This window comes from Peromyscus maniculatus, chromosome 14 (genome assembly GCF_049852395.1).
Source record: "Peromyscus maniculatus bairdii isolate BWxNUB_F1_BW_parent chromosome 14, HU_Pman_BW_mat_3.1, whole genome shotgun sequence".
In the NCBI taxonomy this organism is placed as follows: domain Eukaryota; kingdom Metazoa; phylum Chordata; class Mammalia; order Rodentia; family Cricetidae; genus Peromyscus; species Peromyscus maniculatus.
Genome location: NC_134865.1, coordinates 57,361,043 through 57,588,190, shown reverse-complemented (window position 1 = coordinate 57,588,190; position 227,148 = coordinate 57,361,043). Strand labels below are relative to the sequence as shown.

Sequence of the window (227,148 nt, the reverse complement as noted above, 5' to 3'; positions counted from 1 at the left end):
AACGTCTCCCTAGAGGGCAGTTCCCCTGTTGAGAAAGAAGACATTATCGACGTCACCCAAAATGAAAAAGAGGGAAGACACATATTTCTTTTTTTTTCTCTCTCAAGTGCACGTTGAACGTGCTGCTGACAGGTGAACCTCGTAACTCCGAAAGGCAAATGCAAACCACCGCGTCGGCCAAACTGTGTCACCCTCCCCGCGCGACCGACACGCGCTGGTTTGGGGGAGAACGAGGCAGACGGGCCGCGGAATCCGGTTGGGGGCCGTGCCTCCCCCTCCGACCGAGTCCCTGTCGCGGCGGGCGCGGCTCCCAGCCCCGGAGCAGAGGGTCCGGGGCAGCAGGCAACGGCCGGCGCAGGCTGCCGGGGAGAAGCCAAGGGCTGCAGAACTCCGCACACGCGGCGGGGCGGCTCCGAGAGCGTCGGCTGCCTCCGCGTCCCGGTGCCCTTGGTGCCCGCACTGGCCACGGCACAGCGGCCCTGGCCTTCAGCCCGCCCGCCCGCCCGCCCGCCGCCGGGCTCCGCACCCGCCCGAGCCCCGGCCCCGCCGCACGGTACCTTCTGGAAGGCAGAAAGCGAGCGGCTAAACGCCCGGGACACGCAGCGAGACCGGGAGAGCATCGCGGAGGGAGCGGGATGGAGGGCGGGCGGACACCGGATATAGGGCCCGGCAACAACCGGAAGTGAGGCGGGCCGCGGCACCCGCCCTGCAGCGAGGGGTGATCGGAGGGAACCACTAGCAGCTTGAGGTGGAGCCAGGCCCGTAGCCTTAGCTGCCGGGCTGCTGGGGATCTGTGGTGCTGCCGGGTGCCCGCCAGCTTAGATTGGTATTCTTCGAGGACAGCCACCCGGCCACTGGGGCGCCCCCGAGTTCAAGCCTTCCCTCCAAGCTCGTTCTCTTTGGCGCCCTTGGCTGCCCCGGGCCGGTTCTGCCTCTGCACTCTAGGAAGAGACCTGCTAGAGGACACAGGCTTTGAACTCGGAGCTCAGCCATCATGTTAGACTTATGCGGACCTGGGCAGGGGACACTGCCTCTCTGAGCCTGCAGCTCCTCAAGCATAGGCATGCGCGTTATTGCGCTGTCTCCTTGATCCCCCAAACAGACTAGAGTTCCAAAGAAACTGTAAAGGGCTCTCTTATTTGTCTTTTTAGAACACTGGTTCTCAACCCGTGGGTCGCGACTCCGGGGGTGGGGGTGGGGAGGTAACATCAGATATTCTGTATATCAAATATTTACATTATGATTCATAACAGCAGCAAAATTATAGTTATGAAGTAGCAACAGAAATAATTTTATGGCTGGGGGGGGTCCCCACAACATGAGGAACTGTATCCAAGGGTGCAGCATTAGGAAGGGTGAGAACCACTGTTTTAGGAGCTGAAAGACTTCACCAACTAGCCTCACTGTGCTTCATCTCCTGGTTCTTTCCGGTCCCTAAGCAAACTGCAGCCAAGCTAACTGTTCTCCACCCATCCTGTGCATTCTGGAAGCCGATTGTTACCCAATTCTGGGAATGTAACATGCTAATCTTATGGGGGTTATAGTGTTTTGTTCGGTGCTGTTTCCCACTGGCATAAATTGTATAAAATAAATATTTATAGGCTTCCCACTCCTCAGCTTGGGGAACACCATTCTGCCCATTGCCTTACAACGAAAGCACATTAACATCTCTTACCACTCATTAGCTTGCTCTTAAATCCCTAGACCTGTAAGCCTGACTTCCTAACAGGGGAGGTATTCCATGAGCTTCAGCTGAATAAATAACAGACTAATGTATGAACAAACGAACCGAACCACCCAGCGCCTGTTGATGTGTGCTTGTTTTACTTGAGTTATTTTGCCTAATTCACCAAACCTTCACATAGCCTTCACTTGCTGAGCCCTGGAAACACTGCCCCTGGAATCTTGGAGCACGGGACAGAATCCCTCCGTAGAAATAGAGAAATCATCCGTTCCCAGCTGCTGCTCATAATTGGGTCTGCAATGTCCTTCATCGGGTTAGTTTCGAAGTTTCCACTTTCACTTTCTCCACCCTGCCTTCACACCTCTGTCAAAGATCCTTCTAAAGTAGGAAGTTAATCCTGCCACTCCCCTGCTTGAAGTCTTCCAGTAGCTTCTGCCTATCTATAAAGCCCAAACTCCTCAGCTAACACACGCAGCTGATAATCTGGCTTCTGGGTTCTGATCGTCATCCTCATTTTCACAGATGCTGAGCATTAGTCATGATTCACTGCTGGCCATCACCCCAGGGCACTATTTCACCCCACATCTTTGTGTGGGCTGTTCCTTCCTTTTTGTCCGGGGACTTTTAATTCCCCTTAAGTCTCTTCCTGACTCTTTTCCTATTCTCCTCCGGAAGAGTGAGCAGGTACTTTATAGTTCCAAAGTAGTGTGTCTATCACTACAGTGTGTTATGCCATAATGAATTATTTAAAACTGTCTGTCTTGGGGCCAGAGAGATGGCTCAGTGGTTAAGAGTATTCATTGCTCTTCCAGAGGACCAGAGTTCTGTTCCTGGCACTCACATCAGGTGGGTCACCACTACCTTTGTCTCTAATTCCAGGGGACCCGGGGATCCAACCCCTCTGGTTCCATGGACACCTGCATAGTCCCCCATAACAGACACCCATCATTAAAAATAATAAAGTTTTTTTTAAAAAATACCAATAATCCTGTCACCACTCTTGGCTAAGCAAGGGGAAACAGAGACCATTCTCTCTTTCTGAATCGTCTGCTCTTAGCACAGTGAGTAGCTAGCCAATAAGTAATTGAGAAATGACTAAATACAGACGTCCTCATGACACTCCTGAGGACCACAAGAACAGCAGCCGGGAGATGCGTCAATCTCTAGCTGATGAGGTTGCTGCTAACATTTCTTAGAGTGTTGCTCAATACTTTTTGGTTTTGTGCTAAGAGTTGAATCTAGTGCTTCAAGCATGCTAAGTAAGCACTCTGTCACGGAGCTACACCCCGGCCTCCCCACCCATGGTTACATAAGTTTTTCATGGCTTTTATGATTAATTTTTGAGATCCTTCTCTAAGTTTTAGAAGCTCAAGCTTAGGTATGGTGTGGCAAGCATATATCCTGGAATTTTAGTGGTCACTCAAATTCATCCTTGATTTTATAGCCTTAGGCTGGGCATGTTCACACATGCTTGTAATCTAAGAATTAAGAAGGTTGAGGTGGGAGGGTTATGAATTCAAGGCCAGCCTAGGCGTAACAGGATCCTTTCTCAAAAAGGAGAGTAGCCTGGGAATATAGCCCAGTGTAGACTGTTAACTAAAGCCTAGCACGCATAATACCTTAGCTTTAATCCCCAGTCCTGCCAAAAAATGTTTTTAATACATACAAATACATTTGTACATGATTGCATGCAAAGCCCTTGCCAGAGAATAAAGGTTGAAATATCTTCCGTGGTCTGCAGGTATGATCCTATAAGCTAATACATTTTTTTGGTTGGAAGCCTCTCTATGCACAGCACTGCCTAGACCAGTGGTTCTCACCCTTCCTGATGCTGTGACCCTTTAATACAGTTCCTCATGTTGTGGTGACCCCTAACCATAAAATTATTCTTGTTGCTTCTTTATAACTAGAATTTTTGCTACTGTTATGGATCATCATGTAAATATCTGTGTTTTCTGATTGTCTTAGGCGACCCCTCAGAGAGTTGCTCAATCCCCAAAGGATTACAGTTTGAGAACCACTGGCCTATAGGGACATATGCTCATAAAAGCAAGTGGTGCCGGGCAGTGGTGGCGCACGCCTTTAGTCCCAGCACTCAGGAGGAAGAGCAGGCCGATCTCTGTGAGTTCGAGGCCAGCCTGGTCTATAGCGTGAGATCCAGGACAGGCACCAAAACTACACAGAGAAACCCTGTCTTGAAAAATACAATAAAATAAAATAAAATAAAAAAGCCAGTGGCAGCAAGGTTCAGGGTTCTGGGTCCAACTTTCCATTGTAGCCTCAATATGCATATGCGTACACATGATTTAGTTCATTCTTAAATTAGGAAAAATGCACACTTTCAAATTACATAACAATTTTGTGGTTTTTAGAAAGGACTAACTAGTTCCATGAATGGAACACTACTCAATGGTCACGTCACCTTGACTAACACACACAACGTTCTTTCTCGTCACCTCAGATCCTCTAGTATTTGTGTATGTGGTCTGAAGAATGCTTTCACATCTTTACGCGTGTGCGTGTTTGTATGTCTATGTGAATATTACTATACAGCCTGTCCTTTCATCTCTGAATTCCTTTAAAATATGGACTAAAGCCACAGAGGGTCACTGTGTATTATCAGTGGCACCCAGATTTCATCTACTGATATATACAGCTATACTTTACAATAATGAATAGATTTCTCTATAGTGAAAATCCAGACCCTTTTGGAAGGCTGTTTTTGAACTTAATAGACATGGAATCACAGTCCTTGTCTCTCTCTGTGACTGACTTTTTTCTCTCCACATTATGTTTTGGGGATTAATTCACATTGATAAGATGAGCTATCCTGTATTGATTTTCTTTCTTTTTTAAGATTTTTAAATTTTGTTTAGGGATGGAACCTCGGACTTCTGGAAGGGCAGCAAATGCTCTTAACTGCGGAGCCATCTCTACAGTTTGGTGCATTGATTTTCATTTTACAAAGTTTATTTCACTTCCCGGGTTGAAGTGGAGAAAAACATAAAATTGTGGGTGAATAGATTTGGGTATAAGCGGGTTCTCCTCAACTCTATCAAAAAAATGGGCTTCCCTATCAGCCACCAGACTCCCTAACCGTGTTCCAGCCTCTACGGCTGGGGCAGGCCTCACAACCTGCTCTCCCTGAGATCTGAGGTGCGAGATTTTGATGCTAGGTAGAATTCAGACTCCAGAGGTTGTTGGAGGGGTCTGAAGAAAGATGATCGCTCTGGAGGTATCTCACCACGGAACTTGGAGGCAGAGGTCAGGAGCTGAGCCGTGGGGAAGCCGAGCAGTCCACGCTCCAAATTCTTCAATGGGCTGTGTAAATTCTTAGCAAGGATAGGAAAGATGGCATTGCAAGAAACCCTCTGGGCTGGCTTTCAGAGAACCCAATTTGCAACGGGGGTGGGAAATGGCAGGGGTCAGCCAACCAGCTCGGGGCCCCCAATTTGCATATTCATAAGCCCCCCATGCTGGTTGGCTGTGCTAAGCAGCCCCCTGTCCCCAGCAGGGCTGGGTCTGTCAGCTAGTGTCTCTGCATCGAGAAGGGGCAGAAGCCTCCCCCAACCCGGCCACAGCACCTGGCAGACTTAGGGAGGACGACAGGAAACCAAATATCACTTCCTGACCCTGGCTCTGTCTGCCCAAGGCTGGTGAAGACTGGGTAGCTGCACTAATGGGGATCCGACCTCCCTGAGGACTTCCTCTCAGTAAGTAATGCCATCCCTTCCACTTGCCTTGCTAGAGTCTATTATTATTATTATTATTATTATTATTATTATTATTATCATCATCATCATCATCATCATCATCACTATTATTATTATTATTATATGCTTGTAATGAAAGTTTTCAAATATTAACTTAATGTGATTACATCGTCACATTTGCTTCATCTATTTATTTCACTTTTTGTTGAAATATTTTAATGAGACCGTTTACTCCCTCAAACTACTCCATATCCAATATCTGGGACAAATCGAAGCTCTTCTTTCACTAGGGTCTCACACCCTTTCTCCATGAGTCGGTGACTGTCACATCCCGCAGCAGAAACTGTGGCTCTGGGGCCAATTCCTAAGGGCAGAGCCCAGACCCGTACTTCTAGATGCGTGTACAGCCACACAAAACCATCTCTGCCGTCCAGAGGTATTTTCCTAGGTCTGTATCTCGGGCATGTCGCTCCACCTCTCTGGACTCCTGTAAAGTTGAGGGCACGCCATGGTGGTCCAAGTTCTGTGATGTTTTCCTCCGTTTCCAGAGAAATAACAAAAGGCAGGGCAAACGCTTTCCCCTGAGCTAAGTTGATTTGTATGTAATGCCCTTCTTCCTCCTTATGACAAACTGGATGGTTAAGATTTTCCTTTATGGAAACTAGATGATGGAAGACTACAATATTTTCAGTGCCCTTCCCTCCAAAATAAAATGTCGGCAATTCTCCCAACGGTCCCGTTTTTCTTTTCTTTTTCTCTTCATTTTGTTAATGGTCAAAGTTTATACGTCTTGGAAATCACTGAAGCAGTCGCTCCTTAAGAGCATGGAGGTGTCACATTTCTGTGGCTGTGGGGTGGGGGTGGTCCTTGAACCACCATAGGAAGAAAAGACACCATAATGGAAGAGGTGCCTGTTCGCGCCCTGGCCCTAGGCGTGAGTGACTACATGGCATCCTTACCACAAAGCCTAGGAGAGTGACTGCTGCCAACCCTGTTTTACAGACAGAAATACTAAGCTGGAAGGCAGGACTTGCATAAGGTCACTAGAGAGAGAGCCATGCTGTTGTAAGCCCAGGAGCGGGATCACTCCATAATTCACAGCCAACAATGCCTCCGGCCGCCAGACTTCTCACTCAGTTGGGCCCGTGCCCGCTTAAGGATAGGGCTGTGCAGAAATGGCCTGGCAGTGTGATCCCCTTTCCGCTTCTGCCCTCAGCAAGTGCAGGTTAGGGAGGGGACAATACAAGGGACCTCTCATTATGGAGAATGACACAGAAATGAGGTTATGTGCGAAAGCATCTCCGTATAGCTCAAAGCACCACAGGATTCTGAGATGTGCTACCCTGGCGGGTCTTCTGTTGGCAGCCACAGTGAAGTGTGCCAGGTATTTGGGTATTCAGGTGACAGGCTTATTAGGTAGACAATGAGAGACGGAAAAAAGCATTCTTATAAATGCGGTCAAATGGTTGTTGTATGAATTTATCACCAGTGGAGGGTCCTCGGGTCTTCTGCAGAGGGTAAGGCACTTCACTCCATATTTCTCTGAATGGAATTATGGTTGGCAACTACCCAGACACAAGGCTAGTCTGGTTGGAATATAACCGAGTCAAGGGAAGGAATGGGCGGAAGTAAAATCCTGCAAAGGCAAATCCCGAGTTATCCCAATAGGAAGCTGGCGGGAGCTTTATCAAGAAGTCAGAATAAATTTTCTTGTATAAATTAGGATTTAGCTTCAGCGACAGTGATGAGAACAAGTTAACAACCCTCAGGCTCCCCGAGGTGCCCTTCATCCGAGGACTCCCCAGAACCCATCCGCTTTATCAGCTGGTTCCCCAGCCCTGGCTGGAGTATGCCGTGACCTAAGTGTGTACTCGCCGTAGAAGGGAGATACAGCCCGAGGGGAGCTGCTCACTCCTGAGCTGGCTCTGTGGGCAGCCATTCCTTCCCCTTTGCCCCACTTGGGCAGAGCTTTGGGAGGTTGCCAGGGACATCAGAGAGGAGGGCACGGGAGACTCACGGGAGAACGGCCACTGCGTTGGAGTACATCGGAGCAGCTGGGGAAGCCGCAGACTCCAGATGTTCCTTTTTACAGCTTGTCCATGGGCTCCAGCACACACATCAGCCATGGGAAAATGCACGCCACCTCCCTTCTGTCTATCATTCACTTGACATTCAACCTCAGCTTCGTTTTACGCTTTTTAGCTACAAAAATCCAATGTAAATGTCCGGTTATTTCCCTGGTTCTGTTTCATGCTTATGCTTGTCAGCTAATTTTGCTTCTCTATTTTTTTTTTTTTAAAGTCTGGTACCTAGAAATATGTGATACGAGAGAAAAATGAAGAGAGTTTTTGTGTTTGAGACAAGGTCTCATTTAGCACAGCTGACCTTGAACTTGCTAAATAGTGAGAATGACTTTGAACTTCATTTTTTTTTTTTTAATTTTTTGAGACAGGATTTCTCTGTGTAGCCCTGGCTGTCCTGGCACACCTTCTGTAGACCAGGCTGGCCTCAAACGCACAGAGTGCTGCCTGCCTCAGCCTTCTGAGTGCTGGGATCAAAGGTGTGTGCCACACTGCCCTGTGACCTTGACTTCCTATCCTTCTTCCTTCACCTCCTGGGTGCTGGGATTGCAGCTGTGTGTCTCCACGCCTGGGTTTCATGGAACCCGTGGCTTTGGCAGGTTAGACAGGCACTCGACCAACTCAGGCAAGCCCCAGCCCTGAAGGATGTTATTACGTGTGTTATGTGAATGCATGTGCACATGTGTGCAGTGTGCTTGCCCATCAGGACATGTTAGTTGTATGAATGCATGTGCATATGTGTGCAGTGTGCTTGCCCATCAGGACATGTTAGTTGTATGAATGCATGTGCACATGTGTGCAGTGTGCTTGCCCATGAGGACATGTGTGGAGGCCAGAGGTGGTTTCCTTCTCGTCCTTATTTTTCTCACAGAACGGCAAGCACTTTATCCACTCAGTCATTTCCCCAACCCTTATGTAATTGATTTCTTTAATGATTATTTATTGTATTGCATTGGTGTTTTGTCTGTACATGCATATGTCTTTGTGAGCATGCCAGATCCCCTGCAACTGGAGTTTCAGACAGTATGTGGGTGCTGGGAATTGAACCCGGGTCCTCTGGAAGAGCAGCCAGTGCTCTTAACCGCTGAACCATCTCTTGTGTTCACAGCAAGATTCAATGAAAAATACAGTCTCTCCTGATGATAAGACCCTGTTCCCAACTAGTACAGCTTCCCATACAAATTTTACTTTCCTTTTTATTTGATTGTGTTTTTGAGACAGGGTCTCACTACGTAGCCTTGGCTAGCCTGGAACTTACTATATAAATCAGCCTGGCCTCTCACTCATTGAGACCCACCCACCTCTGCCTCTGGATTGCTGGAATTAAAGGCTTTCACCACCATGCCTGTCGCAAATGCAAATGTTAAATAAAAGCAAAAGCTTCAGTCATAAAATGTTAAATAATTTCAATCATAAAATGTTAAATAAAAGCAAAAGTTATGAATATTTATTTTTTATTATTTTTTAGTTAGCAAACAAAATAATGGTCTTCATTGTGAGATTTCCTTACATTTTACATTGCTCACATTCACCTTCTCACTACCCTCTCACGCCCTTTCCTCTCTAGTCCCAGGTTGCCTCTCTCTCTCTCTCTCTGTGTGTGTGTGAATGTATGCACACCTGGAGGTCAGAAGAGGGCTTTGGATATCACCATCATCCTCCATTTTTCCATTTTGAGGCAGAGGTCTCTCCCTAAACTTGGGTGTCATGTTTTCTCGGCTAAGCCGGAAGCCTCATCCATCCTCCTGTTTCTGTCCCCTCAGAACTGAGGTTACAGGTGTTTTCAGGGGACACCTGTCTCAGTACACAGATGCTGGGTTCCAGACTCCTACCCTCATGGTTCTCAAGCATCCCTCTTAACCACTGAGCTGCCTCTCTGCCTCCCAGGCTCTTTTTAAAAGATTTACTTATGTGTACGTTGTATGTATGGGTGTTTTGCATGCATAACTCTGTGCACAGTACCTGCAGAAGCCTGAAGAGGGCGTCAGATCCCCCGGAACTGGGGTTACAGATGGATGTCACCATGTGGGAGCCGGGGCTTGAACCTGTGTCCTCTGTAAGAGCAGCCAGTGTTCTTAACTGCTGAGCCATCTCTCCAGCCTCTCTTTTAAATTACATGGTGAAGACGTATTCGTGGAAAACACAGACTATTAAAATGAAAAAACTAGAGGAAAGGATTACTCCTGACTCCATTATCCACAAATGACAATCGTTAATATTTTGATGTATTTTTGTTCATTTTGCCAATTGAACTTTACTCATTTTTTTAAATTGTGTTCACGTGTGTATGTATTTGGGTGCATGTGTGCCATGGTGTGTTTGTAGAAGGTGAAAATTAGTTCTCTCCTTCCACCAAGTGGGTCCTGGGATAAACCCAGGTCGTCAGGCTTGGTAGCAGGCACCTCTACCTTCTGAGCCTTATGTGTGTTTTTGAGACAAAGTCTGGTGGTCCTCACTATGTAGCCCAGGGTGGCCTCAACTCTCCTTAACTCAGCTTTCTGAGTGCTAAGATTAAAGGCCTGTGCCACACCCAGCTTTTGCTGTATTTTTCATATCTAATTTTCTCTTAACCCCTAAACTATTATAAAACAGTATTACATATACTCTGCTTAAATATAAATTTTAAATGGTCACACCAGATAGTGTCATGGTCTCATACTATATAATAGATTTAAACCATTCCCATGCTTTAAACTAATATGGGATGGCCATCTTTGACATAAATTCATGGAAATAGTCATCATTTTCTTTTAACTTTGTATGAATAAAACCATTCACTCAAATAACAAAGATATTTTAAAGTTTCTTTTTGATTTGTGTGTGTGTGTATATATATCTGCATGGTGTGTATGTACGTGTGTATTCATGTTGGCATGTATGTGGGCATAATATTTTCTGAAAAATATATGATCAAGATTAGTGAAAATAAAAGGAACACAATGAGACAGTAATTTCTGCTGTGAATGGGCACAACTTCAGAGATTGACCTAACTGGACAGCAAGAGAGGGAAGAACAGCCAGATCTGGGATCAGGTGGGTCGAGCTCTCCGATGGAGATGCTGCAGCTCCTCAGAGGCTCAGCATGCTTATTAAATACAGTAGAACAGAGAGGTGGGGCTATTGCTTACAGCTGGACAATGTGGCAGGGCTATTACACACAGATAAACAGGGGTGGGGTTTATAGTCTGCAGGGGAACACCGGCAGGTTTAGCTAATCTCGAAGGGGCCGTCCTGCAGGGGGAACAGTCTTCAGGCAGTGAACATCTGGAAGGAGAAAGCTACAATGGAATTTGCTGCACATACCATCAACATTTGCACCAGGACCAGAGCAAGGCTTTGCCACTCCCTGAGGATTCCCCAGGGAAGGCTTTACCACCCCCATGCTGCCGAGGCATTGAGAGCCTTGACATGGCTGTGCCCACGTCAACAATACACCTTCACTCAGGACATCACTCCTTACACATTTCAGCCATCACAAGGACAAAAACTTAAATCACAATGGTCAGTTGCATTGCTGAGGACATAAAGGCCACAGGTTCTTTCATAGAGATATATTAACAGGAGAATAAACTGAGAGCTAATTAAAAGCACACACACACAGGTATGTATACACAGAAGCAACAAACACATGAACATGTTGTTATAAAATTTCAACTGTACTCTGTAGGACTAATACAGAATGAAAGTTTTCCTTCCGCTCTTCCATTCACCCTGGGTCAGCTGGTACATTTTTGGGGGCAGTTTGGGTAAAATGTATAAAAATATAATAGATATTTAGTCTTCGATTCAGTATTACTACTTCTAGAAACATATCCCAGAGAAGTAAATAGGGGGCCTGGAGAGATGGCTCAGCACTTAAGAGCACTTCCTGCTCTTGCGAGGACCTGGGTTTGGTTCCCAGCACCCACACATAGCAGCTCACAACCATGTGTAACTCCATTTCCACAGAATCCAATGACCTCTTTTGACCTCCAGAGGCACTACGCAGGTATCTTGGTGCACAGACAAAACACTCAGACACATAAAATAAAACGAATAAATCTAAAAATAAAAAAATGTTAAAGATAGGCAGAGTCGCTCAGGACATTAATCCCAGCATTCAGGAGGCAGAGGCAGGGGGATCTCTGTGTGTTCCAGGCCAGCCTGGGCTACAGAGGGGGGCCCTGTCTCAAACAAATACCCAGATGAGGTTCTCAGAGATATTTGTATGAGGGCTCGTGCTGGTTTATTCATGATAGAATAGTTAACACTTCCATGCAATCATTGCGGGCTGGGAACTGTAATTCATGCCAGTGCTGGTTCCCCGGATCCTCAACCAGCTCCCAGATACTAGAGTTTTTCCCCTCTTACAACTGAGAAAATTGAGGTCTATCGAAAATTGAGGTCACAGCCAGTTAAATGGCTTGGGGTCCCACAATACACATTATACTATAGTACCAGCAAAAGACAGGATGGACTTTAGCTATCAAGAGAGAAAGAGAGAACCTTTTTGTTGTTTTGTTTTGCTTTGTTTTGAAGACAGCGTCTCATTATGTAGCTCTGGCTGTCTTAAAACTTTCTATGTAGACCAGACAGACTATCCTTGAACTCACAGAGATCCACTTGCCTCTGTCTCCCAAGCACAGGAATTAAAAGCAGGTGTTACTATGCCTGACTAAGAGATAACTTTAGAATAAATTATATTAATATGTATTATTAATATATAATTAATTAATATATATTAAATATACCATAATTACTGTCTTACATGGTATTGTTGAAATTGGTGTTAATTAGCATGGAAGAGGAAAAGGGATTCCACAGAATTATATCTGTAATACTATTTTGATTTTCAAAATGGCACTATTATAAGAAATTATGTAAATTTCTCTGTACACAGGGAAAATAATTTGGGGGAAAAAATGAAGCACACCAAACTAGTCATGGTGATTTTTCTCTGAGAGACAGCATTATAAGTCTTTCATTTTTCTTCCCAATACATTTCTGTATTTGGGGAGTAAGATGATCCCCTATTTTTCACAATCTCAGGAGAGCAATGAAGCTGTTTCTAAGGTTGTAAGGACTGCATCTGCTGCCGGGCAAGTGCATACGGGAGAGCCGCTAGTTAATTTTCAAACAAGGAGTATCCGTGCTTCAGCTGTGCTCAGCCGGACACAGGCTCTGGGCGGGGCATGCTGGACTCAGCACAGGGGCCGCTCGTTTCTCAGCACTCACGGATGTTCTGTTTCCATGACTGTCCTGCAGACATGGCTGTAAACATCGCTGGCCATCTGACCATATAGAACCTAGCTGGATTTCCGGTTTTCAGCCTCAAAGTGTCTCTGTTCCTTGTTGCTTCGTTAAGCACACTCTGGCCTTGGGCTGACGAGATGGCGAAGTAGGTAAGATGCTTGCTGCCAAGCCTGGTGATCAGAGTTCAATCTCAAAGATCCACGCGGTGGAAGGAGAGAATTGACTCCTTCAAGTTGTCCTCGGACTTTCATGTGTGCGCCATTGCACGCTCTTCCCCTCCCACGCCAATAAACGAACGAATGATTTAAAAAAACCACTGTAGCCCAGTGATGGGTTACTCCTTTAACCCCAGCATGGGAGGTGTCAGCAGGTCGATCTCTGTGACTTCAAGGCCAGCCTGGTCTATGTAGCAAGGTCCAGGCCAGCCGGAGTAACATAGTGAGATTCTGTCTCAAAACAAACAAACAAAAAATAAATAAATAAAAGCAAAACAAATGCATATGAACACAAACCAAACCCCTGGCTCAGCCTCGGTGTTCATGTCTCTTACCTCAATCCTGCCTCCTGGCGCACACAGGCTCTATGGGCCCTCAGCAGCGGTACGGTAATCTAAGCAGCCCACAAAGAGATTTGGCAAAGGCGGTGTGCAGTTCTGTGTTCAGTTAATCCATCCACCTAGCTTCATCTTTCTGCTCATTTTCCAAGTCGTCTACTTTTATTTTTTTAATTAAAAATTTCTTTTAAAGCTGATCAGTGGTGGCACACGCCTTTAATCCCAGCACTTGGGAGGAAGAGGCAGGTGGATCTCTGTGAGTTTGAGGCTAACCTGGTCTACATAGCGAGTTCCAGGGTACCCAAAGCCACACAGAGAAACCCTGTCTCAAAAAACAAAAACAACAAAAAATGTTGTTTTCTTTTGAGACAGGGTCTCACATATAACCCTAGCTAGTCTGGAACTCATGGTGTAGACCAGGATGGCCTGCCTCTGCTTCCCACATGCTGGGATTAAAGGCTTGCTTTGTTCCATGAACAGGGCTCTGTCACAGGAGCTTAAAGGAGCGGAAATAAAGGACAGTCATCCTTTGGTGTCTGAGGGGGACTGGTTCCAATTTTTACTATTTTTAATTGTGTGTGTGTGTGTGTGTGTGTGTGTGTGTGTATGTGTGTGTGTGTGTGTGTGTGTGATGGGGGTTATGTGCACATGAGTGCAGGTACCCATGGGGGCCAGGGGCATTAAATCTCTTTGGAGCTGGAGTTTACAGGCCTTTGTGAGCCAGCTGACATGGGTGCTGGGAATCAAACTCAGTTCCTTTACAAGAGCAGTATGTGGGCCGGGCGGTGGTGGCGCACGCCTTTAATCCCAGCACTCGGGAGGCAGAGCCAGGCGGATCTCTGTGAGTTCAAGGCCAGCCTGGGCTACCAAGTGAGTTCCAGGAAAGGCACAAAGCTATGCAGAGAAACCCTGTCTCGAAAAAACCAAAAGAGAGAGAGAGAGAGAGAGAGAGAGCAGTATGTGCTCTCAATTACTGAGTCATTTCTCCAGCCCCTCTAAAAAAAAAAAAAATCCTTTTTTTAAAGTAGTATTTTCAACCCAGGTGATTGAATCTATGGTTGTGTGTCTTAGTTAGGATTTTATTGCTGTGAAGAGACACCATGACCAGAGCAACTCTTACAAAGAAAACATTTCAGTGGAGTGGCGGCTAATAGTTTCAGAGGTTCGTCATGACGGGGAGCATGGCGGTGTGCAGGCAGAGGTGGTGCTGGAGCTGAGACTGCTACATCTTGCAGGCAACAGGAAATCGACTCACTCCCTGGGCAGTATCCTGAGCATAAGAAACCTCAAAGCCCGCCCCCACAGTGACACACTTTTGCCAACAAGGCCACACCCACACTAATAAAGCCACACCCCCTAATAGTGCCAATCTCTATGAGATTATGGGGGCCAATTACATTCAGACTATCACAGTGGAACATGAGGATTTGCAGAGTCACAACTGAGAAGATGAAAAGTTTGGTAAGATCAAGTGTCTACAGAAGAACTCAACCCATCAGCCAACATCTATTGGATGAAAATTGGCAATCAGGCTCTCCTGGAGGCCACAAGGAGGGAGCCTGAAACCTATATGGAAAGAGAGTTGACGTTTTCAGAGATGGGATGACATATCTGTTGTATTTTTTGAAAGGCCAGGTGTGGGGCTGGTGGGTAGCCCTCCTCACAGCCAGGGCAAACAACAGAAGTAGGAAGAACCATTCATGCAAGGGCATGGAGGGCAGAGGGATATGACCGCTCAAAACACAAAGGCCAGCATTCTGTCAGGACCGTGTTCACAGGGCGCCGAGACAAGCTGACAGTTGGTGGGAAGTCAAGGACGACTTTGACTCTGTGGACAGACATAAGCATTTAGAAAATGAATGTCAGGGCTGGAGAGATGGCTCAGCAGTAAAGAGCACTGGCTGCTCTCCCCGAGGACCAGGGTTCAATTCCCAGCACCCACACGGCGGCTCACAACTGTCTGTAACTCCAGTTCCAGGGGATCTGACACCCTCACATCAATGCACATGAAATAAAAATTTTAAAAAAGGAAAATTAAAAAAAAAAAAAGAAAATTATTGTCATGGCTATGTCACGGAGAAAACATCATCAACCAAAAGGGAGATTATAGCACTCACATATATAGGAGATCTCACACCCTCCTTACTGCTTAAGAAGGCAATGCTTATTTGCACTCATATATTTAAAATAAAAACTATTATGTTAGGGGCTGGAGAGCTGGCTCAGTGGCTTGCCGCTCTTGAAGAGGACCAGAGTTCAGTTCCAGCACCTCTATCCGGCATCTCACAACCACCTAGAACTCTGCTCTGGGGGATCTAAAGCCCCCTTCTGGCCTGTGCATCTGCACACATGTGCACCCACACAGAAAAGCACATGCCTTCACACACACCCACACAGAGGAGCACATGTCTTCACACACACACACACACACACACACACACACACACACACACTCACTCACTCACTCACTCGCACGCGTGCACATGCACACACATAAATAAAAAGATAAGTATTAAAAATACTTTTCACATATACGTTATAATACTCAGGGTCAAATTGTCACAGGAAGTTAAGGGACATTTCTCTCTTCAACAAGTACAAATCATTATTATTACGAATGTAACAATAATGAAGTTTTCAGTCTGTTAATTTCCCAAGTCCATCTATTTTTACCTCTTTAACTAAAAGTATTTTTGAGACAGGGTCTCACTATACTAGCCCCTGGCTAACCCAGAACTCACTATAGAGACCAGGATGGCCTGAAACTCATGGAGATCCTCCTGCTTCTCTCTCCCACATGCTGGGGCTAGAGGCTTGAGCTATCACACTTGGATCTTTATTTTAATGATTTACAAATGTCTTACTCAAAATGAGACTCTCCTAACTAATCTGACTGAAGATCCTAACTTTGTTAGTGGTGTATTCCCCCATGACATCATTGCGGGTATCACTGCCCTCTGCTCCTTGGCAGAGCATGGGGAACTTGAGTGTCTCTACCTGGCATCCGGCAGCCTGAGGGGGAGGCTAAAGCCGAGGGTAGATGTCACTGGAGGCCTACAGACCACCAGAAGAATCAGCCTCCGGATAGTAGTGGGCAGAAATAAGTCAGCTCTCAGCTGCCAGTAGTGTGTGTGTGTGTGTGTGTGTGTGTGTGTATGAGTATGTGTGTGTCTGTGTGAGTGAATGTGTGTGTGAGTTTGTGTGTGGTCTGTGCGGGTGTGTGGTGTGTGTGTGTATGTGAGAGTGTGTGTATGGTGTAAGTGTGTGTGTGTGAGTGTATTGTGAGTGTGTGTGTGTGTGTGTGTGTGGTCTGTGAGTGTATATGTGTGGTCTGTACAGGTGTGTGGTGTGTGTGTGTATGTGAGAGTGTATGTGTGTGTGTGTGTGTGATCTGTGAGTGTGAGTGAATGTGTGTGTGTGGTCTGCAGGTGTGTGTATGTGAGAGTGTATGTGTGGTGTGTGTGTGAGTGTGTGTGTGAGAGTGTATTGTGAGTGTGTGTGTATGCGAGAGTGTGTGTGTGTGTGTGGTCTGCGGGTGTGTGTATGTGAGAGAGAGTGTGTGTGTGTGGTGTGTGTGTGTATGTGAGAGTGTGTGTGTGTGTGATCTGTGAGTGTGAGTGTGTGTGTGGTCTGCAGGTGTGTGTATGTGAGAGTGAATGTGTGTGTGTGTGTGTGTGTGTGTGTGTGTGTGTGTGTGTGTGTGTGTGTGGTTGAATAATCTGGAGTTCACTGATTAGGCTAGACTAGCTGGCCAGCCAGGTCCGGTCTGCCTCCTGTGGTGGGATTATAGGCACACACCACCAAAACAGGACTTTATGTGGGTTCTGGGGGTCCTTGTGCTTGTGTGGTGAGCACTTCACGGCTGAGCCATCTCTTCAGCCCCTTTAGCGAGGATTTGGTTCAAGAGGGGCAAACACGATGTTTGTAGAAGGAAAATTAATTCCTTTATCTCCTGTAGAAAATGGCGAATCTGCTTAACGGAGAGAGAAACCCATCTCTCAAATGGAGGCCGCTGGGGGTCAGGCAACTTGGGATTTTAGTAACTGGGAGTTGCTCGGGACGTCACAAAGCCCATGTTTACCTGTCTGCAAAATGGGGAAGTAACCCAGGCCCACGGCAGGCGTGAGACACACTGAGGCTCCCCGTGGGACAACGGGTTCATTGGAATTGCTCTGCATGGCCTCCTGGGTAGACTCTGGGTGGACAGAACATTTCCTGGTGGCTTTTTGCAAACAGCTCCCTCTTAGCTCTTCTCCCAGTCTCTGCTCTTGGCATGCTGTCCTCACAGCAGGTTTCACACCTGGAGGGCTTCTGCTTCCCTCCTAGACCGACAAGATCCTGAGAACAGACCCCCCCAGCTGTTGTGGGAATTCAGCAGCCACTCTATCTGGGGTTTTTTAGAAGTACTTTGACCTTGAAGAATCCCTGTGGAAAACACTGATTGTTTTGCTGAAGGGGCATTGCAGCCATCCCATGACATTGGTCACAAGATGCCTCAGGTACACCTGAGGTTCTTGTATTGTGTATTACAAAGGACACATAATAAAGGATAAAGTCATGAGGGCATGTGATGCTCCCCTTTAGTAAGACATGTAAATTAGATTAGGGACCTTGGTATGAGGAAATACTTTGTGTAACAATCAATAAATATGTCTTTGTAAGGCTGTTCGGGAGTTCAGTCCATCAGAAGAGGCTGGACCTTTCTGCTGCCACATAGGCCTTACAATTTCACCGTGGGATGTCTTCTTTCTGCAACTGACCTGCACTACACGTGGCACCCCGACTGCCGGTCGGTCTTCCAGTCCTCCGGCTGCACAGGAGGCCTGATCCAAGCAGGTGCTCCGTAAGTAGTCACGGAGTAGATGGTTAAACTAACAATGCACCATCTGGTTTCAAGGATCCAGGGCAGCAGTTTGGTCACATGGCAACGACTCTCAAACTTGTTTCAAGTAAGATTCTTGGGTTCAGGTGCGGTAGCTCCCAATACTTGGGCACCTGAAGCAGCAGGATTTCGGGGTCAAGGGCACATGGACTATCGCGAGACACCGTCTTAAAAACCAAACAAATACGGGGATGCAGCTCAGTTGGTAGAGTGCAGGCAAGTTTTCTCAGCACCTGGGAGGGACAGGCAAGAGAATCAGACGTTCAGAGTGACTCTCAGCCACATAGTAAGTTCAAGGCTAGTCTGGGCTATGTAAGACCCACGGCCAGGGTCCCATTTATTCTAACTGGACCAATGGGCGCTGCTATTTTACACGAGTGACCAGGTGACTCTGTTGCTCTGGCCCACTCTGGACCTGACCAGGCTTAGTTTGACATCTCACTAGTTGTGCGTGATCTAGCGAAGCCCTCTGCCCTGCTCAGAGCCCAGGGAAGGCGAGCGAGCTGCTGGCTTGGCCTCCATCATCATTGGCTGTTGTTTGGACACAGGGTCTCACTGTGTGGCTCTGGCTGTCCTGGAACTCATGTAGACCAGACTGGGCTCTAATTCACAGAGACTATCTGCCTCCCCTTCATGAGTGCTGGGACTAAATGTGTGCACCACCACACCCTGCTGCCACTAGTATTGATTATTCTGCCCCAACCCCAAGAGCTTCACTTTTGGAAGCTTCTCGGAGTGGGGCCCCAATGACTATGACCCAGGAGCTGGGTTAGAAATGCAGACTCTCTGCTCTGTTCCAGACTGACTGGATTGAAAGCTGTACTTGTTCAAGCTCCCAAGGTGATCCTTTTGCATATTCAAGTTTGCGAAGCCTCGCTCCGATTGGTTATCTACTGTTTTCTTCCTGTCTTTCATTTCAGGAGTCCGCCCCAGGTTCTGTGGCCCTGGCCTTCCTGAATCCCTGAGGCAGCTAGTTTCCACCCCTCTGAGTGTGAGGCCGACCTTCAGCACGGCTGGCACACCTCTGGCTGCTCAATTCAGCGGGGCACTCAAAGGCCCTGAGCTCCTTCAGGGGTCTCTGCACACACAAGCACCCGTGGAGGCAGGTGATGGATCCACCTCCTGTCTTACCTTCTCCTCAGTCCCACCTAGCAGAAACCTGCATGGAACGCGAGAGAAGCCCACCCACAGCAGAGCTGAGCAGAGACTCCTCCGTTCTCAGTGGTCAGCTGCCTAGCTCCAGCCTCACTGACGCCGACTGGTTTGGGGATGAGCACATCCAGGCCAAGAGGGCCAGAGTAGAGACTATTGTCCGAGGCATGTGTCTCTCTCCTGGTCCCTTGGTGTCAGGCAGTTCGCGAGCCAGGGAGAGCTCATGTTATCCAGAAAAGGCCCGGGAGCGGAAGAGGAAGCAGAGCCTTCCCATGCACCAGGGTCCCCTGAAATCAGGTCCTGCCTGGGATCGAGGGCCCAAGAAGGGGGGCGCCCGGGTGAAAGAACAGCTCCATCTACTGAAGCAACAGCTAAGACATCTGCAGGAGCATGTCCTACAAGCCACTGAGCCCAGAGCGCCAGTGCAGGGCCCAGGAGGGACTCAGCAAAGAAGCCCCCTGAGGCCAAAGCAGAGGAACAGCTTCCTGTCTAGCCCCTGGTCCACGGAGAGCAACCCCCACCAGAGTTCCAACAAAGACATCTGTGGGGCAGTAGAACCCAGAACCGCCGAGGTTCCACAGCAGTCAGAGGAGCCCATGCTCCATCCTTCCGGACCACGGGCTTTAGTGGAGACTCTGAGGAAAGAACTCAACAGGGCCGTGTCCCAGGCTGTGGACGCAGTGTTACAACAGGTGCTACTGGATCCCCCGAGCCACCTCACCCAGCCGGAAGGAAGCTGCCAGGGGCTAGCAGCAGAGGGCGGAAGGCAGCTCTCACCTCCAGGGAGAAGTGCCTATAAGGACCTGCTTGCTCTTGCTACCCTGCCTAGGAGGGTCCAGCCACAAGCTGGGGTTCTCTTGGGCAAATCATCACTGGCTACGCCTCTAGATTCTCCTAAGTGTCCTGTCTCTCCGAGAGCAGTCCCCAAATCGTATCAGAGTCCCCTGCCAAACTGTCCCTTGACAGCTGAGCCTTCCCACATCTGGGAAAATCAGATTCTCAGCCAGCTTCTGGGCCGTGGACCCGATGGCCACTGGAGTGGCAGCCCTCCCCAGGCCTCATCTTCCCAAAGTCAGACCTCCCCAGAGTCTGCCCAGCAACCCTGGGTTTTGAGCCAGCAGCAGCTCCCCCCGTCTTTTGCCCCTGTCCACCTGGAAAGCCGGCCTCTCCTACCCGCTGTGAAGATGGAGCAGGGTATGCTACAGGGCATGGTGGACATGATTCCCTTCTCTTCCATCCACATATCCTTTGCTGGTCATTGATGCATCATGGTCACCACCCAGAGAAACAGGAAAACCAGAATTGGGGGAGGAAGTGGGGGCAGATACCTGTTATACAGAGAAGAGCTTTGTTTTCCCAATGTCTTTTTTTAAAACAGGGTCTCACTCTTTAGGCCAGGCTGGCCTCGAACTCACTATGTACTCCAGCTGGCCTTGAATCTCGGCAATTCTCCTGCTACAGCCTCCAAAGTGGGGATCGTAAGTGTGAGCTACCATGCCTGCCCTTCTCAGGGTTTACTTGATACGCTTTTGGCCTTTCTGCCTCATGTCTCAAAGCCGATTAGTTTCATAACCAAGTGGACCGTGTTCTAGGATTTAAATATGATAGGGAGGTTCATTTACTTCATAACCCATCAGATTCTGCCATAACGGACTTGTTCCTTTGGGTCTGAAATGATTTTGTTTACTTGCCTCTAAACTCAAATGGGCTTCCAAAGATGAGAGAAGTGCCCTACGGAAGGAAGAACTCTATCTAACTGGGCTACCAGCTGCCATTCTCCCAGGCAGAGAGGGTTAAAGGAGCTACCTCATCTGAGGTATGACCTCCCCAAACCTCATAGTCCTCAACACAGGAACTCCGCATAGTCCAGGCAGTCATGATAAATACATAAGGAACCAAGAACTAAGGGGTGAAAGCGTAGTTTTCCTCAGGGAATTGACCCTCAAAAGCAGCGGCAAGGATGAGAAGCCTTCAGCTTAAGAGAAAGCTTTCAACTGGGTGGCGGTGGTGGCGCACGCCTTTAATCCCAGCACTTGGAAGGCAGAGGCAGGCGGATCTCTGAATTTGAGGCCAGCCTGGTCTACAGAGTGAGTTCCAGGACAGCCAAGGCTACACAGAGAAACCCTGTTTTGGAGAGAGAGAGAGGGAGGGAGGAAGGGAGGGGAGAGAGAGAGAGAGAGAGAGAGAGAGAGAGAGAGAGAGAGAGAGAGGAGGGAGAGAGAGAGAGAGAGAGAGAGAGAGAGAGAGAGAGAGAGAGAGAGAGAAAGAGAGAGAGAGAGAAGCTGCAGCTGTCAGAGATGGACGGCTGGGCACATGAGATAAGACAAAGACATTCCCCCTCTCTGGGGAAGCCCAAGACATCCAAGCTGCCCTGCGGCCATCTGGATCTTACTATATTATATTCATAATCCTTAGGCAGAGTCCTCCACCTCTTTTCTTTTCCTTTCCTTTCTTTTTATTTATTTATTTATTTTGGTTTTTGTTTTGTTTTGTTTTTGAAGACAGGGTTTCTCAGTGTAGCTCTGGCTATCCTGGAACTCACGCTGTAGTCTAGGCTAGCTTAGAAATCAGAGATTCACTTGCCTCTGTCTCCAGAGTGCTGAGATTAGAGGTGTGAGCCACCACTGCCCCAGGTGGAAATTGTTAAGTTAGAAGAAAATGTAGCTTGGGTAACTACTTGGTTAGTTTCTTAACTGTGATTTTCCAGAGCTTTTACTATGCTCAAGTCAGATGTGCAGCTTCAAGAGAATAAACTCTGAGGGCTAAAGAATCCTTTTTCCATCAAGCAACTTGTAGGACTAGTGTACCAGAAAGCGTATTTTGGATGTTGCTCTTCTTAGCAAGCTGAGGATGGGTAGCTTCTCACTGACTGCATGGAGTCACGCTTTCAGGTTACTGTGTCTGAAGCCCTATGTTCATGTGTGAACAATCCTGTTTGCCTGGTGGCTGCAAGGCTCTAAGCCCTAGGGGCCAGCGCCCGCCTTGTTTCTTGAGTGCTCTGAGCGCCCCCTGCTGGTTTATAGTGGTAGAAGCACCCTGAAGCTCAGGCTTCCTTGGAAGGCCGTGAAACCCTAAGAGCAATGCTAAGAAACAGTTATTCTCCACCACTCCCTCTGTGGGCAATAAGAATATCCTTATCCAGACTGGAAATGGGAAATTCTACCTGTCTGGGCCATTGATAAGATATCACTGGCTTAGACTCTCTATTAAAGACCCTCCTTTAAATTTTTTAAAATCTATTTTTGGTTTAATGAGACAGTGTTTCTTTGTGTAGCACTGGCTGTCCTGAACTAGCTCTGTAGACCAGGCTGACCTTGAATTCACAGAGATTGGCCTGCCTCTGCCTCCCAGGTGCTGGGACTAAAGGTGTGTGCTACCACCACCTGGTAAAAGGTCCCCCTTAAAAAGAATTATTTCTTGGGACTGGGTGGATGGCTAAGTGGGTAAGAGTGTTCACTTCTCCAGCATGAGAGCCTGAGTTGGGATTTCCAGCATGCACATAAAAAAGCCAGGCATGGCTGCACATGCCTGTAACCCAATGGCAGAGACAGGTGGATCCTGCTTGAGAGCTTTGTTGCACAGTGAACCTAGCTGAAATGGTGAGCTTCTGGCTCAATGAGATCTTCAAGCCCCACAGAAGACAGCCCACAACTCGCCAAGAGTTTCAGCCACCTACATATGCCTGGTGGGAAGAGGATGAGCTTTAGGTTTGGGGGACTACCCCAAGACAGCGCTAGCCCAGTCCTGGCTCCACGGGCCAAGGACAGTAGGTGTTCTTTGCAATGATCTGAGGCTCCCAGGAAGCATTCTGCCACCTTCTCCAATTATTTCCTCTCCTTGCTGCCTAGAGTATGCACTGTTGCTCTCTCTGGGCCATGGAAGCCACACAAAGCAGGGTCCTTTAAAAGGCAGAAGTGTGCACAGCTCCATGCGTCCCCAGCAGCCAGACAGGGTAATAATAATGATGGCGGTGTTTGAGGGCTTGCTCCGTGGCAGGTGGGTCACACAAACACGGCCACCATCACACCACGCCACACTCTAAAAGCTCTGAGATCAGTTCAAGTATTGTTGGTGGCACAACTTCCTGGAGGCTATTTATAAACTTTCTCCCGTTCAGCCCCTGCTGCCACATTAGCCTCCTGTTTATTTCATGTGCACTGGTGTTTCTGCTTGCATGTATGTCTGTATGAGGATGTTAGTCCCCTGCAAGTGGAGTTATGGACAGTTGTGAGCTGCCATGTGGGTGCTAGGAACTGAACCCGGGTCCTTTGGAAGAGCAATCAGTGCTCTTAACCACTGAACCGTCTCCCCAGCCCCTCACTAACCCTTTATAAAAGACCTGAAATTCTGAATTCAGAACTCCATTTGGCCCAGTGTCTCAGATAAGGGCTATGGCTGAGGATCAGGTATCCAAAGAGGCAGGAGCAAGCAGCAAATTAACTTGTCCAAGGTCACAAAACAGGCAAGTGAGGATGCAAGATTCACATCCAGGATCTAAGGGCCAAGCACAAGTTTTAACCACTGTACATTTTAGAAAGGAGCCCCAGAGAAGTTAGGTGACTTGTCCCAGATCACACAGCTAATAGGTTCCAAATTGGTACCCTAACTTAGGATTTGGGGTTCCTGAATCCATAATTATTTCCCCAGCTTTTATAAACTAGTAGGGCAGGGGATGGGGTCTTCCACACAGCAGACTAGCTGCCTGGCCATCTACATTCAGTGGATTCCGTTTCTTTTGGCTAACCCGATTTTTCTTACTGGGATTGCTGTCATACAGCTACAGTTAAATGGATGTGATACCCAAGGTTACTCATGGAATGCTCCTTAGCAGCCCGCTAACTGTCCCCGCTAACTCTGGACTTTCATGTGTGCTAGGGGGCAGCACCCCAGGACCCCTGCAAACCTGTCTGGGGGGGGGGTGGCTTGAAGTATGATTTTCCATACGTATATCTGACTTAATGTGGACCACCCACTCACTTCTTTAACAAGCGTTTATTGAATATCTACTATTCCTGGCACTACTGGGATGGGTGTGTGCAACAGAGATAAGATCAAGCCCTTGCCCCAGAGAACTCACAGCCTCAGTGAGGGAGACAACACTTGTAGTGAAAGTTCCAGTGAGTCTAAAGTCCTAATAGAGGTTTGGATAGGAGCCTGTGAGCCCTGGCTGAGCAAGGCTTAATTCTATAAGGGGAAGGTACCACAGGAGACTGAGCTGCACAATGGGACATTCTACCAGGTGCCAGGTGGGGCACAGATGTAGTCCAGGACACAGACTTCTCTAGAGCAAGTGCATGGTGGGATCTGATATTCTGCCTGGCTAGCCAGGAGACCACTGAGGCGACTCCTCTCTTATTTTATAGGAAACTGAGGTAGAAGGAAGGTTCTGCCTGAGGTTTCCAAGCGCTTTGTCTGTGGGAGAGCTGTCTTCTCCCACCCCGTTCTGAAAAAGCGCACAGGCTACAGGTCACTGTACTGCTACCACCTAAGCCATGAGATGTGACTTTCACACACCAAGATGCTTGAACACTGTGCAACTTAATGATGCAGATGGCTTCGGGCTTATCTGATCTGTTTTCCAGAAGAGAAAAATATAGCAAATTCCCCATTCAGTCAAGAAAAAGAAAACAAGACTAAAACAGAAACCACAAAGAACAGGCAATCATTTCTTGGATAATCTGGCAGAATTACCTGATAAACTGGTTTATTATTATTATTATTATTATTATTATTATTATTATTATTATTATTTGGAGACAGGGTCTCATGAATCCCCAGGCTGGGTGACCTTGAACTTCTGATCTTCCTGCCTCCATCTCCCAATTACTGGGATTACAAGCATGCATCTATAACTTCATGATTTTGTCATAATAACAAAATCGGTGTAGACCGGATCACTTGCCTCCCCCCCCTTTTTTTTTTTGGTTTTTCGAGACAGGGTTTCCCTGTGTTGTTTTGGTATCTGTCTTGGATCTCGCTCTGTAGCCCAGGCTGGCCCCGAACTCACAGAGATCCGCCCGACTCTGCCTCCCGAGTGCTGGGATTAAAGGTGTGCGCCACCACCGCTTGGCTCACTTGGCCCTTTATTGCCTCCCTGTCCAAATGCTCTCTTAGAGGCACTGGCTTGGCTCTGCAGGTAGGTTCAGCACAGTCGTCTTGGTAGTTTTAGTGGAAAGGCTTCAGCTGCCCTGACCACTCTGCTTCCCATCACAAAGGCTGGCTGCTTTCCCTGGGTAGATGGAGAATCCCTGCTTCTCCCATTCTGTGTCGCTCTGTAGGGCTGCTGCTTGCCACACGTCTTGGAGAAGTCTGGGGAGTTTCGGAAGTGTCTCCCGTGTTTGTGTGAGTGCCATCAGCACAGAAAGTGAGCTGGTGTTTTAAGATGCTCTTTTCCTTGACACCAAAGCACATCCAGGAAGGCCTAAGCCCTGGTCACCTGAAGAAGGCCAAGCTCATGTTTTTCTTCACGCGGTACCCCAGTTCCAGCCTCCTGAAAGCTTATTTCCCTGATGTTCAGGTAAAGTCACACATTGTGTTTCAGCCTCTGTGTAACTTCCCAGGGTGAGAGGCAAGTTCTAGGACTTCACTGCCTTCACGTTATTGACGGAGCTGGTGCAATTTCCAGTTCTGAGACTGTCTGGGAAAAACCATGGATCTCTGTATCGTTTCCTACAAAAGGTGGGTTTCAGAACGCGTAGGCCTTTGAGCAGCAGATAATCCCAGCAGTGCATGGGAAGTGTGGGTAGGGGAGGGAAGCGAGAGCAGTAATCGGACTCTTTGGTCAGTAACTACTCTTTGGTGGGACCTTATGAAAAAGAATAAATGGGGCTCAGGGGTTAAGAGCACTTGCTGATCCTGGAGTGGACCCGGATTTGGTTCCCCACACCCAAATGGCAGCTCACGATCACCTCTAATTCCAGTCCAGGGGATCCGATGCCTTCTGGCCTCTGCAGGCACTACATGCATGTGGTACACATACATACATGCAGACAAAACACTCATACACTAAATAATTTTTTTTTTTTAAATTGGGGATTAAACTTCGGGCCTTGGGCATGGTAGGCAAGAGCTCTACCACTGGACTATAGCCAAAGCCCAGATCTTTTTCTTCCTTTCTTTCTTTTCTTTTTAAAAAGAATGTGTAAGCAGTAAAGAAATATGTAAAATGTAAGGGCTCAGGATGCAGCTCGGTGGTGCAGCACATGGCTAGCATGTGTAAAGACATGGGTTTGACTCCCACTCAAAAAATATATATAAGATATCAAACGCCCATGCAGCCTGCTGAGTCTCGAAACTGAGCGGAAGTACACACAGATCGAGGTGCTGGTAAGGAAAATCAAACTGCAGGGTGGAACCAAAGCCTGCCTGTACGCACAGGCAATCTCTGAGATCCACTACTCTGGGCTGTGAGGTAAGGGCTCTTACGACTTTGGACACCCCTCAGAGACTGAGAGGCCTTTCAGTCACGCAAATCCCCACGGTAGACACGGATTCAGACCTCCATTCACTCTGCAGCTCCAGCTGCAGGAAGCTGCTCCTGGGTCCACACCCTTCCCGTTCCCTTTGGCCCCTTACTCCTCCTGGCTCTGGGGGCCGACCCTAAGTCATGCTTAGACACATGGATAAAAGCCCAGAAGTCTAGTACATGAAATCTATTTTCTAGTGAGTGTAGGAGTTTTGAGTCTGACTGCACAGGGCCGGCCAGCACCCGTGGCTCATTTTTCTGAAGGGAAAGTTGTTGGTAGTTGAACATTCACATTGATCCCATGTTGAACTGGACACTGACAGTTCTGACAGAGAGCACCCTGTGGCAAAAGTCTGACGTGACGAACCCCTTGTTCCTACAGTTCAACCGCTGCATCACCTCCCAGATGATCAAATGGTTCAGTAACTTCCGTGAGTTTTATTACATCCAAATGGAAAAGTACGCTCGGCAAGCAATTTCGGATGGTGTCACAAACCCCAAAATGCTGACAGTTCTCCGTGACTCAGAGATTTTTCGAGTTCTCAATACACACTATAACAAGGGAAATGACTTTGAGGTAAGACATGCACTGAGTCCCTTGAGATCTGAGATGTGTTTTTCTCTGAATGGCTGGCTCTCTAAATACATCCACCGTGTCCTTAAGTCACTCAGAATTACAGCAGCCAGAGGGCAATCTCTGTATCACCAACAAAGATCACAGCCTCCTAATCCTCCTCCAGGCAACAGATGGATAAAGCAAATCTCGCCAAGCTGATCAGATCTTGGCTGGCCAGGGCTTTGCCATGCTGGACTTACTACTCTGTATTTATCAGGTTCAGAGACTGTTGGCCTTTGTGCTCAGTACCAGGTGGTGTAGTGCCAAATACTGGGCTCCATCACCGCATCTACTTGTCGCCTAGGTTTTTTGACAACTTCCGCTCTTACTAACACATGGCTCTGGCATTCTCTCAGTTCTGTATGGGTGGCAAATTCAAATTCTTTCTGGATATCACAAGGCTGAAGAATTCCAAACTCTTGGGGCCTCTGTGAAGGTGCATGGTGGTGCCTTAGAGCCTCAGTGTCCAGCGGCACGGGCAGGCAATTGGGTGGCTGGCAGCTCTTTGGATTCCTCCTCGGGTGCCTGGTCACAGGCTGCATTTCTTTCTTCTTGCCTTTCTCACTGTGATCATGGGAGTTGATTGATTCTCTCACGAGTGTACAGTCTGGGGCTTCCACAGCCAGAACATGGTTGGAAACCGAAGCCTATCTATAGGGGAGGAAAGGGTTAGAGACAGCGTGAGCTGGCAGCACCCGTCTACCCTTCCAAGGGGGGGGGGGATGGCTATTTGGTAGGCAGTGGCAGCAGTTCCCCACCCAAGCTGCATCTGGAAGGCCTGTGGGACGTCCTATCACCTATGGTGCCAATTTGGGTGAAGGTCCTGGACGAGCCCCTTCAAATGGTTTTGGAAACAGGGCTTGAAGCCCTTGGGATCTGAGCCCTGGAGGATGGTGGGATGCAGTACAGCAGTCATAAGCTTGAGGGCGCTCTTTCTCACAACAGGTCCAGGGAAAAGGATGCTACAACCTCTCATTTCCCTTCATTTCCTGCTTAGTTACTGAAACACGCCTAATTGGTGGGCCGAGTAACTCCTGTGAGTCTCTAACACTTGCTCCCAAGACTGTCTCCGTGGGTGGTCATCTAAGGCCTGTGTTTTACAAGGGAACAGGTCAGTACTGGGCTGCAGAACCTGGGGCAGCAGAGCAGAGATACTCTGAGCCAGCGACAGGCATCACTGCCAGAGGGCTCGCCATGGTGCCAGTACTTCCAGCCTCATTTCTTCCTTTTCTTGGGGGTGTCTTTGGGGATGCAGGTCCCAGACTGCTTCTTGGAAATTGCCACCTTGACATTACAGGAGTTCTTCAGGGCTGTCTCCGCAGGGAAAGACTCAGATCCTTCCTGGAAGAAACCCATTTACAAAATTATTTCAAAACTGGACAGTGACATCCCAGAGATACTCAAATCTTCCAACTATCCCCAGGAACTGTTTCGAAGCTAAGATTTTAAAAAAAAAAAAAAAAAATGAGGTCAAGTACAATGTCCTGTAATTCCAATACTTGGGAGGTGGAGGCAGGAGGATCAGAAATTGGACAGCCTTGGCTACGCAGACAGATGATCAAACAAAATGAGTAGACTGGCCCAGGATGGCCCAGGATGGCCCAAGACTTGTCATAAATGGCAGTCTGGCTGTAGCCTCATAAGAGAGCACAGGACAAACCCCTCCCATAGGGACAATTGCCATTTTGAATACTTGTTCCCTCGTCCAGAATCATCAGAGACTTAACCTTAACCACAGTGTAACAACTAAGCCTAGCAGTGTGGTGGTAGTATATTGGCAAAGAAACACAAGTTTGACAACAGAAGACTTAAAAGTCAATGTCACTGTCGTCAAGTGCTGCGACACTGATCATTTCTCTAAAAGGAGATTCAGAGCCGGGCGGTGGTGGCACACGCCTTTAATTTCAGCCCTCGTGAAGCAGAGGCAGGTGGATCTGTGAGTTCGAGGCCAGCCTGGTCTACAGCGGGAGTTCCAGGACAGCCAGGACTACACAGAGAAACCCTGTCTTGAAAAACCAAATACACAAAAATAAAACAAGAAACTCTGAACTGTGGCTAACTCATGGGTCCTCATGCCAGGGAACTGGATTGGTCAGGCGTGTGGAGGAACCAATGGCCATGTAAGCCGAACTTGCGATGGGCCACTCCCGCTGTCACTCAGGATCCCGAGGAAGGTCACACCAACAGGAAGCCCGCGGAGCGGACCTGCCAGCTGACAACTCTGGCACTCGGCAGGAGTGCTTCATCACCCAGACTGTCCCCGACAGCTTCAGCAAAGTCAGCACAGACCTCCTAAAGGGCCTTGGCCTTGCTGGTGTTTGCATCTGTCTGCTGGGACAGCAGGTCAGCGGATGATCCTCACAGTCCTACTTGACCTACGTAACAGTGCCCCCGCTGCCTGTGCATAGAAAACAGCGGAACTTCAGGATGAGAAAGCCAGAAAGGACCCTCGGAGGACATCTGGTCCACCCTGTTTAACTTGTGGAGGAAACTGAGGCTAACACAGGCTACACAGGGCCTCACAGGCCACAAATGGCATGGTTTGGACAAATGCAGAGATGGAGATTTTCCTACTCCAAAATGATTACAGTCCATGAGAGAACTCCCACAGATGAAAAAACAAAATCCGTATTCTTTTTCCCCCCTACGGGTCTAACACAATTATGAGACTCTGAGTGCCTAGGCAAGGCACCTGTAAGACATCAGAATCAAGCCTACAAGGACTGCTGAAGGCGGGCAGGGTGGAGTATAGACACTTCAGGTTTCACAGTGCTGAGTGAGGGGCAACTGTGCCCACAGCAGCTCCCTTCCCTGCCGTCAGCACAGAACAAACTCCTCCTCTAGCTACTCTGCCTTCAGGACCTTATGGGTGTGGTGCTGGCGATTGCTAGACATGTATAAACAATGACTTTCCTCCGAATTTTCTGTTCAAATAGTGGAGAGAAGAAACAGAACGTACTTCATCAAAATTAGTCTTTAGAGACTACTTGAGGTTTGGGGGTGTTTGTTTTACTGAATATTGAACCTAGGGCCTCGTTCCTTCTTGGTAAGCATATGCTCTTATCACTGAGCTCCACTCCCAGCTAAGAATTTTGTGTATGTGGTCTTTTGAGACAGGGTCTATGTATCCTGGCTATCCTTGAACTCACAGATCTGCCTGCCTCTGCCTCCAGAGTGCCAGGATTAATGGTGTGCACCACCACAGCCGGCAAGTCTTATTTGAAATGCCCCCTAATATACCTAATTATATACAACCACTGCTCTAGTTTATTACTGCTTTCACGAGGTTCCCCTTGATCAAAATCAAGGAATTTGCCAAACCTAAGTTTTGAACAACCGAAAGCACTGAGTAGCCTGTGCAAGGGCATCAGTTGTTTGGAAACAGACTGCCCCTCTCTCTAGAGCTTACACAGCTTTTAAGACATTCATAGGAAACAAGTCCAATCCATATCACTGTCCCCTGTCCCAGACCTGAACTTCATTAGTCTGTTTTTAAAACTTGAGCGAAGCCATCTCCAGGGCAGTGAACTTTATCCTGAATACTAATTAGATGAAAAATGTGCTAGCTCAAATTGAAAACGTTTGTGTACTGCAGTCATGCCAGAAAACGTTCTCTAACCACTGAGCTCGACACAGAAGAATGTATAAATATGTATGCTCTGCCAGCCGAAGAGTTCTTATTCCAGTTTTCTGTTTCTATCAAGTGTGTTTAGGTCAGTGCTGGGAACTTGCTGTGAGTGTGAACTGAGCCAGTTATTATGTTTCTTCCGCAGTCATAACATTGCCAAGGGCCTGGTCATTTTTTCCATTAAGGTATATGTGGGTGCTGATCTCTCACCAACCAGACATACTCAGATCTGGTCAAGTACTGCACAATGCTATAATCCTTCAATGGCAGACAACAGGCATGGGCTGTGGGGCATGCTCAGCTACCTATCAAAAGCAGGCAGTTCTCTGGCATTCTACAGGATAGCAGATACATTAGGAACCTTCTTGTTTATGCCGAGGCAAGTCTGTCTATGTAGCCCTGGTTGGCCCAGAACGAGGCATATAAAACAAGCTGGCCTTAAACATGTAAGAATTCTTCCGCCTCTCTGGGGCTGGGGCTATAGGCATGCACCACCCTGCCTGACATAAGAGCCTTAATTTCAAACATTTTCCATAAAAACTCCAGACCAGACTCAAACAGCAGGAAGCCAAAGGCACCTCTTGGGCATATAAGTGCTGAATTTATTTTTCATCAAAGGAAGGGCAAAACACAAATGGCAAAGATAAAACAATATTCTTTAATACATGTCTATGCCCTGGCTCTAATAGGGACATGCTTTTCCCAGAAAGGGTCTTATCGTGTAGCCCTGGTTGGCCTGGAACTCACTATTTAGATTAGGGTCCCTCCCAAGTGCTGGGATTAAAGGTGTGCACCACCATGCCCAGTTTGGAGGTCCATTTTCTTCTTGGTTTTTTGAGACATGGTTTCTGTGTGTCACAGCTGTGACTGTCCTGGAACCCACTCTGTAGACCCACCTGCCTCTGCCCCCTGAATGCTGGGATTAAAGGCGTGCGCCACCACTGCCCAGCCTGGAGGTCCATCTTCAAGTTTCAGGGATGAGGATATACTTCAGATGAAGAGTGCTCGTCTAGCACGCACAAGGCCCTGGGTCCCAGCACTGCACGAACCTAGTGCGGTGGCGCACACACGGAAATCCCAGCACTGCACATGGAAATCCCAGCACTGCACAAACCTAGTGTGGTGGCGCACACATGGAAATCCCAGCACTGCACGAACCTAGCGTGGTGGCGCACACATGGAAATCCCAGCACTGCACGAACCTAGTGTGGTGGCGCACACATGGAAATCCCAGCACTGCACAAACCTAGTGTGGTGGCGCACACATGGAAATCCCAGCACTTGGGAGTCAGGAAGATCATAAATTCAAGGCCACTCTTGGCTGCATAGCAAGTTGGAGGCCAGTCTGGGCAAGTTCCAGACCAGTCTGGGCTATGTAAGATCTTGTTTCCAGTCAGGCCGTGGTGGCGCACGCCTTTAATTCCAGCACTCAGGAGGCAGAGGCAGGTGGATCTCTGTGAGTTCAAGCCCAGCCTGGTCTACAGATCAGGTTCCAGGACAGGCTCTAAAACTATACAGAGAAATCCTGTCTCGAAAAACCAAAAAGAAAAGAAAGAAAAAGATCTTGTCTCCAAAATAAATAAAAGTCCAACTGGCTGAATTTCAGTGGTTTCCTGAATAGTCTGAATTTTCATAATTATCCATTCTAGTCCCCACTCCCTTTGGGGTGTGACTACTTGTTCTGTAAAGCATATCAAAGTTTGATGATAGGTAAGTCCCAAACAAAGTTTAAAAATCTTACGGTGTTTTCATACAAACTATTAAGCATTTGCATACATTTCGAATACTGCAACATTATTTCTCAACACTGTGAAGGTAAGAACCGTAAGAGCGGAGTGATGGGTCAGAGATAAAGAACACTTTAACGTGAGGCAGTGTTCTCCCAGGCTGACTGAATGATGCACATCCACAGTGGAAAGGTGCTCTCCAGTTCTTTCCCCTGCTCCCTTCCTCCCTGTTGTTTTGAGGGGGGATTTCAGGGACTGAACCCAAGGTATCACATATGCAGAGCATACACCCCACCACTGAGCTACAGCCCTTGCGAGTTCTCTGCAGTTCTTAGCTGCTTTCAGATTTAATGTTTAGGGAAAAGCTTACAACAGCATGGTATTTCTCACAAAAATATGACAATATTCTCAGTCAGATATACCGTAAAGCCACAGGCCCAAATACAATGAGCTCCCTTGATCTACATTAGTAATTAGTAATACATGCTACAGTCTGTCTTAGTTTCTTTTCCTGTTGCTGCAATAAAATATCCCCACAAAAGCAATAAAAGCAATAGAAGGGGGAAGGGTTTATTCTGGCTCACAGTTCAAGGGTACAGTCCACCACAGCTGGCAAGTCAAGGCAGCAGGAGCCTGAAGCAGCTGGTCACATCCCCTGCACAACAGAAAGTAGAGAATGACGAATGCTAATACTCAGCTGTCTCTCCAGTAAGTCCTGGGATCCCTGGCCAGGGATTGGTGCAGCCCAAATTAGGATGGATCTTCACAGACATTCAGAAGCTAACCTTAATCTAGATAATCTCTCACACGTCTGCCCAAAGAACTGGCCCCTAGGTGATTCTGGATCCAGTCAAGTTGACCAGCAAGACCATACGTAATTCCGGCACATAATTCCTGTAGATCTAGGTACCTGCACTTACATAGATTTATAAAACACTCACCTATAGAAGCTGATTCATGAAAAGTAGTTCCCAGGATTAGACAATTTCTACATTAGATGACACAAACCTGAATAGAATACACAAGTACTCAGAGCAGTGGTTCTCAACCTGTAGGTCGCAACCCCTTGCCTACCATCATCCTGCATCAGATATTTACATTATGATTCACAACAGTAGCAAACTTAGTTATGAAGTATCAACGAAAACAATTTTATGGTTGGGAGTCACTACAATATGAGGAACTGTCTTAAAGGGTGCAGCATTAGGAAGGTTGAGAACCACGGGCCTAGAACAAACAAAAACAACAGCTATACACAGATGTTGGTTTCAGGGAAGAGGGTATCTAAGGAAGGTAGAAAGGAAATACTGACTAGGAAAGCAGTAGAGGAACAGATACACCCAAACCTCACAGGCTTTACGGGGCCATCTACTTGTAGTCTGGTTTCTCTTGAACCAATTTCAGAGATCATCTCCCACTGTCTGGCTTGATGTCCACAACTGGTCTGCCATGTCCAAATGCATCTTACTCCTAAATACCTGTTCTTTGTCTTGGAAACAGTATTTTCTGCTGTTTCCTGGCCTCTGCGGTTCACTCTCCTTTGCCTTGGAACTTAAATCGTCCACAAGAACACTTCTCTCCCTTTGCCATCTGCTCTCTGCCTCAGGCGTATGACTTAATGCTGTTCCTCTACTTCTTACATTTCCTCACTTACTAGGTATTTCTCCTTAGCCTGAGGTATCTCTCCTTAGGAGCCTGTGCTCAGCTGCCTACCAACTGCAGATTTGAATAGGTTACCTACCTACTGTCTTGGCATCACTTTGCCATTATAAAAAGCACCGATCCTAGGGCTGCCTGCCCAAGGTTTGGGGAAAACAACGCATGTCAAATGGTTAGCACTCCTGGTGCATGGTATGTTCCCAGTAAATGTTAGCAACGTTCTTCAGCTGTCAGACCGTGGGCAACGCCATACATTTGTATTGCTTTCCAGTGGCAAAGAACTGGGGGGCAGAAATATGTGGCATTACTGCTAAGAAGCATATCTGAATTCCAGTCTTACTGTGACTATGATGTAACATGTACTACTGTGTACTATGTAGTGTAAAACCGGGCTGTGAACAGACAAGACACTGTAAGGGTGAGGAAACTGCTAAAGCCGTGCCCTGCAAACTCTGTGAACGGTTTTGCTTTCCCTCATTGCAATCCTATGTTGGTGGCTGTCACGCCGGCTGCTAGTTTATTTCTAAAACCTGACTGCTTATCTTTTATAGGACCGTATAATTCGTTGTATATCTGACATACTTTTAGTTATAGGCTTAGTGTATTTCTAAGATTATATATAGGGGCTGGAGACATGGCTCGAGCACAGTTAAGAGCACACAAACTGTTCTTCCAGAGGACCTGGATGCCTCACAATTGTCTGTAACTACAGTTCCTGGGGACCTGACACCCTTACACAGACAAAACACCAATACACATAGAAATAAAATGATTATATATATAACTTTCCACCTTTAATAAGGTCTATTGAGTAGACTGGTTTTTTTGTTTTGTTTTGTCTTGTTTTGATTTTTTTTTCCCCCTTCAAGATGGGGGTTTCTCTGTGTAGCCCTGGCTGTCCTGGAATTCACTCTGTAGACCAGGCTGGTCTCAAACTCTGAGATCCACCTGTCTCTGCCTGCCTGTGCTGAAATTAAAGGCGTGCACCATCACCTGGCTGAGTAGCCTGTTTTTAACTTGAGTATTTTTCTGACTAACTTCTGTAGTCAGTCAAAACAAGTGTAGAGTTATTTCACTTGTATTTATTTATTTATTTATTTATTTATTTATTTATTTATTTATTTATTTATTTATTTATTTATTTATTTATCTTTTCTTTCCTTTGAGACAGGTCTCACCATGAAGCCCTGGCTGACTGGAAACTCTTACAGTTTTGTATTTTTTGAGACAGATCAATCTATGTAGTCCTGACTGGCCTGGAACTTGCTATGTAGCCCAGGCTGGCTTCCAACTCCAGAGACCCGCCTGCCTCTGCCTCCTTCCCTGGGATTAAAGCCATGTGCCATCATGCCTGGCTAATGGAAAGGATTTTTATTCTTGGTTTTATGTGTTCCCCCTAAGCCTGATTCTCCCTGTGTGTAAGCTCTTTTGCAGCATGAAGTATCTCTAAAAACTGACTCTTTGAGGCTAGGTGAACTTTATTTCTAAATTTATTATTATTATTATTATTTTATTTTTGGTCAAAACAAAATTTCATGTAGTCCTCAAATTTACTATGTAGCTTGGCTGGGCCTTGAACTCCTCACCCTCCTACAGTAGCCTCACAAGTACTGAGATTATAGGTGTGCACCACCACACACGTAAGGTTTGTCTTACACATTACACATTTGTCAGTGGTATTCTTCCAACAGATCTAAGACTTTGGCAATTTGGCAACTGGGTTTTTTTTTGTTTTTGTTTTTGTTTTTGTTTGTTTTTCCAGACAGGGTTTCTCTGTGTAGTTATGGTGCCTGTCCTGGATCTCACTCTGTAAACCAGGCTGGCCTCGAACTCACAGAGATCCGCCTGGCTCTGTCTCCGGAGTGCTGGGATTAAAGGTGTGTGCCACCATCACCTGGTTTGGCAATTGTTTTTAATGAACACATTTTAACTTGGAGATTAAAAAAAAAAATCAAAACCTCCTTTACAAGTGTCAAATTGAACCAAACTTTAGAATTTCCTTGGAATCTTTAAGAAGTGTTAATGTGCCAGACACAGTGGTTTAAGCCTGTAAGCCTAGTACTCAGGGGACTAAGGTAGACTGTGAATTTGAGGCCAGCCTATACTACAAAGTGAAATTCTTAACCAAACAAAAAACAAATGAACAACAAAAACCTACAACCAACCAACCAACAAACAAACAAAACAACAACAACAACCCCCCCTAAGGCTGGAGAGTGGGTTAAGGTCAAAGATGTTTGCCATTTAGCTTGATGATACTGACACGGACAGGATTGACAGATTGATAGCTCTTTCTCGATTCTGTGATTCTCAGAACCCCATGATGGAGAGCACTGACTCCTACAAGCGGTCCTTTGACCTTACACACTCACTGCGGCACCCTGTACCTACATATATACACACTCACATACACACTCAATATAAAATTATTTTAAAAATCACCAAAGCAGAGGCCACATGTGCAATGCAAGGCTGTAATCCAAGCCCTTAGCAGGTTGAAGTAGGAGTCCGAGGCCAGCCCAGTCTACACATCAAGATTCTATCTCAAAAAACAATAAAAATTACACATACCTGGGTCCCACCCTAAATTCTGGTATGTGATTATGAGGTACACCCAATCTTCCACATGACATACTCTTTTTATTTCACCATCCTTCCAAGTGTGTACCCATGGAGAAAAGGGTGATTATTTAGTTTACTGACTCTGAGAAAGCTTCCCACCATGACTTAATGGATACACAATCCCGAGTCTTCATTTATCAGTGACTTTCCAACCAACACACGAAGACTAGTAAAGAAAAAATTATCAGGGCATGTTCTCTTAATTAAAAAGTTTAATGTCTAAATAAACGAACAGTCCCCATAAAGTGTTCCAGACTTAACCACATGAGGTGGAAAGGTCTTAGGGGTTGAACCTAGAGCCTCACACTTGCAAAGAATATGCTCTACTAGTGGGCTACATCTTCAATCCCAGCACTGCTTAAAAGCGATAGAAAAACTATGGTTTCCAGTGTCAAACTAATATTGAAGAGGTATGATATAAACCCTCGAAGAGCACCTGCAGTTCACTTGTGACGGCAAAGGAGAGACGGATGGGGAAAAGTTCATGATTGCAAAAATTATCTTCTCAACTGGCATTTTGTTTTCCCCATAATTGGAGCACAACTCCTATTTTAAAAGCTTATTAATTTTGAACTATGGTTAGTATTCTGAACTTATTTTATCTACCGATGTCAATTCCATATATACATTTATTGACATCGGTAGATAAATATATATAATCATACATCATACATATGATTTAAATAAGGACAACATATAAAATTGTTCTGTCTGAGACAAGGTCTTACTGTGTAGTCTTGGCTGGCCTGGAACTCATGTACATCAGGTACACATTTAACTCAGAAATCCACCTGCCTCTGCTTCCCAAGTGCTGGGAATAAAGGCATGCACCACCATGGCCAGTTATATTTTTATTTTAAAATTATGTTTATTTGAGAATGTGGGCTGATGTATGAGTGCAGTGCCTGAAGAATCCAGAAGAGGCATTGACTTCCCTAGAGCTGGAGTTACAGGCAGCTAAGAATTGCCTGACGTGGGTGCTGGGAACTCAGCTCTCCTGCAAGAGCACTACACATTTTCACATGGTGAGCCATGGCTCCAACCCCAAACCGGCATTCTAAAGCATCAAGACAGCTGGGATGGGGAGACAGCTCAGGGGTAAAGGTGCTTGTTGCCGAGCCTGAGAACTTCAGTTTGATTCCCAGGAGCCATAGGATGGAAAACAGAATCCTGCAGGGCGTGCGCGCACGCACGCACGCACACACTTCAAAATTGTAAAAAGGACAGAAAAAGGTGTTCTAAGCAAATGGGACCAGGAAATGAATAGGTATCACCACTGTGGGGAAAAAATTCCATTAAAAAACAACTCAAACACTGTTAGGACTGATTCTAAAACACAGACAGTTACCAGGAAGAAGTAAGAGAGAATCATATCCGTGTGGCCCAGGAGTTAGATTTGTTTTCCTGTATTTTCACTGGGAAAATAGAACATATGCACATAAGGGACATCTGCAAGGATGTGACTCATCAAAAAGTAAAAATTGAATGGGTATGGATGGGATGTACACACAAAAATACAGGAACAAAGGTTGGGTATGGTGTCATGCTCCTCTACCTTTAATCCTGAAAGGAAAACAGAGGTAGGCAGATCTCTGTGAGTTCTAGGATAGCCAGGGCTACAGTGAAACCCTCTCTCAAAAAACAAGCAAACAAAAAAAGAAAGTATACACAGGAATATATGTGTGCCCAAGAGAGTAGATGTATAGAATATGTAAGGGCTATCACACATTAAAAAAAAAACCTGTATATTTAAGGTATGTATACATTTGTACCTTAAAACATTTGGGGGGAAAAAATCAATCTTCAAATGGCATCACTAAATGCTTCTAAGGTATAATTTGGGTTTATGGAGGGGTGTGAGTTTTGATAAATTTTGGCTGTAATATTTAACTTTAATAATGAAAACAGATTTGTACTGTGTCTGGAATAAACACATCAAAAAAGAAAGAAAGAAAGAAAGAAAGAAAGAAAGAAAGAAAGAAAGAAAGAAAGAAAGAAAGAAAGAAAGAAAGAAAGAAAGAAAGAAAGAAAGAAAGAAAGAAAGAAAGAAAGAAAGAGTAATGGCCCAACCCTCTAAGGAATGAAACATCAAACTACACCTACCTTCATGGTGGCAGGTGCTAACACAGCAGCTTAAAGGACACTCATCCTTCCCCACTGGAAACAGACAGCAGCATTTACAGCAGATACTGGGTCTAATTCACCAGCTCCTAACAGCCATTCAGATGCTCCAATGACCCCAAGAACGTTCTCGCTGGCTCCCCCTTCTGTGGTATACTACTGGAGGACATGAAAAGCGCTTACCTCTATCTTGGAAAACTGGGCCGCGGGTAGAGGTAAACCTATTGCAAATTCAGGATCAGTGTACTATACTGCCTTGCTCGGGGGAAAACAATTGCTTTTCCAAAATATCAGGAAAAAGTGATCATACATTTAAATACGTAGCTTTATGACATAACCTTTCCTAATAATGTTGTTGCCTTTCAGAACGGTCACCACCCCTTAAAATATAGACCAGAAATCCCATGTGCCCTCCATATGTGTCATCTCTTTTGCTTCTAGTACTTTCCATATTATTTTGAAAAAACAAAACAAAACAAAAACAAAAAAACAACTTCACATAAAAATCTGCTAGGCAGTGGTGGCACACAACTTTAATCCCAGCACTCAGGAGGCAGAGGCAGGCTGATCTGCGAGTTCAAAGCCAGCCTGGTCTACAGTGAGTTCCAGGAAAGCCAGGGCTACATAGAGAAACCCTGTCTTGAAAAACCACACACACACACTTCCAGTTATCTGTATCTGGCAATGCTGGTACAACATGCCCTCTTTGCTCCCAGTAGGCTGAGAGTCGACTGCCATGTGTCACTCTACCTCAGGTGAGGCTTTTCCTCACAGTAGAGCTAAGAGACAATACTTGTATTTATGTCTTCCCCAAGTGAGAAAACCAAGGCAGTCTCTACTGTTTCAAGGGGGAAAAATGAGACATTTTCCCATGGGAATATTTCCCCGTATGGCTAATTGAAACCATGTTTTTGTTGAAAGAATAGACTAAACATGTTATCCTGCTGTGCTGGCCAAGTCTCATTGGTCTGAAGACATTTGAATTTACAATGTCTGCTTTATATAATATAAATAGGTATGCCATCAACGGCAAGACACAGAGGCAGTGAAAAGACAAACACAAAATTTGGTTTTGTAAATTGCACATATATTGATCGACATTAACTAACTTCATATTTAAATTTTCCAGATACCAATGCTGAGCACACCAGTAAAGGACAGATACTAGATACGAGGCTGATGGAAGGACAGAGTAAACAGTTCTTACCTTTAAGATCTTGCTCTTAGGATGTGAAAGACAAGACAGACAGGTTCCTAGTTACCCAACTACAAAGGCAAATCAAGAAAGACAGTAGGACACAACCATGAGAGCTGGAAGGAGGGCCTAGATGAGGATGAGCTCATCATGTGAACTGGGCCTTCAGATAATTATACTTCATAAAGAGAAAAAAGGAGAGGGAACACAGGAAAACCAGAGGGACTTTGCAGGGAGCTGAGTCACAGGGTCTCTGTAGAAGTGCTTGGAGGAGGCTCCCACCAGGTTCCTAACAGACGGCTATGCTAAGTGGATGAGCTTGTCCTTACTAAGGTGCTTGGTTGGGAATTGCCAAGTGAATGAGCTAAGATGCTGAAGACTGGATAAAGAAATAGGCAACTTACACACAAAATTACAAAGAATTATTCCCATATGCTAGCTTCATAAACGACTTTCCCTACCGTGAAAGAAAACTCTATTGTTTTTACAACATAATCAAGTTTAAGACATTTTTTTGATAAATACATATATTTATTTTTTTACATTCTGGAGGCTAGAAGTCTGAGTTGAGGAGACCCAAATCACCACATTTTGGGGAAGGCAGTTACACTGGTTATCCAGTGGCTGCATCCTCATTATCCTCCTCGTGACATTTTCTCAGTTCATGCATGTAGGAATCCAAATCAGGACACCAATCTCATCTGATTAAAACTCTATCATTATGCACCCATATAATATTAATTACCTTCTCAAACTTCTGCTAATGAGTATGACTTAATTTTTAATTGTTTATGGGAGATCCTAGCTGTACAGCTTCCCTACAATTATGAGAATTCAGGAATATGTTTTAAGTGTATGATATTGTTTCTGAAAGAAACTTAAAGAAAACCAAAGTGCTGGATTATAGACTAGAAAACCCAACTACAGTCCTCCAATCACTGTAGGAAGTTAAGCTCAAGCCCTTTGTTTTGCTCATCTACTTAAAAAAAAGGGGGGTGGGGAGTGGGGTGGGGTGGAGGATGCATGTGACTGGAACGAACCCAGAGGTAACTCTAATCTATTAAATGCCCAGTGTTTCAAAGCAGCAACCCTTGAATCAGATGAGGCAGGCAGGCTCTGTGAGCTAAGGCACCTAGAATCCACCTTCCAAAATAAAGTTCTTGTTGCTGCAATACTAAAATTCTCATGTTAAAAAAAAAAAACACCCAAAAATCAAATAAATGGTGGCTGAGGACTCACACTCCTCCCCACCCTCAAAGAACACTGTAGAAGAGGGGGGTGGGAAAAGTAAGAGTTGGAGGATGTGTCAGGATGCTGTGAAATGCTGTCTTTTGAACATGTCATTGCCAGTGTACTCTTGAACTAGGTAGCTATGGTTACGTGTGCAACATCATCCAACGCTGCAGCAAGCAGCATGAACCGGAACGAGTGGATTAAAACAACAACAGAGGAGAGGACATGAAGGTGGGGTGTGGAGACAGGGGTGGGGTGGGGTGGGGGGTGATTTGTATCCATGCAGGAATTATCAAAGAATAAAGGGTGTCTAGACAGCGAAGGCTGGGCCTTTGGGCTCCCATCCTCCTGACTCCATCTCCAAAGTGCTGAGGTTCCTGGCATGATTCACATCCCTCCACAGCCACAACTTTCCCTGGTTGGAAAGTGTTGTCCCCTTCTGTCCAGACCTACCATGACATCCAGTGTGCTACAATCAGTCATCTCTGCCTCAGGTGTCACCTGTCAATTGTACCTGAGTTTGTCATTTCTGCATGCACACAAGCATCCCGTTACTCACTCTACAGACTGAGTTAAACGCTGTGAAAGAAATAAACATGAGAGAACACAGAACCTATTTTATGGAATAAGGTGTTGCCCAACTATAGCACGGCAAATACAAAACACTTAGAAGTCTTTAATTTGTGGTAATCTTGCAACAATTCTGGCAAGCACATAAAGGGCCCCAAAGTACTCTGCTGACTCTCATGACTCTTGATGAAGGTGAGAGGCATTTCTGATCCCTCTGAGGTTCCTTGTCTTTCTCAGGGAGCCATGAAGGTCCTAAGAAAAGGGAAAGAGGAAGGGAGGGAAGGAGGGAGAGAAGGAGGAAGAGAGGAAGGGAGGGAGAAAGGGACGGGGAAAATATTGCACAAACATCATTCCTAGTCAGGAAGTAAAAATCTCACCAAAATAAGAGACCTGAGGTGGGACTTTAAATGACAATGGAAGGGATTGTTTCTATCCCTCAATATTAAGATTTTTTTATTACTATCTATGATTTACTATAAAAAACAAGAGCATGGATATTGGCAGGAAATTCAAATTTCTGAAGTGGAAGACTCAAAGTTAAGCTTTACCTACATCATAAAACCATTAAGTTTCCAAGTTCCCTGTGGAATCCCAAATGCAAAGTACTGCTGGCATGCAGAGGGCCATCCATCACTGCATCAGGGCACCAGGATGCTCCTGACTTTTGGTCAGACGTGAAAGCACTGCACCACAAACTGAGATCAGGTTCACTCCTGGAGTACAGGTGCATATAAACATTCAGGCCCCCAGGCCAGTGGCCTACGGACTCAATTCTCAAATCATGTGTGGATCGAGTCTCTGGCCATTCGGATCCTCCATGGAATACCCCAATTTGTTGCTTGATCACAATTCAATCATGAAGGATCTTCTAGGAAACAAAGTCTGCCGTTGTCACCTCATTATAGTCATGCTCTCTTGATAGCAGTCCACTACTGTTCTTGCATGAGTGTCATTGTCGAGGACGTCTATGCGAAGGATGCCATCGACACTGTTCCTTCATTGCTAGAAATTAGGTAGGTGCAGGAAGGCAGAGGGATTGAATATATAGGAAATTCACAATTTATAACTGCAAAAGACATCAGGAGTACCCAATAACAGAGGCCTGGTAAGTAAAGTTTTATAATGATGTAGACTATATGATACAGCCACAAGAGAGAATGGGATCTAGTGCTGGTCAGCAATAAAGAGGAACAAATAACTGATACACATGATAATTTGAATGAGTCTCAAAGGAACCATGCCAAAGGACAAAAGCTAAACACCAGCCCCAAAGGACTATATAATGTATTTCACACATATAACATCCTTTCTGTGACAATATTATACAAATGGAAAACAGAATGATGGTTGCTTAGAATCAGAAATGCAGAGGGGCTCTAAGGGTAACTATTCAAACCTACAAGTGATGACACCATGTAACAGCTGTACCATATGCTTAATGCCATGAAAAGAATAGAAATATAGTTAAACCATTTCTTAAAGCTCTCAGAAAACACCCTTTATAATAAAATGTTACCTTTGGAAAACCAAAGAGATAACAGAAATATTTATGTATGATTTGAATGACCACTAAGGCACACTGTTACAGGAATATAAAGTAGTACACAAAGACCATTAGCAAAGTTCATACTTAGAGCCAAACCACAAAATTTTCTTTTTTTAAAAAAGTTTTATTTATTTTTATTTTATGTGCATTGGTGTTTTGCCTGCATATATGTTTGTGTGTGGGTGTCAGATCTTGGAGCTACAGATAGTCTTGAGCTGCCATGTGGGTGCTGGGAATTGAACCCGGTCCTCTGGAAAAGCACTCAGTGCTCTTAACCACTGAGCCATCTCTCTAGCCCACAAATTTTTCTTAAAAAGTACAAAACTGACTTTTAATGACAACAGAAGGCATTATTAGAGGTGGAGGAATGGGAATCTGAGGGGGGATAGATGGCAGTGACTTTAATATAGACATTCTTGACCTTTTCCAATTTTATACCATGGGAATGTAACAACATATTCACGAAACACCATGACTTTGTTTGAATGTGTTATGTTTTGTTCATGCCTGTAGTCTGGCAATTCCATTCTGGCATGACTCCTGCCCTTGTAGGGATCTAATCAGCTTGTTTGAGCCTCACAAGTCTCCATGCTGGTCCTAAAGACAGGGGCCACCAGCTTCCTGAAAATGCTTTGAAATGAGCACTCTTCCAGCTCCCGACACCCTGGGCTATTTCCTATGGCTCAGTTTGATCTATAGCAGCTGACTACACAAGGTGGCAGCACTATCTTCAGGAGAGCTGGAAACAATGTATTTCCAAAGCATGTGAGAACAGGTTAAGGAATTCACTACTGGTTTTTAACTTTTAGCATGTGGCTGGTACTATGAGAGCAGCAGCAGTGGGTACGATCCTCATTTACCCTTCAGAACAACTCTGAGGTGTGCTTTTACTACGAGCCATAGTATGTCAACAGGTGTTTACTATTTGAACATCTACAGAGGAGGAAGCTGGTGTTCGCACAGGCTCTGAGAGAGGAACTGGAGTTCATATCACAATCTATCAATACAAAAACAAGGAATCATTCTCCTTTTCTGGCCTGCCAAAATACTTCAATTAAAATTCTAAAATCCACCTGCAACAGCTATGTGGTCTGTGTGTATCCGAGACCTCGTTGTTTTTACAGTCCTTGGCAGTTAAGCCAGGCTCTAGATGCCCACGAACAAGTATCTGCAATTGGCAGTTATTGGGATAAAACACTTAACACAAACACTAAGGGCCTCAAAACCAAATGGAAAATTAGCTAATCCAATTAGAAATTCATAGTTTTAAGACTCTGGATGGGATGGTGACTTGCTCTTCCTGCCACAAGAGAAATAAATCCAACCAGAAAATGTAAGAACCTTTTCTGGATTATTCACTAATACCTGAACCAAATGCAAACTATTAGAAAACTCCATGGGTCAAAAGTATACTTTATAGGCTGAGAATCACCTTGATTGGTTGAACACTTGTCCATCACAGGAGGCTCTAGGACTTATCCCCAGCATCGAAGGGTAAGAAAGAAAAGTAAAGAGACCAGCTTCTGTGTACTGCTGGTATCTTATGGTTACTGCAAGAAGCCACAAGAATATTTGAAATATTCCAATTTAATCTTAAATAAATGACTCTCAAATGGGACATTTTCTACACCTCATCTACCAAGTTCCTCGTACAGGGAGTTTACAAGTAGACCTGAATCCCTGAAATGAAAAATGTTACATATGGCTTAAAATATCTGAAACATTTTCTAACATCAGACTATTTTGTATCAAGATACAAGAAACCACAATGCATTAAAATAAAACTAATATGATTTAAATAAAAATGCAAAAACATACCCAACTGCTTTCTGAAATAAGAAAGACAGCATTAGTAAAGTTGAAAAATACTAGCAAATGCTAGGATGCTAGGTTTGGTATATAACTTGACTTGCCTCATTAAAGAATGTCTACCTAACCCAAATTTCCCTAAGACAGCACTGGTAGATTTTCTCTTCGGTTGTTTCTGTGATAATAAAGGCTCAAGGATTTCTTAACAGTTTCTCACTGGTCTAGCAGAAGCAAATATTAATCGGTATCTCTCTTACTGATTTCTGGCTCCTTATCTTTCAATGACTCTCTTTACATGGAGGTTATGTGTTATAACCGATTCCTAAACCAGGCATGTTCATGACTATGGCTGCAACTATCTGAAAACCAGCACAGGCCATGGCTGATGCTGTGACTCTCCCTCCAGCTAGCTCCTGCTATGACAAGACAGGACGCCCTGCTCCGCAAGGCCCGTGATTCAGGAGTAACCACTGTCATCTCATGGGTGTTCAAATGCTGGAAAGGTTAAGAGTCACTGAAGAACAAAGAGGCCCGCCTTCCTTTCCAAGCAGGGGACATACTCCACAAGTCTTGCTTTGGTGAGAAAAGCCAGGGTGGGGGTGGGGAGGTCTAAGACGTAGCAAATAAGTCTGTACAAACAATTCGATTTGATTCTCTTGCCCTCGTATCTTTTTCCAATATAATAAATGTGGCTGATATGCATTAGCAGGTAGAAATGTGTTACAGGCCCTAGCCACCAAAATAGCTTATTAAATACTACAAACAATGGAAATCATTTAATGAAGCAAATTATACATTCAATATTAACTTGTTAATGAACCTAGTCTTTTAGGCTTAAACATTCAGAATTTCAAGGAAGATATTAAAAGTACAGGAAGTTGTTGTGTTATTAAACCCAAAGTGATACTCCTAAACTGTTGGGAAATATTCGCTATAGGCACAGTATTAAATGTAGGTCGAAAAACTAGGAGATTTTCATCCAGGACACAATGCTGAGGTCTTCAGTGAACATGTTCACAAGTTGCTGAACTGGCTTACAAACTACACATGGTTTTTGAGGAAGAAAGTTCATCCCCATCTTTTTTCATGATAGAAAATGACTTTTGATTTTCTGACTGAAAGAAGGAAAGAGAGCCCCCTTTCTATATTCAAAGAAGAATGCTATCTGGGTTTTAACTCTGCTTTTGACTCTGGTTGGGATTATCCACAAGACATGAAATTCTATGCAGAAGACCAAGCTTTTCAATAATGAGCAATCTGGCAAGAACCTGCAAAGAGAGCTGGGAGGCTCAAGGGCTGCTTGCCAGAGGGCTGTGCATGTCCATGCTGCTCCTTCCCCTCCGTCCTGACTTCAAAAGCCACAATTCAAGCTCAAAGTAAGGCAACAGCTTGAGGTCTGTGGTGTAACAGTTCTGTTCACCTGTACTCAAAACCAGCTAAGGAAAAAGAAAACAAAACAAACAAACACAAAAAAACCAAAAATAAAATAGTACAAAGAGGAAGGAAGAATAGAGATAATACCTTACTTCCCCTTTCCTTCCCCTAAAAAGGTCAGAGAAGAGACATGCCCTGGAGAACTGATGGATATTTAGATTTGACCTCTGTTAGCCTTTAAGACATGAAGAAAAACAATTCAACTATAAAGCAAAATTGAATATTCTCATTATTGCTGAACCTTGAGTTTTACAATGTGCCACCAAACAGCTGTGCTAATTATTCAATAGGAAAGAGGTTTGGGAGTGTTCAGCAAACAGGTAATCAGGACACACTTCATTTAAATAGCAATAAATTTAAGAAATAAGAGAAAGGGCCCATGCTGTACAGCCCATGAATCTCATTGGCTTTATCATGAAAGTTTATTGTTTTTAATCCTAGTACAATCAGCTACCAGTTACATACAGTAAAAAAAAAAAAAAACAAAAACAGCCACAAAGCAATGATGATAGTCTGTGACAGTGTACAGTGGAGGAAATATTCTGTTGGAATCCTCCAGTGGATCCCCACCTGACTTCAGCAGTTAAGCTAACCCTCCCTCTCCAAATTATTTTAAAAGAAAAATTAATGTCTTGCTTGGGTACAGCAAGATTCTAAAATTTCTTGGGGATACCGGAGAACTTTTAAAAATGAAACTGGTAGAAACAAAACAAAATTGAAACGTGGAAACAAGAAGTTTCACGAGGCCTTGGCTTCAGGTCACCTCAAAGCGAACCACCTGGAAAGAAGAGAGACTGAGGTCACTCCAGGAATGGAAACACAGAAGACTCAGCAGACTTCAGTATCTATTCTAGTACGACTCCATCCTCCTCAAGAACACAGAATCCAGAGTCGCTTATAAGGCTTACAAAAACCTGCTTTCTTTTCTAATATTCTTTATTGCAAATGTTAGTAATAGTACATACTTACTTGTTCAGAACTAGGAAAATGATTTTTAGTAAAGCATGCTGTCCTCAATATTTTTGAAGCAACTACACAATAGGCTGTTTACACAGCTGGGCACCTTACCTTAGAGGAACAGGCTCCACTCAAACACTAAGTCTCATATATATTTGGTTCGATTGAGGGCTTTCTCAGCCAGGTGGCCGCTTTCATCTGTGATCTTCTCCCAGTCAGTCTGTCCGACCACAAAACCTATGGCCCTTTTCCTATCTGCATCCTTCTTTTCTTCTAGGTCTGCCCATCTCACCTAAAGAGAAAAAAGCATTAGTCTGGATTGTCTGAAAGGAGGGAGGGAACCCCAAAGGTGCCCTCTTTGAATAATTTAGTGGGTAGATTAACAGACTTAAAATTACAAGTAAAAAAACTACCAGAGTGATCATCTCAAAATACCTTCGTGTGATGCTCATCTGTTTCAAATTTCCCCTAACTATAAGACAAAGCCCTATCACTAAGGCCTCTTGCTGGGTCCTGCCAGCTCCATGGCATTTTGACACGAGCAATACACTTTCTTCTAGTTCTCACTTTACAGCTCTGAGCCCTGTGTACCTAGCATCAGTCTAGACATCCTTCCCCACTTTATCCACTGCAATTAACCATTACTTCCCTAGGTTTGTCTGGAGTTTAACATACCTATTTTTGAATTTCCATATTGCAGGATGGCTATCCATTTATAGAAACATATACTATATATGAACTTTAAACAACTTAATCTCTGTACAATAACTATTTCTTGAAATTTAATCAGAGAAAAAAACCAGTGGGCTGGTAATGCCATTTTCATTCATAAACTACCGGAGATCATTGCTTCAAATGTTATTATGGCATGATTTCAACTGCAGATATATGGGTTCAAGAATATTCCCTATTGGTACTTTTAAAAAAAAAAAGGTGGATTTATAAGTTGTTAAAATACATGCATATATCTCATATTCTGTAAGAGCAAAAATATTTAAGATTATGATACTGTTAGTTGTATTGCACACATAGTACCAAAGCATATACTACATTTTAATATGCTGTATTTTAAATATAGTTTGTGATTTATTATGTCCCAAATACAGAGCACTGGAACTCTGTGCTCTTTACACTGGACCTGGAAATGCATTATTACTTTGAGGTACACTGACTTTCCTTTCTGACACTGCAAGACTGACTGAAATGACTAGGCTTCCAACATCTGCTCAGAGGGAAAATAGAGTAATAGCAGGGAAGCGGGTTAACACTTGAGCCTTTTTTAAAAATGATTTATGTATTTTTATTTTATGTGCATTGGTGTTTTGCCTGCATGTATGCCTGTGTAAGGGTGTTGGATCCCCTGGAGCTGGAGTTAAACAGACAGTTGTGAGCTGCCATGTGAGTGCCGGGAATTGAATACAGGTCCTCTAGAAGAGCAGTCAGTGCTCTTAACTGTTGAACCATCTCTCCTGGCCCTAACATTTGACTCATTTTTATTTCCTTTTTGTTGTGCATGTATACACAAGTGTGGTACGTGTGCATACATGTGCACTGGTATGCACATACCTGTGAGTGTGGAGGCTAGCAGGTGATCTCTGGTGCTTCCTCTATTGCTCTCCACCTTATATATTGAGGCAGAATCTCAGACTTGTACCGAGAGATCTACGAGTCCGTCAGCAGTTAGCCAGCTTGCTCTGAGATTCCTGGTCCTCACAGCTGGGAGCACAGGCAGGCCGCCACACCACCTGACCTCTGGTCCTCACACTTGTGTGGCAAGCATTTGACTCACCAAGCCATCTCCCTAGTCCCACACTGGATTCTGAACTAGTTTATTCTTGAGCCAAATATGAGTGACCTGGGAATACACATTATGGTTGCACCAAATAACATGCTCCAACGTGGAAGCAGTTTCATCAGGTTTTAATAGGCATAGAACAAAAGTAAACAATAAATTTCTCAGATATACTGGTGGGAATTAACTGTAGAATATTTAACAAATATGGCTTTCTCCTCCTCCCTGGGAACTTCAAACACCCATCAAGATATTTCTCTTCTTTTTTGGTAGTATTGGAGATTGAACCCAGGGCCCACTACATGTTAGGTAAGTCTCTTATTATTGAGACTTATGTCCAAAAAATATGTACTATGAGTAACTCATACATACTCTTAGTTTCATTTAGGATCAAGGGCACACATTTTTATTGTGTGTTATTAGTGTTAAGGATACATAGGCAGACATTCAGTAACCACTGAACAAAGAAAAAGTTAACTCAGCTCACAGTAAATTTAAACACCCAAAGCATCCTCAATAGTTAATTAAGTACAGAGTAACTGTACCCAGCTACTTAAAAAAACATTCTTCTAAAGATTTATTTGTTATATTTATTTATTTTCTATGCTGTGTATGAGTGTTTTGCCTATGCACCTCATGAGTGCAATATCCTTGGCCAGAAGAGGGCATCAGATTCCCTGGAACTGGAATTAAGACAGTTCTAAGTTACTATGTGAATGCTGAGAACCCAGCCTGGGTCCTCTTCAAGAGCAGCAAGTACTCTTAACTGCTGAGCCATCCCCTCAGCCCTACATTTTTGAAGCTGGATTTTAGACTCTGAAACTTTAAAACTTAGATAAAATGTAATTTTTATTTGTGTCTGCTTTGAGTTCCTGCCCTGACTTCCCTCAATGATGGAGTGTGACCTGAGAGTTGTAAGAGGAAAGGTGAAAGAACAGAACCAAGTCCACAAACTTGTTTTCTGATCTGGACACACACACACACACATGTACACACAGAGTGGTATGTACATAACACACAGACATAATCAAATTTAAAAATGAAATACTGATTTAGCATCAATGACTGATTTATTTTTGTTTTTTGAGACAGCGTTTTTCTGTGTAGCTTTGCGCCTTTCCTGGATCTCACTCTGTAGACCAGGCTGGCCTCGAATTCACAATGATCCGCCTGGCTCTGCCTCCCAAGTGCTGGGATTAAAGGCGTGCGCCACCACTGCCCCACCAATGACTGATTTTTTAAAAAAATCTTTTTATCACTGGGGGTGGTGAATTTCTGGGTTTGAGGCCATCTTGTTCTAGAGTGAGTTCCAGAACAGTCAGGGCTACACAGAGAAACCTTGTCTTGAAAAACCCAAACCCAAACCAAACCACCAAATGGAACAAACAAAAAAGACAGAAAACTTATCATTACTATTAGTGTGAAAGCATGAACGCATGTAGAGGCCCGCACAAGTCCCAGCATGTAAGTGAGGGCCAGAGGACAGCGTGTGCGTTTCGTCATCCCTCTTCCACGCTGGGTTCTGGGGATCAAGCCCAGGTCACCAGGCTTGCCTCACTGGACGGCTGTCTCGATGGCCAATGACTGTGCTTGTGCTGTTTCCCCGCTTCAGTGTTCTGAGTCAGGGTTTCTCTGTGTCACTGCCCTGGCTGTCCTAGAACTCACTCTGTAGATCCTCCTACCTCCGCCTCCCAAGGCGTGAGCCACCACTGCCTGGCTATGACCACAATTTTTAAAGAGAAAAGTTAATACTTTGAAACTACTGTATTTCACACACATCTCTAATGAAACTTATCCACTTAATGTTGGCTATTGGTTATTAGACATTCACAGACCTTACAAGTTCCAGAATGAATAAATGAATATGAAAATACAAAAAATAAATTATAAGGCAGAAAAACAACTTCGGCCAGAAATGGTTTCTTAAATGTTCGACTTCCTTCTAATTTTCCTGACCATGTCTTTTTTTTTTTTTTTGGGGGGGGGGAGGGAGCATTTAACTGTAAAAAAAAAATTGTACTAGGTGAGAGGGCAGGTGGGATGGGGATGTGAGGGATGGAGGCGTGGAGGAAACTGCAGGCAGGATGTACTGAAAACAGAAAATCACACAGAAAATCTTGACTAACACCCAAGACTAACATATGTGTTTCATTCATTGCCATTCACATACTTCTAAGAAAGTAAAATTACTTGAAGGTCAATCACTTTCTAGCTCTTGAAAGTTGTACTAAATACTGCCTCTTGAGACTGCTCTTTCTATTTTCTGTGTGAGGAGATACAATTTCTGCTAAGAACAGCAATTATAAAGAGTAATTTTTGAAATTTTATTCATTTATTTATGATACTAGGGATAAACTCAGAACCTGACATACAAGGCAAATGCTTAAACACTGAGTTACACTCCCAGCACCAATCACATTTTAAAGCCTAGTCATTTAGGCACATTTCTAATGTGACCCATTCTACAGAATCACCTTTTGAAGACAGTCACAGCAATTTGAGTAAAAAGAGAAAAGTCATTCCCATTTCCAGTTACTCACTCGCCCACCAGAACTGTGACTCACAGGTCACGCCCACAGACAGCCGCTCCTGCTGTCCTCTGTGTTTGGAGACCGGGTCCCACTCCGCAGCCCAGGCTGGTCCCAAATCATGGACAATCTCCTGCCTTTATCCGTTCCCAAGGTGCCAAGACTGCAGAGATCCACCACTATGCCTAACTTGAGCCAATTAAGTCCTCACATGTGGCTGGGCATAGGTGAAGGCCATTAATGGGATTTCCCTTTCCCATTCCCTCAAACCACACAGACAAGAGTGTATCTGCAGTATTTGAACTTTTTTGGTTTCCCAAGATAGAGCTAACCTGGAACTCACTATGTAGACCAGGCTGCCTCAAGCTCACAGAGATTCACCCGCCTCTGCCTTTTTAGTGATGGATTAAAGTGCACCATCATACCTCACTTGTCTGCAGTGTATCAATAAGCTTTGAGATATGGATTCTTTGAAAAGACAGACAGCATGACAATAATCTACTACTATTTTTATCTCATACTACAATACTGTCTCAATATTTAAACACTAAGAAAATTAATTTAAAAGAAATACAAAGAGGGCTAGAGAGCTAACTCAGGAGTTAAGAGCACTTGCTGCTCTTGCAGAGAAACCAGATTTGATCTTGCAAATATAGAGCAGCTTATATATATACACATACATACATACATACATACATACATACATACATACATATATATATATATCTGTAACTCCACTTCCAGGAGAGCCGATATTCCTTCTGGTCTCTGCAGGCACCAGGCACACATATGGTATATATAATATACATGTAGGTTAACCATACCAATAAAATAAAAATAAATAAACTTTCAGAAACTGACTCATCTGTGCTGAACAGGTAACACCTGTAATTGGAGCGCTTTTTGTTTTACTGGGAACTAGAGACTGAACTGGGTCCGCATACTTGCACGACAAGCACTTTATTAAAGGACAGCCATTTCTCCGTCCCCAGCTTCCTAAAATCCAAACGCTCCTTGGATGAGCCTTCCTGTTTCAGTAGTCTCTTACCCTCTTCTTCCCGGGCTCGGAAGCACGAGTTTCATAGTCATCAGGGAGCTGAAGGTAATCCTCCATTCTGCTGGCTATCGCCTCCCAGTCACGTTTCCGTTTAGTGCCAGTCCTCAAGCCGTCCAACTTGTCTGAGGGACAAACACAGAGCCACAGCATTAGGAGTGTGTGAGTCTGTACACAACACGCAAAGGAACAGGAGGGCTGGATTGTCTCCAGTGGGCACATCCACATTTCTCAATGCAGCATCATTTTCAGATCCAAACTATCTTCTTGGCTAAGAAAATATCAAATTTATGTGATTCTCACGGTCTGTTTGGTGTTTGTCTTGGATAATATTTATACTTTGATGGTTTTAGCAATAAATATGGGTGAGGCAAGTAAAGACCCTCCCATCCTCCCACCCTCAGAAAAAAAAAAATCACACTTCAGCTCTCATGTTCTAAAAAGAAAAACAAAACAAACAAACAAAAAACAGGTCTCTTTAAAAACAATTACTGCTTTTTTAACACAGTGTTAATACAACTCAGTTGATCTACAATGATGTGATACTGTATCATATGAAAATCAGATAGCAACAAGATCATGTTTAAGGATGTGTTTTGATTATTTTTTGGCTAAGAGCACTCATGAGTTAATATTTATGAGTAAGACAACTATATGAGACCTCCTCTTTCTTTGCATATACTGTTAAGTACTGTTGACCACCCTGTATTTGAGTGTACTGTAAAGTACTGTTAACACTTTGTACTTTGAGTACACTGTAAAGTACTGTTGATTCACCATGCTAAAGACTGGTATGTCAGCCCAAGTGACCAGATCTGGTATTTCTTTCTTAATCTTAAATCTGAAAGGAGCTGGTCTCCCAATAGCTCACAATTACCAAATAAACAGCACATCCAGAAATTATGAGAGATGAGGTTAGGTGTATTAAATAGCACACAATGAAAATATGGTGTCTTTTTTATTTTTAATACTGATTCTGATACAAATGTGGAATATTATAAGTTATATACATTTGAGCTCCAGTGAAACGCCTGCATCCTCTGAAGTTATCTAAACACACTATTGTTAAAGTGAGCTAGTCAAGGAAAGCTTAACTGCTTCGGAAACACGGAACAAACATTCACCCCATAAAGGATGCAGAATGTGGACACTAGAGGTCTTTAAGGCACTAGTTGGAGAGAGTTTGGCATGGCACGTGCAGTGGAAGCAGTGGCGAGGGGGAGAAGTTACGCTTCCTCATATACAAACTCCACACAACTAACTGGACACAATCTTTACAAAGCCACAAAGACTTTGCATAATAGGCAAAGGGTTTAGTTCTCATACTCCTCCCTCACAAAAGCAATCATCATTGAAAACTCAGGAATGTAAATGACAACAGTTTACAAAACTAAGAAAATTGTTTCAACCAAATTTCCCTGAAACAGGCTCCCCAGAACCAATCTTCTACCTCTTCTGTTGATAAGATGATGGACAAACGGCTCCACAGACGGCCATACTATACAGAACCCTTGGCTACATAGGGACACAACACATGGTACCAGATAACCCATGACGTCCCATACGTAGTAAAATGGACTTTAGTTCAAGACCTTAGACATGCAGTGTCTTACCAGAGAGCAGGAAGCTCCAGTATACTCAAATAAATTTCAAGGATTTCCAAACTCAGAACCACTGATTTTCATGAACACCCTCTGAAGAAGGGAAGTTTCACATTTCAGTTCTAACAAGAGAGCATGGCCAGGCAGTGCTACAGGAAGGCAGGTGGGAACTGCCAGACGATGTCCTTGTCCACTAGGTAGTGCCAGGAGGGAGAGAGCATGTGTTCTGGATTTGCGACCCGAGGCCCCGAAGCCTGTACGTCTAGTCAGGGCGCCCTTATTTGGAGTATTTGGTTTGAAATTTTATTGTGCAAGCATGTTTCAAGTTTCTTTGGAGTGCTGAAGAAAGGCTCAGCACTCATCCACACGAATACTAGAATCCCCAACACTCGGGTAGCATACAATAAGGGAAGAGGAATCTGAGTGCTGGTTACAGAAGAAAGGCAGGTGGCCCAATCCACTCACACGTTAGAGGCCTGGGTTGTAAAAGATGAAGTTTTAAGAGGATGAAGTTTTGATCCAACTTGGTTGGTTACAGAATTTACCACATCTTTAAAACACTGCATGTTACTATAGCACAACAGAACAATTCCAGAGATACATCTATATATGTCCTAAATGTAAATGGTATCTGAAAATTTGTCCAAGGTGAACATATAAGAGTTCTGTGCCTATACAAGTAACAATTTCATCTTAACTATGAAAAGATGATTCAGTCTGTCTGATGAGTAGAAGGTTGAAATACAACTCGTAAGTACAGACAAGTGACATGAAGATGACAAGATCAGAGTGCTTTATAAGGAGAAACCTATTAGATGACAACAGTCTCGGATATTCTGTCGTACAAGTGTGAGAAACTAAAATCACATCACTGGACGTGAAGTACCTTCAGTACTAAACCCCCGCAGATGTGTGTAAAACCCAGCTCTTGTATTACCACGTCTATCTCTCAGTTAGGAAAGAGCTGGTCAGGCAGCTGTCAATCACATGCCAGATACAGCTCAGGCCAGTAACTGTTTTAAATTGATGCTGCTTCCGATTTAACAGACACAAGCTGACCTGTACATTAAGCACAAATCAAGACTCTGCAATGAATTCTGGTCAGTTGTTTGGAAGAGTACAGAAGTATTTTCTTACTGGAAGACTCATCTATGAACCAAAACCCCTCAGCTCCAGTTTTCAGATATTTTCAGTTCAATATGCAATACAGGTAAAGCTTATTATGCTTCCACCTCAGCATAATCATGTTGCTAAGAGAAATGTAAGAATGTTGGTAGAGTACTCGATAAAGTAAACTGCATCTGGTAACCAAACATTAAATTTGATGATATGAAAGGAAACACAAATAGGCTAATTCTCAGATGATCCTCATGAGTTAGAAGAGAATTTTCAATTGGCCCGATGGGCCAATCTCAAAGGAGTAAACACTTTGATAAAGCTTACACTCAATTTTCCTTCTTCTGAGGCTGCATTAACTTACAAGACAATCCAGTGGTGCCAAATGCCAGGTCCTTAGACAAAACATCATTGTCACTCCTTTTATATCAAGTAAAAATTTCCCTGTCTAGATTCATTACCAGACTATTCGTGCCATTACTGAAAAGATTTATGAGAAATTCATTTCTGTAATTCACTGTATAGTATCTTTAAAACTGACACACTGTATAAGACACATTTCTGAGAAATAAATAATAGGCAAGTCATATTTCCCAGAAATCAATACAAACATTAATAACATTTTTCTCGAATAGTCATCATGGCTATGTTCCATTTTCTTTTCTCCTCTAAAACTAGAAAGGAAAATAGAAAATGGGATGGCTCGTTTTTTTTGTGGTTTTTTTTTTAAAAAGGACAAGCCCAGATCGTGTATTATATAACACCTCAGAAGAACGTTTGCTAAACTATGTGTCATTCTTACAATCCCCTTATCTTTATGATCACTCTTGGCCACCGATTCCATCACTAAAGCACCAGCAGAAACAAATGCTCTTCTAGTCTTACAGGGTACTTTAAAGGACAGCTCTTAACCAGGGTTAACCTAATTCAAAAGAAGCAAAATTAAGACATCCCCTTTAAAAAAGTAAGCTGTGGTTACTATTTTCTTAACTATTTAAATGCATTTAAGCAAAAAAGTGCTTATGGTATGTGTAAGGAGAGAGCTGATTACTGTTAAATTTCTCAGAGGAAAGGTTTGTAGAAGAATATGCCAATAAACTACAATTTTCACTTGACACATGCTAAAATTATTTTTAGATTTTATAGCAAGCACCTATTGCAATAAAACAATACTACTACAGTTTGTGAGCTTATCTTTGAAGACACAGCCTAGTAAAAACCGACTGCGATCTCTAACCCAAGTGAGCCATGCAAGTCTGTGTACAATTTACTCACCTTTGATGCAAAGGTCACATGACCTAAGCAGCAAAAGTGCTGAGTGGCCAAACTACATCTAGGGACTTAGGGTGCTGAGATGGTTGCTTGGTTCTGGAGTAACAGTACATCACGGAGAGAAAAACTGAGTCACCTTTCCTAAACAGTAAGTTCCCGCATGGTTCTTTACATTTGTATTGACGCACCTTAATTGACATGTTAAATTGGTCTCTTTTAAGTTTTTTTTTTACAGTATCACACTAAAATTCTGAAGAAATCCATTTAATACATACAATTTTTTTACTTGGCTAAATCAGGCAACTCTAAGGTTTGATTTAAACAATCATTTAAACCGGTTTACCTTGTAGCTTGGTATTAAAAACAGCCTGAAGGAAAATTTAAACGGAGTCTCCTTAAATATTTCAATTATGTATTTACTTCCCTCAACACAGAAACTCAAATTTATTACACAAGATATCTTCTTTTTAATTACTTTTTAAAACTCTAATATTTATTAGAATCATTACTAAAATACTCACAAACAAGCTCAACTTTGGGTTATAGGCAATCTTCTTGTAAAAAAGAATTTGTTAGGAGCACATTTCTGATTAGTACTAAAAAAATGTTAGAAGTGACAGTATATTATTATGCCTATCAAATATTTCTAATTATTCTAAAAACTTCCAATGATATCAAAGCATTTTTTTTTTTTTGTAAAAAACATCCTTTTTTACACTGTCACAGTAGTCAAGGCAAAGCTAGTGAACTGACTGAAGGATGTGAGCACAAGTTCTGGCCCTTTACTCCGTGCAGTGCAGAGCTCTATGACCATGACCATCAGGTATCACATATAAAAACAGGAAAAAGGAAATACCCACCTAGCTTTGCCTCAGAAGTGTCCATCTCCCATTTGCTTTTCGGAATGTAACCCTAAATCGTACACAGAGAGAAGCTCGAAGGGTTAGAAAGAGACACATACATGCATAACACGTTTGAATTGGAAAAGCATTAAAACTGGGAATGGATTCAGTTTCCACTCACTAGTTATAAATATATCCTTATGGAAAACACAACTTTATTATCCTTGAAGAAAGTTAAGTGACCAAATTCACCAAACTTCACTGTACATTTCAGAGCAGTCACCAGGACGGGATCATGAAGGCACTTTGAGGCAGGTACAGTTGAGGATTCAACTGTAGCCTCCATTCCAGATGTACAGCAATTATGGCAAGAATGTACAGCTAGTTACTCAGTCAGGATCAGTATCATTCAGAAAATTTATAAGCTAGCTAGGTTACTTTCTAAGTACAACTGCTATTCTCAAGTAATTGAAGCCATGATGTCCAAGAGTGTTCTTCAAGACAGTCACTTGATATTCCAGTGTCATTTTAAGTACTTGGGAAAGGAAAACTGGTATTTGAACCCAACTACCCCATTATGAAGTTCACACTCATTTTGAAAATGACTCAATCCATGTACCAGTTAGATCTTACAAAGGCTAATTTTATTGAATCAACCAGAGCAGTTCTCTTTCACCAGATGAAAATGAAATTATTTCTGATAGCTTCTAATATTATGTTTTACTGTTATGTGATAAACCAGATATTACCACAGGCAATTTATAGCTTACATAAGGTAACTGAGTAATTTAAACAAACTCGCCAAACATTTCCCAATGTCCCAGGGTGCCTACAGCTACATAGTAATCCCCTCCGTTTATTCCATGTCATTTATCATGAATCCCCTTTTTCTTTATTTGGACTGTGGTTTCAATTAGATCCTATTATACAGAAATGTTAATATTAGGACCTAGTGAACAAGACAAATTCATTAAAGGTATTTGTCTTTACGAGTCATCTCTGCTGTTGAGAATGTTCAAGGTCATAGAGCAGACTGCCACACAGCTGCCTTGGAAACACAGTGGAGACACCGTAACAATCTCTACAGGAGAGTTCACTTGAGCATCTTACTCCAGGAAACCTTTGCATTTATACATTGCTAGTCTTTATGCAAAACTAGGAATTACTAGGTAGTATTTCAAATTATAAATTACATCATCTTTTCTAAAAACACTTAGATCAAATCAAGAAAAAGCTGTGCTGATGTGATGGTGTAAAGTGTTAACTACTGAGGAAATTAGCACAAGTGTTATCTCAAAACCCACCTAAAGCCTTAAGCATCACTGGAAAAGTACACTTATAGACTCTGATCATATGGACTAGGTTTGCAGAAGCACTAAAGACAGGACTCTATCTCACCAGTGATCCCTAATGATTTTTTTACCTAAGAAAAGCTTGGATTTCATCCAGTACAGAACTGAAAATGCAAAGCTTACTGAGAATTCCGTTAAAGTGGTCTGAATGACATGAAACTCACTCATATCACCTTGGTTAATATTCTTCAGTAATCTTTTACCCTTGGGATAGATTCCAAGAGTAAAAGAGCTGGATTCTGCTATGTGAATGGGTTAAAGAATCTTTAGATTAAAGAAGTATACTCATTCCCCACTGCTGGAACCATCCTGGTCATCCTTTAGCTTCTTGAAGTGGCAGGCCACATGGAAACAAAAGAGAGTCCAGCAGAATATAATTTTAAGGCTTCCTTGCCAGTTCTCTGATGGAAAACTAGTGTTACAGTGTGTTTCCCTTTAAAAACTAACTGTACGTTTAATGAAAAGCTCCAAGTTGACTACATTTAAGCAAGCGAGATGAAGCATATCCTGGAGGAAAACTGCCACAAAAGATGGGACTTCCAAAAGCTAATAACACTGTGGATTTCTCAATCACGTTCTAGGACAGGCTACAAGTAGCTAGTGAAATTAATAACTGTTATCCAGAACAGTGTGGATCTTCAAGTCAATTTTCTGCTCACATTTTAGAGTATGTATGTCAAAATGCAACCTGATTAAGAAAAATAAGACTATTAAAAAAGATACTGAGACTCAATTACCATTAACTTTAAAGCTTATTTTTTAATACACATTTAAAAAAAATCTAGGAATGTAGAGGTCGACACCAATGCTATATAAACACAGATTCTATCAAGAGTCATCTACGTCACACATGGTTTGAAGAGACCACTCCTTGTAGACTATGTTTTATGGGACAGGAATCAGGGATCTCTGTTTGTACATTTTCATTAAGAGAAGTATGAGAAGCAACTTAGCAAGAGCTGAAATGTCAAATAAAGCAAGTAATCTCATAGATTTAAAAAGCAATACTATCCAAAGGCATTGTTCATCTCCGTACCTCATTAGCCAACACTAAAATGTCAGTAATTTTATAGGTTTCATTTCTTGAGGGACAGGGTAAGGCAAACATCTCCAGAGGTGTAATCAAAAGCATTTACAGGAGGTACACACAACTTTAAACTCACATTATTATTCTCTCATCAGCCTTGGTATTCCATTGCCTACACAGTCATTTTTGCCATCACTTAACAAGACAAAACAAGAACAAATCCAGCAGCCAGTGGCAGCCCTTCGCCTCTTCATTCAATAAGTTCTTCTGCCTCAGGGGACAGAACCCCATTTTGAGATCTTATAGCAAAGAAGAGACAAGTATGCATATACTGGGTAGGCTATTCCACAAACCTGCTGGAATGGAAAAAAATGCCCCTTCATGTGTCATTTACTTTCTTGAAAAGCATACTCTTACAACCACCCACGGCTAGATGAGTACAAAGATGAGTTTCTTAGTACTCTGTTAAATTTTTCTTTTAACAACACAGAGCTTTTTTGGACTAGGGAAAAATAAAAAGAATCCAAAGTCTCCATAAAGATGGTTATGGAAACTTTTACTGTAAAAAGTGTGTATCAACACTAGTAATCTAACTACAGATCTGAATATAAACACTCCTTAAGAATAACAAAGAGACACTTTGCTCAAAGTGGTTGGTCTGTCTCCTACCAGTTCGCTTTCCTCTTCTTCTGCATCTTTCTTTTCATCCTTCTGTTCTTCAATATTTGCATCAAAATCTTCCATCTCTACCTACAACACGCCAATAATCATTTTCTAAAAAGGATGCATTAGCATTTACGAACATGTTGATTCACTAAGATCTGCAGTAAGCCCAAGGCAGCACGGCCATTCCTCTGTCACACACCACGTGAGTTCTAACACCCTGAACTTTGAAGTGGGACTAAAAGAAAACAGAAAGATATTCATGGAATTTTCATCTTTATTCCTGTAAAGTTAGGAAAAATCTTTTACTCCAAGGAGATGGATCACATGTTTTTAATACTCAAAGAGAGTATAGACTTTTAAAAACTTTTGTTTTTTGTTTTTTTTTTCGAGACAGGGTTTCTCTGTGTAACAGTCCTGGCTGTCCTGGAACTTACTTTGTACACAGGCTGGCCTCGAACTCACTGAGATCCACCTGCCTCTGCCTCCCGAGTGCTGGGATTAAAGGCGTGCGCCACTGATGCCTGGCGACTTTTAAAAACTATTTGGGCGGGGGGGGGGGGGGGGGGGGGGGGGTTCGAGACAGGGTTTCTCCGTGTAGTTTTGGAGCATGTCTTGGAACTCACTCTGTAGACCAGGTCGGCCTCGAATTCACAGAGATCCACCTGCCTCTGCCTCCCAAGTGCTGGATTAAAGGTGTGTGCTACCACCGCCCAGGGACTCTTAAAAACTTTTAACACGTATTTCTCTAATCAAATTTCCAAAGAAGAGAAATGGTCGGGGGGACAATAACAAACGAGACAGCACGGAGATGTGAGACGCACTTAGAAGGTAAAAGGATCGAAGAACAGACTAAGGTGCCTGTAGGAAACCATCAAAGCTGGTATAAGGAAGAACAACAGATTACTGTTTCCAACAGGGTGGTTCCTCCTAAAAGGACAGAGGATACTAAAAGAGGAGCATAGCCAGGAATTCTGGCTACACCAACATGGCAGGTTTTGGGGAGACTTCAGAAAATAATCACAGAAAGAATTTAAAGCACTCCATTCAAAACTGTTAACTCTTTTTTTTCTTTTTTGGACAGGATCTGGCTCTGTAGATCAGGCTGGCCTAAAACTAAGTGCTGGGATTAAAAGTGTGTGCCATCAGGCCTCATCAAAATTGTTACTTTTAAGGTAGTGATGTAGCACATGCAAGTCTTTATAAGGTACATAAGAGGCAATCTAAGAATTTAGTACGGGCATAAACTGGCAATCTCAGAAATAGGTTGTTTATATGTGCAAAGTAAATATTGAGCTAAGGCTGGGCAGTGGTAGTGCATGCCTTTAATTTCAGCAGTTGGGAAGGTAGAGGCAGGTGCATCTCTGAGTTTGAGGCCAGCCTGATCTACAGAGTGAGTTTCAGCACAGCCAGGGCTACACAGAGAAACCCTGTCTTGAAAAACAAAAAACAAAACAAACAAACAAAAAACTGAGCTAAGGATAGAGCCCTAAGTGATTTCTTAAAGTCTGGAAAGGATGAGTTGGAAAAGAGACTGTGCTGAGATGATACAGAGATAACTGAAAGCCAGAATATGGACTCATGAAAGCCAAGGGGGGAAAAAAAGGAGTGTTTTTAGAAGGTGGCATGATCAACTCTATCACACGTGGCTATAAATTTGGGCAACAGGAGAGTGTCTGCTCCCAAGCCACAGATAAAAACAGCACCATTCAAAGAACAAGGTCAAACAAAACAGAAGTGTATAAGTGACTGAGACAGAAATTCTCTCCTTTCATGATGAAGACTTGCTTCCACCCAACTAATCACTACCATTAAGAGTTAGCAATGAGTGAAAATGTGTTGGAGAAAAAGAAATTAACAGACACTTATAAATTATTTATTACAAATGGAAAAAAGTATAAAAACTCACTAGATATGACCCTGGTGCCAAGGTTTAGACCAAAGCCTAAATCACAATGAGGAAAACTGGCATCTCAAAGGAGATGAACCAAATGCGATACACTGAGAACACATAAGTCGTGTGCCATTCCTGCCAACGTTTTGTTCATGTTTACACACTGATTTGTTCGTTCATTTATTCATTCACTTGTGTTTGAACACACACATGTGCCCACTGCCCTGGCGCACAGCAGGATGTCAGAGAGCAATTTGAAGGAGTTAGTTCCCTACCATGCCTTACCCACTCAGCCATCTCCCCTGCAACTTAATTTAAACCTAAACTAATAGGAACAGACAACCCAAACTGATGGGCACTCAACGGAACAACTGGTCTATATGCACCAAAAAAAAAATTTTTTTTTAATGGTAGGCTAAAACATTACTTTTTAGAATGTAAGTCTGAATCTGGGATCTTCTCCTAACTCTTTTTTATGTATATGGGTGATTTACTGCATATATGTCTGTGTGTCACCTGTGTCCACTGAGAAGACCAGAAGGGTGTAGGGTCCCCTAGGACTAGAGCTGTAGATGGCTGTGAGCCACCACATGGGTCCCGGGAACTGAACCTGTGCCCTCTGGAAGAGCAGCCAGTGCTCTTAGCCACTGAGCCATCTCTCCAGGCCCTACAACATTAAAACATACAAACAAACACATAAATAGAAACAGCAGGCATATGTGCATGTATGCTTCAATGTGTGAGAGACTTGTGTGTGTGTGTTCATGTGTGCAGGTCAGAGTTTACAGCAGGTGTCTTCCTCTGTTCTCTATTTTTTCCCCCTTTCTTTGTTTGTTTTTTCCAGATAGGGTTTCTCTGTGTAACCCTGGCTGCCATGGAACACGAACTACAGACCAGGCTGACCTCTGCCTCCACAGTGGCAGAGAATTAAAGGTGTATGACATCTTATTTTTTGAGATAGGGTTTCTCACTGAACCTAGAGCTCGCCAATTTAGACTGGTTAGCCATTGAGCCCAGGGATGCCTTCCTCTCCCCCCCCACCCCGCCCTCTCCCTCTGGTTTTTCAACACAGGGTTTTTGTGTGTAACAGCCCTAGCTGTCCTGAAACTAGCTCTGTAGATCAGGCTGGCCTCGAACTCACAGAGATCTGCTTGCCTCTGCCTCTCGAGTGCTGGGATTAAAGGTGGGTACTACCATCACCCAGCCCCTAGGTATCTCTCTTATATTCCCCCTCCAAAGTACTGGGATTACAGGCAAGGGCCAATGTGTCCAGTGTTTATATGAGTGTTAGGAATCAAAATTCAGGTCACATGCTTTCATGGCAAGCACTTTACTAAATGAGCCATTTTTTCCAATTATAAAAGGTTATAAAAGGGTTGGGGATTTAGCTCAGTGGTAGAGCGCTTGCCTAGCAAGCACAAGACCCTGGGTTCGGTGTTCAGCTCCAGAAAAAGAAAGAAAAAAAAAAAAAAAAAAGGGTTATTAAAGCTGGACATAGCGGTGCATGCCTTCTCTTGAGTTCAAGGCCAGCCTGATCTACAAAAGGAGTTCCACACCAGACAGGGCCATACAATGGCTTGTTTCATCCCATACAAAAAAGTGCTATAAAAGATAAGACAGTAATGAAATCTAAATATAGACTATTTTAAAGCTACCTCAAGGAAATTCAGAGGCTGAATTAAGGAACTGGCTGTGGTGTATGGCTTAGGAGCAAAGCAGAATTAAGTAAATAAAAAAAAAAACTAATTTTAGGAAATTTATTTTACTTAATATAGTATCATATCAATGTTAACTTTTCTTTTTCCTTCTTGGTGTTTTGAGACAGGGTCTCTCTACATAGCTCTGACTGTACTGGAACTCACTTTGTAGACCAGGCTAACCTTGAACTCACAGAGATCTACCTGCCTTTGCCTCCCAAGTACTGAGATTAAAGGTGCATGCTATCAGCCTGGCTAATGTTAACTTTCTTAAATTTTATAATTAACTAAATATATTGGAGAATGTCTTTGTTCTTAGAAGATAGCCATCAACATACTTAGGGGTGATAGACTAAGGTTTTTCAACTTAACTCTCATATGATTCTACAGTAATGGTATATATACTAATGTTACTAAGTATTAACAATTGGATTAGTTGAGATCATTGAAAGGTATATACGTGCTCTTACATTGCTCGTGTAACTTTTCTGGAAGTTTAAAACTTTCAAAGTAAAGAAGGTGGAAAACATGTTGCTTAATCTTAACTGCATTTGAGGCAAAGATGCACACTTACTTCTTCTATTGCAGCATCTTGTAGCAAGGAACGAATGTCTAGACGCATCATGTGACGAGGTGCAGTTTCCCAGTGATCAGCCATCTATTGAGATATTCAGAGGTTATCTCAGACAACTACTCCAATAAAGACCAAATCCGCTGTCAAGATAAATGCGATTAATGCTACAACCTGAACAGGCTAGTTCCGAGAAAAGCTAGGCAACCCCTTCCAGTTAAAATACAGAAAAGAGGCCAGGCCTTTAATCCCAGCACTCGGGAGGCAGAGGCAGGTGGATCTCTGCAAGTTCGAGGCCAGCCTGGTCTACAGAGCAAGTTCCAGGATGGGTTCCAAAAGCTACACAGAGAAACCCTGTCTCTAAAAACCAAAACCAACCAACCAAACAAACAAATAAATTTTAAAAAATGCAGAAAAGAAAGCATTTATTGAAGCAGATAGAAAAGACATTCAGGGAAAAAAAAGTGAGGTAAATGAGCTTAAGACAACACTGCTGATACTGAGAGAACGGTGTTTGGGGTACTCTGGCACCCTAAGTTTCTGAAAAATTACCTTATTTATTTCTTTAAGCTTTCTTCCATGAATATTTCTCTTGCCACAAGTCTGGTTATCAACACTCATTTCAGCCAAATACACCTAAACAGAAATAAGTGATGATTAGGTCCAGAGACTCAAAACTCAAACTCAAAGTGCTTCAAAAGTTCTTTAAGACCATACCTCAAAACCCTTGGTTTTTGCTGCACTCCAAAACTGGTCAAAATGTCTAACTCTGTCATTGATAGCATCCAGAATGATGAAAGGGAAAAACCCATCATCCAGAGTCTTTTTGAACGTTTTGAACATGCTGGTGCGGTAAGTCTCCTCCATCTCAGCTTCATATTCATATTCCATCACCTAAGATCCCACAGAAAAATGGGGGTTAGCAAAAGGAAGGAATCAGCCTCAGCCTGGTTAACACCGAGATAAGGATGACTTTACATCCTTCACACCTAAGTACCAAAGCTGGTGTCCAGAAGACAGGAAGTGATCATCTTCAAAAAAACATCTTGCATCTCAAGCCAGGTGTGGCAGTGCACACCTTGAATGTCTGCAGGTGATGCAGGCAGATCCTTGTGAGTTTGAGGCCAACCTGGTCTAATCTGGTCTACTGGGCAAATTCCAGGCCAGCCAGGGCTACACAGTTAAGACCCTGCCTCAAAAACAATAAACCAACCCTGTCTCAAAAAACAAAATAAACAAACAAAACTAACAACCCCATCTCTCCCTCAACCTATTTTCCTTAAAATCCCACCAACAGGTCTAGAAGAATTACATCATACCTTCTTTTTCACTTTCTTCCCAGAATCTGGATCTTTTTCTTCTTTTTCTACTTCAGTGATGAAATAATCATCTAGACTTAAAACCCTGGGTGCAGGTCCTCCAAATTCTACTTCCTTATCCTAAAAATACAACAGTTATGAAGATTTTTTAAAAAAAACAAAAGTGAACCAAATTGATGAAAACACTCAAGTTTCCACTTGTGGCTAAATAAACTAAAATAAAAATTTCTGGTTGTTTTAAATCAACCAGAGGCAAAACTATTTGTCTAAATGGATAAAAACACTTCTAAGGAAAACACCCACTAAAGATCCAAGGGCCTCCATAACTCATCAAAGGGAGACACTAGGACGAGTAACACACTACCCACCAACACAAGCAACGCACTTTTCCCTTTTCTTTTGTTTGCTTTCTCGTACTCACCCGAATAAGTTTGGCAACATGTGTCTTTCCACTGCCAGGCAATCCTCTCATTATCACAACAATCTGAAACACAAGGAGGAGGAGGAGGAGGAGGAGGGGAGTTTGTTTCGTGTGGGGTGGGGATGTAGCTCAGTTGGCTGAGCTTCTGTATGCTTCCCTAGCATACAGAAATCCCAGTGCCATCCCAGTATTAGAGCAACTGCCTGGAATCCCAGCACTCAGGCGGTAGAGGAAAAAGGTCAGAAGAACAAGGTCATGCTTGGATACACAGGGACTCTAAGGTTAGCCTGTTAGACCTGAGACCTTGTCTCAACACAGACAAAGCAAAACAAAACAGAACAACAGAAATGAATCAGTGCGTGAAACAAACTATTGAAAAATCAATGGCCCAAAGAAATCAGAAAATATTCTGACAGGAATGAAGATAAAGACACATACCACAGCTCATGGAGTAAAAGTAAGCAAATGTTTGAAGGGAAATTTTAAGTGTAGGTGTCTACATCAAGGGAGATTTAGGGGCTGGAGAGATGGCTAAGCTGGGATTTTAGGCCTGCTAGTATACTCAGTTAGCGGACACTTCAAAAACAAACACAAAACACCTCTCTTTAAAACATGTTTCTGCAATTTGAGAAATGGCTCAGCAGTTAAGAGCACTGGCTTCAGTTCCCAGCACCTACATGGTGGCTCACAACTGTGTGGCTGTAACTTCAGTCCCAGGGGATCCAACATCCTCTTCTGACCTCTGTGGGCACCAGGCACACATGTGGTGTGCATACATACATGCAGACAAAACTTATCACACAAAATTAAATAAAATCTCTTAAAACATTAAGAAAAAAGATCTAATATTGAAAAACCTACTTTTCTGCCTAAACCACTGCAAAAAGAGCAAGCTAAAATGAACAAAACAGGAAGGTAACAAAGATCAGACCAGATATTAAGGAAATAGAGTAAACTCAGGAAAGCTTTAGGGCTTGGATATGGTCATGTGTTCTTCAACAGTACAGGTGCTAGAAACTTGGTCTCCAGTCTAGCAGGGTGGAAATAATGGAGCTTTTATCAGGTGGGGATTAGTGGGAAGTTAATTAGGTCACTTGGGTTATTCTTGAGAGACCCTGGACACCTTCCTTGATAGTGCAATGGTATACATTGTAAGCCTGATCCTTGAATCTCTCTGGCTTCCTGTCTCACACATGTTCCCACCATGATACATCCTCCATGTTTTGATGCAACAAGAAAGCCCTCACCATAGTCCAGCAAATCAGGAGATGCTGAACTCTTGCATCTCCTACAGTGTGGGATACATAAACATCTTTTCCTTATAAAGAACCCAGTCATTATGTCATCATCTAAGTAACAAAACAGCACATCCTTCCCCCCTTCCAAATCTATAAAACCAAAAACTGATCCTCTGGGGTGGGGGGAACAATGGAATTGATAATCTTTTACCTAGACTAAGAAAAAAAAGATTTAAATTACGCTAATAAAAAATGGAGATGTCAGCCGGGCGGTGGTGGCGCACGCCTTTAATCCCAGCACTCGGGAGGCAGAGCCAGGCGGATCTCTGTGAGTTCGAGGCCAGCCTGGGCTACCAAGTGAGCTCCAGGAAAGGCGCAAAGCTACACAGAGAAACCCTGTCTCGAAAAACCAAAAAAAAAAAAAAAAAAAAAATGGAGATGTCACTACCAATATTACAGAAATGTAAAGAGATTATAAAGAAAGATACATATGAGCTGCATGCTAAAAAGAAGGTAACTTAGATCAAACAGACAAATACCTAGGATGATGCAGACTACCAAACTTGCCAAAGAAACAAACAAAAACAAGGGGAGGGGACAGTTGACAGAGTAAAGCAAGGAAAAAAAATTTCAGTACAACTGAGGCTGAGGCAGGCATGTCTCTGTGAAATTAGCCTGGCCTACATGGTGAATTCTAGAACAACCAGGGATATATAGTGAGACCCCAACTAAAAAATAAATAACTTGGGGCTGGAGAGATGGCTCAAAGGTTAAGAACACTGGCTGTTCTTCCAGAGGTCCTGAGTTCAATTCCCAGCAACCACATGGTGGCTCACAACCATCTGTAATGAGATTTGGTGCCCTCTTCTGGCCTGCAGGGATACATGCAAGCAGAACACTGTATACATAACAAATAAATAAATCTTTAAAAAAAAGAAAATAAATAAGTAAATAAATAAATAACTCAATAAAAGCTGGCATGGGTGACACATGCCTCGAATGCCAGCCTTTGAGAGGTGGGGAGGCAGGAAGATCAGAAGTTCAAGATTGATTATAAGGTCATTCTTGACTACACAGCAAGTTTGAGGCTAGCTTATTATACTTGGAGACCCTATCTCAATGAAAGAAAACAACAAAAGAAAAGATTTTTTCATGTGAATATGAACAGTCTCAGGAAAAAACAGTAAACTGGTGAAGAGATGAACAAAGAGACACCAACGGCGAGAGCAATGGCTCGGCTGTGAAGGGCACGGCTGCTCTTCCAGGGGACCCAGGTTTGAATCTCAGCACCCACACGGCAGCTCACAACCCTCTGTAACTCGGTTGCAGGGGATCTGATGCTCTCTTTGCGCCTCACAGGCACTAGGCATGCAAATGGCACAAACACACAGGCAAAATATCCATACATATAAAATAATAATAATAATAAAGTACTAACAAGGAAAGCCTAGGCCTAAAAGACTCCAAAACTGAATTCTACTAAATATTTAAAGAATGCAATTCTTCCAAAGAACAGAAGGACTAATTCCAAACTTATGAGGCCAACATCACTTCTGTATGAAAACTAGGCAGACATGACAAGAAAACAATGATATCTATTATGAATGCAGATGTAATGATCTTCAAACCATATCCAGCAACACAGAAAAAAATTGTTCGAGTAGCACCAACTGCCATGAAAATCAATTACTGTATTAAATATGCCAATATACTAAAAAATAAAAATCATGCAATCATCTCTACTAATGTAAAAAAGAAAAAAAAACATGCAACAAAAGCTAACAACCCCACTCAGGATGACATTTTCTAGTTCCATCCATTTGCCTGCAAATTTCATGCTGTCATTGTTTTTTACTGCTGAGTAGTACTCCATTGTATATATGTGCCATATTTTCTTTCTCCATTCTTCAGTTGAGGGGCATCTAGGTTGTTTCCAGGTTCTTGCTATTACAAATAATGCTGATATGAACATAGTTAAGCAAGTGTCCTTGTGGTAAGATTGAGCATTCCTTGGGTATATGCCCAAGAGCAGTATAGCTGGGTCTTGAGGAAGATTGATTCCCAATTTTCTGAGAAACCACCATACTGATTTCCAGAGTGGCTGTACAAGTTTGCATTCCCACCAACAGTGGAGGAGTGTTCCCCTTGCTCCACATCCTCTCCAACATAAGCTGTCTTCAGTGTTTTTGATCTTAGCCATTCTGACAGGTGTAAGATGGTATCTCAGAGTCGTTTGTACTCACTCATAAGTGGATACTAGATGTAAGGCCAGGCATGGCCAGACTGCAGCCCATGGCTTCGGAGAGGCTAGCTGACAGGGAGGGACACATGGATAGCTCAGCGAAATAGAAGTGGATGGGATCTGCATGAGGGGGCTGGAGGTGAGGGGGTGGCGGAGGGCAAGGAATGGGGGATGAGAACATAGGGAAATGGAAGAGTTGAGTTGGAGCAGGGATGGAGTGGGAGAGCAGTGAAGGAGATACCGTGATAGATGAAGACATCACGGGAGTGGGAAGAGCCAGGGTGCCAGGGAAGCTCTCAGGAATCCACAGGGATGACCCCACCTTGGACTGCTGGCAGTAATCGAGGGGGTGTCTGGACTGGTCTACTCTGGTGACCAGTCTAGTGAATACCCTAACTGTCATCATAGAGCCTTTATCCAGTGACTGATGGAGGCAGATGCAGGGATCTGCGGCTGGGCGCCAGGCTGAACTCCTGGAATCCAGTCGATGGGAGAGAGGACAGATTCGCCGTTGAGATAATGATGGGAAGACGTGCAGAGATGACCGGCCACACTAGTGGAAGCCCATGAACTGTGGACTGGTGGCTGTGGAGCCCTCATGGGACTGGACTAGGCCCTCTGGATATGGGAGACAGTTGTTTAGCTTGAACTGTTTGGGGGACACCTGGGCGGGAGGATCGGGGATCCATCCCTGGTGCACGGGCAGGCTTTTGGGAGGCCAGTGCCTGCGGTATGGCACCTAGTGCAGCCTTGGTGTGGTGGAGAGGGTTTTGGACCTGCCTTGGTTCTGTGTGCCTGGCTCTGCTGACTCCCCATGGGAGACCTTGATTTGGAGGATGTGGGGATGTGGGGTGGCTTGGGAGGGAGGGCTGGGGGATGGGAGAATGTGGAATCTGTGGGTGGTATGTAGGGTGAGTAGAAAATTTCTTAATTAAAAAAAATGGAAAAGCCGGGCGGTGGTGGCGCACGCCTTTAATCCCAGCACTCAGGAGGCAGAGGCAGGCGGATCTCTGTGAGTTCGAGGCCAGCCTGGTCTCCAAAGCGAGTTCCAGGAAAGGCACAAAGCTACACAGAGAAACCCTGTCTGAAAAAAAACTAATAACCCTTTGTGAGTAATAATATTCAACCAAGTAGAAATAGAAGGAAACTTCCTCAACCTGATGAAGAGCACTATAAAACTCCATACCTGAGGCCAGCAAGATGGCTCTGTGGGTAAAGGCATTTGCCTCCAAGCCTTAGTATCTATGTTTGATCCCTGGGACTTACACATTCAAAGAGAACCAACTCCTGCAAGTTGTCTCTGATCTCTGTTAGTATGTTTTGGTACATGTGTACATGTGCCTCCCCACATATAAAAAAAAAAAAAAAAAAAAAAAAATCCAGAGCTAACATCATGCTCAATGGTGAAAGACTGAAGGTATTTTCTCTATTCAAAAATCAAGATAAAAAAACAAGGCAAAGAACGTCCCCCTCTTGAGACATCTAATCACTAAGTAGACGAGCTTAAACCATAAAAAGTACAATTATTTTGCAGATGACATAATCTTATATTCAGAAAATTCCAAGAATTTGCTAAAAATCTTTGGAAATGAAAAGTTCACCAATGTTACTAAACACAAGATGAACACATAAAAATAACTTGTATTTCTATACCTAAAATGAGCAAGCCAAAAATAAAAAAAAGCCAACTATGTAAACAATAACATTAGTTATAAATAGATTAAACAATTCAAACGCACGCGCACACGCCTTGAGATGTTTCCTGGGATCAACATGGTGGAAGCAGAAAACCAACTCCCGAAAGTTGTCCTCTGACATCCATATGTGTACACCAGCATGGTGCACATACACAAAAAGAAATACAATTTAAGAAATAAAAATTAAAGAGCCCATAAACACATTGAAAGCAGAGGGATGGTAAAAGATAAAGAGAAGTGCCATTTTACCACTGGAAACATATTCTAAGGACCTTTAGCAGACGCCTGAAACCATGAGTAGTATTCAAATCTTACAATACCTTGATAGTTCATCTGATAATCAAGACAGCTACTAAGTGACCAACAGGTGGGAAGTGTGGACATGGCAAGGGATGACTCAACTGCAAGATTTCATCATGCCACTAAGAACTGCACATGATTTTAAATTCATGAATGATTTCTGGAGTTTTTCTTTTTCTTTAAGTCAGTGTCTTCTTAGGCAGAGCAGGCTAACTTTAAACTGAGATCTGCCTGCCTCTGCCTCCTGAGTGCTAGGTTTAAAGTATGTGACACCACACTAGGCACCAACTTTAATATTTTAATTACAGTTATTGCATCACTGTTGACTTCAGAGAAGTGTATCTGCTTGAAGTGCAACCACAGACAAGATGGTGGACTACTGTATCATTCAAACAACAACAACCATAGGACAGACAGGATAGCTACAGATTGAGAGTAGGCAGAGAGGGCTGGAGAGATGGCTCAGCAGTTAGGAGCGCTTGGTGCTCCTGCACAGGACCTGGATTCGATCTTAGCACCCACAAGGCAGCTAGCTCACAACCTTCTGTAATTCCTGTCCCAAGGAATCTGACTTCCTCTTCTGACCTCTGTGGGCACCAGGCACACATGTAGTGCACTACATACATATGTGGATGGATGAAATCTTTTTTTAAAGAGATTTATTTATTTATTATGTTTACAGTGTTCTGCTTGCATATATTTCTGTAAGCCAGAAGAGGGCACCAGATCTCATTACAGATGGCTGTGCGCCACCACGTGGTTGCTGGGAATAGAACTCAGGACTTCTGGAAGAACAGTCAGTGCTCTTAACCTCTGAGCCATCTCTCCAGCCCCTGAAATCTTTATTATAAGATTACTCAATATTAGACAAATTTCAAAGTATATATATATATATATCAGAGAGAATATCAGGAAATTAAACCTAATCAAGTCTCCTAATTCTCCCTCTTTTTGTTCCACATATCATAAAGGCAAACCTACTTTTTCTCTTTTCAAAATGCAATTAATTAAACTAACTAAAGAAATAAACAACCCTCTTACGGTTTTTAGGATTACAAAAAAGAACAGTTCAGTTCACAGGACTCACTCTTTCAGGCCTGCTCTCTCGGCCTGGTGGTTTCAGAATGTCATCCACATTCTTGGACTCAGGCTTCTTCTCAACCCGTGGAGCTGGAGGCGGCTGGTGGCCCAGGGCAGGAGCTGGAAGGGGCATTCGCTCCTCTGGGTAAGTTCTTCGCTCTCCTAGAGTTCCAGCAGTTGAATAACATTATTATTTACACAGTAATTATTGTGGAAGGTAGTAACTTTCTGTTCTCATCCTAATTATAATTCAGATCAGGTCTAATGAGGTGAGGGTCACTTTAAATGTAATTAATACACAAATCTACTGCAATTGAGAAAATGAAAAGACCGGCATGTATCTGGGGAAAACAGATTGTTCTGTAAAATACTGAATCCACCGTTATTCATATTAAACATAGGAAAACATTCAGCAACAGGACCTAGAGAAGTAAATATTTTGCTAGATAGCCCAAGCATGACCAATCCTGTACAAGTTCTATGACTTTTGCTTTATAGTTTAAGAGCAAGAGTCATTGCTTAGGAAAGCTTATTCCTGAGAACAGGTGGGAGTTTCTAGTTTAAGTGCAATTCACAGTAATGAGGAGGTAAGACCAAATTCAGTGTCTAACAGTAAGTGCCTTATACTTTATCAATTCCATGGAACAGCATGGAGCCACTAAGAGGTTTGAATATGGGAAAATTTATATGATGCAGTTATTAAATAGAAGAAATACAATAAAGATAACTTTACGTAGGAGTGGGGATTCAACTTAGCATTGTAGCACTTGCCCAGCATGTGTGAGGCTTTGGATTTGATGCCTAGTACAGCCCAAAAAAAACCAAAACAAAACAAAACAAAAACCCCACAAGAAAACTCCTGGCTTTATTCCTGCTAACTTCATAAGTAAGAATGAGGAGAGAAGGAGGGCTGGAGTGATGGTTCAGCACTCAAGAGCACTGACTGCGCTTTCAGAGAACCAAGGTTCAATTCCAGTACCAACATAAAAGCTTCCAACAATCTGTAACTCCACTTCAGGGGCTCCCTGGGCACCAGGCATGCACACAGTACACAGACATACACGCAGGAAAAGCACCCAGACAAATAAAAAAGGAAATAATAATTTTAAAAAGAGAAAATGAGGGGCTGGAGAGATGGCTCAGAGGTTAAGAGCACCGACTCTTCTTCCAGAGGTCCTGAGTTCAATTCCCAGCAACCACATGGTGGCTCACAACCATCTGTAATGAGAATTGGCACCCTCTTCTGTATACATAATAAAAAAAAAAAAAATTCTAAAAAAAAAAAAAAAAAAAAAAAAAACAAATTGAGCAATGTATCTTCTATTTCATGGAATAGTTTGCTCAGTATTGGCAGTGATTTTTTTTTTAAAAAAAAAAGAGAAAATGAGGGAAATACGTAAAATTAAAGTTATACTATGGTGTGTAGTGGGATTCTAAATGACTCTGTTTTTCAAAACTTCTTTAATAGTATAAAATTTAAAATTAAAATTTATTTCATTAATTACATTACTTTTTTTATAATAATGCTACCATCTCTTAAGAAATCTCAAGTACAGTTTATTATAAATGTTTAAATCCACAGCTACAATGAAAACCACCTTCTATTTGTTTACATTTTCAACATAGTTGTTGTTAGTAAGGCATCCTACCTCCAAACATGGATGGGCCTTCATAGGGTGGTCTATCAGACTTCCGGTCATAGGATGGCCTATCAAATCCTCCTCTTCTGGATGAGGAATGGTCTTTTTTGTCTCGATATGACTGATTCCTACAGGGTGTTACAAGAGTTTTTGGTGAATATATAAATATTTGGAAGGTCTCTGCTTTGTAGCACAACATCATTATCTGCCCATTGTCTCTATGGCACTTATTCCATAGTCAATATTTAAATGTTAAACTTGCCTTTTCACTTATATCTACCTAAACATCTCAAGAGTTATAAAAATAAATTGCTTGCCTATAAATTAAGTACTTGTTGCATTTTATCAATAATATTATGCTAGTCCTGGTAGCACACGCCTTTAATCCCAGCACTCGGTAGATAGAGGCAGGCGGATCTCTGTGAGTTCGAGGCCAGTCTGGGCTACAGAGTGAGTTCCAGGACAGGCTCCAAAGCTACACAGAGAAACCCTGTCTAGAAAAACCAAAAAAACAGAGAGAGAGAGACAGACAGACAGAGGGCAGGTGCTTCTCTGTGAGCCTGATGCCAGCATGGTCTTCAAAGCAAAGTTCCAGGAAAGGCAGAGCTATATAATAGAGAGACCCTATCTAAAAAAATCAAACAACAAAAAAAACAACAACCTGGTTGAATTTACACAAGATATTTTACATACATAGAAAGGCATTTTTTACACCATACCTGTCATCTCGGGGTCTACGCTCTCTGTCAAATCGATCCCGCTCATAGTCAAGAACACGATCCCGGTCTCTATCTCGATGTGTCTCTCGGTCCCTTTTAAAATCTCGATGATCTGCTGTATTAGTTTGACGGTCAAAATAAGGTTCACGATCTCTGTCTCTATCACAGCGATCACGCTGCATTATATGCTCTATAAGAACAATACAGAGTAAGAACTACAAGTGTTTTCAGAACTAAAGCAAGAAGTACAATTTTAACTTCAGAAATAGTACAAATCAATGTCTTAAATTTAAGAACCTTTTAGTGATGTTAAAGGTAAGCCTAATCTTGCTAAGGAGGAAAATCTTATAATAATTAGGCCCTAAAGTTAAGCTTAAAATTACTTTTCTCTCTGGGAATCCTACCTGCATCAAAAGTTGACCTTTCAGGTAATGGATCTGGGCGTAGAGTTATTCTTTCTCCATATGGTATCTGTTCAACTTTATTAGTAGGCATATCTGGCAAAGAAAACCAGGGAGGAAATATAAGAATGAAGCTTAAGGAAACCAAGCCTCAGGTTAATAATTCCTATAGAAGTCTAGCATGGTAGTACACACCTATAATCCCAGCACTCAGGAGGCTGAGGCAAGAGGATCTAGAACCTGCAGTGATTATGAACTACATAATAAGTTCCAGGGCCAGCAAGAGAGTGACTCAAAAAACTTATAATCCCCTCTCCAGAAAACCACTTCCTGTCAGGTGCACTGGTGTACACTCTAATACCAGAACTTGGGAGGTTAGGAGCGGGAGTTCAAGGTCATTGTCTGGGCTAGTTTACATCAACTTGAAACAAACTAGAGTCATCTGAAAAGAGAGACCCTCAAATGAGAAAATGCCTCCATAAGATCCAGCTGTAAGGCATTTTCTCAATAGTGATTGATGGGGAAGAGCCCATCCTATTGTGGGTGGTGCCATTATTGGGTGGGTGGTCCTAGGTTCTGTAAGAAAGCAGGTTGAACAAGCCATGAGGAGCAAGGCAGTAAGTAGCACCCTCCATGGCCTCTGCATCAGCTCCTAACTTCAGGTTCCTGCCCTGCTTGAGTTCCTATCCTGGCTTCCTTCCATGATAGATTACAATGTGGAAGTGTAAGCCAAATAAGCCCTTATCTTTCCAACTTGATTTTTGGTCACGATGTTTCATCACAGCAATAATAACCCTAACTAGGACAGAAATCCTCTGCGACACAGTGAGTTTGAAATCAGCCTTGGCTATGAGATCCTGTCTCACAAAACCAAACTTATTAACACCACCAGCAAACACTTCCTGTAGAACCCCAGCCATATTTCACCATCATTACTCACCTCGGCCATGGCCATAGTCAACTGTATGCTGCACTGGTGGTGGTTTGGACATTGGTGGCATACCCATAGGCATTGGGCCAGGAGGGGGAATGGAAGAATGAACAGGTGGGGGTGGTAATACCGGAGCAGACTGAATTGTTGCAGTGTCTGACTTAAATTCTGAATTCAGTCCTTGATCAACATTTGTATCCCAGAGCCCATAGAAAGAATCTTCGTCCCAGCGTTCCTGTTTCATAGATGAAGTTTTTCGCTTTATAACTGGGGGAGGAGGAGGTGGTGGTGGAGGCGGCGGAGGCGGTGGTGGTATTGGCACAGGTGGCCTAGTCATAGGAACGGATGATCTTGCTGGTGGAGCAGAGGGTCTTACGACTGACCCTGGTGGCTTACTCATAGGAGGGCGTGGTCTATAGGCTCCTGGAGGCTAAGGAGAAAGCAAACGGCTTAGGAAGCTAGTCACCACATACACTGTCACAGGTGAGTGGAAATCAAAATCTAGTTCTCAATCCACTAAAAAATTAATATACGAGATATATTCAAAATGTAAAGCTTTTGTGTTTTTAAAGACACTAGTAGACACTGGGGAGATGGCTCAGTGGTTAAGATCACTCACTGCTCTTGCAGAGGACACAAGTTCATTTCCTCGTACCCACGCTGAGTGGACCATCTGTAACTCCAGCTCTAGGAGGATCTAAGAACTCTGGTCTCTGTGGGCACCTACACACACACAGCTATTGCACACATATACATAATGTAAAATGTGTGCACATGTGTGCATGTACGTACACACACACACACACACACACACACACACACACACACACACACACACACACACACACACACTCCCAGGGCCTGGTGGTATATGCCTTTAATCCCAACACTTGAAGATCTCTGTGAGTTCAAGGCTAACCTGGTCTACATAGTAAGTTCCAGAACTGCCAAGACTACATGCTGAAACTCCATCTCAAAAAAAAATTTTTTTAAATAAGATACCAGCAGGAGATAGGGAGATAACTCTGCCAGTAAAATGCCTGCTATGCAATATGAGGACCTGAGTTCAAGTAACAGAACTTACATAAAAAATTTGGGCATGGTTTGGAAGGATGGTTCAGTGGTTAAGAGCACTTCCTACTCTTGGAGAATACCTGAGCTCAGTTCCCGGCACTCACATGGTGGCTTACAACCAGCCATCTGTGACTCCAGTTCTAAGGGACCTGATACCTCTGACCTTTGAGAGCATTCATGTGGTACATATACAAACAAAATATTTACAAACATAAAATAAAAATAAGTAAATCTTTTTTTTAAATTGGAAATGGTGGTACAACTGGGGAAGCAGAGACAGGCAGACCCTAGAGCTTCCCTGACCAGGAGTCCTAATCTAATGTGAGCCCCAGGTCTGTGAGATATCCACCATCTAAAACACAAATACACAGTTGTTTGAGGAACAATAACTGAGGTTGACCAGTGGTTTCCATACATACATACACACACACAGAAACACCAGCAGGAAAATGAAGACAGGCCACAGAAAAGGAAAAACATAGAAATGTCATTCCTAATAAAAATAATTGAATTCATAATATATAAAACTTTTATAACTCTAGCTGGGCATGGTGGCATACCCATTCATCCTACAGGGAGATGGAGGTGTATCAGTTCAATGCCATCCTCAGCTACATAGTTAAGTTTGAGACCAGCCTGGATTATGACATCTTGTTTCAAAGATAAACAAAAACCCCAGCAAACTGCTGATAATCCCAGAATTTAGGAAGAAGAGGTAAGTGAATCTCTATGAGTTTAAAGCCAGTCTACCTGGCCAGGTAGTGGTGGCACACGTCTTTAGTCCCAGCACTTGGGAGGCAGAGGCAGGCGGATCTCAGTGAGTTGGAGGCCAGCCTGGTCTACAGAGCGACTTCCAGGACAGCCAGGGCTACACAGAGAAACCCTGTCTTGAAACCACCACCCCTGCCTGCCCCCCAAAAATGAAGTATCAACTCTTGCTGTAACATGAACTAAAAAATGTTATGCTAAGTAAACGCAGCCAGATTAAATTTATATGAAATACGCACAGAGGCAAAACTACAGAGACCGAAAATGTGCTAAAGGCTGCTTGGTGCTAAGGAAGAACTATAAGCTAGTACAGATATTTTACTGGATAAGATGTTTTAAAATTAGATTATAGTAACACGTGCTCAGTGAATTTAGTTTAAAAGCCAGTGAGAGGCTAAGGAGATTGCTCAGTTAGGAAAGTGCTCAAATAAAAACACTTCCTCCTTTCCATTTCTCTTAGTCTACTGGTTGTGGTCTATTTATTTTACAGTGACAGCTATTTTGGACCTTGGAAAGCCAACAGTATATATTACTTATGTTCATCTGGAGGTTGTGCTTTAAAATTAGACTTTTGGAGAGATGACTCAGTGGTTAAAAGCACTGGTTGCTCTTCCAGAAGACTCAGACATGGTAGCTCCCCACCATCTGTCTTCAGTTCCAGAGGCTCTATCATCCTTTCCTGGCCTCTATGAGCATGAAGCACAGTAAGTGGTACATTTACATAAATGCAAACACTCATATTTGTAAAATTAAAAATAAATATATCTCAAGAAAAAGACACATATTTTAAAAATAAATAAAATCAGGGCTTTTGAGTAAAAATGGACTTTACTAATATTAATTAACATGGGAAACATTTGGGAGGGGTTTCAAGACAGGGGTTCTCTGTATAACCCTGGCTGGCCTTGAACTCAGATCCGCCCGCCTCTGCCTCCCAAGTGTTGGGATTAAAGGTGTGCGCCACCACCACCCAGCAGCTTGAAAAACTATTAATGTTACTAGTTACCAACGATGTGTACAAGGAGGCTGTAGAGATGGCTCAGGAGTTAGAGCACTCATGCTCTTCTAGAGGACCTGAATTTAGTTCTCAGTACCCACATTGGGTGGCTCACAACTGTCTATAACTTCAGTTCCAGGGGATCCAATGAAAGCTCTCTTCTGGTCTAGAGCACCCACAAACACATGACACACATTCACACAGACAGGTACATACACTTAAAAAAAAATCTTAAAAATGTATACTGGCTATGGTACAGATGTATGTTATACAATTATATAAGAGAGTTGTTTGAATGTGTTAAGAGTAAGTTTTAAATGCTTTTATTATTTATTTGTTAGGTCAATACTTAATTTTATTAACAAATAGGAGACCAATTGTCTCTGGCTGTGTCTGGCAGGTAGACCTAAAAAGCAGCATTATTTGAGCAGAGAGAATGTCTTTATTTTTTCCCCCCACAAGACAGGGTTTCTCTGTGTAGTGCTGGCTGACCCGGAACTCGCTCTGTAGCCCAGGCTGGCCTCGAACTCACAGAGATCTGCCTGCCTCTGCCTCCTGAGTGCTGGGATTAAAAGCATGAGCCACCACCATTCGGCTGGGAATGTCTTACTTTTGACTGAAGTTTCCCACTTTAGGAATTTAAAATATCCAAAATAAAAACCTGATACAAAGAAATTCATTAAAGTTGCATTAATAATAGTGAAAGATTAAAAGAAAATAACCAGCATAAATGAAACAGTTCAATAAATTACTGTGCATCAAAACAGTAACATATAGCAATATGGGAAAGCTTGTTTTGTCAGATAACAAGTGGATCTATAATCTAGATCAGTGGTTCTCACCCTTCCTAATGCTGCACCTTTAACACAGCTCCTCATGTGGTGGTGACCCCCAACCCTAAAATCATTGCATTGCTACTTCTACTTCATAACTCAGTTGGCTACTGTTGTGAGAGGACTAGTTAGGTATGGAGCACCCACATCAGGCTCACAACTGCCTTCAACTCGAGCTCCCAAGTATCTGACAGCACTTCTGAGCTCTGACGGCACCCACAGCATGTACATAAACTTCAACACAGACAGATATACACTCACTCACACATACAAATAAGCCTTTTAAATACACCGTCTGTTTGGTTTAGTACATAGTAATACTGCCTAACGTGGAGTAGAGGGTAGGCACTGCTCCAAATACAAGAAGAGTATGAGAGAACTTTTTTGATGTGATGGAAATGTATTATTTTAATACAGTTGTTAAATGGTGGGGAGTGGCTGGAGAGTTGGCTCAGTGGTTATGAGCATCTGTTATTTCTTTTTACAGAGAACCAGGTTTGATTCCCGGCACTCACATGGAGGCTCACAACCATCTGAATCTTTACCTCCAGTCCCAGGGTATGTGAAGCCCTCTTCTGACCTTCATGGGCCAGGCAAGTTCATGGTGTGAATACACACACGCGGGCATTCATACATACACTAAACAAATCTAACAACAACAATAATTTAAAAAGGAGTAAGGGCTAGGGAATTAGCTCAGTGGTAGATCACTTGCCTGCCTGAGAGACACTCTGGGAGCAACACACTGGGATTCAGTCCTCGGGATCATACTCTCCTCCAGACCCTCACAGTCTTAAAGTCCAAGGCCTGGCAAGATGGCACCTGCTGCCAAGCTGATAATCTGAGTCTGATCCCTGGGGATCCACATGGTAGAAGAAATGACTCTAAAATGCTCTCTGCTGATTTTCCCATGGGCACTATGGCATGACCCACACACAAAATAGATAAATAAATGTAATTTTAAAAAATAGTTCATCACCAAGTTAAAGGTAAAATAACAAACAATGTAAGAAAAAAAAATCCAAATAAAACAGTAGAGCTTACCGGGACTTGGCTGACACAGCATACCTCTATCCCCACCCCCCCACCCCCCCAAAAAAACCAGTAGAGCTTCATCACTCAACTCTTTTCTCTGAGACAGGTACTCATACTACTAGTGGAGACTGGCCTGGAACTCATAGATGTCCACCTGCTTCTGCCTCCCAAGTGTTAGAATTAAAGGCATGTACGACCCACCATAACTGGCTCACTCAACTTTTTCTTGTTATTGTTTGAAGGGCACTCGCTGTGTGCCTAGCTATAATATTAGAGACCTGTCTCATCTAAATGGAAAAGGAGCACTATGAGTTCCCATCTAGCCCTCCCTAGATGAGACACAGGACTATCGGAAATGAATAGATTAGGTGGGGGAGGGGTGGGTACAGTACTTGCTGTGCAAGCAGAAGGCCCTAAGTTCAGATTCTAGACCACTCAGGTAAACAGTGGGCACAGCACTATAAGCATATAATAACTACAGTGCTGGGAAAGTGAAGGCAGGCAGATTCTGAGGGCTGCCTACCCAGACAATCTCGCAAGACAGAGGACGGTAACTCAGGTTGGTATCTGGTCTCCGTATGTGCACATACACAGGAAGAAGCACTACCCCCACAAGTGCAGATACACCACATAACACACACAAGTGTTAGGAAAATCCGACCACCAAACTCAGGTTAGTACCTTGGCAGCAACTGCTATCCTGCCAGCAAAGCCTTGTTCTTTAGAAACGTGGGGGCTTGGGGGAGGGTGCAGTACTGAGGATTGAATACAGTCAACAGGAAGCTACAGAGTCTAGGGAAAGGAGCGAGCCTTGCATGTGTCTAACTACTGTGAAAGATGTTCAAAACTTTTCCTTTTCCAAGACTTATGTTTTTACAATGGAAATTTATGCTTATTGCAATTTAAAAAATCTAACATCATATAAACATACGCAGTAAAAACCATTTCATTTTCTGAGCACACAACACATTTTCCCCATACCGGATATATCCCAGGTCTTGATGCATTCTGTAGTCTTGAGTCCTGGGGTGGTGGATGGTCAGCCATCTGTGGCTCAGACCCAAAGTCTTTCAACTTTTGAAGCTGTTCTTTCTGTTCTCTGTAAATAAATGAAATTGCCATTGTACTTAAAGCATTATTTACACCATCCCCAAACAACTATGATTAAAACCAAATTTTTAAAAATACAAGAGCCCACACTGCACCTCTGTGGTAACATTTTCTTGCTTTTTACACAACTAACCCATCAGCCCTCTGAGACTTACAATCATAAATTATCAATGATCTTCAAAGACAGACTTTAGAGCCTGCCTCCATAGTATATTGCCTACCTATCATGTTTCTCCTTTAACCAATCCCAAATTTTTTCTTGCTAATTTTTTTTCACTACTTCAAGAGTTACATAACAGACCGTGAGTAAAATACAGTCTAGGAGGGCTTTTTCAGGCGTCTGTAGGAGGCTTGTTTTGTTTGGGAGATGGAGGTGTGAAACAGTCTCATGTACTCCAGGCTGGGCTCAAACTGGTCAAATCCCTCTGAATTCCTTCCTAATGCTCTTGCCTTCACTTCCCACGCGCTGGGATTACAGGTATGCACCACCACACTTGCCTCTCACGTCAGAGTTTAAAACTGGAATTAGCCATCATTATTTACAAAGAAAATAGTTCACATAGAAATTGAGTTTTTAAAGAGTTTTGATTAATATCAGGCCTACATTCTCCCAAGTCAACAACTAGTTATGTGGAGCCATAGTGACCATGTTAGATGAAGCAGTTCATCAAAACCCTCACCACACTCCCGAGTTCTACCTGGTCCACTGTTATTCATTTTTGTTACTTTCTCTTTAAAAAATTTTTTTTTACATTATTTATTTTTATTTTGTGTATGAGTGTTTTGCCTGCATGTGCATGCAGTGCCCAGGGAGGCCAGAAGAGGGCGTTGGATCCCATTGGAACTGGAGCTACAGACAGTGTTAGCTGCCGTGAGGGTGCTGGGAATCGAACCTCACTCCTCTGGAAGGGAAGTCAGTACACTTAACTACTAAGCCATCTCTCCAGCCCTACTTGCCAGACTCTTAAGAGCATTTTAGTTTACTATCTGCTTTAGATGGTGAGAACACTCACCGGTCTAGTCTTAGAAAAAATACTTCATATTCATAAAGATTAATTCTCATCTTCTACATTTATAGTGTCTACTACAACCTCTCCAGAATTTTTACAATATATCTTTATACACAATATTGTCACTCAAATGGACAAGACGTACATAAGGCTTATTATTGGCTCATGTAAATATTGTTTACAGTATTCCTTGTCTTTATAAAGGCATAACATAACCTACGTATTCTCAACTACAATCACTATTTTCCATTACTCCATATATTCAGATTAGGTTCTGTTGCCTAGGAAGAGGTTCAAGGAAAAAAAAAAGGTGACTAAGCGGCACCTTTCATGCGGCAAGTCTATGCAAAGCAACAATGCATGAAAAAGTAATTTTAAGTAAGGAAAGGGAAGAAACTGGAAGTTTAGTAACCAATCACCAATCAGTTTTTGTTTGCCATGAAAACATAAGATTTTAGAGTCAGAGTTCAAATTCTGGGTCTGCATTTAATAGCCAAGTGAATTTTCAGCAAGTCTTAGTGGTATTTGTAAAATGAGAATAATATTATTTTTTTCTACAAGCCTTTAGACAGATAAGTTATTTAAGACGGGAGGATCAGCGCAGTGCCCAGCACAGAGTAGGTGTGAATTAAAAGTGCCCACAATTTAGAAGCAAGCAGCTCAATATTCTAGAGCAAGCCTCACATCATGTTCATGAGTAACCTAGAAAAAAGGACTGCCTCAGACTCTTCTACAGACCAAAGAAACCATTGTGCTACTTGGAACACCTTCTTTCATTTTTACCTACAGTTATGTTCTGTATATCACACTTTTCTAGTACTAATGTTTCAGTTACAAATTCAATTGGTATAACCCGCCAATGTAGACCAGAATTGAAAGATGAAACGCACATCAGAATCTATCAAAACTTTACCATTTACTTTCTCAAAAACCTGTTTGGAATAAAACAAAAAACAAAACCAAACCAAACCACCTTACTATCGCAATTATATGAGGAACATTATAACACCCACACAGTTGATTATAAGTGAAAAAAAATCCAACTTCACAATGAAAATACAGGAAGGAATGCCTGCTTCCAGGTAAAATGAAAGGTTAACATGCCCCAAACAAAGAATCAGTACTCAGACAAATCTGAAGACACTCCCAGGTAAACCATTCTCAACACCAGCAGAGAACAAGAAAGCACCTTCCACCATCGCATCGAAGACTAGGGACTATGAAGCCTATCAGATCCAATGCCAAAGAGCCAACTGCCTACTGAAAACAATAAAGGCTCAATATACGAGTCCAGTGAAACCCAGAGTCCTGAGAGGTTGACATCTAACACTTGAAACATGCACACTCAAGGCATGCCAGCAACACATCTACAAGGCCAAGAACAGCAATCAATTTGCAAATCCTAGAGCACATTGTACAATTAACAGTTTCCAAACACCCATCCTAACCCCCAAACAGCACTGAATAACCAGAAATATAAATTCAAAGTATGTGATAAGAAATAAGGTGTAAAAGAGTACCATTAAAAATGCTTCATTTAAAAAAAAAAAAGTATGAAAATCTGTTTGAATTAAAAGAAACGATCTTAAGGAGTGCACTTACCGAAGCATTTTCAATTCCTGTGCAGCTTTCAAAATGATTTCGTGCTGCCTCTGACTGAGAACCATTACCCCTCCAAGGCCTTGGTCAGAGTCTAAATTTGCATCGGACCCCATCATTTCAGAGGAATGATGTGAGGATGGCATATGTTCCGCCATGGGGGAATGTCTATCCACATCAGACGGGTACCATCTGTCTGACAACCGTTCTCTTTCCCAGTCCATTCTGTCAGGAACATAATCTCTCTTTTCCCGCCATGTATCTCCTCTTTCTGGATACTCTCGAATCCTCAACTCACCCCTATCCCGGAACTCTCGGTCATACCCATGGTCTCGATTTCTTTCTTCTCTCCATCTATCATCCTGGTATCTATCCAGAGGTGGAAGGGGTGGGAGGGGCGGCAAAGGCGGAAGAGACGGAATGTCCCGTTCATGGAACTGTGATTCTTGTTCATCCAGTGGTCTCCCATAATCTCTGTCCCACTCATTATCCACACTTCTATCATAGAAATCCACGGGTCTTCTAATCCGATCCACGTCTCTGTCTAAGTCCCTGTCCATTTCCCTACCATAGCCCTCATCCATCTCCTGATCTCTTTCCCAATCATCCCACCAAGGGCCTCGTCTGTCCTCTCTGCTGTAGGGATCGAGTGCATCATCTTGATAGTCACGGTCACACTCTCTCCAGTATTTCTCTCTATCCCAGTCATCGAGTCTTTTTCGCTCAATTGGAGCATTTCTACCATCTAATGGGAACTCTTCATGTCCTCTCTCTTCTCCATGGTTCCACGGAGCTCTTGGAGGCTCATCTCGGTGATAAGGATACATTTTCTCCCCACTATCTCCTGGTTCCAGCCTGAATGGAACTCTATCATGACCAAAATCTGGCCTCCCTAGTCCCCTTTCTCGACTGCCTGATCTCCGAGGCGGTCCCCTCTCTCTGCTCCCAGCTCTTCGGGGGGTTACTCTCTCTCTACTTCCAGCCCTTCGAGGAGGTCCTCTCTCCTGACTGCCAGCCCTGCGAGGTGGCCCCCTTTCTCGGCTGCCAGCTCTACTGTCCTGGCTGTCGTGTGGACTACCTGGTACTTTATTCCTGCTGCTTCCTGGCCTCACCAACACCCTGTCCCGACTGCCTTCTCCTCTGTTCATTTTCTCATGACTGTCTTCTCTTCTACCCATCATCTTATCATGGAAGTCTTCTTGCTTGACCAGCCCCGGGCCTTGACTAATTGTCTGGCAACGGCCTCTGTTTACTAGTCCTTTATCCCGTGTAACTTCCACTCTGTTTTGCCCAGGACCTCTGTAAGATGAGCTGCTGCCTTTGCCTTCTAATCTATTTTCTCTGCTGTCTGGCTGAGGCAGACCTTTTCCTTGGTTGTTCTCTGAGTGGGGCAAACCAACACCCAAAGGTTTGAAGTCATTATCTGCAGCCACCCCGGCGGCGGCTGCTGCGGCGGCGGCTGCTGCTGCTGCTGCTGCTCCTCCTCCCTCAATATTCTCTAGTTTGAAGGAAAAGGTAGCTAGAGAAGGTACAGGAGGTTTATTTGCAAGGAATACAGGCTGAGTTACACCTTGGGCTTTGTCCATTTCAGTCTCCATACTTCGAGAATTCTGGTTCCAATTAGAGGGCTCTAGGGGCCCTTTCGTGACTTGGCCTTTAGGTGGCTCTTGCTGAGAGTCGCTTAGATTCTCATTGGGCTGAGCCGCCTTGGTGTCCTTGACATCTGCAGCAGTGGAAAATACATCTGATTGCATTTTAAAGTTCTTCTGCTGGTTACTACTTGTGTCTGCTAATGGTTCTTTGCTTCCTGAGAGCGGTTCTGCTTGTGACTTAGGCTGCTGCTGCTGCTGCTGCTGCTGCTGTCCAACAGTTGCTTTGGGGCCTTTCCACTGTGATCCACTCTGTCCAGGGCTCAGGGATGTACTGGGAGTTATATAAAACTGAGATGCTGGACCCCGGGGGATCCTTCCCCATTTGCCTTTAGTGCCCTCTGCTGGGTGACTTTCATATCTGGGTCTTGGCCCATCGGGGCGATTTCCTTCAAAACGAGGCCCTTTGGGTCTCGGTCCTTCACACCTTGACCCTAAATCCTCAAATCTTCGAGGACCATCAAATCTACAAGTAAAACAAAAGATATTACTCAAGACAGTAAAGCAGGAAAAGAAAATTCTCCATGTAGATTATTTAAGGCACTCTTGCCTCAGATTTGTTTACAACAGTGACTCAGTCATTAGCAAACCCCACGTCACCTCTCAGAAACCAGAACGGTAAGGCAGCAGTGCCTGGAAGATCTCAGGTCTAGATTTAGAAAGCAGCCAACATTATCTAACCCATTCAAGCAATCTGCAGCAAGTCACTGATCTACTGAAATGTTAAAAAGCAATTATAAGTGTTGTGCCTTAGAACATGGAATAGTCCACTCCTTTTTAACAGAAAAGAAATTTCATAACCATGAGTACTTTTAGGGTTAAATTATAACCAAAAACCAATTAGCAGGAATGTACAATATAATTATAAATATTGTTGGAGCCAGAACTAAAATCTTAACAAATGTCATACACTCATGCAAACACACACACACACACACACACACACACACACACACACACACACACACACACACACACACAACAGGCATATTTTAAAAGTGTTCTCTAAAGTTTTTCAAGGTCTGGACAGAAACGTGTTTGCTATGGACCACCACTAATTAAAGAAACATTCCATCCAAAAGGCAGTATAAAAAATAATAAAATGTCATCAGAGCCCCCAGAATCTACAGTCAAATAGAAAAATACCAAGCGTAGACAAAGTGTCAACAGATAAAAAGACAACAGGCAGAGAACGGTCAGCACTGTCCAGGTGAGAGGAGCCCCTACAATGGTTTATAGAGCAGAATGCTTCGCTTGGAACTTGAAAGGCAGCTTCTGACGGGACGGCAAGGGTGCCTCAGGCTAAGAGACGGAAAGAGGCAGAGAAGTGCACACCATGTGTGCAAATGGTTTAGTGCGGCCAGAGCAGAGGGGGTGGGGAGGGGTAGAAAGACAGCGCGCTAAGGAATAAGGCAAAGAGGCAGGTGACTGCCACTCTCTGAAAGACCGTGTGTGTCTGTCTGCCTTGGACGGCAGGCTTTACTGCTGACATCCAATACTCACCCTCTCCAACTCTAATCCAGTTCCAGGGCATCTAGTATTTTCTTCTGACCTCTGCACTTAACAGGCAAGAACATGGTTCACAAACATGTATGTAGGCAAACACTCATACACAATAAATAATAAATAAATAAAGATGAGTAGATGTGGCAGTCTGTTTGTGCACGGTGGGGTGGTGGTGGTGGTGTCTAGTCAGGGATCTCTGGGACAAACTGGCTAGCTAACTTAGCCAGATTAGCCAGTTCTGGGTTCAGCAAGAGACCCTGTCTCAGTAAAAACAGACTATGAAAGGAATTTACTAACAATCCATCTCTAGCTTCCACATACACACCCAAACATGTGCATCCACATATAAGTCACACACCATACACAGACACACCCACAAGATAAAACAGGCTAACAGTCAAGAGTGACAGCTGCTCTTGCAGAGGACCAGAGTTCAGTTCCCAGCATCCTAGACAACTGTAATTCCAGTTCCAAGGAATTCTCTTCTGGCCTCCACAGGCACATAGGCACATATAAATAAAAATAAAATAATAATAAAAAAGGTCTTGACTCTCTCTCTGTGGGTCAACAAAGAACAGGATCAGCTGAGGTGTCTGCTGAGAATAAAGGGGATATGGAATGGCAGCCAAGAGAAGCTAGGTATAAGGATCACCTATGACCACATGACCAGTTGTAGAAATAAGAATTCTAGGGTTAGAGAGATGGCTCAGCAGTTAAGAGCATGTACTACTCTTGCAGAGAACCTGAGGTCAGTTCACAGAATACATGTCCACAGCTCACAAGTGCCTATAACCTGAGCTCCAGGATATCCTGTGGTCTCATGTGCATATACCCATACACATAATTAAAAAATAAAACATATTTTTTAAAAACTTTAAGAGTTATGAGTATTTCTTAGTTCAATAATATGTATTGGAATATATACAAAGGTATTAACCAATTATTTTTGGTTCATTTGTTTTCTTTTCTGTCATTTAATAGAAGATGTATTAGCAGTAAGTTTTATATGCTAGTATTAAAGCTACAGAGTATTAAAGAATGTGATGAGCAAGAAGTGAACACTATGTCAAAGACCTCTAAAGGGAAAGGATTAGTGGTTTGGGTTGTCCAGTTGTAAACCTCACACCAGGTATAAAAATCTCCCTAGGGACCAGTGCAATCAGAAACATACATAGAAAGGAATTGAGAAGTGAAGTTCGGCCCACCTTGCAAACCTATCACAACAAAGTAGAAGACACATAAACCCACAATAAATGTACCAAGTACATTTAAATAAAGAGAGGGGACCTACAGGAGACCAGAGTCTTAGGTTTGAGGTCGTTTTAAATTTTTATTTTGCTTTGTTTTTATAGACAGGGTGTCTATCTCAGGCTGGCCTTAAACTCCTTATGTAGACAAGGATAACTTTTGATCCTCCTGCCTCTACCTCCCCAGTGCTGGGATTATATATATAATATATAGGCATAGTCCACCATCCAGTTTGTGGAGTTGCCGAGGATCAACCAGAGCCTCTACATGTTAAGAGAAATACTCTGCCAGCTGAGCGATATCCTTAGCCCTTGTTTTTAAATTCTGGAAGACAAGTAACAGCAAAATGTTATGAGCAGTAACTTTCAAAAGAACTGTGCTGATAGCAGGGAAAGATAAAGTGAAAATGTGGCTGGTGGGGCTGGAAAGATGGCTCAGAGGTTAAGAGCAATAGGTGCTCTTCTAGAGGACCTGAGTTCAATTCCCAGCAACCACATGGTGGCTCACAACCATCTGTAATGAGATCTGATGCCCTTTTCTGGTGTGCTGGCATACATGCCGATAGAGTACTTGGTACATAAATTATTTAAATAAATAAATCTTTTTTAAAAAGTGGCTGGTTTGTCTACAGAACCCAAGAAGGTCAAGATTCCGAAGTACCAGAGATGTGGAGGAAAGACAAGAGTTAAGATACTTATTCATCTTCTCAAAATAAAAGATACAACAAGCCCATCAAGTGTGGTGGTTAATGGTCTTGAAATGGATCCAGGCCTAGAAGAAGAACCAAGGCCAAGGTAGATGAACCCCAAAGAAAACCTGAAACTTAGCACCCAAGTTCCGCTCCCCCAGGAACTAACTATTACTGTACTGGAAATTATCATCTTATAATAATTGAGATTTATTCAACCAGGAGATGGCATGCCATCCACGAGTTGGACTGGGAACCCATTTCAACAGTGTGGTTACTATGGCAATGAAAGTAGTTAGCAGTGCTGACCACGGTACTGAGACGGCACTGACAGAACCTGCTTGCTAAACCAAGTTTGAAATTCAGACTGGAATGGCCCAACAGGGAAACGCTGCTCAACAGATGACTAAGAGACAGCCATCAACAGGACATGCATCCTTTAAGAACTTAGACCTTCAAAACAAAACAACAATTTCAAACATGAATTAAGTATAGTTGACCATATATATATGTGTGTGCGTGTGTATATATATATGTATATATACACAAACTCCCTATTACCTTCTTTTGCCCCACCTACTTCCAATGACCCCCTTCTTCCTAACCATTATCCGCTCCTTTATATCTGTGTGTGCATCCCACTGAGTTTAATTAGTGCTGCTTTGATGAGCATAGACTGAGGGTTATTTATCAGAACATGGGCAGTTTTTAACAGTGGTGTAGCCACAAGGGCTACAGCATCAGCTCTCAACCTGTAGCACAAACGACTCTTTCACAGGGGTCACATATCAGATATTCCAGATATCAGATATTTACATTACAATTCGCAACAGTAGAAAAATTACAGTTATGAAGTAGCAACAAAATAACTTTATGGTTGAGGGTCACTACAACATGAGGAACTGTGTTAAAGGGTTGAGGAATTAGGAAGGTTGAGCACCAATGGGCTAGAGAGATGACTCAGTAGTTAAGAGAACTTGTTCTTGAAAAGGAACTAGGATCGGTTCCCAGGGCCCATAAGATGGCTCACAACCACCCATAATTCCAATTCCAGGAGATCTGACACCATCTTCTAAACTCCAAGAGCACCAGGCAATAGAATCCCAGTACTGGGAGACAGGCATGTTTATCTCTGAGTTCAAGGCCATCCTGGTGTACTAGAGTGTCCAGGACAGCCAAGACTACACAGATAGACCTTGTCTCAACATCTCCCTCATTCCCCCCAAAAAGCATCAGGCACCATGCAGTATACATACATGCAGGCAAAGCATACATACATATAAGATAAAAAATGAACCCCCAGCTAAAAAAATCAAAGATATCATTAGTCCTTAATTGCTGTGGGATATTCTGTATGGCAAATGTGTTGCTCTGATTGGTCAATAAATAAAATACTGACTGGCCAGTGGCTAGGCAGGAAGTATAGGCGGGACTAACAGAGAGGAGAAATAAAAGAACAGGAAGGCAGAAGGAGTCACTGCCAGCTGCCACCCTGACAAGCAGCATGAAAAGATGCCGGTAAGCCACGAGCCACGTGGCAAGGTATAGATTTATAGAAATGGATTAATTTAAGCTATAATAACAGTTAGCAAGAAGCCTGCCACGGCCATACAGTTTGTAAGCAATATAATATCTGTGCTTACTTGGTTGGGTCTGAGCGGCTGTGGGACTGGCGGGTGACAAAGATTTGTCCTGACTGTGGGCAAGGCGGAAAACTCGAGCTACATGTAATATTCTGTTTGTGTACTCTGTTTTTCAAAAAAAAAAAATTTTAATAGTTCTAGCTATAAATAAAAACATTTCATAACAGCTTTCTTTCTAGGCCTACCTATGAACAAACAGAAATTTTAAGTTTTAAAAAATAGAACAGGGCCAGCAAGAAAGCTTAGCAGGTAAATGTGCTTTCCACTAAGCCTGAGTGCTGTCCTTGGGACTCACACGATGGGAGGAGGAAAGGCCAATTTCAGCAAGTTGTTCTCTAATCTCCACTCCCGCACACAGACACAAACAAATATAAGAAAAAATATTTGGATATATTATCTTGCAACTATCATTTGGATTCATTGGATTCTTTCTGAAATTTATAAAAAATAAAATCTTAATGATTTCCCCCTATATCCTAATAAACACTCCATAATTTCTTTATCATTGATTTGATTACTCACCATAACATGCCAATTTTTCTTTTTCTTTTTTTCTTTTCTTTTTTTTTGGTTTTTCGAGACAGGGTTTCTCTGCCTAGCTTTGCGCCTTTCCTGGAACTCACTTGGTAGCCCAGGCTGGCCTCGAACTCACAGAGATCCGCCTGCCTCTGCCTCCCAAGTGCTGGGATTAAAGGCGTGCGCCACCACCGCCCGGCTAATTTTTCTTAATTATGCTTAAAAAGACCAAAATAAGGAGACAACTACAACAAAAGGAATAATTTCCTAAGAGAATTAAACAAAAGTAAAATAAAATGTTATCATCTTAGAATTGCCCCAAATATTACACTCTGCTTTTGGGCTTCATTAAGCCCAAAGAAAACTCAAAATGTTCATGTCCTGATTATAGTAATAAAGAGAAGAGAACTAACAGGTAAAGCTGTTTTCCAATGATTACAGCTGGGGAGCTGAAGGGATGGCTCAGTGCTAAGAGCACCAGCAGCTATTCCAGAGGGCTGCATTAGATCCCAGCACCCACATGGCCTACAACCATCCATGACTGCAGTTCCAGGGGATCCAACACCCTCTTCCCACACCAGGCATGCACGGAGTTAAAACACCCAGCCACATAAAATAAGTTTTTTTAAATTATTGGAATAAAAAAATTATTATAATCAAATGGTATGTGCAAAGAGAACAGCACTCCAAGCTCTAAAAGACATATCCAGTTGCTTATATAAGTGAACTTGCCATGTGAGTCTTCACATGACACTATTCTAGAGGAATTTTCTCAAGCTTATTTGTTTGATAAACAAACAATAAATTCTATTTATTTAGTGACTGATTGGTTGTGGTGTATGGGTGTTTTGCCTGTACGCATATCTAAGAGTATCTGATCTCTGGAACTGGAGTTATAGTTCTTTCTTTCTTTTTTGGTTTTTTCGAGACAGGGTTTCTCTGTGTAGCTTTGCGCCTTTCCTGGAACTCACTTTGGAGACCAGGCTGGCCTCGAACTCACAGAGATCCGCCTGCCTCTGCCTCCCGAGTGCTGGGATTAAAGGCGTGCGCCACCACTGCCTGGCGGAACTGGAGTTATAGACAGCTGTGAGCTGCCATTTGGATACTGGGAATCGAACCCAGATCCTCTGGACAAGCAGCCAGTGCTCTCAACTGTTGAGCCATCTCTCCAGCCCTGCCCCCTTTAAATAACAATATATTCTTAAGGACAGAAGATATGCAGTACTGCCATCACTCAGTCATTAAACAGTAAAGACTTTTAACACATATTCTGTAGCAAGTATTTAAACTATCTTGATTTGCTAAAAGGATACATGACATTTATCTTTTATGAGTCAAACTATTTTATACAAAGTAAACTTACTCTCTTAAAATGCTTATTAAAACTTCAAAGTTGTTTTTCACTATCCTTTTAAATTCTTCTATAAATTGCTTCAAAATTTAAACTAAAAGGGTCCACTGAATCTAGATGGTCAACAATGACACCTTTTCTGCTACAACAGGGAATTAAAGAACTGGTTCTTAGAATATATTAAAATTTTCTATAAATCAGTAGGAAATAAAAACATATAGTCTAATGAAAAAAGCCTTGAATCAGTATTTTATAAAAAGGAAATGTAACCCAGTAATAATCAAATGGAAAGCAGTATAACTCTACTAGTATCAAGAAATGAAAACTTCCAACTATTATCACAATAGCATTAACCATGCACCAAGGCCACTAACATTTTAAAAGTATAACAATACTAAGAGTTGACAAGGAGGTTAAAGAATAATAATAAACTCTGACATAATACTGGTGAAAAGATAAACTGAAACCACCTCTTTGAAAAATCATTTAACAATATCTACCAGTGTAGAACATGTACAGACCAGACCCTACAATCCAACAACTCCAATCCTTTAGGTAAACTGTGGTATCTACACACAATGGAAAACTGTACAGGAACGAGAACGAGCAAACTACTGCAGCACACGTGGATGAGTCTGACATGTCAGGTGATGATGACAAACTACAAAGAACACACCGTGTGACTACAGCCTACACAGACGGAAGGGCTAAACAAGATCATACGCATGCATCCAGGCACACATCAAGATATATACAGCTGCCGGGCGGTGGTGGTAAATGCCTTTAATCCCAGCACTCAGAAGGCAGGGCCAGGAGGATCTCTGGGAGTTCGAGGCCAGCCTGGTTTACAGAGGGAGATGCAGGAAAGGCACAAAGCTACACAGAGAAACTGTCTCAAAAAAACAAAACAAAACAAAACAAAATCACCAAAAGACATACTGCAGGCCAGTGAGATGGCCCAGTGGGTAAAGGCACCTGCAGCCAAACTTTATGACCTAGTGCCATCCCTGGGACCCCTATGGTGGAAGGAGAGAACCAACTCCGCAGGTTGTCCTCTGACTTCTACAGTAGGCTGCAGCAAGTACATATGAGTACACACACAAAAGAAACAGACTAATAAGTGCAATAAGAAAACAGGTTTCACTATTTTTAATCATAACTGAAAATCATCAGTATTAGAATAAACAGATTTGGTAAAATATTAATGGATTATTCTCCAGATAGGAGAATGTTACATACGACACAATCTTACAATATAATATCAAGTGAAAGACACCATAGTCAAAGGAGTATGTAAAATATGATCCCATTAACAATAAAGCTCAAAATAGGCAATCTGTGATGTAAAAGACAGTACAGTGGTCCTCTTTGGGCTGGGAGGGAATGACTGAGAAGGGGGATGAGGAGAACTTTTTAAAAATTAGATTTATTCCTTTTATGAATGTTTTGCCTGCATGTATGTTTGTGTACCATGTGCATGCTTCATACCCACAGAAGTCAGAAGTGGGCACTGGATCCCCTAGAATTGGAGTTAAGGATGCTGGTTGCAAGAGCAAGCAAGGCTCTTAACTACTTTAGCCCACTGAGGAGAACTGTTTAAACACTAGGAACTAACTTTTACTTCTTGATCTGAGTAGTGATGACACGAACATGTCTCTGTGAAAATTCACAGAGCTGTATATAATAACCTGGTACTTTTCTACATTTACGTCCAATATAAAGTTTCATTATTGGAAACCAGAAGTTCTGGGGAATGAAATCCCTTATGTGGCAGCTGACCAGTACAAAGGCACTCTTCTACAAGAACCAATGGAGGGAGGACACACACAGTATCAGACCACTAGCCTTGGTGTGCAACAATGCAATGTACTGGGAAGGAAGCGGTTGTATACTTGACTTGGAGAAATCTTCAGTTTTAGAAAGCTGCATCAATCTGGATTTCTGCAAATCTTCAATGCATTTCAATAATGTATAAATATTCTACTGCCATATTTTTAGTTTTAGTTTAGCTCTGTTCTCAATTCTTGTCTTCCTACCCAGTTTTTGTTTAAAGTTTTTTCCTAGTGTAGTTTACCATATCTTTTATGTATTTATAACAAAACCTGAAACAACTAATAAAGGAAGTTTGGTTTCCTTAAGAGTGTAGATTGCAGCCAGGCAGTGGTGGCACACGCCTTTAATCCCAGCACTTGGAAGGTAGAGGCAGGCGGATCTCTGGGAGTTCGAGGCCAGCCCGGTCTACAGAGCGAGATCCAGGACAGGCACCAAAGCTACAGAGAGAAAAAAAACAAAACAAAACAAAACAAAAAAAGAGTGTAGAGTGCTCTAACTCAATCTCCTTGACTAATCAGTTTCTTGCTAATTTTGTTTTTAACTCCATTACATAGGAGAAAAAAATGTTTGAATAATAGTCACTAACTAGTCTCTGTAAGAACCGTATGAGTAGGCTGGACCTGGTGGTGCACAACTTTAATCCCAGCACTCAGGAGGCAGAGGCAGGCAGATCTCTGAGTTTGAGGCCAGCCTGATCTATCTACAAAGCAAGTTCCACTAGAGCCAGGGCTACACAGAGAAACCTTGTCTTGCAAAACAAAACAAAACGTAAGAATGTATGGGTAAAAGAAGTAGATGGGCAGAAATGGAAATGAAACAAACTAGCTTTAGGGGAAGATAGCATAAGCAGAATTCAATTTTAGGGCTAAAAACCTCAACCACATCAAAGTTGCAGCATGTTGATATATGCCTATGACCTTGGCACTCAGGAAGCTGATGCAGGAGGAGCAAGAGTTTGCAACTACTATGGGCTACATAATAAATTCCACATCAGCCTGAGCTAAGTAGCAAGACTCTGCATCTGTCTCAAGAGATGAAACCACATCAAACGAATCAAAAAAAGAAATCATGTTGCAGTTGATAAAGCTGAACATATGTAGAGTAACACAAGCAGAACTGACCAAGAGTTCAGCAGACTAAAATGGTTGCTCAAACCCAACTACATCAAATGCAAAAAGAGTTAAGTGTAAAGCCTTCAAAAAACAAAACAACTACACACGTTCAGGATGAGACAGACCCAGCTTAATACAAATGTAAAGACCTGGCAAGCAAAAAACCCATGTTTAGTTTAAAGCAAGTCAATACAATTGAGTAACCAAAAACCGGTCAAACAAACCAACACAACAAAACTACATTAAAATAAGTAAGTAGGGGCTAAAGAGATGGCTTCGTGGTTAAGAGCACTTGCTGCTCTGGTTAGAGGAACAGAGTCTGATTCTTAGCACCCATGTCAGGTGACTAACAGCCACGTATAACTAACTCCAGCTTCAGGGGATCTAATGCCTTCTTCTGGCATCCTTGGGCACCTGTATGCACGTTAATGTGCATATAAATCTAAATAAAATAAATATGTAAGTATAAATAAATCTTTAAAAAAATGTATGTTCATAATATGTAGAATTACGTTGTAAATAGGCCCATGATCCTTCAGGCCCTAAGTAAGTGTTCATTCTGAAGGAGTCTAACATATCACTGGCCCTTAAAAAAAAAACCACCAGGAAAAACCTAAAACCAAAACCAGTGATTGTGGAAATAATTTGAGTTTATATGTCTGGAAGAACAGAACAGGTAAGCTAAGGCAGTCAGACATAAGACAAGTTTTTAATCTGTAGTAACGCATAGAAAAAGAATAAAATAATCCATTCTGTGTTGCTCCACAGAGGCAGATCTGGAACCAGCAGGTAGATATTATGGAAACACATTTAGATTTAATGGTTAAAAACCTTTTCTAAATTACTCCCAATGTTTTATAAGCCAATGTTCCTTTACTAACATGCCAATATTAAAGCACAGCTCATCAACTTCTTGCCATAAAAAAATACAACGGACTTAAAAGTGGATCAGAAGGCTACAGACTCTAATCTCATCTCAATTAGAATAATTCTCTGGGGCAACACATTTATTTTTTTAATATTTGCATAGATCTTATCATTTATTTGTGCTGTGTATGCATGTGCAGGTACATGCAGTCACAGAATGCACATGGAGGTCAAGGTCAACCTGTGGGAATCAATTCTTTCCTATATTGCATAGGTTCTGGGGATGAAACTCTGGTCATCATGCTTGGTGGCAAGTACATTATCACTGAACATCTCACCAATACTGGTAATTCACCTATAATTACCCCAAATCTCAGCATTTTTTTTTTTACCTATTTACAGTCATGAAATCACTGAGATGATTTATATAATAAAGGTGATATATACAAGACCTATCACAACAAGCTAAATTATAACATGAACATGAGTTGCCCGAGAGGGACTACAACAGATAATTCCTAAAATTCTTCCAGCACTAAGATTATTAATTGTATCTTTGAAGTAAGAAAAAACTTAAAATAGGTCCTATTTGGTAGGCAAAGAAAGAAAACATGAGAGAAATCATGGGAGCTGGAAATACATTTTATGAGGTGGTGAGAGTACACTTTTTCTGATAACAAGTTGCTAAAAGGCCATGCTCAATCCAGGAGACAGACATTGAGTTCAAATCAACAAGACGAGCTATACTGCAAATAAATGTAGTCATGAACAGCATGAGTCTGACTGGCGGCATTCAGCACAGTGCTTAAGAGGGGTTTGCTTTGGGTAGTGACTTAGCTCTATTCTTCCAGTCCTGCAATTCTGACTTGGCAAGTTAGCTATCTGCTCAGCTCCAGGTTGTAGAGGGGGACGTGAAAAAACTCATCTAGCTTCACAAGTTATTCACAAGACTCCCTGAGATAAAAATGGATACAAATTTTCTAATATGGCTTCATAGCACATCGAGGAATTCATATTTATTACACTTAACTTCTTCTCAGCTTCAATTTTGGATGGAGTTTTGTTCATATTAGTTTCAGAATTGTAAATTGAGGAACAAACTAAAAAAGACATATTTTTGTTTTCTTTTGAGACAGGGTCTTATGTGGCCCAAGCTGTCTTCAAACATATTCTGCAGACAAGGACTAGCTTGAACATCTTACCCTCCTACCTCCACTTCTCAAATGCTGGGATAACAAGCAGTACCACCATACTTAGTTAATGTGCTGCTGGGGGTCAAACCCAGGGCTTTGAAAAGGTCAGGCAAGCGTTCCACCAACGGAGCTACAGACCCAGACCACATATTTTTGTTTTTAAATACTAAAGTAAGGCTGAAATTTAAAATGACCTTAATCTACTGATATCAAAACCAAGAACTAAGTAATATACAGATAAGTAGCAAAAAGCAAATTATAAAATATTCAGTATCATCTTGTATTTATGATATTTTAAATCGCCCAGTAATAGAATTAAATTATATACATTTTTCTACATGCTATGAATTTGGTTTAAGGAGTATGATATGCATTTCTTATATAATTTCTGAATGCGGAAAAAACAAACCTGATTAAAATATCGGCCAGCTGGATGTGGAGGTACACACCTTTAATTCCAGAACTTGGGAAGCAGAGGCAGGTAGATTTGAGTTCAAAGTCAGATTGCTCAACATAGCAAGTTCCAGGCCAGTCAGGGTTAATCTTGTCTCAAAAAACTTTTTCATAGAAAACTTGCCATACATGTCACTTTGGGAGAAAACTAGATTCTCCTAAGCTTGGAAACATGAATTGAACATGTTTGTTTTGAGAAAGACTTGATAATGTAGACCAAGCTTGCCTCACTATGTGGCCCGGGCATATGATCCCCTACCTCAGCTACTTTTTTAAAAATTACATTCTGTATGTATGTGAGTGCTCCTATGCCTCGGCCCATATGAGGACAACTCGCAGGAGTCAGTTCTCTCTATCCACTACGTGGATCTCAGAGATAGAACTCTGGCCATTAGGAGCAGGAACCTTTACAAAGCTCATGGCTTAGTCTCTTGAATACTAGGGTTACAGGCATACACCACCATGCCCTGCTGAATTTAATGCTTTTTAAGGAAAACTAAACAACTACTAATTTTTTTTTTCTTTTTAACTATATATGTGATCTAAAGAAAAGACAGACATCTCCCAAACTAAGGAAAATATAAGGTACTATGGTTGGGGGTGGTGGTGGTGGCAGGGATTCTGTAACTTTTGTCCTGCTCCAAGTACTGGGATTATAGAGTGTGCCACTATACCTAGCTTAAAATACTATTTATAAAGCTGAAAGTCAGTAAGAAGTGATCAGCATTACTCTAAAATATCTTCATTCTAGACTGTTCTAGCCACAGATAAGATAAAAAGTAGTTACACATCAAAAAACAGGGACATACAACCTAAGTTACATCAGGTTGAAGTAGCAAATAATACATTTTTAACTGTAAGCCACAAGTGTATATAAAAATACAAAGGAAAGACAAAAATTGTATAGATTAGTCTTTTGATTCCATTACAGCTTATGTAACATTAGCCAAAATAAGAAAGCTGACTTACCTGGGACCTCTTGGACCTTCCAAGAAATTGCTTCTAGGAGAATCTGGAGGCGGTCCAGCTGACCTCACTGGCATATCCTTAGTTGTAGTGACAGACTGGGATGGAGCAGCTGAAGGGTCGCCAAGTCCTTGCTCGGATGAGAATGAACTGAATGCCAGAGTAGCCTTGTTCAGAGGTTTGGAATTCACTTGTTCTGACTGAGGTGGAGGGTGAAAGGTTGAAGGTGGATTTGAACCAAAAGACATAGGTGAGGGATGCAGTGTTTGTAGAGACTTCTCTGGGATCTGTGAGTTTTGGGAACTGGAGGCTGGTGGAACTGGGATTGCTGTTAACTGAGGAGGCATCCCTTGTGGAACTCCAGGGGGAGGTATTCCTGGAGGAGGTGTGGCTGAGGATAACGGTGGCAGGGGCAGGACAGGCGGAGGTGCCCCAGAAGAGAGAGATGGTGGGGGGAGGACCGGTGGGGGCCCTGCAGAAGAGAGGGAAGGTGGGGGGAGGACCGGTGGGGGCCCTGCGGAAGAAAGAGACGGAGGCATGCCCGGTGGGGGCACAGAGGTTGGGAGAGAAGGTGGCATCACAGGTGGGGGCATGCCAGGTGGTGGTACGGAGGTCGGTAAAGCAGGGGGCATCACTGGGGGGGGCAATGATGGAGGTAATACTGGAGGGGGCATTGTTGGTAGAGGTGGAGGCATCTGGGAATACGGGACAAACGGAGGTGGCATTGACATGTTCCCCATATACTGGTTCTTCACATTCTGAAATGAATTGACTTTCTCCTGGAGATAGGTCTGAGTGGCTTTCATGTGTCCTTGCCATGTTTTCCACTGCTTCTCATACTCCTGAAGCTGATCTTTATGAGGATAGGAATGGAGCTGTTCCTCCCACAGCTGAAACTCTCGCTCCCATTCTTGGTAGAGATGTTGAAACTGTTGCTGCTGCATCTCATAATGTCGCAATTGCACATCTAGAGACATGGTCTACAAATAAGGGACAAAAATTCTTTCAAGACAGCCATGTGACAATCAGTTTCAACAATATTAACGAACCAAGAGTACATGAAGTTTAAGGAAATTAGAAACATTTCCAAAGGGGAAGATAAAATAGCTAGATCTTTTCAGCAATGATTGTTCTTCTTCCTTTGGGCTATTTAAATAATATCACACAACTGGAAAACTCAACCAAACCTTCAGGCAAATAGCTATCTCAGAAATGAGTATTCTTCAAGATTTTAGTGTTCCTAAGGACTAAGGATCATTTTAAAGATTTGAAAATTAAAAAAAAAAAAAAAAAAGACACTTATGGTATATTGCTTAGGGGTGTGTGTGTGTGTGTGTGTGTGTGTGTGTGTGTGTGTGTGTGTGTGTGTGTGGACGGCCTTGGGCCTTCTGGTAAGTCAGACGCTTCTGTTTTTTAGATATACCAGATTACTTTGCAGTTATGTGGAAATGAATCTTAAAAGTCTTAGCAGCAGTACTCTAAGAGACCCATTCTATCAAACACTCCCTCCTCAAGGGATTCAATCACAACACCTACCTTTTCCCATACCCTCAATAATATGAAACAGATACTTCTTTATCTATAGTTTTCATACTCAAATCTCTTTGAGGAGTAACAGATCCTTTACTCATTCTTAAGACAGCTTCCTACGAGCTTATTTTGGAAACACTCACCTGTATATGTGGTGAATGCTGGATGACTTGCTGGTACTGCTGCAGGATCTGCTGTAACTGAGTATGCTTCTGCATTATTCCCTGATACTGAAAGCCAACTCGATGTTGCTGGTGCTGTTGCCAGTGTGCTGCTGCAGCCTGCAACTGTTTTAACCTAGCATCCTCTTCTGGGTCTTCAGACTAAAGGTAAGAGAAAACACAAATTTTTCTAAGTCATAAAATAGCACCCAAATCAATCAAGTCCATAATCCCAATGACCCAGGCCGACTACAAAAAGTTATCCTATATTTAGACAAAATACAAAGCCCTATCTACAGTTACTATGGATGACAGGAAAAAGGAGTTTAAATGCCACAATCTTCACTAGAATAATAATTTCATTCTTCTTAAACAGGATAACCATTTCCCCAGCAGGGAGTGAATCTACAATTATAGTACTTTCCAACATATGAGAGAGAAACCCCTCCTTCCTTCCCTCTCCCCTTTCTCTTCCTGTCACACTTCACCAGAGAACTACAATATAACTGTAGTTCAACAAAGTTGTGAGAACAACATTTGGACTAATGTGGGAACTCTCCACACCACAAGACACTATGCTTTATGAGACAAAGATGGTCATTTTTAATGCTTCAACAACTTTAAGACAGCTACTACCTGAATATATCCATTCTGCAGATGAGTAAATCAGTACAGAATGATTAGCCAGCCTGTCCAGAGTCACCACTGTTAAGTGGCAGTGTTTGGGCAGTTGACTCTAAAAGCTAAAGATCTAAACTATTGCCCTATACCGTAATCATGAATACACCTGGGCATCTTTCTTTTGTGCTGAGATACTCCATTCAAAAGAGTATCTAATTCTTCACTTACAGTCAACCTCCCCAAAATCTCTGCTAACCCTGATGAGCTGACATCTGATTACTTCAAAAGTGGAATTTTACAGGTACCTGAACACATGAAAATATGTCCATTTATGACAAGTGTTCATAAACAAACCAGACAAAACTCAGATGACTGAATAAACACTACACAATCACCTGGGGTTCCTCAGGTGGGAGTGGCGGTGGTGCCTCTTCATTTGGAGGTGGTAATGGGGGCTCTTCGGCTGAAAGAGGCTCTGACGTTTGACTGGCAGCAGGCACTGGAACGTCTTCTTTTATGGTTTCTGGTGCATCCTTTGCTGTGACTGGACCCCTTTTGTGTCCTGGGAAATGTACTTTTGTCCTCTGCTGCAAACTAAGCAGATGCTGTCGATACCAATACTGTTGCTGTTCCTACAACACAAGCCATTTTTAAGAATTTTATTTTATTTATTCCATGTGTGTATTTGTGTGTGAGAATAAGCTTGCCACAGTGTGTGGAAGTCAGAGGATGTAGGTCCCAGGGGATACAATTGAGGTCATCAAGCTTGACAACAGAGCACCTTCCCTGCCGAGCCATCTCCCTGGCTCATTTTAAAGAATGTTCATCGATAATCCAGAGCTACATTCATACGTGTTCATGTATCTAATGGAAAAACAAACAAAGCTGGACTGAAGAAGGCAAGTTAACAAGATAGAGAAAATTTTACATCCTTCCCCCAAATTTGTAAATTTAAATGAAACCATACATCCTAGTTAAGCATGCTTCTGGTTTTTCCCCTTCGATACTAAGTACAGAGCCCACGGTTTTATGCAGGGCAGGCAAGTGTTCTACCACTAAGCAACAGACGCAGATCTCATCTTACTCTTTTAGACAGACTCCCAGTCAATTGTCCAGATTGGCTTTGAACTTCGTCTGTAGCTCCAGCAGCTCTGGCACTCATGATATTCCCAGCCCATCCCAGCCACAGTCTCCTGAGCAGCTGAGATTATAGGCCAGTACCCAGCTAACACATACTTAAAAACAACAACAAGAAAAAACATGTTTCTGGAGGCTTGAGCAATTACGAGGACCGGGTTCAGTTCCCAGAACCCACACGGCGGCTCACAACCGTCTCTAACTCCAGCTTCAGGGGATCTGACGCCCTGTTCTGACCTCCCTTCGCACCAGGCACACACATGGCACACATACATCCAGGCAAACGACTGATACAAATCAAATAAATAAATCTAAAACAATAAAAAACAAAGCAACGCCCCCCCCCCCCATCCTTCTGAGGCTGGGTATAGTGGCATACACCTTAAATCCCAGGGACCAGAGTTTGTGTCAGGCTGATGTCTGTGAGTCTGGGGCTAGCTAGAACCAGAGTCAAGACCCTGTCTTGAAAAGAATGGGCATCTGTCAGTATGCACAGCTACTTGTTTGTCATCTGCCTTTAGTTTGCTGGGATTTACTCACAGGAATCTTCTACTTAAATAAAAACCATGCCATTTTAGTCTTTACTTTTCTCCAAATACCTATTTCTTTTAAACACACTGTATCACCAGTCTATTTATGCTCAGATATATACTATACATGAAAATATGTTTTTTAAACTTTTTATTTATTTCAAAGTTTCTGATTTATTGTCCAAATTATACTGTAATTTAATTTTCTAGAAGAGACTATTTTGTCTTTTATTTTATTTACTTGTTTGTTTGTTTATTTTTTGGTTTTTCAAGACAGTTTCTAGGTGTAATAGCCCTAGCTGTCCTGGAACTTGCTTTGTAGACCAGGCTGGCCACGAACTCACAGAATCCACCTGCCTCTGCCTCCTGAGTGCTGGGATTAAAGATGTAGAACACCATACCCAGTTCATCTTTTATTTATTATTTTTTTTTGAGACAGGGTCTCTCATTGAACCTGAACCTTTTCCACTAGACTGGTTGGCCAGCTATCACCTGCCTCCACTGTCCATCACTAAAGTTACAGGCAAGAGCAAAAGCACCTGGCTTTTACATGGGTGCTGGGGTCTGAACTCGGGTCTTCGTGCTTCCCAGAAGGCTCTTTGCCCTCATCTCTAACTTCTTTAAAGTACAATGAGACCTTCGGCATAGAGAAAACAGTTTGCTATGCAAAATGAAGACCTGAGTTTGGATTCCTAGAACCCACAAAAAAGGCAGGCATTGTGGTGCTGGTCTGTAACCTTAATGCTGGAAGGCAGAGACAGGAGGATCCCTGGAAGTTCACTGGCATGTCAGTGTAATGAAAATTTCCAGCTCTAGGTTCAGTGAGAAACCCTGTCTCAAAAAAAAAAAAAAAAAAAAAAAAAAAAAATCCCAATATGCCTCTGCATGCATGCACATACACACAGAAACAGAGAAAATAAAAATTCTCGGTATTTGTAGATTCTGTATATGTGAATTTGCTGATCTGCTAAAATTTTTTCCAGCTCCAATAATAATACCTAATAAGCTTTCCCAGTCATTTATAAACAGGTGAGTAACAGTGAAAAACCTGAGTGGCCTGACAGGTGTATTCCCAACTGAGGTAGAACAAGGTGGTATTCTGCCTTCTGGTCTTTTTCACAGTGTAGTTAGCACCAGAAATTCCAACAAATTTGTGTTAGTTATTTTTCCATTTAAAATACCCCCGCCCTATTAACTGAAAGAGTGTTGGCAGGTGGACCAGCCAAGCCTGGTCTACAGTGAGACCCTGTCTCAAAAAACCAACCAACCAACCAACCAACCAACCAACCAACCAACCAACCAACCAACCAACATAAATAAATAAAAGAACAAAGCTCCCCAGTCATAATATGGAAGTGCTGTCCAGCCTTCCTAAGAAAGCTGTGATTGCCCTTAGAAAGAAAAGGTTATGTTCCATAAATTTCATTCAAGTAAGCACTACTGTTTACCAAGAGCTGAATGCTAATGAATCAACAATATCTACAAAATAAAGTGTCTTTAAAGGGAAAACACATATACATGGTTATATGTTGAAGAAAATATGCTCAGAAGTTCAGATTCATCTGTATTTTTCTTACAACAAAGGTTCAACATTCATTAATTCAGTGCTTGTGGTGACTTTAACTAATTAATTAAAATTAACTTTTAAAAAATCCCATGGTTACAAGGCTACCTAAGGAAACAGAGAGGCTGTCATGACAACACACTGTGTGTGAAGGTATAAACTGTAATGCCAGCACTCTAGATAACAGGAAGGCAGGAGCCCAAAGTAATCCTCACCTACACAGTTGGGTAGAGGCCAGCCTGCGCTATATGGGACTCTGTCTCAAAAATTTTTTTTCATAATCTGAAATTCACTAAACAACTACCCTGTATACTTTTATGATTAACATTAGTACATATTCGCCCTATCATTTTAAGGAAGATTTTTATGAAAGAGATGTTGAATATCAAGCAAGCCAGAATTACATGGTAAAACACTGTCTCAAAAAAAAAAAAGGGCACAATCTGCCTACCAATGGTTAAAAAACAGGCTCCAGAAAAACTGATAAATTCTTAAAATATGCTTATCAAAAGATTAAAAATGATAGGTAATGTTGATGTAAAAATGTGTCACAAAATTGTAGGATCAAGAGCCAGGGTGGTGGCCCACACTTTTAATCTCAACCCTCAGGAGGCAGAAGAAGGCCTGAGTGTGAGACCAGCTTCGTGTACAAAGTGAATTCCAGGACTGCCAGCAATATACAGAAAGACCATGTCTCAAAAAATCATAAACAAACATTTAAAAAATATTTATATGCACACAGGATCGAAACCCAATCTAGCAGAGTGTGGTAGTGCATGCCTTTAATTTTAGCATCTAGGAGTCAGAGGCAGAAAGATCTCTGAGTGAGTTTAAGGGGAGTCAGGTCTACATGTGAAGTTCCAGGCCTCTCTGTGACACACTGAGACTCTGTGGGGTCAGGTCTACATGTGAAGTTCCAGGCCTCTCCGTGGTCTCAGAGGGGAAAAAACACAACCCAACCTTCGGTAGTGATGGTGGTGGGGGTGTTGCCACAGGCTTTTAATCCCAGCACTCAGGAGGCAGAGGCAGACAGATCTCTGTGAATGAGGCCAGCCTGGTCTACAGAGTGAGTTCCAGGACAGTCAGGGCTACAGAGAAACCTTGTCTTGAAAACAAACAAACAAACAAACAAAACCTCAATTAATACTTTATTCTTTGTTCATTCTAAAACTCAGATACAATTTCAATTTATAAAACCTAATACAAACAATCTATTGTTATAATTTTGAGCTTTATTTCTCTAGATTGAACCAGAATACATTTTTTTTTTCTTTTTTGGTTGTTTTGAGACACAGCCTCACTATGCAACCCTGGCTGTACTGGAACTTCCTGTGTAGACCAGGTTGGCTTTGACCTCAGAGATCCACCTGTCTATTTTCTGAGTACCACAATTAAAGGTGTGTGCTACCACATCCAACTATCAGATATTTTTTTTTCTTTTTCTAATAAACTTTTGTTCTCTGTGTCAATGGGTTAATTTTACATGCTCATTTTTTTTTTGACAGGCTCTCTACATAGGCCTAGCTATCTTGGAACTCAACAGAGAAAGAGATCTACCAGCTTCTGCTTCCCAGTGCTAGGATTAAAGGTGTGCACCACCATGCCTGGCTACATGTTCACTTTCTAATCCAATTATCTTGGAAGAACAATAGTTCCTATATTGTTAATATTTTATTGTATAATGTCTCCCAATTTTCTATATGCAAAGAGATGTATAAGATATATATAATATATATTCCCCCCAACTAGACTGATTTGTTATCTGTTCACTCACACAGTATAATTTTCTTGGGGAAAAGATATTTATTTATTTTTTGTTTTGTTTTGTTTTTCTTTTGAGACAAGGTCTCACTGTGTGGCTTTGATTGGCCTAGAACTCATTGCATAGATCAGGCTATCCTTGAACTCACAAAGATCTGCCTGCCTCTGTTTCCTAAGTGCTAGGATTAAAGGCATGTGCCATGTCCAAATCTTCTGCTATTTTTATCTAGTCTTCTAACTTCAGCAAAGTGCTAGAGCACATAATGGGATATCAGTAAATGATACTGAGATACTGATGGCCATAAGCCATATTTGACCTGAAACTTTTCTAATTTATTGGCAAGAATAAATCCACTCTCACTAACTCTATTTTGGCTCTTATTATCATACAGATAAGCCTCAGTTCCCAGAACAAGATTATTTTTACTAGTCAGCATTAAAAAAGTGTGGTGGCATACACCTTTAACCCAGAGTTTGGTAGACAAAGGCAGGCAGTGAGTTCCAGGCCACTCTGACCTGCATACCCCAGTCCAGGCCAGCCAAAGCTACATAGTGAGACCCTGTCTCAAAATACTACTACTAATACAAAATAAAATAAAACTCACTAATAAGTCGGGCATGGTGGCACATGCCTTTAATGCCAGCACTCAGCAGGCAGAGGCAGGTGGATCTCTTGAGTTCCAGAGTTCTAGGACAAGCCACAGCTGTTACATAGAGAAACTCTGTCTTGAAAAACAAATAAACAAAACAAAAAAACAAAAAACAAACAAAAAAAACCTCAGCAATATTGTAATATTAAGTCATTTCAGCCAGGTATGGTAACAAATGCACTTGGGAGACAGAGACAAAAAGATCAGGAATTCAAGGTCATCTTTACTACATAGTAAGTTCAATACCAGCATAAGCTATATGAATCCTTATTTCAGAAAAACAAGAGAAAGAAAAAAGAAGTCAGTTTCCTCTATTTAAGAAAATACTGGCTGGTGGTAATGGAGCACGCCTTCAATCCCAGCACTCAGGAGGCAGAGGGGAAGGATCTCTGTAAGTTCGAGGCCAGCCTGGGCTACAGAGTGAGATCCAGGACAGGCTCCAAAACTACACAGAGGAAAAAAAAAGAAAAGAAAAGAAAATACTGAAAATATAAATCGGTTCATCGTTCACCTTAAAAAACAAATTCAGGGACTTTTAATGTAGCTCATCAGTTGACAGAGTATTTGCTTGCCAAGTATATATTAAGTTCTGAGTTTTATTTCCAGCATGGAATAAAACCAAGAGGGTACATGCCTATGACCTTAGCACTCAGGAAGTGGAGGCAGGAGGATATGAAGTTCAAGGTCATGAGACAGTAAATAGGGTAAAGGTGCTTCCTGAGCAAAAGCCTAGTTACTTAAGTTTGATCCCAGGAACCTGCATATAACAGAAGGAGAGAACTGGCTCCACTAAAGTCTTTCAACTTCCACACGCACATAGCACATGTGCCCATATCCAGGCACACATACACAGACACAAGTTCAAGGTCATATGTTCAAGCTTAATAGCCAGTTCAAGGCTAGACAGGTCTACATGGAGAATCTTGGAACAAATGGGGGATGGGGAGCTAGAGAGAGTGCTAGTGGTTAAGAGTACTAGTTACTCTTCCAGAAGACCTGGATTCAGTTCCCAGCACCCACATGGTGGCCCATAACCATCTATAACTCCAGTTCCAAGGTTTCTGATACTCTCTTCTGGCTTCTATGAACACCTGGCATGCACATGGTTCACAGACATACATGCAGCCAAAATATCCATACACATAAAATAATATTTTTTTAAAAAGGACAAAGAGATGAAAAAGCAAAGCAACTGAAACCAAGGACACTCTTCATTTTTATTTGAGAGAAGTTGGCCTCAAACTCTTTCCCGTCTCCTGATATTGGCATTGGAGCCTGGGCTGCCATGTGTGGCTATTTCAGTTGCTTAGAGCATCACAAAAAGACACAAAGATGAGCTGGGCAGTGGTGGCATGCACCTTTAATCCCAGCACTAGAGGCAGGTGGATCTCTGTGAGTTCGAGGCCATCCAGGTCTACAGAGTGAGTTCCAGGACAGCCAAGGCTATATACAGAGAAACCCTGTCTCGAAAAACCAAAAAAGACACAAAGATGCCAACTCTTTCACAAGTTAAAAGATAGTAGCTATAAACAGGAAGGTTTATAGATATAATCACTGCATCCCCTGTGATATGTGTGTGTGTGTATGTGTGTGTGTGTGTGTGTGTGTGTGTGTGTGTGTGTGTGTGTGTGTGTGTTAGCCAGGAGTTAATGTCAGATACCTTATTCAATCTTTCTCCACTTTATTTTTGAAACAGGGTCTCTCACTGAACCTGGAGCAAGCCAATTCTACCTAAGCTGTGTTTGGTTGGCTGGCTAGCAAGCCTGGGATCTTCCTATAGATTCTGACTCTTCAGTATCTGCTTAGATTACTGGTATCCACCACATTGGCTTTTATATGGATGCTGCAAAAAAGGTCCTCATGCTTTATCTACTAATCCATCTGCCCATGGCACAGGTCTAGATTCTTGAATAAAGAATCCAACCTCTTCTTATGCCTCCCATCTTGATCTTAGATCCAACCCAGTATATAAGCCTTGTTAGGTTTGTTGTTGCTTCACTGACAGTATGCTTTGTAGGTAATTTTCTATTTATTATGAACCCTATAAGCAAAAAACAAAACTAATTCAGTCTTACCATTAGGCTTCAGCATGTTTCTGAAACTCTATAATGAGTAAGGTTGACATGTCAGAAATGTCCTCAGTGACCTCAAGAGAAAGAAGAGCGATTATCTCTCTTTTAGAAAGGAAAAGGCATGTCTGAACTTGCTAACAATAGCCAGTTGTTCTGAATGTCCCAACATATAAGATAATTTCATATCTTATGGGATGTTGGTTTACAGATGGAAAAAAATAATAGCATATATTACTTTTATGAGACTGGATGGGGGCCAGAACGATGATGGTTCAGCAAATAAAGCACTTCCTGTGGAAACACAAAGGCCTGCATTTTGATTCCCAGCACCCATGTAAATACAGATGGGCATGATAACTCACCTATGATCCCAGCACTTGAGAAACAAAGAGCAAGCTAGGTACTAGACCAGCCAAATCAGAGAGTTCTGGGTTCAGTAAGAGATCCTGCCTCTATATAGATATGTTGTGGACAACAACTGAAGAAGACACCCAACTGCTAGCCTCCACAGCACATGAACACATGTGCACACACACTACCACGACCACCATTCAACACAAAGAGACTCAATGAAGGGATCTGAGACATAAAGAACTCTAGAGCTATTCGCCACAAATATTGTTACTAATAAAGACACTAATTTATTCAGGCAGCACTTACTGACTACCTGCTACTGGCACAGGAATAAAACCGAGGACTAAATGATTTTGTAGGAAAGGATATGTTACAAAGTGTGTCCGTATGCAGCATTTTAAAGACTAGTACTATAAAGTTACTATCTCTGTCTAGGTTATTACCAACGTCTGAAATAATGACTATTGTCTGTATAGATCTTAAAATTAGGGGAGAAAAATCTGCATATTCAATCAGATATCTACTTTTGAAAATGATTTAAAATGACCATTTTTAATATCATTAAGGTTCACATTCTCCCTTAGGAACTAAGATCACCAGGTAAATTTAGTTTCCATTTTTAAGAAGAATGCTCCTCTACTTCATCACTTTCTCCAGTTCCTGCCCTCATTTTCTCTTGCTGCCCTTGAGTTAAAACTTCTTGAAAGAATGGTCTATACTCACCATCCCCATCCTCACCTTCCATCACTCCTCAAATCAATGCAATATGGCTTCAGTCACTATGAAACTGCTCCTGCCAAGGTCAACAATAACCTACATGTCAGTAAGGGGAAAAGATAAACTCAAAATCTTTATTTTGCTTGACCTCTTGGCAGTACTTGACACATTTGGCTACTCTTTGCTCCAGGAAGTGTGTCCTTTCACAATCTCTATCACTGCTGTCTTGATTTTCTATCTACCTCATTTGGTCTTTCCTCCACCGGTTATTTGGATTGTGTGATTCTGAGGCTAGCAACAATGTTCTTTAACCTCCATTCTTCGTCTACACACACACACACACACACACACACACACACACACACACACACACACACACACACCCCAGAGGAGCTTATCTATTACTATATCTTATAATAAGAATATAACTTAGGTAAGTGGTGCTAGTAACCACTCAGCAGCTCACCCCTCAGCCCACAAATCCTTGATGCCTCTCCTTGCTATGACCACTCGAGTAATCTCCAACTGGATGGATTCTAGCAGCTAAACATGTCTTCAGTCTTCCCACTTCTTTTCATCTCCACTAGTACCATCCATATCCAAACCATTATTATCTCTTGCCTGGATTACTTAGCAATTTTTTATCCTAACTCGTTCTTTTGTTCCTCAATTTCCCTCTCCACACTGAAACCAGGGCAAGCTTTCAAAAACGCTAACCCGGGGCTATAGAGAGGCTCAGCAGTTGTTGCGCTTGCAGAGGACCTGGGTTCAGTTTTCAGCACCCACATGATGACCAACAACTACGGGTAACTCCAGTTCTAAAGAATCTGACGTCCAGTTCTGGCCTCTGCAGGCTGTACATGCATGTGATACACAGGCGTGAAGACAAAACACCTATACACATAAAAATAAAATAAATCTGTTTTTAAAATGGCAGAGCTAGAGGGATAACTCAGTGGTTAAGAGCACTGGCTGCTCTTGCAGTGGAACCAGGTTCAGTTCCTAGCACCCACATGATGGCTTACAACCATCTAAACTCCAGGTACAGGAAATCTGATGCCCTCTTCTGGCTCCACAGGAGCCAAGCATACAGGTGGTGCACACATACACACGCAGCCAAAACATCTGTACACATAAAATAAAAATTCATTTTAAAAAGCTCTAAATGCCAATCTAGAATGGGCGGTGCAGCTCAGTGGTACAGTGCCTGCCTATCATGTCTATGCACCACTAAAATGAAATAATCATTGCATCACACTTGCCTATATAAAATCCCTCAATGGCTAAACAGTGTCTTTGAAATAAAATCTTCAAAGTGTTTCCCCCTATCTATTACATGCCTTCTGAACCTGTGCTATCAGAAATCCTTACTAAACTTGTTTTTGGATAATTCCTGCCTACTTCTTAGATTTCACTTATATGCCTTTTTTTTTTTTTTTTTTTTTTTAAAGACAGGATCTCATGAAGCCCAAGCTGGCCTCAAGCTCTCTATGTTGCAGAAACTATCCTTGAACTCTGATCCTCCTGATTACTAAAGAAAGGGGTATGCCACCAGGCCTAATTAAGTATTACTTTATAAAGGTGGTCTCTTTAGCTAGGCTAGAGCTCCCAGACACAGTCAGTTACTTAAAAGATATCTGTTCTTCATTTCCAATGTGTACAAAGCACTGTGAATACAATAGCATGAATGTTTGTTAGCATACGACTGAAATTCCAATTCTCAAGAAGACAGAAGGATCTAGAGTTCACTGTCTCAAAAACATCAAAATAACAATAATAAAAAAAATTTTTTTGGTTTTGTTTTTCTTTTTATCTTTCTTTCTTTTAATACTGAATGCGGTGGTTTGGTTTTTCAACGCAGGGTTTCTGAGTAGGCCTGGCTGTCCTGGAATCACTTTGTAGACCAGGTTGGCCTCGAACCCAGAGGTCTATCTGCCTCTGCCTCCCAAGTGCTGGGATTAAAGGCATGCCACTCACTACTGCCAGGCAATAAAAACTTTTAAACCTCACCTTTTCTAGTTTCTTATAGAATAGTCTAGTTATTTTATACGTTATAATCCCACGGCACCCTCTATTTCTCTTTACTTATTAGAATAAAAACCCACTGACACCAAGTACCATGTCTATATTGTTTACCATTTTATCTAGAGTACTAAGCACACTATTTCACATTAAACGACACCTCTATAAACTATACTCAATGTCAACACTTTACATGAGTTATTTGGAGAATGAAAGAAATAAAACCACAACTCATTAAAAAGACTATACATCATAACTACTCAACCTATTAACACAGAAAAGTTAATTCTTCAGAAAGAATAGTCCATTAAATCATCAATGCTTTACTCTGGTATCTAGAAAATAAATGGGAAAACAGCAGTGTTTGTTCTTATACTAACTGTATTTCCAATCAAATAGCTCTAGTTCACAAGTGAAAGTTTTCTTCACATAATTCACTACACTAAGTTAAGAAGAAACTGCAGAGGGAATTTAAAATTCCACCACTGAAAACTCCAGGGAAACAACAGATTCATGTGGAGACTATCAATGGGTGAGTCACTAGATGAAACACTAGATGCTAGACTGACAGAAGCTTCACAGTGAGGGACCAGACTGTCCCCACCTAAACATTGATCAAGCTCGGCATCAGAACACTGCGACAACCAGGCCCTCGAGATGGGTACAAATACACATTACACAACACCTATGTACTACACTCCGCAAATAACAATTTTGAACTTCAGTCTACTTACTGTTTTGGAGATAATTTATAAAAAAAGAAATAGAAGACTCAGATCAGGTAAAATGACACAATAAGACAGAAGAAGCAGCAGAATGTAGGATGTTCTAGAGGATGACAATTTTTTCCCTCAAATTCAGGGGCACATGGTTTAAAAAAAAAGGAAACCTTGATCTAGATCAGGGGTTCTCAAAGAAGAATGGCTCTTCCCTCTAGAACTTACGGTGATGTATCTCAAGATGTCTAAGACCATTTCTGGCTCTCAAAACTGGGAGGCTACTACCGGCATCGAGGAGCCATTGTTAGAGAGATCAGTAACCATCCCGCAATGAACAGGACACACATCTCTCAACCAAAAGGCCCCCCGATGTTTATAGTGCTGAGACTGAGAAACCCTAATCTATACAGTAAGGATCTCTATTTATCCTATGTTGGATCTTAATTTGAACAAATCAACAAAATATAACTGAGACAATTTGGAGAAATTTAACAAGGAATTCCTTTGAATTCTGCTGGAATGAGAGACGGAAATCTAAAGGGACTAAGTGTTAGATGGTATAAAAAGACTTACACTTTTATAATTTGCTTAACCTAAAAAAGGTCTTGGGCTAGGCAGTGGGGGCACACGCCTTTAATCCCAACACCTGGGAGGCAGAGCCAGATGGATCTCTGTGAGTTCAAGGCCAGCCTGGTCTACAGAGGGAGCTCCAGGACAGCCACCAAAACTACATAGAGAAACTCAGCTATGAAAAACAAACAAACAAACAAACAAACAAACGGTTTTGGCCCAGCACGGTGATGCATGACTTTAAAATAAACAGAAGCAGACAAATCTCTGTAAGTTGGAAACCAGCCTAGTCCTCATAGCAAGTTCCATGTCTGCCAACGCTAAAGTGAGGCTCTGTTTTATTTTTTAAGAAATGAAAGGTTGCCCCCACCCCCTTCTTTTCTTTCTTTTTAAAGCTAGGTACCTGAGGCTCAGCAGGTAAAAGTGCTTGCTGCCAAGACTGAAGACCTTCGAGAGAGCCAGACACCCACAACGTGTCCACTGATCTCCACATGCACACAGCAGCACACCTGCACCCCTCCATCCCTGCCACATATACACAATAAATAAATACAATGTAATGTTTTTGCTGGGCAATAGTGGCTCACGCCTTTAATCCCAGCACTTGAGAGGCAGAGGCAGGTGGATCTCTGTGAGTTCAAGAACAGTTTGGTCTGCAAAGCAGGTTCCCAGCACAGTCAGGGCTGTTACATAGAGAAACCCTGTCTCAAAACAACAACAACAAACCAATCAACCAATCAACCAATCAACCAATCAATCAATCAATCAATAAATAAATAAAATGTAGAAACACAGGAGATGAGGATGTAGCTTTGTAGCAGAATACTCAATCAGCATGCACAAAGCCTTAGGGCTTGATCCCAGTATGAAGAAAAAATGATTAAATGGCCTAAGATGTAAGATTTACTTTAAAATGTTTTAAAGACTACATCAAAATTGTAATAGCTATTTAAATGAGGGGTATTCATGATATTTTCTCTACTTAATGTTTAAATCTTTCACCATAAAACAAAATTTTAGGGGCAGCAGGTAAAAGCACATAACAAGTCATCCTAATGACCTAAGTTCAAATCCCTTGAGCCCCAGCTAACTCCCCAAAACTCCTCTCATCTCCTGACCTCCATATGCACACTGTGGCATGTACAGATCCACACTCACATCATATACAATAGTAATAAATTTAATGGCATGCCAGGCAGTGGTGGCGCTCGCCTTTAATCCCAGCACTCAGGAGGCAGAGCCAGGCGGATCTCCGTGAGTTAGAGGCCAGCCTGGTCTACAAAGGAGATCCAGGACTGGCACCAACACTACACAGAGAAACCCTGTCTTTAAAAAATCCAACAAAACAAAACAACCCCCCTCCCAAAATGACATTTTCCAACAATAAAGTATGAATGGAAAATATTCAGAAACATACAATGTTTATCACCTAATAAACCAAGTATCTCTCTCTCTCTTTGTTTTTTTGTTTTTTGTTTTTTTGAGGGTTTCTCTGCATAGCCTTGGCTATCCTAGAACTCATGCGTAGACCAGGCTGGCCTTGAACTCAGAGATACACCTGACTCTGCCTCCCGAGTGCTGGGATTAAAGGCGTGCATCACCACCCAGCATGATAACTATTGAATTTTACTCAACAAATCTTTATAGTGGGTCTACAAATTGGAAGGCACTGTCCCAGGTGCTGCAGAGGACTAAGATAAGCACAGCAAAGGCCTTATAATTTGAAAGACTGAACCAAATCACATGGCTTATAGAGACTCTGAATTTTGAGATGTGCCTTGGAAGTATTCAATTTAAAGGGAAGAGAAAAGTTAAGGACATTGGGATAAACTCCATAGAGTTAAGAAAGCCAAGGACATGCAAAACACCCCACTCCCTGCACCCCAGGCCGGCTTTGAACTTACTTTGTAGCCTGGATGGCCTTGAACTCCTGATCCTCCTGGCCTTTCCCTCCTGAGCACTAGAATTTCAGTTTATGCAGTGCTAGGAATATAATCCAGGGCTTCAAGAATGCTAAGCAAGCATTCAACCAAATGAATTCTAGCCCTAACCAACGACAAGGCCCTTCTAGACCTGGTCTACACCCAGACCTCAAACTTTGCCCTTCCATTACTTCCTGTCACTCAGCAAGAATCAGAAGCACCGAATGTCACAGCATTGACAGAAGTTCATTTCAGATGAGGCAGAAAGCCAAAAGCAGTGTTCACAGTAAGTACTTAGGTTAAATCTGACATGCACACAGGGCTGGAGGTGTAGCTGAATGGCAGAGCACTTGACTAGCATGCCTAAGGCATTGAGTCCAATCCCAACACACAACAACACACCAAATAGACAGGCTGGTCGACGATATATTATATAGCCCAGGCTGGCTCAAACTTGGAACCCTTCTGCCTCAATATTCCAAGTACTAGGATTACAGATCTGTGCCACTGTGTCTAGCAAGAAAGTGGAAATTCTATCCCTAAGGGGGCAATGTGGAAGAACCAACTGAGAGCTAGTACAGTTTGATTTAAGACAGTAAACCCACGCATCCTACTGTTCTATCAGTGTCCCCTAGGCGGAGCTTGTAGCTCTTCAATACCAAACCACTGTAAATTCAAGTAAGATACACTTATCTCCGGAATCTTATACATAACCCTGAGCTTGCATGCCACCAGACTCTCTTTTTCCCCTAGTCAATTTATGGTAACGAGTATTTACTGTGTTTTCCAAATAGAGCAGATTATCTATTCCCATGTATTTATTTTTGAGACAGGGTCTCACTATGTAGCCCTGGCTGACCCCAAGCTCTCCATCCTCTTGCTTCTGTCGCCCAAATGCTGCAATGTAGGCACGGTTTACCATGCCCAGCTTCTCTCCCCTTTTTCTTTCATCCTTGCTCCTGCAACCCGGTCAATCTCTTACTGTTCTGTGGAAAGCACATCTTCAAAGAGCTGTCTTAAAGATATGGCTCTCAAAGGAACAGCTATCACAAAACTTTTTTTTAAACCTCAGCCAAATTCCCCGCTACTGTTTTGGAGTGACTGGTAACAACAATAAAATGCAGCAAATTAACCATGTTAAAATGTTTCTTTTATGTTAAAATTATCTTTAAGAGTTGGCGATGTATGAATCAATTCCTAAAATATACCAACTGGTCCTCAAAGGATCAAGTATCTAGGGACCCATGTAGTCCACATGATCTTGCAACACCAATTGGGATGCTCATGATGAGACAGACTTGCATCTTTCTTGTGGTGAAAACTCGATTCTGGAAACTGACAGCTATCTCTGGACCCCCTGCATGTTTTGTTTGTTCTAAGAAATTATAATCAGTAGATAATAATTTATATGCATTTAAACATCAACCCTTTTTTGTTGCTGTTGGTTTTTCAAGACAGGGTTTCTCTGTGTAGCTTTGGCGCCTTTCCTGCATTTCCCTCTGTAGACCAGGCTGGCCTGGAACTCACAGAGATCCTCCTGCCTCTGCCACCCGAGTGCTGGGATCAAAGGCGTGCGCCACCGCCGCCCAGCTTCAAAAGCAATTTTAAAACAAAGCTCTTTGCAGTAAGTCCAGAACGCAGGTCAAAGAAACCAAGGCATACATCTGAGAGATCAATCTAGTGCCAACCCACCACTCTTCAAGAGTCTAGTAGTATCTTTACTGTTCTTTTACTAATCCACAGTCAATTAAAAGCCTCGCTTTCAGGCCCGACTCTTAAGGACTCTTTTGTAGTATGAATGAGCCAGTTGCTGGGTGCTGGAATTAGGAAAGGTGCTAGCCGGTTAAAGCCCCAAGGCCTGCTCAAGTAAGGCCTCCTAAGTGGAGGAAGGTTCGACTCTGGCAGGTGATTTCTTACCTGTGGAGTCATTGTAGAGGGATCCGGCTCAGGAGCAGCTTGTTTCTGTTCAGCACTCTTGTTCTTGGCCCCACTCTCCAAAGGCTCTTGATGGACAGTTGTTTTATTCCCAGAAGGGATGGACGGTGGTGGAAGTAGTTGGGGTTTAGAATGGCCCTGGGAGGAGCGGGAAGGAGATGCCTGAGAAGGGGGTAAGTAGGGCTGGGAATGGCTCAAATAAGATTGCGAGGAGGAAGAGGAGGAAGAATAAGAAGGGGTGGGCGCTAGATAGGGTTGGGAAGGTGGGGACTGTGAAGGGGACGGCTGGGTGGGAGGCAGGTAGGGCTGAGCTGAGGAAGGAGGGTAGTACGAGGGTGGTGGCTGAGGTGGAGGCATGTACGTCTGCGACGGGGGCATATAGGCTCCTGGAGGTACAGGGGGAGATTCAGGAGGGGACTCCAGCTCCATTGGAACCAAACCAGGAGGTCCATCTCGTTGGTGGTGGAGTATCTGGTGTTTGTACTGCTGCTGCTTCTGGTAGCTGATGGCTGGCCCAGGTGGCGGGGGCATCGGTGGCGGGGGCGGCTGCCAGTCTCCGTAGCCGCCCCCCGGCATCACCGGCGGGGGTGGCATCGGAGGCGGAGGAAGGTGGTGGGGTTGGAGCACGCACTGCATTTGTTCCTGGTGCATCTGCTGCAGCTGCTGGAGCTGCGCCAAGTGCTGCTCTCGGAAGCTCATGAAGCCCGAAGAGGAAGGGGCCGCGGGGGCCGTCGAACTGGAGTACCCGGGCCCCGGCGAGGCCTCAGGAAGCGCCACCGGCGGCGGCGGCGGGACCGGCGGCGGCGGATAGTGGCTGTTCCCGCCATACCGGCCCCAGTTCGGGTACATATCGGACACGAAGGCGCGGAGCTCGTCCCGGCGCCGTTACTCGTCGCAACCGACCTCCAGGAGCAGCGGCGGTGACGGGGACAGCCGGAACTCGCGGCGCCTACAGGCCGCGGAGCGTGTGAACGGAGCGCGCCAGTGCGCCGGCGCTACGGCGCTTAGGCCCGCGGTCGGGAAGGCGGGGACCGTACCGAGGCGACTGCGCCTGCGCAGTAGCACCGAGAGGAGAACAAAGGCCAGCTAGAGGGGCCCTGTACGCCGCTGCTCGCTGTTGCCGCCTTCCTGCAGGGTCGGAAAATGGAGGCGGGAATAGAACGTTGTCATGGAACCGAGGAACCATCGAGTCTCACAGCCAAGAGAAGTGCTAGAGATCCTGTCGCCCTTCGGGTTCAGCTTTGAATGGGGAGGGGGGGGGGAGGTAAGACTCCATTCACATTAGCAGCAAGAATATAAAACAAGAAGGAATGAAACTTCTAGTTAGGGGAAAAAAAAATCTAGAAATTATATGAGGAAAACTGCGGAATCATACCTGAGAATAAAATTAAACTTGAAATAACGGGAGAGGCTTACAGTAATCCTGAGTAAAAGAGAGAGAGAGAGAGAGAGAGAGAGAGAGAGAGAGAGAGAGAGAGAGAGAGAGAGAGAGAGAGAGAGAGAGAGAGGAAATTTTGGAAAAGTGGCACTTCTTCCAAGTTAAAGAAATTGATTTAACTCAGTCAGCCCCACTGTCCGACTGGAAACAATAGTATGAAGAATGGAAATGGATTCTGAAGGAAGAATGTGGAAACGGTCCTGATTCTTTCCTTCAGGTAACATCCATAGGTACAGTAAAATAAATGGAATTGTTTGGATTGATTTTTTCTTTAATTTTTAGTTTTTCAAGACAAGGAACTCACTTGGTAGACCAGGTTGGCTTCGAACTCACAGAGATCTGCCTGCCTCTGCCTCCCGAGTGCGGGGATAAAAGGCCTGTGACACCACACACGGCTTTTTTTTTTTTTTTTTTTTTTTTTTTTTTTTTGTTGCAAGACAGTTTCTCTGTGTAGCCCTGGCTGTCCTGGAACTCACTCTGTAGGCCAGGCTGGCCTTCAACTCAGAAATATGCCCGCCTCTGCCTCCCGGGTGCTGGGATTTAAAGCGTGCCCCACCACACCCCGACCTAGATTGAATCTTTTAACAGGTAAAAATGTCTTGCTAAACCGGGCGGTGATGGCACCCCCCTTTAATCCCAGCACTCGGGGGAGGCAGGCGGATCTCTGTGAGTTCGAGGCCAGCCTGGTCTCCAAAGTGAGTTCCAGGAAAGGTGCCAAGTTACAAAGAGAAACCCTGTCTCGAAAAACCAAAAAAAATTAAAAAAAAAAAAAATGTCTTGCTGCAGGATCCTCAAACCTAAGGCAAAGCCAAGGAAAGGTAACTTAAAAGCTAATCTTCTAAACCTTAGCAACAAGATTTTAAAGTTTGTTTGGTTTGGTGATTTCTAAAAATTAGATGTGGGCCAGGTAGTGGTGGGCTATGCACGCCTTTAATCCCAGCACTTGGGAGGCAGAGCCAGGCGGATCACTGTGAGTTCGAGGCCAGCCTGGTCTACTGAGCAAGATCCAGGACAGGCTCCAAAACTACACAGAGAAACCCCGTCTCAAAAAATTAAAAAAAAAAAGGCGGGCGGTGGTGGCGCACGCCTTTAATCCCAGCACTCGGGAGGCAGAGCCAGGCGGATCTCTGTGAGTTCGAGGCCAGCCTGGGCTACCAAGTGAGCTCCAGGAAAGGCGCAAAGCTACGCAGAGAAACCCTGTCTCGAAAAACCAAAAAAAAAAAAAAAAAAAAATTAAAAAAAAAAAAAAAATTAGAGGTGGTCCAGTGAATTCTAAGGAAAAACTACACTAAATTTTAAGTGTATCAGCACATGTGTGATCTTGCTTGCTTTCTAGCAACCAGATTTTTAGCTGTCTCAGGTGGATGTGGGAGGTAGGTGGAGGGGCTAGGAATTTAGTTTAACATTTTATTGAAGTAGCATAGAAATACAAAGTTGCATGCTATAAGTATAAACCATAATTAATTTTCACAACCCAATCACATTTGTCCCAGCTCAAGAAATAGCCGTGTGCTGTTTGACTTTTTCTGGGGAGATACAATTTAAGTCTACTCAGCCCAGAGAGGACACCTACAACAGACCTAAGTGTGTATAACAATGAGTTTAATTGTGGTTACTTAAAGAAATATGGGAGAAAAGGCTGTCCAGTGGTGGCCCATGCCTTTAATCCCAGCACTCGGGAGGCAGAGGCAGGTGGATCTCTGTGAGTTCGAGGCCAGCCTGGTCTACAGAGCGAGATTCAGGACAGGCACCAAAACTACACAGAGAAACCCTGTCTCGAAAAACAAGAAGAAAAGAAATATGGAAGAGGAGTTTCAGGAGCACAAATAATTCAAAGACCACTGCATCAATAAAGCTCTCCAGCATGGGGAACGACAGCTCACAAAAGCTGGAAAACCTGGAGCATAGTGCAGAGCCTACGAGCTGCTCAACATGTCGGAGTGTCAGCCCCCCACACTTGGGTCTATACCTCTTCCTGACAGCTTAGCTGGTGTGGGCTTCTGTCAGGCTGCTTATCTTGTCTTTTTTGTGGCTGGGCTTGTCTGAGAGTGGCTCTCTGGGAAGGAGGAGCCTAGTTAATCTGGTCAGTTTCAGGGACTTCCTGAAGCTCTTTCATGTTGTTTGCATTCTGTCTGAAAGAGCTTCCTGAGTGATGGAGTGTTTCAATCTGGGAGGAAACTGCTGCACAACAGCTTATATCATACGGCTCAGTTGGTCGAGTGCTTGTCTACCACGCATGAAATCCTGGGTTCCATTCCTCAGCATCACATAAAACTGGCACACAACTGTAATCCCTTCCCAGCAGTCTGGAAGTGGAAGCTGGAGGATCAGAAATCCAAGGTCATCCTCTGATACATAGTGACTTCCATGAGTTTACATGAGACCCTGCTTCAAAAAGAACAATAAGAAAAATGGAATGGTTGGACTTGGCAGCATATTTCTATAATCACAGCATTTCAGGCTGAGGCAGATGAGTTCCAATCTGCATATGGCCTACAGAGTATTCTTCAGCTCAGCCTGTGTTATGTAACAAGATCCTGCCAAGAAAGCAAAAACTGGAGAAAAACAAAAACAAAACAACACAGAACATTGATTATAACCAGGTGGCCAGATCTTGCCATGAGAATTCATGGTCTAGCTTTCTGGGTGCTTAGGTGCCTGAGGCACTCTTGGTTTAAATGCAGGCAGCCAGAGGGTGTTTAACAAGATGAACAAAGGAAATGCAGAAACTGGAGGAAAAAAAAACCGCCCCAAAGAGTTAAAGAACTAAACTAATTGAATGTGGCAGGTTCAACGGAAGAGATAACTAAAGAAAAAATGTGTAGAACATGTTACTGCTGATGACTTGGTGGAAGAAATCGCTCCATAAGGCAGACAGACTCCTGATAGCTGGCAATGTAAAAGAGTAACTTCTATGAAGAATTAAAACATTCCTTGCTCAGTATGCTAGGTTTTTTTTGTTTGTTTGTTTGGTTTTTTTTAGATTTATTTATTTATTTATTATGTATACAGTGTTCTGTCTACATGTATACCTGAATGCCAGAAGAGGGCACCAGATCTCATTACAGATGCTTGTGAGCCACCATGTGGTTGCTGGGAATTGAACCCAGGTCCTCTGGAAGAGCAGCCAGTGCCCTTAACCTCTGAGTCATCTCTCCAGCCCCAGCACACCAGTTTTTACAGTGAATTAGAATATGCTGTCCTATGGACTTACTTATCAAAATAAAATGCAATAACTTTTTTAAAAATTGATTTTACAGCCAGGTGGTGGAGGCTTTAATCCCACCCAGCACTCGGGAGGCAGAAGCAGGTAGATTGCTGAGTTCGAGGACAGCCAGGGATACACAGAGAAACCCTATCTCAGAAAAAACAAAAACAAAAACAAACAAACAAAAAACCCCAAACAAACAATTGTGGTGGGTTAGAATGAGTGGCCCCCACAGACTCATGTGTTTGAATGCTTGGCCCATAGGGAGGGGTACTATTAGGAGGTATGGCCTTGTTGGAGGAAGTGTGTCTGTATGGAGGCAGGCTTTGAGGTCTCATACGTTCAAGCTATGCCCAGTATGGCACATAGTCTCCTTCTAATGCCTATGGATCAAGATGTAGAAATCTCAGCCCCTTCTCCAGCACCATGTCTGCCTCCATGCTGCCATGCTTCTCACCATGACAATAATGGACTAAACTTCTGAAACGTTAAGCCAGCCCCAATTAAATGTTTTCCATATAAGAGTTGCCATGGGCCAGGTGGTGGTGGTGCATACCTTTAATCCCAGCACTCGGGAAGCAGAGCCACATGGATCTCTGTGAGTTCAAGGCCAGCCTGGTCTGCAGAGTGAAACCCAGGACAGGCACCAAAACTACATGGAGAAACCCTGTCTGGCGGGGGGGGGACGGGACACGGGGACACTAAACCAAAACAACAACAAAAAAAGAGTTGCCATGGTTATAGTGTTGCTTCACAGCAACAAAACTCTAAGACAAAAATTGATTTTTTTAACCAAATTATATTTATTTTTGTTATAAACTATAAATTGCCTGATGTGTGTCTGTAAACCATATGCATGCAGAGTCCAGATGAGAGTTAACTGCTGAGCCAACTTTTCGGTCTCTTGTTTTGTTTTTTAAATAGGTTCTCACTGTGTAGCCCTGGCTAGCCTGGAACTTGCTATGTAGGCCAAGCTGGCCTCAAACTCAGAGATCCATCTGCCTTTTCCTACCAAGTACTGAGATTAAAAATGTGTGTCACAAGGACTGGAGAGATGGCTCAGTGGTTAAGAGTACTGAATGCTCTTTCAGAGGACCTGAGTTCAATTCCCAGCTTACAACTGTCTGTAACTCCAGTTCCAGGGTACCCAACACCCTCACACAGACATACATACACTAATGCACATAAAATAAAAATAAATTCTTTTAAAAAAATGTGTGTCACCATGGCTGGCTTTTGTACAATGGTAAAAAATAAAATAAGAACCAGACTAATAATACCCAAAAATCCCAGTTAATTGTACTTTTAACATTTTCTTTTGAAAAATATAAAAAGTGCAATTTACTATAGTTCATAAAGGAGAAAAATCATGTAATTGCCATCTTAGATGCAGAAGACTTCAATAAATTTAAGATTAAATTTTCATGATATTTTTAATAGCTCAGGTTATGATTTTGATGTTAAAGACTTAGCCATCATCTTGTGGGACATTGGGAAGTGGTGGAACTTTGATGGTGACTCTTGGCTGTCAACCTGTCAGGATTTAGAACTGCCTAGAAGTCAACTCTAAGCATGTCTGTCAAATGTTTCCAGAAAGGCTAACAAGTGAAAAGGTAAAGCTTGAGTGGCATCCTTCCACAGGTTATGTGCTGACTAAAGAAAACAAAGGCAAGCTGGGCAGTGGTGGCACACACTTTTAATCCCACAGTACTGGGGGGGGTGGGGGGGGGGTGGGCAGAGGCAGGCAGACCTCTGTGAGTTCGAGGTCAGCCTGGTCTACAGAGTGAGATCCAGGACAGCCAGAGCTATGCAGAGAAACCCTGTCTCAAAAACACAAAAATTAAATTAAAAAATAAATAAAAATTAAAAAAAAAAAAAACTTTTGGACTCTAAGCACTCACCTCTCTGCTTCTCTGCTCCCTATGTTCCCGCCACAGTGCAGTCTGTACAGACTATACCCAGAAAGCATGGAGCAAAAGAAAGCCTTCCTTCCCTAAGTCACTTTTGTCACAATAGTGAGAACAGTCAGTAGTTAGGTGACTTATAAAAAGGCACAGTTTGGCTCAGCGGCTAAGAGCTCTTCCAGAGGACAATTCAGTTCTCAGGCATGTTACAACTACCTGTAACTTCAGCTCCAGGGGATCTGGGGCCTCTGGCCCCCACATAAATACATATACACATAAAAAAAATACAATTTTTTAAAAGATGTAGCTATTTTTTAAATTGAGACAAAATGTCATTTAAAAAAACATCAAAAAGTGTGTTTAATTAATTGACAACAGAGAAAGCTGGTCAAAGAAAGGCAAGCAAATTTTGTTCGAGTAAGAATTAGAACCGAGGAGCTCCATAATCATCTGGCATCCGTTCAATGTTGTACCTGATCAGGAAGGAAAGTAGACACTGTTAAGAAAGGAGGTATGGTACAGAGCCCTTCTGAACTCATCGGAGTCCCCCTCATCCTTTACACTCAAACCTTATCAGTGGTAACTGCGTTAGAGGGACCCCACAATGAATGACTTATACAAAAATGCTGACTATATTACCTTTGTTCTTCAAAGCTACAGCATTGACAAGGGGAAACTAGGGTCCAGGTGAGCTTAAGTCAGCCCATATTTTTATCAATATACTGTGCTCTCCCCAAATGGAAAAGCTGGGCATAGACATCTTTATAGGGCAGGCACGGGAACATCTAAGAAGGATAAAGAACTGTTTTGTTTATTAAAGCAAACATTTAGTTTCCCGGATGAGGTGTTAATCAAATATTCTCTCTCTCTGAGATGGCCTCAAAAGTACTGAGTAGCAAGAATGATCTTGATTTCTGGTCACTATTTCCCCAGTGTTGGGAATACAGGTATTCTGCCATGCCCAGTTTTATCCATGCTGAAGATTAAGCTCCCTGCAAAAATCTCACAAAAAAGATATTCTACCTAAAAGGGATGAGCTTGACTTAAAGTAATGCTTTGTATAAAGCAATAATGACCTTCTAATAATCTGATTGTACAAATTTGATGTTTGTTTCATTCCTAAATTCTATCTTTATCTTCTGCCCTTATTCATGCTATTTTCTCTCATTTCTTCAACTTGAAATGTAAACAGGCTAGTGTAATTTCTTTGAAATCCTCTATAACTTTATAACCTGCTCTCACTTTAATTGATGACCAACTATGTGCCTCTAATCCCTTTCCAATAGCAACTTCTCACCTGTGGTTAGAAATGTACATGATAGGAACTCCAGGGATCTTTCGGATTCTTCGTTTGAGGTCCCGGTCAACTGTGGCCACAATATAACACTTGTGCTGAAAGAGAAGCCCACTAATGTTTACACAGGACTCACAGAGTATATGCACACACAACCAATGAATAGCCCCTTCACAGTAACCAGCAGAAGAAAGGATACTAAGACCTATAAGATATTTATATAATAAAATATATAAGCTACCTGACCTCAGTGTGGTGTTATGAATCTTCAGAGGAAGAAAAAAGTGTTTCATCTGCAAACTGCTTTCTGTCCCACACATGGGAGGGACTGCCACAGTTAAGGTGGACAGTTCCTTAGTTTTGGGAAACCCCCCTGACTGACTCTATGTAAATGACGTATATGGAGGGCACAGATCTTCCTTCCTCTGCTCTTGTAGCTTAGGGGTACTCTGAAGTTCTTTAGTGGTAGAAGTAGGCAGGTCCTCCTGGGCTAGGAGAAGGATCTCTAAGATTCAAAACCCCAGTTTAGTTTAACATTTAACTATCAGCTGGAAGCTATTTTGTTATAGTTTACCTCATATACAAAAATCTCCATTGAGTTCTATAAAACTTTTACCACTGTGCTGGCAGTTGTGATATGGTTCCATCTATGGATTGATTTGCTAAAGGGCAGAGTGGTCATTAAATGAAGATGGCCATCCTTAGCAAGGGCCAATCTCTTCCTCTCTTCATTCCTTCCTTTGCAAGGGCCTGGCTCTTTTCTTTTCTTTTTTTCTCAGCACTGTGGTTGGAGATTAAATCTAGGGCCTGGTGCATACACGGGAGCACTCTATCACCAAGCTACAACTCAAACCTGAGAAAGGTTCTTATGTGAACAATCAATAGCAGATGTTCTGTGTTGTTTGATGAGCAGTTCAGAATGGAGGAATTCAAAAAGGAATTAATCCAGGGTATGTGAGAGATAGCACCCTGGGAGATTCTCAGACTTAACTAAGAAAACATTTCTGAGTTAGGTATGGTGGGGAGGAACATCATTCCTGCATGGGGTGGAAATGGAACCTTATTTAAGATTTACATGGTGGTAGAATGTGATATATTATTATAGCTACATGAATCCACTTAAAACACATTATAGGGGATTTGTGGAATAAAGACCCCCCCTTATTGTCCCAAATCACATATTAAGCTATATGTGATGTTGGAATTGTTTTTGTTTTAAGACAGGATCTCACTGTGTAGTCCTGGGTAGCCTAGAACTCACTATGTAGATCAGGCTGGCCTTGAACCTTGAATGGAGATCAGTTTGCCTCTTCCTCCAATGGGCAAGATACTGACATTTGAAACCAGACTTCCTTCCCAAGCACATACTTCTCCCTTTATGGTTAGAGCACAGTTTTTTTTAAATCTACTTTTTCAAGTAAATGGTATCTAAGCTGCTTATGAACAACTGCTAAATATATATATATATATATGTATATTTATGCTTTATATATATGAAGATATAATATATAAAACATAATATGTAATATTATATCCTTATATAAATATATAATATCTTATATTTATATAATATATATGTATATTAAGAAAAACCTACCCTAAATACCTTACTGAGCTTGAATGTTCAGAAGGTAATAATTTGTGCTCCCCTTTTTTGGGGGGGGGAGTTCTAACTGTATAGCTGGCTATGTAGACCAGGTTGGACTTAAAAAACTTACAGAGGTTCACCTGTCTTTGCCTCTAAGTGCTGGGATTAAAGACAAGTGCTACCTCACCCAGCTAGTGTTTTTTTTTTTCTCACCAAAAAGACAAAAAACAAAAAACAAACCCTGATTTATTTGTGTGTGTATAGTGTATGTGCATGCACCACATGTGTGCAGGTGTCTACAGAGACCAGGAGAGGGTATCAGAACTGAAATTACAGAAGGCTGTGAGCCACCTGATGTAAGTGTTGGTATCTGAACCTGGGTCCTCAGCAAGAGCAGCAAGTGCTCTTGACCACTAAAACACCACCTCTTCAGCTCCAGCTTGCCACTTTTTTCTTCTTTTTCATTGTGTTTTTTCAAGAAGTTTCTCTGTGTAACTTTGGCTATACTGAAACTCACTCTGTAGATCAGGCTGGCCTCAAAGTCACAGAGATCCACCTGCTCTGCCTCCCAGATGCTGGGATTAAAGGTGTGTACCATTACTGCCCAGTTTTTTTTTTTTTTTTAAAGCACAAAATAAACATTTAAAAAGTGATGCTGTACCTGAGTGACTCTCTGGACCAAGCAGTCATCAGCATAGGTTCCTTTGTGTGTGCATGGAAGTCTGTCAAATCGTGGATCCTTGGCGATCCTGCAGGATTATAAAGGTGGATTAAAGAAAATGTTCCAACCAGTAAAGCAAAGATAACGTGATCTATGTGGAAATTATGAGGTGCCCTCTAGCCTCTGAAGGCTCTTTTTTCTTTTCTTTTTTTTTTTTGGTTTTTCAAGACAGGGTTTCTCTGTGTAGCTTTGCGCCTTTCCTGGAACTCACTTGGTAGCCCAGGCTGGCCTCGAACTCACAGAGATCCGCCTGGCTCTGCCTCCCGAGTGCTGGGATTAAAGGTGTGCGCCACCACCGCCTGGCCTCTCTTTTTTTATTTTATGAGGAAGGGAATTTTGTTGTATGATATTTTGTTTCTGTTCTGACAAATAAAGCTTGCCTGGAAATCAGAGAAGCAGAGCAGCCAGCCACTAGAGACTTCTTACCTCTACAAAGTCTCAGACCAAATGGGGAGCCTGTCTTTACATATTCTTAGACTGAATGGGGGCCAAATCCTGTGTCCATCTACCTCATATTCCTGTCTCCACCTCCCAAGTGCTGGGATTAATGGTGTGAGCCACTCAAGTGCAGGGATCAAAGGCTTGAGATCCCAGGTGCTGGGATTAAAGGTATGTACCACTAACACCCTGCTCTGTTTCTTTATTAGACTGGTTCAATCTTGTGTAGCCCAGGGTGGCCTTTGACTCCTGATCTTCCTGCTTTCTCCTCCCAAGAGCTGGAATTAAAGGTGTGTGTCACCTGTCTGGCCTCTATGGTTAACTAGTGGCTAGCTCCAGGCAAGCTTTATTTGTCAGAGCACTAGCAAAATCTCATACAATATCATTACAACCAGGAGCTGATCGCGTTTGGTCTCATTTACTCAGCACCAAACTCTTGGGTGTTTGTATTTCCATTTTACAAAAGGGGAAAGAGTTCCAGATATTAATTTGCTCAAACCTACAGTTAAGGAAAGTCAGGACTGAAAATCAAATCCATCTTAGGAAGTTGTCTTACACAAATATACTGTAAGACAGGCACAAGGATGGTCACTATGTCACAGCCCATCAACAACATAAAAGCTAAATACATTTTTCTATGCCTGTCTGATTACAAAAAAGAGAGAACTGAATGTATAACTATGAGAGGATCTTTGCTAACCTGCTGAATCACGCAGGTTAGTGAACTGTATGTGTGGGTGTACAGGTGTAAGATCCAGGAAAAAAGACAGAGATGAGTTTTCCTGGAACTTTCTAGGTTTGCATTCTTTTTTTTTTTTTTTTTTTTTTTGGTTTTTCGAGACAGGGTTTCTCTGCATAGCTTTGCGCCTTTCCTGGAGCTCACTTGGTAGCCCAGGCTGGCCTCGAACTCACAGAGATCCGCCTGGCTCTGCCTCCCGAGTGCTGGGATTAAAGGCGTGCGCCACCACCGCCCGGCTTAGGTTTGCATTCTTGTATGAGACAAGCATTCTGATGTGGAGAAGGAGTTATAGGCAGTTGTGAGTGCCCAACATGGGTAGCAGGAACCGAGCTGAGGTCCTCTGGGAAAGCAGCAAGTGTTCTTAACTTGTTCTTAACTACTCAGCCATCTCTCCAGCCTTTCTTTCTTTCTTTCTTTCTTTCTTTCTTTCTTTCTTTCTTTCTTTCTTTCTTTCTTTCTTTCTTTCTTTCTCTCTCTCTCTCTCTCTCTCTCTCTCTCTCTCTCTCTCTCTCTTTCTCTCTTTCTCTTTCTCTCTTTCTTTCCTTCTTTCTTTCCTTCCTTCCTTCCTCCCTCCCTCCCTCCCTCCCTCCCTCCCTCTCTCTCTTTCTTAAATTTAAACTAACTGGGAGGAAATCTTTGATTAACAAAGTGATGAGGTGTTCTAAAATATCTTCAGTATGCCAAGATATGGCAAATCTAGACTACATCCTTCTACCTTAGTGCCACTCGATACTTCTGTCCCAATTTCTCAATTTCAGCCATCACACAATCGGTTATGCAAGGGATACCTGCAAGGAACAAACAAAACACAGCATAAGAAGATTCGTAACAGAACTTGTCAAGCTATCCTCTGAATTACCTTTAATTCACTCTGTAAGAATCCTGCAGACTTTTACAATGACAGCAGACTAAGTCCACTGAAATGACCAGTAAGAACTAAAAGAGAGGTGGGTATGGTGGCAAAGGCCTGTAACCCTGGCTACTCCAGATGCTGATGCAGGAGGATTAAAAGTCCAAGGCCTGCATGAACTAGAAGGAGCTCAAGGCCATCTTGGGCAATTAGGTGAGGCCCTGTCTCAAAACAAAATGTCAAAGTGGGCTGGGGACATAGCTCAGCGATATAGTGCTTGCCTAACATTCAGGAGGTCCTGGGTTCAAGCTTCAACACACAGGGTTGGAGTGGAACGTGGGAGTAATGTATAGCTGTAATCTGAGCATTTGGGAGGTAGGGGCAGAAGGATTAGTAGTTCAACGTCATCCTTAGCTACTCAATGAATTCTAGGCCAGCATGGACTATGTGAGATCTTGTCTCCCCCCAAACAAACTCCTCCCCAAAAGACAAACAAAAATATATGTTTAAACAAAAGAATACCATGTAGCTTAAAAGGATGAGGCCCATCTACATATACAAACAAGGCAAAGTGCTCAAGGTATATTATTGAATATACCAGAACAGGCAACTAAAATGTGATTTCTACACACAGTACACATGATCAGAAATAAAACAGTGATATGTGCTCTGAGTGCCCCCCCCCCCCCCCCCCCCCCCCCCCGGAGCTGAGGACTGAACCACCGAGCTAAATCCCCAACCCCAAGAGGTTCTATTTTTATGAACTGTCCAGAACAGGCAAATCTAAAGAGACAGAACTAGAGTAATGTCACTCAGGAGTAGGAAAATGAGGAGCACTCCCATTGTAGGGTGTAACAACTGAAGATACTCAGTTTCTTCTTGGAGCACACTTCCCTACTCCACTGCAGGCCCTTATGCTTTCACTGTTACACGGCTGTGAGACTAAGTCTTCTTCAAGCACGTACGGCCTTCTGGTTCCATAACCATCTAATTTCATTGACCTAGTATCTCAATTCTCTTCTCATTTAAATTTAGTTTTCCCCCCTGTCTTTCAAAAGCACTACTATATATTTAAATTTTAAATTACATTCATTTATTGACTGGGGGGAGGGTTGGGATCATGTGCTGCAGTGCATATGTGAATGTCACAAGACAACTTGTAGGACTCTATTCTCTTTCCAAAACGGGGACTCCTGGGCTCAAACCTGGAGGCTTGGTGGGAAGTGCCTTTACCTGATGAGCCATCTTGCTGACCCCAATAGACTTGTTTTTTAAATATCTTTAAAAAAAAATTATTTAATGTATATGAATATTTTGCCTATATATGTGTGTGTGTGTGTGTGTGTGTGTGTGTGTGTGTGTGTGTGTGTGTGTGTGCGCAATCATGTCATGTGTGGAGCCTTTGGAGGTCAGATGAGGGCATCGGATCCTCTGGAATTGGAGTTACAGATGGTTGTAAGCTATCATGTGGGTGCTGAGAATTGAACCTGGGTCCTCTGCAAGACTAAAAAGTGCTCTTGGGGTTGGAGAGATGACTCAGGGGTTAAGAGCACCGACTGCTCTTCCAGAGGTCCTGAGTTCAATTCCCAGCAATCACATGGTGGCTCACAACCACTTGTAATGAGATCTGGTGCCCTCTTCTGGCCTGCAGGGACACATGCAGGCAGAATACTGTACACATAATAAATGAATAAATGTTAAAAAAAAAACCAAAACAGTGCTCTTAACTGCTGAGCCAATTCTCCAGCACAACCTGCCACCCCCTGCACAACCATTTTTGCTGAACAGCCCATCTCATATCAGACTTAAAATGTCTACCAAGCATATTGAAAATAGGTGTGCCATCACTCCTATTTGCTTATTTATTTATTTCTAAAGCACATGCAGAGAGGATTTAGTATAGTTCTCAGGAGGCCTAGGATTTTTTTGGTCTGTGGTGGGGCAGAGCTGGAGAGCAAATCCAGGGCTCACACACTCCATGCAGATGTTCCATTAGGTCCCACTCTGGCCACACCCCTTCTGGCCTGAGGTTTCTTTGCTTTTGTTTTTTTGGTGTGTGTGGTACTGGATATTGGACTTAGGGCATCACACGTGCTGAGCCAACACCTGACTACTGAGCTATATTCCTGGTCTGGATTTTATAAAATGTCAATAAGGACTAGCTTTAGTTAAAGTCACCTGTCACATTAACCACTAGGAGGAGTCAGGATGCCCTCTGAAGCCAGCCATTGACTCTCTGCTCTAGGTGTGAGCGTCTCTCAGTATCTTCTTCCAGTACAGGGATGTTCTGTGGACACTAGAACCCTGCTGTGTACTGTCCTTACTCATCAGTTGTCTTAGCGTGAGCTCCTGGATAACTCACTACAGTTGGCACTGGCTGCTTCACCTGCTCCACATTAGAGAGAGTGTCTTTCCTTGAGCCGATAACGAAACTCTACAAGCTGCAGTGTTGTTTTGTTTTTTTCAAGACAGGTTTTCTTGGTGTAGCCCTCACAGTCCTGGATCTCACTCTGTAGACCAGGCTGGCCTTGAACTCACAGAGATCTTCCTGTCTCTGTCTCCTGAGTGCTGGGACTAAAGGTGTGCGCCACCACCCCACCTGGATCAATCTTTTTTTTTTTTTTTTTCCTGTAGCTTTCTCACCTCTCTACACATTCACAGAACTGGAGTTAGGACCTTGCTCTCTATTAGACTCTGGTTTAAGGGAATATTTAGCAGCTTTGATTTTATTTTCTGTCCAGATCACTAAAACTTATCCCTTGCAGCAATAATGATATCTTGCTGTATTAATCATTCATATGTTCACTGGTTTCAATTTTCTTCCAGATTTTTAAAAATTTTTTCGTTGACCTTGAACCTGCTTTCCCTGTTTTCTGAATATTGGGAGTATAGGTGTATGACATCACTCCTGGCTTTCTTCTCAGCTTATCACACCTCCCTAAGCATAATCATTTATAGTTCTTCAGCTCACTTTATGTCTCCTGACTTCCAGAGAAAAGTGTCTGATACTCCTGCCCACTTGAACATCTCTGTGAGTTCAAGGCCAGGCTGGTCTACAAAGTGAGATCCAGGACAGGCACCAAAACTACCCAGAGAAACCCTGTCTTGAAAAACCTGAAAAAAAGAAAAAGAAAAAGAAAAAAAGAACACCTTTGATGCTTAATAAGACAAATCACAGTAATGTATGCCTACAGCCTATAGTATCTTTTTAAAAGGAGGTGCAAATTTTCCCTTTGATTCCAGCAATGTATTCTATATGGCAAAGTACCAGTATGCCCCTTTAACAGAGCAAAGAAACCCTATAACTAGAAACCTATCAATCACAAAATACAACAAATCTTGGTATTTTGTTGTTGTTTGTTTTTTGTTTTTCAAGACAAGGTTTCTCTGTGTAGCCTTGGCTGTCTTGGAACTCACTCTGTAGACCAGTCTGGCCTCAAACTCACCGAGATCCACCTGCCTCTGCCTCCCCAGTGCTGGGATTAAAGGTGGGCGCCACCACCAGGCTTTTTTTAATGTTGTTCTGCAGTGCTGGGGACTCGGGGCTTCCCAAAGGCTCCACTGAACCACTGAGCTACCTCCCGGACCCAAAAAGTAACAGGCCTAACTATTAGGAAGCTGCACTCCTGGATATGGTTTAAGTTTTCTTTTTCCTGCTCAGAGTTACAAGTAGGAAGGGCTACCCAAATAAACGAGGGGACTCTGTAAGAGGTAAACTGTACACTGAGGTATAAACTACCTCAGGGACCTTTCGAAGTACAAATGAACTCTAACTGAAAAATGTGAGAACTGCCCATTAATTATCTGACTTCTGGCTCTGTGACCATAAATGGAAAAATGTTTTATTTAGCTTTCTAATGGAGTGGAATGGAGAATATATCCTGCTTAAGATGTACCAAAATAGATTTTCATTTGTTCAGAATTTTAAAATCTAGATTCAAAATTGATGTCTCTAATAACAGTCAAATCACTGTTTTCTGAATTGTGATAATTTGATTATTCCTGGCCAAGTATGCATTAGATCTCAATTTACTGAAAACTGCCATTGCTGGGTTTACTGAAAATAAAATGGCCAGTAGTTCATTTAATGCGATCCTCACTTCCTTTTTTCCATGTATTTGGATAGAGACGATTATTCTGTATGGCATATGGCACAGGAACATGAAAGTATGATACTCACACTTGGCATACAGACAGTCCATCATTGACTGCACTAAGTCCAGTTTGGCTTTAATGGAAAAGTTGATGAAGTTGGTATCGACGAGGATGTGGTAAGGTGGACCCAGCTGTGTATTATACTGGAAGAATAAACAGGAAGGATGCTGGGGGCTGGAAGGAGAAAGAAAATAAGATCACAAACTAAAGTCTGCGTCAGTAAGTTTGATGTTAATGAAACCAGAAATGAAGTATCTGCTGGGGAGCTCATCACAGGCAACTGTCCTCTCCCCGCGCTCACTGCAAGCAGAAGTCAGGAAAGGGGCCGAAGTGGCTCAGCAATTAAAGAGATCCTACTGCTCTTGCAGAGGACCTGGATTCAGTTCCTAGCATCGACACTGGGTGTTCATAACTGCCTGTGATTCCAGCTTTAGGAGATCCTCTGCCTCTAGCTTTCAGACTCCCAAACTCATGTGCACATGCCTACACACATGCACATACTTTTAAAAAAAATGTTAACAGCATGTTAATCTCCATTCCACTGCAAAGCTGTGACACAACTTTAAAAACACAATTTCCCCAAACCTAGTTCTTCCTTGATCAGGACAGTCACAGGGCACAAAGAGGCAAAATGTAATCAGCAGGATTAGAACCAATGTCACAGCAAGTTTGTCATTCTCAAAATCCTAAATTGGGTGTATGAAATATAAACGATTATCTATCATTAGGATTACATATCATAGCAGAGCCCGTTACTCATCTAAAAATCCATGATGTTCAAACATTAGTAAGTGAACCAGTATCTACCTGTGACAGTACAGCCTCTGTGAACCCTGAGCAAAATATGAAAAATGTGGTGAAGTTAAATACACTTATTTTAAAGGAATGACCTTCATCCACAATATACTAAACTTACCAATATTGGGTACTATAGTCTCTCTTTTATGAAATTTTGGTGCGGCAATTATTTATTTTAAAAGATTTTTTTTGAAGCCGGGTGGTGTGGTAGTGGTGGTGGTGGTGGTGGTGGTGGTGGTGGTGGTGGTGGTGGTGGTGGTGGTACACGCCTTTAATCCCAGCACTTGGGAGGCAGAGGCAGGTGGATCTCTGTGAGTTTGAGGCCAGCCTGGTGTACAGAGCAAGTTCTAGGACAGGCTCCAAAGCTACACAGAGAAACCCTGTCTCAGAAAAACAAACAAATAAAAAGAAATTTGAAAGGAAAAAAATTTTATTCCTAGTGCCTGAGGGGAAAATTTACTGCTCCATGGGATTCATAAACCTTCACAGCATCAACATCAGTATATGCTCATTAATATCACTTTCATTTGTGAATGTGCCAAACTTACTAGTAAATAACTAACTTAATAGCAAATAAGTCAGCTTGTGGAAAGCCTGCATTCTTAACAGAGCCAATGGTTTAGGATCTCTTAGTTTTAATGGAAAACTTGAAGTTTTTTAATACTCACACTTCTCTTTCCTTCAGCGCACTGGGATCTTTCTTTTCTTTCTTTTTAGGCTTTAATCTATCCTTTTCTTTACTGCAAAAAAGTAAATTCAGAGAAGAGGAAAAATGATATAGTTAAAATTTCATTCGGAAGCTGAAAATTTCGACTTGTTGGAGATGTCACTCAGTTGTAGAGCACTAGACCAGTGTGTATGAAGCTCTAGGTTCAATCTCTATCACCTCAAGTTCCATTCTAATATCTTTTCTTCCTTTTATTTTTTTAAGGCACCAAAGCAATCCAGTTTTGTGACTTTGTGATGTTAATATTAACACACACTTTGACAGCAAGTAACTACAGTAGAAAGTAACCTGAAAATATCATAATTAATCAGACCAATAAACTCAAAAAATTGTTAATGATTAAATTCTAATTATACTGTTAACTTTTTTCTTAGTCATTATTCCTCTTATCAATGATTAAAATCTAATTCCAAGAGAGTAATGGGGGTTTACTATGATCAAAAGACATTCTATACCTGTTTGAAAACATCATTATGAAACTTATTATGTGTAATTAACATATGCTAATAAAAATCCACTTTTAAGAGCCTGTGAAGAAGTTGATATTAATCTTCTGAATACTTCTGAATATCCCAAGCTGGGCATGGTAGCCTTCCCAGCACCATGAAGGCAGAGGCAGACAGGCTTCTATGAGTTTGAGGTCTGGTCTATATAGCTAGTTCCAGGCCAGCCAAGGCACCCTGTCTCAATAAGCAACAACAACAACAACAAAAAACCCAAACCAAAACAAAAAAGACTCAGATCACCAATATAGGGGAAAAGTTGCCCCACATTCTTTATTAAGGCCTAAGACATTACACACATATAAAATTGAACCCTTAACCACAAAGAAATTATCAGTGGGACATCATTCCTTAAAGATATACAATAAAAATCCACACCAGAAGCTGAGAATAAGTCTGAAGGCTTTAATGCCCCTTCTCTGGTTCTGAGACTCTTCAACAGAACCAAGGCCAGTTTTTTTTTTTTTTTTTTTTTTTTTTTTTTTAAAGATTTTTATTATTTATTTATGTATATGAGTGCTTTATCTGCATGAATAACTTTATGCCAGAAGAGGGCATCAGATCCCACTAGAGATGGTTGTGAGCCACCATGTGGTTGCTGGGAGTTGAACTCAGGACCTCTGTAAGAGCAAGCAGTGCTCTTAACCACTGAGCCATCTCTCCAGCCCCCCCAAGGCCAGTTTTTAAGCGTTCACCAGTCTTTACTGATGCAGGGAAACTGGTTGGTTCTTCTTTATAATGGGAAATACCATTCTAGTTTCTTCTAACATTTTGAATCCTTATAATTTTATAAAATGGAAGTATCTTGGAGTTTTCCCGTCCTTTCTTTTAAACTTGGGTGTCAGGAATTGGAAACTGAAGACAGGCATGGCGTGCCTTACCGGCTTTTCAACAATGACACCATCCTCTCCACCCCCCAGAATGAGTGACTATAATTCCATGCAATATAGATCTAAGACATAATAAGCAAAACAAAAATAACAAATTTTACTACTTAGCCCATCGTGATTCCTGTATCTCTGATCAGTTTTAAGAAACCAGTTGATTCTGTCCACTCACAGTCTCTCATCTCTGAGACTAAGCATCCGCTTCATAGTCGCATATTTCCTTGTTTTCTTCTGCTTCCCCTTGAAACGGAAATTTTCGAGTTAAAAAGAGTTGGAAACACAGTGCATCCTTTAAAGTTCCCTTCTATTTTTCTTGCCGATTCTCTTTTCCGCAAACACCACCCAGCCCCTCTCCCAACTCCCTAAAACTTAGGTTCCTTCGAGCTAAGACCAGAATGGGAAAAAAACGCAAAAACAAAAACAAGGGACGCTCCAAGGCTGTATTTGGCCAAGCGCTGAGCTCCCATACGCCCGCAAAGAGCTCTGACAAAGTTCCTTCTCCCACTCTCCTCACCATGTTCACGCCGCACGCCTGTTTCTTCCGGAATCACTCACAGCGCGACACTTTTACGTCATCAATACACTGCTTCCGGCAAAGGCCAACCCGGAGGCGGAAGCCACTTTGGGAAACGGAACACCTGCGAACCGGCTCTTAGCGCCGGTTGAAATCGAGACTGGGGACTTCTGGGGGGCGGGTGCAGGGCAGGTTTTGTGCTGGATGCGGCCCCTGCCTCCCCGGACTGCAAAGCTAAGACTTGGCCACGCTGCAGCCCCAGTTCGGGTAACGTTTCCCTTCACGCCCCAGCCAGAGGCAGAGCCTAGCCGACCCGCAGGCACCGGAGTTCCAGAAGCAGAGCGAGAGAGGGGACGAGGGCAGCGGGGTCGGAATCCTGGGCTGCCCCGAAGTTTGCAGACACACTTTGTTTGCCCTCCGGCTCACCGGGGCTCTGTAGTTCAGCCTGGAGCCTCTGGTTATCGCTGGGTTTTCCTTCGCCGGCATAGCACTTCATGAGACTGGGTGGACGAGTCTTCGGAAAGAGAGGGATTGGAACAGCGCTTGAGGACCCCCCACTCCCCATCGTGTGTGTGTGTGTGTGTGTGTGTGTGTGTGTGTGTGTGTGTGTGTGTAAGCACGAGCGTGCAGGTGCATTCAGAGCAGAAGTCAGAAGAAGCTAGTTGTCTTGCTTTCCACTTTTTTTTTAAAGACTGTCTCACCGAACCTGAAACGCCTCCTCCCTCCCCCTTGCTTTGTTGCTAGATCGCCTGGCCAGAAAGCCCCAGCGATACTTCCGTTTCTGCCTCCCAGCCCCGGGGTGACAGACACTTGCCACTGAGCCTGGCTTGCTTCCTACCCAGGTCCTGGGCATCCAAACTCAGGTCTTGACTAAGCCAACTACCCTGGTCGCGGCGGCCTTCTGTAGATGATTGCAGGAAAATGGGTGCACAAGCTTGTATGTGCATCTCCTTACCACGCCTCGAATATGGTGGGGGAACCACTGATACTTGTTAGGAAGCCTGGCGTGCCATCGTCCTTAACGGGACAGGGAGGAATTGTGAGAACGAGAAAGATAACTTCTGCGATGTTTGTTTTTTGTTTTCTGCTTTTTGCTTTTAGAACCTGCTATGTATTCTAGTTATTCCTAACCATTTAGAGAGGTTTCTTTTTACCGCCTGAACATCTGTGGAAAGCCAGGGTCAGTTTTCCTGAAAATGGATGTGGGTATGCATGCACACACACTTTGACTTGCAGCTTGTGAGACTTCTAGACTATGTAAACTTCATTTACTTGGCACTTGGACATTCACAGTACTTGAAATACCTTTGTTTTATTGATGTTGAAGCTATGGTCTTGAAGCTGTTTGGTTCTAAAGCTTGTGTTTTTCTTAGTGCATGTTGCTGACCTAGTGTTACTGGCTTAAAAAGATGTTCCCGTTAACACTGCCAGGGGTGCGTTGGTTATTCATCTTCAGAGTTTGACTGGCTGCAGTTTAAACCCTCTTTCATGTTGCTTGCTTGCAATGTATTACTTTGGGCCATCAGTTGGTGCCTCTGTTTCTTCATCTGTAAAGCTGAGATGATCATCATAGTGTCTGTATTACAGGGATGACATCAGGACTTGTGTTTTCATACTGATAATCAGTAAGTCCCTAGAAAGCTTACCATTAAGGTAACTCTTTTAGCTGGGTGGTGGCACTGGCCTTTAATCCCAGCACTCGGGAGGCAGAGGCAGGAGGATCTCTGTGAGTTCAAGGCCAGCCTGGTCTACAGAGTGAGTTCCAGGACAGCCAGGGCTACACAGAGAAACCCTGCCTCAAAAGACAAAAAACAAGAGCAACAAAAAAAAGAAAAAGCAACTTAAGTGTTTTCAGTCATTTCATGTTGTGTTTTTCCAACTTGAAATGATACGACATTTGCATGTTAATATATTTTTACTATTTTGAAGTGAGCATATTGGTGAACCTCAGAAAACTTATTAAATTTTCAGGTCTCTGTAACGGGGCATTTTGAGTTGATTTGGATATAGAACTGGTGTCCTTCCTTCTGTTTTTTGGGCACATACCAAGTTCAGATCTTTTTGTAGTTCACATATCTGTGGGTTGCAAATTTTGGGTGTTGAAATAGTTTTATTATTGACACATCTTTAGAGATTGTCTGTACCTCCTGCTTTACCCCCATGAAATTCCTAATCTTCAGAACAGTTTGTCTCTGCCTAGCTGTCATTCATGGGTAGAGTTAGAAACAGCCACATTTTTTTCTTAATTGAAACATGTTAGTGATTAGGCATTTAGCCTTTTAAGTAAACATGGTCAGTTTTTTAAAGACCTTTGGAGATTGATTGCAAGTGTGTGTGAGCGCCTGTGTGTGCTTGATTGAGAGCACTTGAAGAGAAAATTGCAGCTAGTTAAATTGTAATTTGCATTTAAATGCAGGCACTGACAGAAAAATCCTTTCCTCTAAGTTTGAAATCCATGAACTGTTTTTTTTTCCCCCTTATTTCATTTTAAAGCGGTTTGCAGGTTCTGTTCTGAGAACTTTCTGATCCCTTGATTGTTACTATTTGATAGGGAGCTAAATTAGTGTAGGAACACTGTGGGGGTAGGACATAGTTAGAAAGTGTTTCTGCTGCATTGTAATTTTGTCATGATGAGATTCCTAAGCCTGCGATTAAAGTCCTCAGCTATTATGTAGCACTCTGATAGGGATGGAAAGTATCGTGCTTTTGACTGTGTTGGGTAGGAGTAGAAAGGAAAGTAATCACTTTTGACTCCACACGTGTGAGGAACAGGATTATTTTAGTCCTTCTCAGAGGTTCAGAGGGCCGTTTTGTATTTTCTGCATTACTGAAGAGAAAGAGTCTCTGAAGCCATCGATTGAGTCCACAGTTTGAATACTTAATTGGACTTGGACTACTCATTCATTGGTCTAAATACATTTTAAATACAATTATGACTAGTGGAAGAGCCCCTAGAGAATGCCTTGTATTTCAAATTAATTTAGAGATATTATTTGTAGTTTCAAACTACATTTTTACACTTATCTTTATGGTTCATATGTTGTTCCCCCAACAATCATTTGTTGCTCCCAATTACTTTTTAATTTAACTTGATTACCTTTAAATGAGGTAGCAGGGCTGGAGAGATGACTTGGGTTTGATTGATGACCCGAATTTGATTCCCCATATCCACATCTGACAGCTCATAACTGCCTGTAACTTTAGCTCAGGGGGTTTGACAGCTTCTTTTGGCCTTCGTGAGCTCTCAAGAGCATTCACAAACACAAACACACACACACACACACACACACACACACACACACACACACACACACAGAACACATACACATAAAATAAAATTGAAAATAAATAATTCTTTAAATGTGGTACTATAGGATACAACATGTTCTCCTAGGTCTTGATATTGGGTTGGTCTATATGACACTTCAGAGGTACATTACTTCTACATATTTTTTTACAAGGCATTTCCTGAGAGTTCATTCTGTCCCAGACAATATGCTAGTTACTCTAAAAACTCAGGCTCTCTTGAAGAGTGACTTTTAAATAGTTAAATATTGTGGAGTATGGTCAATGAGGTATAAAAGTTGAAATATTTTGGAGAAATTACTGCACCTGTTCATCCTTCTAGAAGGGTCCTGGTTAGAGTATTATGTAATACTTATTTACTATAATCAACATATCCTATAACAGTTTAAATTTTATGACCTTAGTGAGTTCTAGTATTTTTTTCTTTTCTTTCTTTTCCTTTTTTTTTTTTTTTTTTTTTGAGACAAGGTCTGGTGTATCATGAGCTGGCCTTGAACGTGGTGTTCAGCTGAGGATAACCTAGAACTTTGTTTTGAGACAGGGTCTCCCTACATCGCCCTGGCTGGCCTGGAACTCAAGAGATCTGCTTGCCCCTGCCTCCAGCGTGCTGTGTTTAAAGGTGTGCTCCACCATGCCTCGCCACCTGGAATTTCTTGATCCTCCTGCTTCAACCTCCTCAGTGCTGGGATTACAGGTGGGCACCACCAGACCCAGTTCACGCATTGCTGAAGATCAAACCTCATGCTAGGCAAGCAACTCTACCAGCTGAGCTACAACCGGGACCCTCATTTTACCCTTTTAAATGTCTCTAGCCATCGATTACCTTAGGTTTAAATATAAGTTGTTGTTCTTTGGTGCCATTTTCTTTGAAAAGTTATTGAGTATTTACCCTTCATTTTTTATAATAATGTTTCCAAACTTTTGAGGTGGTTTACATACTGTTCTGCATCGTGTACATGTATGTGTCTGTGTTTATATGTGTGTGTGCGGTTTGCCTGTTATTATTGAAATGCTGATATTAATCGCATTTTGTGTTCATTGTACTTTCTGGCCAGAGATCAGATAATTGTAATTTAATAATAAGCAACATCATTTTATGTAATGTGGTAATAGTCTTAGCTAGTTCTTAATAGTTAATACAGATCTCTCAGTTTTCTCCAGAGTTCTAGCCCATGGTATTTTAACCCTCGTCCACTTTGGGAAGTTCAAATGCAAGCATGGCCTCTGGTGTAAATGGTAAAGCTATTTGGAAGAGAAAGTAGCTGAGACCTCCCAAGTGTGAAGCACTTTCTCACATTTTGGTAAAGAAGGCAATGCAGATGGGCAAATAGTATGTTGAAAGGAGTAGAAAAATATTAATTAAGTGTTTTAACCTTACACTGCTTAAGGTAGGGCAGTGATTAGGAAAGCAGCATCCGCATCCGACTTGTAAGGGATAGTGAGGATATAAAATTAGCCAACTATATTTAAGTTAAAAAATGGAGTAATCATTTTAAATTCATAGAAAAGTTTAAGAGAAATGCAGAGTGTTCATATCTGCTTCTCATCCAGCTTTTTCTAATGTGAACTTCTTACATAACCATGGCACATCTGTTGCAGCTAAGAATTTAACACTGGTAGAATATTATCTACTAAACTACAGACTTGTGAATATCACAGAAATTTCAACTCACCTTCTTTTTCTATGCAGAATCCAACCCAGAATTCCAGAGTGCAGTTAAACTGTGTAATTCAAAACAAAACCAAACAAAACAGGGTCTCCTTATGTAGCTCTTGTTGGCCTAGAACTTGCTATCTGTAGCTTGAAAAAATGGTCAGGAGTTTGGGGTGAATGTGTAATTATTGAGCTTCTCTTTCATATTAAGTTGAGAGTGATGGCAAATGGCTGTCATCTCTGGATTTGGAAGATGGAGACAGGGGGAGTAGGAGATTTAAGGTCATTCTTAGCTACATAATGTACATAAGGCTAACCTGGGCTACATGAAACCCTGCCCCCTCAAATAAAATAAAACCAACTAACCCCCCCCCAAAAAAAATCAGTAAAAAGACTGTTCTTCTTTTCAGTTGTATTAATAATTTTTTTCCTTAAAAATAAGACTGGAGGGGTCTGGAGAGAGGGCTCAGTGGTCAAGAGCACTTGTTCTTACAGAGGGTCCAGGTTCTGTTCCCAGTGCCCACATGGCAGCTCATAACTGCAGTTCCAGAAAATTCAGTACCTGCTCTGGTCTCCAAGAGCACCAGGTATATAGGTGGGGCACATACATGCAGGCAAAACACTCACACACATAAAATAAAAATAGACACATACTTTTTTGTTGTTTGTTTTGAGACAGTGTTTTACTCTGTAATCCTGGGTGTCCTGGAACTCAATGTAGACCTGTCTGGTGTTTACCTCACAGAGGTCTGCCAGCCTCCTCCTCTCTATAGTGAGTGCCCCCACACCGGGCTAAAGAAACATACAAACAAACAAACAAAAGGTGGTGGGCCAGCTCTGCAGCTCAGCAGGTTGGAAGTGCTTGCCATGCAAGCCTGAAAACTTGAATTTGACCCCTGGAACCTATAGTGGAAAGAGAGAACTGACTCCTGAAAATTGTCCTCTGACCTCTACACAAGTGTGTGGCACACACTGTGTACACACACGGATAATAGTAACGTGAAAATGTTAAAGAGTGGACTTGAAAGTAATGAATGGATCGTCATAGAGGCAGAAATCTTAGCTTTTAACGTGTGTGTAACAATCGCAGTCCTGCCCTGCAGGGCTGCGCATCTGGCCGTTTGCCTGCCCTTTCATGCACAATTAATAAAATAACAACTTCCTAGGCTTATTGAGGGAGACGGCTTGTCAGATTCAGAGAATTACTTTTGAAATATTCCTGCTATAGCCAAGCCTCAGTAGTCAGGGTTACCTGAGCATAAAAGCTGCTATGGGATAGGAACGTGGCAGTCTGTCCTCATTCCGTGGATCAACATGGAAGAGTTCATTTTATAGACAGAAGACCACGATGGTTAAAGGAAGTAGCAAATTGAACTAATTTCTCTCTCTCTTTTTTTTTTTTTATAAAAATACCCAGAACAAATTTGACATATTGTCAGCTCCAAAATTTTTGGCAATTCTTAATCTTTCTGAGCGGGACATGACTCCAGAAAATGGTCCTAACAAGCATAGTGGATGGGATGTTGAAAGAGGAAGCCAAGAGAAATAAGTTCTGACACTAAGTGTGGCGGTTTATGTCTATAATCTCAGGAAAGGCTGAAATGAGGGTAGAGAGTTAGAAGCAGCTTGTGTTACAGAGTAAGACCATATCTCAAAAAGCTCAAACCCCAACAAATAAAACCCCTAACAGATGGAAGGAGCAAGTGGGTTAAAACTCACCCAGCCTCCAGTTATAGTCAGTTGCTCTCTGTGCTACATTTTGAAATGGTTCATTTCCGGTCACCTGGAACTCAGCCACTTATCAGTACAATAACCATCAGTTGGAGAAGTTAAAATGAACGAGAGAAACCAGTTTAGGAAATATTTGAAGCTTTAAACAAAGGGATTTATTATTATTTTAATTATATATACAATGTATATAAATGTATATATATGGGGCTGGAGAGATGGCTCAGCGGTTAAGAGTACTGACTGCTCTTCCAGAGGTCCTAAGTTCAATTCCCAGCAATCACATGGTGGCTCACAACCATCTGTAATAGAAACTGATGCCCTCTTCTGACCTGCAAGCATATATGTAGGCAGAACACTGTATGCATAATAATAATCTTTAATATATATATATATACACATATATATGGGTGTCAGTATGTCTCTCTGTCCAGTGAATGCCATTGCCCACAGAAGCCAGAAGAGAGCGTCCGATCCCCTGGAACTGAAGTTAGAGGAGGCAGTGAGCCACCTGGCCCAGGTGCTGGGGACCAAACTTGGGTCCTCTGCAGGAGCAGTCGTTGGCTTGACTGCTGAGCCCTCTCTTCAGCCCCACGTGTAAAGTTTTAGCACCTTGTCAGCTATCTCTAAAGTTCATTAGGAGTTTGGGGTTTTATTGTCTTTCAGCATATGTTCTTGGGCAAATGTTTCCTGAACTCCCTTCACTTCCCCATCACTGTTATCATTTTTGCCACACACACACACACACACACACACACACACACACACACACACACACACACACACACACACACGAGTTTCTGAAATATGGATTCTTCCGTGTCCTGACTTCTGACACAAACACTAATTCCCTTGCCATATGGCAAAGGAGCATTTAAAGGGGAGAAGCTCTTTTATAGGAGTTCCATCTAAAGCAGCACCTTGTAATGTCGTTCTGTACTTAGGAAAACACTGCTTGGGCAGTTCTTTCTAGCTATCAATGATTGCACTCCATTTCTCTCTTTGAAATGTCGCCCTGTTCCGACAGGTGTCAGTGTCTGATGAAGTTGCCTTAATAGTGACGTGGTGATGAAGGATGTCAGGCTAAGATTAAAAGGTAGTATTTTCAGCCAAGCATGATGGCATGATGTCTGTAATCCAGATAGTGTTCTCAGCCTGTGGGTTATGACCCCTGATGTGGAGGGTCAAATGATCCTTTCACAGGGTTCACATATCAGAAATAACTTTATGGTTGGGGTCATCACAGGATGAAGAACTGTGTTAAAGAGTCGAAGCATTAGGAAGGTTGAGAACCACTGCTGTAATCCCATCCCTTGAGTAGTAGACAAAGGAGAATCAGGAGCTAAAGGCCAGTCTTAGCTACATGAGAACTTGTCTCAAAAAATCAAACAGACTGTCTGGGTAGAACGCTCAGTTGGTAAAGTTTTTAGGACCCGAGTCCAGACCCTCAGCACTCATGTAAAAAGTTGGATATGGCAGCAGAGGTCTATGAGTCCAGCTCCAAGGAGGCAGAGACTGGAAGGTAGGGAGGCTTGATGGCCAGCCTTCTGGCAGAATCACTGAGTTCAGGTTCAGTGAGAGAACCTGCCTGTGGAGGAAGATGCCTGGCATTTGACCTCCGGCCTCCATGGGCACACGTACATAAACATACACACATGCATCACACAAAACAAGCAAAATTATATTTTCAAGCCTCTCCTTAGGGGTCATGTTTGTAATCTCCAGACTTGGGAGGAGGGGCTAGAGGACTGGAATTTGGAATCCAGCCTGGGCCATACCGTGAGTTGCAGAACAGCCTGGGCTACCTTTCAAAACAAACTCAAAATAATTTAATTTATTTGAATAAAGTGATGAATACCCAAAAAAAAAATTCACACAGAGCCCCCATGGGCCAATAATTTTGGAAGCTACTGTTTTCTGCGCTTAGCGGGGACCGAATATGACAGGGACACGGGGCAGTTTTCTCTCTTGTTTTTCTTTAGATGTCCCACAGTACAAAGAGAGCAACTAGACAGTCAGTGCTTGTTCTCTGTGTTTTCCTACTCTATCTGAGCGGAGCTCAGAGTGATTAGCAAACCAGTCCAGACGGAAGCGGAATATATGCGACCTGTCTTTTTGTATCCTGCTACTTGCTTCATTTTGACTCTGAAAAACTATCTTGTTTTAAAGAGAATGGTGCAAAGAGACTCTAGAGTAAAGGGGCGTAGAATTGCTTTGGTCCTGATCATCTTAACCTTTCTAAGACAAAATTTTAAATTAACTCGCGAGGACTATGGCTTTCTCCAGCTTCCTACAGGCGAGAGTGACTTAGAATGATCTTCTGGAATCTTCTCTTCACACCAGGATGGCATGTGGTTGATTGTTCCAGGCCTGGTCCCAAGGTGTGTGTTCTGGGTTCTAGAACTCGTCCTCAGAAGCAGATTCAGAGCTGCAGAGATTCGGGGTTGCTCTGAAGACAGTGCAGGGACTGAAACCCTGGCTCCGTTTAGCTGTGCCACTTCTTAGGTGCAAGGGGAAATCTGTTCCAAGACAAGTCTTTCCCCGGTTCAGAAATAGACTCTAATTTGAGTAGTACTTAGTGGTGTGGGAAGACTGAACGAAACAAAGAGATGATGAACCCCAATAATTATGAGATAAGTGGAGCGCAGGGTTTAATAAAATCTTGTTAAAATTTTTGACAAGGGATTTTTTTCATATGAAACTTTTAGATAAACTTTAGAAGAAAACAGGAAGAAGTCTTTGTGACCTTGAGTTCGGCAAAGGCTTTAAAAATGTAAAACACAGGAAACAGCCGAAGAAATGGCTTAATGGTTAAGAGTACTTACTGTTTTTTTCTTTTTAAAAGATTTATTCATTTTTTATATGTATGAGTATTTTATCTATGTGTACATCTGTGTGTTGTGCGCATACCTAGAGCCTGTGGAGGTCAAAAGAGGGCATCAGGTCCCCTGGAACTGAAGTTAGAGATGGTTGTGAACCTCCATGTGGGTGCTGGGAACGGAACCTGGGTTCTCTGCAAGAACAGTAAGGAGTACTTACTGTTTTTTCAGAGTTCAAGTCCCACCAGCTAGTCAGGCAGTTCATGTCTGTAACTCCAGCTCCAGGGGATCTAACAGGCTCTTCTGGTTGTAGGCTGGAGCAAGAATATGAGAGCATGTGCGCATGTGTGCAGCCACACACACACACACACACACACACACACACACACACACACACACACACACAATTTAAAAATAAGAAACAAACTATAAAAGAAAAAGTTGATAAATTGGATTTCATCAAAGTTGGAAATGTTTACTCTTTTAAAAAGTTCAGTTTCTGATAGGTGTGGTGGCACACGCCTTTAATCCCAGCACTGGAGGCAGAGGCAGGCAGATCTCTTGAGTTCAAGGCCAGCCTGCTCTACAGAGGGAGTTCCAGAACATCTAGGGCTGTTACATAGAGAAATCCTGTCTCAGGGAAAAAGAAAGAAAAAAAGTTCAGTTTCCAGTAAGAAAATGAAAAGGAGAGCTAGAGAGATGGCTCCATAGTTCAGAGCATTTGCTAACTTTTCCAGAGGACCTGAGTTCAGTTCCCAGCACCCATGTTGAGCAGCTCACAACAGCTCAAGTTCAGGTCCGTGGAATTGACACCCTCTGGCTTTCACAGGCACCACATACACAGCAAACACACAAATATATACACAAACTCAAAACAAAACAAAAATTAAGCAAAGAGCAAACCACAGAAAATACTTGGCAAGTGTATATCTAATATCCAGTAATGGACTTACATGGAGCGTCTATGCAGAACCAAAGCTCAGTGGTAAGAAGACACAATGTTTGAACAGGAACTTACCAAAGAAACTATGCAGTAGCTAATCTGTACCTGAAAAGATGCTCAGAATTCTTAGCCCTTAGAAAATGCAAATTAATGCTGGTGTAGTAGCACAGCTTTTAATCCCAGCATTTAGGAGGCAGAGGCAAGCAGATCTCCATGAGTTAAAATGGCCAGCCAGGGCTGCAGAGTTAAATCCAGAGGTTGGGGGAGGGGAAGGCTATGAGAATGATTAAAGTTAAAGCCATGGACAGTAGTACCAAGTGTTGGAGGTGGGGCAACTAGATCTCTCATTGTTGCTCTGGATGTAAAGTAGTACAGCTGCCTTGGAAAGCAGTTTGGCAGGGTAAGGTGAAAATATGCTTCCCTATGAACTATCAGTTCCACTCCCAGGTATTTACTGCAGAGAACTAAAGACGTGTCCATACAAAAACTTATGCTTGAAGATTCATTGCAGCTTTATCCATAATAGACTAAACTGGAACTAATCCAAATGTCCATCTGGTGACTGGATAAACAACTGGACTCTGTCAGTAGAAGGGACTACTTACTACCCAGTAATCAAGAAGAATGAACTACTTACTGATGTAAGTAACAGCATGAATGAATCTAAAAAGTGGTAGACAGCTCAGCAGTTAAGAGGTTAAGGCTGCTCTTCCAGAGGAACGGAGTTCAATTCCCAGCACCCACATGGCAGCTCACAACTGTCTATAACTCCAGTTCCAGGGGACCTGGTGCTCTCTTTTGGCCTCTGTAGGCACCAGGCACACATATAGTATACAGACATTTATGCAGACAAAACACTCATACACATAAAATAAGATTTAAAAATGTTAAAATTTGAATGAGATTCTGTGATTTCTATCAGATTAGAATCGAGATTAGGTCTGAATTTATTCTAGATACATGATTTTGAAATAATCACTAGATTGAATTGCAAAGAGCTTACTGGTTATTAAATTGGGTCAAATTTAGACTAATAATTCCTTTTTTAGGAGATTTATTTTCTTTTGAGTGTATGTGCACATGAGTGCACAGGTCTCTGTGAAAGCCAAAAGAGGGCATCAGATCATCTGACAGAGTCTGAGCCATCTCTCCAGCCCCATAATATAGTTTGGGTTTTTTTCGTGCTAAGATTTAAAGTTAGTATGTGTATGACTGTTTTGCCTGCATGTAAGTATATGTATCAGATATGTACCTGGTACACATGAAGATCAGAAGACTGTATCAGATGCACTGGATCTGGAGTCACAGATGATTATAGCTGCCATGTGGGTACTTGGAAGTGAACCTGTGTTTTCTGGAAGAGCAGCCAGTGCCCTTAATGCTGAGCCATCTCACCAGCCCCCACCTTAGTAGTCACATTTTTAACAAGAGATAGGTTGGGTGTGGTGCTGCACACCTTTAAACCCAGCACTCTGAGGCAGAGGCAAGGGGGTCATTGTGAGTTCAAGGCTTGCCTATTTTACATAGTGAGTTCCCAAGACAGCTAGGATTAGGTAGAGAGACCCTGTCTTAAAACAAACAGAAAACAAGGAGTATAGGGTAGAAGTTGTATTTGAAGTAGTTAGGTTAGAACACGAAAGCTCAAGAAAACTTATGGAACTGGTGTTCCAGATGGTTGTGAGCCACCGTGGGGTCGCTGGGAACTGAACACAGGTCCTCTGCAAGAGCAGCCAGTGCTCACCTCAGAGCCGTCTCTTCAGCAGTATCCCCCTCCTTTTTGAGGTGGCGTCTCTGTAGTCAAGACTGGCCTCAGATTCTAGTCTAAGTGACCTTCCAGCTGAGCCTCCACAGTAGCTGGAACTGGAAATGTATATCACCGTTACCCACTTTCAAGCCCCACCCGCTTGGTTAGACTGATTTTCTTGAAGTTCACTTAGTCTGTGTTTGTCAGCTTTTCATGGAGGTCTCTCTCATTTCCCAAGTCTCGGGGTGCTGCGTGTGTCTATACTCTCACATACCTGTTTCCATTTGTTTTGTGGATGTCTAGCTGTATACCCTGTCGGGCACAGGTTTAGCTCTTCTGTACTGGTTAACTCTCCTTCCATTCGCCCTTCCTCCTTCATCCCCACTGTTCTCTAGACTCCCAAGGCTGGAAAACCAACATTTGTTTTAGCTTTTCACCCTTGTTTCTTTCTAAAACCTCCCAGGTCATTCATCCTATTGCTTCTAAGAACATAAAGAATGCTCTAGTCTCTCCTTCCTCTATTTCATGATAGAGACTGACTAGTTTCTAACCATCTCTCCTTTTCATCATTTCCTCCTTTAATTTTTTTTTTTTTTTGGCATGGGAGTGAACCTCATGCATGTGAGATGGGTGTTCAACCACTCAACTATATCTCCAGCCACCCCACTTTTTAAAACTTTTTGAGGCAGAACTTTACAAATTCAGGCTGGCCTTGAAGCCTTGAACTTTTGATCATTTTGTCTCTGCCTCCTGCTACCAGACTCAGTTTACTTCTTGGGGGCTTAGGGAAATAGAGGATCTTACTATGTAGCTCAGGTTGGCCTCAGACTTGGAACCTCCTTCCTCAGCTTCCTGATGCTGGGATTACAGGAAGCACCACCTTGGGTACTCTGATCTTGTCTCTCGGTCAGAAGTCTGTCTCTTTCATTCTTGTTTACCTCCAGAGTTATTTCTCTTAAAATCTGTTACCCTCTTTCTCCTTTAGTTAAAAAACAAAAAACACTTAAAAATGTTTTCTTGTTGCCTAAAGTATAAAACGAAATAATATTTCTTTGAAAATTCAAATTAGGGGTTGGGGATCTAGCTCAGTGGTAGAGCGCTTGCCTAGCAAGCACAGGGCCCTGGGTTTGGTCCTCAGCTCTGGAAGGAAAAAAAAATTCAAATTAAATACTTAATTTGTGCTCTCATTCTATCCATCTCCCAAACACTCCTCTCCCTGGCCAGGGAGTGGGGGTCCTTTTATATAATCAGAATTCCTGGTTAATGTCATAGACTTTGGGATCAAATTGTCTGACTCCTTGGACTACCAAGTAGGTGGCTTTATCAGCATTATTTTAGCTCTCTGTGCCTCTGTTCCCTGATGTAATAGAGTATATAATATATATGCTTAACACGTGGTTGCTATGAGGATTGAATGATGGAATGTGGAGGAAAGGCTCCATACAACACTACCTGGCCCACAGTAAGTTCTCAGCGAAGGCAGACTCTTGCTTGCTGTTACCATCATCCTTGAGCGAGTCCCGAGCATTCAGTGTTTTGGATGGTTGCTATGACTGTTCCCACATGGGATCTCTCTAGAAAGCCAGTTAATCCCTTGGGTAGAGTGTAGCCATCTTCCTCACTTCCTGGAGCTGCTGTGGCCTGACATAAACCACTGTCATACTTGGCAGCCCGGCAGCCTTTAGAACAAGGCACCTGCTCTGGGATGTCCCTCTCGGTCTCTCCTTCCCTGTCGTCCAAGGCTTGCTCTTCTAGAGCAGCCGGAGTTGTTCTTTTCTCACTGTGTCTCCACAACTGAGAAAGGGTAAGTGACTAGTCCAAGACCAGTGAGTGGTCAGAGTCATGTTCTTCGCCATCATTGACACCCTGTCCCTGTTGGCCTTTCTAAATTCTTTGCTTTTATAATGCTGAAATTTGTCTTCACTCTTCATTCCGGCTTGGTGTTTTTATCTGTCTCTAGGATATCATGCACATCACCCCTTATTTACTCATTCTTTAAAAAACGTTTTATTTTTGAATTATGTGTATATTTGTGTGTGTGTGGGCGGGTGTCCTTGCAAATGCAGAGAGGCCAGAAGAGGTAGTCAGAGTTTCTGGAGGTGGAGTTCTAGCAGGCTGTGAGCTGCTTGAGCGGGTCCTCTGCAAGAACAGTCTGCACTCCTGCTCACTGGGCCGCGCACACTCCTCCTGCGTTCTTCGACGCTGTTGCCTCTGTTAGGAAGACAGCTACTGTCTCTGAAGGCAGGGTTACGCTCTCCTCCCGTGTCCTCCACCCCTTGTTATCCCTCTGTCCCTGCACTTGGCACACTGTATTGTCATCTTCCTTCCATGTTGAATCAAGTGCATCAGTTTACCGGAAGCCATCTTTGCTGGTAGTTCATGGTTGCTGGCCACGGGGAGTCATTTCCTTCACTGGTACAGCCACCGGGAACTTGTCCACACTACAGTCGATAACCCTCCCCCCCACACACACACTCATTCTCATGCAAGCAACCTTAATTCAATTCAGTGGGTCACAGAAGTCAACAGCAACAAAAAGACATGAAATAGGAGAAGGGCTTGCTGGGAAGAGGCAAGGATTCAGCAGGAATGGGAGGGGAACGAGAGGATAGTAGCGGGTGAAGATGACCAAAATGCATTCTATATTTATGCACTTAGCAGAGAATTTAATGAAGATAGCACGTATTAGGCCAGTATGAGTATATAGTTAAGACACTTGCAAAAAAAAAAAACAAAAAACCAAGAGCAGGGAGTTAGTTTTCTGTTAGAACCTTGCATAGCATGCAGAGAATTTGTTCTGTTGTAGCACCTTGTCTGAGGCCTTGAGCTTGACTCTGAAAACACAAAGAGGAAAGAGGAATGAAAGGGAGAAGAAGTGGGGGAATTCTGTCTTATTTCTCTTATGCCCTGGGACTTCAGCTTTTAGCAGGTAGTCTGGTGGATGCTCGAGAAATGTGTGTTGAAGTGTAAGTCGTGCAGAGGAACCAAAGTTGTTGGTTGAAGCGTTTCTGTAGTTTTAGAAAATAATTCTAATCAAAGGGAAAATATAGCTCTCTAGGGATGGGAAAATGGCAGCAAATCGGTGTTTAAAATGTGAGTGTGTGATGGGCGGTGGTGGGTGGTGACGTGAGTGCAGGAGGTTGTGTGTGTGTGTGTGTGTGTGTGTGTGTGTGTGTGTGCTTTTCAGACATGCACAAGAGCTGTAAGGACCACGGCGGGGCAGCAGCTGGCAGCACAGCATCAGGGAGCCTCTTGGTCTCAAGTATAAAATATGTACGACTGTTTTGAACATACCAATGATTTAGCTTTAGAAAGTCATGAAACTTTTGTGTTCTCTGTTCTTATCTGTATATATAACTTGGAAATAATTTTTCCTCTCTGCTCACTTTCTCCTCCAGTAAGAGAAATATCGCAAGACATATCATTTATCCTCTTGGTTTTGGTGTGTTCTGCGTGCCCCAGTGCCCAGATCTGAGAGATAAAGATCGAGGTTTAATCTAGTCTGGCAGCACACCAGCTTTCTGTGATTTGGGGGCTTGCCCACTCTGAAGTATTACGTCATGGGACAGAGGAGGGTGAGCTCATCGTGTTCTGATTGACTGGGCTGTTCCTGGAAGGCTGCAGTCAGTTGGAGGCACCTCATTACTAGAGTGCTGGGGACCAGTTGGAGGGAGTTCACAGGAGACCCACAGGAATGCATAAAAGACTGAAGAGGCTGACTGATGAGGAAAGACTAGAAATGAAAACCGTATAACTTGGCTGAGCCAAGACAGCAGAAGTATACAACTGTATAAATATCTCAAGAATATAAACTTGTTTGGGGTGGGGAGGAAAAAAATCCAAGAGTAAAATTGAGGCGGCATAATTACAAGCCACCAGTTCAAAGCATAGGGTAGGATACTTTATTTCTGGGAATCTTCTTAGACCACTCTGCCCTTTGGAACTTGTGCCAGCTGATTTTTTTTTTAATGTTGGAGAATATGTCTGAGAAACACATTTTTTTTTCACCTTCTGCCTTGTTTTGTGGAAACCAGTTAGTGATAATAGAACTCTTGCGTGCTGCCACTATCTCTAAATTACCTGAAGCGGACCTTCACATGTGCGTTTTCTTGGCTTCTTAGAATAGTGTTTTGAGGGCTGGAAGGCTGGCTCCATGGTTAGGAGCACTTGCTGCTTTTGAAGAGGGCCTGGGTTTGGTTCCCAGCACCCAGCTGATGGTGCATAACCATTCATAATTCCAGTTCCAGGGGATCCAGTATCCTCTTCTGACCTTCACCAAGCACACATGGGGTGCATATACATACATGCAGATACACTCAAACACATAAAATAAATAAATCTTTAAAAAAATGTTCCAGTGGCATTTTGAAAACAGACTGAGTCATTAGTATGTATGAAAATAATTTTAGGAACAGTAATGTGTTTGACCCTTCAGGTGCATGTTTAACAAATCCTCTTGCTAGGCCCTTTGGAAATGATTGACTAAAATTCTCAGTTGTCCTATGAATATAGACATGGGACTTTTAAATAAGAGTTAAAATAAGAGCCAGGAATAGTTGGGAAGTGGAGACAGGAGGATGATGAGTTTCAGTACTACATACTGAGAGCCTGATTACCAACCCTCAAGGGGGAGAAAGAATAGAAATGGGAATGCTTTGCACAATTCTGTAAGTTTTCTAGCTCTTTTCCTAGAAGGGGGGGCGGTAGTAGGATGGGAAGAAAAAAAATTTTATGCTTTCTTTGATTTGTTATAGGGATATATTCGTGTTTACAAAAGGCAGCTACATAACTTTAAGATAAGACCTTTGGGATGGTTGTAGTAGCACAAGGTTGTAAGCACAGCTTTTGGGAGCTGGGACCAGAGAATTGTGAGTTCAAGGCCAGCTATGTAGAGAGATCCTGTCTGAAAGCCAGGTATCTGACTTAGCCCCCAAAGGTCGGATAATATATACATACATCTCTTCTGCAGCTTCTTGGCTCGGCCTTGCTGTGCAAAAACTGAGTATGTGTAGGCTGGGTATGTGAATGAATGACTTGGCCATCCTTGTTCCGCTTGTACTTAAAAAGACAAAGGTCTACAAATTAAAATTTGACTGACTCCTGCTTTAGTCTCTTGCACTTGAAAGCACAGTCTCTAAGGTTGAGTCTTGAAGCTCAGTAGAGGTGCTGAAGCATTGGGATAGGCATATTCATAATGGGAACAGGTTAGATAAGAGCCAGGAGGGGCTTACTTGATTTAATAGCCAAGTAGCTGATCACAAAATTGAAGAGCCACTAAAATAATAGAAATAAAACTTCATTATGATTTATTGTAACTTTTTTTTTTTTCCTTCGGTTTTTCGAGACAGGGTTTCTCTGCGTAGCTTTGCGCCTTTCCTGGAGCTCACTTGGTAGCCCAGGCTGGCCTCAAACTCACAGAGATCCGCCTGGCTCTGCCTCCCGAGTGCTGGGATTAAAGGCGTGCGCCACCACCGCCCGGCATTATTGTAACTTTTTTATACCACTTCATTATTTGAAAAAAAGGTAACTTCAACCCAGCAGGTGGTATTTGCTTGTAATCCCAGCTCTGGGAGGCAGGGACAGGAGGGAAAGTTCAGTCATTGTTGACTATACAGTGAGTTTGAGGCCACGCTGGGCTCCAGGAGACCCTATCTCCAAAAGAAGAAACAAAGAAGAAACAGAAACCCAAAAAGATAATTTGCCTATTCTCTATCCCCCTGTTAAAGAAAATAGGTCCCCCAAATTAAATGTTCTCCAGAAATAGAAACTTTTACATGGCTTTGTTTTGTTAAAAATCTGGAAAACTGGGGCTGGAGAGCTGTCTCCGTGGTGAAGAGTGTGTTCTACTGCTTTTCCAGAGGATCTGAGTTCAGTCTCCAGTACCTCTGTTGGGCAGAGCTTGGGAGGTAAAAGCAAGAAAATCAGATCAAGGCCATCCTTGGCTACACAGTGAGTTTAGGGTTACTCTGCACTACATGAGATACTATCTCAGCCGTTCTCAACCTGTATGTGTGTATCTGTGGACACCAGAAGAGGGTGTCAGATCCCTGGATCTGGAGTTACCGGTGGTTGTGAGCTGCCCAGTGTGAGTGCTGGGAACCCAAGTTAGGTCCTTTGCAAGATCAGCAATCATTCTTAATCAACTGAGGAATCTCTCCAACCACCATTTGTAAATCATTGTATCATTATATAATGCTGTTTCTGAGACTGGGCTTGTAATGTATGAGCAGTGTTGTGCTTGCTTTTTCATTTAATACTTTATTTGTGAGCATTTCCCAATCTGGTGTTTTGTTCTCAAAAGTTTCATTTTTAAATTATCGTATAACATTCTATCATGAGGATCTTTAATAGTTTACATAACTATTCCCTTGTTTGTAGATCCTTTAAACTGGTTCCAGTTGCTGGTTGACCCATGTTTTGGCTCATGTACTTGGCAAGCCCATCACCATGTGTTAAAATGCATGCATAGACTTACTCAGTTTTAATTATAGAAGTCTGCCAACTTATTTGATCTGCTGGCCTCCAGTCCTTCTGTTCTGGTTTGTTTAGCACTTTGTATTTTCTCCCTTGTTTTCCCTCAGTGGAAAGATGGGAAAACAGTCACTAAAAATGTGGCCTGTAAGGCCAGACTGTCTGCTACTTTTTGTGAGTAACTGAGAACATACCTTGCCCTTTATGTCCTGGACTGTTAAAGTCAGGATGAAGAGTCCTGTGCCTGTGTTTAAAGAGAGCTGTATCTGTGTTGTGAGTTAGGAAGTGCTGATAGTGTTTGTGCCATTGGTGAGCTTATCTCTTGCCATTTACTGATGAGTAGCCTGTTTTCATCTGCTTTATAGTAGCTCTTCATGTATGTATACCCCCGTGTATGTAAGGCCCCTTCTACTACATCTGGTCCCTGAATGTCTTTGAGAGTTGTGAACTGACTTTACTTGGTAATTTATTATGAAAGTTGACAGATTTCTCCCTTCCTTGACTTACAGGAGCAGATTTTACAGCTCCTCACTCCCTTTTTTGGTCTTGAACTCATGATCCTCCTGCCTTAGCCTCCCAAGTGCTGGGATTACAGGCATGTACTACCACACCTAGCCAGATTTTTAAAATTTAGTGATAATGTCATTTTTAAAAAATGTACATTGGGGTTTTGCTTGCATGTATGTCTGTGTGAAGAGGTCACATCCCCTGGAACTGGAGTTACAGAGAGTGGTGAGCTGCCATGTGGGTGCTGGGAATTGAACCGGAGTCCTTTGGAAGAACGGCCAGAGTGGCCAGTACTCTTAACTGTTGAGCCATCTCTCCGGCCCCCATAATATCATCTTTCACCATGTCTTGGACCTGTGGGCATGGGTGCAGAGGAGGTAGCCTGTGGGGCCGGTAGATGCGGCTCTGAAGCTCTGCTTCTTCTTGCCAGCTGAGGAGTGAGTCGTTTCTGTGCCTCTGCTGTGCGTCCATCTGGGTTCTCTCCACGTGCTTCCCACGCTGTGTCCCAGCCCCGTTGAGCTGCAGCTAGGCCTGAGGCTGGGAGGAGCCGCTTTAAGTCTGTACCCTACCTTACCTCGCTGAAAGACCGCATCTCAAGTGCTGGAGCTTGCAGGGAGTGACATGCTTGCAGGCAGCGAGGGTGCCCTTGTGGGGTGGGAGTAGCTTCAGTACTATGGAGTTTCTGTTGGAAAGCTTGGTCAGGATTTACCAACACTCAGTGACTTGGGGTGAACTTGCTGCATGTTGTAGCTCCTCTGTTGCTGGGTTGTTTGGGGGAGGTGTGTGTGCGTGGATTATGAAATCTGTTTCAGAAACAAAAACTTACTGCACTTGCTCTTTTTTCTTTATAGGAGGACCCTGGTATACCAGACTGGATGCATCTTCTGTGCTTGGTTTCGTCTTGCACTAGAGAAGTCCAGGGATGATATATTCTTGGATTGTATTTCTGCACCTCAGAATCAACTGCTTCTATGTAGAAACCCTGACTCTTTGCTTATTGGGACACACATAACCTCAATGAACATCTGCTGGACAGGTCCTTTCTGGTGACTTTTTGCTTTTTTTTTTTTTTCTTGTGCAAGTTAGAAGACAAGTGTAAGGAGCCAAAAGTTAACTGCTTTGGTGAATGACTTGGTTCTTAGAACATGGGCCCTCGTTTCAAGGTGAGTGTTACTAAGTGCACTGTGTCAAAACACAGGCAAGCACCTTTCTACAGTGTCCTTTGATTGGAGAACAGTCAGTTCACATTGTACAGTGGTTTTGTTGGCAACCATTTGCCAAGCAGACCCGCTTTCATTGATAGCTGGCCAAGACAAACACAGGTTCCCTTCTTCAGTCTTAATTACTAATGTTTACTCTCAGATCACACATTGTACATGAAATAAACTCTGTCTCTCAATAGATACACACACACACACACACACACACACACACACACACACGCACGCGCACACGCACACGCACAATGCATAGTCAGATGACAGGTTGCAGTTAGTTGTCTTCCTCTTTATGAAGTTCAGATGAGAGAGCTGCACCCTTTCCTCAGTCTCTCCTGCTGTGCCTTATAAACTCCTGTGTTTCCTAATAGACTCACTTCCACACATGTGGTCCTACAGTCCAGGGAATTGAATAAATTTATAGGGGGGGGCACTCTTTCTACTTTGAGGAATAAGTTATGTATCGGACGGACTATGCTTGTGGGTGGTGCTGGACACGTGGTTGTTGACATGCCCACCAAGCCACAGTCGTCCTCCATCCTCAAAACGGGGTTACTGCTGCTTGTAACACTGGGGAGTTTCTTAGGCAGGCCACAGACTGAACAACCACTTTTATACAACATGGACTAATAGGACAGGACAGGGCCTGATCTCAACACTGAGGCAATAGATTGTTCTGAGACTTTGGGATGTCAATCATGGGTCAGTGAGCAGACCCTCGGCCTCTTCAGCAAAAGATGCAGGGGAAGCATGGGTGGCAGTGAGGTTTGACTGGCAGAGCAGGTTTTAATATAAAGAAACGAATTCTTCCTTTTTGAAAAATGACCCTTTTTACAACTGATCTTCAGTGATGGGGCTGAAATGTATTGGATGTTGTAAACTTTAGACTATGTCTGTCTGTCAGCATTTCCTGAAGTTAGGTATTTTCAGCATCTCCTCCCTTTTCTGGGAGCGCAAGTGCTCTAGAATTAAGGAACTTGCCAGGACCCTGTAGTCAGTGAGTGATGTTTCTCTGCTAGAGTTGGCACTGCGTTCCACTTCGTGTTGCCGAACATTGGTTTTACTTCAAAAGATAACAAAAAGCTGGAGGAGCTTGTAGTCCTAATTTTAGCTTTGCTGTGAGATTCCTTACTATTAGATTGGGTGCCTTTTCTCTCTCTCTCTCTCTCTCTCTCTCTCTCTCTCTCTCTCTCTCTCTCTCTCTCTCTTAATTGCTAATTTGTGTTCTTAAATCTTTTTTCTCAGATACTTGGCTCTTCCTGTGACTTTGTTCTTTTTCATGATTCAGCATTACGGGTTCAAAGCTGGGGGCTTCAGTTAGACGTGGGCCTGTAACTCAAACCATTGTGGGAGAGAGAATCTCAGCAACTTGACTTTTCTTCCTTTCTTTTTCTTTTTTCTTCCCTTTTGGTTTTTTGAGACAGGTTTTCTCTGTGTATCCTTGGCTATCCTGGAACTCACTTGGTAGACCAGGCTGGCCTCGAACTCACAGAGATCCGCCTGCCTTTCCCTCCCTAGTGCTGGGATTAATGGCGTGCACCACCACTGTCTGGCTGCAAATGTACTTTTCTAAGCCCAGTTTTTCTGTTGTTTGTTTGCTTTACCTGTGAAATGAGAATAATAGTGTTTATCTTGTGATCACAGTTAAGGTACTTAGGATAAGATATGAAAAGCCGGGCGGTGGTGGCGCACGCCTTTAATCCCAGCACTTGGGAGGCAGAGGCAGGTGGCTCTCTGTGAGTTCAAGGCTAGCCTGGTCTGCAGAGTGAATTCCAGGACAGGCATTAAAACTACACAGAGAAACCCTGTCTCGAAAAACCCAAAAAAAAAAAAAAAAAAAAAAAAGATATGAAAAGCCCATTGGGCAATGGCTAGCCTGAATACTTAGTACTAGAGAAACCCTCATTCCCTGGGACAAGTACAACCTTTCAATATTGTGACACAATCTGGTCATTTACAAAGGTCATACTCTAGAACTGTGCAGTTGAGTTACCAATAAGGAAAAAAAAAAAAAAATCTCATAATGCTTAAGTAGATTAAAGGTTTTGTGTTGGGCCAAATTGAGAGCTATCCTGGGCTGCGTGTGGCCCACAAGCTGCAGGTTGTCCATACCTGTGAGTTACTAGTTTATGAGTACTCCTGCTGCTCCCTGAGCTTAGAGTGTCGTGGTTTGTGAGACCGTATAAGGAAGGGCAAGGATCCTGGAAGAGAGGAGTATCGGCTAAGGCGGGGAAGTAAACTGGTGGAGCAGTATGCTTACCGTGTTTCTCTATGCTTGGATTAGAGTGGAAAGGGTCCAGTGTAGTTTGCAGAGAGTGGGAGCAGCAGAAGGTGGAGACAGACTGCTGTAGACACAGACTGTTGTAGAAAGGAGCATGTTGGAGAGAGAACCCACGGCCCTCCTTGTGAACATTTGATATACTTACTGAGCTAATTAAATTAGTCATTTGGGATCTAAAAGAGCTTAAATAAATATATTGGTTCAAGTGAATATATTGGTAATGAAATAGATGTTTTAAAACTGTATTGGGGCCGAGTGTGGTCTCACACAATTTTAATCCCAGTACTCAGGAGGCAGAGGCAGTCGGATCTTTGTGAGCTTGAAGTCAGCCTGGTTGATAAAGTTCAGCTAGGGCTATGTAGAAAGACCCTGTCTAAAAACAAAGAACAAAAACAAACACACACCCCCAATAAGATAAAAAGCAACAACAACAAAAACAAAAACAGTATTAGGGTTAGGAGTGTAGCTTAGTGGTAGATCTCTGCTTAATGCTTGAGGCCTGGTTTCCATTGCAGAACTACAGCTAACAGAACTAAACTGTATCTAAAGGAAGGTCCATCTGTGAAACTCTTGAACCATAGGCATCTGAACAAAGGGAAGAACAGACATTTGATGATACCATCTAACCAATACTTTAGTCATATTTATTGTGGTTTCTACCTACTGTTACACTGGGTGAGGATTTAAATATTTTTTGGTATGTGTTATTGTTATGTATGTGTATGCTGATACAAATCCATCACGTGTGTACACTTGTGAAGAAGGCCCACGGTTGAAAAGCGTCTTTCCTTGATCACTTTTCACCTCTATTTTTTTCAGTCAGACTCTCTCACTGAACCTGAAGCTTGTTATCAATTTGGCTAGGATGACTAGCCAGTGAGCTTTGGAGATCCGCTTGTCTCTGCCCTGAGCAGGGCTGGGGTTTCAGGCTTTTTTACATGGGTTCTGGGGACTCAAACCAGATACCAACTAAGCCAACTTTGGCTCCCATAGGAGAAGTTTTAAGATTAGTTTTTGTCAGCTGGGTGGTGGCGCACACCTTTAATCCCAGCACTTGGGAAGGTGGATCTTTGTGAGTTTGAGGCTAGCCTGATCTACAAAGTGAGCTCCAGGACAGCCTGCACTACACAGAGAAACCCTGTCTCAAAAAACCAAACCAAAACAAAAGAATAAAAAGGTTAGTTTTTGTCTCATATTAGGTCTTTTTTTTTAAATGAAAAATAAAACAGGAATAAAAGAATGTAAATGCCATAAAACAAATTTTAAAACGTTAAGTACAAATTCAGAAGTAGTCCATGGATGAAAACTGAAAATGGGAGAATGTATAGACAGTGGACATGACTTTAAAAAAAGTTATTGGCATAAATTAATTAAATATGTGTATATAACCAGGTGGTGGTGGCTCACGCCTTTAATCCCAGCACTCGGGAGGCAGAACCAGGCGGATCTCTGTGAGTTTGAGGCCAGCCTGGTTTACAGAGCAAGATCCAGGACGGGCACCAAAACTATGCCGAGAAATATATTATATTTTAATATAGTCAAAATGTATATATTACGTGTGTGTGTAATACATTTTGACTATATTTGCAGGAGCATAGGTACTTTATCAGTGGCTGTGTCACTGAAGACTACCTATCAATCCTCAGGAAGGGGCAGGGCCTCATGAGTTCATCCCTTCTCCATGATAGGATATTAACAGGCTCTATCTTGTGCAGGTCTTATACAGGTAATCACAGCTCCTTCGAGTTCATGTCATGTCTAGAAGACAGCATCCCACCACTTCACTCCATCCTTGGCTCTTAAATTCTTTGGCCTTCTCTTCTCCAGTGCTCCTTGAGCCTTGAATAGGGTGATGCCAATGTCCCATTTATTGTTGAACATTCACGTCACTCTTCTTATCAATTTGACCAGCTGTGAGTCTACAGTTACCCCTGCCCACAGCAAATAGAAGGCTCTCATAACCACAGGTGACAACAGCAGCAGCCTGTGAATATAACCAGTTCTTTAGAAGGCCATTTAACAGACACAATGTGTCCATGTAGCTCAACAATGCAGTAGCTTCTCTGCCGGGGTCTGTGACCTCAGTCGTGGGCTTTTGACCAGGTTTGCTCTACCAGGAGATGGCTTTGAAAAGGCGTGGAGACAGGACATTTCAGGGTGTGGATGTGCGCGTATAAAGGATCCGACTGGGCAACGTAGAATGGATAATGAGGGGAAATGATGAGTGAGTGTATGAGATATGGTTGAGGAGAGCAATATAGGGTGTAACAGGACAGTTGGGGCAGAGAGAACCCCTGAGAGCCAGGGAGGCTGGGTAACAACATTAAGGAGGAAGGAGAAAGGGAGACGATGTAGAGGATTACACGTTCAGAATGTGACCTTGGGGAAATCTTGGAGAAGGGTGAGTATTTTAGGGAAGGTTTTGAGCTGTGATGCTAGATCAGGGGTGGTTTATAAAGGTCAGACCAATGGGTGAGGAAGTGACAGAGTTAGTTCCTGACTCATGTGTTCTGAGAGGAGGAGAGTCGTTGGGAAAAAGTGGTCATTGGTCCTGGGGTGTGAGCTGCAAAGAGGATTGTGGTAGAGATGAAGAAATGACTTGCTGAAAAAGGGCTAAGTGATGTAAAAGACAGTACTAATCATTTGGTTGAGACATAAATGAATAGGGGGAGATAATGACCAAGGGTTCAAAAAGGCAAAGACTGTGAAAACTTACTGTGTTCCAGGCATAGTTCTAGCCTAACACTAAATTCTCACATCATGCAAATAGACATGTGAGTATTCTCCCCATTTGACAGAGAACTGGCACAAAGAGGAGATGGCTTGGCCAGGGTCACAGTTTGAACTTGTGAGTCTTAACTCAAGGATCAAGGCACCTGCTGTGTTCCTCTGTATCTTACTATTTGTTAGGCTCTCTGGTTGTCAACCTGTCATCGCCATGGAGAGTTATACCAGAGTCACTCGCTAAAGGAGGTGACAGCAAACACTAAGTCTTAACTGGTTACAACAGCACAAAAATTGTGACGCTCACAAGGTGGTGCAGGTAGTCAGAGCTCTGCCCTGCCTGTTTGCCAGCTGCCTCACGGAGGGAGGGTTGCACTCGTTGGAGGAGGGTGAGAGTTGCCTGCTCCGTGTCCAAGCTGTAAGTCTCCTCCAAGGATCAAGAGGCTTGAGATGACAATGTCATCAGCCACATGCATTTCACTTTTGTCAGATGCCACAGCTTCCTCCAGGCCTGGAAGTTTGGCATCCAGCTTCACATTGGGTGGCCACCCGTTTTAGAAGTACCTCAGACAGCTAAACTCCCGGTTTGATGCCATGGAACCATCTAGTATAGCCTGGAAGGTGCAGAGAGAGGCTTGTAAGCCACACGGTGACAGCTTTTCTACATAGAGTCCCCAGAGAGGAGCGAGTGTTTGCAAGGAGGCGCAGTAATTGTAGTCTCAGGCTTTGGGCCCCAGGTCGTCTATAGAGACATCTAGAGCGTCTTGGGGAATACCCGAGACTGCCCGTGCTGACAGTTCCGCTGTTCCTTTGTGGCTTTCTTTTCTAGCAGCACTTTAGACTCATCTACAGGAATTCCTGGGAAAGTCGAGATGGTCATTCCTTAAGTTACTCTCTCTGGAGGTTTCATTTAATGTATTATTGACACAGGACCTGGGAGGGGGCGTTTTCTGTCTCCATTATGTGTGTCTGTACACGTTCAGTGTGTCCATACATATGTGTGCAGGTGCCCTTGCACATACATGCATTCAGGGGAGGCCAGAAGTTGACATTGGGTGTCTTTCTCAGTTGTTCTTCATGTCACTTTCTGAGACAGCAGTTCTCACTGATCCTTGGAGTTGATTTTGCTCTACCAGCTGGCCCACGAGCTCAAGGAGTCCTGTCATGGCTGCTTCTCGCACACCTGCTTAGCAGGGGTCCTGGGGCATCAGACTTCAGGTCCTCATGCTCCTCAGCACCTTTGGTTTGGGTCTTGAGACGGGGTCTTGAACTGTTGGCGGTCCTCCTGTCTCAGCCTCCCAAGTACTTGGGTCTCCTCTCTCACTCTTAAAAACTTAAGCACAATCAGATGGAAAAGCACACAGGCGTTTGCTTTCCTGTCCCCTTTTCAAAGCTGTTTTGTGCCCGCCAAGATCTGAGTCCAGAAATATTTCGGTAAGTCCTGTCTCTAAGTAGTAAGTGCTGGGTGCTGCTGTAGAAAAGGGGCGGTGGGGGGACGACAAGTTGAATGGCAGTGGAAATGTCCCCTCTGACTCGGGCCTTAGTGGACACCACTTAGGATGAAGGTGCCATCCCTTCTCCCTTGTTCCTCTCCCCAGCCTTCTGTTGAAGTCATCTTCCTGAGGGCCTGTTAGTTTGTGTGGTTTGGTAATGTCGGGAATGACTTCTCTGTACCCACTGCTTATTCTCGGGATGACCCAGAGTTCATTTTAGTTACATAATGCCAACACGGTGACCATGTTTACTTGTAAAAAAAAAAAATCTTCAGTTTATCTAGCTGTTTCTACTTAGCTGAATTACTTTTGGAGGGCAAATAGCATTCAGGGGAAGCATTGCATTATCTTCTTTCCTTGCGTTAACTAGTACCGCTTTGCATGGAAGAAGGAAACTGTCTTGGGAACCCAGAGTCTGAAGATGAAAGCTGTCTAATTTCATTTTGTCATTAGCCTAAAGCAGGAGGCTGCTTGTGGTGTTCCGAGAGTGGTCAGTAGATTCTAACCTTTGTAGGGAGTGCTGTGACCTCACTATATTTGTGTGACCCATGGCATCGCCCCTGTCAAGCTTGGCAGAGAGGACGGGGGTGTCAAGGCACTAGACTAGAGCAGGCTGGCTTAAGCCTTACGCTCTCCTTCCCTTCCACCCTAGGTGGCTTTAAGAGGGTTGGGGACACTGACCACACTCTGTTTTGCAGTTGCAGCTGTGATCCTGGGCTGTCCGTCGGCGTTGAAGAGACCTGATGTTTTACGTTATTGGTATGTGAGAGAAAGTTCTTGTGCTTGTCTTTTCACTATTGTTGTCTAGTTCCCATTTGCCTCCTTATCTCTCTTCCTTCTCCTTGAAAATGGAGCTAGAAATATTTTCACTTGTGCCAGAAGGTACCTTCACACAGTTGGCAGAGAAGTTCATTCATTTGGGAAATATTTATTGAGTAGTCACAGTCTGTGCCAGACAGTGTTTACTGTAAAGTCCAAATCAAGACAAAAATCTGCCTTTAAGGAGTTCACACTATGAAGGGGGGGGGTGGACAAGGAGGAAGAAGTTTGAGGAAGCCCAAGAGAAGGAACCCCTAACTGCTGGGGCTCGTGGAAGGCTTCCAAATGGAGAGTGCCAAAGAGCACGTGGATTTGACTGCTTCTGGGGGGGGGGGGCAGCACAGGCGGGAAGGTGGGGGGCGTTGTGTGGGTGTCCTGGAGTAGAACGGGTCAGCAGACTTCTTGTAAAGGCAGGAGAGCAAATGTGCTCCCGTTCTGAAAAACATTTAGTATTCTTCCAATTCCCAGCCCTGCCCGGGTGGTGCACAAGCTGCCAGTTTGTTTAGGACAGGGTGAGGCAATGTCCCAGCATAACTTTATTTACGGAAAACTGGCAGTGTGTGGGATCTGCCCCAAATACTGGAGTTACCTACTCCTGGTCTAGAAGTTTCTCTCTTTACCTGGTCTAGTGTTTGTTTTTACAATGTTGCAGACTCATCTAGACGTCCTGTAAGCTTTGGAGGCTGACCACATGTGCTGTGGAAGCTGTCGTGTGTAACTGGCAGGTGGTGTGCTTCTCTTCTACACAGGTGGAATCACAGTGTCTGTGGTTGCATTCTTCTTCACAATTAAGTTCCTCCTTGAGCTTGCCGCACGTGTAGTCAGCTTTCTTCAGAATGAAGACCGTGAGCGCCGCGGGGACCGGACCATTTATGACTACGTGCGGGGAAATTACCTGGATCCCCGGTCCTGCAAAGTGTCCTGGGATTGGAAGGACCCCTATGAGGTGGGCCACAGCATGGCCTTCCGAGTGCATGTAAGGGAATGTTTCTGTCTCCGTACCCATAGTGGTTTCTGAGTCACTTGCTTTCCAGGGCACAGTGCTGTCTTGGTGGTGCAGGCTGATGCTAACATTTTCCCTTGTTTTTCAGTCCCTCCCAGGAACTTGGGGATTGTTAATATCTGAAGAGCCTTGACTTTTCCTATTCTTTTGGTTTACTGGGTACACGGCTATGATGAAGTGTAAAGCCTAATAAGAAAAGCAGTATTGAGGCTGGTTGGATTTGCACTACTATGATGCCAGCACGTGGGAGGATCAGGAGTTCAATGTCATCCTTGTCTACATAGGGAGTTCAAAGCCATCCTACGCTGTATGGGACTCTGGCTCAAAAATTAAAAGCCCAAAACAAACGTCTTTAATCCCAGCACTGAGGAAGCAGAGGTGGGCAGATCTCTGAGTTCTGGGCCAGCCTGGTCTACATAGTTCTAGAGCTGTATTGTGTAACCTTGTCTCAAATGGGAGGGAGAAGAAACACAAGAGAAGAAGGAAGTGTGGAAGGAGGTGTTGTAGATCAGGAATTAGTAGATCTAGCCTGAAAGCCCAAGCAAGCCCGTTTCTGTAAACGCTGCCGCCGCCGCCGCCTCCTCCTCCTCCTCTCTTCTTCCTCCTCCTTTCCTTTTTTCTTTCCTCCTCCTCCTCCTTTGTTATTGTTGTTTTAGAGACAGGGTCTCACTCCGTAGCTCTGGCTGTCCTGGAACTCACTATGTGGACCAGGCTGGCTTTGAATGCGCAGAGATGCACCTGCTTCTGTCTCCCAGATTCTGGGATTAAAGGCGTGCGCCACTCTGACCGCCTAGCATTGTAAATGCCTTTTCATTAGAACACAGCCATGCTCATTTGTCCTTCAGCTGCCTTTCATTTGTATAATTAGGGTGGTTGTATATGGTCCACAGAGCCATAAACATTTACTCTCTGGCACTTTAAAGAAACTTAACAACCCGTACAGCGCCCTCTCCACTAGGTCGGATTCAGTTTGCCCAGTGAGTCTGAATCCCTCAACCTTTGCCGGTGCCTCCTTTCTCGGGGCCAATGCTGGATGCTGTGCTGTTGGCTAACTGCCTCACACTTGGCTTAGTGTTGGCCGTAGAATCGTGCTGGGAACCCTGAGGAGGCAGCGGTTCCCGTTCAGAAAGCTCGGGTTGAAGTGGGCCTGTTCTTGACTCCGTGCTGTATGCTGCTGCCCTGTCCTCCAAACAGGCCAAGAACTTGTCCATGATTTCACGGTTTCCCTTGTGTGTATGATAGCCTCTCACTGGGTTCCTAAGAGCAGACCTGAACGGAGCAGGCAGGCACTGGGGTTTACCAGTGTGACCGACCTTGGCCAGCTGCTTCCCCTGCCCGCACTCTGATCATGTGGGAAGTGGTTCTTTGCCTCAGTTTCACTAACGGGCGCCCACCCTCTCCTCCTGTGCAGTTGTTCTATAAGAACGGACAGCCTTTCCCCGCACATCGGCCTGTGGGACTGCGAGTTCACATCTCTCACGTCGAACTAGCAGTGGAAATTCCGGTGACCCAGGAAGTCCTCCAGGAGCCAAATTCCAACGTCGTAAAGGTGGCCTTCACTGTGCGCAAGGCTGGACGTTATGAGATCACTGTGAAGCTCGGTGGATTAAATGTGGCCTATAGTCCCTACTACAAAATTTTTCAACCTGGTGGGTTCTTGGTTCATTCTTGGTTTCTCCCTTTACTCCCTGGTCCCTTCTTTGTGCTTTTTTGTCCTTTCGGGTGGGGTGGGGTGGGGTGGGATCCAGGGCCCATGCCAAGCATGGGCTCTGCCACTGAACAGGACTCCCAGTTCCTTAAAAAAATAACACTTAATATTGAGATTATGTTCCCAGGCCACAAAATTCATCAATTTAAAATGCAATGGGGTGTAAAATTGATTGCTCAGCAGATATCACCACATTCATTTTCATTACGGCACTGAGGAACTCCAGACCTATTAGCAACATTGTTGCCAAACCCCAACTACAGCCTCTAGTCTCTTGCTCTGGAGCTGCCTTCTCTGGAGGGTCTATCAGCACAATCATAAAATATGAGGCCTTTTTTGACTTGTTTGACCTAATGTAATGCTTTTCAGGTTTATCCATGCTCTATCATGTTTAGTTCTTCTTTCTTTTACTTGACAAGTAATATGCCATGTGTTGTTTGTCTTTTTGTAAGCTATGGACATCTGCATTATTTCTTTCCATGCTGCTTCTAGACTAACAAGAGGAAGACTACTGTGAACATTTTCGTACATGTTCTTGTCTGTCTGTCCATCTGTCCGTCCGTCCACCCACCCATCTATCTGTCTATCTATCTATCTATCTATCTATCTATCTATCTATCTATCTATCTATCTCTACCTATCTACCTACCACCATTTATTGTGGGGGAACATGTCTAGGCCACGGTGTGCGTGTAGAGGTCAGAGATAGCTTGTAGAGTCAGTTCTTTCCTTCTTCCATGTGGGTTCTGGGGATCACACTCAGGTCAGCAGGCTTGGAGGCAATGTTTTCTTTTCAAATGAGGAAAATAGTAATGCTTTTGCGGTCTTTTTGGCATCTGTGTATGGGTCTGTGTGGGCATGTGTTTTTATTTCTCTAGGAAGAAATTGCTGAGCAGTCAGTCTGATAGGCTCTTAAGGGCCAAGGATACCAGAATAGAAAGGAGGTACATTTTTTAATTTTTTTAAAAGACTTTTCAAGTAAAAGCACCTTGGCCCACATCCACTGGTACTGTCAATATGTATTTTACTTCACACTGAAGAGCACCTGCCCACGATCATGCCTTTATGCCAGATAACACATGCTCACTGACATTGAGGTCCAAACTGTGATTTCTAACTCTTGACTCTTAGTTCTACAACATCAGTGTTTAGTGTGTTGGAGTCCTTCTGTGCTTTATGCTCTCCTGGAATTGTTTTGGAGATGTCATTAGGTATTGGCTAATTTGGTATCCATAAAAATGATAGGTCCTTTTGGAGGTCACACCTAATGACTGAAGTCTTAGGGAGATTACCGAGTCTCTATTGACTGGCCCTAACTCTGTCTGTCTAGAGCAGGGAAGACGGAACAAGTGTCTGCACCGGTCAGCCTCCTTTGCCTGAATGCCGCCCACACAGACGCTTTCCACCTGAATTGCACATTCTTCTTCCCACCAGTGGAGAACTATTTATATCCTTACATACCATCTCTGTTCCAAATTAAACTTCTGAGGATTCTGTATTCACATGCATGATAAATAAGAGATCGGGTATACTCCTACCTAGTTTTCCATTGGTAACATCTTTCAGATTGTAGCGTATTGGTGATGTTTCTGACATTAATACAGTTAGTACTGTGATTGGTACAGAACATGGGGCTGGAGAGATGGCTCAGTGGTTAAGAGCACTGGCTGCTGTTCCAGAGGATCCAGCTTTAATTCCCAGCCACCCCATGGCAGCTCACAACCATCTTGTAACTCCAGTTCCAGGGCATCCTACAACCTCTTCTGCCTCCATGAGCACCAGGCATGCACATGGTGCACAAACATCCATTCAGGCAAAGCATGCATACACATAAAATAAAGTAAAAATTGTTAAGTTTGTTTGTTTGTTTTTTTAAAGGGCACAGAGCATTTCTGCCATCATACAGCTCCTCCCTTGTATTACCTTCTGTAGCTATCTACACTCATCTTCTTCCACAGACTGGTTTCCGAACCCTGGGAAACCAGTAATCTATTTACCTTTTGGGGGGTGGGGGTGGGGAGGTTTTCCAGATAGGGTTTCTCTGTATAGTTTTGGAGCCTGTCCTGGATCTCACTTTGTAGACCAGGCTGGCCTCGGACTCACAGAGATCCACCTGGCTCTGCCTCCTGAGTGCTGGGATTAAAGGCGTGCCCCACCATCACCCGGCCTATTTTCCATTTCTTTTACAAAAACCAGATATGGTAACCCATGTCAGCAATGATCTGTAGTGCGGGCACTCAGGAGGTAGAGGCAGGGAATCAGAAGTTCTAGGTCTTCCTTGGCCAGACCCTGTCTCAAACCACAGTCCCAAAGCCAAAGCAAGTTTCTATACTAGGTTATTTGAAGGGTGTTAGAGGGTGTTAGACTCATACTGAGCAACTTCTCAAGGCTGGCTGAATTTCGGAGATTCATCTAGTTGGTTCCACTTTGTGGGTACTGTTCAGTGGTATAGTTATCTGTTTAACTGTTCACCCATTGAAGGACACACTGGTGGTTTCCTGTTCTTTTTTTTTGGTTTTTTGAGACAGGGTTTCTCTGTGTAGCTTTGCGCCTTTCCTGGAGCTCACTTGGTAGCCCAGGCTGGCCTCGAACTCACAGAGATCCTCCTGGCTCTGCCTCCCGAGTGCTGGGATTAAAGGTGTGCGCCACCACTGCCCGGCGGTTTCCTGTTCTTAACTATTATCAACACAGCTGCTATTTACATTCATGTACATCTTTTTTGTGTGAAAGTAAGTTTTCATTTCTCAAGGAAATGCCCTGGAATGTAGTTACGAACGTATTTGATAATCAAATCTTGAGGGTTTTTTCTTTTGGTTTGGTTTGGTTTTGCTTTTTCAAGACAGGGTTTCTCAGTTCAGCCCTGGCTGTACTGAAACTCATTCTGTAGACCAGGCTGACCTTGAACTCACAGAGATCCACCTGGCTCTACCTCCCAAGTGCTGGGATTAAAGACGTGCGCTGCCGCCACCACCCGGCGAGAGCCTTTTAAGATAAATTCTATGCACTAGTCCCTTGTCAAACATTTAAAATCTGGCTTTTCTTTTCGTTCTAATAGGATATCCCATGATGTGAAAACATTTTTTTTTTTTGGTTTTTCGAGACAGGGTTTCTCTGTGTAGCTTTGCGCCTTTCCTGGAACTCACTTGGTAGTCCAGGCTGGCCTCGAACTCACAGAGATCCGCCTGCCTCTGCCTCCCAAGTGCTGGGATTAAAGGCGTGCGCCACCACCGCCCGGCGTGAAAATATTTTTAATATCAATAAAGTTTCTTTCCTTTCACGATCATGCTTTTAATGTCTAAGATCTCTGGCTAATTCCAGATCCTAAAGATTTTTCTCCATTGGTTTTTCTAAAAGTTTCATTATTTCACATTTTATGTTAAAGCTATGCTCCATTTTTAGTTAATTTTTGTATGTGAGATTTATGTCAAGGTTTTTTTATTTTTTATTTTTTTTTCTTTCTTGAAGCTCTCTGGTTGCCGACAGACCATATGTTAAGAGGGTTGTCTTTCCTTCATAGATAGGGCTTTGACATCTTTGTCAAAAATCAGCTGGGGACATGTGTGGTGGTCTGTCTGCGGCTCTGTACTGTACCATTGGCTGATGGGTCTGCCCCCCCCCCCCCCAGTCGGTACCAGAGCTTGGATTACTGTCCTTGTCATATCGCCTACACTGGCTCCTCTCCATTTATTCTTCAAATTTATAATTCAAAATTGCTTTAGCTAATTCCAGTTCCTTTTCCTTTCTATCCGGATTTTGGTATAGTATCTAATTGATGAGTATTTTTCTAGAATTTTAGTAAGAATTGTGTTAAACCTGTATTTCAACTTGGGCAAGTTAGCACTTCCTCTGTGTTGACTCTTCTAATTCACAAGCACGCTGTATTTTATTTATTTGAATGTCCTTACACCCATGCACAAGGGATAGCACTCATTGGACTCGGTGGGTTAAAAAGGGAAGACATGAAGTTGGGAGGGGCATGTGATGTGATGGGTAGGGATGGGTTGGGGAGGGTATGGATGAATATAACCAAAATATATTGTATGCATGTATGAAATTCTTAAAGAATAAATTGTATATTTTTAAAATCCGTTTTCTTTGTTTGCAGCATTAGTAGTGCTCAATATACAGTTGTTGTATGTGTTTTGTTAGATTTGCACCTCTTTCATGCCCTATAGTTTTAGTTTTGCCATTGTTCAGTGCTTCTTTTTTATTTGTATGTGTGTAGGAGTGTGGATACATTCAAATGACAGGCAGGTCTGAACATAGAGATTAGAAGACAACTTTGTTGTCCTCTGAACAATTTTTCCCCTCCTTCCCCCTTTGCGTGAGCTCTGGGAATCAGCGTTAGGTCCCCATGCCTGCAGAGCATGCACCTTTACCTGCCAGCCTATCTCACTAGCCCTGGCTGTCCTGGAACACCCTCTGCAGTCCAGGCTGGCCTTGAGCTCAGACCTCTGCCTGCCTCTGCCTCCCGAGTGCTGGGGTTAAAGAGTGTGTCACCACACCTGACTTGAGCACTTACTTGTGAGGTCCACCTCGAAGACTCTCTGGGAAATTGTAGCACTCACTTGTGAGGTCCACCTCGAAGGCTCTCTGGGAAATTGTAGCACTGTATTTGTGTCTTTAGTTCTGGCTTCTTCAGATTCTTTCCCCATTTTGTTTGGTGTAGAAAATGGTTAAAAATAACAAGAAAAATAAAAACATACCCCAAAGCAACAACAGAAAACAAGTCCCCACAGTTCATTTCTGTAAATCTGTTTTCTTTCTTGGTCTTCATTGTCTTTCATTGTCTGTTTCAGGAATGGTGGTTCCTTCCAAAACCAAAATTGTGTGCCATTTTTCTACTCTTGTGTTGACCTGTGGTCAGCCACACACTCTGCAAATAGTGCCCCGAGATGAGTACGACAACCCAACCAACAACTCCACATCCCTGAGAGATGAGCACAACTATGGCTTGTCCATCCATGAGGTGAGAGCCGCCTTCTCTTTCCATGTGCAAGAAAGCTAGGGTCTGTTATGTTCACCCCAGCTCTTGTCTCCCCCCCGACTTCTGAGCCGTCTTGTCCATGTAGGAAGCGTGAGGATAGATTACAGGAGCCGTAGGAGGGAGAGTCCTTGGGAAGCATGTCAAGTCACTCTTTACTTCCTGTAGCTCGGCGCTCAAGAAGGAGAGAATAATGAAGTCTCATTTGAGAAGTCGGTGACATCCAACCGGCAGACATGCCAGGTGTTCCTGCGGCTCACCCTTCATTCTCGAGGTTGCTTCCATGCCTGCATCTCATACCAGAACCAGCCCATCAATAATGGCGAATTTGACATTATAGTCCTGAGTGGTGAGTTGAAAGCTGTGCCCTGGTCCTTTCCCAGCCGCTTCTTCCCCTTCTGTCTGTTCTCCGACCCACCCCACAGACATTTGATATTTGAGCATATCTTACTTACTGCCCGGTAGTACACTGAGTGACCATCAGTAGGTTAGTTTGTCCTCTCTTGATTCCTACTTCAAACTTTGTTCTTTGTACTTCAGAGAATGAGAAGAATATTGTTGAACGAAATGTGTCCACCTCAGGAGTGAGCATTTACTTTGAGGCTTACCTTTATAACACCAACAGCTGCACAAGCACACCGTGGCACCTTCCTCCCATGCACATGAGCTCCTCTCAGCGCCGGCCCTCCACCGCTATTGAGGAGGACGAAGAAGACTCACCCTCAGAGTGCCACACCCCCGAGAAGGTGAAGAAACCCAAGAAGGTGTACTGCTATGTGTCACCAAAGGTTGGCGCCCCTTTTCTTGCCTAAATCCCCTACCCAAGTCTGTATACCACTGACATCCAGTGACAGACACCATAAAGTGGAGTCTGAGTGCCCCAGTCTGTATACCACTGACATCCAGTGACAGACACCATAAAGTGGAGTCTGAGTGCCCCAGTCTGTATACCACTGACATCCAGTGACAGACACCATAAAGTGGAGTCGGAGTGCCCCAGTCTGTATACCACTGACATCCAGTGACAGACACCATAAAGTGGAGTCGGAGTGCCCCAGTCTGTATACCACTGACATCCAGTGACAGACACCATAAAGTGGAGTCTGAGTGTCCGAGTCTGTATACCACTGACATCCAGTGACAGACACCATAAAGTGGAGTCTGAGTGTCCCGGTCTGTATACCACTGACATCCAGTGACAGAACCATAAAGTGGAGTCTGAGTGTCCCAGTCTGTATACCACTGACATCCAGTGACAGACACCATAAAGTGGAGTCGGAGTGCCTTGCAGAGTTTCTGAGACACTAAGAGAGGCTTCCCAATGTTGGGTGCCCTCTGCTGCTGCAGGGGTTCGCTTTGTACGAGGGCAGATCTCTGCCAGACTGTGTCTCTCAGCGCCGTTGAGTTCCTGAACATTCTATCCTCTGAGTGCTCTGGGGAAGACTGTCTAAGGTGGAGCTCTCAGGACTGTTAAGAAGGCTACTTTTTTTTTTTTTTTTTTGATCATTTAGAAGTCCTCAGTGGGATCAGAATCACTGTTGGCCCACTGTGCTGTATTGCAACAATTTGATCTTTCATTCTGTGATGATGTGAAACCACATTAAATGGTTGTCAATACCAGGCTTCAAGACTGTAAGGAAGAGCTTGGCAGAGACAGGAGGGTGAACTTCCCAAGCCCTAGAGCTCAGGGCGCCTTGTTAGAGGCTTTCTTTTGGCTGTCTTTTCTTCTTCATCCAGTCCTCACAAGAATGAGACTATTGGAACATCCTATTACACCCTTTAATCTCATAATCAAAGCTGGGCTCAAATTCTCTTGTGCTTTCCACTGTTCTTCTGTGTGCCATCTTTGTTTACAAATCTAGCTTTCATGTGTAGTGGAGGGGTGGCACGGAGGGAACTGAGCGGGGTGAAACATTGCAGAGAATCGGCACTGAATCAGTCATTGTTAAAACCGGCCAACTGTTTCCTCCTTTAGTGTGGTTGGACGTTTCCTGTAATGAGCATTGGTCTTTAAGTCATGAGGGAAAATGTCGGGACTGGGGTGTAGTTCGGTGCTAGAACATGCCTACGGCATGTGAGGGGCAGTCCCAAGCACTGAAAAAAGGGAAAAGGTATGACACACATTCAGATGAAACAAACAAACAAACCTTGCACTGTCTTTCCTCCTTTTCTAAACAGCATAAGAAGAACCTTCTTTGTCCTCATAATTAGGTATTTAGATGCCCTTTTGTGTAAGATCCCCACTGTTTCTCTCCAGCCTTCTTCCTGACTCCCCATCCGTGCCTAGTCCTTAGTACCATCCAAATAGGAAGAAAGGGCCAGGCATGGTGGCTCGCATCTATAATCTCGGTACTCAGGAAGCTGAAACAAGGTCACTGTGACATGGAGGCCAGCCTGAGCTGTCATGAGTCCCAGTATAGCCTGGGCTAGGGAGTCAAACCTTCTCAGACCAAACCACAGCAAACCCACGTCAAATGGGGGGAGCAGTGGGTGCGGCTCCTGCATGTGGGCTTGGGGAGTCACGAGCAGCAGCAGGCAGAGGGAGGGAGGGTCCTGCTTGTTCCAAGGTGAAGTGGTTGAAGCTCGTAAGGTGAGGACCAATTCCAAGCATCCCAAAATGAGAGTCAGACCTGAGTGTTGAGATGATGACCCGTGTCTGTGGAACTGGACTGTCAGGGTTTAGTTTACCTTACAGATATATTTATTTTAGTTCTGACTAATTATCCTTTTGTTATTATGAAAAATAAAGACACGACCTTGGTGTTTGCCTTGTAACACCCAAACAGGGCTCTCTTCTTTATCACCCACTTCATTTTCTGTTGGTCCCCAGCAATTCTCCGTGAAGGAATTCTACCTGAAAATCATCCCCTGGCGCCTCTACACCTTCCGAGTGTGCCCTGGAACAAAGGTAAGTTGAACTTTAGGGCTACCTCCTGCTGAGCAGGCCTCAACTTTGGGGTGGTCAGACTTTTTTTTTTTTTTTTTTTTTTTTGAGTGCTTTCATTGTTTCTGAAAGTTCTCTCTCCATTCATTTCCAAACCAAGAAGTTATCCCTCATTAAATGCCCTGAGTATTCAGGGAGTGTGCTGTGGAAACTGAGTACTGCCTAGTTTGCACCAGTAGCGATTTAGAGTGCTCTCTCTCCAGTGCCTTCTGTCCTCAGCGGCCTTTCAAAGGTGTGGTCGCTCTGCTCACCTGCGCTCTGCTCACCTGCGCTCTGTTCACCTGCTAGCTCTGCTGCTGAAGCTTGTTCTACGAGGAGTGTTCTCATGTTTTAAAATTTTTCTCTTTTTTATATTTGTAGTTGTGTTTTTTAATTGTTCTGGGCCTAAATCTAAGCTTTGCCCCAGAGGCTTGGGTATATCGTTAATGAAGATCACTTTCTCCAGGCATTTTGGAATAGCAGTTGTTCCTTCTTCAACTTTAGATGGAAGGTCTACAGTGTTGCCCAGGATCCTTACTTAAAGGCAGTTTTTTCTATGACTCAAATAAGTTCAGTGAGAACTTGAAAAGGGACCAGCAAGATGGCCCAGTGGGTGAAAGTCCTTGTCAACCAAACCTGACCACCTGAGTCGATCTCCAGAACCCGCGTAAAGAGCCGAATGTGGTGGCATGTGACCCCAGTGCTCTGTGGCAAGATGGGAGGCAGGGACAGGAGAATCACTTGGGTGCTCAAAGGCCAAGCAGCCTGGAGTATTTAGCAAGTCAGAACCAACCAACTCCTGAAAACTATACCCCTTACACAGCATGGGTACACACACTAAAAACAACAGAGACACACAGATCTGTACATTGTAGAGCATCGGGAAGGGCTGGTGAGATGGCTCAGCAGCTAGATGTGCAAGCCAGGTCTAGTGGCCAGAGTTCATCCTCCAGACCCATGTGGTGGCAGAAGAGAACCATGCCTGCAGGCTGGCCTCTGACCCTGTGTGCTGTGTGGCACATGCACCTGTACACATACACATACACACACACACACACACACACACACACACACACCCCAAATAAAGGTATGAGATAACTGAGATAGACTTCTGGCAGTACTTATTTACAAAAAACAGTAGTGCCTTGTTTTTGTTGTTTGTGTAGCACAGTAAGCATTTGAAAGGCTTTGTTGGGATTAAGGGATTGATAGGTGAACTTAACCACTTCCTAAATTTTCTTTGCTAGTTTTCATATCTTGGCCCTGATCCTGTTCACAAGCTCCTCACACTGGTGGTGGATGATGGTATTCAGCCTCCTGTGGAGCTCAGCTGCAAGGAAAGGAACATTCTAGCTGCCACTTTCATCCGCTCCCTGCACAAGAACATTGGTAAGGGTGGGGAGGCAGTGGACCACGAGGACAGAGAGCTGGAGAGCAATGCTCCTCCGCATGTTTGTAATAAGTCGTAATGAACCTTGCTGCTCCTCAGGAGGCTCGGAGACCTTTCAAGACAAGGTGAACTTTTTCCAACGAGAGCTTCGGCAGGTACATGTGAAGAGACCTCATTCCAAAGTCACCCTGAAGGTCAGCAGACACGCCTTGTTGGAATCGGTAAGTAAAGTCTCATCTTTATATGCGAGTTCTCCAGCTAAGGACCTCTTCAGTATTTGACTGTATTCTGCAGTGCATCCTTTTAATGAACCATAAACCTCTCCCTTTAAACATATTAGAGACTTACTTGCTCTTTCATTGTATATACTTGATTATCCTGGGTTGGGGCCACTGTGTTGGAAACATGCAGCGGAGGGGAGACTCAGGACACAGCAGTTTTCCGGTCTGTGCTGACGTAGTTCCTGGACAGTGTAGGGTGGAGGTAGTGGTTAGAGAGGCGGCCTGTTAGTCACCCCTGGGGTAGAAGGAAGAAGTCATTCTTGTTGTCACTGTGGGCTGCTAGACATGGAACACCTGATGAGTGTGTGTCTCCACCACACAGACATTGGCATGGTCTGACATTCCCCAAGAGTGAGAAGGCTTGGTGCCTGTCCAGAAAGTGTCTGTGCTGTTTGGCTCTGCTAGGTGTGCCTGGAAAGCCCCTTCTCAGCCACACTCCATGTGCATGGCTCCCTCCCTGTGTGGGCCTTGCCTGGTGGTGGATAAAGATAGCTAGTGAATAGTCTGTACTTGACTGAACACCAAGGCTCCTTCAGCTCTTTTGTTTACAGCTTATCACTTACTTGAATCTTTTTAAAGAAGACTTTTCTGTAAGGGGTTTTTCATTAATAAAGTGAAGTTTATAAAAGAAGAAAGAGAAAAAAATTAACTATCAAATTCCAAATTAAATGGTTTTGTGTGTGTATGTGTGTGTTTGTGTGTTTTATTTTTTCTCCAGTGAGAAGCTGTCACAGTGTAGACCAGGCTGGCCTTGAACTTGTAGTCTTCCTGCTTCAGCCTCATGTTTGCTGGGATCATCGGGGTTTGTTTCTATATTTAGATTTTTTTTTTTAGTTTTGAATTTCTCCTGGAGATTTGTGTATTTACATATAAGATGATGTCACTAGAGTCGGGCAGTGGTGGCAAAGCCTTTAATCCCAGCACTCAGGAGGCAGAGCCAGGTGGATCTCTGTGAGTTCGAGGCCAGGCTGGGCTACAGAGTGAGTTCCAGGAAAGGTGTGAAGCTGCACAGAGAAACCCTGTCTGGGGGTTGGGGGGGGGAAAAAAGATGATGTTACTGAAGCGTACTTATGTGTCATACATCACCTGCATGTAGTGCTTGCCTTAGGGGGCAGTGGTGGTGCTCTCGGGTTGGTCTTCAGCAGCTGAGGGATGCTAGCCAGTGTTCTGACAGCTTCCTTCCTCTCTGTCTTAGTCTTTGAAGGCCACTCGGAACTTTTCCATCTCAGATTGGAGCAAGAACTTTGAAGTGGTTTTCCAGGATGAAGAAGGTTGGTTTTGAAATTTCATTTTACCATTTTAATTCTGCTTCCCACTCCCACACTCTTCAAAAAATCCCAAACAGCCCCTCCACCCCCAAAAGACCCCGCTTCTGTGAGTCAGGGAAGAAGGCCTGGCTGCATGGCGTGGTGGAGCGTGGAGAGCGGACATGTGGGTGAGCTCTTAGAGTTCCTGTGAGCTTAGTGACCAGGATACCTTGAGTTCTCCCGAAGGAAGGAGGGGTCCAGAAACTGCCCACCATGCAGGCGAGCTGCAGTGAAGAGCCAGGAGTTGAACAGAAGGGGTGTGAGCCTGTTAAGTGGTCACTAAAGGAAGGGAAGTAGCGGAGGTGGTGGAAACCAGCCTCACTTTTAATCTCCATTATACTTTTCAGCTTTGGATTGGGGAGGGCCTCGGCGGGAATGGTTTGAGCTGATCTGCAAAGCCCTGTTTGACACCACCAGTCAGCTCTTCACCCGGTTCAGCGACAACAACCAAGCGCTGGTGAGTGTGCCTTGGGGGGGGGGGGAACCAGTGAGTGTGCCTTCCCTGGGGGGGGGGGGGCGGGAACCAAACCGAGTACACAGAGCTTCACACAGCTGACCTGGGAGTCTGCACGACTTGTGTTTTGCTCTTAATTTGCTGTGAGTAATGAGCTAATCAAGTTGCCTCCCTTTTATTTGGCTCCATTATTTCATGTGTAAATAGGAAAAAATAGATAGTTGTGCATTTGGCTAAGAGCATTATACTGTAATGGCTACTTCACTCATTTATAATGATGAAGCTATTTTCTAAAGAAAGATGCCTGTATTAGATCTTTGACTAGAGGGGTCAGAAGTAGAGCACCTGACTGTGGTTCAATAAAGTTCTCATTTAGGGACAAGGCATCATGTCCCCTGTCCTCAACAAACTAATGGAAGGTTCTTGAGCAGCCATCCTCCAGTCACTTTCCATTACTCAGTTGTCTGCTCTGTGATCCTTAAACTGAAATTTTATTCCCTTGGTGGAGGATATGAGCCCGATTGCCGTTGCTGTGATAAATGCCTGAGACAATGAGCATATAAAGAGAAAATATCATCTCGCTGCAGAGTTTTAGAAGTTCCAGTCCCTGGTTGGTCTACTCCGTTGCTTTGGTCTGTGGTGAGGCAGCATATTGTAGTGGCAGAGTATGACAAGATTGTCCACCTCAGGGCTGGGGCATGGAGGAGAGAAGGCCGCCAGGCAGCTCTCTTCCAGGGCGTACCCCAGGAACCTGAGCCCCGTCGATGGCACTCTGGGCACCTTTGGGACCTTCCAGGTCCAAACTGTAGTACATTGCATTGGGAGGGAGGGTCTTTCCAGAACTAGGATGGATGGAAAATGGTCCAAGACTTTTCCATTTCTTTCTTTGACAGGTGCATCCTAACCCTAATCGTCCGGCTCACCTGCGCTTGAAGATGTATGAGTTTGCAGGGCGGCTGGTGGGCAAGTGTTTGTATGAGTCCTCTCTAGGAGGAGCTTATAAGCAATTGGTCCGTGCCCGTTTCACTCGGTCTTTCCTGGCCCAAATCATTGGACTCCGTATGCATTACAAGGTAAGATCTTAGGTGTGCATTTCCACTAAGACAGTCTGGCCATTGCCTCTGGAATCTTTCCATATGAGCTGATTTTCTAAAGTATTTTTTTCCCTTTTACTTATTTGTTTAAAATATTTGTTTATTTTTATTCTGTCTATATATATGTTTTGCCTGCATGTATGTACATACATGATGCATCCCTAGTGCCCACAGAGTCAGAAGAAGGTGTTGGATCCCCTGGAACTAGAATAACATGATTGTGAGCCTCTATGTGGGTGCTGGGAACTGAAGCCAGGTCCTCTGGAAGAGCAGCCAGTGCTCTTCCAGCCCCCTGGCCTGATTATTTTTAAGATTGAAGATGTAAGTGATGTGAAGCAGTTAAAATTTCATTGGTGGTAAAAGAGTTCATGTGCTTCTTCTGTGTCTGCCTTTCTCCTCAGTACTTTGAAACAGACGACCCGGAATTCTACAAGTCCAAAGTTTGCTTTATCCTCAACAATGACATGAGTGAGATGGAGCTGGTCTTTGCAGAAGAAAAATATAACAAATCAGGTCAACTGGATAAGGTGATAAAGACCATGAGGAGTTATGGGTCCCCTACGCCCGTGGCCCCTCTAAAGCACTTGGGAGACATGTGCAGGCAGGCAGATCTCTAAGTTTGAGGCCAGATTGGTCTACATAGAGAGACCCTGTCTCAAAAACAAAACAAAACAAACAAAAAAACCCAGAACTAAACACTACTGAAAATGATTGGAATGCCAGTTTTCTGTCTTTGTTCTAGTGAGGTCTGTACCTGGCTTCCTGAGCTGGTGTATCAAAGCTGCAAGTGAACAGAACCTTAGGTCACAGTCCTTGGCCCTGGGGACAGTAACAGGTTATTCACCAGCGGGATTCTCGGTAGATTAAGGGGATTCTCAGTAGATTAAGACAGTAGAACTTTTTTATATAATTGTAGATACTATATTACTGCTATATTTTGGTGTGTTTTTTGTGAATAAACATTTCTAGCTGTGGCCTAAAAAATGTTGTTAAGATTTATTGTTCACATCAATGCAATTAAAATGGAGGCGTTCATTCCTTTATGGAAACAACTCTGGTTTCCATACACAGGATCTCCAGGTCATTGTTTTCACTACTTGGGACTTCCTCAAGTGCCCCTCCATTGTTGTTTATTGGTGTGGGTGTGTGTGTGTGTTTACTAATTCTGTTGGTGACTCAAGAAGCTTGAGCTGGGTGGTGGTGGCCTTAATCCCAGCACTTGAAAGGCAGAGGCAGGCAGATCTCTGTGAGTTCGAGGCCAGCCTGGTCTCAAAGCGAATTCCAGGAAAGGCGCGAAGCTACACAGAGAAACCCTGTCTTGAAAAACCAAAAAAAAAAAAAAAAAAAAAAAAAAGGAGAAGAAGCAGCTTGTTCAGCTTTTCTTTGCAGAGACAAATGGAGGAACAAATAGTTAACAGACTGAAGTTCTGTTAGTAGCAAGTTAGTATCGTGGCTGGAGTTTGGAAGCCAGATTTACCCGTCTGCATCCATTGTTCTTTCCATTTGTGTGCTTGGGAGACAGAAGAATGTGTGGGAACAACTGTTTCCGTCTCAGAATTTCAGAGCTGTGAAAGAGCTTCTTTGAGCAAAGGTCGTCAGTGGGCTAGCTGTAGGAGATGGATTAAACTATTGCTAACAAACAAACATCACATCTTCCTGTGGCATCACCACTGCTCCACTGCGTGGGAGCAGACCTCGTTTAACACCCGCTTTAGAAATCAGCTAGCAGAGTGTGGAAGAAGCGGTGTAAGCCCTGAAGGTTAGTGTCAAAAGGTAGATCAAGTGTGTTAGGAAGCCAAATGCAGATTAGGAGCTTGAGGGAGTCCAGTTCCGCTGCTTGTAGGACACGCCAGGCTGAAACATCTTACAGTTTCCTAGCCACAAACCTCTCCTTGTCTTTTGCCTCCTGTTTCAGGTTGTAGAACTCATGACAGGTGGAGCTCAAACCCCAGTCACCAATGCAAATAAAATCTTCTACTTGAACTTGCTAGCCCAGTATCGGCTGGCCAGTCAAGTGAAAGAGGAGGTGGAGCATTTCCTAAAAGGTGGGACCCTGTCTCCTTCTGCTGAAGTTGTCTGCGTCGTCATGGTTGCCGGCCTGGCTTTAACTTGGATACTCTTGTTTCAGGCTTGAATGAGTTGGTTCCTGAGAACCTCTTGGCTATTTTTGACGAGAATGAGCTTGAGGTAAGGGTTCGAACCTATTTTGTTGTGTGTTATTTTTCATTTACTAGTGTGGAGGGGCACACCAGTGGCATGTCACACCTGTGGAGATCGCAGAGCCCCTTGTAGACTGACTTCTCTCCGCCCACCACGTGAGTCTGGGGTGGACACAAGCGGTCAGGCTTGATTGGTAGCACGTTTTTTACCTTCCGAGCGTCTCACCAGCCCCACGCCTGCGGTTCTCAGAGCACACCTTATGGGCTCCTGATGGCTGTTAGAGGTGTGGCAGGAAAGCCCGCCCTTTCTTTTGGGGGGCTAAAGGGTGGGACAGAGTCTCACTGTGTAGCCAGAAAGTTTTTTACTATGCAAAAGTTGGATTCACCTTTTAAAATTTTTTATTTTATTATATGTGTGTGAGTCTTTAGCCTGTATGTATGTCTGTGTACCACATGTGTGCCTGGTTCCTGCAGAGCCAAAAGAGGGTGTTGGATCCCTTGGAATTTGAGTTACAGACAGTTGTGAGGTGCCATGTGGATGCTGGAAATAGAACCCAGGTCCTGTGGAAGAGCGGTCAGTGCTCTTAACCGCTGAGCCTCTCCAGCCTGTGTCCACTTTTGTTAATCTTCTGTTCATTGACCTGTTCTTCAGCTTTTAAAAATTAGAATGTCAAAAGTCAGAAAGTGTCAAGTGTCTATGAAGAGTGGTAGTTAATATTTATCCATTAACTACTGTTGATATTAATTGATTAGTAAGGAGTATTGACATCATGTGCAGTCTTCATAATGTCTTATGACATTTAAGGGGATTATAGAATGTATGTGTTCAGGTATATGTGAACTATGAATTGTGTACTAAGATACCAGAGAAATAGCAGTGAAGAAGACAGTCTCTTCTGGACTATATGCTAGTGAAAGATGGGATTACAGTTAGGGTTTTGACCATAACCACTGTGTGTGTGTGTGTGTGTGTGTGTGTGTGTGTGTGTGTGTGTGTGTTTATATATCTGTAGTAACTGTGTTACTATTTTACATTTTGTATCAATTAAAAGCTAACTATAAGATAATAGATACTGGGGCTGGAGAGATGGCTCAGAGGTTAAGAGCACTGGCTGTTCTTCCAGAGGTCCTGAGTTCAATTCCCAGTAACCACATGATGGTCACAACCATCTGTAATGAAATCTGGTGCCCTCTTCTGGCCTGCAGGGATGTAGGCAGAACACTATATGCATAATAAATATTAGAAAAAAAAGAAAAAAGTACATACCATTTTTATAGTTGGCTAAATTAAAGTCCTTATGAGTCAAGAACAAAACAAAGTGGTGGTGGGGGGGGGGAGCTGGAGAGATGGCTCAGCAGTTAAGAGCACTGGCCATTCTTCCAGAGGACCTAGGTTCAATTCCCAGCACCCACATGGCAGCTAACTCCAGTTCCAGGGGATCCGACACCCTCACACAGACATACATGCAGGCAAAACACTAATACACATGACATAAGAATAAATAAAGTTAAAAAACAACAACAGCAGAAAACAAAGTCAGTTTGTCTTTTCCTGCTGTTGCTCCTCACAGATGATACATACAGTAAAGTTATCATTTTTAACTTCCCATAGCTTTTATGAGGAGTTCCTTTCTGCAAACTGTTTCCTGTTAGAAATCTTTTCCCAGCACTTAGGAGGCAGAGGCATGAGGATCCATTCCAGGCCAGCCTGGTCTACAGAGAGAGTTCCTGGACAGCCTGGGCTACAGAGAGACCCTGTCTTGAAAAACAAACAAAACAACAAAAAGATCAAATTCCTTTAACGTTGTAAGGAAAACAACTAGTGTGAGTGTCAGGTGATGTTGTGTAATTCTTCTTCTTGTTAGCTGAACTGTCAGAGAACAGTCAGAGCCTTCCATTATTCTATTACTTTTTGTGCTTTGAGATATAAAATCCAAACAAGGAATTCTCAGTCTCAGATTTCTAATAGCCCTCTTACCCAGTGCTGGTATTTGGGACACTGGAGTGTTTTGTTTTTTCATGAGCATTGGTAACAGCATATAAAGGAAAGCTGCAGTCTGCTGGTCGCTCCTTAGCCTGCTCCTAGTTACTCATCAGCTTGGCATGGTCTCGAAACAAAGCTTCCAGGGCTCCGTTGGCCCTCTTTTGTCTCTTTATTAAGAGATCTCATTCCTTATAGTTATTGGAAGGATACTCAGAGTCTGCTAAGTAACGTGTTGGATCTTGAACCAAATTAGGACATCAACAAGATGTTTAGGGCTCTGATGTCATTAATGTTTTCTCTCTCTCTCTCTCTCTCTCTCTCTCTCTCTCTCTCTCTCTCTCTCTCTCTCTGCATACCTTTTAACTTATCTGTTCAACTGGAAGCAGAGCTAAAGGGAAGTAGTGAAAGTTCAGTCCACCAAAGGAGAATGGATAGATCCTGAGAGAAAACACTCATGAACGGGGCTGGGGATTTTCATCAAAGGGAAGGACTTGCCTTTTTTCCTTGGCATTCCTTTGCTAGAACATATACTTACCAGAAACACCTTTTCAGTTACATAAGCTTCTAATCCAGCTCTAGAGATAGGGATGCAGTAGACCCAGGGCTCAGCTACAAGCACATCTGTCTGCCTTTCTTTGTAACCAAGTCTGTGACACAGGCAGATCCAGGGCCCACAGCCCCTAGCAGCTGTACCAGAGGCCAGAGCGGTCCTAGGGACCCCAGGGAAGACACTGCCCACCACCTGCCAAACCCCTTTAAGCCTGTCCAACAACCCTAGACTGCATCTACCCCTGGGCCCCATATCCAGGCCTTTTTTTTAAAGACCACACTGCTTAGGAATCATTGGCCGATTGCAGTTTACTCTGTGATCTCACCTTCTGTCTTTCTCTTGGCGTTCCTTTTATTCTGCATTTCCATGTCAATAAGGTAACTGACTAGTGTGTCTTTGTCCTTCTGTCTGTCTTTTTAGCTGCTGATGTGTGGTACTGGAGACATCAGTGTAGCTGACTTCAAAGCCCATGCTGTAGTGGTTGATGGCTCCTGGCATTTCAGAGAAAAGGTAATGGGCTAAACTTTCCACAGTTGGATTGGTATCATCTTGTGAGGAAAGGTTTTAGAAGGAAAAATTAGAGAAGTCAAAGAAGTTGACATGTTGACTGGCACAAAGGTGATACATGTGCGGAAAAGAGGTGGTTATCCAAGCTGAAAGGAGCCTGGGTCCCCAAACTGTTACATTGACTGCCACTGGGGCAGTAAATGGGAAATGCAAGTAAACAGAGCCAAGCAATCAATTGGTGATTGCTCATCTGACCCTGTGACGATGTACATTCTTACCAAGGTTCATGCCTCATAGAACTGTAAATGGGAGCATGTGCCTATCCAGAGTATCCTGTTCCTTCCATAAGGATCACATCCTTAGGATCAAATGCTGCACACCATGTGTGACTATAGCCTTGTACTTCCTGCCAGGTCATGAGGTGGTTTTGGACTGTGGTTTCCAGTCTGACCCAGGAGGAATTGGCTCGGCTACTTCAGTTCACAACAGGCTCCTCCCAGCTTCCGCCTGGAGGCTTTGCTGCCCTCTGTCCCTCATTTCAGATCATCGCTGCTCCGACCCACAGTACTCTTCCTACCGCACACACATGGTAGGTGTCTGGCTGCCCAATGCATCCCTGGTGGGAGAGTCTCTTTCTAGCCCTTGCTCAGGTTTCTTGTAGTGTGAATTAATCATTTTCCTCCTTGTTCTTCCAGTTTTAACCAACTGTGCCTCCCTACATATGACTCATATGAAGAGGTCCACAGGATGCTGCAGCTGGCCATCAGTGAGGGTTGCGAGGGCTTTGGCATGCTCTGACACTCCTCTGTCACCTGCTTGGCTCATACTCTCTAGAGCATCTGGGCACATGTTACCAAGCATAACCACTGACCTTAACGCACATACCCATTAGCCAGGAGAGACTGCATGCTCCCTCGTGTCTGGAGTATTCTGCCATCTACGAGCATTGTTCTTACCTCACCCACTCTGTGTCCACATTTACCACAGGCCATTTGGGCACATGGTACCTATCTGAACAGCACTCAGTCATGAGAAAAGGACCATGCTGCTGTCATTTCATTTGGTCCTTTGAAGATCTCTGTAGCTGGATCTGCCTCAGTGGCTGGGAGAGATGGATGACATGGAGGACTCAATTCTGTTGGAAAGCTGGCATGCTGAGATCCTTAAGCACTGTCTTGTTCTGGCACCCTCTGCTCTTTGGAAATACTCTACTTGATCTCACTACTTGACTAGACTGGTACATGATCCCTTCTCCTGGACAACCCATCACCTCTTCTCGTCAGTAGCCCAGAGAAGCACAGAGAGAAAGTGGCCGGCACTGACGGGGACTGATGGTACTTCAGGTCTCTGTGGTAACAACTGGAGAAGACACTCCTTGGGGGCATTTTTGAAGATGATTATCACTCCATAAAGAATGTGCTAAGCTTTCTCCTGAGCTTGAGCCGATGAGAAAAGCAGTGAGAAGAATGTAAAGGGGTGGCTGTGCTGTGGCCTCCAATGCTGGCTGCGCTTCTCTCGGGGAAGGGCCGTGTGCATCCATGTGGATGGCTTGAAGACTACTGATGCTTTTCTCTGAGCTTGTTGTTTGCACTGAAGGATGGCGCGGCATGACCACTGGTCTCCAGTTTATGTGGTCTGTTAAGAGCTGTCTTTAACACTCCGCTGGAAGAATTTGGGGAGCAAAGGACCGGGACAGTAAACATAGCTTGCCAACTCTTTGGTGGTGGTCTCTGGTAGCACTGAGGCAGAAGAGCTGTCATCACAGGTCCTGGGTCAGGCCCCTGGGGATAGACGTGGTGGTGATCCAGCAGCAGTCAATACCTAGCAATTCCAGGTACTTGGTTTCATCAGTTTCAGGAAGGGGAATCAGGAGGGAGGAAGCTATATTGGGTTCACCATTATGTGTGATCGAAGAGAACTTGTCAGTCTCTTGGAAGATGATAACATCTCTTTTCATTAGTGTTTGAATGAAAACAACATAAGGCTCAAGATCACATGGACTTCCCAGTTTCTGTCTTTAATAAGGCTTTGCTACAAGCTCCCACTTCTGATGAGGTACTCACTCAGAATATTACAAGCCATCTTCATTGCCAAAACCAGCCGGTACACAGAATCCCGAGGCAAGGCAGTTCTTAGGACTTGGCCTCCTGGAAGTATGTCTGAGCTCTCCTGTTCCCAGGGATCATGAGAAACAAGCCCTCCTGAGCTGCTAGATTCCTACCTGACCTCCTTGGCAGTCATTATTTGTCCTTTGTTGGCGTGGGCGCTGACCTCACTTCTTGGGGTTTAGGACCTGGCATCAGGGCCTCTACACCCCAGGATCCTCCCTGCCACATGGTCACTGCTCTCCTCAGGGACCAGGACAAGGTGCTGCTGCTTGCCCACACTTTCCCCGTGGAACGTGTCCAAGCTAGTTTAGCCATCCCCCTGCTGCCTGCCTCTCGGCTCCTCTGGGGCTTCCAGCTGGGGTACATGGGCTGGCTTGGCTCTTTGGGGCAATCGTTCCTGTCCTGGATTCTGTAATCCTGGCTCCAGCACCCCTCTAGAGATTACCAGGGGGTGGAGTTTATATTCTTGGCTAGACCTATCCTTTTAGGCTCTAGTTATAGCACTTTTTCAGTCTCCTAGGCACTGGCAGCCCAGCCGGGGCAGCTGGCCCAGGGTGGTCTGTAGGCACCAGAGTCTCTAACAACAACCAACCCTTTAGTACTGTGTGATTTTCTATTCCAGTGTACTCTCTCCTGACTATTCAGAAGCAGTTTTGCTCTCTTTTGCAGTTTCTTTTACCTTTTTTTTCTAAAACTGCTTTGGCACTAGCCAGTGTGGGAAAGACATACAGACTGTTGGAGAGAGAAAAAAAAATGTGTTATTTCTTGGGCAATTTTCTATTCCTAGTCCTTATTTAGCCAGTTCTTCTGTTAATGCCTTGTGGCATAGGCCCTTGGGAGGCTAGCTGCTCCCCTGGCTTTTGGCTTTTCAGTGTCCTTGAAGGAGACAAGTCATGAAATGAAGACCAAGAGGATGTCGGTGTGGTTCTAGAAAGTTGGCAGAGACCGAACTCTGCTGCACATTGTCAGGCCCGGTCTGGACGTCTGCAGCTGGAGATGTAAATATTTTGTACAGTAAATAAAACACCTACAGGAAGCGAGCCCTGAGTGACTGTTTGAGTGGGGGTGGGCGGAGCTGAACTTCAATGGCAGATGGGGAGGAAAATGTTCAGAGAGGCTTCTCTGTGTTACTGGTGACTCCCCTGGAAGCAGGAGCAGTCTGCTGTGGAGAGTGTGTGCACTTGGAAGCCTGGCTATAGATACCAACCCAGTGGGAAAGGCTTTGTGCTCAGGGCCTAAAGAGAAAGCTACTTTGATATGAGCAAAGGAAATCTATTATAATCTTTAAACATTAATTTGTTGTTTTCTGTATCAGAAAGTCAATAGTTAAAAGAGGGGGCTAGGCAGGTGACGGTGGCGCATGATTTTAATCCCTGCACTCTGGAGGCAGAGCCGGGTGGATCTCTGTGAGTTCAAGGCCAGCCTGGTCTACAGATCAAGATCCAGGACAGCCACCAAAGCTACACAGAGAAACCCTGAAAAAAAGGATGGCGGGGTTGGGTAGAGAGATGGCTCAGTAGTTAGGGATGCTTGCTGTTCTTACACAGGACCTGGCTTTGGTTCCTGGCGCCTACGCTGGGCGGCTTATAACCACCTGTAGCTCCAGTTCCTGGGGATCCAGGAACCCAGGATGTCTGCAGGCATCTGCACAAACATGGTGCACAGGGCACGCACATTTAGAAAAATAATCTTAAAAGTTAAAGCAAGGTGGATGTGGTAGTTCATGTCTGTAGTCCCAGCTACTTGGGTGGCTGGGCTAGGAGGATCACTTGAGCCCAGGAGTGTGAGAACAGCCTGAGTAACACAGGGAGACCTTGCCTCATAAAACAAAACCCTTTCAATGGCAAACAACAAGGCCCCAAACAGAATAGTGAAAGAGGAAGGATACAGCGCCAAGTCACCCGCCCTCCAGAGGTAAGCACTGTTAGCACGGCTGCTCTCGGATGTTCGTAGTTACATATTTAGCTGCCACCATCCTCCTTGTGTATTTTCCTTGGGTCATCACGGCTGGTGTTACGAATCCTCTGAGACCATCTTGGTCCCATGAGAATCCAGCCCAGACTCCTGGTGCTGAACCTGATGAATCGTATGTTCTGAGACTGCTCCGTTGGATGCTCCCTGGCATTTATGACCTGTTTGTGGTCTGATCTGACATGACCGTAATTCTCTGTGACAGTCAGTGGGATATTATGAAGTAGCATGTAAGTATGGTATTGATGACTCAGCAGTTGGTTATCCCCAAACGCATCAGCTGGGCTGCTGTTTCTGACTCGGTAGCCTTTTTTTTTTTTTTTTTAATTTGAGACAGGCTGGCCTAGAATTCACAGGTTCTCCTGCCTCTCCCTCCTGAATGCTAGGAATAAAGGTGTACGCCACTATGCTTGGCTCCAGGACTCTGTTTGAGCATGGGTATGTTTCTTTTCGGAACCCAAACTTGGCATTTTTGGTTTATCTCCTGAAGATTAGTTTAGACAGGGAACCCAGACATCAGGCCACCAGGGCTTCCTGCCTGCCTCACACTTACTTGGTGCTGGGTGTGACAGATGAACACTTTATGCCTTGGTTTACCTATTAGTCACTGTGATCTGGGTTGATGAAGAGAAGGCCCTACTCCAGGGTGGAGAGATTTTAAGAGGTACAAGCGAGTAGTGGTCATGGCTTTCATATCTGCATGGAGAAACTTTTGTAGAACTGTGAGCTAATAATGTGGGAGAAGAGGCTGCCAAGTTCCAAATGAGTCCTGCCTAAAGAACACGAGACACCCCTGAGGATGTAACCGAGGGGGGCGGGCGGGCGGGCGGGCGGGCAGGTCCTAGAATTATTTTTATCTCTACATTGGTGGAAAATCCTTAGTCACGTGCAAATAGGATGATTACAGTGAGGTCAGACACAGTCCTCTGTTTATCTCTGGTGACTGTCTGCAGAGAAAGACTCATTTGAATAAATCTCCTGTCTATACTTTATATGAAACAGCACCAGTTGGTAAAGGCCACATTCCTGGAGCACGCTTCACTGAAAAGCATACAGTTTCAAGAGTACCAGAATAAGGGAGACACTCCCTGCCCCGACACCAGCAACACCACGAATCTACTGAAGCTATAAGCTCGGTCGATCTTTGTGAGGGGCTCCTGTACCTTTAGGCTGGCAGCGTCGTCCTCACCTGCACTGTTGGTTTGTCCGAGGTGGAGTCAGAAGCTTTCCCTGCTTTACAGGCCGAGTGTTCCCTCTCTCCAGAACTCCCACTCGGAGAAGGCTGCCAAGACATTCCTCTGCCCATTAGCAGAGTCGGGGATATCAGGGTTTGCAAGCCAGCTGGCGAAGGTGGATGGCTCTCCGGCCGTTTTGAAGGCAAAATGTTGTGTTCTTGTGTAAGAAGAGTATGTGTCGTCCTTTTCGGGTCTCCGAAGTCCTAGGCCGAGTGCTCTCAAGTTGCCCTTTAACTTCCGTTAAAGACTCTCCACTTCGAATCTGGTGTCTCCCATCGCCGGGTTCGTAGTCCCCCTTCCCCGCTAGTTCTGTGCAGATCTGTATCTCGGCAAACGTTTCTTTGTAGATGGGACACCACAGAGAGCTTGAGACCCTGGGTAGGAGGCGGCCCATGCCTGTGAGAGCCTCACAGTGTTGTGCCCTTTCCCTGAGGCTCGGGTACACACTCTCGGGGCCACATGTCTCCATGTTTCACATTCTGCTTTATTTCCACAGGGATGGGGGCTGCTGCTATTTTATGTGTTTGGAGACCGCACCATACAGTTACAGCGGCAAGTGAAATGTCTAGCTCCTTTACCAAAGGGAAATTACTCTCCCTACTGACTTTCAGAGAAGAAAGAACTCTTGTAAAGATGGGCTCAAATAGACCCAAGGGGCGAGTTCTCGTTGAACCATAAGTAGTCTGTGGCCTCACAGATTCTGCACCAGGCTGGGAAAGGGAACTCCGTGATCTTAGGGCCAGTTCTCTCTTAACCTGCTCTCCCAGACACAGAAGACCTGGGTATTGACTTTGGCAGCAGGGAACTGGCCAGTTGCCTGCAGCTCAGTGAATGAAATTAAAATCTTGGATGAATGGGGAAAGGGAGTATTTTCAACATTAATAGCAATCAAACAGATTTGTGCTCGCTTAGAATAATTGGGATGGCAGAGGAAAGACAGAGCCATTTCCAGTGAGCCCCAAAGCACGAAGAAGTGAACCAACACTACAAAGAGCCACGACATTGGTTTGTGGCCACCATGGGTGGAAACATTGAACTTCACTCCAGTTTTCCCTTAGTCTTAGTCAAACCCAGGAGACAAGTTCTGAGTTCCCTGCTGTGTGCTGTGACCAGTCCTGTTCCTCTCTGGGGGCTGGGCAGAGCTCATGGTTGATTCCCTCAACAGCTAGATGGGTGCTCATTTGAACTCGGCCTTAAGAATACCAGCTCCCTGTGCTCCCTGTCCTAAAAGGGATTTCTTCAAAGTCTTGCTCATGATAGTACCAACATGTTTCCTCAGCCCTAGCAATGGATTTGGAACTGTGTTCTGTAGAGGGTACTCTGTCTTGCTCAAGGTGACGGACATAATGAATGAATCCAAGAAGTCTCCTGTGCCACACTGGGGACATTGCGGGAGGGGTCGGGTAGCTGCCATCCATCTGCAGACTCTACAATGGTTCTCATCTATTTCTGCCCCAGAACCTTGAAAATTCTATTGTCTTGGCATCTCAGTTAAGTCTTCCAGACAGCCTCTCACACGAGGAACAAGCACAAATCTCTCTTGTCAGAGCATATCCTAAGTTTTGCTTTAAAAAATGTCACTGTGGATTAGCTATAGGGGGAAAAAAGGAAGCAGAACTCCAGCCCTGACTTTTGAGGTGCGGCTGGGCTCCGGGGCTTGGTGGATCGAGAACAGGGGGCCAAGATAGTGGTTGGCACAAGGACACGGAGAACTCTGGAGGCAGAGCCAGAGCCTCTGAGGACTGAGGCCCAGGAAAGCCTGGCACAGGGAATAGCTGGGTATTTAACCAGGAACACTCACTCATTTTCCCTCAGCCTTGGCAGCAGGTCAGAGCAAGCCGTTCTAGAAGGGTCCACATCCTTCCTATTGTCCCCACCCCAACTTCACTCATCATCCCAAACATCTGCTTCACATTTGAGCCCTTGCCTCCCTGCCCGATTGCAAACCACTAAACCATGAGGAGGAGGGTGAAGGCATGTCCGCAGGTGTTGGGTAAGGGAGGAGAGAAGGAAGGTTCTGGGTGAATGAAGCTGCCCTGAGTTCTCTTTCAGATGGTAGAGCGAAATTGGAAGTTTGTGGGGTGTTTTTGTTTTTAATGCACCTATGCCTCCAGAATCTAGCCAGTAGCTTGTTTCACTTCTGGGTAAAGGGAATGACGTGGGGGAGGGAATTGGGACTCGCTGGGGAAGAGTGGGCCATGGCAGGAACTAGTTTTCAGAGGCAGCCCAGCCAGTCCGGTGGGAGCCAGCTGAGGTGCTTAGTGCCCACAGCAAGCACTGGGGTGCTAATGGGGCATTAAACACCTCGCCCCGGCTAGCTCACAAGCTTACACAGACACAAGGGAGTGGCAGCCATGAGACTGGCCTGCAGCTGGGTGGCCAGGAGGGAAGCAGCCAGAGGAGCTGTCCATCACAGCATCCTTAAAGGTTTCCTGAGGCAGAAGCTCTAAGTTTCTCCACCACTTGCCCCAATTCCCAGTCCATTGCTAAGTAACAGAAGATAACCTAAAGGAATCGTTTCAGAACCGGTGTGTAATAATAGGTGACATTTAATGTGTGTTTATTCCACACAGACCCTGTTCTTAACATTTGACCTGTATTAACTCTGTTCATCTTCACAGTGTTTATAAGGTGTGTTTAGTATTTCCGTTTTACAGGAGACTGAGGCACGAAGGAGTAATCTGTCCAAGGTTACATGCCTATTAGATGAATCTTGGTGTCAGCTTGGTTCCAACACCTCACCTCACACAAGCTCATATGAGGTGGCTTGGGGGCAGAGAGCCACGTCCAGAGGATCCCTGCAAGGGAGCGGCCAGAGTGCCTGCTGTTCATCCTCCAGCAAGGCGGCAGGCAGACTGTGTGGGCCTCTGATTCCTGGGTCCCTAGGGAGCCAGCCTGGTGGGTGTGTCCCCAGCCAATCCTGCCACCCTGCATCCCTGAGACGGCTACTGCCCATTCATGGCAGTGCTTGCATATTCTACTGCTCCTTCCAGGGCATCGGGCACCCCTCCATCTCCCAATCCCCAAATGTTTGGGGAAGAGCCTTAGACCGGTGTCCAGCTCCAGGCCCTTGGGAGAAAGGAAGAAAAGCAAAAGGCCAAGGGCTGGCCAAGCCGTGGGCTGCGGCTTCAAAGCTAAGGGGAGAGGGCCAAGTCCATCACTTGGCTGGAAATATGGGCGCCTCCATGACATACCAGCTCACCCTGGCAATCCTCTCTCCTTCTCACTGAGAACAAACCATATGGGCAATGACAGGCCACAGGCCTTTTCCAGTTGTCTTAGACTGTGCCAGAGCCGTTTTTATGTTGAAGCAGACTCTTTCCACTAAGAGACAAGAAGTGCCAGAGAGTGGTCTGGGAGGCCTGTCAGATGCCCCCCACCCCATCCTGGGACAGTACCTCTGCAAGCATGGCTGGGTATTGGTGAATGTCTGAACAAGCTCAACTCATGACTTCCACTATGATGCACCTCCTTGAGGAATGTTCCTCACCTGGGACTGTCCGTCCTCAGCCTCCAAACCCAGCTTGTGTGAGAGGATGCAAAGGGTTAGAGAATCCATGAAAAAGAGTGTCTTGACGTTTCTTTTTTAAAAGGTAGGTACAGCTGGTGTGGTGGCTCATGCCCGAAATGCCAGCCAGCATTTGGGAGGCCAGGGCAGGAGAATCACTCTGAGTTGAGGTCAGCTTGGGCTACAGAGTGAATTCTAGGTCAGCCCTAACTCCATAGTAAGACTCTGTCTCAAACCAAAAGGGATGGGGTAGGCATTATATTTTTATTAGTACTTATGTGTGTGGTGCATTCGTGTGTGCGCATGTGGAGGTCAGAGGTCAACATCAGCTCTCTTCTTCCACTGCTCTCCATCTGATTCTTGGAGACAAGGTCTCTCATCGGACTTGGAGATCAGCATTTTGGCTAGACGGACTGACCAGTGAGCCTCCAAGATCTGTTCCCTTCTCTCCAGCAGTGGAATTATAGACACTGGTGCATTCAACTTTCTGTGGAAGGCAGGAATCCACATTCAGTCCTTATTCTCAAGCATCAAGCACTCCGCCTGCTGAGCCCTTTCCCCAGCCTCCTCTATTACTTTTTGTGGTGTTAAGGGTCAAACCCAGAGACTTGAAATTCCCAGCGAGTGTTCCACTAGTGAGTTACACTGTGGCCCCTGTCCTCTTTTAAAAAAAAATGCTTACAATGGTAAGCCAATACCCACAACTTTCTTAGACTGTGTTGGATTTTAATTGAGGATAAGGAACCACTGTTACATGGATGGCTTAGTCTCTCACTTACCTAGAAAAGAGTGACTCTAACACGTACTGCGATGTACAGTGCAGAGGGAGCCTGAAACGCCAGTGACGCAATGGTGCTGAGAAACGTTCTGCAACCCGCACTAGCATCTCTGGATGCTAGCATTGCTCTCCCACTTCTGGTTTCTCTTGGGCTCCAGCCCCGGCCTGTCCTAGACCGAGCTAATTGCTCTTGTCCTTCTCTTCCATTCAGCAAAGATAAACCTGGAATTGTTTTAGAAGAAAAAACTTTGGAAAAGGAAGTGTCGCAAGTGTGTGTGTGGGGGGGGCTGTCACCTAAAACAAAAGCATGCCACAGAAGAGGAACACTTGGGCTTGTGGGTGCCAGGTACCTCCTGCCGTTAAGACCAATGTCAGAAGTCCAGTTCGCTGTTAACCGTAACCATGGTGACCATTTCCAGTTCCTCTTCAGCATCTCCTGGATATGCTCTAGGGTCCTCCTGCCACAACTGAGGAGCACCAAGGAAAGAAGATCCCTGAACAGAACAGCCATACTTTTTTACATTTGGGATGTGCCTAAAACCCTCAGACCTTAAAACACTGTGTGTCCAAATCGCACAGTAACTCCAGCAACCAGAGGCCGATTTCCTAGGAAGCTTTTGAGGCTTATGTTCAGGGCTCCTTGCTCATGCAAGCTGCTCCCAAAGTCAAAATTTTTTTCAAGGTCATATATGTACGTTATATACATATATAATTTGGTTTTTTTTTTTTTAAACAAGGTTTCTCTGGCCCCAGGCTGTCCCTAGAACTCACTGTATAGACCAGGTTGGCCTCAAACTCACACATATCCACCTGCCTCTGCCTCCCGGGTGCTGGGATTAAAAGCATGCACCACCACTGCTCAGCAAGGTTATATATTAAACATTATTTGCTAATATTTGAAAAAAGAATTAAAGTTCTCAGATTCCACTTTAATTACTCTGTCATGCCTTCCTCTATGTCAGGTGGTGATGGGTGGCTCTGACATTTAGAGACTGAAGGAATCTGAATTAGGCATTTTTTTCTCTTTCCACCTTTATTCAGTTTCTAGGGATCAGACTCAGTTCACCAGGATTGTACAGTAAATGCCTTTACCCACTGAACCATCTTTCTGGCCTTTGATTTACTTTCTCTACCAGGTGTGTTCAGCTTTTAACACCATAATGTGACATGGTCATCTAGAAGGATCACATGTAGGAAGCAGGCAAGCTAGTTACAAAATATATAAATCTCAAAGTTTAAGTAAGCTCATGGACTTGGATTCGACTGTATTCCTAACTTTCCTTGGCTGCAGGCTACAGGCTGGACAGTAGGCATGTTTTTAAATGGGTCTGCTATAATGTATCCATCTGGTTATATCCGACACCGGAATAGCAAATGAGAAGAGAAACAAGGATTGAAATGTAAGGAAGTAGAATCAAGTCTGACAAAGTCTTCCAAACATCAGGTGATCAAAACACAGTAAGATTTTAGGTTGCCTCAAGCTTCTATAATTTTGAAAGTCATCTTTATGTTGAGAGAATCAGAAAAATTAGGTAAGAAAGAGAATATTTGGAACAAGGGAAAAAAACATCAACAAGTCACAGTTTAAAGGTTGGGAAATGCCATAAACATCACAAAGACCAGAAAAAAAAAATATCCAGACCAGCCTCTGGGTCTGGCCCTTGTCAACTGCTTCTGCCCCATGTGGAAAAGGAGAACTAAGTTCAGCATGGCCTTGGGGTGTCTAGCACCAGAAGGAGGTGGCGGTTGTCAGGTATGGATGTTATACTACCCTTTGGTATCCTGTGCCGGTCCCTGGAGGGAGGACACAGAATCCAGAGGCCAATAGTTCAGGCAGTTTCCTGAACTGAGGGCGGAGAGGTATCTGCCAGGGCCATGCTGTCACTGTCTACGGCCTTTGCCTGCACAGGAAGCAGAGATGTCCATGGAGTGAGATGGCCAGTGTGTTGTGACTGATTCCATACAGCCTTGGGAGAACTGGCCTTGGCCACAGGACAGCTCTACAGGAAGAAGGGGCCGCATAGCTTAGGAAACACATCCTAAGGTTTACTTAGGATTTCCCAGTGGCCTGAATTGTGTTCCCCAGGCGAAGGTTCAGAAACAAGGGTTTGTGTGAAAGTGACAGTTTCTTAGGAATCTTCCCAGGGGTGGGGTGGGAGGAGAAGAAGGTCAGGCAAGGGTACAGTGTCAGCCAACCAGCTGTGGAGGGGACGCGGCTCTGTCTGCAGGGAGTTCTGGAGCCTAGGCATTGATCCCTGACTCCCAGAGTCCCTGGGGGTTGCCTGTTGGGGCTCAGGGAAGTAAGCTGCCAGGACCTGCCCAAGCAAAATCAAACAGCCAAAGGCAGGCCGCCGACAAAGATGCAGGGCCGGCTCTTGGGAGTGAACTGTATATCCTGCAATACCACGGGGATCTGGGGACAGGTTAGCAGAGAACTCGGCCCCTGCCATTTGCCGTCGTACGAACTAATGATTTTAGCTGTGTCCTATGACTACCTCCCACTCTACTGGATGAAGAAACTGAATCTCAGAGGTTGCTGCTGTGACCTCTCTGAGGTCCCCTCAGTGGCAGGGGCTCTCCCAGACCTCCCCTGACTGTGATCCAGGTGTCGGCACCTGCCCATCTTCTTCATGAGCAGAGAGATGCGCTTGCTGGTTTGCCTGCCACTCGAAACCATGGCCTAGCAGAGTGTGAGATGCCTGTGTATGGAGGCTCCATGCAGGAAGGATTCCAGAGCCGAGCTTACAGAGCCGCACTGAGTATCAAGCTCCTGAGACTACATTTTATGATATAGTACAGCCCAGCCCTGGGGACCACGAAGCGCCCATGGGTCCTGGAGCAAAATGCTTGCTGCAGAAAAGAACACTCTTGAGCAGAGTCTTGGGGAGTGCGAGGGAGAGGGCCCAGCTGTGTCCTGACAGCCTCCTCACTCACACCCACAGAAGCCTCTGTGAAATGTCCCTCCACACAAGGTTTCTAGTCTTCTGGGAATGGCAACATCCTATTTTTAGACGATTTTCAATATGTCTCTCAAGTTCTTCTCAAAAGTTGAGTAGCACTCAAGAGTTCAAAATCAGATTTGGAGATGACTGGTGGCCCCTGGAATGTGCTAGAAATGGTCCTGAGGTCTTGTCTGAGAACCCAAGAGGGCTTGCAGCCCATAAAGAAAAACAGGACAACTGAATGTGGAGCCCAGTATCAACCGGATAAAGTTATGTATGCTGTGTACACGCCAAGGAACGGGCGCGTGTGCCTTTGGAGGCCGGCTGGGGCCTTGCAGGGGCGCAAAGGGGAGGATTGCTTTAGCAGTGCAGCGGGGTGTGCAAAACACGCTCCTTCCTGTCCTGCCTGCCCTTCACCTTGGGAAACAGTGATCACAATACCCAGCTGTGCTACCTCTCTGTCATGCTGCAGAGGATTGGGCCCGAGCCAGGATGGGGAGAGCAGTGTCCCGCGGAGCGGAGCTGGGAACCTAAGGATGGAGAGCTGGGACAGTGCCGGGACTCCTGCAGGCTTAGGAGCTCCAGGCTGGTTGCCACCTGCCCTCCCCAACTCAGACTAAATATCCAGCCCTGAGGGTAAGTGAGAAATTCTTGGCCGCAGCCCGCCCAGGCCTAGCTGGCTTCCTTCAGGGAACTGGGGTTGCTGTCTGCCCTTGGCAGGTTCTTCCTGTTCCTCACCCCAGGGATTCAAGCTGATTGGCAGATGTATCCAAGCATGGAGGGTAGGGGCAGAAGCCTTGGGAAGCAGCCAGGACCAAGGAGGGGGGAGGCAAAGAATTGGGGGGGGGCAGACAGAATGTCTGAGAGAGAGACAGGGTAAGAGAGGCAAGTGACATAAAAAGACAGGGTGAGGCGGCAGCGGCGGCAGGGGCAGAGGAGAGGGCAGGAAGAGCAGACATGTCTTCCAAGGATGCAAGGATGCAAGGAAAGGAAGATTTCGTCCTGAGTGGGAGGGTGAGAAGGCGAGGGTGACAGCTGGGGCTCCCGCAGTGTCTAGGCACAGTCCTGCCCATCAGCATTCTGCAGCTGAAGAGGCCTTCATCCCAAAAGGTGGGCCTAAGGCGCTGGAGCAGGCCTTGCAACATCCCCACATCTGCTTCCCATCTGCATCCTCTCTCGGTGGATTTGTATCCCGGGCCTTCCTGCCAGAGCACAATCCATTCAAAACAAAACGTGGCTGTTCATTTGTAGCTGCAAATCCACGCAGTCACCCGAAGCTCTCTTGGGTTGTCTGAGGTCTCATCGGCTCCAGGCAGCGCCGGGGTAGAACCAGGCATGGGACTCGGTGGCACAGAGAGAAGGAAAATCTTTGTGGGGGGGACAGAGTCCCCGTGGCCCTGACCTGCAAGGGACTTGGAGCCCTTGCTGGGAGGCACCTCAAGTTCACTGGACCTCCCAGATCCTGCCTGAGAGGCTGTATGTAGTATGTTGGTGACTCAGCCGCCTTGTCCCTCCTCCATCTAGGGAGTGCGATATGAGAGAAAGCAGAGCCCTCATGGGCCGCGACTAGTCAAAGCACCATGCGCAGTGTCCTTGAGAAATGGTGCTTGTGTTATAAAATGAGTACAGAGCTAGCCTCGGTGGTTTTTTGTTTGTTTTGTTTTGTTTTTTAATGGAAACACAAAGTTGAGAGACCTGGGATACTTGTGGCACTCCTGACATTCTGTCACGATAGCTGCCCCATCCTGCCACCAATCTCTTTTCTCTGCTCCTTCCCCGGGCTGTTTCCCCTTCTGCAGCTCTACCCGAGTCCTGTTACCACCTTCGTCTTTATCCTGCTCACTTATCCGCTCACTTCACCGTTTACACAACCGCTCGTTATTCAGCCATCATTTCCTCATTGTTTACGGGGTACCATGTCCAAAGAGGCAAGTCTTACAATCAAAGAAGCTGGAAAACAGCACAAGAAATGTCAACAACCAGTGTATGAGGAAGTGATTTGGACACTAAATGTTTTAGCCCCGGGAGACGGAGGTGGGAATATTCCCAGAGGATGAGGGAGTTTGGTTTCCCCTGGTCTGCCCTCAGGAGCTAGCTTTCTAACTGGGCACAGAGGTGGGAAGGCTCAAACATCCTCGAATCTGCCCAGGCCTGGTTACAGAGACAGGAAATGAGGTAACGGTACAGGGGAGCCTTCTAGAATGGGAGCCTTCTGTGGTTGGGGGCAGTATTCTCCTGCTGGCTGATTGAGAGCAGGCATGGTCCCTGAAGAAGAGAGAGAAGGTAAGGCCACCTGAGGTCAAACTGGGGACTGGGAATTCATTCTGAGTAGCCTGGGAGGAAGTGGCTTGGGCAGAGCAGCTTGGGAAAGGGCAAGGCAAGCCAGAGAGAAGTCAAGGTGGGCTGTGAACTATAGTGTGTGTGTGTGTGTGTGTGTGTGTGTGTGTGTGTGTGTGTGTGTGTGTGTGTGTGTATGTGTGTGTGTGTGTGTGTGTGTTATGTGTGTGTGGTGTGTGGTGTGCATTTGTGACCAAGGCATAGAACTATGAAGCACTGGGAACAGTAACTGCTCAAGTATCAGTTTCCTAAGGTTGAAGTGAGCTCAGGACTCGGGCATAAGCAGCGGAAGGGGATTTATTGGCTTGTATAACTGAAAAGCAGACCATAGGACCATGTCAGGCCTCATTTCACAGTTGGCTGGTCTTGAATTCCAATCCTCCTGCCTCCACCTCCTGATTGCTAGTATTACAGGCACAGGAAAAAAAAATACTACCATGCTCATTTGCAGACATATTCTTGACTTAGAGGCCTGGGTAAGAGCAGCAGGACTCTTCTCTTCACTCTGGCTCCACAATAACGATGTTGGCTTTGGTCTTCAGGCTAAGCTCATAGGCTTCTTACCATGAGGAACCAGGAAGCAAGTCTTGCTGATGCTGATTGGGTCATGTGTCCTTGCCGTAGCATAATGCAGTGCTCTAATTGGCTAAAGCTTGAATAAATGGTTGACAAAATCACTGTTATTCTATCTCCCTCCTCCCTCTGCTGTCTTAAAAAAAGCAGCCGGGCACCGTGTCGTGCACCTTTAATCCCAGCACTCGGGAGGCAGAGGCAGCCAGATCTCTGTGAGTTTGAGGCCAACCTGATCTACATAGGGAGTTCCAGAATAACCTGTGTGGGAGCTCAGCTGGGAGACTGGCTCCCATATTTTACAACAGGGCACTCTTGAGGAGTGAGGGATAAGAGATATTAGATAGAAGGATAGAAGGAAGAGAAACAGAAACACAAGATAGCCTCGGGAGGGCCTGGATCATGGGGTGGAGCAAAAGACCTCCCCCTAGCTCAGCCAAGTATAGACCCTTCCTGTGGGAGCCCATTTTCAGGTTTCCTAGTGGCTTTACCCAGCCACTACATAGAGGGAATGATTGGACCACGGGCCTGAGTGCAGGTGTCTAAGATGGTCTGCACTTGGCTGGGGGGGAGGGGGTCTTTGGCTCCACCCCTTGGCATACCTATAAATACCCTAGGGCAGAGACAGTCGGGGGCCCTTGGAATAGGTTCCAGGCCCCCCTCGAGGCTATCCTGTATTTTCTATCTTTATCTCCCCCCCCCCTCTAAATCCTTCTATCTAGTATTTCCTGCTCTGGGGAAATGTGGGGGTGGGTAGCCCCTCCCCCCCACCTTCCAATCACCTAGTAACCATGCGATGGTCAAGCAATCCTCTAACACAGCTCTGCTGGGTAAAGCAAGCTCAGATCTCACCAGGAAACCTTTGCGGGCCTCCACACCAGGGCTGTAGACAGAGCCCTGTCTCAAGAAAAATATATATATATATATATAGAGTTAGACTATTTCTATTCCAGAAGGGTGTAGTGAGGGTGCTCTTGCTATGACAGAGCAGTGTCATCTCTTTTGTTCCCTGCTGAAACCATAGGGCTCAGTGTGGCATGCTACCGTGTGGATACTTGATAGATATTTACTGAATGGAATCAACAGTACAGGCTAATGCTAGGAACACCCAACTCCCCAGGTAATGGTTATTGATTGTTCATATGTACCGCAGATTGTCCTAAGCAGTTTGCACATTTAAAAGTCAGTTGTGATTCAGGTCGATGACAAGTGCTTACATTATCACCTGCATTTTAGTTTTGGAAACTGAGGCACAGGGAGGTCATACCATCGGGAATCTGGCTCTGCTACGTGGACTAGTGTGCACTTGCACACTGCTTGGTAGGTGTAGACAGTGCATGACGGGGAGGGGGTAGGGGGGCGGGGGGGGGGTTCAGTCCTCACTTTCCCCAGGAACATCGCCTTGTCTTCAGGTTAGAAGTCTGTCCAGCCTTCCTTGACGGTCCTAGAGCAGTGGAGGCGAGATACTCTGAGGTATCCGAACCTGTTCTTCCCAGCTGAGAACAGACTCATCTGCAGCTTCCACGCTGGGGACCAGCAGGAAGATGATCTTCCACATTCGTCTCCTTTTTCACCTCCCTTCTCTCCATTGGAGCTTTATTAACAAGACGGGTCAGGAAGTAAACAAGGAAGTTCCTAGCAAAGGAGGAGCACGCTACAGAGAGACTCAGTAACCCACGTGCAAGAGTAAACGGGGAAGCCATCTAAGCAGCAAAATAAAATAATGGTAATGGCATACCAGATTATAAGCCACGGGATCAAACAAAGGTCCACAAGACATTACTGTAATAAACAATGAAGCTTTAGAATGAAGAAAGACTAACTTTTAACTAGAGTTCCGTTAATAAATATAGAAGAGGTTGGGGAAATTTAAAATCACCGTTAGACAAACACAAGAGCAATAATGTATTAGGAAAGATCCACCAGGGGTGGGTACGAGGCTCAGTGGAAAATGGTTTAAATGGAATCAGTGGGGTTGCAGACCCCCCAGATATCTCCTCTGAGATGTTCACTAAAGAGACAAAGGTAGTAGTAGTTTTAGAATGAGCAGGGGGGAAAAAATCAGCAGACACAAGCTTACCAAATGATCAGGATTACCATCCCTGGTGTTGAGACATACCGACATCTTGTACCCTTTGAGATGGTGTCCTGGGAAGCGTCTAGGACCACTTCAGTGGCTTTTACAATAAAAAAAACAAAAAAAACAAAAAAAAAAAAAACAAAGGCAGAACCTCAGTCTGGTTAGAAGAAAATAGCAGACACCCCCAAGTGAAGAGACCGACTGCCAAGTGTCTGAAGAGTCATCACTGAGTCAAGGTCATAAAAGACAAGGACAGGCAGCTGAGGAACCATCACAGATTGTAGGGACAGATTTAAGACACTCATCCACGGACATCATGAGGGTTCTGGAGCAGAAAAAGGGCCCCCAGAGGGGGAGCTGATGACCCTGCAAAGGGTCTGTACTGTAGTTAATAGCCTCATGCCTAGGTTAGCTTCCTGCTGTTCATCTGTCAGTTGGACCGTGGCCATGCAAGCCGCTAATATTCAGGGAGGCTGGGTGGTGTGTATGAGAATGCTGTGGATTAATCCTTGCAGCTTTTCACTAAGTCTCCAGTTATTTCAAAATAGCAGATGAAATCACACGCTGGGCGAGTGCTTGCTTCTTGCTGAACACATGGGACTTAGAAGCTGAGCGTTTGGACAGCTGATAGGATTAGCCTTGTTTTTTAAGTGTTGCTCAGAACTAAGCATTATTCAGATTACCAGGGATCATCTTCATAGACAGATTGTGATGCAGTAGGAATGCCCGAGAGTCTGCATTTCTCACACACGTCTGCTGCTGCTGGTCCCCAGGCCACAGGAACGGTGGCATGGTCTGTAGTGGGACTGCAAATCTTGCACATATACAACCACACAACCATACACACACACACACACACACACACACACACACACACACACACACACAGCCCAAGGACTGTGTGTGGAGAGCTGTGAGCACCAGTGGCTGAAGCCTGGGCTTCTCACCTGGATTCTTTAGCAGCTCTGGGAACCCCAGGCTTTGAATGTTTTCTGGCCTCAGCCCGGGTCTCAGAAGTGTTGGCCAGTTCTCTCTAGTCTGCCTCTGGCTACAGCCTGTCTAGCGCTGGGCCAAACTGAGGCTCAGTGAAAAAGGACAGGTGCAGAGTTACAGACATACTCAGAAATTCCACTGGTGCCTGTGACAGCCAGGCCTAGGCCTGGGGAGCACACTTGTTCCCCTTCAGACCTCAGCCCGCCAGCAGCGAGCGGCGCAGCCTTCCCTGAGGCCTGCATTTGAGCAGCTTCCAGGCAAGAAGTGATAGTGATGACATGTTGCTCCCTAGAGATCCTCCATTGCTCTCTGGGATGTAAGAATGTCCACAGACGCGGAGCCAGACAACACAAAAAAGGCAAGTTATTTCTACTAATTAGTCTCTACATACGTGCAAAAATGGTCATAAAGCTGCAGAACCCCTGGCACTTCACCAGTCACTGAAGCTGCGCTCTGCAGCGGTACATTTTTGTTCCAAGTGCTTGTGACATCCCTTCTTCATCCAACGCTCTGCACAGCCACAGGGTTCCCAGAGCATCCTCTCCTCGGGGCATCTCAGTGCATCTGAGGTCACTGTAGGTTTTCATCCCAGGAAGAAGCAGGACAGGCCATCGGGGTCCCTGCAGGTGGTCACCTCACCTCGTTTACTGAGACTTCGTGGATGGGTTGTCACATACACTCACAAAAGAGTACAGTGTGGGAAGATGCGCATGTTGACAAACGGGGCAGCGAGGGGTCTGGCTGACAGATTTTGATCATACGAGTGCGATCCCATGATGGGGATCACAGAAGGTTGGCTGGACCTCTAAGGATGCCTGCTACATGCCAGGTGTGTCTTATTTGACCTTTCGACTGTGTCTGTTCTGATTATGTTCTGCAGTCAGCTGCCCAGCCTTGAATTGCATTCCATCCCATCCACCAGTGACTATGGCTTCTGTGGGGTTGAAACGTCTGCCTCTAGTTACTGAGGACGAATGCAGTCTTGAGGTTCATGGGTCCCTCTGTGCCCATTCCTGCTAGGGTACCAAACACAGCTTCATTAAGGCCAGACTTGTAGTTCATATGGAGCCAACTGGACCCTGGCCAGCCCTGCCTCCTGCCTCCTAGGGATTCTTTTTTTTCTTTCTTTTTTTTTTTTAAACATAAAAACAGGTTATAATTTAAAAGTCCAGGGTTATTTTAAACAGTAAAATATTTTCTCTGTAGAAAATAGTATAAATGATAACATTTCCCAATAAGCCATTTTAAGCCAAATGATAGCTGAACTATACATATAAATATTGATTAGATTCTAGGATACAGAAGAGACCTATCTTCATCTGTTCAGAGAGCTATGTTTTACTTAAGTTGTATAAGTGAGATTCCTATTCATCTTCTCCTTCACTGTTTGATTTACGGCAGACATTTTTCTATAGGCTAATCCATAATCTGAAAAGATTTTAGCCTCCCCTCTGAAAGTATGGCCAGCATTTTCTTTCATCAGCTTGATAAGGTACAAATTCTTATCCTGATAGTGAAATGTTTCACTAAAGCTTGCCCAGTGATTGGGTAACTCCAAAACTTCTTATCAGCCACAGTAATCCCAGGGTCCCCCCTGCTAGGTAGCCTCACCTCCTAGGGATTCTTTTGCTGTTCTGTTTGACCCTGATTCAGAAGACCTGATGAAGCTCCCAACCCTTCAAGCTCTTGAGGTACTGAGTGCTGTCTTGGGTAGACCAATCGGCCAAGAACGTGCCTCAAAGGAGAAGCATGCTCTCATGGTCTAGGGAGGGGCCGTCTTCTGATGTTCCATGGTTGGATTGTAGTAGATACAAATTATTTTCTAACCTAAAACTTTTCACTTTTTCTTTTGCTCTTAAAATTTTTTTGTATATGTATATGAGTATTTACTTGTATGTGTATATACATATGTATATGCATATATGTATATGTATGTATCATATGCATATCTATGATGCACATGCATATGTAGCACGTGGTACACAAGGAGGTCAGACAAAGGTATTAGGTCCCCTGCAACTGGAGTTACAGACAGTTGCAAGCCACCATGTGGGTGCTGGGAATTGAACCTGGGTCCTCTAGAAGAGCAGCCAGTGCTCTTAACCACTGAGCCATCTCTCCAGCTCCTCTTTTGTTTCTTTTGTCCTCCTTCTGGGGTACCATAGGACACGTTCCCTCTAGCCATCCTCCCCTCCACCCCCAGCACAATACCATCTCCCTCCACCATTTGATCTTCTGTGTTCTTGTCGAATTCTCACGGACAGCAGGGCAGTGTAGACGGTGTGCAGGTTTCTGTCTTGACTGTTTGGGTTCAGATCCTGGCCCTGGCCCTGAGGAGTTGCACATCCTTGCTGGGTCCTTCTTTCCTATTTTCCGAGCCCAATTTCATCTTCTGTAAACAGGAGAGAGCAGAAAGAATGTCTTTATCTCGGAATTGCTATCAGGATTAAAAGAGACAGCTCATGCATGGACTCGATAACTGCTCCTTATCAGTAACTACTGATGTCAGCTCCAGTTAAGGCCTTGCTGTGTGCAGCACGGACCATGAGAACCAGGGGACTTGCTGATGTGGTTGAAGAAAGAGGCCTCTAGGTGATGAGCAGGGTAATGCATTGACGACTGTTGACTGTTGACCGGATGCCAGGCCCTGGCTTAGAGACTCCGCTCACAGCACTTCAGGCGTTGGGAACTCACAGTTAATAGAATGTGGAAATGCAACATGTCCTGAGGAAACTTGAAATGAAGGACAAGAGGAAATGCATGGCGTTTGGTTTCCTTGTTTTCTCTTGGCTAGCTGATAGGAGGACCGTAAGATGAACTGGAAGAGAAAAGCACTCCCTATTTCCTGGGGAAAATCTGACCATCAGAAGGACCATGGTGATGGCCTGAGCACTTCCACTGGGACCTGAGCAGCTCACTCACCTCTTTCCATGAACAGACATGAGGTCTAGAGCAAGACCTGTCACTGGGTGTCACCATTTGGGCCTTGAGAGCAGACACAGTCGGGGGTAGAGGCAGACAGAGGGCTTAAGCAGGAGGATTCGAGTTTGAGGCCAGCCTGGGCTCCATAGCAACACTCTATCTCAACAGAAACAAGGGGTAGGGATACAGGTCAGGAGCAGAATACCTGCCTAACACACACAGGGGTTTAACCCCCAGCACTGCAAAGACAGAGAGGAGGGAGGGAGAGAGACTGGGAGAGGGAGATGCAGGTCTGACTCCCAGTCAGTTTGAGCGGGCCAGGTGGCCTGGCGTCTCCGAGCATCATTCTCCATATCTGTGAAGGAAGGAAGGATGACAATCCAGATCTCTTATCCTTAAGGATGAAAGAAAATGACGTGTATTAAGAGTACAAAGGACTGGGAAGAGAGCGCAGATATAAAGTACTTGCCTTACAGATGTAGGATCTGAGTTCAGTCTCTACCTACCACCACCGTTAGAACACACACACACACACACACACACACACACACACACACACACACTTTAAGAAGTACAACCAGTGGCTATCATTTTCCTTATCCTAGGACCCAAATATTACATTCCTATTAAAGACCTATAATCTGTGTGTGTGCATGCGTCGGCTTTGAGGTAGAACCTTGCTAAGTAGCTCAGACTGTCCTGAAACTCATTTTGAAGCCCAGGCGGGCCTTGAACTTCCTGTCCTTTTGTCCCAACCTCCCAAGTGCTAGGATTACAGAAATGCATTTACCATGCCCAGGTTTTTATATTTTTATTTTGTCTGTTTCTTCTAAGTTTCTAGATAAGCTTCTTTTAAGCCTTTAAGTGTGCACGTGCGTGCGTGCGTGCGTGCGTGCGTGCGTGCGTGTGTGCGTGCGTGCGTGCGTGCGTTCTAATAGTGGTGGTAGGTAGAGACTGAACTCAGGTCCTACACCTGGAAGGCAAATACTTTATATCTGCGCTATCTTCCCAGACCCTTGTGCTCTTAATATATGTCATTTTCTTTCATCCTTGTGTGAGATGTTCATGCCGGTCATATGTGAGGCCAGAGGAGGTTTCCAGCTCTGTCACTCCCCACCTTATCCTCCTCAACAGGGTCTCTCATGGATCTATAGCTAGGATGGTGGCCTGCAACACCCGTAATCCTCCTGTGTATGTCCCCTCTTCCAGACCTAGGGGGACAGGCCTGTGGCCACACCTGGCTTTTAATATGGATGCTGGGGATTTGAACTCAGGTCTTCATGCTTGAGCAGGAAGCACCCTTGCCCACTGAGCCATCCTTCCAGCCGTCTAGTTAAGTTTCTCTTGAAAAGTTCTGACCATGCCTCACTGAGTTCTGGGAAAATGAGTCCGTCCATCCCAAGAACAGTGAGCGGCTACCTTTTGTGCCCAGCCACTGGAAATATGGGGCAAGTGAGTCAATGAAGGAAAACCGAGAAGTGAGTTATTTGGAACTGTGGTAAAAAGTCTTTTCTCACCCAACAGTGTCAGCTCTTGGTCTTGTTTTCTTAACAAATTATGAGCTTCTTGGTTAGGATCATCCTTTGCCTCAGTGTCTGTCTGTAAACTAGGAATAACAATGCTATCAGCTGCGTCAGGTGGTTGTGGGGATTCAATGAGATAATACAGAGAAGTGCTGAGCTCCAAAGCCGGGCAAAGACATTCCTGGTCACTATTGTATGGTGGCCCAGAATGCTGGCCACATTTGCAGGTCCAACGTTGAGGTTCCTGAATCCCAGCCCCCACCCCCAGTCCATCCGACTCCCTGCAGTCCACCAAATCCGGTCCTCCTCCGCCAGCGCTGCCGCTGCCTGCTGACTCCTTGAGGTGGAAGGGAGCTGCAGCTGTCTGCTTGGGGACTCTGAATTTATTCTGGCCCTCAGCATCAGTGTGGACGAGCCAGGCAACAGCCATGATGAGGAAAACAGCAGCTTGGCAATGGCTGCCAGAGACTCCAGAGCACAGGACACCAGCCGTCCCTCAGAGAAGCGGCTGTCTGCCCAGGCTCTTGGCTCAAATACCTTGTGAAATTTGACTTCCTCTCTCCTCTCTCCTTTTAAAAGAGAATGACCTTCCCACCCCAGGTCCTCCATGCCCACTATCTAGCATGACCTTTAACCTATTAACGGGACTGGGAACAAACGTTTAGAAGCCCCACCATCAGGTACACCATTTTGGAACTCAAAGGTTCCCTCTCAAGGTCCTTATTTTCTTTCCTATCCCTGTTAGGAATAACCATGGTGACGCAAGTTTTTATTTCCTTGTCCAATTGTTTCTACACCCCTGAGTGTCCCTCTGTATCCGTCCCAGGACCCTCTGCAGATACCAAAAGCCCAAGAAGTCCAATCCCTTCTATCAGATGGCATACAACCTACTTGAAATCACCTCTGGATTTCTTACAATTCCTAATATAAGGTAAATGTTAATTAAACATTGGTTATATCGAATTATTAAGGAGCCGTGACAGTGGGAAAAGTCTGTACATATTTAATCCAGATGCAATTTTCAGTCTGTGGATAGTCAAATCCAAAGATGTTGGGTCTGTGGATACAGAAAGCTAACAGTAGCCCTTGCATCCCATTTTTATAGAAAAGGAAGCCATCTCAGAGAGCCCAAGAGCTTTGCCGAAGATCATAACAGCTAGAGAGGGAGCCGCTAGACCTAATTCAAGGTTTCTGAGACCTGCTCCCATGTTCTGTGCCTTCTTCCCCTGGGGGAGGGCGGCAGGGGCTCTGTGCTCACAAAGCAGTGTGCCTCATGAGGGCAGAAGGGAGAGGTGGGAAGAACAGAGGCTATGATTATGCCTGTGTGCCTCAGGCTAGCCTTGGCTGATTAAAAACTGCCTTCCAGAACCCCAGAGATTCTTCCTGCAGCTCTTCATGATCTGGCAATTGCCTCTGGGTCCTCCTCGATCTTTAGAACCTTCCCTCCAGCCAGACCTGCTGGGCCCTTGAGCATTTGCAGGCTGGGAAGGGGTCTGTAATGCCTATTCCAGCTGTCTCCAGGCTGGGACTCTTTACTTGCTGTCTCCAGGCTGGTAGCTGCAGACAGGCCAGTTAGGGGTCTCCAGAGAGGCCAGACCCTGGCTAGTTAGAAGAGGACCACCTGGGGTTGGGTCAGAAGAGTCCAGCCTCTTCTGGAAGCTGGCAGAGCCCTAGCTCAGACTCTTGAAGATTTCTGCTTCCTGGGACTGAAGTTGTTGATCTATCCCAGGCCCTCTTCCCCAGGCCCTTTTCCCTTGCACCCTGGCTTTGAGGTCCAGCTGACAACTCTGTTCTCCAGCCTGGTCTGTCCTGATAGCCAAATAGTAGCTGTGGTTATCAGGAGGCGCCGCTGTTCTTTGAAGCTTGGGAAAATACCCTGCACTTGACCTTGACCCCCGGGGTGAAGAGGAATGTCAAGGCTGGAGCTTGAATAGGGTCTGCTGTCCTGGCAGGCTGCCTGTCTGTGCCTTGGGGTGAGTGATGGGAACAGGCAGGGGTGGAGGAGGTCATATGTTTCTCCCAGCACAGGACTTCAGGGGGCAGCATCTCACCCCGGGTTCCCTCCCCCATGCCACAGCTTTGGGTGGCTGTTGAGACTGTTCCTGCCGTTCATGAACTGCTAAGATGTGCAGTGTCCTGGGAACTTGTCCCGACATCATGTTGGCCCTGATGAGGCTGGTGAGCTGGCTGCCCAGAGCAGCACTGGGGTGGACCCCTGGTGAAGTTCGGGAATCTTGTCTAACAATTGTCAGGGTGCACGGGAAAGATAGAGCAGCAATAGTTAAGACCAGTCGCTATTCTTACAGAGGACCTAGATTCAATTCCCAGCATCCACATGGTGGCTCACAACCATCTGTAACTCCAGTTTCCGGGATCCAACACCCATTTCTGACCTCCTTGGGCACCAGGCACATATATGATGCACAGACATGCATACAGACAAAACATTTATAAACGTAAAGGAAAATATCTAAAACAATTTGTAATGGTAAGCAGGGCTGGGACAGTGGTTTTCAGTTTTTTTATTTTTTGTTATTCTTGAGACAAAGTCTTGGTTTACAGTTCAGGATGGCCTCAAACTTGTTATCTCCTGCCTTAGCATCCCAAGTATGTACCTCACACAAGGTCTAGCTTTAGAATAGTGATTTTTAAAGCTATGTTCTATTACACCTATGGTTCCACCAAAGGTGCCTCAAAGGCTGTTGTGAAAGGCGAGGAGGTCATGGTGGACCCCTTTTCAGCCACAGGTGTAGCTAGAGTTTTCTGGCCTTGCCCACAGTCAGGACAAATCTCTGTCACCCGCCAGTCCCACAGCCGCTCAGACCCAACCAAGTAAACACAGACACTTATATTGCTTACAAACTGTATGGCCGTGGCAGGCTTCTTGCTAACTGTTCTTATATCTTAAATTAATCCATTTCCATCAATCTATACCTTGCCACGTGGCTGGTGGCTTACCGGTGTCTTCACATGATGCTGGTCATGGCGGCAGCTGGCAGTGTCTCTCTGCCTCAGCCTTCCGATTCTCTGAATTCTCCTCTCTCCTTGTCCCACCTACTTCCTGCCTGGCCACTGGCCAATCAGTGTTTTATTTATTGACCAATCAGAGCAGTTTGACATACAGACCATCCCACAGCACTTCCCCTTTTCTTTTTTTTAAAAAGGAAGGTTTTAACTTTTACACATCTCCAAAGCCAGCTTGGTATATTTGGGAAATTGGGTGTAGCTTCTCTTACTACTTCCTGCTGGAGGGGGTGCGCTATATCTTATGGGGACACAAAGAAAATTTTAGGATCATGGAGTAGTCCGTGAGGCTGTATTGTCTGAGCCAGTTGCCTTGAAACGATTCTGGATGTTGGATCATCTGGGCCATGGTGTCATCAGAGAACTTTCAGGTGGTCTTGGCTGGTCAAACCTGAGGTATCTTAATCTGGAACAAATCCATAGCCTCTGGCTTTCTGTAGAAACAAAAGCAGAGCCTCTTTTCCAAAGCAACACACAGGAGTCCCCATGTTTCCTGTTCACTTTCCTGATCTGGGCAATAAGGCCCTGGTGGCGTGGCCCTGTGTTCCTCCAGCAGCACCCCACACTATCTGCTTAACACAGCGCCTCCCTACCAGGGATTTTCCTTCTGCTCTCTCTTGCCTGGCTCTCACTCATATCCCTGTCTTTTTTTTTTTTTTTTTTTTTTCTCTTCTTGGTACCCTTCAGATTTAAGCTCAGATGTCTCTCTTTGCCTTTCCTAACCCCAAGTCCGCTCTGGGTCACCTAGCTGCATGCGCCTCTTTTCTACCTCTACTCCTCTTGAAAGTTGAACTAGTTCTCTGGGTACCTCCCCCCATCTGTCTTCCCTACTGGACTGTACGTAAGCTCATGAGCACAGGGACCAGGTCTGGATTGCACGCTGTTGTACCTTCCAACACAACCCCTGGCCCACAATAATGTTGGTTGAGCCTGGCGGTGGTGGCCCACACCTTTAATCCCAGCTTTCAGGAGGCAGAGGCAGGTGAATCTCCGTGAGTTCGAGGCTAGCCTGGTCCACAGAGTGAGTTCCAGGACAGCCAAGGCTACACAGAGAAACTGTGTCTCAAAAACCAAAACCAAGAAACAACCACCACAAAAATCTTGGTTGAATTATGGGACACTGAACAAAGTTTTTTGTTGCCAAAGTAGAAAAGCCTGCCTCAGTGGTTGAGAAGCTGTCAGCTTTCGGGGCCATTCTGGTTCTGCATTCATTTAAAAAAAAAAAAAAAAGTTGCTTCTACCACCAACAAATTGCTGGTGCCCCCAGCCCCCATTAGAACAAATCTAGGTCTTTTGTTGTTTTGTGTTTTGAGACAGGGTCTTTCTGTGTAGTCGTGGCTGTCCTGGAGCTTGCTATGTAGACTAGGCTGGCCTCAAACTCACAGAGACCCTCCTACATCTGCCTCCCAAGTCCTTAGACTAAAGGCGTGCACTACCACCGGTCTTAGCTTCTGAGACGCTTAGAGGAGAGTGATGTGGACAGAGTAATGGTCAGAAAAAAGTCAAGGCATTCCCCAGAAGACTACCCAGCCCCCCTTTCATGCCTGGAGAAATGGGTGTGCTGGGGGAGCAGGGCAGGGCCCACCCTTCCCACACCTATCCCTATCCACTGAGCTACCTTGCAGAGACAATGGGTGGGCAACCGTCAGGCCAAGGGACCATGGCTCTCGGGCCAGCTGTTTCCTGGCTCTCAAGTCAGTGGCTGACCCTGTGTTGTCCCCAGCCTGTTCCAAGCAGCCTGGGAGACTTCCAAGCATGTCTTTTACAGGCCAGATGTGCATCCACTGGCTGCGAATTCTTGCCTGGAGAACAGGTGGGTGGTAATTATTCTAGCAGAAGCTGACCGTGACTGGAAGCTAACGGGACAATTCCATCAAGCTGTCAAGAACAAAAACAGTGTTCTCCCTCTTTTAGAGGAAGGGAGCCATGCAATCCAGGGCTAGAGCAAGAGCCTTGGCCCCCGTGGCAGATTCTGGAGAGTCCTGGAAATTCTCATACCCCACCCCTCTCATCTCCCTCCTCTCTCAATTGACATCCCATGTGGAGTGAACATCTGCTGTGTGCATATGCCCAGCACTCCTTCTCCTCCTTTGGGGAAACAGAAGACCAATTTTCCTTCGGGGAGCTCCACCTCCCCAATTCCATACATTCCTCTTGGTGTTGCAGGCCATGGGATGCCTCTGTCCCTCCGCTCCCAAAGGGTGGACCCTGCACTCATCAGAATTCCCTGAGAACTTTGAATCTGGGTGGGAGTCACTACCAACCATCGAGGCTTAGAACCTCCCCAAGGCAGATGGCTTATGGTTGCTTGCGAGAGTCCCGGAGCCGCCCTGGTCTCTGGCATTCCCAGGCCTTGAGGAGCGCCTCCCTCCGTACTCTGCCAGTACTTCCCAGCCCATTCCTGTCCCCTCCCATTTAGCTTGCTAGAGCCAGCTTCTGTAACTTGCAGCCAGAGCAACCATGCCTCACACTCCGTGGTATCCCAGCTTCCAAGTCCTGCTTTTCTCTTCCTCACAGTTTATATGTAGATCATTTTGACTTCTTATACCCCTGAACCCTCCAGTTGCCTGCCCAACATCCCCCCTGCCTCCCTACCTCAGGAAACCATCCTCATCCGTCCTTTCCACTATAGAGTAAATAAAAACAACTTTACTCTCCTGGGGATAGTAACAGGGAAGGGTGAAAGATATTTCAGGTATCCTGATGCAAGCCCTGGCCACATCTCCCTGGATGCACCAGTCACTTGTATATAACGGGAATTGCTTGGTCCCAGAACTGGGTCTGCAGAGCTGTTTATGCCTTTCCGTCAAGCGGTGTCCCCTGATACTCATTAAGCTTTGTTCATAGTGGAGTTACTGGCTTCAACATTCTGGTTCAGAGGGCTGAGGAGACGGCTCACTGGTTAAGACCACTGGTTCTACTGGGCAGTGGTGGCACATGCCTTTAATCCCAGCACTCGGGAGGCAGAGGCAGGCGGAGCTCTGAGTTCAAGGTCAGCCTGGTTTATAGAGAGAGTTCCAGGACAACCAGGGCTACACAGAGAAACCTTGTACTCTATCTTGAAAAAAAAATTTTTTTTGAGAGCACTGGTCCCAGAGGACCTGGGTTTGATTCCCAGCACCTATATGGTGGCTTACACCTGCATGGTGGCTTACAACCTTCTATGACTTCAGTTTTCAAAGGTTCTGATGTCCTCTTCTGAGCACCAGACATGCACGTGATACACCAACATACACACAAATCAAAACACCCATGCACATAAAATAAAAATAAGTAAAAAAAAAAAAAAAAAAAGGCGGGGGTGGATCCAATGCCATGCAATGGAACACCTATAATGTATAAGGTCCTAAGCCAGGTGTCTGAGATAACTGATAGGCTTTGAATTCTGATTCAGTCTTTTTCTCCTCTTGGGGTTGGGGTTTGACCTCGGGGCCTCGTCATTGCTGAGCACACACCCTACTGTGGAGTTACCCCTCGTCTTGTTGAATCAACAGCTCCCCCTACGATGCCTCCTACTTCCGCTGACTGCTATGGGAGAACTAAGCCACCCTTAGGCCACAAAGGAGGGAGGAAGGCAGGTAGGATTCAAGAGAACCAGAATCTAGACCACAACCGTGCTCAGCTCCAGGGGCTCCTTGGGCCATGTCTTTCTGGGGGAGCTGCAAATTGCATGATTCCATTAAAATGTTTATCTGCATCAGAGTCAAATCATGGGAGAGAGTCTAATTGGGCCAGCTTGGGCTATGTGCCTTGTGGCAAATAGAGGAAACGGCCACTCGTTTACAGAGCTAGAAAACAGAGGGGCAGTTTGCTGAAGGAAAAGGAATGGTTGTCTGAGAATAAGAGAGGCGTGGGGAGACGGCACAGCCCAAGGTGGTCGTAGGCTAAGAGTCGCACCCCAGCCTGCTGACTACTTTAATGCCTGGATGGGGCTATTCTCATAGCAACCACAGGCTGAACCGAGGGCTGTAAACACTGAAATCTGTGACTGCCAGAGGGCTAAGTTCCCCTCATGTTACAGCTGGGTGAACTGAGGCCAGGCCTTTGTGTCTCTGGTCACAGCCTCTAGTCTAACCTGCATCTGGCCTGAACGCTTCCCTATCCTGGTGCTGGAGAGATGGTCAGATTGGATCTATAGGCTCTGCTTCCGGTAGGAACTTTCCATACAAGCAAGAAGTTGGGGGTGGGGTGGGGTGGATGAAAGTCCAGAGGGAAGCCATTGGGAGGGTCACCCCACATGTGAGACAGTAATGGGCATGCACCATAAATATTTATCGAACTGCCCTAGCTGCACCCTGGTGCTAGGGGGTAAAGCTACCTCCCTTACATGTCTATATCACCCTGTCCAGGGTCCATACAGAAACGCTAGTCTGAGGCTTTGGACTTTGAGCTCCAAAGGGAGAAAACACCTGTAGGTGACCTGCTCCTACATAAACACAAGCTCATCCCAGATCTTTATTTGGGGTGGCGTCCAGCTCTTGGCTCTGTGAGGTTTGCTGGATTGTCCCTGGGTCTCCCAAAGTTTCTCCCATGGTCTGGGGCACTCATCACCAAGAATGCCAGGTTCTGGCTTCCTCCCTACTCTGGGCTCTTTTCCATCAGTCCTAGCCAGAGCCCTGTAGATCCAGACAAGCCCTGGCCCTCTTGGTGTTTACAGTCTGCAAATACTTGTGGCCATTTGTGCTGCCCTGGCAGGGGGGACGACCCATCCCTTCTGCCTGTCATTAAGCCCAGCTTTTGCCTCTGTTCAGCATCTCTCCTCGTGGCTTCCCTGGAGCTTCTCCTCTCCCTAAGGGTACCCAGGACCCCTGCAACTCCTGGACCCTTCTGACTGCAACAGAGTCCCTTGACTTCTAATTCCTAACTCCCGGGAGGTCTATCTCAGACTCCTCTGAGCAACCCTCACCTCCTACATTCCAGCTTCTGCTGAGGATGCCGGATCTGAGGAGGGGATGGACCCTGTTGCCAGTCTGCTTGTTTTCCCTGTCCTGCTGGTGCTGGGAAGAGCTTTCCTTTGCTGCCCTTCACAGGCTGGGCAGTTTCCAGCTGCTTTCAGCACATTACTGCAGGTGTGACATGGGCTAGGCCTGCCTCCTTCCTGACTCTAAGCTCATGACTCTGCTCTCCTTGGGTTGGTCGTTTACTGTGGCTTACCCAGTTTGGCACACAGATGTAGCCTCCTGATCTCTGTCTCTGTCTCTGTCTCTGTCTCTGTCTCTGTCTCTGTCTCTCTCTCTCTCTCTCTCTCTCTCTGAGCCTTGCATACTCTGGCTCTCTGTCTGGGGTCTTTCTGCTTGGGCATTTTTAGCTAACACGAGCCAGGATGAAGCTCTACAGGCAGGCTTTGGACAGGGTGAACAAAAAGTGCTCGTGAACCCCCCAAGTCTGGACGAGTTCCCCTCAAGCCATCATGCCTGCCCTTTGTCTTTTGGGGAAATATTAAAATCATCCTAGATTAACAAGAGTTCAACCAGGATTTTTAAATACATCTGCCTTCACCTCGCTTTGAACAAGGGGAAATATCCTGAACCTTTTTTTACCGTGAACGTCTCTTACTGCCCTCACGCCCCTCATACACTCAGCTGCTAATCCTCTATGAGCTGAAATCTTTCCCACTCAGCTCCAGTCAACACGCCTTAGCACGAGCCTCAGTTACCACAAGAAAACCACATAGAGACGATGTCTTGGTAAACATGGAAACCTGATAAAGGGCCCTATGTCTCCTTTTTCTCTGGGTCGAGGGGCTTCCAGACCTTTCTTCTTGGGTTCTATACATTGCCCATCCTGGCTGCTGCTTCACACCTTGCCTTTGGGGTTGTCCCGGGTTTCCTGACTCCTGTCTGGAACTCCAGGGCCGAGGCGAGCATTGCAATCCCTCTGTGGGCTGTGAAATTACTGAAGTGAGTCACGACCGGCATTAAAATGCAGAACAGGAGAGAGGTAATAGAAAGCATGAGAAAATGCCTCCCAGTGAACAAGGACACCTCATTTCAGTTATTATGTGTCCCTGTGTGTCCAGCCATGCTGTACGATGGGCTTCCTGCTGTGAGGTGTGGTTAGAAGTTTGAAAAACACTGCTTCCAGCTGGCCTGCGCTGCTGGAGATGTTTGTGTACGGGACGGTTACTGTTCACTGTCAGCTTGACGAGGGAGGTCTGGAACCCACCTTGGAGGGAAGCCTGCAGGCACACCTCTTCTGGATTATTTAGATTAGTTTGGTTTGGAGGACTCCTGCCACGGATTATCTTGATTAGGTTATTGGAAGTGGGAGGACCTGCCTTGAAGGAGGCCCACATGATCCCCTGGGCTTGGTTCCCGGATGGTATAGAGCGGATGATGAGCAGAAGCACTCATTGCTCCTTGCTTCCTGGCTTTCAGATGCAAAGTGACCAGCTGCCGCAAGCTCCTGCCGCCCTGACTCACCTGCCTTCAAACTATGAGCCCAAATCAATTCTTTCTCCTTTAAGTTGCCTTTGTCTAAACATGTGGTCCCAGCAAAGGAAGAGTAGCTAGCCCATGTGGCAGTGGCGGTGCCGTCATCTCCGACTCCTTGGGCCCTGGGACTCCTTTAGGGCACAGCAGAGAAGGTAAAAGGGAACCGCCCGTCCACCGGGAGCATTGTGGGGTGGCTGGTGGGGAAGGCTGCTGCTTCCACGGCTCCTGAAGTCTTTCTTCACTGTAAGGTTCTGCTGAGGCTCCACCTTCCCACTTACAGAGGAAGGACCTGTAAAATATTGGAACTCTGTAAATGGGAGAATCCAGGTTTCAGAAGCTCATATGAACAAGAGCAAGAACAAACTTGTAAGGCTGGGGATTGAACCCTCGCCTCAAGCATGCTAGACAAGGGTTTTGCCACTAAGCTGCACACCTGGCCCTGGTTTGTTTTTTGTTGTGTGTGTGTGTGTGTGTGTGTGTGTGTGTGTGTGTGTGTGTGTGTGTGTGTGTGTGTGTATGTGTGTGTGTGTGTGTGTGTGTGTGTGTTTTAGACAGGGTTTCTCTGTGTAGTTTTGGTGGCTGTCCTGGATCTCACTCTTTAGACCAGGCTGGCCCTGAACTCACAGAGATCCGCCTGGCTCTGCCTCCCGAGTGCTGGGATTAAAGGCGTGTGCTACCACCCCCCGGCTGTTTTTTGTTGTGTTTTATTTTATTTTGTTGTTTGTTTTTAGACAGGTCTCACTATAACCTTGGCTGGCTTGGGATTCACTATGTAGACTAGGCTAGCCTCAAACTCTCAAAGATGCACCTTCCCCCGCCTCCTGAGTGCTGGAAGTAAAGGGATGTGCCACCACACTTGGCCTTAGTTGTCAACCTGTTCTGACTAATGTAAAACCTAGAACAAGGGAGTCCCCCTCTTGCCCAATAGTCTACAAACACTTGTGTATAATCAGAATCTGTTCACAGTTTTCTTCTCTGGCCTCTCAGTCCTTCCTCTGGGTTGCATTTATCTCCATTTGGCCACCTCCCCTTAGACATGTCTCTTATAATATGCCATTATTATAGTACAGTAGTATAAAACTTCCATTGCATCCAGATAGTTTGGAGAACACTGTCACTCTCTGTGTTCTGAGGCCTGAAGGCAATAAAAGAAGTACTAGAGAAGTACTAGATCCATTAGAAGGTGTCCTTGTTTCATTTATTTATTTATTTACTTATTTTTGGTTTTTCGAGACAGGGTTTCTCTGTATAGCCTTGGCTGTCCTGGAACTCACTCTGTAGACCAGGCTGGCCTTGAACTCACAGAGATCCGCCTGCTTCTGTCTCTGGACTCCTGGGATTAAAGGCATGTGCCACCATACCCAGCTGCTAGTTTATTTTTAAACCATTGGTTAACTAGGCTTTCTCTTTTCAGCAGTCTCTGTAACCCCCACCATGACCCCCCTCTCCCCTCCACCAGTTTCAGGTCATTCCACAGGACTGGCTATCAAAGCAAGCATCCCCCACTTTTCACGTAATTACTGACCTCCTTGGACCAAGATGCAAGGCTTTTCACTTATCTCTATTGACTCTCAATTTATCTAGTTCAGTTCATATCTTATTTTTAGCATCCAATTTTATCATTTATTCCTTCAGTTCTGTGTCATGTGAAAAATCCAAGAAAAAATGCTTTTCCTGCTTCCCAATTGTGAGAAGTCCTATGCCGGTCCCCAGCCCATCTCAAGCATGAGCACAGATCTGGGTGCCCTCCATGCATCCCTTGCTGTGGGGGATAGGTACCTGACAGCTACGCATCCTCTAACAGCATTACCAAGGGCCTCACATCCCTTCAGACTATCCATGTCAAGTGCCATCTGGGTATCACTAAACTGTGGCAGCCACTTGCTGACCAGGAGCCCTGCTGAAAAAGGAAATGATGGATCTGGGAGGATGGCTCAGTAGTTAAAATGCTTGCTGCACAGCCTAAGTGCCCAAGTTTGATCCCCAGCACCCATGTTTAAAAAGCTAGGTGTGGCGGTACGTGCTGGCGATCCCAGTGTGGGAGAGGAGACAGGAGGACCCTCAGGCCTGCCGCCAGCCCGTCTAGCCAAATGAAAATAGGAGAAACAGGGTAGGGTGTGGTGTTGATTTTCACAAGCCTGCCTCTGGTGGTCCCTGGATGCTTCCTCCTCGTCCTCCCTCTTTTCCTTCTCCTGGCCAAGACCTCCCAGCCCAGCTTAGAGACTTCTCCAGAGTCTTCCCTGGCCAGTCATCCAATATTCTCAGCCACGGTTGAGCGCTCTATCCTTGAACTCATGTACTAAGCAATCGTTGCCTTTCTTCTACCCTGTAAGCACAGGGGTGGGGGGCTGGGGGGGGGAGAGGATGGAGGGGGTAGGGATTATCCTCGACCTTATTCTTCAGCATGCCCGCTGAGGGGATGCTCAGGAGACAGTGGCTTGGGGTACTAGCTCTGCTGCCCATTGGCTGTCAGGCTTATCTATCTTTGGAGGGAAGCTGCAGAATGTGCACATGGCCAAAGGCATGACATAGTGTCAGCAGGAGCAGGGGAGATTGCAGAGGGACCTGCAGAGGGACCTGCAGAGGGACCTGCAGCCAAGCAAGAGTGAGACTTTACTTGGGCACAGGAGTCTGAGGCTGAGTCCCCAGAGGGGCCGAGTGCAGAAGTGTGCAGGATGTGGGTCCACGGATGCACGATGTGGGTCCAAAGATGCAGAATCAGTGTCCAGGATCCTGGATAGGATGGTCCAGGATGCAGGATGTGGATTTAGACCAGGTTTCCAAGGGAGAGGTATCTGGGAACAGGCTGAAGAAGAAAGGGACACAGTCTGGGTGTTGGGCCACCACTGCAGGAGCCAGAGGCCAGGCCACCCCGCAGCACTGGTAGATCTCCGTGAAACTGGGGAGTCCTCCATGGGGCAGGCTGGTTGGAAGCAGGATCAGGGTTGCTTTGAGCATGGCGAGGTCCCTGGCTTTCTGTCCACTGATGTTTATTAGGATGACTCCGAGTACGTTGCTGCAGATGAAGGACACCCTGCTTCCTCCCCACCAGCATGGACTCCTTACTATTTACTGGAGACGTCAAGAGGAGGTGAGAGCCTAGATTAACGGTCTGCACACTCCATGGATGGCTGGTGACTGGGATGGGGAACAGGTCCCTTTTTCTGAAAGGGGACTAGAGCAGGCTTTCCTTTGGGCCACCAACCAGCTCCCAAATCATGACACAGAGACTTATTATGAATGCTCGGCCTTATCTTATGCTCTTATAGCTTAGCCTGTTTCTCTTCATCTACGTTTGCCTGGGGCTTCTTACCTTTCTTTCTTCCATATATCTGACTTTCACTCTTCTCCTGTCTGGCTTCTGGCCTGGGAGTCTCCCTCTCTTTCTCCCTTGTTCTCTCCTCTTTCTTCTTTCTCCTTCTCCTGAGCCTAGATTCCTCCTCCTATTTATCCTCTACTGCCTGTCAGCCCCGCCTATCCCTCTCCTGCCTAGCTATTGGCTGCTCAGCTCTTTATTAGACCAATCAGGTGCCTTAGGCAGGCAAGGTGAAACAAATGCAACACACCTTTACATCATTAACAAAGGCAACAGAAACAAATATAACACTTTCGCACAGTTAAAGTAATATTCCGTAGCCTAAACAAATATAACGCATCTTTACATAGTTAAATATTCCACAGCAGGAGAGTGCTAGAGTTCAGACCTCTATTCATCGCCCCGAGCTTACCAGAAACACTCCCTCACCAACCCCCACCTTGGATGGTTAGCAGTTTTCAGGAAACCTGGAAGAGTGTGTTAATTCCCCGATTGGCATGCTCACTGTGTCATTGTGACTAAAGCACCCAAGGGAAAAACTGCAAGGAGCGAAGGTTTATTTGGGTTCACAGTTTCAGATGGTTCTGTCAGGGCCGCTTGGTCCCACGCACTTAAGCAGATCACCGTAGCGGCTAGAACACAGGACAGAAGAGGTTCATCACCTCATGGTAGGTGGGAAGCCAAGAGAAAGGGGTGGAGTGGGGAGGGACCGGGGGCAATAGATACAATCTTCAAAGGCGTGCTTCTGGGAACCTGCTTCCAGCTAATCACTCCCTAAAGTTTCCACAACCTTCCCAAATAGTACCACCCGCTGGGGACCAGGTGTCCAGCCCATGAGCCTATGGGGAGAGTTCATATTCAGACTAACACTTACCACTGTACAGAGGGTGAAGGTGCCCTGGCTGTCTGTCTGTCCCCAGTGCCCTGTCCTCAAAAACTCTGGAGTGAGAGGGAGGGCGTTATGAGCCTCGTCGAATGGGTGGAGCTTCAGACAGAAGCAGCTGTGTAGGGACATCTCTGGCGTGCCTGAGGGAACTACTGTGCTTCAGGAGATGCAGCCGGACGTAGGCAGACGTTTTCAGCAGCAAGACAGGAGTGGGCAGTGTCCGTGGCCGAGCTCTCCACGGAGAGCCAGAAATGGGGCTGTCTCTCCTCTGTCGCCACAGACCCTTCCCTGTCTCTTGAAGAGTGGGGTGCTGACAGCTTATCTCCGCGGTGTCCTCCCTGGCCCTTCACCCCTCTTCTCCTCCAGCAGCTTTGGCACATGTACTCCCCAGCAGAGAGGTTCCCAGGCCCTGAGGCCCCCGCTCTGACGGGCTCAGCGACGCCTGGCCTCCCGTGCCCAGACGGTCAAATCGCTCCCAGCTTTCCCTGGGAGCTGAAAGAGCAAGAGCTGAAAGGCCTGGGAGTCAGGAGACCCGAATTCAAGGGCTGGGTGCTGCCAGAATCAGTCATGGGACCTTGGACAAGCTTGTCTCCCTCTCTCGGGCCTCAGTTTCCTGAGCTGTAAGTGAAACAGCCTTGGCTGCTTGGTCCCCTAAGGAAGTTCGCTCCTGCAGGCACGTTCTCTGAATCCTACAGTTCTTGGCTCCATAGCCCTTGTCTGTCTACTCCTCAAATATAAATTTTAGTGTTGACAGGGATTTGAATTTGTTTATGTATAGAAAAAAGCTGAGTCCCAGGGAGTCGGGGGAGGGGCAGGTCAGGGAGTCCCATTAGAGGCAGATGCAGGGTCAGACCAAGGATGTTCGCTTCCTGGAACCATCTGACTTTGGCCTGAACTACCTGGAACGGAAGAGCTCTTTGCTCCCAGGCCGCCCAAGTGTTCTGCATGGCTGGCACGGGGTGTGGGGGTCTTTCGTCGTCTTCAGAGCATCAGCTCCGGACTGTGTACCTGTAGCGCCTACAGCAAGAGCCAACGAATCTCGACCAAGCCCAAGCCTGGAGACCCAAGCTCCAGCCTCCTCTGTGTTAGCGACTAGCCAGTCATTATACTTCTCTGGTTTTATCGTTCTCTGGCTGTATGACCATTTGCTGGAATGTAACCTCTAGAGAACAGAGACTGGCCTGCCGTATTTCAGAGCCTTGACGCCTAAGTCAAATTCTCAGAGAGAATATATGATCCATCCATCCCACGATGTCTGTATTTGAGTCAGACCATAGACGTCTTAGGTCGCCAATCAATCCATGAAGACACTGCTTTCAGGGTGGCAGCTCATACCTGGTCCAGTCACTTGTGGTCTGGGCTGTTGTGTCCCTGGTAATACATAGCTGCCTTTTCTAGGAGCTGTGTCTAGAAAGACATCCATTTAGTCTCTGGTTTATTGGGGGAGGAAGCTGGCTCAAAGGGTCGCTTAGCTCATGCTGTGAAGCTGGTAGATGATTATGTGGAGGTTAGCTCCGTGTTCTTCCTCTCCTCTGGTGCCAGCAGCCACGGACTGGAACGCACAGGGCTTAATAAAGAACTCCGAGAGCCGTTAGAGGCTTGGTGGAGGCAGCAAGCTTTCCAGATGGAAGGAGCAATCTAGGAAATGTTTGGAAGAGGTGGCCTTTGATTTAAAGAGCAGGGATGGTGAAGAACATTCCAGGTGAAGGAAATCTCGTGTGCTAAGGTATTTGGATGGGTGGGGGGAGATGTGGAGGAGATTTTGAGTAAGTGCATGCGCTGAGTTTCAGCATAAATAAGAGAAGGGTCCTGCTATGAGACAAGCTTATGGGCCAGTCCCAGTAAAAGGTTTGGGCTTGATTAATGGAGTCGAGGGGAGCCACTGAGGGTTCTTGAGCAAGGGGAGTGACATAATCCGAACTATGCGTCCAGAAATGTATGGAGAGTTAATTACAAGTCTGTTTCTCTTGGAAGACACAGAGTATTGTCTTCAGGCAGAGGTGGGGAGGCCTGGGGAGGGGGAACCTGAGGAAATACTGCTTGGCACTGCCACCTTCAGATTGAGACCATAAGAGGAGTGAGAAGGGAATGAGCAGCCCTTAGGGCTTCAGGGTTGGACTGGGGGGGGGGGGCGTGCAGGGTGCAGAGGAGGGGGTGGAGCCATAGGCTTTTCCCTCTTCCTTGGCAACCAGCATTAGCTGGCCTGAAGTCTGGTCTCTGAGGCAGCACACTGAGCATGCCTCTGCTGTCTGTGTGAGTTCCTGAGGGGTGAGATCTTTAATTTTTGTCTGCTGAGCCCAGATGGGCAAGAGGCCAGCCTGTGTTACAACCTCCTCAAGGCCTCTTGGCCAAGGCGCTCAGACCAGAGTGGACAGAAACAGGGGATGAGTCATGGGGACTGGCTGGGCCAGTGGACCCTGGCTGCACCTCTCCCCTCCCCCCAGCAGCCCGGTGTCTGTGGTCTTTCCTGGGGACGTTCAGGATCCGGGTCTGTCCCTAAGGCCTTGAGGCCCTAGAGGCAGAGCAAACATCATGAATGTCCCCACTGCTGACCTGTGTCTCACCTGTGGGAGCAGGCAGCCTCCTCTTCCTTGTGCTAGAGAATAGAATGGCTGACGAGAATCCTGGCAGCCTCCACAGAGAAGGAACCATCTCGGTCCCTTTTTTCTGTTCGGACTAGCCTCACCCTCAGGGTGTCACTGTCCCAGCAGGAGGCCAAGATGGGAAGAGGCTGGGAGGCCTTAATGACAGCCAAGGACAGCTGCTCCCTATCAGTCTTGTCCTCAGATTCCTCCACAGCCACCTCAGAAGCCTGCATAGGTCCGTCCCCCTCCACTAGTCCTTATTTTCTCCCTGGAGATTTAGACTCTTGTGTTCCGGCTCTCGCCTCACCCTAGGGGAGCACACAAATCCCCACGGTCTCATGGGATGGATGAAAGGAGGCCTCCAGATGCTCCTGTGATTCAGGGCTTTGGAGCCTCTGCCGAAGAAATAGTACTTCAGCAGAGTATGGTAGTGAGCCAGTTTAATCCCAGCACTCAAGAGGCAGAGGCAGGTAGAGCTCTGTAAATTCGAGGCCAGCCTGGTTTATACAGTGAGTTCTAGGCCAGCCAGGGGTACACAGTGAGACCCCATCTCAAACAAACAACAATAACAACAACAACAAACCACTAAGAAGAGGAGGAGGACATTGTTATGCTCCAGATCCCAGGAGTTCTAGAAGATTCTGCTCTAGTTAGAGACTGAAGGAAAATGTGCATGTAAGTAGGAAATGACATCTTGGTGTTGGTACTAAATGCAGAGACTTCAGACCAGTTCACCCTTATGCCAGAGCCTGGGGATGGAGGGAACAGAGTAGAGTCAGTTATTTTGAAGAGCAGCAGCACATTTCACATCTTTGCAGGATACCCTGGATCGAGAGCAGTGTGCTACAGTGGAAAACTTATGGACTTTGGGGCCATTCAGACTTTGTAGACGAATCCTGGCTGGACTCCTAGCGTGTGTGACCTTGAACAAGATATTTTACCCCTCTGGGTTTGTGAGCTGGAGATTCCAATGCCTGGTAGCTGCACAGGTATTCCATTTGTAACTCCCCTGTCCCCTCCCCAAAGAGAAAAGCTGAGGGCAAGATGAGCCTCGGCCATCAATGGCAAGCTCCTCAAAGGAAGCTGAACGTGACCTCCTTCTTTCTCCTTGGTGGGTGGAATCAGGGTCT

The 227,148-nt window shown here is 44.4% G+C and overlaps 5 protein-coding genes across 13 annotated transcripts in view; 2 read left to right on the top strand and 3 right to left on the bottom strand.

Moving 5' to 3' along the window:
• Positions 1 to 685, bottom strand: part of Dlst (dihydrolipoamide S-succinyltransferase) — a 24,208-nt gene extending 23,523 nt beyond the window's left edge. Inside the window, exons 1-2 of the mRNA XM_076550528.1 lie at positions 558 to 685; positions 4 to 25 (exon numbers count right to left, since the gene is read on the bottom strand). Coding sequence (XP_076406643.1) covers positions 4 to 25; positions 558 to 620 — 85 coding nt within the window. The 5' untranslated portion in view covers positions 621 to 685. The remainder of the gene's footprint in view (positions 1 to 3; positions 26 to 557) is intronic.
• Positions 686 to 19,254: 18,569 nt separating this feature from the next.
• Prox2 (prospero homeobox 2) lies at positions 19,255 to 28,819 on the top strand. The gene is made up of 4 exons (XM_006982872.4): positions 19,255 to 20,538; positions 25,707 to 25,814; positions 27,145 to 27,339; positions 28,634 to 28,819. Exons 1-4 carry the CDS (start codon positions 19,255 to 19,257, stop codon positions 28,817 to 28,819), a joined length of 1,773 nt encoding a protein of 590 aa, XP_006982934.3.
• An 18,483-nt stretch (positions 28,820 to 47,302) lies between these two features.
• Positions 47,303 to 120,124, bottom strand: Ylpm1 (YLP motif containing 1). Of its 3 annotated transcripts, XM_006982842.4 has the most exons (21): positions 118,975 to 120,013; positions 103,435 to 103,671; positions 102,401 to 102,580; positions 100,731 to 101,707; positions 85,706 to 87,817; positions 82,965 to 83,082; positions 77,286 to 77,706; positions 76,349 to 76,441; positions 75,945 to 76,134; positions 75,235 to 75,353; positions 73,593 to 73,747; positions 67,029 to 67,091; positions 66,608 to 66,727; positions 66,006 to 66,182; positions 65,841 to 65,924; positions 65,292 to 65,375; positions 61,133 to 61,213; positions 58,103 to 58,154; positions 53,248 to 53,378; positions 47,991 to 48,171; positions 47,303 to 47,700 (listed from the first exon to the last, which is right to left on the bottom strand). In XM_006982842.4, the coding sequence occupies exons 1-20, from the start codon at positions 119,839 to 119,841 to the stop codon at positions 48,025 to 48,027; spliced, it is 6,408 nt and encodes a 2,135-aa protein (XP_006982904.3). In that variant the 5' UTR covers positions 119,842 to 120,013; the 3' UTR covers positions 47,303 to 47,700; positions 47,991 to 48,024. The 3 variants fall into 3 exon arrangements, 2 of the variants coding, with proteins under 2 accessions (XP_006982904.3, XP_015856900.3); XR_013044418.1 differs by lacking the exon at positions 58,103 to 58,154; XM_016001414.3 differs by lacking the exon at positions 85,706 to 87,817 and having other exon boundaries at positions 118,975 to 120,124.
• Positions 120,125 to 125,874: 5,750 nt separating this feature from the next.
• Positions 125,875 to 138,890, bottom strand: Fcf1 (FCF1 rRNA-processing protein). 2 transcript variants are annotated; one of them, XM_076551077.1, is made up of 8 exons: positions 138,757 to 138,890; positions 138,415 to 138,482; positions 136,794 to 136,865; positions 135,353 to 135,501; positions 131,038 to 131,110; positions 129,086 to 129,173; positions 126,840 to 126,934; positions 125,875 to 126,015 (listed from the first exon to the last, which is right to left on the bottom strand). In XM_076551077.1, the coding sequence occupies exons 1-8, from the start codon at positions 138,757 to 138,759 to the stop codon at positions 125,967 to 125,969; spliced, it is 597 nt and encodes a 198-aa protein (XP_076407192.1). In that variant the 5' UTR covers positions 138,760 to 138,890; the 3' UTR covers positions 125,875 to 125,966. The 2 variants fall into 2 exon arrangements, with proteins under 2 accessions (XP_076407192.1, XP_076407193.1); XM_076551078.1 differs by lacking the exon at positions 138,757 to 138,890 and having other exon boundaries at positions 138,415 to 138,584.
• On the top strand, positions 138,828 to 189,954 carry Arel1 (apoptosis resistant E3 ubiquitin protein ligase 1). Of its 6 annotated transcripts, none has more exons than XM_006982843.4 (20): positions 138,828 to 139,023; positions 158,780 to 159,091; positions 166,342 to 166,402; positions 167,212 to 167,438; positions 168,877 to 169,114; positions 173,973 to 174,142; positions 174,326 to 174,506; positions 174,698 to 174,945; positions 176,988 to 177,065; positions 178,328 to 178,469; positions 178,570 to 178,691; positions 179,947 to 180,022; positions 180,406 to 180,515; positions 181,406 to 181,585; positions 182,008 to 182,133; positions 183,522 to 183,651; positions 183,735 to 183,793; positions 186,720 to 186,809; positions 187,220 to 187,395; positions 187,502 to 189,954. In XM_006982843.4, the coding sequence occupies exons 3-20, from the start codon at positions 166,387 to 166,389 to the stop codon at positions 187,602 to 187,604; spliced, it is 2,472 nt and encodes an 823-aa protein (XP_006982905.1). In that variant the 5' UTR covers positions 138,828 to 139,023; positions 158,780 to 159,091; positions 166,342 to 166,386; the 3' UTR covers positions 187,605 to 189,954. The 6 variants fall into 6 exon arrangements, 4 of the variants coding, with proteins under 4 accessions (XP_006982905.1, XP_006982906.1, XP_076407190.1 ...); XM_006982844.4 differs by having other exon boundaries at positions 138,849 to 139,023; positions 167,212 to 167,408; XR_013044416.1 differs by lacking the exons at positions 138,828 to 139,023; positions 158,780 to 159,091 and having other exon boundaries at positions 166,194 to 166,402; positions 167,212 to 167,408; positions 187,502 to 188,640; positions 189,787 to 189,954.
• The last annotated feature ends 37,194 nt before the right edge of the window (positions 189,955 to 227,148 follow it).

What these genes read in the sequence shown, in the direction of transcription:
- Fcf1 (XM_076551077.1), bottom strand. An exon ending in GGACTGTCTGTATGCCAAGT is followed by an intron (nt 131,111 to 135,352) that starts GTGAGTATCATA and finishes TGTTCCTTGCAG; the next exon opens with GTATCCCTTGCATAACCGAT. An exon ending in ATGTACATTTCTAACCACAG is followed by an intron (nt 126,016 to 126,839) that starts GTGAGAAGTTGC and finishes CTTCCTGATCAG; the next exon opens with GTACAACATTGAACGGATGC.
- Arel1 (XM_006982843.4), top strand. An exon ending in GCGACAACAACCAAGCGCTG is followed by an intron (nt 180,516 to 181,405) that starts GTGAGTGTGCCT and finishes TTTCTTTGACAG; the next exon opens with GTGCATCCTAACCCTAATCG. An exon ending in GACTCCGTATGCATTACAAG is followed by an intron (nt 181,586 to 182,007) that starts GTAAGATCTTAG and finishes CTTTCTCCTCAG; the next exon opens with TACTTTGAAACAGACGACCC.
- Ylpm1 (XM_006982842.4), bottom strand. Translation starts at nt 119,841, where the DNA reads ATGTACCCGAACTGGGGCCGGTATGGCGGGAACAGCCACTATCCGCCG. An exon ending in CCTCTACAATGACTCCACAG is followed by an intron (nt 103,672 to 118,974) that starts GTAAGAAATCAC and finishes CTTGTGTTGTAG; the next exon opens with GAACAGCAACAGTATTGGTA. An exon ending in AGCTTAAAGAAATAAATAAG is followed by an intron (nt 65,376 to 65,840) that starts GTAATTTTTCAG and finishes ATATCTCAATAG; the next exon opens with ATGGCTGATCACTGGGAAAC.
- Prox2 (XM_006982872.4), top strand. Translation starts at nt 19,255, where the DNA reads ATGGATCCACCTCCTGTCTTACCTTCTCCTCAGTCCCACCTAGCAGAA. An exon ending in TTCCCTTCTCTTCCATCCAC is followed by an intron (nt 20,539 to 25,706) that starts ATATCCTTTGCT and finishes ACACCAAAGCAC; the next exon opens with ATCCAGGAAGGCCTAAGCCC. An exon ending in ACAAGGGAAATGACTTTGAG is followed by an intron (nt 27,340 to 28,633) that starts GTAAGACATGCA and finishes TTGGGGATGCAG; the next exon opens with GTCCCAGACTGCTTCTTGGA.